General features: G+C 26.0%; 16 protein-coding genes across 28 annotated transcripts; 10 read left to right on the forward strand and 6 right to left on the reverse strand.

The window, feature by feature from the left end:
- Positions 1 to 4,192: 4,192 nt before the first annotated feature.
- On the reverse strand, positions 4,193 to 33,798 carry LOC122856591 (LIM domain only protein 3-like). Of its 2 annotated transcripts, XM_044158291.1 has the most exons (7): positions 33,578 to 33,798; positions 23,936 to 23,994; positions 15,269 to 15,360; positions 9,328 to 9,439; positions 8,964 to 9,227; positions 5,520 to 5,763; positions 4,193 to 5,443 (listed from the first exon to the last, which is right to left on the reverse strand). In XM_044158291.1, the coding sequence occupies exons 4-7, from the start codon at positions 9,414 to 9,416 to the stop codon at positions 5,282 to 5,284; spliced, it is 759 nt and encodes a 252-aa protein (XP_044014226.1). In that variant the 5' UTR covers positions 9,417 to 9,439; positions 15,269 to 15,360; positions 23,936 to 23,994; positions 33,578 to 33,798; the 3' UTR covers positions 4,193 to 5,281. The 2 variants fall into 2 exon arrangements, with proteins under 2 accessions (XP_044014226.1, XP_044014227.1); XM_044158292.1 differs by lacking the exons at positions 23,936 to 23,994; positions 33,578 to 33,798 and adding an exon at positions 15,459 to 15,491.
- Positions 33,799 to 48,304: 14,506 nt separating this feature from the next.
- On the forward strand, positions 48,305 to 49,874 carry LOC122856592 (eukaryotic translation initiation factor 3 subunit I). The gene is made up of 4 exons (XM_044158294.1): positions 48,305 to 48,417; positions 48,633 to 48,879; positions 48,939 to 49,219; positions 49,286 to 49,874. The coding sequence occupies exons 1-4, from the start codon at positions 48,415 to 48,417 to the stop codon at positions 49,733 to 49,735; spliced, it is 981 nt and encodes a 326-aa protein (XP_044014229.1). The 5' UTR covers positions 48,305 to 48,414; the 3' UTR covers positions 49,736 to 49,874.
- Positions 49,875 to 50,341: 467 nt separating this feature from the next.
- LOC122856593 (kinesin-like protein KIF18A) lies at positions 50,342 to 53,818 on the reverse strand. Its single transcript, XM_044158295.1, has 3 exons — positions 53,769 to 53,818; positions 50,792 to 53,613; positions 50,342 to 50,514 (listed from the first exon to the last, which is right to left on the reverse strand). Exons 2-3 carry the CDS (start codon positions 53,572 to 53,574, stop codon positions 50,460 to 50,462), a joined length of 2,838 nt encoding a protein of 945 aa, XP_044014230.1. The 5' UTR covers positions 53,575 to 53,613; positions 53,769 to 53,818; the 3' UTR covers positions 50,342 to 50,459.
- A 276-nt stretch (positions 53,819 to 54,094) lies between these two features.
- LOC122856595 lies at positions 54,095 to 54,800 on the forward strand. The gene is made up of 2 exons (XM_044158299.1): positions 54,095 to 54,474; positions 54,553 to 54,800. The coding sequence occupies exons 1-2, from the start codon at positions 54,098 to 54,100 to the stop codon at positions 54,755 to 54,757; spliced, it is 582 nt and encodes a 193-aa protein (XP_044014234.1). The 5' UTR covers positions 54,095 to 54,097; the 3' UTR covers positions 54,758 to 54,800.
- A 108-nt stretch (positions 54,801 to 54,908) lies between these two features.
- On the reverse strand, positions 54,909 to 57,148 carry LOC122856594 (ADP-ribosylation factor GTPase-activating protein 1). Of its 3 annotated transcripts, XM_044158297.1 has the most exons (8): positions 56,680 to 57,148; positions 56,330 to 56,611; positions 56,038 to 56,249; positions 55,856 to 55,970; positions 55,695 to 55,784; positions 55,566 to 55,625; positions 55,256 to 55,428; positions 54,909 to 55,176 (listed from the first exon to the last, which is right to left on the reverse strand). In XM_044158297.1, the coding sequence occupies exons 1-8, from the start codon at positions 56,737 to 56,739 to the stop codon at positions 54,963 to 54,965; spliced, it is 1,206 nt and encodes a 401-aa protein (XP_044014232.1). In that variant the 5' UTR covers positions 56,740 to 57,148; the 3' UTR covers positions 54,909 to 54,962. The 3 variants fall into 3 exon arrangements, with proteins under 3 accessions (XP_044014232.1, XP_044014231.1, XP_044014233.1); XM_044158296.1 differs by having other exon boundaries at positions 55,566 to 55,784; positions 56,680 to 57,127; XM_044158298.1 differs by lacking the exon at positions 55,566 to 55,625 and having other exon boundaries at positions 56,680 to 57,124.
- Positions 57,149 to 57,660: 512 nt separating this feature from the next.
- Positions 57,661 to 59,303, forward strand: LOC122856596 (eukaryotic translation initiation factor eIF1). Its single transcript, XM_044158300.1, has 3 exons — positions 57,661 to 57,940; positions 58,407 to 58,564; positions 58,897 to 59,303. Exons 1-3 carry the CDS (start codon positions 57,913 to 57,915, stop codon positions 59,041 to 59,043), a joined length of 333 nt encoding a protein of 110 aa, XP_044014235.1. The 5' UTR covers positions 57,661 to 57,912; the 3' UTR covers positions 59,044 to 59,303.
- Positions 59,304 to 60,765: 1,462 nt separating this feature from the next.
- LOC122856597 (la-related protein Larp4B) lies at positions 60,766 to 75,159 on the forward strand. Its single transcript, XM_044158301.1, is given in 10 exon segments — positions 60,766 to 61,878; positions 63,314 to 63,680; positions 63,769 to 64,018; positions 64,096 to 64,236; positions 64,311 to 64,550; positions 64,627 to 64,772; positions 64,953 to 66,470; positions 68,938 to 68,956; positions 68,959 to 69,153; positions 69,229 to 75,159. Coding segments are annotated over 10 exon segments (3,015 nt in total). The 5' UTR covers positions 60,766 to 61,835; the 3' UTR covers positions 69,325 to 75,159.
- Positions 75,160 to 75,698: 539 nt separating this feature from the next.
- Positions 75,699 to 78,971, reverse strand: LOC122856599 (tryptophan 5-hydroxylase 1). Its single transcript, XM_044158302.1, has 12 exons — positions 78,749 to 78,971; positions 78,558 to 78,662; positions 78,044 to 78,257; positions 77,874 to 77,977; positions 77,725 to 77,792; positions 77,597 to 77,647; positions 77,174 to 77,272; positions 77,057 to 77,103; positions 76,835 to 76,970; positions 76,629 to 76,755; positions 76,315 to 76,544; positions 75,699 to 76,243 (listed from the first exon to the last, which is right to left on the reverse strand). The coding sequence occupies exons 1-12, from the start codon at positions 78,848 to 78,850 to the stop codon at positions 75,865 to 75,867; spliced, it is 1,662 nt and encodes a 553-aa protein (XP_044014237.1). The 5' UTR covers positions 78,851 to 78,971; the 3' UTR covers positions 75,699 to 75,864.
- A 1,705-nt stretch (positions 78,972 to 80,676) lies between these two features.
- On the forward strand, positions 80,677 to 83,331 carry LOC122856601 (JNK-interacting protein 1). 2 transcript variants are annotated; one of them, XM_044158307.1, is made up of 7 exons: positions 80,677 to 80,905; positions 81,418 to 81,678; positions 81,767 to 82,020; positions 82,094 to 82,342; positions 82,411 to 82,847; positions 82,941 to 83,125; positions 83,223 to 83,331. In XM_044158307.1, the coding sequence occupies exons 1-7, from the start codon at positions 80,823 to 80,825 to the stop codon at positions 83,293 to 83,295; spliced, it is 1,542 nt and encodes a 513-aa protein (XP_044014242.1). In that variant the 5' UTR covers positions 80,677 to 80,822; the 3' UTR covers positions 83,296 to 83,331. The 2 variants fall into 2 exon arrangements, with proteins under 2 accessions (XP_044014242.1, XP_044014243.1); XM_044158308.1 differs by having other exon boundaries at positions 80,691 to 80,905; positions 81,788 to 82,020.
- A 2,515-nt stretch (positions 83,332 to 85,846) lies between these two features.
- LOC122856600 (putative uncharacterized protein DDB_G0282133) lies at positions 85,847 to 102,521 on the reverse strand. 3 transcript variants are annotated; one of them, XM_044158306.1, is made up of 8 exons: positions 102,431 to 102,449; positions 102,151 to 102,274; positions 98,075 to 98,172; positions 89,625 to 89,791; positions 89,473 to 89,546; positions 89,304 to 89,402; positions 88,034 to 88,649; positions 85,847 to 87,954 (listed from the first exon to the last, which is right to left on the reverse strand). In XM_044158306.1, exons 3-8 carry the CDS (start codon positions 98,155 to 98,157, stop codon positions 86,516 to 86,518), a joined length of 2,478 nt encoding a protein of 825 aa, XP_044014241.1. In that variant the 5' UTR covers positions 98,158 to 98,172; positions 102,151 to 102,274; positions 102,431 to 102,449; the 3' UTR covers positions 85,847 to 86,515. The 3 variants fall into 3 exon arrangements, with proteins under 3 accessions (XP_044014241.1, XP_044014239.1, XP_044014238.1); XM_044158304.1 differs by having other exon boundaries at positions 102,151 to 102,521; XM_044158303.1 differs by lacking the exons at positions 98,075 to 98,172; positions 102,151 to 102,274; positions 102,431 to 102,449 and adding an exon at positions 96,626 to 97,885.
- Positions 102,522 to 116,933: 14,412 nt separating this feature from the next.
- LOC122856602 (tyrosine 3-monooxygenase) lies at positions 116,934 to 123,962 on the forward strand. 2 transcript variants are annotated; one of them, XM_044158309.1, is made up of 6 exons: positions 116,934 to 117,456; positions 120,889 to 121,000; positions 121,095 to 121,220; positions 121,314 to 121,370; positions 121,681 to 122,500; positions 122,850 to 123,962. In XM_044158309.1, exons 1-6 carry the CDS (start codon positions 117,388 to 117,390, stop codon positions 123,373 to 123,375), a joined length of 1,710 nt encoding a protein of 569 aa, XP_044014244.1. In that variant the 5' UTR covers positions 116,934 to 117,387; the 3' UTR covers positions 123,376 to 123,962. The 2 variants fall into 2 exon arrangements, with proteins under 2 accessions (XP_044014244.1, XP_044014245.1); XM_044158310.1 differs by lacking the exons at positions 121,095 to 121,220; positions 121,314 to 121,370 and having other exon boundaries at positions 117,011 to 117,456.
- Positions 123,727 to 129,951, forward strand: LOC122856603 (ras-related and estrogen-regulated growth inhibitor). 4 transcript variants are annotated; one of them, XM_044158312.1, is made up of 10 exons: positions 124,012 to 124,877; positions 124,948 to 125,052; positions 125,129 to 125,803; positions 125,973 to 126,123; positions 126,179 to 126,517; positions 127,145 to 127,258; positions 128,801 to 128,857; positions 129,122 to 129,195; positions 129,285 to 129,551; positions 129,638 to 129,951. In XM_044158312.1, the coding sequence occupies exons 6-10, from the start codon at positions 127,162 to 127,164 to the stop codon at positions 129,791 to 129,793; spliced, it is 651 nt and encodes a 216-aa protein (XP_044014247.1). In that variant the 5' UTR covers positions 124,012 to 124,877; positions 124,948 to 125,052; positions 125,129 to 125,803; positions 125,973 to 126,123; positions 126,179 to 126,517; positions 127,145 to 127,161; the 3' UTR covers positions 129,794 to 129,951. The 4 variants fall into 4 exon arrangements, 3 of the variants coding, with proteins under 3 accessions (XP_044014246.1, XP_044014247.1, XP_044014248.1); XM_044158311.1 differs by lacking the exon at positions 126,179 to 126,517 and having other exon boundaries at positions 123,727 to 124,877; positions 129,638 to 129,869; XM_044158313.1 differs by lacking the exons at positions 124,012 to 124,877; positions 124,948 to 125,052; positions 125,129 to 125,803; positions 125,973 to 126,123; positions 126,179 to 126,517 and adding an exon at positions 127,049 to 127,078.
- LOC122856604 (general transcription factor IIE subunit 2-like) lies at positions 129,666 to 131,227 on the reverse strand. 2 transcript variants are annotated; one of them, XM_044158315.1, is made up of 5 exons: positions 131,062 to 131,227; positions 130,670 to 130,934; positions 130,383 to 130,592; positions 129,965 to 130,314; positions 129,666 to 129,782 (listed from the first exon to the last, which is right to left on the reverse strand). In XM_044158315.1, exons 1-4 carry the CDS (start codon positions 131,121 to 131,123, stop codon positions 129,997 to 129,999), a joined length of 855 nt encoding a protein of 284 aa, XP_044014250.1. In that variant the 5' UTR covers positions 131,124 to 131,227; the 3' UTR covers positions 129,666 to 129,782; positions 129,965 to 129,996. The 2 variants fall into 2 exon arrangements, 1 of the variants encoding a protein (XP_044014250.1); XR_006374151.1 differs by having other exon boundaries at positions 129,668 to 129,782; positions 129,938 to 130,314; positions 131,062 to 131,226.
- Positions 131,228 to 133,176: 1,949 nt separating this feature from the next.
- On the forward strand, positions 133,177 to 188,763 carry LOC122856605 (glutamate receptor 1-like). 2 transcript variants are annotated; one of them, XM_044158317.1, is made up of 20 exons: positions 133,232 to 133,497; positions 159,996 to 160,139; positions 168,450 to 168,577; positions 169,593 to 169,722; positions 178,715 to 178,847; positions 180,676 to 180,796; positions 181,603 to 181,767; positions 181,832 to 182,047; positions 182,876 to 182,983; positions 183,061 to 183,171; positions 183,514 to 183,634; positions 183,742 to 183,836; positions 184,562 to 184,785; positions 184,857 to 185,057; positions 185,856 to 186,054; positions 186,184 to 186,428; positions 186,491 to 186,734; positions 186,836 to 186,910; positions 187,638 to 187,692; positions 188,313 to 188,763. In XM_044158317.1, exons 1-19 carry the CDS (start codon positions 133,413 to 133,415, stop codon positions 187,656 to 187,658), a joined length of 2,766 nt encoding a protein of 921 aa, XP_044014252.1. In that variant the 5' UTR covers positions 133,232 to 133,412; the 3' UTR covers positions 187,659 to 187,692; positions 188,313 to 188,763. The 2 variants fall into 2 exon arrangements, with proteins under 2 accessions (XP_044014251.1, XP_044014252.1); XM_044158316.1 differs by lacking the exon at positions 187,638 to 187,692 and having other exon boundaries at positions 133,177 to 133,497.
- LOC122856606 (facilitated trehalose transporter Tret1-2 homolog) lies at positions 172,856 to 176,680 on the forward strand. The gene is made up of 3 exons (XM_044158318.1): positions 172,856 to 173,500; positions 173,571 to 174,769; positions 174,844 to 176,680. The coding sequence occupies exons 1-3, from the start codon at positions 173,458 to 173,460 to the stop codon at positions 175,075 to 175,077; spliced, it is 1,476 nt and encodes a 491-aa protein (XP_044014253.1). The 5' UTR covers positions 172,856 to 173,457; the 3' UTR covers positions 175,078 to 176,680.
- Positions 188,764 to 196,837: 8,074 nt separating the features above from the next.
- Positions 196,838 to 199,234, forward strand: LOC122856147 (A disintegrin and metalloproteinase with thrombospondin motifs 18-like). The gene is made up of 9 exons (XM_044157840.1): positions 196,838 to 196,874; positions 197,474 to 197,693; positions 197,771 to 197,909; positions 197,999 to 198,147; positions 198,226 to 198,281; positions 198,352 to 198,481; positions 198,566 to 198,857; positions 198,947 to 199,051; positions 199,139 to 199,234. The coding sequence occupies exons 2-9, from the start codon at positions 197,545 to 197,547 to the stop codon at positions 199,232 to 199,234; spliced, it is 1,116 nt and encodes a 371-aa protein (XP_044013775.1). The 5' UTR covers positions 196,838 to 196,874; positions 197,474 to 197,544.
- Positions 199,235 to 214,539: the final 15,305 nt, after the last annotated feature.

Raw genomic sequence — 214,539 nt, forward strand, 5'->3', positions numbered from 1 at the left:
AAAGTATATTTTATCAGTCGTACTTTCATATAACCCTTTAACTATATTCTTGTTTCAACTTGACTCCATGGACCTGACATAGCAGACATTACTACTTTTCTCTTGCAAAAACTTTCATTATTTTTTTGCTGACCTGCAGATCATTCTTACCACATATTATCATTTATCAATCAATAACACTTGAAAATAATCATTATTACACTGAAAAAAAGACAAGGACTCAATTTTAAAAAATAAAAAATAATAATATACTCAATTTTATTATGTATGACAATAATAGTAGATATTAATATAATATTATAATGTCGTCGTGGTAAATAAAATAGTTTTATAACATTAATTAGAGAAAAGTAGTTTGTTATGTTGTGGTAGTGGTGGTGGTGGTGGTGATGGTAAATGTATATAATAAGTTTAGACCATAAGAGGCCATAGTGAGTAAGTAAGCTAGCTAGCTGGATACATGTAGTTAACAGTCTCAGTTCGCAAGGTACAGGCCAAGATCGTTAGGAAACCACCCTTCAACCTCCAGCACTCTCCAAAGTCCTAACGTACGACAGCCAACTATGTATATAGGTAATATATATGACGATGATGATGCTGCTATACAACTTTGTGTCTTTGTTTTTGCCATTATCCATTTTCACAAAGATTCCAAAATGATCCTTGGGGCTTTTCAGATAGGGCCAATGAAAATCTAACTCACTTATACTCACATATAAGCACTAGCAGTGATAGCTGATGGCCCATTCACTACCGCAAACAGTCGTAACGTTAATTTCTACAAACATACTATTCAACAACGACAACGACGACAACGACTGACGATTATAATCTGACATTGTTCTATTTAATGTCGTATAGTATATAAAGATTGAGAAAAATAAAAAAAAAAAAAAAAAAAGGCAATCTTGGCAATCTTGAAATTGGTATAGAAATACTTTACGTACAAGTTTTAATGGAATCTTTTCATCACCTAAAAAAGTATTAGGTAGGGCCATTCTAGAATTAAAAAAAAAAAAAGTTGAACTGGCTGGTAAATGCCGTAAGACGCCAGTAATACTTAAACTTAGCAGAATATAAATAAACCTTAAATCCTTAATCCTTTTTTGTTTTTATATTTTGTTTATTATTTAATTCGAAAAAAAAAAACAATTTATTTACTAGATAAATATTATCTGATTGAATGGGTAATTTTAGTTTGAAAATTGACATTTGTATAATAAAATAAAAAAGTACTTTTATACGGTATATATATTTTATATTTGAGAATGACGATGGTGGTAGTGGTAGTGGTAGTGGTGGTAACGAGCCCCTTGGGACTAGTACAGAAAGACAAATGTTTTTATAGTTTCAAAGACAGAGAAAAATAAAAAATAAAAGTTGGACAGTGCTAAAACACACGGGGCATCGGTTTTAAGTATTTGATTACAGCTCTGCAGTCGGCAATTTCAAGACGTTAACTACCTTAGTCACAAGGTGAAACTTCTCACACTACTTACCACCCCTCCACCCACTTTGCCTCAAGCCATCGACAATTTTTATTTTATCAGTCGGACTTTAACACAATACTTTGTTACTACCTCGTTAATTTTAACATTCTCTACGTGCTTCTCATTTTTTTTTTTAACATAAATTTTTTTTATAATGTTGCTGTAATATTATTTTTATGCCAGTAAGTAACTGTCCATGTTTTGAAATAAATGAAAAACAATAGAATATATAAATCAAATATAATTTATTTTTAAATAAGCCAAAAAAGATTTTATTGAAAAATAAAAATTTAGTCTGACTAAACGTAGACCTATACTACTTGGACAGACACTTTGTGCTGATAATTTAAAAAATTGACACATCAGATTGGCCGAGTGTCAGTGCAATATTGCAATAATTATTCTTTGCTTGAATAAGTTAATAACGGGGGTACATGGCAATGACACGCCAAAATAAAATTACCTTGTATATTGTAATGGATGTCACGTGGCATGGAAATTGCACTGTTTTTGACAGCTTTGTCGCTTTTCTGTTTGAATAAACATAAACTTTCTAATTTACCCGTCATATTTGATTATGATTTTTTTATATATTTTCCGCAAGTCAATTTAACGTCAATGCTGATTATTTTATAAAATAATTAAAATGAACAATAGACGCATATAATAATGTAATTATACACATTTAGTTTTTTTTTTTTTTTTTTATAAATTTTATTTATATTTATATAGAAGATAAAATTTAAGTAGTCGTTGTGAAACAATCGAATGGTCGAACGAGCAGCTTCATAACCGCACAAGTTAACGGCGAGTAAAGCGATTCTAGCTGTTGATGTATTATAATATAAAATAATAGGGTGTACCAAAGGAAATAACCGTCATCTGTATTCGCGATAACATCGTAATTGAATGTGGTTGACAAGGATTTGCTGTGCCAAACAGTCATATTTAATATATATGTATATATATATACACAATGTATACATGAACTCTTTGCTGTCTTTTTTTTTTTTTTTTTTATGCGAGTATTAATCATATCAAAAGCTCCGTAAAAATTCCAACAGTATGCGACAAGAGAAAAAAAGTAAATAGCGATGCTGAGAGATATGTATACTAAAAGTTTATTCATTTATTTTTTTTTAAGCTGTTAAAATTTGTTTATATACATTGAAGCTGTAGAATAGAAAAAACATATTGATTTTCAATTTAAATTTGACAATTTTTCAATCACCAACATGACTCACGACATGGAACATATGCGTATAGTGAAAAAATAAACTATAAAGAAAGACGGAAAAAGGCGGCATCATTTCGTTGCGATTCACAAAATTCAGTGGTGTTTTAAAGCTGGTTGCTTCAACATTTTCGCGCGATAAAATTTGAAATATGGCCAACGAGAAAGAACGAGGTACAATCCATATACCATGAGCGCTTTTGAGTGTGGCGCGAAGGATGTCCGGGCCATAACGTCAGCACGACCCGCTGCCTCGAGAAGTTACTTTTGTAGACACAAAACCAAATGGTTCAACCCCTCTCTTTTTTTTTTATATTTTTATACTTTTATCTATATTCTATTTTCAAGAAAAATCTTTATTGCCAAGCATAAAGACTTGTGTGATAAATTTTGTCTTACAAAACGGTGAAAAATAAAACCAAAATACATTACATATATTTATTTTTTTTCTTTTGATGGATTACAAAATCAAAAATGTCATTAATGCTTGTGGTATGTGTATACATGTAGTTTTATTGATTGCCATATTTTTATATCCAAACATGACGCATTGCAAAAGAGGCAAAGAAAATGATGGGGGATTATGGTGCGGTATACACATGACAACAGTCTTATCGTTCGATCTTTAATTTTGACGCGATGGTGGTTGCTGCGAGGCACGTAAGAGGGGTGACATCATTTGCCTGCTGCATCGAAAATCATCGATTTTATTTTATTTTTGATTAATGTGATCTTTAGTGGATAAAATTTAATCGAAATATAATTATTTCATTTTTTTTTCCTAGTTAATGAAATAAAAATTAATTGGCTGAATAAATAGTTGTATTTAAATTATTTTTTTCCCAATAATTTTAATGTCAAAGTTTGAAGAAGTTTTAAAGAAACTTGGCATTATAAAGTCTTCAAGTTGAATATATAATAAGCATCATTTCAGTGGGTTAAAGTACGTGGGCTGGAAAGACATTAGGGAAATGAAAATAAAGCGTGTAGTATACATATAGAATACATACCTTACCTTAAAAGTATATATCCCCCAAAAGTATTTTGTACAAAACGTCGAAGCAAAATGCTTAAATTTAACTGAAGGGGAAATAGCTATACTACTGCGATTTCGATATCCATCAAAAATATTTTATACAGTATAATGTTGTATTTCATGGCTTCCCCATTTAAAATTGACTTTTTGATGAAAATACTTGTTACGATTATCGTTCAACTGCTAAAAATAAAAAACATATTAAATTAACTCGTTTGAAATAACTCATATTATATCATATTATATTTATACAATATTTGATTAAATAAATCAAAAGCCGTTGTGTTTGGTGTGGAAATTTATAAAAACTTTTATATTATATTTTTGTATTAATAAGAATTTATTTATTTTATTTTGTTTGTTTTTTGTTTTTTTTTTTTTGATAGTAATAGATTGCTATCAGATCATAATTAATTGATAATAATAGTGCACTAATTAATGAAGTTATATACAATGATGAATAACAAAAAGTGTCTTACATTTTAATAAATCAAAATAAAAAATAAACAAAAGTTAATAAACAAAAGAAAGACAACAACAAAATTATACCTTTTTCTTTCAACATTTCTCTCTCTCTCTCTCTCTCTCTCATCTCTCCAATTATAAACCCAATTATTCTACATTCTCAGCATTTATACACAGCGCAAAATTGTTTGTACTCGATTATTATACAGAGAGGTTTTTTATTTTTCATTTGACTTTAAATGAATGCAAACTTTGGTCGCATATTTTGGTATTGTTATGTTAATTAAGAATACTTGACATCTGTTTGTGTTGTATCAGAAAATAGAAACTAAAATTTAAAAAAAAAAAAAAAAAAAAACAAAAATCAATTGAATATCATCGGTGTCGACGTGAACAATTTTTTTTTTTTTCATAATCTTACATTTAAATATTCTTTGGTATTAGCTGTATGAGCAACCCATCCTTTTCTTTTTTTTTTCTTTATTTTATTTTATTTTTGAGTCACATTTATAGGTCATATTCCCTCCCTCTCTTTATGCTATCCATTCTCTTAAACTTTGAAATTTATTTATTTATTTATCATTATTTTATTATTATTATGATTATTACTATATTTTATTTTATCTTATTGTGTTGTTTTTTTTTTTTTTTGTTTTTTAAAATGTTTTTTTCTTTTGGTTCAGAATTATTTACAATTTTATTTCTGAAAAATATCTTACACAAGCCTTAAATATAATTATTTCATTGTATTTTACAATCATTTTTTATTTATATATTATCATTGAATCGATCAATCACTTTGTCCAATGCACAATCACAGCAAGTACAACTGCGAAATGTCGCAGAAGTAAAAAGTAGTTTCCTTTTTTCTTTTTCTTTTTTTAAATTAATTAAACACAGGAATGTCTGCTTTCAACTTGACGTTGTTTTTTTTTTTTTTTATATTACTATTTGACTAAAGTTTTTTTGTTTGTTTTGAAAAATTGAAACACGTGTAGATTTGAATCAGTAGGTATCAAGACAACGTAGTTTTTTCATTGGTGGTGGGGCCTCGTCTCAGCTGCTCGGTGCTGGCATTGACATAGGTGGTGCTTTAACAACTGGTCCAAGTCCAGGACCTGATAGACCATTGTTGTTCATATCACCTGGTCCTCCCACTCTTGATCCAATTGACAAATTATTACCATTAACTGTTGGTGGATTGCTTGACATTTGTCCCTAAATAATACAATTTAATAATCAATTAAAATCAATTATTATTATTATTATTAATTTTTAAATATAAAATACAAACATTTGGATGGGTATTGTGTTGAGTAGAGTGGGTAATTGTTTGCGGATGCATCTGATTGTTGCCAGGATGAAGAGATGCCGGATTTGAACCAGGAGGCGTTGATGTTGGTGCCAATTGACGTTTTATGTGGGCTAATGAGGGTGGTGGATGCAATGCCATATTGGCAAATAATAATCTTTCTTCATAATCATACTCGCACAATATTTTATTTTCACAGAGGTAAAATCTATCACCAACGCAAAACCTGTAACAATTAAAATTATCATTTTTTAAAAATATAATATATAATTGTGAAATTGAAATTTTAATGGTATCGTTGTCGTTGTTGTTGTTGTTATGATAAAATGAAAAAATGATAAAAAGTTTTGAGGACATCCGATAGATAACAGACAAATGTATATATGTATATTTGTCCATCCGGAAATATAAATGTAAAATATATGCTTGAAAGCAAAGATATATATTTATTTTTTTTTATTCTGTATCTTGACATATTTTAATATTTTATATTTATCAACTTTTACATGATAGTCAATAGTTAGAATATATTTATATTTATGACGAATTAATTACAAATGAACAATCAGTGCTTTCACAGAATATCCTGGAACAATTAGGTGTAGGATTTGTGCCAAACACTGAGGCAAATTATTATTATAACGTGTTATATAATAATAATAATCCTTAAACTCAATCAAAGCAGCAGCAATAGCTGAAAACAACAGGCGTCAACTAAATGTATATAGTATATAGTAGGATTGTCTATGAAACATTTTGCGTAATGCTTTGATCCATCAAATATATATGTATACATAGCAACAGTGTAGCTGTTTCATAAAGCGAGAAAGGGAAAGCTAGCCGCCGGAAATTCGTGGACGTGAAACGTCAACGAGTCTGGCACGAGACTGATATTCATAATTGTGCATGAGACAAATAGAATTATCGCATTGCCACGTTTTGCTTTTGAGCTATTGCATATAATAATAATAATAATAATAATAATAAATTTAGTACATTGTTTTGCGATATATAAAAATTGTTTGGTGTTTTAAATTTTTTATGATAAAAAAAAAAAAAAAATAAATAAATAAACCTATCAAGTGAAGATGAAATAAAAAAGCTATATAGACGACATTGAAATATTCACACAGTTGACTAGAAGGAAATCGCGCGAGTGGGACCACCTCACTGTGCATGGAAAATTTCAATCTGGCCAAGTCGTCTCCACTCAGATAACTTTGTTGAATCTTTAACGAGGGTCCCCTTCTTTTAACGGTTGTGCTGTTTCAGCTGTTGTTGTTGTTGTTGTTGTTGTTACTTTTATGTGTACAGACAAAATACAAAACCAAGTGATAGAAAGAGTCTTGTGAATATGTGTGGTCACACACAGTGGAAACTTGCTGACAGCTCTGATGAAACAAGTCCTCTATTCTCTCATTTTAAATAAATCATCAACAAATTGAATTCTACATATATATAGTATTAAAATCAGGTTTGTCTTTATGACTACTTTTTTTTTTTTTTTATTTATTTCTCAGTACACGTAAAATGTATCAATGATAATAATAATAATAATAGAGAATGAGGGTTGATTATTTTTTTTTATTTTTTATATTTTTTCTCCCAGATTGCATCAAGCAAAGTTGAAAAAAAATTGAGTCAGATTGGAAGCGATTTAACGAGGCGAATCGAGTAAAAGGATCGCATAGGGTGGCTACTCTTTAATTGGAACGACCGTTAAATTAGACCGGACGTCTTTTTAGGTGAGTCCCCGCGGAGAGCTAATTGGATCGGTAAATCATCCGGTAACCAGACTGGTATACTCTATACAAGTAGTAGTAGTAGTAGTACATATACAAGGGGAGGAGATTGAGGCTATAGAGGTCGCTAGCGACGCGAGAAGCAACCCTTTATTCCGCGTTATTACAGTCTAAAGTTACCACCGTGTAATTATTGCTGTTTAATTGCAAGCTCCAAGTCCCTGACACTTTGTATATAGGGCCTCTCTTGTTTTAACCCGATCATAATTTGTAGTATTCAATTGCCTGTCTCGTAATTTTTTCGTAAAATATTATTTATAATTTAACATTTATACCAACACGACTAATGACAATAATAATATGAGATATTGAATAAAGCGGAAAAAAAAAAAAAAAAAAATTGAAACAGGGAATAAAGAAAAAAATTTATTTGACGAGGGGTGTCTCGTACGATTATGAGGATAACAGGGTGCGGATTCAAAATGAAACAAATACTACGCAAGTTGTAGGTGAATGGCATTGTCAAAGATAGACAATGCCAACAACGATAAAAACGTAAAATTGATGCTCTTTTGTTGGTATTGTTAAAGATGTTGTACACATTTGTCGCGCTCCACTGGTGTGCCATTGCTATTGATAAAAACAAACCAGCTCGTCCATTGTCGATATTGGAAAAAAGAAAATATGAAAATTAAAAATAAACCACAATTGTATAACGTCAATTTTATATACATACGTGTATATGTATGGTCTATTATAATTTGTTGAAAATAATAATTTCAAAAAAAAAAATAAAATAAAATGTAAATTGAATTGAGATGTTGACAAAGTAAATATAAAAAGACAATTTTGTTTAGAGGCAATTCGATAAAGAAAAATAAAAATAAAAAAAATGTCAGCATATTATATACACAGGGATAATTATATAACTGGTCGACAGTCGTTGGGTTTTGGGATAGCTAGGATGATGAAAAAAAAAAAAAAAGAAAAAGAAACTTGAGACTGGATGAGAAGTCTCGAAGCAAAAACAAGCACGCAAAAATAACCCGTAGGATATATGTATATACACACAGTGAAGGAATGAATTGGGTGGGCAACGAGGGTGATTTCCCAACTGGCCTGTAAAGCAACCCCTCGAGTAGACTGTGTCTCGCGACCAACAACTTTCGTGTCTTCCAAAATGTCCACACACATCCTCATCCTCAAACACAAACACAAACAATTGCTTTTCTTCTTTGTCTTTTACTAAAAGATGCTTGTTATGCCCATGAGAGAAAAAAAATAAAATTAAAATATACATTTCAAAGAGTGAAAAGAAAGAAAGAAAGAAAAAAAAAAAAAATGATGATGATTGCGTAAACGAATGCCTCGTGAGATTCAATGAGATATTGTGTGTATTAGGATTTTGGTAAAATTATCAACAACAGCCACGTTTTTCATTGGAATGATGTACTATAATTATAATTATAATGGTTATATGCTGCAGCATGGCTTTATTAACTGAGGGGTTGTTTTATATTATATTAATGTAAAAACCAACTGACGATCAATAAACTCGATGTGACATTTATTATTCAATATACCGAGAGCTACCCTTAAATTTAATTCAATTATATATATAATATTTTTTATTACTTGCAAGTACATTTAGCAAATAAAATGAAATAAAAAAAAATAAACTTACCGATGATTACACTGTTGACAAGCAAAACACTCTAGATGGTAGACATTGGCACGTGCTCTCATGACCATTTCAAATGCCGGTATGACTTTTGAACAAGCTGCGCAATAGCCAGTATTACCAAAAAGCCTCAGGTAGTCCCTTTTACATAGCAATAAATTGGCTTTTGTATATAGAGTTGAGCCAACTTCACCTAATCTACAGTCACAGCATCCACACTTTAGGCAATCCTCATGCCAATAAAGATCCAATGCCTTTAAAAGATATCTAAATTTTCAAAAACACATTAATATGTCATTAGTCGCATATATAAATTTACAAACCAAAAAAAACCAATAATATTTAATTTATAAAAAATATAACTAACCTTTCTGTTATTGTTTTTCCACAACCCGCACATTCCTGTTGTGCGGTACCATTTTTATTTGTCTCCGATTTGCTCACGTCCATCGTCATGGTGATTGGAACTATTCCGCCGTCTGTAAATATATAATTTTAAAAAATTAATAATTAACTTTAATTAAAATGAAAAAATAACAATAATAATTCATCAGTGAGAGACAACAACAATAGTCAGCATAAAGAGATTTCAAGTTGTTTTATTAATTATTTGAAGCAGAGAGAGAGAGAGAGGATGTATGTATGTATGTGTATGTAGCTATACACAAGTAGCTTAATTAATTAGCCAGATACTTTGAGTAACAATCCATTATTACATACAAACATTCTCATCCCCCAGTAGCTCAATGTTCTCAAGCCCGAGTGTGTAGAGAACTTTATGCTGCTAATTGGCCGCTTCTCGGATCCGCGCAAGTTATAAACACTATGCTATATATATATACTATACATATACCATTACCATCACCATCACCATCACCACCACTGCAGTGTTGTTATATACTATTGTATACAACAAGGTAAAATTGGCTTACTCTTGGCTCTTTTCTCATCGTGTTATACACAATTGTACACTCAACACTGGACCAAACCACCTTTTCCTTTTACGCTATATATATTTATATATATGTATTATCTAAATCAGCACAATCTTGAATAATATATATACAACAACAATAACAATTGTTAAATAAACTGACCATTTTTCTACATATATTTTTATTAAATTGCTGAAGCATTTTAGTGCATTTATATATATTCAAAAATAATATTCATGATGAAATGGAACAAATGTACAAGTAGGACAGAGTAGAGACGTCCGTTGTCTTTCTATACATATGGTATGGCATTTTACTCTGGACATTTTCATTGGAATGAGAAGTTGGTTTAATAAAAATGTCAAATATAAAGTAGTAGAGTAGCCAGCGGGGACAGACCTTTTGGAAATAAATGAATGTAAAAAAATAATAAAAAGAAAAAGAAGAAGAAGAGTTAAGGAAAATAATAAAAGAAAAATTTAAAGAATACGAGTAGAAGAAAGATATATAACTTTAGTTTGAAAAATATGACATTATAATTTAAACATATACTTATATACATATATTTAATATTTATTAAAGATAAAATTAAATTTATACATATATACTTGTGTAATTAATTAAAATTTTAAATTAAAATGAAAATATATAGGTATATTCGTATAAATAAAGAAGACAGAGCTGATGCGTAAACAGCTTGCAATTTTTTAGAGAGATATTTTATGTAGATTTAGAATTGAAGATGACTCGAGATGAGTCGCGAGACTGCGTGTGTCATTATACTATATGAACTCGAGTGGCTGCTAATTAGTCATTAGTGAATAAAAAAGACACCTCAATGAGATTGTCTCGCGCAGCAGCAGTTATCAACCAGCATCATACTGTCATCCTCGACGTCAGAGCTCTAGCAACAAATGCAATTTCCACCACTAACACAACTTCTACTTGCGTCTAATTGGACCCCAGTGACAAAAGTTGACTAATTGAGACCAGTATAGATAACTCTGAGAATATTTTCAAGGCTCTTTGCAAAAATAATTATGTCAAAGAAAATAATTTAATAGTTTTTTTTATACAATATTAAAATTTACATATATCATATTTGTATATGGAAAAAAAAAAAAAAAAGTTGCTAAATTAGAGAAATAAATTTTCTACGCCTTGTCCCCGATTCAATGTGTTTCCAAAAAGCTTGAAAATCTCGGAAAGCTTGGAAAAGCTTGTTAGGCAATGAACATGTGCTAGCTTGCTTGGGTATTTTCTAATTGGCGATATAATGATCCTGGAGGATGAAATCCCGCAACAGAATACCAGCTATACTAAAGTGTGTGTGTATACAGCAAGTTTCAAGTGCAACAAGGCACTAAGCACTGAGCAAGTTTTTTCTTTTTTTTTTTTTTCATTCATTCTTCAAACTGAGTATATAAAGAAAGACAGCAAAAGAGGGTAGATGAAGAGTAGATGAAAAAAAAAAAACTACCCCTCTATTCTGGTCTTATTAGAGATGGAATTAAAATTTGGCTCGCTTTTCCCTTTCTCTTGGGTTTCTCTGGCTCTTGGTCATGTCATGCTCGTTATGGACGCTCCAATTTATCCACCCTTAAAGTGACTGACTGTCTACACACAAACACTTTCTATTCAAAGAGTCTCACAATTTTATACAGAAACAAAGAACATATATTTAACAGCACAAACTTGTGCATTTTTTTATTTTTTTCAAATCTTGCAATAGCTGATGATGATGATGATGATTATAAAAATGTTATGAGAAAGAGAGTTAAGGCGACAAGAACCACCTTGTTCACCCTCTTTTTTTTGTTTTTTCTATATATATATTGTTCCCTCTTGTCGAGCTACTTCATTTGGGGATCCAATTAACGATAGGCGAGGCAAACTCTCAAGCTTCGTGGCCAGTTAAAAATTAGCTCTTGAACGTGTATCGGAGTTGAAGAGAAAAAGAAAAAAAAAAGAGAAGGGTTTCACAATGTTCAATATTGGGGAAGAGAAAATCGTTAAAGCATCATGATTCAAGACAATCTGTAAAAATAATATAGTTGGAAAAAAAAATGTAAAATAAAATAAATGGCATGACAATGTTGCTCTATAAATAGCTGTAGGTGTAAGATGACGGAATTCAATTTAAACTTGATTTTGTTTTTACAATATCTCAAATGATAAATCTAAATACCAAATGATAAAAAATTCATTTTGTCACAAGTAGATTGTTTTTCCAATCTCGATTATAATATTTTCTATTTGAATTAATTATTTTTTAAAATAATAACGATACAATATATATTTTTTGTGAGGAAAAATAAATAAATAATTTGACTTTCAATAAATGGAAAATAGAAAGAAAAAATAATTTGATATAAAATATTCAATAAAAAGATGGGTGCTGCTTTTTTCATGGCCCAATATTCATAAATCATTCTTATATTCTTATTGTTATTCTAAGCGCTTGATAATATATATTTATTTTTATTTTTATTTTTTTTGATGAAAAGAAAGAAAGAGGAGGTCAGTTGAACAAAGTTGCTTGGTTCACGTATGTATGGCAAAGCTCTGGCAACCAGCAAAGGGGAAAAGAAAATTCAAAGATTCTATTAAGATCTCAGTAAGTCTTGTTACACGAAAAATAAAAAAATAAAAAAAAAGCAAAAGCAATGCCGCAAATCTCGCAATAAAACAGCCACCGGTGGTATTCTGGTATCCACCCTATGAAATCCCATCCCTCTTTCTTTTTTGTCCATTTTTTCAAACCCTTCTATTTTATTTTTTTAAACGAACAAACGATTGTACAACTCTTTCAATCTCTACATAACTCTCTGGCAAACAAAAATTTACGAGGCAATTAAAATCCTGAAAACAATTACAAAAAACAATTCACATTGTAAAAGTAACTAAATAATGAAGAAAACAAAATAAAAAGTAAATTTAATTGAGACTGTAACGAGTTTTATAAAAAATAATTAAAAAATACCCGGCAACAATTCATTTATCTTTTGGCTTTTCATAATTTATTTCATTATATATTTTTAATGTGTTTTCATGATCCCATCAATATACTGTATACACTATACATATATAGTCAATCAGTTGCGAGATTTATACAATTGTCGTATCTCAAAAAATAAAAGAAAAATAAGAAAAGCACCATCAGACCAAGACAGACAGAGTCAATTTTTTTTTTGAAGGAAAAATCAATCACAGCCATTAATTGGAAGAATCGAAAAAGACAATGCTTGAAATCTTTGTCTTGTTATAGAGCTTTTTATATTTTATTTTTCATTATTTATATAAATGGTAGTATCACGTTGTCGTGTAGACATAGCTCATCCCTTGACTGGCCAGTCACACATGCACAAATACAATAAAATCTTATGCTGTGAATGAAAAAAAGACAGAGAAGGGCAAATGGTTTTGATAATCAAAAGATATCCGATACAAAGTCATGCGGCATTTTTTCTGCAAAAAAGCCATTAAATAATTTAAATAAATGAAATTTTTCAATTAAGTAAAATAAATTGATGCGCAATACTTGTATAGTAGATTAAGTGATATTTTGGCAGACAAATTTTTTAATAAAATAAACATTCTTATATGTTTATATCAATAAAAAGATTAAACGCACGTTGAAAATTCGTGTTGGACATGCTGGTGCCACCTGGCGGCTTGCCCAAAGACCTACATCTTTTTTTTATATCTATATGATATATAGCATATAAATAAAATACATAGATAACACGGTTGAGTTTCAATCGACGTAAAAGCAACGGGCTTACTCTACTGACGGCAACAAGACGAGTAAAATAAAATAAAAAGAGAAGGATGGTGGTCAAGCCAGTGCGAGATATATGGTATTAGTGTGGAATGGGGGATGATGCTTGGCCACCACTCGCGCCTCTGACTTAAGAGGATTATATTTGATATTTCGATCGGGCAAAGTGGCTTTTTATTGGTCGTACCATCGTACTGAAATTATCGTTGGCATTATGGGAATTGTTTTTTTTTCTCTACTACTACTACTACATTTTATATACTATGCAATTTTACAATAATTAAATAAATAAATAAATAATAGATTAATTGAATTGCATTTGTTTATAAATAAATGGCTAATTAGTTGAATCAATGTGTACATTTGGTATGTGTGTAGATGTAAAGTCGAGTGAAAATAAACGTTTGAATATTCTGATGGTGGCTATATTTGTCCCACAAATACGCATAAATGAGTTCATGTATTCACAAAGAGACATTTGTACACAACATCTATAATATATATGTATGTAAATCGACAATATCTTGTTACATGTATACGTGTTCTCTCTAACTTCAAACAAAATAATTCAGGCATTCTCTTGAATTGAAGGGAGTTTGATTCTCTCTAACGAGGTCTTGCATTGTCGCAAATGAAACTACTTCCAATTATCAAAATCAAACTGGACATGTAATAATAACAATAATAATAATAATATATTTATAATAAATACGAGTAAATTGGATGCTAGCTAGCCTTGGGTGCTTTAAAATGTTTTAACAAGAAGAAAAAGAGGGGTGATATACTGATGAAGAAACGAGAGCGAGCTTCATTATATCAAGGGGCTGGAATTCGACGTCGATCACTCGACAACGGTACTTTGCTAATTTTCAACTCAAATTGCACTCTGGAAAATCATTAATTAAACTTTTCCACCAAAAGTTTCGTTGAAAATGGGTTTTTTTTTTGTTTCAATTTTTTTTTTTTTTAACTCATTCGTGATTGAATTTTTAAATGAATATATAGACTACTCAACATTATAATGGATTATTAATTTTTGTGATAATTAAATTTGATTAAACTTTCTGGAGCAGCCATAAAACTAATAAATAACAAGATCACGTATGTATATTAAATGTTTTTCAGTAATTTGATCGACCTTGTGCAAATGTCTTGTAAATTAATATATATGTATATCTACAATTTAAAGTAACCTTTATCATCATATAATATACATATAGTATGAGCCCCTTGTATAGTGTTCTACCACCTTATATTCTGCCCTCTTTTCACCTCTCGAGGTGAGCCCCTTAATTAAATCCGACGCTTCGAAATCCGATCGAAATTCAACTCGAGTCCAATCAACGTTTGCACGCGCCAACATTATTTACATCTATCCAACACAAACCATATACATGTACATATATATATACTTATATATATACTGCAACTTGAGCTATAATTGCTACTCTCTCTCTCTCTCCCTCTCCCTCTAAATATATATATGCCAAATTGTTTCCTATAATCTCATTAACCTTATTATTATTATTGGATAAAATTACTTTTGAGCTTATTAAAAATATAAATTGTTTATTATTTATTATTCAATTTACCTGGCAAACTTGAGCCATGCGCGGACTTTCTCGCGTTGGGAGCAATTTTGACTTGTTCCTTTCTTCTTCTTCTTTTCAGCTCAATTACTTCACTGTGTGCACACAAAAAAAAAAAAAAAAATATATATAATTATTAACAACAAAAGTCACAAATATTCTTAATATTGTCAATGAAATATTAAATACTAACACAAAACAATATTCCGCTATTATTATTAAATTATAGTTTTTAATAAATATGTAATAAATCACAATTGTTTTTTATAAATGTTAATTTAAATAAAAAATAATCAACAAAGTAAATAAATTTATAAATGTTTAGTTATAATGAAAAATAAACAAGTTGTTGTCACGCAATATATGTACTACTGCAATATGTAGTAGACAGTTTATAAATTTGAACCTAGCACCACGAGAGCCGGTAGTAAACTGTCGCGTGCTGCCTAGTGTGTTTCATCATGGCACGCCATCACCACCACCACCACCAGCTTCTTTCCCCGCCACATACAAACTAAATTTTCTCCTCCAATTGCCCCTATGACCCCTCAAAATAACATGATTCCCCACCACATCAGTAATATCCCCACTTGTGATAAAACAACCCCACTTGTAGAGATTCAACAAAATCTCCACAGTCAATTTACCCCTAAAATTGCGTGTGTATGTCTGTGAGAGGGTTGGTGTGTTTCATTTTCATATATATAATACGCGACTATACCCACCCGTGACTGTATTGTGACTGATTGTGACGCGTGCCAGTTGATCTTGATATCGAGGCTGTATTATATATATTATTATCATCATCAGTCATCACGCATTTAACATTATTCAAAAAAAATAAATAATAAAATATCCATCATTTTTTTAATTCAAAATGTCAATATTAATATTTAAATAAAATCAATATTTTTTTATTTATTTTATAAAAAATAAAAAAACTTAATTTATTCAATCAACAATGTTGAATTAAATTATTAAAATACATATAAATACTGGTATTCAAATGATTATTTATTTTAGAGAAATACAACCCCTCTCAATGAAAGACAATAGGGGAATAAAATGATCCCTCTATATTGTGCATAACTCCCACTTTTTGATTTTCATCCCTTAAAATGGCCACACCTCCCATTACAAAAATTACACCGACCGTTGATTTAGTATTGCGCAGCGGTTCCACTCGAAATCGCGAAAGCGTCAGGGAGGATGAGAATGAGGATGAGGAATCTCGATGTGATGGGGTATTGTATAGAAATATCGTAACAGTGTGCGTGCAGGCGTTAAGAAGGGCACGGGTGTAGTTGTATATACACTATAGTAGAAAATAGAATGGCAGGGTGGTAGAATAAAGTAGAGTGGGAACTAAGTAATGAAAGGGTTGCCACACCGGTATACGAGAATCACGGAATCATTCGCCAGATTAAATTAGAAAGGCTACGACCTTTTTTTTATATTTTTTTTCTCTTTCTACTTCCGACCCCTATACTATCTATCTATCTATACATATATAATATATAAAAGTCTAATACAATTTATAAAGATACAAAGTCGCATATATAACTTTTGTTTATCTCATTTCAATCCACAAACACACAAATAAAAACACACATAAAATATTTATGGAATTTTGCAATATTGAGGCTTTGTTTTAATTATACTTGATAGCATTTAATAATTAAATACCATTCATATAGGTATATTATGTATGTCCACGTAATGAGAGAAATAATAAAATAAATATCGAAAAAAAATGCCAAGCCCTATATGAAAAATAAGGTGTGTCAAATCTCGATAATGTATATGTATAAAAATAACTAATCGAATTAATTGATATTGCAAATAAAAAAAATGAACAAGTAAAATAATAATAATAATAATAATAATGAAAATGATAATAAATATATCCACGAGTCCACGACCGACTGATTTTCGAGGAATTGTGAGTGCTACCCATTGTCACGATAAATTTGCTTGCCAGAGGGTTGAAAAGAACGGTAGGATGAAGAGAGAAAAGTACTAATCACTTTTAGGGATTTTAATGGAGGTTTTCTGTATGCCTCTCTATAAGCTATACCACTTTTACCCTTCAATCCTCTTTTCATCAAGATGAGGTGAGAGACTCGAGATTGCTTCTATATTATATAATATACGCATAAGTAAAAACATTATTAAGTGCAGCCTTCTTGATGATAATCATCATTTTTTTTTTGACAATATACAATATAATAAATATATGTATTCAAATGATCGCAAGTAAAAAAAAGTGCATGGTATACAGAGTATTGAATAGCAAAAGGCCTTGTTGCATATATACATGTACATATTATTATTATATACATGTATATTGTATATATATTCTCTATGTATAATATAACCCAACAGGTTGTCGATTCTCCACCGTCTTTTTACCACGAGTACACCTCTAATAGTTCGAGTAAATAAATAACAAAACAACCAGATATATATAGATTATCATATCTCATCTTTTGCATTAAATCATTAATATTAATTATTATTACATAATGTAAAAATTGTATAATTTTATGAATAAATAAAAAAACTATAGGGGTTGTTTAATAATAAAGCAAAGTATATCTATTTTTTTTTTAGTTGCATAATAATATAAGGACGATGTAGCTTTTACTTGCGAAAATTTATTATACATGATGCTGATGTATCGGACATCAGACGATAAAGTCTGCTTGATGCCAAAGCCCTGATGCGACCATCATCAAAATGAAACTGAGGATAAGCGAAACATAAAATAAGGGACATGTATATATTCTCTCTCTCCCTCTTCATGGATATATGTATAAAATTTATATAATTTTTAATTATTAAAAATAAAAATACAATTTCGCTGGGCTATAGTATAAAAAAAAATATACATAGCTTTATGTAATAAATAAAATACATCATGATTTATATAGACAAAAAGAGACAACTATATATAAATGTGTGTATATGTATATGTATAGTAAGAGCTTTTCTGGAAAGAGGCATGGAGCTCCATTAGTCGACTCGGTTGTCTCTTGAGTCCATTACAAGATGAGCCGACAGTCTCAGCCATCCCATCACTTCAACAAGGCAATACACCTTTTGCCCTTTTATTTTTGCTTTTTATATTATTATGATTATTATTTTTTACCTTTTATATCAACAGTATATGTATAAAACTAAATAAATAATAATTATCTAGAATTTTATACAACTTTGAATTTTATAAAAGTAAACTTGAAGTACTCTATTTTTGAATGTGTGAAGATGGAAAAAAAATCGAAGAACAAAATTGCAATGTATAGAGAAGTTGATTTTATTTTATTTTTTTTTCTTTTCAAATACACTTATAGTATCTCTCTCTCTCTCTTTTTGTATATATATTTGAGGGAAAAAAAGGAAAGGCTACTACTCAGAAGATACTTTGACTAAAAGCAGTAACATTTGCTGTATATAGTTGGGTGCCTGTTGATTTATTCATTCGGTGAATTTTTTATATCGATCCACTACAAATATACATATATACATACTACATATATTTTATATATTTTATTATTATTATTATTATTGTTGTTTTTGTTGTAAAAAATTATTTTTAATTTGATTGCAATGTTATTATTATATGTGTTTATTAACAATTTATATTAAATCGTTTAAAAGAGGAGAGAAGAAGAAGAAGAAGAAAAAAAAAAAAAAAACTAATAATATGGGCTATGACAATAATTTTGAAAAATGCAATAAGCATGAGGGTGAGTGGGGATCTGTGGGTAATAAATAAATTGTTGAGGGTATATATTACATGTATAAGTGAAGCATGTACGATGGATGGGAATATTGCTCTCTACAGCTTCACAGCTACGTATGGTTATGCGCGCGAGAGAAAGAGAGAGATCTACAAATTCTACTATACTTATTTTTAGTTATTTATTATTTTTTTTTTGTTTTATTTTTAACCCCTTTTAAAGCAAAACTCATCTGAAACTACCCTGAGACTCTGAAACTCATACCCATGCATGCATATTAAAAGGTACCAACTTTAATAATATTTAAAACATTGGCCAACAAAAAATTAAATTAAATTAAATTAAATTAAAGCAACCATGCATCAATTTTGTGATTTTTATAATTTTTTTTGACATGTTTGAAAGATGCACAGACAGAGTTAATAATAAAAAAGATCCATGGAATCGTGAAAATGGTAGAAAAGAAAAAAAAAAAAATTAAAAAAAAAAAGAAAAGACAGGAAGTTGGGGGAGCGATATTTCACAGGTTTCGCGTGCCAACGAACTTTAATAATATTCGTTCCATCAGGTATATGGTCGGCATCTAGCCTCATATTAAGTCACATTGAAAAGAAAAGATAAAAAATAAAAAAAATGAGTTGGTGGATGGACCACTGGTGGTACGGAGAAGGGATGTTTTACCGGAGAATGAGACATGTAATAAAGTGAGTTTTTAATTTTCACGAATGGTGTATGCGTATGCGTCGCTCATACACAGCAAGAGAAATAAAAAATAAAAAATAAAAAAGAAGAATGGTGTTGGTGGTGTTACTCGAGCTGTCTACTAGTATTACTAGATAAATCACCCAACAGGCAATATAACCCCCTTCCCTCTCTCTCCTTCTCAACATTTAGCACATAGCTATATAGATGCTTTTTTTTTCTATTTTTTTTTGCTCATAAAGACTGCTTGCTGTCAGTGTATGCGTATATATTGTTATCTGTATTTGGTTTTTTTTTTTTAAATAAATAAATAAATAATAGTGATATGGCTAATGAAGGTTTTTTTTTTTTGAAACTTTGTTAAGACAAAATACTCAGTATTATATTTGATGTAATATAGAATTAGAGTTGCTGAGTGGAAACACGTGTCGACAGAAATTCAGACATGTATGTTGTCTATGTGTGTATTGAAACACAACTTTGTTCTGTACATGTACAGACAAATCTTTGGCACATATACAAGTGATTAAACATACATGCACAAGGGTCACTTAATTATCTTGTCCATTAGCCTCGAGAACGTTGCCAGGAGCTAATGCATCCAGACATCATCATCATGAAATTCATATACATGTATATGGGACACCAGCAACAACAACAACCACCACCACCAATATAAAATTCGACACACAATTTTTTTATTAAAGGACAATTTATTTTAATTTTATACATGTCCATGTAATAATAATAATAATAATAATAATGATATACTTTGTGTGGAAAAAAGAAATATAATGAATGATGAATTCAATCGTAATTTAGAAGCAAAAATTTCATTGAAATCAAAGTGACAATCGTTCATTAACACATATTTTTTATTTTTTTCCTTTTTACATAATCATAATGATGATGATTTTTTTCAAAAGTAGTGTATAAATGTGTATACTGATTTGATTGTATAGGGGAAAAGGTATTTGACACGATATAAAAAAAAAAAGAAAACGATCTCTCTCTTTCTCTCTGTTGGATGAAAATACCAGTGATTGCTCAAGGGTCACGTATATATAGTGTAATTGCATCCTTTGTGTTGCAATCAGAGCCTTAACTTGTCACCCCGAAATAATCCACGCCCATCATCATCACCACCACCGCTATTTTTTATTATTTTCTCATTGAATATTGCAGCAGCACCATCAAACTCTACTTTTTCTATATTTGTATTTGTATATTTACACATTAATGTTTATCTAATTTTTTTTTATTTTATTTTTCATTAGTTAATTTAATTTAATAAATTATTTATGGCTATATGCTGATGACTGATGAGATCTAAATTATATAGTCGGCGCCACTTAAAATAATATCTTTCTCTCTCTCTCTTTCTCTCTCTCTTACAAACTACTGGCAACATTACATGATGCCCAGTATAAACTGTGCATCAGCGCTAAAAGCTGTCATTTTCTGTAAGCTGGAATTATGTAAATTTCAACGAGGTAGGTTCAAGGTCCGAATAAGATGATATATACCATATATATATATTTTGCATTGCTTATGCTATACTTGAAAATTATGTATATATTGTACATGTTGATTAAAGGCAAAGGCCATAATAAAATACCTTAAATTTTAATGGCTTTATATAATATATTTAAATTTAATTAATTCACTACGATCAAAAGCAAATGAATAACCAATGAAATAAAATAATTTGACAGTGTGTTGAAGTTGACTACACATGTATTTGACCAACAACAAACTAAACTTAAATCATCAACGCAATATAACATAGACACATGTGTTTTTGTTTTGCCTCCAAGATGTATAAGATTAAATTCATTACTTTAGTTTTATATCCTGTTGTATTACACAAACAACACCAACAACAACAACAACAACAGCAACATCAACAGACCATATAAAATGGTTAGAAATGAATGGTCTTCATGGACCATTTGAATTGACTTGAATCCCATGGGATCATCAAATGGGGAAAAAAATAAAATTTAAAAAAATTAGAAAAGAATCAAGCACATATTGTATTTATCAGTCGACAAAACAACACGTGTTGTAAAAATATAAATAAAGATTGAAAAATATATATATGGTTTTTTTTTTATCTCTTGTACAAATAACCGTAAATTTAAAAACTGGCATTACTATTTTTTTTTTTTTTTCTTTTATTTTTGTTAGTTTATCCTCTTGGGAATAGTAATAGTAAATAAACAGATAATTCTTGGGATATGAGCACCATGAGATAACCGAATCTTCTGTGTTTTTTTTTTATTTTTCTTTCGTTGTTTCAATATAGTATACGTATAGTTGTGTACTGCAGCAGTTAAACTTTTAAATAAATAGTTTGATGTTATAAATATTTAAAGATTCAAGATTTGAGCGAGTTAATGCTTGTAAAAGGAAATCGTAAAAATAAAAAATAAAAAAACACAAAGATGCCATTAGTTAAATTACTCTTGGACAATATTATATAAATGTATGAATGTGAGTCGTGGTGGAAACTGGAAATATATAATATATTTACTCTATTTTTTTTCCTTTTCTATAGCAGGCATATTTAAATATTTAAAATAAAATACTTGAAACAGCCAGTCATTGTCAGAGTCTTTTGACACGCGATAACAAAAATAGAAAAAAAGAAAAAAAAGTCTCACGTCCATTAAATTTTTTATCATTCAAATTTAATGCTCTATATCTTTTTGACTTACAAGTGTTTATTTAAAAAATTTAATATGTGAGAATGATAGATGATGAAAATTAAAAAAATAAAATGATTGTCGTAAACACTGGCCTGGGTGTTGAGAGAAAATTGAGTTGGTGTGGTGGTGATTCAACGCGGGACAATTGAATCCAATTACAACGACTGTGACGTTCAGTGCTTCTCAACCCTCAACTTAGATGACATTGATTTCTCTCTCGTGTTGCCACAAAATTTTACTTAGATATAGATGCGCGACAAAACCTCATTAATCAAATATAATAATAAATTATCTATCTTTATCTATAAATATAATATTATCCAAATTAAAAAAAGCAATTAGATAAATAATAATAATAAAATCAGCTGATGAGACGTGTCACACAAGAAAAAAAAGTGAGTTGATGTAATGCAATCTGAAAGTCTGAGTATGCTGACTGAATGGAATGATGACGACGACGACGACGACAAAGTAAAAGGGATGCGAATTGCAGATGGATGGATGGATGGATGGATGGAAAGACACTCACTCGCGCCCCTGGGCTCATGTTCATTAGAGACCGCATTGTCCGTTAACTAAGTACAAGACTCAGTTTCTCCCAACCCCCCTTAACTTTGGTGCACTGTTGTCATTCGTCAGCAAGTTTGTCTATCCTCTTATTAGCTATGTTAAACAGTGTGCAATGTTCAAATATATTTTTATATTTAGCTTTATAAAAAAAAACTTAAAATATCTCCTGTTCTCTTGATACCTGATCTGTTAATTTTGCTTTCTCCAATGCACAACTATAGTGTGAGGCTCTTTTATTTTATTGAATCCCGACAACGGTCTTAGCCATCTATCTATCTATCTATCCATCTACCTTTATTCTTTTCTATGGTGTTCTTGTCCATCACACACACACACACACGTATATGTAAAATAAAATGCATGCATTTACATTGTCAATGTCGTTGTCGTTGTAGCCCAACGTTGTTTGTAATGCGGCTGTCGGAGAATGTGGTGCCTGCCGGATTTTCGATATCCTAGCCCTGATGGTATATATCAAGGCTGTGCGACGACCTCATGGCACCCCATTCAATATTTATATTTCGTTAATTATAAAATCAATATAATAATGTGTATAAAATCACATAAAATGATGATAATGATGATAATGATAATAATGAATGTGCATGACAATTAGTGACATATGTAAATTTGTCGTGTGAAAAGTTTGTGAGTGCCTTGACAACTTGCAGTACGTCAAGTATAAATATAACAACTTTAACCTCGTCGTTTTGTTGGTCGCACGTTATATTATTACATCCACATATATACAGTCAACTATGTAAATAAAGCGACCAGCGGAAATTGGTCTTTGAGACTTGAGTCAGACTGTCCGACTCAACTCCGACTCTACTCTAAATGTATATGTATATGTCTGTCTGGGCAACAGTTTACTCTTATTTTAATTTATACTTCCAAGTATATTAATAAAAGAATAAAATATTAATTTTAGTTTGTTTACTTACATACATCAGGGTCTTTATTTGGGTAAACAACAATGGGCTGACTCATTCATCATTGGCACCTGAAATTTAAATTAAATATAAAATTAATTTAACTTTTATAAATATGCAGCTATTTGATATTATTATTTTAATTTTTTTATACTGCATAAAGCATATGCCATGCACGTGTGTAAATACTGGCTTGTTTTTTATTTTCTTTCTTTGAAAAATTATACACCCGCATAACTAGAACTTGTGATAGAATAAAAAATAAATAAAATAAAGATTAAAAATACATGAATTTAGAGTGGTTATAATTGTCAGTCACAGTGATAATAATTATACTGTGACCTTTGATAAATTTATAAATTTATGTATTTTTTATTTTAAAAAAAAGTTGACACAAAAATAGAACAAATACATATATTATTATATAATTAATTATTTTCAACTGACATATTGACATATTTATGGTAGCCTAAAAACCGATATTTATTTATAAAGTTATTATTAATAATCCAAATATTCACTGCAATGTGAGAATACCAAATTATTTAAATGGCCATTTCTATATATGTATGTATATATGTATGTCAATGTAATCGATGACCCATTTAATAATTATTAAATCAAAGATGAATGTGTATACATTTTAAAATCATATAATATTACTCAGTTTAATTGTAAAATAAAAATATCCCCTATGATAAAATAATAAATAAGAAAGCATGCGTATATGTAAGAGAAGAGATATATATATGTATTAATGTGTGTATATATGTATAGCAATCTCCTTCTATCCAATATCCGACTTTTTTGACAGCAATTTCGGTCACGTCCGATAATATATCGGGATCATTAATATAAAGCCCTCCATCCTATATACCAGAAGCGCGTCCCTCGCGGGGAAATTGCTTTTCAATCCCCCGGACCCATGGTACTACTGTCCCGTCGACTCGATCTGCCATATCCACCGTGTATATCTATATATATATATATACGAATACGACGACCTTCATCTCATTCTCATTCTCATTCTTATTATTTTTTTTTTTTTATCCTATTATTACATATACCTACTACTACCACCACCCCTAAATCCAGCCTGCCCAACATCAAGAGAGTAACGCCCTTAGATATATATATAGAAAAAAAAAAAATATATATATATCGAATAATAAAAAAGGATTATATTTATTTAAAGCATCTATGAGAAAGAAAAAAGATTTTGTTTAATATAAAATAAAATTGTATACTCAACTGATGTATCGAGTGGTTCTAAATAAAAAAATACCAACAAGAACATCTGAGTATAAAAAATATGAATAAAAACAGTAGCTGCTTTTTTTATTTTTTACATGAGAAGTTGATCTTTCATCCTGAAACTTGTGCGTTGTGCTACTCTTTCTCTCGCTCGCTTTTGCTATGTATATAATATTTTTTAGCCAAGAGAAAAAGAGGGAAAAAATGATTGTACACAGAATTACCAAAATGAAAAAAAAAAAGAAAAAGAAACACACCCCGCCATAAAGAAGATCCCCTCAATCAGATAAAAAATGTATTATAGCCAGCATGATACAGAACTCAATACCTCCACGGTCGCGCGCACATACACTTATACATGTACAATTTTCACAAAACTTTTACTGTTTTCCATATAAATACACACTTATACAGCTATGATATATACATATATTATTGCGCATATATTCCAAAGTCTAATATAATATAATAGCTGTTGGGGTATATGTATATATACTGGCCATCTCAACTTATTTCCAAGCAGGGCTATATGCAACCACCACCACCACTATATATGTATAGTATCGATTTTTCTCGATAATGCAGATTTCTCATTGCACATTCACTGCGTCTAGAATAAGACATATATATATATATATATATTGAGTTTATCTTTGCCGTTGACAAAATTAGATTCATCTACGATTGCCAACGTACCACTTAACTTTATTGGCAATAATTTGAATTGTGGTTTCTTCTTAAATATTACCGTCTTTTTTATTTATTTTCTCATCAATCGATAGACTCTATGTAAAATATTAAATGAAAAAGTTTATTATTTTTATGATATAGTTTGTTTGAGATGAAAAGAAACCCTGAGAGCTTGATATATTTATTTAGCAATGATAAAGATAATGAAGAACATCCGCTTTAATTTTAAAAGTATGTCTTTTTTACTTTTTTATATATCACTCTATACTACCACTACTAGCTACAACTACCACTATATAATGTGCTTGGATTTTGTCGAGGGACCGACAAATTCTTTTATATTATATATTAAATAAATGAAAATATAAAACAGGATACACGTGTTGTCCAACAATTCATGACGCTTTTTATCAATTATTCATTATTATAATTTTTTTTTTTTTTTTTTTCTCTTTGATATTTCATTTGCATAAAATAATTATAATTAAATGAGCATGATGATAAATATATTTAATTAAAAATATAAAATATAATAATGTGATTAATGTGATGGTTTGGTGGGTGACTGTGCAAATACCGGTAAAAGCTAATGACATTAGTACAAGTAATGTAATTGAGCATAGCCACCGCGATGCAAGACCGCATATCCGCGGTGAAACATTGAACCAAAGAGTTTACCTCTACAATTTGACTATACTCTCTGTCTCTGTTTCTGTCTCTCAATATGTTGCATGTTATTATGTGTGGACCAGCTGAATTTACAAATTTATTGAGTCAATCTCGTCCGCATAATTTAATTTTAAAATATAATTTAATTTTTTTCATAAATAAATATTATAAACTAAAATTCAATTTTTGCCGTCATAATAAACACTGAAAAGGTAAACTTTTTTTTTTTTTTTCATTTTCACAATATACACTTTTTGTTATTTTATATATAGCCAAGGTGCATTTAGATTGAAAACTAAATTTTACATTCGCTTCGATGTTTGCCAATAAATATATCGACTTTTTTTTCTATATATATATATATACAGTTGGTTTTTCTCAACAAAAAAAATGAAAAAAAATTATTTTAAAAATCTTATATAGTTTTCACGGTTATACATCTGCATGTATACCTATACATATATACAATCTAAGGTAAAAGACAAAAATTGGGGTATAGAATAATAAAAAATAATAAAAGGAATAACCCTCGTATAGGAAAACCGGACTTATTAAAAATCTGTCATGCCATCCGAATATTGTCGACGAAAATTTAATAAAAAAAAAAAAATATATATATATAAAAAATTGAAGAAAAATAAAAAAAGAGAGTAAAGAAAGAAAAGGAGGCCTCGATCGAGCAATAACTCAGACACTTTCCTTTATTGAATTGGGGTGGTTGGAAATTTTCATTTCCCATTGTTTTTTTTTATTTTTTTTATTTTTTATATGCTTTTTCTTTGTCGCTCTATCATTTTATTCGATTACGAATCGTTGGGAAGATTCCACGGTTCCCGCGAGATACCAGACAATAGGTTATTGCGCGAGAGAGCTTTATAACCGAGCCCTTATATCATCCCCCGGGCATCAAACCACCACCCACCCACCCACTCACTCACCGACCCACGGTTTTTCTATCTCTCTCTTACATTTCTCCATCCACAAAGCAATCTCATTACCCTGGATGCACTCACCGTATTAATGCCGAAAGGAATTAACTTTCAATGTTACGGGATCGAATGTTATTAACTTTATATTGCCGAGTGGCGGGATGTGCTGCAGTGTCTCGTGGTGGGGAATTTTATTCAATTTTTTTTTTTATTTTTAATTTAATTTTATTTTTTTAATGAAAAAATATGGCCTGTTCAGCATGTCCCCTCGTCTCTCTACCACCTCTTTTTCTCCTTCTTTTTTTTTGCTCATATATATATATTTAATATGGCACACGCAACCACTTTTCATTGGCAAAGCGTCAGCTGCTCTGCCGTCACTACTTCGCTTTAATTTTGTTTTTCAAAACAAGCGACGGCTCATTATCCGATGATTAAAAACCATTACTCATCCAAACGTCGATGCAATGCTTTTCACTAGTTATTAATATTTTTATTTTCATTTTTTTTTAACCTGAGATAAAAACTGTCTAATTGATTTATGATATTGTTATTTTTTTTTTTTTTTTATAATATATATAGTAGATTAATAAATTTAATTAAATTCAATAAAAAAAATGACAACTATTTATTATTTTTATGAAAAACAAAACAATATTCATTTATTTAAATTCTGAAAATTCCGTGTATTGTTTTTTTTTTTTTTTTTGATATAATAAACAAAGTGGCATATGCAAAAAATATAAAATAAATAACTAAAAAATAAAAATAAATGAAATAAATATATAAAAATAAATAAAATGATTGCTGAGTGTGTTGGTTGAATGGATTTTTCTCTATCTGCATTAATATATATATGTATATATGAAAAAAAATTGGAGGACTATGTTGTGGTGATATATACAGTGGGGGATGGTTTGTGCGTTACCAGGTATATGATTCGTTTATATATATAGTACAGCTCGATTTCAAATAAAGTTAATTGGAAAACATTGTTCGAACGAACGTGGGGGAAAGAAGGGTGGAGTTGCCTGAGTGGAGAGATCCGAGGCGTTTGCATCAGACAGAGATGGCAAATTTGAGTTAGTGAAATTAATATTTCCTATCAGGCCATCGGATCCAACGCGTCAGGTCGATCGACAGGCCTCATTGCTGCCGGTCATTGCCTCAAATAATAATAAAACTTGAATATATTTTGTAATTTGACAATATTATATCTTTTTAAAATATATATATTCAATTTATTTTTTATTATATACCTATATGGCAATAATAATAAAGACTGCAGACTCTTGAGCCTCGATACATTATTATAGCTGTGTGGTAGTAAGGTAGTAGGGTATAGGGTCCAACTACGGGATCACAAGACTGACAGTTTTCTAATGGAAACCGTAAATAATAATAATAATACTCTTATTTATTTTTATTGTTGGTCAATAATGTTATTTGACTTTTTGGCTTTTTCAAATGTTAAATTTCATTTAATTTTATTATTATTATTTTTATAAACATCAACAATTATTGTTGCAGATGCTTGAATCAATATTTATCTATGTATATGATATTTTATGCGGGCGCTAATGCCGAGATAATTGGTCGGTGTTTCAAGCAGATTGGCTACAGATTTACGAGGCAATGATTGGGAAAGAGCGATGTTTGTCGATGGGTATACTATGAGTGGGTAGTTGTAATATATTATATCTGTAGTCTATACACACACCGGATATTCATTGTTATAGTTTCATCAAAATCTCAAGCGCAGACTCGAGCCAACTCTATACTCAAGTAATAGCAGTAGCAGTAGTAGTAGTAGTAGTAGTAGCTGGACTGGACTGACTCTCTCGCCACTCGATAATACGTCGTAATGACGTTGCAAATTAGTGTCGGCGCGCATGAACCCGTGGCTCCGGGACGCTTCCAACAAATCGATGATACGTAACTGATGAGTAATCATGTAATTTTTTAAAAAACTTTAATCGTTTTTTTTTTTTCATTTTATTTTTTAGATGATACTGCAAAGCGACGTTCAACAACTTATTTTTATTGAATTTGAAATAAAAATAAAAACTTATATATAATATATAGAGAATAAAGAAAAAAGTAAATGAAATTAAAAAAGAAGAAAAAAAAAAAAAAAAATTAGAGAAAACAATTTATCGCTCAATCTACGTTCGCGGATGGTGGCCGTCCAATGAAAAGTAAGCCACCGACGATAAAAATTTTATAATTACTTCTTACTTCCGTTCGGGGAAATTTTAATTAAACCGTAGAATTGGCCTTTAACGAGAAAAGAGGAAACCGTCGCTTTTGTTCGCACCGACGTGCAGCACCAGCTTCTCGTCGTCGTCATCGTCGTCGTCGTCTCTTCGAAATTAGAAAAAACGAACAAAATTCTATGACGTTGAATAAAAGAAAAAAAAATAAACAAAAGCAAACAATATCTAGCTTGGTAAATTAAATTAAATTGTCAAATTTTTCTTACGTTATATAACAGAGTTGAATATAATACCACATTGGTTGTATATATTTTTTTTTTCATTTTTATTAAAACGGAGCTTCGTACAAGAGAAAAAGAGAAGAGGAGACCAGAAGAGGGATGATGTTAGAGAGACAATCATAAAACCCCGGCCATTGAATTTCCCCGTAAACCGCGCACCAAGTTATACCTCACTTTCTCTCACGCGCGCGCTATGTTACTAGTGCCACTACTGCTATACCAGTGTCCCAGCAAAATTATATTTGATTCTAATCTAGCAAATGGGACGGTGGCAGAGTCTATTTATTTACACTCGGCTTGACGCGTCTATACTCTGTGTGCCCTCCTCTGCTTTTATTCGTAATAGTAAAAGAGGACTCGGAGGAGGGTAAGTATACAATATCTCGGTCCAGCAAATATAATAATAATTAAATACAATATATATAAATAAATTGCCATTATTTTAATAACATCTCGACGTACGTTGTCTATAATATTTATGTTTATGTTTATGTGGGTGTGTGTGTGAGCAGAACGAATAGATTAACGGGGTATATACGACAAACGAGAAAGAGAGAGAAAAAGAGAGTTGGGGGATGGAAAACAAGTGGTCGAGCATTTATAGACATGGCAGAAAGGACGCATGGGCTATTTTCCGGCGAGTGCGCACCGATTAAAAATCCAATTCGGTCGTGGTGGCCAAGGGGAAACGGCCCGGTAAAGCATTCGAAGCAAAAAAAAAAACAAAAAAAACAAAAGCTTTTCTATCAAGCAGAATGAAAAAATAAATAAATAATTAAATAAAAAAACATTTAAATGGAAACAATCGGATTATAATTCATTGAGGCTTATATACATACATATATTGTTTAAACATTTTATTGTTTCTCAGGTCAATTGCGATATTAAAGCTAGTAGTCTAGTACTGGTGTGGCTTATTCCATCTTGATACTTTTTCCATTTTGTGAAATTGATATTACTTTGGTAAAGTCAGTGTATATACCATATACCATCCGGATATCCATCTAATATATCAATTTTTAACGACATAAAACTTTCCATTGGCCAGAGTATAAAAACAAAATAAATAAAAATGAAAATGAAAATAATGGACATGAGATTGCTTGGATCTATATATATATGTATATTTTATTTTTTTAATATAAATAAAAATAAATAAAAAATAAAAAATTGAGCATGCATCAATCTTTATGTATCCAATACTTTGACCTTCATCTTTTATTTCATCCCTGTCTACCACCGACTCACTCAAATACATATATATACATACACAGAGCTTTTATCCATCCACTTTCCTATACCTATACTTATGAAACTCTACTCACTCACTTACTCTTAGAGTCTCAGTCTATATCACTTAAGTTTGGTCGCACGCGCGATATCATCGTGCAATCGGGCTAGAATAGCGCGGAATATCTCAAAGAGTAAAAAAGCTCAAAAAAAAAAGAAAAAAAAAGTTGTACATACAGATATATATATATATATGTATATGTAAGAAGCACGCGACATTTTCCAAGGGATTTAGTATAGCCATGAAGTAAATATAAAAGCCCTGGCTATTCTCCCGTAAAATTGTATGTGAAATTGTGCAATGTGTCTTGCGAATTGAATCGGCCAGTAACGACATTGACTTTATTGCTTGTATCGCGACATTTTAACTTGAGTTAAAAAAAATCAAATATATTATTTTTTATAGTTGCGTATATGTATACCTATACCTATATACAGAGAGTATACAGAGTCAACTTTTTATTTTTTCCCATTACTATTATTATTTTATTTACTTTTTTTTTTTTTTTTTTCACAATGATTTATCGTGCGGGCTAATTTGAAAATGCATCCAAAGTAATATTGCTCTATACTGGCATTTTATATATACACACATATACACATATACATGCATATACAGAGGAGTAAAAGGGGGATTGGCGTCGGAAAGCTATACTTTAGTTTGCAATTTAAACTTTACTTCCACTGGAATTGATTAGCTTTTAGTAATTAAGCAAGCAACGCCTTGGTTCTATATACCCCCTCATGCAATACCCTCTCACTCATTTCATTCAGGGGGTGATTTTAATCAAGGAACCGCGCGCGCGCACACACACACACGCCACCACCACCAACATTGGACTCCTATCATCTCCCTTTAAATGCCACCTTTTTTTTCTACACAAAATAATGATTATTCATTTATTATAATTCGCATATACCTATATATAATTATTTTTCATTTTTAATTATATATATATAAATGTTATATACAGGGGCATTAGTCGAGTTGTCAGAAGCTCAGGATGAGTTAGCTCACTGATGCTCCTTTTTTTTTCTCTCTCTCTCTCTCTCTTTACTTTTCTCCGCAGCTCAGTGCGAAGCAATTTCGGTATGGAATGCGTTTCCCTCGATAGGTTCGCGTTCATATACATATATACAAGAGATTGAATGAGAAAAGCGAAAAAGTGTATACAGTGTGAGAGGGGTTGTCTCTCTTCAATTTTTCTTTATGGGTATATGTATATTTGAAATAGTGTGTTGTGTGTGTGTGTGTGTGTGTGTGTATGGGTGTTTGCTGGTGCTTGCCCAGCCGGGACAGGCCCAAGCAATTTCAACTTCCATTATACACCCTTATACAACTATTCTCATCCTTTTAAAACCACCACCATCACCGCGATCACCACCAGCACTGTATGTACACCCCTCCCTCTTTTTCTCATATACATATAACATAGATGTATAGATGTATATATGTGTAAAACACCTATTTTTATTTTTTACTATACATATAGCTCTATACACTATACCCTTTGACAATCGAGTGCTTTTAAAGTATGCTGCGAATGAATTTATATGATAAGCATCTATCGAAAAAAAATAATAAATATTATTAAAAATAGAAAAAAAAATAAACTTGAAAATAATATTGTCCTTTTATACAATATATATTATATTTTTCATCTCACTTTATCACTCGAGCTTTTTGAAATTTATTGTTGAAAAAAATTTAATACACGCTCCACCCCACGTGGCATCTCTCTCATGAAATTGACATTAAAAAAAATAAAAATAAAAAAAAATATAATAAGAAAATACATCTCATGAAAAAGTACCATAAAATGTTGCTTTTTAATTTGGCAGTGAGGGTGTTGGGTTGTTTGGTAATATGACAAAGAAGAAGAGGGGATCCTCCTTAATATACGACTTTAATTTTGGGATTTCATTTAGAGGCTTGTTCAAATGTGCCTAGCTTGTGTGTGTATGTATGTATGTATACATATACATGGCCTCATCGCGAATCATGAGGTAAACGCAAAGAAGGAAGAAGCAGGCAAACCACTTCCGGCCGCGAAAATTGACTTCCTCTCTCTTTTGCTTTCCTTTATCATCCCTACACATCTACAGTTTTCTATTCACATTATAATATGCACAGAAGATACACAACATTTTCAGATGACAAAACTATAATAAAACCGCAATTGACTTTTTTTAAATATATATATACGTATAATTTATAATTACAGGCTGCTGCAGTAGTAGTCAATTTCGTTATCTTAATACGATAATATTATCAATATCCGAGTACTTGAATTGTATTTAATAATAAATATACTTTTGACTTACCAAATAAATAATATACGAGTGAGATGTTTCCACCCTGCCAATGACTGATGTTGTAATTATTATGATGATGATGTATAATCCCGAGTGTATATATTTATAAATATATATATATTAATTATAATATCACTTGATCATCACTGAATGACAATTACACTGAAATAAATAAAATAAATAAATAACCAACAATGGCATCACTATATAAATACTATAATGTTTGGTGTGTCACATTATTAATAAAAGTCATCAAAATATACGGCAGCGCGCGCTTTTACAATGGAAACGCGTGTCGTTTTATTAAAGTAATAAGTATACTATATATGTATGTATAAAGCAATATACTAGATGAATTATTTTCTTGTCGTTGTTGTTGTTATTGTTGTTGAGAGAAAGAGAGAGAAAGAGAGAGATAAATAAACCATATAGAAAATCTTGCATTTGTATATATATGGGGATTGAGATCGAGCCAGCACCAGTGTAGTGCTTTTGGCGACTAATGAACTTGGCAATTAACGTTGATGCTAAGCCGGATATATTATTATTATTATTATTTTAATATTTTGTTTTTTAATTATTGATGTTGAAAGCTATATGAGCAAATGTATTATTAAAAAATTAATAAATTATTATTATTATTATTATTTGTATATGGCAATTAAAATCATCAAATTAATTTATTGAAATTATCAAACAATGAGACGTGGTTTCTGTATAATAGTCCATGGCATATATGGTCACGCTTCAATAACTATTTTCTCGTAATATATCAATTGTAAAACTCATTAGTTGAAGGTACAATAATTAAATGTGTCGCCCTCCCTTCGTCTCTTCCTCTCCTCAGTCACCCCAATAACTATATAAATACATATATATATAATTGTGCTCTTATATTACTACAATAGCATTCAATTTCAACCGTTTTAAATTGAATGTCTTATTATCGATCGGTTGACATATTATAATGTGTATGTGTGTATATATATATATATATATTTGACATTATATGAATTTTTCAATTTCCGGCTCAATATAAAAACGACCGAGTAAATATATAGATATATATTAAAAATACTTACTCATCGTTGTTATTAATTTTTTTTTTTTCTTTTTCCAATTTTAATCAACAAAATTGTATTAAATGTAATTTAAGTAGAGTACAGTAAATAGTTTTTGTTGCTGTTGTCTATGTCTGCGATTGATGGAAAGATTGTTTATTAGCAGCGAATGGCACAGACAAGAGTCAATGTGTATATATATATATTGACACTTTGTCCCACCGGAGATGAGTGCACTCACTTTGTGAGCACAGAATAAAATGCCAATACCTATAACAAATAAAAACACTGCATAAGAAATTGACTAAGTAGATGACAAAAAAAAAGCAATAAGTAGATGGATGTTAAGAGGTATACATATATAAAGAATAAAAAATAAATAAAAAAAAAACTAAATCTCAAGATGTGGCATATTTTTCATGAAACAATTAGCTAAAACCTCCTCGTTTGGTGATGCTAATAAAGCCCAGTGTATATAGATGGCATTTACCTTTCACCAGAACTACCCTCGTAAAATAACACAACAAGAAAAGAAAAGAAAAGAAAAAAAAAAGCGTGGAGCCAATGAGTTGCAATGAAGGAGAGAGCTAGACATCACAGCAAAGAAAACTAACATTTATATTGCTTCTCCTCTATAGAGAACAAGAAGTCGTTAGACAATATAGTAGTAGTAGTAAGAGTATAAGAAACCACTTTCATTTTGTTGTTATACTTATATATTTCAACGTGAATTTACTAAATCAATCAATCAATCAAACACCCTCTCCCTCCTCTTTTAACCACCAGCCAATACACTCCGATTGCTTTACATTTTTATTCCCTTTTATTTTTTTTTATTTTCTTTTTTAACATTATATTTATTAATATTTTATTTTAATTAAAATTTATATTATTTTATTTAAATCAAATTAATTAATGAATGGATGAAAATATTTTTATAATATATATATACGTATACATAATGATGAGTATGTTTTCTTTTTTTGTTATTTTTGAAAAGCACAAAGCTCTGTAATGAGTAGAGAGTTGAAAATAAAAACTGGCTGAATGAAAGAATGGGCTGTATAGCAAAGTAGTAACGTTGACTGCAGATGGAAATTAATTCATTACTCTAATGCGTCGAGCGAGCCCATGAAGTGTCGAGTCGAGTCGAGTGGTGTGCGCCATCAGGCCTGCCTTCCTTCTCACTCACAAACTCCCGAGCGTCGAAAGATGGATCTCCCATTTTCATTTTCAAAATTAACACTCACCATTATCCCAAAGCTTTTTTCCTTATTATAATAATATATTATTCTATATACTCTTTCTTTCTTGCTTGCTTGCTTTATTTTTTTTTTACTAATTATTATTATTATTTGTTAAAAATTAATAATATAATTTTTAATATATGGTCGATATATTTATTTATAAAAATGGCACAGTCATTGAAGAACAAAACTTATTATTCATCTTTTATATATAAGGATATAAAAGTAAAAGCCTGCATATACCCACCCATCCACCCCTTCAATGTAATTTTCTGAATGACTGCATAATTAAAACTCTAATTTCCTGCATTTAATTGACCAAAGTCTCACAAGTACAGTAGTGGCTTTCGATACTTATAATATTATTCACCTCTTTGTCTTTACTCTCTTATCGCTCCTTTTCAACCTTTTTTTTTCTTTTTCATTTTTCATTTCTCATTTATTTATATACCTTGGAATTTTTTTTATATGATTCTATATAGCCACCCACAAAACTTTGTTGGCAACTACTCCGTGTGTCGTTATACTATATACTCCACTATATTCAGTATATACATATATGTAATACTGTACTTGTCTCGGTTAATTTAAATAATCGATTTACCACCCAGGTTTGCACATTCACGTGGCATGTCGACAACCACCAAATGATACACAACTCATAATAATAATAATAGTGTAATCTTATTATTTACATAATATTTTTTTTCATATATATATAGGTATATATATAAATAAATTTTTAATTTAAATTATTAATTGCTAAATAATAATAATGTTTTTTCTTACATGTATATAATTACAAGGGGCTGATTGAGGGACATCATCAGACAAGGCAATTATAATTGCCAAGTCTCCTTTTGTAATTACAAGTTTTGAATCAGGGTAAGGGGCTGAGACTATAGTCCGGGATATTGGAGACGGCGCCAAGTGTTGGTTGGTCGACGATGACTATGCCAAGGGATGAAAGAGTCCAACTAGTGAGCTAGCTAGCTATATACATGTACAACAGAGAGTATATATGTGAAAACATTAATTGCAATGACCTCCTCAAAAACTAGTTAAAGGTACACCACATCAGAGGCGACCAACTCTATCAGATTTATTTTATATTGTCCAGTTATTTATAATTGTTCTTGTTATTATATCAAATAGATGTAAATAAACAAACAAATAAATGAAAAAAAAAAAAACATTTTGAAATAAAGATTTACGAGCAATAAACAAGTGCATGGGAAAGTAAGTTGAGTGTGTATATATATATAATATACACTCTACTTATATTATGGCAAAAAAAAAAGCAAAGAAAAGTAAAAGCAGTGGAAAACAAAAAAGCAAAATATAAATAAATAAAAAAAAAATAAAAAGATAGAAATGGATGTTACTTAGACATCAGAGAGAGGTTCACTCTTCCATTGCCGAGTTGACCCGACTTGGCTTTAGCATCTCACTGAGGCAACGAGGCGACAGTCACACTATTTTTATATATATTTCTTTTTTTTTTCACTCTCATCTTTGCCACCACCACCCCGTATCCTTCACACTCAAAGAGCTTACAATTTCTTTCCAACTACTACCACTACTACCACTGCTGCTGTTGCTGTCGTTTTCACTTTTTGTCACCAAATAAAATCCTCTTTACCTCGGATCTCTCAAGAATATATATAGCAGACTCGAGTAAATAAAAATCATAAAATAATTAAATTAATTTTTCATGCAGTTCTAATAAACAAACAAGAGATAATTATATAAAACAAAATAATTAAAAAACAAATCATTGATGCACTTTCAACAATAAATAATAATAACAAAAATTTAAAAAATGTATTTTTGAGGCGCGTGTGCCACCCACTATATACCTATATAGAGTGCACCAAGTAGGCAAACAGGCGTCGATGGAAACGGTGGTAGGTTCGTGGCACGGAGAAGTTAATTATAAGCGATACCAATCTCTCTCGGGGTTGTTGGTTGCTATATAGGTATATATATATATAACTAGTCACTTGCTATATAAGTCGTCGTCTTTCTCGTCGTTATTGTCGTGGTGGTTGCTGTTGTTGTTGTTGTTGTGTTGATATATATAGTAACAATGTACATGCATGTATATATAGCTATATATAATATAATATATGTATATGTAGAGCCCAACTGATATGCGACTATAAAGGAGTGCGAGCAAGATGATGAGGTAAAGAAGAGAAAGGGAACAGGAAGAAAGCAGTCCTGACAGCCAATTACCACCCTGTGCAAGCCTATATATATACATATAATATAAAGCTAGAAAGCACACAAACTTTCTCATCTCATCTATTACACATACACATTCTTGCACATCTTATTTATATATTATACACCACCACCATCATTGTATATACCTATACTTGTTCAATATAGGAAATTAAAAGACTTGGCGATGATTGCACTGGCACACGATTTCTCATTATTATTTTCTCTTTTTCTTCATTTCTTCCTGGCCTTGTATATTTTATTTATATTGCAAAAACATTTGTTTAAATGATTAACGATAATTAAATAAATTGGTTTTTTTTTTCAAATTAATATTATTATTAAGTGGCATTTGACATTTATAAAAAAATGATATATTATATTATATGATATTATACATGATCAGTAGCAGTAGAAGCATAGAAGCATCACTATGGTATATAAATGTTGGCTACTGTTGGATCGAAGCCGATCCATTACGGGATTATGTCCGGGTGACAATGGGGATTAGCCAAACTGTGTAAGAGATACACGCTGCTGCCAGTTGAAAGTCATTTTATGCTCAACATATAACCCTAAATTCTCACACTTCTATAAACTAATACATCAAAACACTTGATAAATTTCATATGTATTTTTTTATTTTACTCAAATATAATCAATACGAAAATATCAAAATTATTTTTAATTAAATATTTTCAAACAAATTGCTTTTTTTTTTTTTTAATTAAAAAATAAAAAGAGTCATGTAAAATGATAAAGAGATACATATAATCGAAGCATAAAAGCAAGCAGACATAAAGACAAGAATGTTGTGTTGTGTTGTGTTGTGCTGAGCAAGTGGCGATGTCTTCCGCATCGCAGTATATATAGTTATTATGTGTATGGTTGGCACCATATTATATATACACAAGTACATCACAAGTATAAAGACTAAAGGAAAAGGAAAACTAAGAGAGGCAAAGATGGGTGAGTGGGTGGTTGGCTGGATGGCTGATGGGGTAGTTATACCGGGGTTGGCTTGTTCGCTGCTTGGCCTGAGTTAATTATAACTGATGGTTATCAACCGGTTAACTCCGACACGCCATTACGTGCCTCGCCTGGCGTCTCTACTCTACTCTCTGCTCACCCTTTTCCATATATATACACATTGCAACCCTATAATACCACTACTACTACTACTATTATTATTATTATTATTATTATTATTATTATTATCATTTCATTTTGCAGTTATACACACTAACTAACCAACTTGTGAATTCTGAATAGTCCAAGAATTGAGAACAGAGAATTTGAAAGAAAAAACAAAAACAAAATAAAGAAAAGAAAACGAGGGGGGATAAAAAATGTCATTGACAATGATATGATGCGATCAAATGTAACATGTATGCATGTGTGTGTGTGTGTGTGTGTGTGTGTGATGAAATCGAAACGAGAATAAAGCGTAAAATAAATTACAAAAATATATAAAAAAAAAAAAAAAAAAATGAATAAAGTATATGGGGGAGAGATGGTAGGTTGGTAGGTTGGTTGGTTGGTAAGAAGGATAAATGATACAGGCCAAGCCGCAATCTCAACCAATCATCTAAACGACAGAGTAATGTTATGTATTCCCCAGGATTTCTATGGTGGTTACCACAGATAAGCGACTCGACAGCCTGTCCGCGCCATTACGCTTTGGATTTTGGTTTCACACGCGCCTCTTATTCCAATTCAACTCAAATGTTTAACAAAGCACCCAGTGTTGTATCAAACTATCAATCCACAACCACCCCCTCTTACCCTCGATCCCTCATCACATGATATACGACTATTACCCAACAATCTGTATCTATAATCTTTTAAATTCCATCATTTTTAATGTGATAATAATCTTTTTATTCTTTCAAAATTTAATATATATAGGTATATATATTGTGGAAAATTATTTTCCTATTCTTTTTTTTCTATTGCGGAAAATGACGTTTCATCAATAAAAGTCTTAAAAGCAATTGAGAGTTTATTTGATACTCTTAAAAATCTCAATGATTTAATTTAAACTCAAGATAAACGTGATTTTTCAACAATACCCCAGCAAAAAAAAAAATAAAAAATAAAATAAATGAAATAGTTTTTGGTATTCGGCAAGTGTCGAAGTGAGCCATGCCAGCATACAACCACCATTACCATCACCACCACCACTTTTACTCTATTGCTACTACTACAACAAAAACAACAACAACAACAAGCTAGTCTCAATCACTTGCTCAAGCGATAACAATACTCCCATGGGGTTTATAAATCTGTGCATTGTTGCGAGCTTAAAAGCCCTCAAGTCTTCGTTTCGTTGGTTTCGTATTGAAGAAAAAAAAAAAGAATATATAATAATAATAGTAATAATAAAGAAAGAATGAAGAAAAAGTAATATAATAAGAAAAGGCGTGTAAAAGCATTGAGAGTACTTTAATGAATACGATTAGGAAGAGCGTTAACTGTGAAAGATTGCCAGTCGAAATATATATATATATATAAATTTATAGAGTTGGCTCGGACTTAATATTTTACCTTTCGGTTGATTCTTTAAATCGTTTTCGTGACTTTGAAATTCTCCAATTCAATTTCACTACTTATTTATTTTATGACGTTATAAATAACGTTTTTTTTTTTTTTTTTTAACTTATTTATTTATTCTATTATACAAAAAACTGTGTATTTTTTTTTTTGTAAAATCTAGTTTCATTAGTTTACACAGAGCAACTCTCGGCTGGATAAAAGGTCAACGTGCTAGTAGTTTTTCCATATAGTTAAATTAACTGTCCAAGAAAATGAAAGAGAGAGTCTAGTGAAGATTGATTGTATATCTCTTTGCTCACTTACTATATAAAACAATATCTATTTTATTTTTCAAACAAAAAAAAAAGGATAATATATATGGCACAACACTTTAGTCATATATTATTAATAATGATGACACTATATGATCCTGTTAGAGAGTGCATTTCCTATTTTTTTTTTTTATGCCTTCAAAAGTAATATAACCAAACATAAATAAATAAAAAAAAAGACTGGCTTTATACTATTTGTGGAATCAAAAATACATTGACCCAGTAACCGAGTCAAAAAGTTATTTTTTATTATCGAAAATAGAATATCAATATAGCTGGTCATCATTGTGCAAGGGCTCAAAAAAATAGAGCTCATTTTTATTGATAAAAAAAAATGAAACGAGAGGAAAATTCCCACGACAACCCCAAGCTTAAATACTACATTGAATTAAATTTTTCAAGCTCAAAATATTATTCAAGGCACCAATAATATAAGAGAAGCAAACGATGACGTTAATACAACACAACAGACATATTATAATATGACAGAGAGAGACTACTATCACAGCCATGAAATCCTAATAAATGAGCATCAGTTTCGGATTGTTGCTCATCGCATGGCATCCATAATACAATACGATAATCCACCCCTGATTTTACCTTAACTCACACGTACACATGCACATGCAATATATGTAATTGTGACTGATGCCACCCTAACACCGCCCTTTATTTCTTGACGCCGTTCCAGCTCTTATCTGCCGGCTGCATCTGCATTTTATTCTCAAAAAAGCATTTCACTGTCTAAAGATCTATATATTCTATATTCTTCGCATGACTAAAAACTATATTATTATTGTATATTCGATCCATTGCCATTTCCCATGATTTTATTTTTATTTTTATTTCTTGTCAATATGATAAAAATAAATTGACAAACAATAACATAATCATTTTTGGCGATGCATTTCGACTTGTCCCATATATTATACGACAGTGTCATATCATCCAAATTTTTTGGACACTTCCGTTTCCGCTTGATCACACACACAGTGAAAGAAAAAAAGCAAAAGAAACGATAACTTGAATGGACAAAAAAAAAAAAACTTGTAGCTACTGGATGCGTATATAATAAAAACATATTGAAAAGAAATAAATATGAAAAAAAATTGAACGGAAGGGACGAGGTTTCAGTGGCACGAGCGCTCGATTACGGGTGCAGTGATAATAAAAAGACCAAAAATAAAATCATTTCCTGACGAGTTTCAGTAGCTATAGCTATATATATATATATATATGGGGATATAAAATTGAATATTCCCTACCTTTTTTTTTTTTTTTGTTCTTTATTACATTTATATTTTTTTACAAGAGTATCTATGCGTAAATGCGTGGTCGCGTGCCCGTGAATGTAATTGGCGTGTCTCGTGAATGCGCTCGTTCTGCCGGATGCGATTCGCATTAGACACACCCGTCTTACAATTTGCCTACTCTTCTTTCAACTGTCATATCCAAATTGATTTTTAAAAAACTTGTATCTATTTGATTATTATAGTGTGTGTATATAAATTATTTTTTTTTTTTAATAATTAATTAGCTACTGCAATCCTCCTCTCTCTCTCTCTCTCTCTATACTACTTGAAATTAAAAAATTGTCAATCAAATTAATTTAATAATTAATTATACCGAGACTCACAAAAACATTCTATAGGTATATATTTTATTAATTAATTTTAAATTTTAATTTAATTTAAAAAGAAAAAAAAAATATATTTTTCATAAATATAATGGTGTTTAATTTGTGTACCTACATGATATGACATGTACACAAAAGAGAAAGTCAATGCACCATCAATTGGTCAGTATATATGTATTGGCTCTAAAATTAGCCCCAAACCTGATGCCATATTAATTAATTCGAAATATCGCGAAGCAAAATAGAAACGAGGAGATTATAGTCAACGCGACAACTATATATATATAATAGAGATTACTATCACATCTACAGCATATACAATACGATACAATACAATAATGTACAATACACATTTCAAGAGGGATCGAATTTCGACCTGTGTCAGCCAAGCAATTTCTCATCACATATGTATTCTTTTTAAAAACAAATTTATACATCTACTTTTTTTTTTTTTTTTTCTATCAAAAAACCCTGATAACCAGCCAATTATTATTGTTATTATTATTTAGAGTTGATTGATATTTAATTATAGAGATGTATTGATGAAATTCCAGTCGAATCACGATAAATATATCGAGTTAAAAGTTTCATTCCACCGCACGTGGCTCAACAACACTAAACGAATTACGCTTTTTTTTTCTATTATTTCATTATTATTATTATTTTAAAAAAAAGAGCGAGGGGGATGACGAGTCAAAAATGTGTGGGATTTTTGAATGGACCGACGACACACTGTGGGAATGATCTGTTTTATAGTGCAGGGGGGTTTTATCTGCAGTATTTTTTTATATTCTGCTCGAAATTTCATTGTGAATTTGAATGATCATTATAATGATATATTTAAAAAAGTATCATTATATTTAAAAGTCGAAAAATAAAATAAAAAAAAGAGTAATTTTGATGATAAACTTTAAATGAATTAAAAATAAGTTTTCCGTTAAATTAATTAGATGCCATTAGGTGGAACCTTTTTTATTATTAAAAAGTTTATTTTTTTTTTATATTAAAATAAAAGCGCGAATGGGTTTTTACCCGCGAGCGACAGAATGACGTTTTTTTTTTATTATTTTTTTTTTACCACAAGCAAGCAAGCAACCCTCCTTTCCCCAAACGAGTCGCCTTTGGCTTAAGAGGGTTTGCTTGTATCCCTTGAGATGCGCATGCGTCATCTGATTAAAATTACTAATTATTTATAATTAACTTAAGTCTAGGAGTTTTCGTAGAGTCCACAAGTAAGTTGACCGCGTCTGATTATGACGCATCGTTTTATATATACAATGTTTTTATTTTTTAATAATAAAAATATAATTCAAGTTGGCTTTTATTTAAAAAAAATAAAAAATTGAAAGGATCCAATCGATCTTGACTAAAAGAGACAATAGAAAATTAATGTATTGTTTTTCCCGAAGGTGGCCAAATGTCCAAGCGAATATAATCCAAAACGAGGCAAATGGAAAAGGGACAAACGTCTCAGCGACACATCATCAGCTCCAAAAGTGCTTTTTCGTGTTTCTTAACTCGCTATACTATTTTTTATTTTTTACTATTTTCAGTGCATTTTCTCATCCTACTTTTTCTTTTCTTTTTTTTTTTTTTCGTTTTCTTCGCTCACACAAAATGAAATAAAATTCAATAAATAATATAATATAGATATTATTAATTAATTAATCAATTAATTGGGTGATTGATCAAAGAAAATATGTGTTCAAGTAAATCATTGTTAATTCAGGCCCGTATATAATATGTGAATGTAACGTTTCAACAGCAAACATGATTAAAATTTCTTTGAGCCCCTATTATATTATTACGTCCTGTCTACTTGACCATCAATGCGGGCAAAACCAAATGTCCTCAAAGGAAAATGTAAATTTTATATATATATATTTATATTTAAAAAAATAAATAAATCAGTTGCACTGAGAGAGAGATAATCTTTTTAATTTTTATCATTGAATTTATATAAAATATAGGTATATTATTATAATTATAACTAGTAGACTAATGAATTAACAACAGACATGCACTTGATATGCATTACACGTAAATAAATATATTATATATTTGATATTGAATGACACGTGACACTTGAAGTGGATCAGTCTAAAAGTTTAATAACTATAAACTTTGTAAAGACAATATGCGATATGAAAATTATTTGCGAGAGTACATGTCCAATATTGCCCATGAGAATATATACAAGTCACAGTCAGTCAATCAGTCAACCAGTCAACCAGTCAGTCAGCTAATAATGTTGGTGATGTTGGTGATGGTGGTGAGAGAAGAAAAGAAAAGAAGAGGACATGGGCCGCGTGCCTATGTTCTCATTGAAATTAATTAGACATTATTCAATCCCCTCAATTCAAATTTACCATATGGTACACAAGCATATATATTAATATGCTTTTATTAAAATTATAATTATTGTCAAGTGTTGGTACAAGTCGAGGGACAAATAACTGCTGCTTGTTCTCTTGTTACATCTTGATATTAAATATAAATATAATAATAATAATACCTGTATGTTGTTTATCAAAGAAAAATTAAACATTATTAATCTTGTTTAATGAAATTTAATTTATGTCTTAATTGGTCTATATTAAATAAAAAATAACGATATTTTATAGGGGCTTATACAGCTTGTACTGAACGTATATACACAGACGTTGCTTTAAAATTTTAAATTCAAAAAATAAAAGAAAAAAAATGTATATAATTATGATATATGTATCTGTACATGTATATAATGTATTTTGGTAATTATAATTAATATTTAAAAATAATGAAATAAAGCCACATGTGTATAAACAGACTGATATTAAACAACAAAGGCTGTCAGTAATGATGAGGGATATATATACGCATATTCTGAGCAAACTAATTAGCTATTTACCAGGAAAGTCAGTTGAAGAGAAGCATCAGCCTCGAATGATGATGATGATGATGGGTAAATCGATATTAATATTATTATTATTATATATGTCAACAACAATACTGATCTAACAATTTGGTCACGCATTATCAATCAACTGACAAATATTTCTATACATTACAACAAATTGTTTCCATATGTATAAGTAATTTATATTTTTATTAATAAAAATAATTGTGTTGTAATAATATTATATTATTGATAAAAAATATAAAATCAATATACGTATATATGAATCAACTTGGTTAATTAAGCCCTCAATAAATAAACTCGAGACTCTTTTTTTAAGATGAAAAAAAAAAATAAAAAAATAAAAAAAAGAGAAAAATAAACCAATTAGAGAGGGGAATTGAGTAAAAGCAATGGCAAACAAACAAGACCAAACGAGCCTCTCTATGCCAACACTCATTTGTATAATGTTAATTGAAATCAAACATCCCCAACGGATGGAGTTGCTTATATTTTATTTTTCTTTATCCTTATATATATACCTATCTTTGACGTATTTTATTATTTAATTAGTTTTTGTGTGTGTTTTTTATATTTATTTATTTATTTATTTTGTTTTTTTTTTTCTTACCTTGTATGTATGTATAATATAATCCTGCGAGGGATATCAAGTACGAAAAGAGACCGCGACATCGACGACGATCACGATATTGATGATGATGACAAAGACAACCAAGACGATGAGGATGATGCCACATGTCGGAGCCATCTGCCAACCCCATTGGCCCCATTGGCATCGGCTCAATCATGTTTGCATAATATCCAGTTATTTGTACGTCCGTTTATTAATCCTCTTCTTCTTTTTATTTTTATTTTTATTTTTTCCAATGTACAATATGCACATGTACTGTGAATAACTGTGAATAAATAATTTTATATTATATTATAAAAATAAATTTAAATTTGACACATTAATTAGAGCAATGAAACGTATATAATAAAGTTCACGTCTAAATATTTAATTATTAGGTCAGAGAGGCAATCCATATTTGAATTAATTATACTGTCACCTTCGCACACAAACTTCAATTTATATTCAATAAACTAAATATAATTATTATTTTAATTTATCGAGAAAGAAAAAAAAAGTAATTAACTTGAGTGATAAACTAAAATAATCATCAAACAAATCAATTTCAATTTTTTATTATTATTTTAAAATCAATTTCCACTCGAGTAAAAAAAAAGAAACCCGAAGCTAGTGGACGACGACTGTTTTTCTTGTAATTTTTTATTTAGTCACAACAAAAAAAAAAAAAAAGAAAAAAAAAAAATTAATCCAAGTCGTTTCCGAGCGCGCGGATGTCTGAATGTACCTGTGGTTCGCTGGGTCTAGCCAGGGCGTGCTAATATTTATTATTTGCCACGACGGTAATTTCTTTCCTTTTTTTTCAAAAATAAATAAATAAAATAAAATTGCTTGTTTGGTATCCTGAAAAATTTCCTTCTTGTAAAATGAAAAGTGCCAATAAGGAAATAACTTTGTAATGACAAGATAACAAGTTAGCCAAGTGATAAAAATAAATAAATCTACAACTGGGAGCAATATTTAAAAAAAGTATTGATGCTTTTTACCTGTACTATGTGTAATATGATGATGACTAAGAGGCTGTAGATACACTCAAACTTTGCCAAACGTTTTTGTTTTAAAAGTTAAGCAATGGATCACCAACATGCTCAATAGCATCAAGCAGCATGTCTCATGGGCACCATGTAACTTTTTACCTTGGCTATGTATACCAGAGGATAGATTGCCTCAGTGCTCCCTGGACAGCCATTGACGATTACTGATATATTCTTGATAAATATTTTAGCATCAACATGTCCATCTGATAAAAATATATATATTCAATCAATCAATAATAATTTTGTGTTATTTTAAAAATTAAAATAACATTATAATAATTTTAATAAGCAATATATTATTATTATTATATTATATAGAAAGAGAAATTGGATGACAAGGAAACCAAAGTACCAAACTAGCAGAGAGGAGAGTGTTAAGACGTCTGACAGTTGTACAAGGATAAAGCCGCTCATGCTGAGTGCTTTTATTTGTCGCTCGTATACCAACTATACTACTCGCGTTTTCTTTTGCCATTATTTCAAATCGATTCACTTTTGTTTGTTGACTCCATTAGAGATTCCATTTGCCTTATATTTATGTTATTGTTGTTGTTATTATTATTGTACTTACATAAAGCTATGGATTTTATATTTTTCTATAATAACACATACCTATATTTGTAAATATTCAATGTATAAACTTACCATGTTTTTTTGTTGACAAAACAAATCATCTTCAGGTTAGATGTACAAATTTTTTCGGCCAAAAATATAAATTGTTGACAAATTCCAATATAAAAGAAATACTATTTGATTTATTTAAAATAATTAATAACTTTATCAACAATATCTTATATTTTATCAATTAAAATAATTATTAAACTTCAACACAAGATATAACGATAGAATAATGATGCTCCGTTTTTTTTTCTCTCATGGGTCTCTCTTTTTTTGAGAAAAAAAAAAAAAAGACGTTACAAACTCTCTCTCAACTGACCACAGCCAATGAAATTTGATTATTTATAATTTAATTGTTGATTGGCTCTGGTAATTTGAATTCCGAAAACCAGCACTATTTTGAAAAAATAAAACCTCCATATCAACAACAATAAAGCAAGAAATCTGTGTTACCAATCGTTTTGTCAGCCATTTTTTTTTTTTTTTTTTTTATTTGCGTCCAATTCAGTCCAATTTCCAATTTGCGTCCAAAAAAAGCATGCATTTGCCTGCCAAATATACAACTACTAACTAGACATATTCATCAATATTCATTATAACAGTGTCATTTAAATTAAATAAATAATAATGGTATGTTTAATTATTTATTTATATTTATAAAAAAAAGTTTAATTATTAATTATATTGTGTATAAATGCTTATATTTTATTATATAAGCATTTATATTGAATAAATATACATGTGTAGATTTTATAACATAACCTAATATTTGAGCATTATTGTTGCCTAATATGTTGTAAATTATATGTTGTTGTAATTGATAATTATTTATTTAATCATTACAGAAACCTCTTATGTTACATGGGCACGAACGTGCAATTACTAAAATTAAATACAACAGAGAAGGTGATTTAATATTCTCAGCAAGTAAGGATAAAAATCCAAATGTATGGTGGTCATTAAATGGTGAAAGATTGGGAACATTTAATGGTCACAATGGTTCAATTTGGTGTATTGATGTCAATTGGGATACCACTAAATTCATATCTGGAAGTGGTGACAACACACTTCGTATTTGGGACATCCAAACTGGTCAGTATAATGCATCATTTAAAATAATAAAAATATTTCAACTAAAATTATATTTACAGGCAAAGAAATTGGTCAATTACCAACAAACAGTTCAGTAAGAACATGTCAATTTAGTTATTCAGCAAATACAGCTGTTTATTCAACAGACAAAGCACTTGGACATCAGTGTGAAATGTTTATTGTTGATACTAAAAATGTTGACAGTGGAATGTCTCAAGATGATGCTATTCTTCGTATTCCAATAAATGGACCACGTATATCATCAATTCTTTGGGGTGCTCTTGATGAAACAATCATCACTGGACATGAAGATGGTGAAATAAATATTTGGGATTCCAGAGTAAGATATTTATTTTATATTTATATTTATTTATTGGATTTATTTAATTTATTTAATTTATTTTAGACTGGAAAAAAATTAAACTCTGCAAAGGGACATAAATCACAAATAAATGACATGCAAATGAATAAAGATGGTACAATGTTTGTAACAGCATCAAAGGATCATTCAGCAAAATTATTTGACAGTGAATCATTGGTTCATTTGAAAACTTATAAAACTGAAAGACCAGTTAATTCAGCAACAATATCACCAATTTATGAACATGTTGTTCTTGGTGGTGGTCAAGATGCTATGGATGTTACAACAACATCAGCACGTCAAGGTAAATTCGATGCAAGATTCTTTCATCTTGTATTTGAAGAAGAATTTGCTCGTCTCAAGGGTCATTTTGGTCCAATTAATTCATTGGCTTTCCATCCAAATGGTAGAAGCTTTTCAAGTGGTGGTGAAGATGGTTATGTAAGAATTAATACATTTGATCAGTCTTACTTTGATTTCCACTTTGAATATTAATTTATTTAATTGAGAATAATAAAAACATTTTAATAAATTGTCAATAAACAAACAATTGTAATTAATCAAAATGACGATTTCAATTTTTCATGAATATCTTTATAATAAACAAACAATAGAAAAAAAAAAATACTTTATTTGACTAAATGTTTTATTTGTTTATTCACTTTCATCATCTTGCAACCTAAAATAAAAAATCTAGTCTTGTTTTTTTATTTTTTTATTTTTAATTACTTATTTTATTTTTGTTATAAAAGTGAAAAATTTATTATTAATTTCAAACAATACAATTGTCTTTTTTTTATTTGGACTGGGTTAAAGGATAATACAATAATCATTGTTAAGAAAAAAAAAAAACTTATCATATTGCCTTCGCATTTGTATAAATCATTAATAAAAATATTTAAACATTTTTTCTATTGTTAATAATACCAATCAATTCAATTAAAAAAAAAAAAAAAAAAAGTAATAATATAAATCTAGTTTAAATGAAACAAATGAATATTTTTCAATGAAATTAAACAAATTTAAAAAAAAAATGAAAATAAAAGTAATTTAAAGTATTTAAATAGAAAAAAAAAAAAATATACAAAATACAAAGCGCGATAGGCCATCAATTTCAGGAATACATATATATATATATTTTTTTTTTTTTTGTTGATAATCTCTCATCATAAAAAAATGATGTTCCATAGATGTGTACAATTTAAAATCTCAAATCAATTCACCAAGGTACTCTACTTGATGCCGTTGTTGTTGCTGATGCTGTTGTTGGAGGCCTAAATATATAAACAACAATAATTAAATTTATAATGGAAAAAAAAAAAAAAAACTCAATAAATTGGTCCAGCATTCTCATTTAAATATTAATTATGCATTGTTCCAAATCATTAAATTTTAATAATTACACTGCCAGTGTATTGAATAATTTTAAAAAATTTATCAAATGGTATTCAAGCAATTGATAAATATAATTTGAATATCATTATGATAATTATTATTTTAATGTTTATTAGTATTTAAGGAAAAAAAATAAAAATATCATTGCAATTTTACCTGCTTTTAATTTGAAGTTTTTGATATGGATGAGCTCCAGTTATGGCTCTTCTTTCCTTAAGTTTCAATACTTTTCCAGCATCAGTTTGATTTGTTCCATTGCTATTATTAATTGTTGAAGATGAAACGGAAATGGATGATAATAATTTTGGTTTTTCAGTCTTTAATTTATTTAAAATAGCAATACTCTTGGCACTCATGACACTTGGTGGTTTTTGTAAATTTTTAGTATTTTCTTTTCCATTTAAAATTGTTTTTGTTGTTGTTGATGTTGTTGATGTTGTTGTTGTTGTCGTTGGTTTACTATTTGTTTTAATTCTTGGTGATATTTTTTTGACTTTTTTAGGTGATATTTTATTAATTAAAAGAGCATTAATTTTATCAGGTAATTGACGTTTCTTTGCTTTATTATTATCATTATTGTTATTATTATTATTATTGTCAATTAAATTAAATGTATTATTTAATTCATTTGCTTTAATTTCATTGATTATATTAATATTTTTATCATTATTATTATTATTATGTTTTGTTATTGGTGACTCAAGTGTAACTGTTGAATTCATGGTGTCTTCAATGACAACAGTTTCATTATTATATTTTATTGGTGATAATTGTAAAGCTGTTGTTGTTGTTGTTGTTGTTGTTGTTGATGATGTTGGTGTTGCTGTTGATGGCTTTAATGGTGTATCAGTATTATTATCATCAAGATAAGCTGCTGTATAAATTGGTATTTCATTGTTAATTGGATCTTCAAGTTCTTCAGTTGATAAACTTGTTAGACAATATAAATCTTCAAGTGAATCAGCTGTTCCATTATCAGCCCATTTAATATTTTTAACACCCTCCAATGATTTAATTAATTGTTTATAATCTAATTTCATTTTATCAGTCATAATTTTATGTCCAATCATTGTTGAATAATACTGTTGTAATAAACGACTCATTGTTCTTGTTACACTGTCTGATGATTCCATTTCACATTGTTGTAAACTACATATTTTTCTTGAATGTTCATACATTGGTTGTAATCTTGATTTTTCAATTTGAGTCAAATGAATTGTTATTTTATCAGCTAATTTATCAGTTAATCCACTTGATGCAATGTCAGCATTTAATTTATTTAAATCATGTTCAACAATTTGTAGCTCATTCCATGCTTGTTCCATTTGTATTTTAACAACTTGACGTTGACGTTTAAAATGAAGTAGTGATTTGTTAACACGTTGTTTACCACTTGCATTTTGTTCTTCTTCATTCATTATATCAACAGCATTTGTTAAATTTTTTAAACGTTTATCAGCAGCAATTTTATATTGTATTCTACAACATAATATTTTATCTGTACTTTGTAATGATAAAATTTTTTCATTTAAACTTTTTTTCATTTCATATAAATCAGCTAATTTAAGACTAAATTGTTTAATATTATCATTATCATCATTAATGAGAGTAGATGATGTTGGTAAATGATTTCTTTGTATTGCTTGATTTTCCATCATTAATATTTTTTGTTTTAATAAATCAATTTCTTTTTTTTGTTCATCAACAAGTTTAATATAACCTGTAACATGCATTTGACAATTTATTATATTTTTTTTAATATTTGTTTTAATTTTTTTAGCTCTATTTGCATAACGAAGTGTATTATAAGTATCCTCATAGCTCAATGATGATGGACCAATATTTGCAATCATAACAGTACGACAATTACCACCAAGTGAATCTTTTAATAATCTTGTTAATTTTGAATCTCTGTATGGTACATGTTTAACACCATCAGCTAAATTATTAATACAATTACCAAGTGCCAATAATGATTTATTAATATTGGCACCTTCTTTAAAACGAGCTCCTTTACAACCAGTTGCTGAAGCTCTCTCTGAACCAGCCAAATCAATCATTGACAATTTAACATGTTTAACTTGTCCATCAAGTTTATTTGATATGTTGACATATACTTGAAATACAGCATGACTTCTACTACTTTCTTGATTTGCATCTGTTGGATGTTGGGTACGATTTTTATTACCACGTGCTAATAATGATAATAATTCATCAGCATTATTTATTGTAACAATTTTTAAATTAGCAACAATAACACCAGCACGTGCATCTTCACGTAATGCTAATGGACCAGATTTATGCAATAAATCTTGTACATTTTCATTGTATATTTCTAAATATGTTACACCCAAATTAAAATCACGATGATCACGTTGTACATCAATTTGACGAAATAATTCAGCCATTGTACGATATGTTATACCTGGATCATTATCTTTACCAAGCATTGTATGTGTTTTACCAGCACCAGTTGCACCATATGCAAATACTGAACAATTATAACCATCTAATAAATCTAATATAATGTCTTTTGTTGTATTATCAAATACTATTTCATTTGTTGTATCAGTATCAAATACATGATCAAATATAAATTCCAATTCTTTATTTTGTTTTTTTAATAAATCACGTCCTTTTTGTTGTACACCACGATAAAAAAATGGATTTTCTTCTTCTTTTGGATCAAATATTAACATTTTATTATCAACAACTTTAATAACTTGACGATAATTATCTTGTGATTCACGTTCATTTATTGGACGTACTCTAACAATAACTTTAATACTTGCTTGTGAATCTGTTTTATTATTAACTTTTATTGTTGTTGTTGTTCTTGAATTTGTTGCTCCACTTGTACTTGGTTTTATTGTCATTTTTCCAATTGATCTACGTTTTATACGATTTTTATTCGGAGAAAATACTTTGGTATAAACCATTTTGATGATTTTTATTATTATCAATTGTAAAATTATACTCTAAAACAAAATAAAATAAATAAAATGATAATAGATATATATTTATGCAATGAGGATGTTGTTGATGACAGCTATAGGTATATACATACAACACAATGGCGTCAGTAATAAACATTAAACATTTTGTTTTCATATAAATAATATTATTTACTTACTCAATTGTCAGCAAATTGTTGTTAAATTATTTATCACGCCTAAAAAGGCTTGGTTATTTTTTATTTAAAAACAGCTAGTCCAATGATTTTATGATTTATTATTATATATATCTTCCAAGAAAAAATAAACACGTTTGTGCAGGATTAGTTTATTGCAATAAACCGTTGGCATCATTTAATTTTTGAATGATTAGTTTTGATTATCAACACCAGTTGTCATTTCAATTGATAAACAAAAAATCTATTTTATCAATATAAATAATAACAATAATAACAACGATGTAAACAAAAGGAAAAAAAAAAATATCAACAAATAAAACAAAAACACTATGGACAATTTAAATGATCCTGATAAAATAACAAAAAAAAAGCTACAAAAAAAAAAAGCTAAAAAATTATTACACGATTCCAAACCATGGAGTGTCGAACAAAAAAAAAGATTATTAAGTGCAATGATGAAACATGGTTGTTCCAATTACAAAGCAATTGCTAAAGAATTTTCTGAATTTACAAAAACAACTGTTAAAAATATGATTTTATTGATGATCAAAAAAGCTGAAACAGAACAATATAGCTATTCTATAAGAGATTGGAAAAATGTAAAGTTGTATTCAAACAAAAAACCAATAATCACCAAAGCATTAAAATACATATCTCTTTTTGAAAAACATCCATCAACAGATAAATGTGCTGGTTGTGATTTTCAGTATGTCATTTAATTAAATTGATAAATAATTATAGTAATTTATTTATTTTTTGTTAATCGATTTTATTATAATTATAGGGCTCTTTATAATTGTTTATCAAATGCAACAGTTGGTAGACAAGTTCTTCAATCATCAGCAATGACACATGAAACACTTTGGCATGTTGTTGATAGTGTCAAAAGAGAAGTACTCTCCATTGAAAATCAAATAGAAATTGATCAATATGTCAGTCTTGATATTGACAAAATACACAATGATAAATATTTACAAAAAACTTATTGAAAAATTTTAATACCATTTAATTTATTCAATTAATTTACAATTATATTTCAATCAACATTCAATAATATTATATTCACTGTAAATATTTATATTTTTTTTTGTTTTTTGCATTCTGTAAAATTCAATAGTTAATATTTCTTTTTTTTTTTCGTAAATATTGTTTTTTTTTTTCTTTTTCAATTAGTTAGATAATTAACAAGTGGATTTAATCTTTCAATATATCCCAAACATCTTCTTCGTCTTTTGAATTTTTCTTCCAATTATTTTCATCATATTTTATATCAAAATCAATGAGTGATGCTTCTTTGACTTTTTTTTCTTTAATTTTACGAGGTTTAACATCACTTGTTGGAGATGTTGATTTTGATGTATTGCCCCATTCCCAATCATTAACTGATGAACTACGATTCATATCACTTCTGTAAATATATAATAATAAATAATATATTTATTTAAATGTTAAATTATTAAAATTAATATATAATCAATAAAACATACTTTGAGTTTGAGTTTGAATTTGATACGAGTGTTGATTTTTCATTTGAGAATGAATTTTGTGAATTATTTTGATATATTGATGATGTATTTTGATACTGATCCTGAGTATCATATTGTGATGATGAATTTGAACCAGAAATATCACCCCATCCACGTCTGCCCAAATCACCAACCTTCAAGAAAATAATATTATTATTTTTTATTATTAAAAAAATTTAGTAAATAAAAGCAATTTCAAGTATGAAATGATGATGATGATGATTTAAATAAATAATAATTAAAATAAAAAAACAAATAATAATTAAACAACCTTGGATGCTAAAGTGTTGACTTGAGCACCAACATCTTCCAACAATGATCCATCACGTACCTGATTTATATAAATAAATAAATAATAATAAATAAAAAACAAAGAAAAATAAATAAATAAATAAAATACCTTTTGGCTTGCAATGCCACCAATTTTGTATGCATTTTCTGTTGCTTTGCTAGCAATTTTAGTTGCTGATGATGAAAACACAGACCATCCCTGTTTAAATAATATTTATTAAAATATATATTTATTTATTAAATATATTATTTCTTTTTAAAAATACTTGCACTAGCTAAAGATGAGACAGCAGTATCAAAAAATTCTTGTGATGAACTTTTTGGTGGTGCATCCATTTGATAGCCAAATCCACTGTATTTTCCACCTTGATTTGGAGGCACACCACTTTGTAAAAAAACATGTAAAAATTAACTTTATATAATAACAAAATATTAATATAAAAAATATTTACTCTGGTCTAGTAGCATTTTCATTTTGTACACGTGAAAAAAATGATTCAGTTTGTGATTTTAATGCAGGTGAATTGTAATTTTGATAAGATCCATCTTGTTGATATGATGAGCTATTAGTGTCATTAGTATAGCTATCACTGTATGAAGCTGGAAATTCTTTAGCTGATGAATGACCTGGAGTCCAAGTATCTCCTCGTGATAAAGTTGCAATCTAAAATAATTATAGGTAGGTATATCCAATATGTAATATATGATATTTAATATTTAATATTGATGACAAATTAAATTTACCTTATCTCTGTATAATGCAGCAGCTTTAGTATTGTATTTTTTAGATACAGGCATATCATCATGCCAATCTGGTTGAGATTCAAAAAATACTCTAGCATTTCTATTACCACCAACTTTCATTTTTTCAAGCTCAACATCTTTCCATTTGTCCATTGATATTGATCTTACAAATGACAAATGAACACCAAGACCTCGATGTTTTCCAGAGCACTCCAAACATATCCAGATGCCATAGGTAACTGATACCCATTGTGGATTATGTGCTCCACACTCGAAACATTTCTACTCACAATAAACATTTATTATTTAATCACAAATATTCAAGTGTTTTTTTGTAATAATGTACTTACATTATTTTCATCATTTGGCTTTAATTCACCAAGTACTCTTCGAGTTCTAGGACTTGCCATTCTTTCTCTCAAACAACCAGATTATTTTTTATGATTATTATCTCAATTAAAAAATGAGTAAAAAAAAAAAAGAAAAAAAATTGCCTAGATTACCCTCGAGATGTATCACAACTCCACCATATGTTAAATTATAATATCCAACCGATTGTCAAGATTACTGTCAACATTGACAAGTAAATAATAATAATAACAATAATAATAATATATACAAAATTTTGGCAGGTATGTATATGAAAGGATCATTGACTCATTCAAGGTTAGAGAGTTTATTTTTTTATTTTTTAAAAAATTCTTCCACGTCCACAAGAATGTCAGATCAACATTTTCTATTTATTTTTTATTATTTGTGTGTATCTCTTTTTCTTTTTTTTTTCAATAATTCATCTTTTTTTAATAAATAATAAAGCTTGATCTGTCTTCAAACAGATGGAGCATGATGCAGCTGAGAGAGAGAGAGAGCGAAAGCGCGTAAATTTATTTAAATAATTATGGTGTGCATATAACTTGAAAATGTATTTATTTTTTTTATTTTTTTATACATTGTATAATTTATAAAATTGTTTAAATATCTGTAGATAAAAAAATATAAGTATATTATCAATTTATTCATTTAAAAGTAAATTAAAATGATAAATTATTTAACAAGCTGCTTAAAGAGCTGCTGTGTTTATTAAATTTATTAAATAATAAATAATATTTACAATAAAATAATTAAAATAATTAAAAAACGGAAATCTTTTATGATTGGTTAATCTATGGAGATTTAAAAATGGCGATGATAAATATTTGACTAATTTTCATGAAAGCGACAATAACAAAATGTAGCTTAACGATATTAAACCCCACCCATTTTTATGCGCTCTTTCTCTCTCTCTCTTTCTTGTGACGAATGCAACTTTTACTTCCGGTCTCTGTTAGGTATATTTTTTTTTTTATTTTATTTTATTTTTTTTGTTGAAAATAATTTTATTGTATACAGTCGTCCTACTGGGTGGTGCACTGCCAGTTCTCTCCAGTAACCTCAGTTCACTCAGCCCATTCGTGAACAGTGGTTTAACCAAATTCCACACACAAAACCAATAAATATTAAAATCAATTTATTTGTGAAATTATTATAAATTTTCTTGCATATTTGCAGTTATATATCTTCGAGAGATATATTTTGTTTGTCGTATGTCCATCCAGAATCTTAATACATTCGGTAAGCTCTCATTTACTATTTATTTATTTATTTATTTACTCATAATTATTAATATTCAATTTATTATTTATTAAATTAAACAACAAACATCTTTACAATTTTTCATAATAATAATAATACGACCAATAGTTTTTGGGGTTATCATGATGATTTTCATGTGTGTCCCCATGTACATTATTGTCTGTCCAGAGGATGCTTTTATTTTATCAAAATGGCGTCGTGAAAGCGTCTTGCATCATCACGCGCAATTTAATATTATTTTTACATTAATTATTAATATTTTAGCTGTTTTGGAGTATTAATTTTACGTTATCTAGAATTTTTTATTTTAATTTTTACATTTTTTTATTTTTTTTTTTCTCTTTTTTTTTGTCATTCATAATAGTGTCCTCCATTTTGAATTTTCACAATGTCAGTTGAGTCATGATTTAATTTATTTTTTTTCTTTTGTCTCTCTCTCTTGCAGACCCCTTTGCAGATGCAATCAAGGGTTCAGATGATGATCTCCAAGACGGTCTCGTGCATATAAGAATCCAACAGCGTAATGGTCGTAAGACCTTAACAACGGTACAAGGATTATCTTCGGAGTATGACCTGAAAAAAATTGTCCGGACATGTAAAAAGGTATGTTAAAAACTAAAAAGTATTAATTTTATCTTTGTCTTTTTTTTTTATGACGATTGTCATGATTGTCATTGACTATCACTTAAGGCGATGATAAAAATAGATCTTGAGACAGTAAAATAAAATATATACATTTATTATTGTCATTATTATTTAGAGTAAATATTTGCAAAATATAAATTACATACGTATTTTATACTTCTAAATTAAGATGTATGATGATGACCTTGTACATACATTATAAACATTTGTTCATTGACAATGAATTAAAATTTCTATTGTTTAATTTATTATCATGTATTTATTTTTAATTTATAAATTATATTTTACAGGAGTTTGCCTGCAATGGGACTGTGATTGAACACCCAGAGTACGGTGAGGTGCTTCAGCTGCAGGGGGATCAGCGTGAAAATATATGCCAGTGGCTAACAAAATCAGGTCTGGCTAAACCTGATCAGCTCAAGGTTCACGGTTTTTAAGACAAATATAAATATATAAAATATTATTAAAAATTCGTAAAACCACACAGCCAAAAAGAAGAAAAAAAAAATAAGAAAAACAACAAACAACAACAACAACAAACAAAATATTCAAAAAAAAAATCCATCTTTTAAAAAATCCTTTCTTCTCTTGTCTTTTCTTTTCTATTTTTCCTACCAATAAATCATTTTCCTTAGCTACATTATTAAATAGAAATTTCATTGTCATAACAACAACCACCACCACAACAACCACACCCTTATTATATATTATTAAATAATTAATTAATTAATTGAAGAAGAAAAAAAAAAAAAAAAAATCTAATCAAATTAAATATTTGTATGAGTAATACATAATTAAATTGCTATATTTTTTGGAATTAATAAATTTCCATGAAAATACAGCGAATTAATAAAAAAATTTTGAATAATAATTTCGACGTTATAAAATCATTCAACAACAATAACATCATAGGCACAATAATTAATTTATAATCTCAAAGAAAACAAAATATATATTTAATATTAATAATAAAATAATTACACTATTATTGTTATTATTATTATTATTATTTTGTTGAAGCAATATTTAACAGCCTTATGTTGGATAATTCAATGACAATTTTGAGATAAATATTATAATTATTATTGAGATAGATTTGAATGGATAAAATTATTAATGATATTAGATAGCATGTATTTTGGTGCAATTGACGACTTCAGAGAGTAATTTTTAATAATAATTAAAAATTTCTAAACAATTGAATTAATGATAATGTCATCATCATCATCTGCTAAATATTTTAAATGTCATCATCACAGCTCGACTGTTAAAACAATCAACATTAGAAAAAAAAGAAAAAATATTGTTTAAAATTTATTATTTGTAATTTAAAAAAAAAAAAAATTAATTTTCATTCAATTTATTATTATTATTTTTTATTAATCCATCTATATACTATTTAATATGTTTATTTTTTTATTTTTTTCCTTTTTTTTTCGATTATTCACGGTTTAAATCAACTCTGCAATATTCTCGCTTGAAAAAAATAAAGTGATATAAAAATGATAAGGAAAACTTTTATTTGCTTGTAAATTTAATTATTCAACTTTTGTGCCTTTGATTCCATGTATTATTTATTAAATAAATTGAACAATAAAAAAAAAAATAAAAATATTTACCAACTTATTTGTTTTTCAATCATCAAACTATATTTTTTATAATATAAATAATTTAGAATAATAATAATAATAACAACAATTTAAAGAGAGAAAAAAAAAAAAAAATTGTCAAACATGGCTGCTGAAAAATTTAAAAAAAGCGGGATTTCCCCGGTGAAGCGTCGAGATGTCGCCACATAATGGACACACAGACACATACATACATAGATGGGGGCGGCGGGGCGGGGGCACACGCAAATGCCGTATCACGCGCGCGGGTATTACCCAAAACAAAATATGTAATAAAAAAAAAAAAAAAAAAAAATGTCCCACAATGCACTTGCGCTGAAGCACACGGCATGTGCCTTTCAGTATCGGCCATTTTGTAGTTTCCTCGAGAAATTTGTGTGTCGAGTTGATAACTTCTTTCTCGGTAAGGAAAAACAATTTTTTTTTTTTTTTTTTATGTTCAACTAATACAAAAAAATAAAAATCATAAACAACCCAATAAATAAATAATAATTCAACGAAATAAAAATACGTAAGTTTATGCATAAATTATGTTTGAACAATATCAACTAATACGATGATAAATAGTTAATAATGACGTAGATAAACGTATGTTACGTGATAAAATGATTTAAGTATTGTAAATGTTGGTAGAAATATCGAGATAGAGAAAGAGAGATAGATAGATAACAGTGAGAGGGCAAAAGAGTTTTATTCAGTTTTATATTTATTAAGAGTCAAATATATTCGCAGCAAATACACACACACAAATACATGAGAACGAAAGAGAGAGAGAGAGAGAGAAATTGAGAATTGATATAAAATAGCAGAGAGAGGGTAGAGAGCGAGAGAGAGAGAGGAAAAAAGGGAGAGGGAGAAGGTACATCAGCGATAGTAAGACGGGAAAAAGACACGGAGAGATTTTTTTTTCATAAAAATATAAAAAAAACTTGAATAAATAAATAACTGACAATTGTTATTAATAATTTGAGGTTGTTTATTAATGTGATAATAATAATAAACGTGAAAAGTGTATATATGTCGTTAAATAATTGATATTTAACGTGAAAAAGTTGAAAAAAAAAAAAAGTGCTACGGGCTACAGGGCCCAGGCCACACGGTAGCTAATATTCCCGCATCGTTAATTTTCATTACAAAAAAAAAAAAAGAAAAATAATATAAATTATTATTAATAAACAATGATTGTCATCAAATCAGTGCTTAATATTTGTATCAATGTGTCGTGATTAATATCATATTATTATTATTGTTATTATTATTATATAGATACATATATTGTTAAATAAATAATTATTGTTGATTTTTATCATTTTTTTTCTTTTTTTCGTTTTCTTCTCTCTTCAACATATACACACACATACACATACACAAGTAAGAATTTTTTAAGTGCGCGTGTATGTGTAACTCAACACATTTATTGAAAAAATAAAAAAAAAAAAAAAAAAGAAAAATTTAGTGTGTGTGAATGTGTTATGTATATATAATGTTTTAATGGAAACTGACCAAGTATTACAACAACTGGAACACCAAGTGATTTGATCATAAATTAAATTGATTGTTAGTTTATATTAAATTAACAAAGAAGATATAAATTATTGCGGATGACAATATCTAATTTTTTGGATAATATGAATGGCGATATTGGTAACTGACAAACTATATTTTTTTTTATCATTATTATTATTATTATTTAAGTATTAACATCCGGATAATAATAATAATTATTATTGTCATTATTGTTTATTATTTTTATTATTATTATTTAGAAAAATAAATAAATAAATAATATAACCCGGCCAAAATGAGTCTGTCTCTCATCTCCTCCACTCTATATTTGGCCAGTAACTCATACACACCAAGTCACCAACATATTGCATATCTTTGACCCCAACACACAATTATCGTATTTCTTGCAAAAAAAATTATATTTTTTAATAAAAAAATTTAAACAATAATAATAATATTGTCAATTGACTGGGAATTTCCCTTCCCATTTCTCGGCATCACTTTTCTTTTTTTTTTAATTATCCATCAACTAGTATAGGTACTGCTTGATGTTATATAAAATATGAAAAAATAGTTAAATAATTACTTTTGATTAATTTAATTTTATTTTTAAATATTAAAATGTTGATTTAAGCATATAATAGAATTAAGCCATGCGTGAATGGGAAAGGAAAGACTCAAGTGAGAGATATGTACAATTACAATTCGTGTTGGCCACCACTTGGTTTAGTTTGAGCTCAAGTTATTTTATGGCATGTGGCAACGTTCCATCATCATTTTAGCGTTACGCATTTTATTTTTTCATTGCTAAAAAAAAATAATTAAATAGCAAAATATATCATATAATATAATATAATATAGTTTTTTTGGATCTACTTGATTTGGTAAAGTAATTTACATTTATTTTGTTAATTATTCATTACATTTGAGTCATGCTTCATGAGTATATGAAGAATCTTGGTTTGGTTGGTGGTGTGTGATGTTGTAATCAGGGCATATCTAAGCGACCTTTTTTTTTTTTTTTTTTATTTTTTCCTCTTTTGCTTCTTCTTGTTCTCTGTACAAGTCGTCGTCATCTTGGTATTTTTCATAAGATAATAATGTGTTTTATCATCTAGGAAATATTGTTACCGAATTATTAATGAAATAATATATATTTGATGTAATAGGTGTACGTGTGTGTGTGTGTGTAATGGTGTTGGTGATTGAGGAAAAAATGTTGCTTTAAATAAAAAAAACGGGGAAAGATATAGAGAGCTCGAGAGAGCAAAAGAGAGAGAGAGAGAGGACGAGAGTAACGAGAGTTTTGTTGGTTAAACATGGCCGAGATAGGCCGATCAGCAATGTCTGGTTTTTATTGAGTGATGCAACAAGACTTGAAACATAATAATAATCAAATAAAATTATTTAAAAAAATGTTTTTAAAAACATATACATTATTAGGATTATTATTATAATAAGCAGAATAAATGTGTTGAATTACTTATTCATAGTGTGCGTGTGTATACCTATATGTGTGGGGCTAATAGAAAATTATTTATTAATTTTTGAAATTGTTTATTGTTAATAAAAGGGTACGTGTACATGAATGGAGACATTGGAAAGCTCCAAACAGGGGCGGTTTACCCAGCCACCCCTGAATCATTGGGGAGTTCAGTTGTTGGTGGTACAGTTGTATCATCAAGTGGATCAACAACAGTAGATTACAGTGTCATGAACGGTAATTCAACAACACATGAACTAATGCTTGATCCAAATATGGGTGGTATTGAGCCTACAGCTCAGCATAATATTGGCTTGGGTGGTGCTGTTGGTGTAACATATGCACCAGTTGATGGTGCTGATGGTAATTCAATGAATAGTGATACACCATTAGCTAATATGCCACTTGATCAACTTAAATCAATGCTCTCTTCACAACTTGAATATTATTTCTCAAGGTAATTATTTGCATTTATTTAATATAAAGCTCTTCATGTATCTCTAGCTTTTATTTATTTTATTTCATTTTATTTTGTTTATTTACAGAGAGAATTTAGCTAATGATACATATTTATTATCACAAATGGATAATGATCAATATGTTCCAATATGGACAGTAGCAAATTTTAATCAAGTTAAAAAATTAACAAAAGATATTAAATTGATAACAGAGGTGCTTCGTGAATCACCAAATGTACAAGTTGATGAAGAAGGACAAAAAGTCAGACCAAATCACAAACGTTGTATAGTTATATTACGAGAAATTCCAGATAATACACCACTGGAAGAAGTCAAAGTAAATAATATTGTTAAATTTTTATTATTGTTAAATTTAATAATATTTATATTAATTTGTAAATATTTTTTCTTTAGAATTTATTCTCAGGTGAAGGTTGCCCTAGACTAATTTCATGTGAGTTTGCTCACAATAGCTCGTGGTACGTGACATTTGAATCTGATGAAGATGCCCAAAAAGCCTACAGATTTTTACGTGAAGAAGTTAAAGAATTTCAGGTATATATAAATAATATTTTTAATTTATTTAATTTATATAATTTATTTAATTCATTGTTTTATTTTTTCTTAAGGGCAACCCAATAATGGCTAGAATAAAAGCAAAACCAATGAACAGCAGGTTACCAATACCAGCAGTTCCAGCAGTACCAGGTGTTATGAAAAATGGTTATCGTACACCACCACCACCACCTCCACCAACTGTTTATGATCCAAGCAGTTATCAACCTGGTCAACAACGTTTTCTATATACAAATGGCACCACAATGCCACAAACAACAATGCAACCATTTACAAATCAAGTTCATGTATATGTAAGTTCATCATCATCATCATTATCAATAATTTGTTATTTGAAGAAAAATAATTCTTATTAATTATTTAATTTAGCATCAACCGTTTTATCCATCAATGATGCATTGGGGTCCAGCAAGTCCAGCTTATTTTGATATGTCAACAGGTGTCTTTACGATGAATGGATTGACGCCACACAACTCATTTAAACCACATCCAAGAAGTTTTAATCAACGACAAAGGTAAATAAATAAATAAATAAATAAATAATTTAATTAATGTTTATTATATTATGAAAAATGGATTAAAAATTGATAAAGCCCATTGTCAGTTAATAATCAATAAGATATATTTAAATATATTTAACTGTATGTATATGTAATACAGATTTATTAATTATTTGAATTAATATTATTTTTCAGTCGTAAACAACATAGGAGTAGTTCTGATCGTAATGATAGATTTGTAATAGATGCAAATTCAAATACATTGGTACTACAAATGGGAGGAAGTAGTGGTAGTGGTAGTGGTCGCACAAATCATCAATCTAAAAATAACAATAATAATTCTGGTGGACCAAGTGGAGCTATAAATAATACAAATATTAATATAAATAATACAACTAGTAATACTATATTACCAGTACAACAAATGACAAACTCAACACTATCATCATCATCATCATCATCAACATCAACAGCATCATCAACAACAACAACAACAACCAAACAAGCCTCAACAAATTATCAAACAGGCACAAAATATCATTCCTCACACAATGTTGGTACATCAACATCAATAACAACATTACAACAACAATCACAGCATCAACATCAACAACCACATCATCATCATCATCACCAACAACAATCACAACAACAAGCACCAATTAGTGAGACAACATCATATAATACAATTGTACATGATACAACAAAAAAAAATTTACAAACGTCATTAATGTCACATGATAATGATAATAATACAAATTTAATTGATAATAATCCAATACAACAATATTCACGTCATCGTATTAATCGCAGGACCAAAGAACATGATACTATTGGACAAATTAAGTCATCAAATAATAACAATCATAATAATAATAGTAATAATAATAACAACAACAACAATAATAATAATAACAACAACAGTCAAAATACAACAGCAACAACAACATCATCATCATCATCATCATTATTATCATCAAATTCATCACCTGGTAGTGTAATAACATCATCAACAACAATACCAACAACAACAATAACAACAACAACAACGACAACGACAGCAGCATCAACAGTTAATACAGTATCAAATATAACTGCTCAACAATATAGTAGTCGTAGTGCTGTACAATTTGATTTGGCTGCATCAGCATTTCCACCATTACCTGGTGATAAAGTTCATAATACACCAAGTATTATTGAACAACCAACAAGTGTAGATTGTCAAGTATTACAATCATCAACAAATAGATTATCTGATGTTGTTAAAGGCACAGCTAAGCTTAAAGGAACAAAGGATAATAAAGATACATCATCATCATCTTCTTCCTCGTCATCTTCAACAACTTGTATTGGACAACAACAAGTAACAAGTAGATCAACAAGTCCTGGTAATATTGTTGTTGCCGCTTCGACTGTTGCTCCTGCTGCTGCTGCTGTTAGTACAACTACCACTACTACTGCTGCTACTGCTACTGCTACTGCTACTGCTGCTAGTATTGTTAGTGGTGGTGCTATTTCTTTTGTTGCTGCTGTTGGTGGTGGTGGTGTTTCTTCATCATCATCATCATCATCATCAACAACTATATTAAGTGAACATAATACAATTGGAAATACGAGTGTTGTTTCAACTGGTGGTGCAATATTGAGCACAAAATCAAATGATACAACAGATCATGCTCTTGGCACCCTCACTCCCCCGTCATCTCCTAATAAGTGAGTGTGCTTTCTTACTTTTAAATATTATGCCTGTATAAAATAATATATTTGAATATTATTATTTTATATAAAATACGTATACATATATTTTTACCATCATTATATTATGGTGTAATAAATATATATTATATATATTTTTTTTCTCGTTAAGAAGCATTAACATAATTTGTTGAATGTGTTTGAATTATTTTTTTTTTATTTTTTTTTTTTTCAATTCTTTGTTCAAGTAATTTTTCTGTTGATATATATATTGATTTTTCGTCTTTTGATAGGCACATTTTTGTTGATTTTTTTTTTTTTTTTTTTTTTTTTTCTTATGATAAATAATAAAATTGGTGCCTTTATTTTCATTTGTGAAAATTAACATGAAAATTTTACTTGATACTAAAGTTAATAATAATAATAAAATAAAAAATAAAAAAAAAACTTGCGATAAAAATATATTATTATTATTATTATTATATATATATTTAAATAATGAGGAAAAAAATTTATGTACACGTGCGCACGTTACCAATTATGGGGAATGCTGAATTGTCTTTTCCTTGTTATGGCTGCATTACTTGCTATTTTCTATAATTATTATCACTATTATTATCATTGTTATTATTAGTATTATTATGGAATTATTATTTTTTTTTCTTGTTTTTCTCTCTGTAATTTGGTGGATGTGCTGAATTTTTATTATTTTTTTGCTTGTAAACAGTTAGTATGTTATCCACCACAATAGTCGTTTGAAATATTTAATTCAAAAATAAATTAAATTAAAAGAAAAAGGGGTAGTTTATAAGTTTAAAAAAAAAACAATTAAAAATTGAAAATTTAGATTTATTATTATTAAATAATAATTAAATAACAAAAAAAAAAAAAAATATAAAAAAAAATACAAAAAAAGAATTGAGGCCATTTGGGGTACTCGTAATGATACAAAAATTTTCACAAAAAATAAATGACATAGTATAGTTACTTAATTATATTAATTAAAAAAAAAAAAAACAAACAAAAAAAAGGGTTAAATTTAACACTTTTAATATTATTATTTTATTTTTTTTTATTATTATAAACTTGTCTGAAAATGTTCCGCAACAATTTCTGTTAATTTTTTTTTTTTTTTAAATGACGTTTTTATGAGTTGATTTATTTTCTTAATAAGTTTCTGCATCATCATCATTATTAATTATGATTATTTTATTATTATTATTATTATTATTATTATTGTTAATTATTATTATTGATATTGTTAGTAAATAATTTGACACCTCGTTCTTCCCAAAACTGAATGAAGAAATAATAATCACAACCATAATACGCACATATTATTATTAACACATCCACGATTGAATTATTGATAATTAAATAATAAATAATAATTTGATCTAGAAATAGACACGTGGTTTCTTTTTAGTTATAAAAATTATATATTAATAAAAATTTCTTTAGTCTACAAATTTTTTTGTTGTTACTAAGTTTTGCCATTTAGTTTTAATTGTTGTTATTTGACATTTCATTTTATAATTATTTGACAAGAATTAATATTTAAACTTTAAATTTAATATCTCGTAGAAGAAAAAAAAAAAAAAATCAGTGCTTCCGTCTCAAGTAATAACATGAAAAATCGGTAGAAAAAAAAATAAAACTGAAATATTGAATATTAAATTTTAATTTTACCCGGGTAATTCAATAATTAATCTCGGTTTTTAAAAAAATAATTCAATCAACCAGCAAGTTATCTATTTGTTCCTCTTTTTTAATTTAAAAATGTATTTTTTTTTCTAGTAGCTAGTAATATAAAATGTCCCAACTCATAGAGTATCGAAATGTCAGAAATTTAAATCTAAAAATATAAATAAATTGTCAGTTTAATATAGAAAGCAATAGATACAATGTCACAAATTAAAATTGAAAAAACAAATAATTATTCAGGGTTTTTATTACTATTATCATTGATTTATAAATTAATTATCATTATAATGAAAAAAAAAATTATATCGACAGCTATACAATCATTTGAAAATATAAAAATTAAAAAATAAAAAAAGTTGCTAGTTTTTAATTATCATTTACACAAAATAACATGTAATAAATATTTTCAATACTTTTAAAAAAGTGATGATTAAAAAAAAAAAAAAAAATACTTGGTATTAAATTTTAGAAGAAAATAAATGAATAAATAAATTGTCAGTTAATGTAAATAATGTGTATACAGGTTGGTTAACCGTGTGTTTGCAACCTTGCAAAAATTCCTCCTTTCACTACTACTATTACAAAAAAAAAAAAAAAAAAAAAGAAAAAAAAATATATATAAAAACTTAATATAAAAACTATTTTATTATTAATTTCTTTTTTGGTGCATGGACGTAGAGAGCAAGTGGTACTTTTTCATTTCATTGCATTTTTTTTTTGTTTTTTTTTTCAAAGTAATTTGTACAATAGTTGTTACTTTTAAATTTATTGAACCGATCAGGTTTAGTCCTATTTTATTGAAAAATCCAACGATGACAGATCTATAAAGACTGATGACACGAGCAGCAGCAGCATGGTCAACGGAGTCGATGAGGCAACAAGTACAAATGATGGACTTGATGACAACCCAACGATAGCCAGATGTGATTGTGATAAAAATTCAACAGTTCAAAACCCACAATCACATGGTGGTGGAGCAGCCTCAACCTTCCCTTCGGTAATAAATTCATATGACAATTAAATTAAATAAATATTTGCTTTATCTTTTATTTATGATTAATTTATTTAACAGGACCTCAATCGACCAAGCTATGCCCAAGTAGCTCAACATTGTCGTGAATCAAATTGTACAAAACACAAAACACTTGATAAGGATGCTAATGAATAATATGACAAGTTATATGTAAGTAATTATAATTTCAAAGTGAAGCAACTTTTATTTTTTTGTTAATTCAAAAAAGTTTGCTTTGTCAAAGCTGTCGGTTTTATATATTATTAATAATCATTGATACATTTGTGCTTCAAATGATTATATTATTATTATTTTTTTTTTTAAATTTAATTATTCTATTGCAGTCACAAAAAAACATATATACTGCATCGAATAATTATAAGACAGTTTATTATTAGACAACTGTTCCTCAACTTTCGACTGCAAATTAATTTCAGTGTCCTAAACAAATAAAAAACAAAAAAAAATATTATTATTATTGAAATAAATTAAGTATAATGGTGCGCAGTGGAAATGAAAAGTTTTAATTTAAAAAAAAATAATAATTTCTACAATGTACAGTGATTTTGCCTACACGGGATGTGGTACCAATTATTAAACAACGGATTCTAAACAAAGAATAAATATGTTATGTTTAAAAAGTGAAAAAACAAAATAATAATAATAATAATAATAATAATGACAAATGATACATAATAAATGAGTGACACGATTATTCTTTTCAAAATATAAATATAATAATTGTAATAATTGCAGGACGCACTAGTGACAATGAAAATTAAATAAATAAATAATAATAATAATAATAATAAATTTAATATAAGTATTGCGTATATATATATATATATGAAAAAAAAATTAAAAAAAAGAATTAAATTAAGTTGACAAAAAAATAGTAATAATTAAGTTGAAAAGAAAAGAATATTTGTTGTTGCTTTGGTTCTGTGATTTTTGAAAGGTACACACATTTGTTAGTTTGTGATGAAAAGAAAGAAAAAAAAAATATGTTCAACGATAGTGTTAGTTTTTTTTTTTTTTTTTTTTCTAAATATAATTTTTCTTATATCTTGTAGCCGATAATTGCATTGCGCAGGGCCGTAACAGTGAATTTAAAATTGAAAAATAATAAGCAAATTGTTTAATCATATATTTTTAAAATAAAAAAAAAAGACAAATATTGTATGTAAAAATTGCTGATTGATTAATGTCAAAAAAATAATTCAAACGACGAACCAATTTAAAGAAAAAATATCTTACAAAGTGCTTTTACGTATGTTTGAAGTCAAAATATTATAAAGCTGATCATGGAGTAATTTTTTTTTTTTGGCAACAATACTTTAACAGCTTTTTCTTTTTAATATTTAAAATAATTTCATGAAAATATTAAGCCCCAAGCTGTTTGTTTGAATTTTTAGAAAATTAAACAATACACAAAGAAACAAAAATACAAAAAAAATGATCATAGATTGATACAATAATTATTAAAGATGATGAAAATTGTTTTTAGCTTGTGCCAAAATCCTTAATAGACTACATACAACACGAGTTAAATGTAACAAATGCAACGAACTTGTAAATTAAAAAATTGTGTGTTGTTTTAATATTTTTTTTTTATTTTTTCTTTATATTAATTATTATTATTATTATTATTTTTTATGTGTGCTATTAATTAATTAATAAGTTGAAAAATTCAAATCCAAGACCAATCAATCAAAATCCAGACAAAGTTTAAACTTAATTTTATCTTTTATAAAAAAAAAAAATTCAAAATTAGTTAAAATTTAATTTAATGGCTATTTCGTGTGTTGGAGGAAAATTGAAAGAACAGTAGCATCAAAATTTCTAAGAAAAATGGCTTCCATAATTATAACTTTAAATGGCACTGGTCTGCTTTTTTTTTTTTTTTTTTTTTTCAATTTCTCACATTGTTTTTGTTTTTTTTGTTTTTTTTTTTAATTTAGCTGATAAAATTGTTGTCTAATGATGAAGTAACGATAAAAATTTAGAATTATGCTTTGGCGACGTAACTCTAAGTAAATAATAATAATAATTTAAAAAAAATTAATGCAAAAAGTAAAAAATGGAAAAAAAAAACAATAAAATATTAAAATTTATAAAAAAAAATCATTAAGATTATAATAAAAAGAATAAAAAATGAAAAAAAAAAAAAATTGATGGTATTTGAGGGCAGAGTTAAGTGCCTCAAGTGTTTATGTATATTACAGGAGCTTGGCTTTAGATGTTATACGATTAAATGTAAAACTAATTATTAAAAAAAAAAAATAGTTAACGAAAAAAAAAGTAAAATGATAATATTAATTAAAATAATATAAATATAGCACGCATATGATATATTTGTTACTGATATGCGTACAGAATTGAATGCCCTAAACAACCATTAACAAAAAATAGCTAACTATAAATAAATGATGGAGAAAAATATTATTTAAAAACATTAAATTTTTCTCGAAACACAAACACAAAATATAATTGTATAGAAAATTTTTAATTAAGTTTAACATGCTTGCTATTAATTTTTCATTTTTTTTTTTTTTGGTTGTTTTGTTTTATTTTTTGTGCGAGAATTTGCGATTTTTATTACAAAAAAATTTACATGTAATTATTTATAATATTTTGCTAGTTAATCTTGTTTTTTTTAATTTTTTTTTTCATTGTAATTTTGTTTAATCTCGTTGGTGCTATGTGCACTGATGCTCAGCTCAAAAATCTGTAAATCTTATACTTTTTATCAATTTCGTTTATCAAATTGAGAGAGAGAAAAAAAAAAGTTGATAATTTATTATTCGTCATCTTTGTCTTCTAGCTTTTTATATATATACAAAAATAATAAATAAAAAAAAAAAAGCTGAATTCATTTGTACATGCTAACATCACTCATGTATATATTAAAATTAAGAAAAAGTAAATAAATAGATAAATAATATTAACGATAAAGAAAAATAATAAAATCATAAAAACATTGTTGTGAAAAATGTAAAATACAAATTTATAACACTTTTTTTTATTGGTAAAAAAAAGAAATGAAAATTTAAAAAATAACAAACCTGAGCTGGACAAATTTTTTAAGTGTGCGATATTATTGATTATATTTATATTATTAATTAATTCTTTTTTTTTTATTATTTGTCTGCTTTTGTCAATTTGTAAATTTTATCGTTGATTTAACCGATTTTTTAAAATTGGTAACTAATTATTATTATCATCATGATGTCTAAAACAAATGAGCCATTAAAAGAAGCAATGCGCATTTCTTGGGTTTATCAATAAAGAAAAAAAGTTACCGAATTATAAAACAAACATTAATATCAATATGTAGCAAATGAAAATTTATTATTAATGGAGAAAATTGTGTAATAATTTAAAAAAAGTATCCAATGGCATTTTCAACTAAATAAATGCCTGATTGTTTCTTCTCAGTGGTGTAAAGTTCAGATATATATGTATTATATGTGTAAACTCTATATCTAATATCAATTTATTTATTAAAATTCTTCTTGTTTTTTGAAAAGAGAAAATTTAAAAAAAATTTAAATAAAGGTAAATATATTAATATGCCTGAACTTTGCTCGATGATTGATGATCAAGCAAATTTAGTAGCAAAAAAAATTGTGTGCGATTAAAAATTAGAAAAAAAAATATTTTTGGTTAAAAGATAAATAATAATAACTGGTAATTTTAAATGCTTGATTAAATGGTTGAAACGAAGAAAATAATCGCCTTGGATCTGCTAATGATTAAAATAATAATTGTATCCAAATAATAAATAACTCATCAAAGTTATAAATGTATAATAATTATAAACGGTTAATCAATGATTTATAAATACAAATTTTCAAAAGTGTATATACACTTTGCGTAATAATAAAATGTTGAGCGCAAAAATAAAATCTTAAATCTAAGTAGCCATAAATAATTATTATATATTAAAAAAAACAAATAACAAAAGTAACACAATGCTTAAAGAAATATCTAAAATAAAAAATATAAAATAATACAAAAACAAGAGAATTAACCGTTGATTGATAAATGATAATAATAAATATTAATCATATTTTATGAGAATCCAGAACTCAAAATAATGATAATAATTGTTAATTAAAAATAATAATTTCTGGTGGCTGGTAACACGTGGATCATGGATCAGTATAAACTGTGATTTATAAATTGAAAATTGAACAAAAAAAAAAAGAAACACATTAAACAAAAAATAAAATCACAAACTCGGTTTCATGGGCCGCGGGTCTAGAAAGTCTGATTTTTTAATTAATTAAAAATAAATATAAATTTAAAGAAAAAAATAAACAAGGGATAATGTGTATTATAAATATATAATCTAAAAATTAAAAAAAAAAGAAATATTTGTTTGATTACAATATGTAAAGTATGCCGATTCAAAAATAATATTATTAATTATTGTTATTTAATATTAAAAGAATTTTTTTTTTTCTATTTCATAATTTGTTTTTCTATTTTATTTTAAATTATTATCATTGAAAAAGAAAACTAAAAAATAAATAAACGGCCTAGTGAGAATTAATAACATGGCAATTGATTATAAAAAAAAAAAAAGGAAAACTGCCGTTTAAAAAATAATTTCAATACACGTGAGACTGACATAAATTTTGTTTTCTTTTTAAAAATTACATCACAAATTACAACAATATTATTCAATTAAAAAAAAAAAACAAAAAACCAATCAATTATTAGTTTATTATTTAATTCAAACATCTCACATAATAATAATTATATTATGATAAAAAAAAAAAATCAATTTAACGTTTGAGGAGTTTTAATAATATGTCACAAAGTAAAACAAACAAAAAATAAATAAAAAAAAAATGTCAGGTATTAATTTGAGGATAATGAGTTTATTGAAACGTTGGATAATAATAAATAATAAATAAATAATAATAACAATACAAATAATCACAATTATTAAAATTATCAAATAGAAAAATAAAATTAAAAAAAAATAAAATATTTCACACTTATTAATATAGCTTCTTTTGCTCCTCAAATTTGTGATAATTTTTGTATAAAAAAAAAGAAAAAAAAAAAAAAGTTAAAAAGGTTTTTTAGCTGTGCATAATTATTTGTGTCAAAAATTATTGAAAAAAAATAAAATAATAATAATAATGATGATAAACAAATAGCATGGCAATGAATGTTTATTGTTATAATTTTATCTCAAATTGTAGGCCAGATGTCGCATGTCTGTACGTCTACTATCATTCCGTGCCTTTTTGTGTATATGTGGCTGAATTATAACACTATTTCTGAAAAAAAAATCCTCCTAAGAAAAATTAAGAAAAAATAAATGAAAATGTTATTAAAGATTTAAAAAATAAAAGTAAAAAGAAAATGATGATAACGATAATGATGATGATAATGAAAAATAAATTAAAAAAACTAATAATATTAATAATATTAATAATAATAACAACATTAAAAATAATAATAATAATGATAATGATAACGAGTGTTTTCTCTGTTTAATTTTGTTAAATAATATGTGGTGAATAAATATATAATTTAGTAAATTTATTTAGAGGCAGCATCAGGTCCAAAATGATTGCCGCATATCACACAGTCCACGATAAACAAATAAATAAATGAATAATTAGACTTCCTAATCAATGGCTGAAAAAAAATATAAAACAATAAAACAATAAAAAAATAATATATAGTTTGAAAACAGTACATGTATTTTAATTAGATTTGGTAATAGTTACCAAGTTTTTTTATTCAACATAATAATGCAACACTGAGTAAAGTTTAAAATTTAAAAAAATGAAAAAGTTTCACCGCCCGTGAGAGTAGAAATATTTTTATAGATTTGTTTCAATTAATTGAATGTATTACATGAAACACAAAGAAGAAAGAAATGATACGATTGTACGAATGTCAACGTGAATAAATAGCAAAAGAAAAAAATAAAAAAAAAAAATATATAAATTAATAATTGATAAATAAATGGAGAAAAAATATTAAAAAATTAAAAATTTAAATGACTAAAAATAATGAAAATAATATGTATACAAATATTAACAGCGATATTATTATTATTATTGTTATTATTATTAACAAAAACAATGATAATAATAATAATTAAATTAGTAATTGAATTTAAAACAACAACAACAACAACAAACAACACATGTTATATATATATATATACTCTAATTATTATGATTTTTTTTTTCGTTATTTTCTTGTGATGTGGTGTTTTTAAAAATTTCATTAATAAGTATATATACTTGAAACAAAAAAAAAAATAAATAAATCATATGAATGTATATAAAAAGATCTATCCATCGCACCTATATTTAGTGCATAAGAAAACAAGAATTAATGATTTGTACATAATATAAATAATACAAATAAATAGGTAAATATAATGCATTTAGCTCAAAGCCAAGCTTTTTATTCATTTATCCTTCTTCATTCTGAAATTTAATTTTTATTTTTAAATTAAAAGACATGAAAAAATATTGATAACTTTGCTATTACATTTATATATATATATATATATTTTTTTTTTTTTTTTGAAACTCGATTATACAGGTAAGACAGAAAAATTAAAACAACAAATATAATTTAATACATCAAATTATTTCTAGGATCATCATCATCATTTTTGTAATATTTTTTAATTTATATTTCATCAAGTTTAATTTAACGTTGTCGATCAAATGAACTTGTATTGGGATGATATTCATCGTGAGTACTTGTAGCAGCCTCTTCAATATTTCTTGTGACATCATGAATATTTGGACTTTTGTCACCCTCATCACTCTCGGATGATGAGGATGATGCTGAAGAAGATTCTTGAACCAAATCAATACCATGAGTGAGTAAATTTGTTATTCTTTCAACATCAATCGTGTCATCTTGCTCATGAATTTTTTTCAATGCATTAGAGACAATACAAAAGTCACCACGTAGTTCACTGACAAGTGCTGTTATTTTCTGGGCATCTGTTAGCACTTCAACTGATTGAGTATATGGATTGTAACGTAAACCAAATGGACGTTGAATTTGATTTGCAAATGCTCTGTGTGTGTGTTAATAAAAATAAATTAAATATTATTATTTATTTATTTGTATAAAAGTAAATATAGTTACCTCATTTTTTCTTTAGCTTCTTCAATACTGTCAGTATAATAATATGCATTTTGAAATGCAGTTATAATGCATTCTTGCTTGCAAGTAACATCTGGCTCAAAACGATATATTTTATCATGTGATTCCAGTGCATGTCGAAGTTCAGCAACAGATGAAAGTAAACCAGCTCCATAAACACGAATTACACCATTTTCTTTGCACAAACCAAATTCAACAGTAAAAAAATATAGCTAAAAGAAAAAATCATTTTTTGTTTTTATATAAATTAATATTATTTTCAATATGTATATATTAATTTAATTTAATTTATTTACAGTTGCAAGTTTGTCAATATCCTCATCAGATGCTCCAAGTGAAGCTAAACCAAGTTCTTGTGAAAATTGGGCAAAACTTGGATTTGCCAAAAGTGGCATGTGACCCAAAAGTTCATGACAGCAATCACTTGAATTAAAAAATTAAAACAATTAAATACATATGTATGTTAAATAATAAATAATGTAATTTTAATGTAATTAATTACGGTTCTGGTGTGTAAAATGGATCAGAAGAATGTCGTATATATTGAGTACAATGAAATACACGAAATGCCAATCCAGATAAAAAATCACGAGGTGATAAATAACCAGCAACTGGTCGCAATTGAAATCCAGTCATTCCTGATGATTAAAATTATAATAACATTTAAATAAACTCAATCAATAATAATAATTATAATATAAATAATACAATAATAAATTTATACTTTTTAAAAATACTGATATATCTTGAAGCTGTGGAATATTATCCTCCCTATTTAACAATTTATTATTATTATTATTATCAATTGCATGTTGAAAAAATAAAAAAATAACAATATTACCTGTAGCCACAATATTTGACAAGTTTTGGCCAATTTTCTAAATATTCTTTGCATGCATGTTTCAAATAAAGTTGATGAAGCTCACGAAAGACAGTTGCCCTGTTGAAAAATAAAATAAATGTTATTTAATTTACAAGTTTATTATGTTGATTGTTTGTTAAACTCGAGAATCAATTCAAGAAGCATGTAGTTTATATTTGAACAGAGCTTCTCACTTTACGTTGATAAAATTGAATCAAGGCAATTAAGGTGGATTGAATGGTGCATCATCTTTCGAGTATATATTCTATCTATAAACTTTATCAACTAAAATACATTTTCACTTATTGCCATCATTGATAAAACAACACGATCAAGTGTCATACTAAACTTTTTATTATTATTATTATTATTTTGCATCATTTATATTTTTTTTTTACTTACCAAGTTTTAGTTTCTTGTGGAGTATACTGTATCTTGGGAATTGATTGTCCACTAAAATGAAATTAATTATTTTTTTTTTTTTGTAAATTATAAATGTATAAAATTTTAAAAAATTATATTTTTCTTACTGTCTGTAATTATTGGCAATATCAGTAAACTCTTGTCGACGTTTTCGATAGACAGGATCTTTGAATCCCTAGATTTTTAAATAATACATAATATTTTTATTAAAACAACAATCATATATATGAAAATTAAATAATAATTATATAATTACCGGATGATCAGCATCTAGCTCATCACCATACATCAACACATTTTGAGCTTGATCAAGATCAGCTATTTTTCTCGGAAACCAAGGCATATCAACTTCACTGTAATCTTTTTTAAAAATAAAATAATATATTTAAGTAAATTTGTTTTATAATTTTTTTTTTTTTTTTTTACCAAAACTTGGAGCAGCAGATAACAAAGGTGGATGAGGAAAACTTTTAGACTCTTCATACTGTGACAAATTAATAGCAGCAACTTCTCTACTCAACATTTTCATAAGTTGTTCCATTATTTTTTGTTCACACTCAACATCAACAAGTATCTCGTATTCCGATTCACTTCTAACTGATTTTCTCGATTCAATATGCACAACATTAACTCCTAAATCCTTAATTAATAATAAATAAAAATTAATTAAATAAATAAATATGTTACTCGTTGAAATAATAATTCTATACTAAAGTATTTTTTTAATTCATCATCATCATCATGATGACCATGAAAGCCTGTTGCTCTACATAAAAGTGGGAGAAGAAATAAATAAATAATATATGATTCAATATATAGTAATACATTACATGGTCAATCAAATAAATACATAAACATTCATTTTGCAAGGATATATAATAAATAAATTATAATTATTTGTTTTAAAAAGTTTTTTTCTTTTTTTTTTTTTTTTACGTACTTGAAATACTTGAAGGGCACGAGCTAAACTTCCAATTTGATTTTTCAGTGAAAATACAACAGATTGTTTATTATCTTCTTTGGAATTATTTTCAATTGCAAGATTCTATATTTTTTCAAAAAAATATATTAAATAAATTAAATTAAATTGAATTTATAAAAATATTGTTGATTTTTGAAAAAAAAACTTACAACTTTTTGTTTATTATGTGTTGGACTGCCTTCTTTGATAGCCCATTCTTGTCCTCTTCCATAAAGCCACATTGCCAATAAACCTTTTCCCGAACTGCTCATTGTTATTAACTTTTCTTTTTTTTTTTTAAATACTTGACTTTATTACAAGTCGATTTTTAGTTAATTTTTAGTTGACTAGTGTACCAGTCAAGAGAAACTTGTGAATGATATCTTGTCGTTGGTATCACGATCTCTTAAAACATTCAACCCCTCCGTTTGATTGTCCAAAGACGCGATTCACAATTTTCATTGGCTTACAATATTCACCCCTACAATCTCATTGGTGGGATTAGAAAATTTGTTATGGGCGAGATTTTTATTTTATATCGCAGTCGCAGTATAACCTTTTTTTCATTTGAAAAATAATTCTTTCAAGTGTGATAAATATTCAATTTAATGAATAAAACAATAGCGAGTAAGAGTTTCTAAATAAAAATAAATACATATATACATTAGAGCTAGATGAAACAATAACAAACAAATATTAGAAAAATAATTTTATCAATGAAAATTAAATAATTTTTTAAAATAAAAAATTAAAAAAAACGAGCTTTTAAATAGATGAATTATAGCATGACGTAAATTGGAATATTTATATATATATATAAGTATATGAATTGAAAGAAAATATTTTATCGAGTCGTTAAGCAGAATAATTTAAGTCATGATGAGTGGACAAGCCACAAAGAACAATTGTTTAATGAAGATTCACAAGTAAAAGCTTTTTGATTTAACGGAACAAAGATTGTCGTTAATGAAAAAGCTCTATTTTTTTTTTTTTTATTTTTCAGTACATTTAATGCTACATTTATAACTGAAATGAATATCATCTTTATCAGTTGATTAATTTTAAAAGCTATTAATCATTTTATTGTATATATCTATATATTAAATTCAATTATCATTTATCAATGAAAATAAATACAACAAGGATAAATCAAATTTAACACAACATTTATTCATTTAATTTTTTATAAATTTACATTTGTTTTATTAATTTAATAAATATAAATCAATGTAAATGGAATTTTTAGCTGTTAATTGTATTGAAAAAAAAATAACAATTGATTACTTAACAAATGATATTATTTAATATAATTGCAAATATATAATTTATTAATAAAATGCAGCACATTACGTTGTACCTTCATCACTTATATACATTTATCTCAAATAGCTTCAACACCCTCTTCACGTGAGTGATGCTATATTATTTTATTTTTCCCATTTATATTCAATGTTACGAGAAAGTCTGTTTATTATTGCGTAAAATATTTAACAATACCTTGTTAATATTTTCAGAATGATGACTGCTCGAGACCCTTCAAGTACAGACATTGTTTTTTGACAATTATACAATCTTTTCAAAGTTCAATTAACCCCTATCGTCAAACATGTAAGTAACTCATTTGTATCACCAAGTTCCACGTTTATCTTTAATACGTAATCAGCAATTGATCTTGAAATTTATTAATATGGAAAAATAACAACATAACAAAGTCTTATAAGACAATTCAAAAATACATTATACATATCATTCATTTGTAAAATATTCATCAATAAATTTTTTTTCAATTAATTAATCTAAATGGCATTCATTTTTAGAATTAAATGGTAACATGATACGTCAACAAGTTGATGAAAATCCTCTTGCAATGTTACTTTGTCACGATCTAAAAAATAACCATTCAAAAATAATAAATAAATAAATAAAAATTCAATTTTAAATGATTAATAATAAGAAAATAAAAATAATAATAATAGATATATTTGATTGCATAGAGTGTATTTAATTTATTGTGAAAAGTAATGAAGGGTGGTAGTGGGTGGTGGTGGGATGAAAGAGGGTTGGCGCTTGCGTTATTCGCGATATCAGAAATATCTTAAGAATCAATAACAACGTATACAACAGCGCCAACGTAGAGCATCGTCAACGGCATCATCATCATCATCGTTGTCCAAGGTGTCAACGATACGTTGGCCACCATCACCAAAAGTTTTTTATATTATATATTTAAATATAAAACTCGACATGGCTGATACTGAGTTTGAAGAATTTCGACAATATTTTGAAAGGTTGCCGCAACATCTCAAGGCACCAATTTCAAATTATACGTAAGTTTATTATTTTTATTTTAATTGATCCTTGCATGAATAAACTCCAACAAACCTTGAAATAACAAATAAAAAATTCAATTAGATAGAATTAAAATTAAATGTTCAAAGGTGCGGTGGTTGAATGATTTCTTTTTTATCAAAGATGCTGTAAATTTGTGTATGTTTTATATATATAATGGTCCAATGGTAATTGAACCTTCTTGGAAAAATCAATAAACTGCATCTAAAAAAAATATACACGCACATTATATATGCAAAAAAAATATTAAAATTGCCATATAAAATAAATCATTAAAGATTATCCATGTATTTCGACAAATTTATATTTTTTTCCTAATTTTATTTATAATATATAATATGCATGCGGCTTGAAATACTGTGTCGATCGCGACCTTTTAGTGTTCTCTTTTTATATTTTTGGGGTGGTAGTAATAAAAACTCGGCCAAGCCAAGATGATGATGATGCTGATGATCTAAAATAAATAATAATATTTAAAAATTATATACAGACTCGTTCATGATGTTATGGTTGATGATTCTCCAACGTCATCACAAGGAAGTGACGACGATGATGATGATGAAATTGTAATACGTTCATATTCTGGCCTTCAAGCTGATTCAGATGACGATGATGATGATGATATTGCTTTAATTCATCATCAAAATAAAAATAATAATAATAATAATAATAATCAAAGTGGTCATACATCAGGTGATGAAAGTGAAGATATTGATCAACATTCATCAATTGTTGCTGACAGTGATTTTAGGTATTTATAATATATATATAATATTATTATGTATGACAAGTAGTTGGTAGAATACTTGAAAATAGTAGAATGGATGTTTATAAATTAGCTTGTTCGGTGGACTAAGCAGTAATAGGGCTAATAGATATCCATCATTGATATCAACAACAACAACAACAACTGGTGGTACACAATCAAATAATGGAAGAGACAGTGGTGTCAGTGATGTTGGTGGTTCATGTTCAAGTCTTGGATCATGGATGACACCTGAACATCAATCAAATAATAGATCAACAAGTGGTGGTGGTGGTAACAATGAAAGACGACGTAGACGTCTTCCTGAAATACCAAAAAATAAAAAATGCAAGTTTATTTTACCTTTAACTTATTATTATTATTATTATGTTTATAATTTAATTTATTATTTATTATTTAGCTTTTAATTCATCTACATCATTGGCAGACGAATTGGCTGGTGCAAGTGGCTCAGGTAGACCACATTTGTCATTAAGAAAATGTCATTCAAGACTACGTCATGAGGATAGCTCACCAGACAGTGAAAGAATGACAACTGACAGTGGTCATAGTACAGTACATTCACCTGATAATGGACCAAAAAGTGTATCACCAGTAACATGTAATACATTACAAAATTTAGATTCAGTATCATCAAGCAGTACACCTGGTAAATTCAATATTATTATTATTATTATTATTATTTTAAATAAATTATAAATAAATTGTCATTATTAGGTAGTGGTGGTACACCATTTACACGTCTTGAATTACTTGAAGCAACTCATCGTAGTCTTCATAAATTTGTACCACGTCATCATGATGAAATTGATCTTGAAATTGGTGATCCAATATATGTACAAAAAGAAGCTGATGATTTATGGTGTGAAGGTGTTAATTTACGTACTGGCAGACAAGGTATATTTCCATCGGCTTATGCTGTTGATATGGAATACAATGATTTTGATCCAACAGCACCAAAAGTTAAACGTGAACGTTATTTACTTGGCTATCTTGGTTCAGTTGAGACACTTGCACACAAAGGTACTGGTGTTGTTTGTCAAGCAGTACGTAGAATTGTTGGTAATTCCTCAAATGATTTACCAGAATCACAAAGTTGTATTCTTGAAGTTTCTGATCAAGGCTTGAGAATGGTCGACAGAAGTAAACCAAGGGTAATACAACAATTTACAAAAATTATTAACTATTGTTTAGCTTTTATTTATTTTTATCTTATATCTAATTCTTTTTTTTTTTTGTCTTTCTAGCAACAAAAAAGCTCTGGACCGTGTCATGATTATTTTTATTCACTAAAAAATGTGTCATTTTGTGCATTTCATCCGAGGGATCATCGCTATCTTGGATTCATCACAAAACATCCAACTTTGCAGCGTTTTGCCTGTCATGTATTTATAGGTCAAGAATCAACGAGGCCTGTTGCTGAAGCTGTTGGGTAATTTAACATAATCATTAGCTAAATTAGATATTAGATATTAATTTAGTTGAACTTTAAATGTTTAATGTTTTTGTTTTTTTTTTTTTTTTTGCAGAAGAGCCTTTCATCGATTCTATACCCAATATATTGAGACTGCATTTCCCATTGAGGATATTTACATTGAGTAAATTAAACAAAAAAAAAACCCCATGATTTATGATTTTGAAAATCATTTGTAAATAATAAAAATATATATGACGGTGACATTAATAGTTGTAGATATTTAAATGAAAAAAATATATATAAACTTATTAACGCAAATCAAATATCCAAATATCCAAATATCATTCATTGTTTATTTCCTTTTTTTCATTAATGTGTTGATAAATTAAAAATGCACACATAAATTTATTTTAGCATCAAGAAAATAAATTATAAATTATTATTTTGAAGATAAATAATCTATCTTATGTATATTATTAATTTTTTTTATTGATGATAATTATAATTTACATTTCATTTAATATTTTTTGTTTTTTTTTTCAAATAAATAATTTAATTTTACAAATAAAAATATTGTATTATTATTTAACAACAAATAATTATGCTTTTTTTTATTTAAATTAATTGTTGACTTAAAAATGAAATAAACAATAACAATTATTAAACTATATTCAATTGAATACTATTTTAAATATAGAAATTGTTTTAAATAAATTCATTGATGATTGCCTTTTACTGTTTTGTTTTTTATTCTTTATAAAATTTAAATTGCAACAAGGCAAGTAATATTATTATTAATTAGATTTAATTTATTGAAGTCCTCTGATGATGCTGTAAAATAAAAAAATAAAAAACGAAATTATTATAGGTTGTCTTTAAATTAAAATTAAATAAATAAATGCAAATTGTTTTTTGTTTTTTTTTTTTTTCTTTTTAATGAACATAAAAGCCACTTGTGTTTGTTTGTTTGTTTGTTTTTTGTTTTTTTTTATCATTTTCATAATCGGCAAAGTATAAATATAATAACGTATTTACAATATAAAGTTCAACTCTATTTTAAACAATATATACTTAGGTATGTTAAATGGATTAATTATTTAATAATAATAATAATAATATAATGGGTTGACTGTCTGTGTCCACATGTACAATTTCATTTTTATTTTTTCAACTCAGCCTTAATAATTTTAAATTCCAAAGAAACAAATATAAATAAAATAATAATATTTTCTTATAATATTATTACGAAATAAAATAAAAGAGATTATTATTTTATTTATTGTATAGAAAAAAGGAACAAATTTTTTTGAGTTATTAAATATACAAAATTTATTAATTAAGGGTTAATTATTTTTGATAATATTATCCAGAGTATTAATTTACAAATATAATAATATTATGTATATAGAATTTTCATTTATTTTTTCTTCTTCTTGTTTTTTTAGTGGATTTTTGAGCAAAGCACATTTCAATTCGGTGACATGAAAGAAAAATAATAATAATAATTATAACAAAGCAATAATAATAAACATAATTAGTGATTTTTCTAATAAATAAATTTTCAGTCTAAATTAAAGTCGTTGACATTGCTGGATGAATATATTTATCAATTTAAATTGTCTCTTTTTTCATCGAATATTTTAATAAAACACAGACAGTTTTAAATTTTATAAATTTGTACTATACATTAGTCGGAGTCGGGGAGGGATCTACGATGTTTTTTTTTTTTTTTTTCATTTTTTTCTAAATTCAATAATCTTAAACAATTTTTCATTAGCTAAATTTCAAAAAAATACCCATCAATATTTCAATTTGATGAGTACATTTATGCATTATACATTTTATATAATAATTAATCGCACTATTTTTTTTTCTCCATAAATTATTTTTGTCTTTGCATTAATGACATAAACAAACAGTTTATTTATTATTATAAAGTATACAACTTGAAAAGCCAAGCTTGTCTTAAAATTTTATTTTTAAAAGTTTTTTATTTAATTATTTATCATTAAATTTCCAGTATAACAAATTTTTAATTAACAACTAGGCCGGTATGAATTTAAGTATATCAAACTTGGCTTTTCATTTGCATTAACCATTTATTTATTTATTTATTTATTTATTTATTATTAAAATATTATTATTATTATTATTTTTTATTTTAAAAAATGAAAAATTTTTATTTTTACTGTACTTAACAGTTTTTTTTTTCTCTGTTAGCATATCTGCAGCAAACATTATTGTGAATGCATTGTTAACTATTTATTTATTTATTATTTATTATTATTATTATATGAGTTACTATTATCGTCTTATGAAAAAGTGAAATATATATTGAATAAAATGGTGCAAAATTTACTCTTTTTTTTTAAATTTCGATTACAAACTGTGCCAAGTAATAAAACACATGTCAATTTATTTATTTATTTATTATCAACTATTATTATGATTATGATTATTATTATGACTGGTTAAAATTTTTATTAATTATGCAGTCAACATGATTACGATGATTTATATTTTTTTTATGTAAAAAGAATTAATTAAAAACAAATGGGCAACCCTTGTTGGCAATTGGGAAAGTAGTTATTAATAATTTTTAATATTATTATTTATTATTATGTATATAATATTTATATTTATATATATGTTTATAATAAAATTAACATTGCAGTCTTACGGTGTGTCAACTAAACGTTGACAACAATCAAAGTATTTTTTTTTTTCTTTTTTTTCTTCTTGATTTATATAGATATTTATATAGTTTTTTTTTTTTTGTTTTTCTTTTTTGTTTTATATGCTTACAAGATTAGTCTTTACATTGTAATTGCTTAGTTGAAATTTTCAGGTAAACAATTTAATTTATTACCTTGGTTTTTTTTACTTGGTTTATTTATTTATCTCTCTCTCTCTCTTTTTTTAATAGTAATTTAATTTTAAACTATTTAATAGAGATTTTATTTTTTAATTTTTACACTCAATTTATTATTAATTATTTTCGCCGATTATTTCATTTAAAAACAAAGCAATAGTTAATATTACTAATTTAAGATGAATTTCTTCCTGATTTTTTCAGTCAGTTATTCAGGAAGATAACATTTATTTTTTTTTTTTGTTACTTATCAAATTACACACTGACTAACAAATTAAAAAAAAAAAAAAAAAAAAATATTATATATCGATCGATTGCACAATTTATTTTTTTCGCTATTTAGCTTTCAATTTATATTTCAACATGATCAATTTGTTTTTCCTGATTAAATTTATAATTTTTCCAATTGTTGTAAATAAATTAATTGATAAATTGACCAAGTACGTTGTCAATTATTAATTAAATTAAAAAATGTTAATAAATAAAAAAAAAAACAATAAAAATTGATTTACTTTGAAGGCTTATGATAAATTTCAAACACCAATATTTTGTTTAACATTAATAACTTTCATACTGTGATGATCTTGTTGAAGTGTTTTAATCATTTTTTTTTGTATTTCATGTTCAGCTTGTAATTGATCATAATTATCACGTTGTGAATGAAGATCTGAATTTTCAATAACAAGACCCAATTCATCAAGTTGATTTTCTTGATAAGTTATTCTATCCTCTAAATTTCTAAGTGTTTCATCAACTTGTTCAGATGCATAATGTTGTGATAATGATGGTGGAACATTTGGATCTGGTTCAGTATTCATAACATGACCAATTTCATCAAGCATTTTTAATATATCTGGATTTGATTTCATAATATCTTGAAGACTTGATTTATCCTGTTCAGGTGAACTATTAAAATACTCATTTCTTTGTCTTTTTTTTGATGTACTATTATCACCATCATCAATGCCATTAGCTTTACCATTAATATTAACATCATCATCATCATCATTGGTGGTATCTAATGATCTTTTACCACAAATTGAATTACCATCAATTTTTTCAGTTTTTATGTACATAATCATACTGTCTGGTTTACCATGATGTGATGATACTGATGGACTCAATTCATTATCATTTTCATAAATATTTTTACTATTAAATGTATTTACAATTGAAATATTTTCATCAATAATATTAACTGGACTTATTCTATCATCAAGCTCGGTAATTATATTTTTTTCACTAATTTTATTATAATTATTTTGACTGATTTTTTGAATAACTGAATTTGTTGATAATGTTTTTGATGATGATAATGATGATGATGATGATTCTTGTTTATCACTATTATTATTATTATTATTATTAATTGTATTATCTGGTGATTTAATGTTTTTAATTTCTGATTTAATACGTTTATCATGATTTAAAGAAGAAGAAGAAGAATTTGATGATGACGATGATGAAGACGATGAAGATGATGATGATGATGATGATGATGATGTTAATCCAATTTGACGTGTGTGTATATTAACTGGTGGCATATGTTGTGAATACATTGCTGCTTTAGCATATTGAATTTCTGGATTTGGTGATGATACTAATGGTACATCTGTTATTGTTGGTGATGGTGATAAACCATTAATTAATTGTAAAATAACACCTTCAAGTTGTGATGGATCTTCAACACTTGGTGGTTCTTCTGATTTTTCATTAATTTCATTATTATCTGTTTCAATAATTGAACGATTATTTGAATTTGTTATTATTGCTGAAAATCTTTCTTTCATTTCTTTGATTAATTTTTCACCTTCTTCTTCATCAACAAGTGTATTAACACAAACAAATGATTCAAATGTACCAGTTTGTTTATCAAATTCAAGAAAACCATGAGTTCTTAAATAAATAAAATCACCAGTTTTTGATAATAATCTATAACATGATGCACCAAATTCTAAACGACAATCGTACACTGTAAAAATAAATAAATAAATGAAGATTAATTAATTAATTAAAATGAAAATAAAAAAATAAAAAAAAAGCAAACTTACTTTGACGTAGTGCTATTATTGTCCATCTAACATCATCTTTATGCATATAACGAAAGGCACTAGAGCCAGATACTTCCTCAGACATATAACCAGCAACAACAGATATACGATGATCACAAAAAATTATTCTACCATCAACCAAATGACGTGTAACATATTCTTCTTTACTTGCTTCAAATAATGATAATTTGGTGAATCTTCTTTGTAATTGTCTTGCAATACCAACAAATATAATATCATTGCTTGTTGTATTTTTACTTTTACCTGGTCTATTACGACAATAATTTGATAATCTTAACATTCCAGTTATATTAAAACATTTATATTGTGTATGTTCACCACGTGAATTTGTTCTTTGTGCAAATTTTATATTAAAATTACGTCGTTGTTCACGAAAATTATTAATATTATTTGTATTATTTGTATTTGTATTATTATTTGATGATGATAAACTTGAATCATTTGATGAATTTGAATTATTATCATCAATGTTTGATATATTTGATATTGCTGCTGGTTGGTTCAACAATGATTCATCAGGTGTTAAATTTTTAGTTAATTCAGCATGATCCTCTGGATGTATATAGCTGTAGAGTGATTTTCCCATCAGTTCATTCTGAAAAATAATTAATTTAATCATTTGTTGGTTATTTTATTTTATTTTATTTATCATTAACAACAAAGATTTTCTTCAAGCAGCATTGACGTAATGAGAGACAAAAGTCTTGTTACGTACTTTGACAAGACGCGCGCGTTACTTGTTATCATCGTGGGTGGCCATATTTTTTTTTTATGATTTCTTTATTCACAATAGCTTACTGATTGTAGACATATTTTAAGAAAAAAAAAAAAAAAACGAGAGTAGAGGGGACAAGTATTACACTGAGTTTATTATTATCATATACATACAGTCTGAAGAAATAAAATACCCAACCGGGGTCAGTCATGATTATGCCTCGTCAAGCACAGACGACAAATTATCATCGTTATGTGATAAAGATATTTAAAGCAAATCCATCCATAGACTACTGTCTTGTTATTATTTTATTTATCTTAATATATACTTGATTAAATTTTTTTTTTTTTTTTGCTGATTAAATTAAAATAATTTCAGATTTTTTCTTTATCTAAACTTTGGATGATTTGAGTTGACGCATTTTTGTTGTTTCAGTAAATTAAAATACCGTGTAAAATAATTGAATCTTTTGACATACATTTATATCGTTGTTTTATAATATTTTCAATAAATTATTAATTAAATTTTACATACCGGCGCATGGCCGAGGGGTCCTTCAATACTTTTACTAATATGAACAATATTTCCAGAGCTCGTTACAACAATGAGGAAGCCTCCACTTCCATCAAAACTCTGTAATAAAAATAAAATAAAATAGCCATATGTATAAATTAATTAATAATCAATAATATAAATAACTTACATCGAGAAAACTTTGTTCAAGATCAATATCATTATATTTATCTGGTAAAAATTCCTGAGATGTGGTGCCCACTGCTGCAAGTATAGATAAATAGTATAAAAAAATTAATTATTTATTGTTTATAAATAATATATATGAATGTATTTATTTACTGTAGTGTGTCCTGAGAAATGCAGCAGCTAGTCTGAGAATTGATATTTTATCCTGCCGCCTGGAACTTCCAGCGACAACAGGTACCAATGCAGCCATAAGAGCAATGTTGTTATTGAGATTATCCCTGCGTTGTTTTTCCGCAAGATTTCGCGTTGCTCTGGCATTACTGTAACAATATAAATGTGTCATCATTATATAGTTTTATTTTATAAATATATAAATAATTGTAAATGTATATCAATTGTTTATTAAATCACACTTTTTCTTTCATTTATTTCAGCCTTACTGCATTATTTTTAAATTATTTTTATTCTAAAAACACCCAGACGATTCCCATTAATTCAAAGTTGTTTTTTTTTTTTTTTCTTTTCATTCTAGTTTTTTAATTCAATTCTCTGTTGAATTTTGTATATTTTTTTATTTTTCATTTCACCCACGCAAATGTGACTCAAATAAAATTGAGACTGACAAAATTTTATAAAATAATAAATTCTTCTTGTATTTCATTCAAATAAATATATTAAATTGTAAATAACGCGTGGTTATAGTTTTTTTTTCATTTTTATAAAATTATCGTCAATTTAGTTTGTATTGTAATTTAAAAAACCTAATTTATAATCAAGTGCCAGAAAAATATACACTCAGTATACTATTTTTTTTTTTTTTCATTCTGGAAATTTGTTATTTTGGATAAATGCCAATTTTTTGAAAATATTAATTAAATTTGCAAATACCTAAATATTTATTTTATTTATAAATTAATAAAAAAAAAAGTATTTTTATAAATTTATTTCATCAACACATATTTTTTAAATATTTTTAAAAACTCATTATGTTTATACTAGCTTTTAATGTAATTTTAATATATATAAATATTTTTATAACAAAAGACATTTAATATCATTTTTATCAACTAATGAGTAAGTTTTATTTTTATAAAATAAATAAGAAACAGACTATTTCATTTCTGATTAAAATATTTCTGGTAAATTTAAAAATCAATATCTATTAATAATTTTTATATATTTTTTTTTTCAACAGTATGTGAATTAATAATATGATAATAAAATATTAAAGAGGATACAATGTAGCTAATGCATATTGTACGAATAATTTTGAAGGTTGCATGCAGTCGCAGTCACAACCGCAGCAGCAGCAGCATCAGCAGCAACATCAATAGGGGTGGTGTAAGCCAAAGTTACTGGAGGGTGTAAGGATCGATACTCGACAGTCTGCCACTGAAAGCTAGTAGACTGCTTTTATAGAGAGATAACTTCCCCAAGGATTCCAACATTAACCATGGTCATTGTACTGCTTTTTTTTAAATTTATTTTCTCGACAAAATAAATCTACAATAATCCAATCGATTGATTATATCCCTAATTGCATATATATTTATTTGTCAATCAATAAACCACGACAAATAATTAATTTAATCTGTCAATAAATTGCCAGACACGCATAATCTTGCTCAGCAACATCAGAGTCAGTTTGTGAACCACTGGTCAACAACACTGTGCATATTTTTAAAATAATATATAAATGAGTATATACATAGTTGTATATGCTTGTATATTTTTCAATTTCATTTTCAATATTGATTAGATTGCTTCCATGGAATGTTTTATATTGTTATTTTAAAAATAAATATTTTAGAGTGTATTTTAATATAGATATATATATTCAAAAATAATAAATAGGATTAATAAAAATATTGGGCACCTCTGGATGTCGTCCACGGCCTGCCTCACTGCAGGTTTTCGTGAGCAACCAAATGTTGCCTCCTCTCAGTCCTCAACTAAGTGAAAAAATAAAATAATAAAAAAAAAAAAAAATCAACAGCCCCAGTCAATGTACCAAAGCCCCACCCATCTATCCACCCACCCACTACAATTTATTTTTTCACTATCATCACAATAAAATGCTGAAAAACATCAACACTTTTTTTTTTATTTTTTACGCCCTGTTTGTCACACTTGAAGAGTATACACTGCAATATAAAAGAAAAACCAACTTTTGAAAGAGTGCAGATTCTTTGTTTCTCTGTCTAGTCACTCTGTCAATGTTCAATTTTTATGTGCAGCTTTTTTTCTTTTTTTATTTTCTTTTTAAAGCTCTCTCTCTTCTCGTCTTGATGGCTTTGCCTAAGTTTTTATATATACATATATATAAATTGTACAGAGGAAAGCAATGCGTAAGGGTTGAGCAAGGTCACCTTGAAAATGAGGGAGACATGTTGTTGTTGCCATGGGCAAAGCCAAGTTAAATTTGCTAAAATTCACATTGCATGCTAGCAGAATTTTAAATTTACTAAAAAATACAAATCAAATGCTTATATTTTGTTTATAAATTAGTATATATTGAATAAATTATATTTCAACAGATCAATGATCTTTTAACATAAATATATATGTATATTCATTTATTGACTTTGACCTTGCACATTGAAAAATTAACATATATAGCGTCATCATCATCATCATCATCACTGAAAATGTGTATGCAGTGAGTGCATATAAACTGGTGCAACAACTGTCGAGTATAAATATGAGGGTGACATTGTAACTTGAAAAAAAAAAATATATATATATTATATATACATGTACACATACCAAAAGACAGGATATACACTCGAGTGTGTCTTTGTATTAAAACTCGGTGCAGTAATGCAATATGAGTATGTGTGTGCCAGCCGAAAAACTCGTAAAAACCGTGGTCTTGGGTGCAGCGTGTAGCAACAGCCAAAGTGTAAAAAATATAATTTAAAGTGAAAGAGTACAACATGGAGACTATCATCATCATCATCATCATCATCATCATCATCAACAACAACTGCAGGGACAAGCCTGCAAGAGTGCATGCATATGTATGTTGGTGGGAGTGTATAAAATAAAACAACATTTAATCGTGTGCATGTTCATTTTAAGGGGAAGCCATTTTAGAGGCCAACCAAGGCCAAATTAAAAAAAAAAAAAATTGCAATTTTTATTTACCATGCTTTGGTGCACTCTCCAAACCAGTAACGATGACAAAAAAATTTTATATTTTAAAACCTTTTTTTTTTTTTTTCATACAATATATATTTTTAAAATTTACATTGTAATAAAATATATTTTTATTATTATTTTTTTATTTTTTTTAGTTTTTTTTCACCAAAAATAATAAGGTAATATTAAACCACATGTATCCATTAAACTCCCACGCTTTGATAGAAAATATATATATACCAATGAAAAAAATAAATAAAATTTTTATAAATGTGAAATAAAAAATATAATGTGTGTGTGAGTGTGGAAATACGACGAAAATAATTTAAGCAAAAATAAAAAAATATAAAAATTTACCGTAATTTGTAAAGGAGTATATACTTTCGCATAGAAAAAAAAAAAATAAAATATATAAATATATATAAAATTGAGAAGATGAAAAATATAAAAAAAGGATAAATGAAAATAAGATGAAATTTCTCTCCACGTGTCTAATGCTTTTTTTTTTATTTTTAAAAATACCCCATACAACAACTATTATATATATATATGTATATCATTTAAATTTAAAAAAAAAATCATTCAAAATGATTGCAAACACGTTTTTTTCACAATTTATATATGTATTTATAAATAATCCACGTATAATAAATTACCAAAACAATTATATTAAATTATAAACTAATTCATTTGTTTAAATATATTTATTTTTGTTTTTTTTTTGTTAATTACGGTAATTATTCATTAACATAAATAACCAGTGACAAGGACACATGTGCTAATTATGTACACAGTTGCTATAAATTTCTATACTAAATATAACTCAAAACTATATTAACAAAATAGTTTATATTGAAAACAATTAATTAGATATATTTAATCAGTTGTTTTTTTATTTTATTATAAATTAATATACATTTTTGGATTAATTGATGATTCAAATTTCAAAAAACTTGTAGCTTTTTATTTTTTTATCTATTGAAAATGACTCTAACCCATTGACGTCAGAATATAATAATTTTTATGCTTACAAAGTTGTTAAATATCCAGTGGCAATCCGTCTCAGGTATATAAAAAATTCATATCAATTTTTATTATTTAAACAATTGTATTGAAAATGGAAAAATATTGTCTATTAAAAATAATTTTGTTTTCTAAGATAATCAACAAAATTATTATGTAAAAATGACAAAAAAAAATATATACCTATATATATAATATGAGTGTTTTATCAAATATATTAATCTAATAATATGATTTTTCATTTTTATCGTTAGCTGTATTTTTTTTTATATAATATTACACAAGTAAATTTCCAAGTGAGATAACAAAATTATCATTGTTATTATGATTATTTAAGAGATTACAAGTTTGTGTGCTACAATTATGACACTGCAATTTTAGAATGATGGATGTTTGTCAAGTAGTAATTTTCATGTGACCTTCTTGATTAAAAATATGAAGAAAAAAAACCTTCTAATAATATTTAACAAAAAAATAAAAATACTGTATATATTTATAATAAATATTTTGTGTTTGTTAATTCATTAAAATATTATTAACACTGTATGACAAATATTTATTTTTGCATTTTCGTTAGTAGATATTATTATTTGGCAAGCAATATTGTTGCAGATTAAAAAGTGTTTCAATGTGTCTGGTATGTCTAGAGTACTTTTAAATATTACTAACAACAATCAAAAAATATTTTTAATAATACAAGACGATGCCAAGTGAAATGACGTCTCAATAAGTCCGACACATAAATCTATCAAACAAATTATCAAATTCAATTGGTCCTACAAACTAAATTTATTGTTAACTATATGAAATTAATAATTTTTTTTAAACTGCAGGAAACTGAGTTACGACTCTAGTAACTTCCATCATACGCAGCCAATATTTATTTATAATAAAAATAAAGAAAAAAAAAATACTGTATGAATTAAAGTTGCAAGCTTTGATTATATATTTATTTAATTTTTAATTTCAAATCAATTATGCAATGTTTCAAAAAAACACACACACACACTAAAGACATATAATTATAAAATAATTTTTCTTTTATCCAACCTTTCATTTTTAAATTTAACAAAATAAATAAATTTCAATGAAAGAATAGTCTTGTTACTTTTAAGTTGGGGTAGGTCTCAATAAACGGACCTGTTGCGCAAGCGTGTTTAAATTTATTTTTATTAAATTTAAAATATATTTTTCAAAATGCAATTATTAAAAATAATAATTATGTATTTTTTATATTTTCATTATAAGCTATAATAACTTTATCTACAAGTTGTTTACTAAATTTCACTCAATGAATTTATATGACAAGTATTTTAAAAATATATATATACTTTTTCCTTTTATTTCATTATCATTTTATAATTATGATTATTTTTTAAAATCATCATTGAGTAGTGAGTACAAGGTGTGACGCAATATTGTAATAATAATATACATAGTCGATATTTACAATGAAAAGCGTCATGTCCTAGGTAGAGGACAACAAGGTCAAAGTCAGTCGCATCATTTTAAATGTTTGTGTTAATTAAAATGTTGCATTATCTATCTATCTATCAGCTGTAGACAATATTTTAAATTTTATCCTTTAGATATTTTTTTATGAAATATTTAATTTATTGAAAAAAAAAAAAAAAAACCATGTCATAAAAATCATTACGCTTCAAACATCGTTAAAAAGTATTGAATATCAATTTTTAAAAAATAATAATTTTTCCCATGCAGAATGAATAGAAAATTTATGTTTTTTTTTTTTTTTTTTAAATAAATTATTTATTAACTCATCGAACGAGTTTATTTTATTTTTTTTTTTTATTACTTTTTAACTAGTTGCTTTAACGATCCAATGAAAAATATCGAATTTCAAATGCCTTTATTTAAAACCCTTTATGAAAATTAATAATTTCTTGGATTTCAAGTTTGTTGGAAAAAAAAAAAATAGAATCGTTAAAAAATAATCATTCATGCATGGATTTGAAAGAAAAAAAAAATGAATAATATTTAAAATTCGTATATATTTCGTTAGAATGAAAATGAAAAATCAACAACGCAATTTGTATGAATTGTTATAAATCCACATGATACTAATGTGGATGTTTATTAAATTATGAATAAATGAATAATAAAAAATATATATAAAATAATAAAATGCCACACACGTGCAGTTATTAATTTTCAAAATATATTTATAGTACATATGAAAATATGGAAATGCATAAATATTGAAATTGAAATATTGGAAATATATATCCGACAATCAAATTGACCGACACGTGGCTAATAAAATTTCCATATCATTTGGGATTAATATACCAAAAAAAAAAAAAGTTGCATATCAAATTTAACATTTGATGCATTTTAATGATAATAATAAAATAAACAAGATATAAATTGTTTTGTTTCAAATGACAAACACACTAATTAATTTTTTTTTATGTTTATAAATAACAATAACATTGTTTATTTCAAGGAAATAATTTAAAGTGCAAATTTTAAAAAAACAATGATAAAAATTATTAAAGACAAAGTTCAAGTAGATTGACAGGGTAAATGACCGTTTACATATATGAATTACCTGTTGAATTAATTTTTTATATATATATTAAAATGATGATTTAAATGTTATAAATATAATCAACAAATTTAGCTTGCCTTTTTTGTTATTGAAATATTTTTCCAATCAATGAAATTTGTATGAATGGAATTGTTTATTCGAAAGCAAAAAAATATATATAAATTTTGAGTCGATTGACCTAGACGTTCAATAAAAAAAAATTAAAAATAAATATAATATATGACACAAAGAAATCTTGAATAACCAGATTTTTACATTCAAGTAAGTATATGTATTATTTTAATTCGAAAAAAAAAAAAATGAATGCGATTATTATTGCCGATTGATGTATTAAATTTAACCTCATACACAATTTATTTAGTTTATTGCTTTTTTTTTGTATTAAAAAATTATATTTTGTTTGTAATAAAATACTGACCTTGAACTAGCTGTGGGTTCTTTTAAAGTATCATTTTGGTGAATTGTCATGGCTTGATTAGCATTATCATCAGGTGACATAACGGTTTGTTGTTGTATTGAATTAATTTGTTTTATTATTTGCGGTACAACATTTTGATACTGATTCTCTTGATGTTGCCACATGTTTATTTATTTATTTATTTATTTATCAATTAAAGTTTTTTTAAATAAATCAATTTATAAGATAAAATATTTGCAAATTTTTCTAGCTGTATTAATTGCCATTTTAATAAAACTTATTGAATAATTTCTATTAATAAAATACTGAATAAATTACAAATACATGTAAATATTTTGAATTTAATTTTTTTGGCGCATTAATATTAGTTAGCTTTAAAAAATAATCTGACAGCGACGACGATCGTGTTGAGAGGACTGATAAAGACAAGTAAAGTATTATCTCAGTCAAATTGTGGCAAGCATCATCATCATCATCATCATCATCAAATTAACTCACTCAATTATTATATATTTCATTTATTATTATTTTCATGAGAAAATATAATTTTCATGTTACTCCAAAAACTTTTTACTAAAATACACTGTAAAAATTCACTGCAAGTATTGATTTAACTTGTTAAGAAAATAATAATAACAAAAAAAAGCCGGCTATCAAGCTGATTTTTTATATTTTTTTCAAATAAAAAGATTGTTTATTTTTATTTAAAAAAATAGCAATTAAATATATATACTGATAAAACTATTAAATATAATCAATTGTCCTTCAAGTGATATACTCGACGATCCGGAATCTTGACCTTGACAACGTTCAACACATAACAAATCAACTGCGCAACTCGGAAAATCGCGGAAGCCGTATTAATATATACGCACTTTTAGTTTTTCCACTCAACAAAAAATAGCAATAAACATTTATAAATTATTTAACAAAACAACAATTTTTTATTTTTTTATAATTCAATTATGATAAATTAAATGTAGCCTCGAAATAATCAAAAGTTCAATAACCCACAATCATTTTGACGAAAAAAAATTCAAATTTGAAAAAAAAATAAAAAAATTCACATATAAAAATGAATATTTGGTATTGTATTGAATTAAAAAAAATTCTACTACTTTGGTTTATTTAATGAAAAAAAATAATATACCTAATTTAATAATTTAAAAAGTAATTAATTTTATACTTTATTTATTGATATAGATATTATTTGACAGAGTGATACGTTTGTGCCGGCGGTTGGGCGCGAACTGGCGGCTGCCGGCTGCCCCCACCAAATCAACCGGTTTTCCATCTTTATCTGTTTATAGTCGCCGCCCACAGTCGGCGCATCATCATCATCATCATCTCGACATATTTTTTTTCATATACATACTATATGCATTTTTTTTCATTTTATTTTTTTTATAACCATTAATTGAGATTAAAAAAAAATCAACAAAAACTTACCCATACTGAGTTGATGTGTCGGTTGAAGTTGAAGTTGATGCTGACAAAGTGACTTGCTCATCTTCATCGATTTCGTCCTTCATTTTTGTCAAACTTGGCTGCAACAAAAAAATAGAATAAAAAAACCCATTCAAGATAAATAATCATAGATAAAAAAATTTAAAAAAACCAAAGATTCATGGGAATTTAAATTTTGTTTCTTTTTTTTTTTTTTTAATCAGCATTTTTAAATAAAGGAAAAAATTCATGACTCAGTATATTATATATCATAAATTGGATATATGGAAAATAATAATAAATAATTATTGTATTTAATAAATGAAAAAATAAAAATGTTAAAAAATATGTTTTTTTATTTGAATTAGATTTATCTGGAAAGTGGCGTCAGGTAGGTCCGTGTTGATATCATAACTAGGTCGTTGACTCGTTGACATTTTTCGTTCGCTTACTTCATTTTTATTTTTTTAAATTTATTTCTTTTTTATTGAACAAGAAGAAGAAGAGCACACTGGTTACTCAAAGTTTTGCCCGACACAAATATATAAGCATCTATACAAATTTTTTTTTTTTTTTTTTTTTCAAATAAAACGATAAGATTTTTTTTTATTTTTCAATTTTTAATGTCACGTAATAAATTTAATTTCCACAAATGTATTTTTATATATAAATAAAGTTTATTCATAGATTATATAAAATAAAAATAAAAATATCAAAAAAGTTCAAATTTCATAGGCTAATGACCTATATTTATATTTATAAATAAATAAAAATGAAAAATATTTTACATTTGATTAAAGTAACAATGGCTATTTAAATTTGAATAGCCAATTGATATATTAGATGCGTGTATAGACATTTAAGGGGAATGAAAACTAAAAATAAATATATTTAAAAAAGAAAAAAAAAAAAAACGAGAATGATCGGTTTATTCTGTAAATGTGTAAGTGTATGCTGTATTAAGTACGTCACCTGGCTGACCCAGATAGCGCATCTTCGAGAGTCATCCTTCAGACTAATTAAATACAAAACATGCACGATATCTTACTGCCATTATATTTCAATAATTATTATATACAAAAATACATAATCGCAACGCAATCTATACATTTTTTCCTATATTTTGTTATTTATTTTTATTTAATTTTTAAATGTGCATTATTGACTTGCACCGCGTAATCGCATATCATTGTCGCCGTCAATGATTTAATTTAGTTTGTTATTTTTTAAAATATAAAATTTATAATCCGGCAGTTTTTTTAAATTTTATTAATTTTATTTAATAAACAAAGGTCATTGATAATTCAAGGTTGAATTATTCAAATAATCATTAGAATTTTATATATTTATTATATGTACTTGTCCTTGACGTTCTAATTTTTATTATTATTATTATTATATTGCTTCATTTTTTTTTTGTTTAAAGTTTTTGTGTATTGTAATTTTGTTTTAGATATAAATTTATTTTTATGCTTGACCAAACATCACGTACATCCGCGGCCCTTTTTGATATGTCATTTTTATTTTTCTAAAATAGATATTACTATGAAAATTTAAAAACTTTATTTTTTTTAGATAAAATTTTTATTATTTTTAATTATAATATTATATCTGTACTGATAACTAGGTATATATATTTTTTTTAAATAAAAATTATAATCATTATAAATTATCTGGTGTGAGAGAGTTTTTTTTATAATTTTTTTAAAAAATATTTTCAATTTTTAAAAGCCAGTTGTTATTTATTATAAATTATTTTTACCTTTTGAATGAATTAAAGAATTCAAAGAAATATAAATCTACCAGATGGAAATTAAATGTATATAGAAGGTGTGAACAATCATTGGCATTGAAAGTTTTTATTATTTTTAATATATTTCTTTTTTTTTTTTCTTACTATTATTTGATTTATTTACAAACTCAGAGTGCATATTGTATTCATGAAAATATGCCAACACGCCAAATGCATAAATAATAATTACAAAAAGTTTAAATATTTAAAAAATTGAGCTGAAAAAACTGATGATTCATGAGCGTCACTATTTTGACTTTCAAATATCAAAAAAAAAAAAAAACACCAAACATTGAATTATTATTATCATCATCATTACGTGATAAGACAGTCACATTGTATCATCTGACAACTTTATTGTATATTAAAAAATAGAAAAACAAAAATCATTAACACAATTTAAAAATAAAGTTTTTAAAAAAATTAAATAACACATGGAACTTTCCTGAAAATATATCGTGATAATAAACAATAATAATATTTTGTTAAATAATTTATATATGACATTGTAAAGAGTTTATTTAATTTAAACTTCAGTGAGTGAAGTAGCGGAAATGCGATATACATAAACTTGATCAATTATAATAATATATATATATTGAAATTTAAAAGATGTGTTGAGAATCATTATTGTCATCATCAGTTTAATGAACTCAATAAATAAATGAATAAATAAATTAACAGTGAGGGTTATTTAACCCTGTAACAACAATTACGTCATATTTTATATTTAAAAAAAATACACAAGGGACCAAGTTGAAATAAATAAAATTAAAAAAAAAAATTCCATCATTAGAATTTTAACCTTGAGATAAATTTATAGTTTCCTCATGTTTTTCTTTGTCTTTCACTTTCATGCTAGAGCTGAGTCTTTTTTTAAAATACATAATATATTTTTAACTGAAAATAAATTAAAAAAAAAAATTCTTGCCTATAAATTAGCTATAGAAAATGATAAAAATAATAATAATTATTAAGTTGTTATTATTATTCCTTAACATAATTCATTTTCGATAGATTTGAATAATTGCGCTTCAAGATATTCCTAATGACATCTAGCGTGAAAATAAATAAACTCATCATGTAGTTGTCTGTTTTACCGACATAAACAAGGACAAGAATACATGTCTAGGTCAACAACCCCATTCTTGAGAATCCCCTGACCCATATATTACAGCATATCCACTGGGGCACATGTGTGTGTTGTTCTGATTGTCGGCTGCTGCTGCTGCTGCTATTTTATTTCCCCTTCTTAAATGTGTGTGTATGTACAATAATGACCTCGCCTTGAATCCTCTTAGATTCCAATCCACAAAAATACACAAAGAAATTAAATATATATATATTAAAAAAAAAAAATATATATATATATACGTTAGTTAGTTAGAAATATAAATACGAGTAAACTAACCCAGGCATGAATGAAATTAAAATCCGGAATTTTGTTTTTTTCGTTTTTTATTATATATTGTATGTATAAGTGAAAAAGGAATAATCAATAAAATTTAATTTACATTATTTATACTTATGTATATTTGTAGGCAAAATTATTAATTTATAATATATATTTATTGATTGCATATATAGAAATAATTTAAATGAACATGGGCGTTTTTCTATTTGATATTTAGAAATAAATAATCATGAAATTTTCATGTTAATGATTATAATGTATTTTTTAATTTGATGGTTTTTTTAGAAAAGTCATTTAGTTGAGTGCTCCAATATAATGTTGGACTTTGATCAATGTAAACAGACGGTATGCTAATGAAAAATAAAAATAATAGAATTTGTCAAATTAAAAAATAATTTATCTAATCATGTATCAAGGACAATTGCATTATTAATTACCAATGCTTGTTTAATATAATTATATAAAAAACATGTTCAATAAAGAAGGAAAAATAAAATGTAAAAAAACACCTTTGATAGTGTCAAAAGTCAATGCCCTGTGGAGTGAAAAGAAAATAATAAAAAAAGGAAAAAAAAAAAAAACCTTTCACATAGATATACATATATATACGTCCTAAAAATTTTCTTTATATACCTACAGTAAAAAAAAAAAAAAAGAAATAATAATCATTCACCTGATGACTGACATTATCGAAATACTACTTTCTTGAATTTCGAAAATGAAAAAATAAATATTGAGACATCGTCAATTAAATAGCAATAATACAAATAACACTTTGTGAGTAAAATATAAAAAATCAATAGTCTAAAATATGATGAAGCAATTAACAATACAGATTAAAATATATATAAGAAAAAAACATTTTATAAATACCTTAAAGTACAAATAAAATTGTCAGTGACACGTCGCACAATAATCCGATAATTCAGGGTTTGTAACGCCACAGTGGGCAACAATAATATTTGTCACGAATTAAATAACATTTCACTATAAATAACTAAATAAACAATTAATAAATTAAATAGAATTTAATAAAAAACACTCTAAACACTGTACAATTATATTTCAATATATATTCATATATATATTATATTAATTTAATTAAAATACATATATATATTAATATATAATAATTATTATATTTATTATTCACAATATATTTATTGTTGCGATAGCGCACTGTTGAGTCGCCATTTTTATCTCAACGCGATGGTGTGTGCCTTGCCTCGGTGTATAACTCGATTTTTTTTTATCGTTTTATTTTATTTTTTTTTTATTATTTTATTTTACTTTTTTTTTTTCTTTATATTCCGCGCAGCGCGAGAGCATGCGCCGCGGTTCACGAGAATGTAACAACAACCACGCAACAACAACTCGTTTGGATATCATTGGATATCGTCAAATAAAAATTTACTTTCATCGTCATCTGACGACCCTCCAATGCACAAATACACAATAAAATTTTCTGTATTATGGTTTGTCAATACACCCTATAATAATATTATTATTTTTATTATTTTATTATTATCATTATGTAATATGCAATCATTGATTTATTTACGGCGAATCAAAATTCGTGCATAAAAAAAATGGAAGCTATGCGCTTTTTTGAAAGTCTGCATTACCGACAGTTGGTTGGAGAGACAGAGGCTGAAGCGACATCTACAGTGGCGGCGCTGTTATTTGAATGTTTTTTTATTTTGAAAAAGTTCGATCAATAAAATATGTGTGCGCGTTTATTAATAGGTAATGACAGCAATAGACAATTATTGCAAATCAATTTAGTTGTTATTTATTTATTATTTTTTTTCATCAATAATTATTGTATAATTTTTTTTTTTTTTTTTAACTAACAATTATGTTTAATGTTTAACAACATTTTCACGCTTTAGTTAATTATTTCAATCATTGGCCAAGGTTTTTCCGCGTCTGATATAATAATACTCATAAAAATATGGAAGAAAAAAAAAATAAAATTTGCATTATATGAAAATAAAAAATATTTCAAATGAAGAAACAAAAATTTAATTATACCAGATAAAAGAAGAAATGTTCTTTGATAAATCCGATTATAGATTTTTTTTTTTTCTATAATTTCATTGGACTTTAAATCCCAGAGGTAAGAAAAAATTTTCATCAGATTAAATAAAAAAAATGAATATACATATATAAAGGAAAAAAAAAAAAAAAAAAGTATAAATTCCATTAGACGAACGATGGATTGAGCAGTTGATAAAGTAGCAAATAAAATATGAAAGTAAAATAAATTAACGATAAATAAATTCATAGATAGATATGAATTATTTTTTCAAACTGAATTTTTAATTCAATCAACTCAGTGAATTTAATAATAAAATAATTATTCAATTTTTTACTTTGAATAATATCACACCCACATTATAATGCATATTAATACGCAAATAAATATTTTTTATTTATTATTTTTTAACTTTATCGAGAGTGTGATTGGTCGAGAACAGAGGCAGGCCTCCAGAACGTGATATTGTGTCAATAAATATATATATTTGAATTGTTAAACAAAAGATAACGATTAATAAAAAAAAAAATTATAAATTAATATTCATTATTTATAAAAATATTCATACAAATAATTATAAACAATTGATTAATTACGAGGGAATTAATTCACAACAAAATGTAATTAAGCTGCTGTTTTTTTCCTTTTAAACTCATTAATTTTTGCACGACAAATAAATGTCAATAACAATTTTTTTTAAATAATTTTATTTAAACTTCATACTGACTAAAGTATACGCTTTTAATTATTTTTTTTCCTTTCAATGTGTAGGTAGTTTTATTAATTTATAAATTAATATTTCTCGAGTATTCAAATTAATTGTGACTTACTTAGTTTTTAATTGTGTCAAATTATTCAAAGTCTGAGTGGAATATTGCATCTCTTCTCAACTCAAAGTTTAAAAAGAAAAATTTTTTTTTCATTTAAATGGATAACTTTATACATAAAATCCGATGAAACAATAAGTTAAAGCGTGAGTAGAAATCTTAGCATTGTATTTTCTTTAATTTTTTAATAAAATTTCTCAAGTGCTTGAAAAGTGGTAAAAAAAAATTCTATTTGTTTGTTGATAATAATAATTAGGTAAATTTATGGAAAAATAAAAAAAGTTTGGTGATATAATAAATGATCTGACTTGTCGTAGGCTTTTACGACGAGATTATCCTGGATTTTTCTAAAACCATATTTTCGTTAGTTGAGCTTGATATGTCGAGCTTTTATCTCGTGTCAAAAAAGCAGAATAAAAATTTATTTTCATCCAAAAAATAGATAATACTATTTTCATATTAATAAAAATAAAAAAAATCAATAGAAATTACTGAGAATAAAAATAATTATCAACGGTCATTGATTTGCAAATTACCCACATCATCAATAATTTATTATCTGATTTCAATCGTAAATAAAATTTACGTCAACTATGTAAACATAAAAATGTGTGATTTTTAATTTTTTTAAACGACTGGATTAATTGATAAATCAATCAACAGCCAGCGAACATCATCATACAAATTAAATAATTTTATTTAAACATTATAACACAAATTGCATATAATATATAGATAAATTTTTTCAATTTTTTTCATATCAATATAATAATGTGTCCTTGTTGAGGAGGTGTGGTTGGATCACATAGTATATTTTACACGCACTCGTACATAATATTTTGAACTATTCAATATAATTGCATGTACAACTTGAAAATTACGTAAAAATGAAAAAAAATAATCATATACGCACTATTAAATAAATACGCAACAATGTCAAATAATTTAATTACCATTATAATGTTATTTAAATAATTACATTTGTTGATAGAAAAAAAAAAAAAAGTCTTTTGTCTCTGTGATGATTAATCCAAAAGAAAAAAAAAAAAAATAATATAAAAGGATGTAGGAAACTTGTGAGCATGATTATCCTTGTCCCACATAAAATATAAATCCCAGTGAGTTAATATATTATTGATATGATCTGATTGAAGAATCATAGACAATAGAAAATAAAAATAAATTATAAAAATAAACAAATTTTATTAATTACATTATTTAATAAAATTTATAATGATGATTGCCTTCTGGCATGGTCAACGGACTATTGCATATAGAAAAATAAGGTTGAAGAAAAAAAATAAAAAATAGCCAGCGTATGGAATTCTCAAGTATTTAATTTGTTTTTTTTTTTTTTCCTTTAAATGAATGGATTTTTTTTATTTAATGATTGACAGTGGATGGAATCCATGACGACACAACGATAAAACACGTAGACCCAACTGATGCAATCAAATTTTAATTACACTTGCGCGAATTGATTTTTAATTTTATTTAAATAATTCGAGTTGTGATTAAAGCTGCAATTTTTTATTAGATCACATAAGTACTTATAGACAATATTGGTACCGGATATAAATTCCTTTGTTTTGTCAAGTAACAAGTTGGAATTATACATATACTCAATAGTTCAATAAGAGAGCACGGATGTGGGCATGGAACTTTGATATCAAGGCTGCATTGCTCTAGAAAGCCTGGATCTAATTTTTTTTCTAAATAATTTTTTACAATTTTTTTATTATCTATTTTGCGGTAGTGACTGTTGAATCGAGTGGTACCGATCAGAGTCATTCGACACAGACCAATGACAACTCATATATCTCATTGATAAATTACACGCTTCAATTAATATCAATTAATATATTATTTTTTTAACAAATTAAATTATATGAAAATTTAATTTTCATGATTTTCAGTTGAAAAAATTTTATCATTTTCTCAAATCACATTAAGTGTCATTGAAATGTGAAAATCATTTGTATTGTCTATAAATAATATCCTTGATATAAAAAATAAAAAAAAAAAAATTCATATGAAAAATAAACCTTGATTTTTTTAAATGTACTCCAGTCAACCATAAAATTTTACCATTAAATAAAGTTGTTTTATATTTTTGATGACACATTTACGAAAAACTTGATGAATTTTTTAATTTTTATATTTATTTATTTATAATTAAGGTGAGTGAGAGCCTAAGGAAGATCTAATTACGCAATAATTGAGTGCCTTGTGCCACTTTATTGACAAAATTAAATATTATCATAAGAAAAATATCAAATAAACAAAAAGACATGAAAAATAAAATTAATAAATTAATTAGTGGTGGTACATCGTCAGGTTGAGTTCAAGGTTATTAAATTAAGTCTTTCAAAATACACTTGTTATATTGCAATTTGATGTTGAACCTGATTCAAAGAGGTCGAGGATTTGTTATTTATATTATTTCTTCATTTTTATATATATATATTTCATTCCATCTCTGTCAATTGATGATTAAACAAATAATTATTGTCCTGAATTTCTGTCAATTACTTTGTCCATGTGTTTTACTATTCTAGCAAAATAAATTTTGCAACAATAATTAAATAGACACAATATTACTATTTCATCAACTCTGTAAAAATAAAATGAATGAATTGTTTTTAATACATAATCAAGAACCAGGATTTAAATGTAAAAATAATTGTCTTGTTCTACATCCGCAAATGATAATGCAATATTAAAAAAAATATTAACCCTCCAGGTAAATTTTGATAAATATATATCAATCTATGTGTCACACTGTCAATTAAATAGTCGATGATAAAATACCCAATGAAAAAAAAATTGACTGATAATTTTTTTAATTCTGTAATCATTGACCTTGTGCAAATTATAAAAATTAAAAATAAAGGACCTATATATGTATAATGACTGATATACACAAGACCTTGTTGAAGACACTGTAAAATTGTTCAAGGTCTTGTTGTCATATTTTTATTTTTATCATTTAGATAAAGTTTTTTAAAAAATAAATTATAAATTCGATGGATAAATGAACATTATATTATTATTTACAAAATCTCAAATTTCATTGTTAAATATAATTTATTTATTTTAAATTAATAATCATTATTTTGTATGTGAATTTAACGGTTGTTTTTTATTTTCTTTTTTTTTTTTATGAATAATTATCATGACATTGACCTTGAAATTTAATTCAACGTATGAATAAAAAAATATATATATTAAAATAATAAGTAGAAATTTATAACAATGATTTACATTAAAGAAAGAGATGAATTTTATTTTCATTAATGCGTAAATAAATGTAAACCGGTAATTTAATTATTTATTGGTAATAATAATAAATGCGGCAAAGGCCAAGGCAATATTAATATATTACATCATTTGCCGGTATTCCTGGGCTGCCCCAACTTTTTAAATGTAAAATATTATTTTATTTATTTTTATTTTCGTATTATAAAAGTGCATGGATCTTTGTCAAGGTCATGGTGTGTATTCAATATAATCAATTTTCATTTTATTTTATTTGTTTACATTTTAAAATTTTCATTTTAAGGTGAATTTTCATTTGAAGCGATTTTTATTTAGGAAAATATTGATAATAATAATAAATTAAAAATCATCGTTTTCATTATTTTATTTTGTGACAAGTTGTTTCATGGAAAGATAAATTATTAAATTGTCACGTGTTGATAGAGTTGATTTATTGTTTAAATAAATTTATAAAATTAATAATTATTAATAATTATTGTGCGAATGGATCGTGGCAAGATGATGTTGACATTGGGTGCTGGAGTTGCAATTGGTGTTGTCTTAACAACGTGTATTCTGTCAATGTTTAGAAATTCATTTTTAACATCATCAACAGAAAAAACACAAGAACCACAAGAACCAACAAAGACCTCATCATTGTTATCAAATGGCAAGTTGTTTTATATTATTATTTAATTATTAAAAACTATCCTTGAAATAATAAATAATTGTTTTCTTTTTTTTTATTTAAATTTTAGATGAGACGAATCATAAAAACACAACATTTTGGCTAACTAGATTGATAAATCGTTTTAAAAAAAAACCTCCATCACCAATTAAAGCATCATTGACTGATGAAAATTCTAAAAATTTCGATACTTTTCATGAAAAAAGTATTGATAAAAGTATTGATGAAAAATTATGTCATAAACGTGAACATAAAGTGAGAGTACAAGTTAATCGTTATACAAACAATGATGAATTATCACAAGAATATTGTTCAATATTTCATACTCCAGATACATTGAATTCAAGTCAAGATAATGTTGGTTTTTTATACAATACAATACCACAAGCAGTGATTGGTAGAATGAATAAAAGCCATGGTGATGATGATGATGATGATGATAATAATAATAATTGTATTAATAAAACACCAAAAAAACCACCAAGACGTCATCCACCAAAAAAAAATATTATTGTTAATGCTGATGTTCACAGAGAACAAACAGCAAATTCATCAACAACATCAATTTATAATAAAAGCCCCAATGGCCATTCAACACTCAATGAAATTTCCTCTAAAAATTCTGGTATCTCTAGACCATCATCAGCAAATATAATAAGTATTTCTGGTCAATCAAGTCAAACTGGATTAACTAGAAATTCTGAAGAACAAGAAATTATCAATAAACGTAATGATATTCTGTTGGCTGATACACCAGTACCAACTATTCAAAATATTCAATTGTCATCAAGAGTATCAAGTGGAATAAATAGTGAAAATAATAAAAAAATAATTGAAAATGATATTGATATTGATATTGATATTATGAGGGAACAAAATAGTCCACTTGATCTTTCAGCAAAATCAAAAAGCAACAAGTGTGACAATAATTTTGAATCATCAAGTTCAACAAATCAAAATAATGAAAGTAACAAGTCACTTTGGAGTACATTTTTTCGTACCAACACTGATAACATTTATTCATTATCAAAAAATGAAATTAAAACATCAAGTCCATGCCCACGTGGTAAAGAAACACTTGCTAAAAAATTTTCAAAGTTAGTAAATTTAAATAATATTAAAACTCATAAAGTTAAATTAAAAAATCAAATTGATGATTTAACAATAACCGAAAAATTTATATCTTTACCAGAAAATTCTGATAATAGTGAAAAATAATATTAATAATTATTTAATTTTACATTGTTGTTACGTGCATTTTTAATACATTATTATTTTTTTTTTTAAATTATTTTAATATGTAAATTTATTGATATTAATTGAAATTTAATTGTTGCTACGTTTGTAAAAATATTTATTTTATAAGATTAATTAAAATTTTACAAAAAAAACCTGAATTTAAATTATACTATATTGAGGATAAACCCAGACACTTGCTGATTAATCAACTTTCTTTTTTTCTTTTGGGTTTTTCCAAGCTCTTCTTCTATGTTTATCATGATGGTAATAAAAACATGCTGGTCATTTTGTATTTCACTTGGACAAAAAATAAATAAAAAAACGAACCAAATGACGCATGAGGTAGGTCATAGTGAGACCGGTTAATGATGAATAAAAAAAAAAAATCTATTTACTGAGTATTGGAAAGACCCAAGTCTGCTGATGAATAATCAGGTAATCATCAACACACTTTGAAAAACAAAAAAATATAGGATAAAAAATTCCAGAATAATTGAAAATGAAAAATTAATAATTCTACAATTTTTTTTTATTGCCTCAAACAAATTGTTAGGTATTTATTAAAGGAAAATAATTTTAATTTTCAATGCAAGTGATATAAGCTGAGTAATTATTTTTCATCACGATGATACTAATTAATATTATCAGAGTCAATTAAAGTTACTGAATTATTAAAAATGAATTCGTAGAAATATTTAAATATAAAATTAATAATAATTATCAATAATTACAAGTTTAAAAATAAATAAATAAATAAATAATGCTACTGAGAAAAAACAATTTTCTTTTTTTTTATATAAAAAATTGAATATTACGTTTTACAAAACGTTTCAAGATAAATGATTTATAATATTGAAAAATTATAATTATTATTTATTTTTTTATGACACATATAATTTTCATATTACATTTAGTAGTAAAATAATACAACAGGAAGTGAATAAATCAAAATTTAAAATATAAAAATTTCCAGACGAAGGAATTTTTATTGTTGTATTCAAATTGCAATTTGTAATTATGTTGGCAATTAGAAAGGGCAAAATGAGCTGTTAATAATTAAAGAAAAAAAAATTATTAAAATAAATAAAACGTTGTTCTTCCACGTGTTGACTTGTTGACAAGGTCAAGTCTATTGCAACGCCTCATTGATCTTAAGTCTTAACTTTATTTGTTGTTATATATTTATTTATATAAATATATTTTTTTTTTTTCTTTTTTTTTGATTTTTTTAATAGACACATCTCAAGACCTACATTGATATAGTTCCTGTTCCGGCAATGAATCAACTTGATTTTATTTACAACTGCAAATATATTTAAAAAAAAAAAAAACGATAATTATAAATATTATTATTAATTTATTCAATAAAATATTTTGCATTTTATTTATAATAATTATTGTTTTTTTTTAAATTTATCGATATACATATTTATTGAAGATTTATGGAAGAATTTGTTTTTTTTTTTTTTTTTTCATTTTAAACACACCTTTATTTTATTTTTGAAAAAATAAAAAATACTAGACAAAAAATATTTCCATTATTTATATAATAATTTATAAATAAACAAAATTAAAAAATTCCTATATGACAAACATAATGATGTCGTAATATTACGTTGCAGAATAAATATTTCCATTTAAAAAAATCTCGTTTTCTACTCGGGGTAGTTATGACTATTGATATTTTTAAAAATAATTATTCATCAAAAAGTCTGCATGAAGAATAAAAAAATTAAATAAAATTATTTATTAAAAGAGGGTTTTTTTTAGAATCCAATAGATTGTATACTTTCACTGATTATTTAATAAAAAAAATAGCAAATTTTCCCTTCACCCCTCAAGGTTAATATAAATAAAATAGAATGCAATTTGGTAATATACCATTAGCTGATTGTTGAGTGGTACATTACTGGCTGAATCAACAAATCGCGATCAATGAACGATAACCAATTTACATTCACCTGTTTTTATTCATTCAATTTTTTTTTTTTTTTTATTCAAATATATATATATTAAATTATATTAAATTAAAAGTTGACCAGTTGTTTTACAGAAATATTGAGAATTTTATAAAATTAAATTCTTTATTATCAAGGATTTCTAGTCATGAAGATTAAAATCATCAAAAATATTTAAGAAAATTTTAAGTAAATTTAAACAAAGCCTTGTAATTTATTATTATTATTTTTATATTTATTTCCTTATCTTGTAACTGGAACAAGTGCATGACGCACTTGAACGAGCAAGACGAGTCAATTGATGGGTGTAAATTCTGTAAAATGACAAGCCTCTTGCTGACCATGAAATAACACGATAAAACAAGGACAAATATCATCAAATGATTGTAGTAAACCATTGTCAAATCAAAATATATATCGAGTCATCATAAAATATTTAAAAAACAATGAAATTTGTTTTGACGAAACCTTGGCTTTCAACAATGAATTTATTATTTACAATTTTGTTTATCGAAGGTTTTTTTTTTTCTTTTATATATATCATGAGAAAATAGTATGACCTCTTGTTTTATATATGAAAAAAATAGATAAATAAATAAATAAACAAGTGTTGCTTTGTCAATCATCTGAATTTACATTATAAAAAAAAAAATAATTTATTTGAATTTTTGCGTGTTTAAATACTTGATGATAAATTATAGATAAAAATTGATTAAATCGGTAAATATTTTATAATAACATGCATCCCGTTTGGGGTCAAGTGAATGACAATGATTTCAGATCAATTTGCATCTTGACTAGAGCAAAATCCAGCTGGTTTGTACAACAAGGTCAACGTGCACACGTTCAACATGTGCTCTCGTTATATCATTATTGATGGAAAAAATTAAAATACAATTACAATATAATTTTAATAATCATAAAAACAACAAGGTGCATAATGGTGCATTTAAAAAATTCAATCGAGAAAATATAAAATCTTGACAAGTATTTTAAATTTCAACTGATGATGATTGAATTTTGAATTATTTTTCAACTGAAATATAGAATAATTTTTATACTTTTCACACATATATTCAATTTTATTTAGCAAGATTGATATCAAGATTTTCTATGTCATATAAAATCTTTTTTTTTTCTTCATTTTTTTATTAGTCAAAAAAATAAAAAAAAAAAACATAATCCGTGCACGTATATGACAATTTACCCTGAGAATAAAATATTGTGTATAGTTATAAAGTGGTGGTAGTTTTTTCGCCCCAGATTCACAAGTCACTTGCATTAATCCACCCACTCGACAATTGTGTGACGTTAAGAAGCAGAAAAATCATAAAGGCAAAAGTGGATTTTGACGTTACTTCTCGACCCAAGACAAAAAGAAATAAAATATATGATAAAAAAAGAAAAAAAAAAAAAAAACAATTCATTCATTCAAGAATAAATGTGCAATTTTTTATGATTATTGCTTGACGAAAAAAAAAAAAAATGGAAAGAATATATTTTCAGGCAGCTAAAAATGTTGAGCCAATATATTTATCTGAAAATTAAATAAACTACATCTACATCAAAATGCAATTGCACGTAAATTTTTTTATGTTATTTTTATTATTATATTTATAATTCTTAAAATGGTTATTGTTTTAAATTATGGTGAACATGTTGGACAATCAGTCAAGGTATGTTTACGGAAAAAGTATGAATTTTATTCTTCAAACTTGACGAGAATGTTTCATTTAAATTTAGTCATTGTCCTTCATTTTTTATGACAAAAAATTTAATTGTTTAAATTATGGAAATAATTAAAAATAAAATAATTTATTTCAACTATTTTTTATTGTTTATTTATAAATCTTGAATTTATAATGACAATTTTATCCGCATGAATATAGAAATATTTTTTTATTCATTTCTTTGATTTTTTTTTATGGATGAGAGTTGAAAAAATAATTATAAATTGAAAGATTGATCTTCAAGATGACCGTCTCGTATCAATTTTTCAAAAAATAAAAATTCAATTGACCTTGTTATATTATTTCTTAAAAATATATAGTATAACCAGTTTGCCAAATGAACAAAAGATTTATCATTGAATGAAAAAATAATAAATAAATAAATAAAAAAAAAAAGATATTAATCTAATAATAAAGTGGTAATGAAATGACAATGGGGTGTGTGTATAAAATGGAAAAATGTCCTCAAGTGTCAAACAAGATTTATCACTGATTAATGATTTTCATCAGAATTAAATTATCCCCATTAGTTTATAAATTACAGAAAAATCATCAAGGCTAGATTTCTCATTTATAATTTATTCTCATTTTCCCACATTTAAACTAATCAAAAAATAATTTTTAAATTTATAAAAATAATATACAAAACAATAGTATTTATTTTAAATAATTACCATCTATAAAAAAATATTATTATTATTATTATTAAACAAATAAATAAATAAAGAAAATCGACATTAATCGCTACTAAATATAATTTATAAAAAATAAAAAAATCAGCTATAAATTTTAGATATAAATAAATTAATTTGAGATATATTATATCTCAAATATTGACGAATAAAAAAAATGAAGAAAAAAATATTGAAATACATATAAAATGAGTGGATAATGAGACAAAGTGAGGGAAAAACTTGGTGATAATCATCCAAGCATATCGACACTGACCTGTTCGTTTCTAAAAATTGCGTAATAATATTATTTTTATTTTTTATATATATGTTATTTTATTTTTCTTCATCATCATCTCATTGTTTGTCAAATAATACATGTAACCTTCGATATTACAACTAAAATAATACGCTAAAATTAGCAACAACATTTACAAGGAAAAAAAATAAAATATTAACTCTAATTTAAATGAAAACATAATTGTTTAATCAATGTGATGAATATAATGAAAAAAGAGCTTGATGATATTAAATTTAAAATTTGTCAATGGGAATATTTGGTTGACAAAGTGTTTGGTGTCAGTGGCATGCTATTGTTATCCTGTCCAATTAACACACCAACGACATGATAAGCCAACAGACAAATCAATAATAATAATAATAATAATAAATTATATTTTAATAAATCAATGAAATTTTATTTACAAAAATATAATTATTATAATCGAGCCCCCTTATTGTCTCAAGGAATATTCATTTGAGACTTTTGCTGATAAAAATTATTCAAGGTTTTTTATCGACTGGTAAATTTGCATCGAGGAAATCATTATATTCAATGATGTTCTTTATTTATTTATTTTTATTTATTTTTTTTTAATTATTACATAATATACAGGAGACGATAAACATTTGACAACTGATTGTCAAACAAATCGACAAGTTGTAAATTAAATTTTATCATTTTTAAAATCAATTTGATAATAATCAATAAATGACAAGTTGTTAATTAATTTGAACAATATTATAATTGATAAATTGGGCAAATAAATTATCATTTTACAATTATATTGACACACCAATTAATTAGAAATGATGTAGTTATTAAATTAAATATATTTATCAAGCCGTGAAAATACATTAATTTAAAAATATTGATATTGATCAATAAACAAGTCAAGTAAATATATTTAATTTTCAAATGATTATTCAATTTAAATGATGTTATAACGTATTTATGTTGTGACAAATTATTTTATAATATTATTTAATTTCTGTATACTGAAAATTCATATTTAGATTATTTTTTTTGAATTTCATAGAATGCAATATTTCATATACATGTATGTTATGATAAAATAATTATAACTTTGTGGCCTTGGTACATGAAAGTAAAGATCAGGTTTTATCTAGAGAGAGACTATTTCACTCTTTTTTTTTTTTTTTTTTTTTTCAAATGATAAACTTGTCACAAATTAAATGTCATAATGTTGATTAAAATTTTTTAAATATAAATAAATAAAAAAACTGTCAATTTAATGTCAAGTCCAATATCATTTTTCTATTTGCAAATAAATTAAATTTTATTTGTTAAAAAGTCAGTCAAATTTTCAAATAAAAAATACTTTTTTAAATAATTTCAAACTTGTCTCAATTTTTCAATTGAAATTTCTAAGAATTAAACAAGTTGCATAAAAATGAGAAAAAAATAATTAAATAATACATGCGAATTAACAGAGTAAATAAATTAAAATTAATTTAATTTTTTAATTAGTTGAAAATAATGGATAATTAAATTCCAAAGATCCTGGTAGCTTTGATGAATGAATTAATTTGAAAATGATTTGATTTATGTTATAAATAAATAAATAAAATATCAAGGCTAATTATTTGTTGAATGTATGACCCGGGTCCATTGACTGACATGTCCCGCTGGCATACGTGACTCACCTATCATCAGTTAATAATTATTTATTTATTATTTATTGTTTTTAATATATTATATTATCTTTTATTTGTCATTGAGAAAAAAATATCCTTGTTGCTAATTATAGTATCATCATTTGAGCTTTAAAATTTGTGATTACAGTTGCAGCAATATCAAATGATGTATCAATCTTATTTTTCAATGTTAAATTCAATTTTATTTTTTATAACTGATAATGTTTTTGCAATGAAAAATATATTTCTTTTCATCCCTTGAAACATCTGTATATATGTATATATAGTTAAAATGGTATTGTTTTCGAATTAAAAAATTAAAATATCTCATTTATGATATCATTTTTTTGAATTTTAAATAATTAATTTGTTTATTAATGATATTGTTATCCTTTTATTGATTTGTTGAGGAAAAATTTTTCACAATTAATTTAAAAAAAAAAAGTATAAATAACTTTCATTCATCATTGGATTGTTTTTTAACATAAAAACAATGTTTTTCAATTAAAAATTAGTTTTAAAAAAATTAAAATTTCTTGAAATGTCTGGTTTTTAAATAATTTAATGAAGTCATTGTTTTTCACTAAATACGTAGAAACAAAAACACGAGGACAGTGAATGTGAAAAAAAAAAAAAAAAATCGAAATAAATTTCGAAATATAACGCAATAAATAATTAATCAGTGCAAATATATAAATCGAGAAAATTTTTTTTACATTAATTTTGATAAATGAATGATATTTAAAATAATACAATTATGTAAAAAAAATTTAAAAAATAAACAATCACGTAACAATTGATTCAATGTCAAAAATCAAATTAATTTTCATTTAATTAATTTAAATGATATTTTTAAAGTTTAATGTCAATCTACCCCTTGGAAACTTATATAAGTTACTTTTATTTATTTAATTAATAAATAACAATAAGAAGAAAATAAAATAAATGATAAAAAATTGTTGCTAAATATTTGTTTAAAAAAATAATAAATAATTTTTTGTAAACAACAGTATTGCAAATGTAATAATAATTCAAGAAAAATTATAATGACATTGATTTGTCATTATTACTATCACAAAAATTATCTTTAATTAATAATAATTAATTTAATAAAAAAAAAAAAAATTATTGGAGGCTCGAAAGATTAAGGTGTTGAAAATAATATATATATATATGAAAGTGAATTTTGATGATATCAAAGTTTATTACATGCGTGGTATGATGATCAAAAAAAAACCCCCGCTTTTATTTATTGTTCCCCACTTTGTTAATAATCATACAATATTATTTTATTTTCCCCTCAGTTTGAGTGGGTGGGGGGCACCCCTGACCCCGAGATGAAATGGTGAAGGGAGGCAACGTTTATATGCTGGAGCAATTCGCCCCAACGTTACATTCGCTCGTTCGCTTCGCCAAAGCAACACACACGAAATCTTAGCCGTGAGAGAAAAATCAAAGAAAATTTTAATTAAAATTTCCAGTGTTTATTATTTCATTTATTTCAATAGAAATTTGATTTTATTGACAGACAGAATTTCATAAATTCTGTGGTCTTATTTGCCGATTTTATATTATTTTATTTTAATAATCGTGCAAGCTCTGGCAAAAGTTTTCGTTGTCCTAATTTATTGCAAAACAAAAAATTTAGGACACTGTGAAAATTGACATTAATTAAAAATATTTTAAATTTATTTTTCAAAATATAAATTTACCTGTGTTCTTCATTTTGTGAAGTATCAATTTGAAAAATTTCAAATACAATCATGATGGCAGTTGCTGCAGCTGAGAAAAATCGCGAAATGTTTGCTATTAAAAAATCTTACAGTATCGAGGTGAGTTTTTTTTTTAAAAATAAATAATAATAAATTTAACAACTACATACTATTATTTGAAAAAGAAAAAAAAAAATTGGAAAAGTATCGAGTGGAAAGTTGAGACATCAAAGAGAAAAAACAAAAAGAAATAAAATAAAAAAAAAAAAAATATCTATATACATAATAAAAAATGTCATGATTGAGAGATCTCACTTCTCATTTCTGGTATATCTCGTGACTACCGGTCTGAATTTCATCATTTCCGAAAAAAATTACATCAGAAAAAAAATTATAAATTTTATTAAGACTTTCGTTGGTATTTGTTCGCACGCTTCCTTGTCACGTCCGCACAAATATATTTTGAGCCAAGTGAAATTCTTAGCTATCACATGACAAGAAGATGTCTTGACGATTTATTTTGCCGATCAGCTTGACAAAAAAAAAATCATAATAAAAAAAAAAAAAAACACATTAAACACCATGATGTTCGGAGAAAGTTACGCGATTTAATTGTCAATATGTTGCACAACGACCTTGCAAATTAAATTTTTCTTATAATTTTTTCCAATATTGGCATAGGGCCATTATTATTGCTAATTTTCAAACGAAATCATTAGCCTCGTTCTAAATTAATCAACGAAAAAAATAAACCATCCAATAAAATCAAATAAAAGCAAAAATAATTGTTATTAAATTTGACGAGAGAAAAAAAATGATTTATTTTGCATTAAAAAAATTCCATGTTAAATTCAAGTGTTTGAATTGACCATGTGATAAGTCAATGATGAAATTAAATAAATTGCGTCCGTGAACCACAAAAAATTTGAATCCCTGGCCGTGAATTTATTCTCATTTTTATTATCTGTCCGATAATTATTTATTTATTTATTTTTTTCTTTCATCTCAGTAGCCACGATAGCTGTCTTGTATACCGCGCAACTTGAACGGTATTATACGACCTCGACTTTCTCCGCATTATATACAAATTCTAGTGATGGTTTTTATTTGATTTTTTAAAAATTTATTTAACTTGTTGCAGCGTGAATGTTCTAGAGAAAAAAAACTCGGTGAAATTTTGGAAAATTATCTAGTAAAAATAATTAAAATGATGAATTGAATTTTGAGAAAGTAGTTTTGTTATTTTATAATTACAAATTGGCAATGTTTATCACATATTATTATGTCACAGCAGAATCAAGTTAAATAAACGGAGATATTATTTAATAGTTTGAGTAGTAATTTAATAGTAATTCACATTACGAACAATGTCTTACCATATAAATTACACCAAGCATAAAATAGCAGTTTAATATATAAGTCTTGTTAGATTTTTTTTTTTTTTTCTTTTAATTATTATGATTATTTAATTTTTTTTTTTTTTACCTGGTCAAAGGTAAAGGCGCAAATAGAAAGTAAAAGAAATTAAAATATAATTTCCTTAAACTCTGAGGCAAGAACAAAAAAAAATATTTAAGTAAAAAAAAAAAATATAAATAATAATAATAAATAATAATAAGGTGTCAGGTGATGGTATTACTAGGAGAGAAAAAAAAAAAAAAAAAGCTCGAGGCCTTGTTCGTATTAATTTCGAAGGCGATTGGAAATCATTTGAAAAATATTTAGCATAAATATGAAAAATCAAATGGTTAATTAAAAAAAATGCAACAACTTTACAATATGTATATCAATCAGCCTCTGCATCGGTATTATAATCACAATTTCGAAATAAATTGTCCTTGTTGGCATGATAATTATGAATAAGTTATAAATATATAAAAAGTGATTGTAAAATTGTAATTGTAAAAAAAAGTCATAGCGTGAGTCCCTGAGTTTGCATAAATATAAAAAATAAAAAATAAAAAAATACTATACACACAACGACCGTTATAAATTAATAACATAATATATTATAATGTTTAACTAATAGGAGGCTCGACACATTAAGCCATCTGTAACTTATCCTATCACACACTATATTGACAACGAAATAATTAAATATTAATAAATTAATATGAAAAAAAAAAATAAAAATAACACATAAATCCACTATGCTAATCGATGCATTTAATTGCCACATTAATAAATTCATCTAATATATTCATAAATAAATTTATCTTATATATTGTATAAATATATTCATATACGTAATGAAGATCAGAATAAAGCTGTGCTCCCTATTTTGTTGTTATATAATAATTGTTTTCGATTTTTTTAATGTCTTACAAATTAATTAGTCTACAGTGAGTTTTTATCATGACAACAATTATGATGTATTACGTACACACTATATTGTCACTATAATTTAGAAAAATGGTCAATCTAAATAATATAGATAAATTAAATTAATAAGATAATATAAGAATAGAAAAAATAATTGTTAAATAAATTAATCAACAAAAATAAATAAAATCAAAATATTAAGAAACTAAAACAAATCAGATTGCCTAGACATTTAATTGTATAACCATGCTATTTATAATTAATATTTACGTTTTTTCTCGCATATCTTCAATTAATGATATCTCAAATTACTAAATAACATTGATAAAATCTCAGCTGTTAATTAGTTATCAACAATATATAAGTATGTATGCTAATAAAAAACATAAATTGCTAACGATTAGAAGAAATAAATTAATCAAATATTACAATATATTTGCATATTGAAAGTATCAACAGAATAATGTTTTTTATCATGCGTAAATTGCTAGTTATAATTTGCTTGATCATATATAAATTATCGTTATTGCTGTTTTATAAATGTATTAAACAAAATGATTTAAATAATCAGTTAAAAAGTAATACGAAATATTGATTTATTTCTTGAACAAATCTAATAGAAATTGATATCAATTGAAGTATAATATTCATCTATTTTGATTTGTGTATATAATGAATTCAGGGTTATTATAATTTTTAATTAAACTGTAATGAATTTAATTCACACAGTGAGTTTTGATCATAACAAGTTACTATTTATTTTATTTATTTATTTAATTAATTTGCTGTGTCATATCTGAGGGGGTCAATAGCGTGTAAAATCATCGGCCACTGGATCAAGGCTTTTTCATGCAACAAATATTTTATATATACGCATCCCATACCTGGCAATAAATATATAATAAAAAAATAGAAAAATATCATTTTCTGATGCAATGATTTTGCACACTCATCACTTGTCTATCCGCCGGCAAAAGTACTTGGCCCACTTTGTCATACGTACAACTTCATACGGTGTTGTAAAAAAAATAGAAAAAAAAATAGAACTTGTAAATTACAAATGACATGTTTTTATATTGTCAAATATCAAATTTAATAAAGGAACACGTGGAAAAGACAAAATTAATTTCCTCAGTAATTTCCTTTAGCTTTACTATATTACTATTAAATTTTAATTCAGTTGAATGACTTTTCTTTATAAACAAACGGATGTTCTTTCAATTTCCACAGAATGGATATCCATCTCGTCGCAGATCACTTGTTGATGATGCACGCTTTGAAACACTTGTTGTTAAGCAGACAAAGCAAAGTGTACTTGAAGAGGCACGTCAACGAGCAAATGGTAACATTTTTAATTTTCATTATTTAATTTAATTTAATTATTATTATTTGCATGACGCATGATTTTTTATTATTATTATTTTGATATTGTAAAGATATAGACTCAAGTTCTGATCCAACAACTTGCATTCAGCAAGATCATGAGGATACATCATCATCATATACATCATCGAGTGACGATGAACAAGCTGAAACACTTAGTTTTGCTGCCAAAGAAGGAGGTAATTTAGATGTTGTTTTATTATTGTTTTAATAATTACTATTATTATTTGGCATGAGTGTTATTTGTTGTTATTTTTAATGTTAAATTATAGAAGCCAAAGCTGATGCTTCAAGTTCTGATGGTGAAGGAAAACCTGATATTGATGCTGGTAAGTTTTGAATCAATAAAATAAAAGTATCTTTTGGTTAAATTTGTCATTTGGGGTGGTGTTGAAAGACGTTTAATGGAGGGTGTAACAACTTCCATTGTCACCACAATTCACTAAAAAGAAAAAGTCTTGAAAGAAATGAAAAGAAAAAAAAAAAGAAAAAAGTCTTTACTAGCCATTTCCGCTGACTTTGAACAGCCACCCACAATAAAGTCATAAAAATAAAAAAAAGATAAAAATTCAATTGTAAAAAAAATTGTTTTACTATATAAATTGTAATTTGATGCCATTATTTTTTTTTTGTTTAAAGATTATGGATTGACTGAAGAAGAAGTGGTTCTTGCCAAGACAATTGCTGAAAATCCAGATGGTGATAATTCAGTACAAAAAGCATCATTAATGTTACGTTTACGTGATGGAATTGGTTCACTTGCACGTATATTAAAAACAGTTGAAAATTTTAAAGGTACAGTAACACATCTTGAATCACGTTCATCACGTAAAGAAGGTGCACAATTTGACATATTAATAAATGTCAATATGACACGTCAATGTCTTCTTCAATTAATTCGTAATTTACGTCAAAGTTCATCACTCGGTGAAGTTACATTACTTGCTGAAGATTCAATAAGCATTAAAAATCCATGGTTTCCACGTCATGCATCTGAACTTGATAATTGCAATCATTTAATGACAAAATATGAGCCAGATCTTGATTTAAATCATCCTGGTTTTGCTGATAAAGAATATCGTTCACGTAGAAAAGTCATTGCTGAAATAGCATTTGCTTATAAATATGGTGATGCAATACCATCAATTCCATATACTGAAACTGAAAATGAAACATGGTTACGTGTATTTAACACTGTTGATGATCTTGTACCAAAACATGCATGTATTGAATATCAACGTGTATTCAAAAAATTACGTGAAGAAAAAATATTTGAACCACACAGAATTCCACAGCTACAAGATGTCAGTGATTTTCTACAAAAAAATACTGGTTTTACATTACGTCCAGCAGCTGGTCTATTAACTGCTCGTGACTTTTTATCAAGTTTAGCTTTTCGTGTATTCCAAAGTACTCAATATGTCAGACACATCAACAGTCCATATCACACACCTGAACCGTAAGTTTTATTATTATTATTTTTATTTTATTTTACAATTTACACTATATAACCATCCGCTAAATTCATGAATCAATAAATATATTTCATGTGTTGGTGGGTGGGTGGGTGTCTGTGTGTCTCAATGTAGATGATGGTAGTAGTTGATGGGACACTATAGGATTTTAATAAAATTATAAGAACCACTCTGATGCTTGTAATGAAACTCTAATTGGCTTTTAACTACACGTCGACATTGATAATTAATTTAAAATCTTGTAGTAGTCTCCTTATTTTATTATTCATCATGAAAAGTATATTTTAATTTTTCAATTTAAATAACAAAAGGTGTTTCATTTTATTTTTTCAGTGATTGCATTCATGAATTTTTGGGTCATATGCCACTTCTTGCTGATCCAAGCTTTGCTCAATTTTCACAAGAAATTGGTCTTGCATCATTGGGTGCATCAGATGAAGAAATTGAAAAATTATCAACAATTTATTGGTTCACTGTTGAATTTGGTTTATGCAAAGAAGGCAATGAAGTTAAAGCATATGGTGCTGGTTTATTATCAGCTTATGGTGAACTTTTACATTCATTGAGTGATAAATGCGAACATCGTGCATTTGATCCATCAACAACAGCAGTACAAACATATCAAGATCAAGAATATCAACCAATATATTATGTGGCTGAAAGTTTTGAAGATGCTAAAGAAAAATTCCGTCAATGGGTATCAACAATGTCAAGACCATTTGAGGTCAGGTACAATCCACATACACAATCTGTTGAAGTACTTGATACTGTTGACAGACTTGAGAGTCTTGTCTCACAGCTTAATCTTGAAATGACTCATCTTACAAATGCTATTAAAAAAATTAAATTACGAGTGTAATTTATTTTGCATATTTTTTTTCTTTTTCTTTTTTTTATCTAAAATGTTTCGGGTTAAACAAATTCAAAAGAAATAGAAAAAGAATTTAAAAAAAAAAAAAAAAAAAAAAAAAAACACTATTCCCTCCGAATTATAAATGAAAGTAATGTTTTTTTTTTATTTTTTAATTATTATTTGAGTCATTTCATTTGCATAATCATTCGTTACCATGTTATTCTTGTATAAAGTTCGTCATTCGTGATTCTAGTTATTTATTAAATTTATTTATTTTATTTCCAATTTTTTTACTATCAATTAAAATATTAAATTGTTGGTTTTACATTTATCTGAATTCAAATTGTCTCATTACATTCGTTAGCAAATAAAATTACAAAAAATTAAATAAGCATAATTATAGCGTTGAGATGAACTAAATTCTTGGCGAAGCGAGCACTCAACGATTTAAATTGCTAATGTTTTTTTCGATTTAAAAATTAATTTTTCATTTTGAAAAAACAAGAGACAATTATTCAGATACAATGTTAGGCATTTGAAGATTGACATAAAATATATTGGAAAAAACAAATAAATATTTATATATACACCAGGTCCGTTGATATTATATCATTTTATTATTTTATGATTTTTCGTCTAACAAATCATGCACAATTAATAATATATACTCGATTATTATTATTATTATTATTATTTAGATAAAATAAATCCTGCTATAACTCACTAATAATTAAATTAAATAAAGCGGGTATTATTATTATTATTATTATAATTATTATTTACTTATTACATTGAGGACTGTGAATTTATCTAAGTGTTTGGATTTTTTTATAAAATATATATATATGTATTTTTTTTTTGTTTTTGATTATCATGAAGAAGAAATGTTATTGTGCGAATTATTGTTAATTGATTTATATTTTATTTTTCTCGGCAATTAAATTCAACTACTGCTTGCTTTCTTTTTTTTTTTTACATTACACTTGCTTGTGCACAATTTAAAAATGTTTAGAAAAATTTGATGATTATATAAATATTAAATAAAAAATGTTAATGAATTTTAATGTAATATTATGTGTACACACTTTGCAATGCACGAAGCAAATTAATAATTATTTAGATTGTTGTTGTCGTAATTAAAATGAAAAAAAAAAAGAAAAAAACAAATAATATACATTTGTTTGTATTAGATTGTCAAATACAAGAATAAATATTATATTGTATAGATAAGTAAATAAATAATTAAATAAATCAACATGTAAAAAAAAATGAAAAAAAAAAAAAAAAAATGTTAAATTATTTAAACCTTTATGCTTTTTTTTGTTCCTCTTTTGTTTATAATTTATAATTTTATTATCTCGAATTATTTATGACGTTTTATTTAAATCCAGGTTAATTTAAATATGTTAAAATGATTATTTAAATTATCAAGTTAATCATGAAATTTTTGTTGTTTCTTCCTAATTTTTTGTTGAATAAAAGTATCGAAACAGCATTAAGTATATTCAGTAAGATATTTATTTTATTATTTATATTTATTTTAATTTCTATATTTCGAAATATTTATTATTTATTCAGATAGTTATTTTTTTGTGGGAGGCTGGATGAGCTGTGCTAAATTTTCCATTTCGATATTGACTATTTGCTGTTTTGTACTTTACTACATTCCAGTATCACGTTTATGTAAGTATCATAATTTTTATCATCAAGGTTAAAATAAATCAAGGTAAATTAATCAACAACAATCATAATTGTTTAGACTTTCGTAAAGGATGTTATACATTTATTGATTACACAGCAAAAAGCTTGAAATCAGCACTAGCTTCATCGGAAAACGAATTTAAAAACATGCAAGACGACGATAATTACTATTTGCCAACAAGACAACAACAACATTTAAAAAATATAAAATCTAAAAAAAAACCAAGGGTTCAAATATTATATGAAAATAATGTAGACAATAATTATCGTGATTATGAAAATACTGAACAAAAATTGAAGCAATTAAATTACGATTATAAATCAAATAAAAATATAAATGGAATAAAAATTGAAGAAAAACTTCGTAAATTAAGAAGAAGAATACGTTCAATATCATCAACTCAAGATCAGTTGGATCGTGAAAAAAAAGAACAAGAAGCTCTTAATTTAATTGAAGAAATATTAAAAAATACAAAACGAAATAAAACAAGACACCACCAAAAATACCAAGACTATTCTGATAGCAATGTTAATAAAAAAGTTGTTAAAATAAATGAAAATAATTTACGTAAGCTTATAAAATCCACAGCATCAAAGAAGGAATCACATTTGCCGATTAATGTCGATGACTTACCCAAGCAGAATCTTGAAGAAGAATTTAACTTTGATGTTGGTGGTGATGGTGATGATGATGATGATGATGATTCCTTCATGCAAACTCCAATGATCACAGGTAAAAATATAAAATAAGTTATCATTGCAATACACAGATATCCCAGCATGTTACAATCTAAAATAAAATACACATATATGCATTACTAATAATAACAACAACAATGATGATAAAAAGTAAACGGTAAATGTACTTTGTTAAAATACATATTTAAAAAAAATATTTTTAGACAGAGTAACGCCAATATTGACGAGTGTATTTCATTGGATATTTGGCACTGGATGCCAAAATGTTTGATGGAATTAAAAAAGTATCAAACTAGTTGATGCAGTCTATATAAATGAGCACATTGTGAGACAAAAAAAGATTTTACATCTTAGGTAAGTTAAAAGAAGAAGAAGAAGAAGAAGAATAATAAAAATGGTTTATTAACAGACTACCAGTATGAGACAGTCGTGCGCGAGAAACCAGACAAGATACAACATTCACTTGCTATATATATATGCTTGTATATGAAAATTTTTATTTTAAATTCATTACCAATGCAGTTTTAATAAAAAAACACATGTGACCTTATTTATTCATTTGTTATTCAATTAAATATTTGCTTTTAATTATTATTTCGTTAACTTGTGCATTAACTGTTTGTTTATAAATAAAATTTATTATTGTTTTTTTTTTTTTTTTTGATATATATAAAATATAAAAAACACAATATCATTTAACGAGTGAAAATATTTCTTTAGTATCATTTCAATTATTATTATTAATGAGGTAAGTCAATTTAGTGTGACTTTTTTTAAATGATGATTATCTGGTTTTTTTTTGTGCGTTTATAACGGTATCATATACAGTAGAATATTATTTTAAAGCCACACGTGAATTAAATTTAATTATCTATGTAAAATTATTTTTATCAGAGAGTCAATTTATTACGGTGAATGAATTTAATTGTTTTTTTTTTTCTTTTGCATAATATACCTATGTATAGTCGTAATTTAGATTTTTGTTTTTATAAATTCAATTGCATTAATTGTGAAATAAAAATTGGGATATTTTTTTTTCTTTTCAATATATATACCTTGTGTTGCGAATTTTAAATTTTGAAAACACGTGTGTCCCTGGCATCATCACTGAACTTGCACTTTGATGCACCTCGCAATAAAATGCCAGATGATTTTGATACAACATGGCTCGTTGACAAATTAAATCCTCACTAATAAAATCTAAAATATAAACAATTTATTATTAATTTGTAGATTTTATTATTTTTTGTTTTTTTATTTTTACAATATTATGATGATGAAACAGTTGGTTCTCTTTAAAATCCAGCTGGTGAGCATTAAATAGTACAAATAAAATTATTTATTTTTAAATATATTGAAATGAATTTTATTTCAGCAACAAATGTCAATAGCATGACGTCCAATGCAATACGTGGAATTAGAAGAAAAAAAAGTTCACTGACAAATTGTTCACTTGCTGTTATTGGAGCTCCAGGTGTTGGAAAAAGTGGTCAGTATAATTATCATTTATAAATTAATTGAATTAAAATAACAAGAATTTATTTGACAACTTAAAATCAACAAGATATATAACGAAAACAATAAATTTATCAAGTCTATGTTTAACTTTTTTTTCTTTTTTTTTTCTTTCTCCTATTTTTATCTAACACGGAAATGTGAGCATTACTTTTAGAACGAGAAAATTAAGTTGAAAAAACAAAATAAAAGTGTGAAAAATAAAAAAAAAGCTTTGAGGGATTTTTTTTATTTTTTTTTTTTGTGAAAGAAAAGAAAGAGAATAATGGTTAAACTCGATAAGTTATGGCTCGTGAATTATATGAAAGTTGGTGTACGAAATGTGCCGACACGACCAACATCCAATCGAACATAAAATTTAAAATATTTTTTCTCATATATGCCGGAAATTTGGCGTAAATTAAATATTATCCCCAAGCCAAAATGACTTTCAAGTCCTTGGCACTCTCATAATTTTTTAGTGTGTGTGTTTCTCGTGATCACGGTCATCACTAAATTAACTTGATCCAGATTAATAACACTCGACACTATTTATAAAAATGATTTAATACCTTAACAATAATTATTTTTAAAATTACTTTCTTTTTTTTCACCGATTAATTTTCATTTAAATTCATTTTCGACAGGCAATAACAACCAGTTGAAAATGAAAACTTGAAAAGAAAAAAAATTGTTTATTAAAATTATTTATAAATTCAATTGAAGCAATAAACAAGTGTGGGAAATGAATATTGCAGTAACGACATAAAAACATCAGTCGATAGCAAATCAATCTTTCAGAGATATATATATATTTTTTTTTTTCTTTGAAGAATAAATAATTTAATACACCAGCTGCTGCAGAGTTGAATTCATGGCTATTTATATGCGTATTAACTCAACTGGCCCCTGAATCTTCATCAGTTTTAATTTTAATTTTAAATAAATTTTGTTAAATTAACTAATATATATATATATATATAAATTCTCATTGAGTTTATCCACAACAAACTGTTGGAGAAAAATAATTTATATTTTATTAACAAGAAGACGAAGAGACAGGTCGGTGATAAAAATAGTTGACACTAAACAGGTCACTCTTCATATTGACTTGAAAATTTTTAAATCACATTCCACCAATAATTCAAATATATAATCAACGACTTTAAATCAACAAAGCAATATTTTTTTTCTATTTATTTTTTGTTAAATAAAAAAAAAAGTCTTGATTGTTCTTTTTCTTTTTTTTATTGTCGAATCTATTGGAATTACATTTGATGAAATTTCAAAGAGAAAAAAATTCAAAATAAAATAATAAAAAAAGTAAAAGATTCTCGATAAAATCTTTGACTTTGTCACATATCTTGAATTTTTTTTAAAAATGAAATTCATTAAACATTTTATTTCCGGATTTAAATTTTATTTTCAAACTTTTTCATCATCTCGAGGAATTTATTGGATTTAAAAAAAATAAAAATCCACTTGGTGTAAGTTTTTTGTTATCAAATTACTAAAATAAATTTAATAATATTTCTAGCTTTAACGGTGAGATTTCTGACGAGACGATACATCGGGGAATACGACCATCAACAGGGTAAGTTTAAATATCCAAAATAAAAGCATTTAGAGCTGAAGAGCATCTAGATACAAGTTTGGTCTTTGCTTGTTTTTTTTTTTTTTACCATGCATACTTAAATGTCTGGTCTATTTTTACACCAGTAAATTGTGACACTGGACAAACATACCATTGATTCAGCGACAATAATATTTTAAGCAATAACACGTGTTGTCAAAATGAGATTTAATTATTTTAAAACGAGTAGATATATTTTTATATATATATTTTTTTTTTATTTAGAAAATAGATACAAGCATGAGGTGTTAGTGGATGGAGAGCCAATTCTTTTTGAAATTCTAGACTCTTGTCCCAAGGTAAAAAAAAAAAAAACTGTGTTGTAAAAATGATATTTTAACCAAGTTAAATTATGTTGACAAAAAAAAAAAATTATAATAATAATTAGAGTGAAGATGAAATGCCAACAACAGAGACACTTCAATGGGCAGATGGTTTATTATTGGTCTACTCGATAACAGATCGTGGATCATTTAATTTTGTAAGAAAAGCTAAACAAGCATTGGCAGTTGCTGATCCAGAAGCAGCAATGCCACTTGCACTTGTTGGTAACAAAGCAGACATGGTACACTTGCGACAGGTCAGCACTGAAGAGGGTGAAATATTGGCTAAAGATTTTGAATGTTGGTTCAGCGAAGTGACTGCTGCAGAACAAGTAATAAATAAATAAAAAAAAAAAAAACAAAAAATACCTCTTTATGACATTAAATAAATGAATGATGATTTATTATGATCCAACAGGTTACTCAGGTTGCTGATGCCTTTCATGATCTTTGCAGAGAAGTTCTGGCTGCTAGACGACGAAATAAACAATCTCTTCTTGATAGAATGCTGGGCAGCAAAGCCACAAGAGCATATTCACGAGGAAAAAGTGATTCAGCATTACCTAAAGATTGAAAATAAATATAATCATCAAAATAAAAATATCTATTTGTACAGACTAATTTACAATTATAAAAAAAAACAATTTAAAAATAATTTTAGAAATTTATTTTATAAATTGAAAATCTTTATTATTTATCTGAAGAAAAAAAAACAAACCAAATTGTTAGCTAGATGGTGTCTTACAATATTCATTGATGATTTATTTATTTATTTTTTTACTTGGCCTCATCATAATTTTCCAAGACATCAGCAAGATGATCATTGTCTCTTGGTTTTTTCGGCACTTTACGTTTATTTGATTTTTTACGTTTCATTGGTGCTGATTTTTTAGGTCCATGATCTCGCATAGATGTTATACCTTGTTTATCTAAATATTCATCAATTTTTTCATCATCCATTCCATCAACAGCAACAGATCTCCATAGTTTTTTAAATTCATCATCAATTTCTAGCTGGGCTGTTTTATCATTGTAAAATACTATTTTTTTTTTATCCAATGGTCGATTTATAAATATAATTTCATTTTGTAAACCCTGAAATAATTAAAAACTTGCTTGATAATTTGTTTTTATTTTTTTATCTTTAAATTATGATGACTTGCCTTGAGTGCTTTTTCACATTTTGGTAAACTCTCTTGAATCTCCTCCAATAAAATTCCACCAAGACCTTTCAAATCATGTCGCTTTAAAAGTCTTAACAATGACTTTTTATCTACAAGTTTAAATTTTGGTTTAAATACATATTTATTACTGTCTGTTACTTCAATTTTTGGATTCTGTATTAAAGCTTCAGCTTGTAGCCATATTTTAACCTTAAGAAAAACAAATCAAAGTAGTTATTTTGTGTACAAGTTGGACAACATGATAGAGTTTTGATTTTGATGATTACCTTTGATCCAACATCAAGTTGCTTAGTTTCATCCAATATTTCATCAATTGTTAGTCCATGATTATCACCCTCTAGATATTTTGTTTTCATATGGTTAACAATTTTAGCAAGTACAGCAAATTTATACTGGGACGTACCAGCCATTGATTTATATGAACCCACATCATGCTTGACTGTACTTGATGGTGTTGATATTTTATGTTTCTTTTTAGCTGGTTCATCTCGAGTTGTATTTTTTTCTGGCTCTTTTTTTTTTCTTTCTATACTGATTTAATCAAAATTTATCTATTATTATATTTACATAAATATTATTGTGAGGTTAGGATGATGTTTTGAAGTGTCAAGTGTCAATGTTTGTTTTTATTTATTTTTTTTTGTTATTGTTTACTTACGCTGGTGTTGCTAGTGCTCTTCTTTTGAATAATTCACGTTCTCTCAATAATGCTGGATCCATTTTGATGGATAAATGATTTCTTTAAATTATATTGTTAATGTAATTTTTAATACTTGTTAAAATTGTTATTTTTATTATAATGAGTGAGTGAGAGAGAAAATGAGAGAGAGAGAACAAAAAATTTCTTTACCGATAGTGAAAAGTTAATGGTTATGATTTTCGTCACTAGGTGTTCAGTTTTCGTGTTAACGGTATTGCGTCATTTTGTGTTGCTCCAAGCTGCTCAAAAAAAATTACATTCAACTGATTTTGCTTGTATAATAAATATCTTTTTAATTATTAAATTGTCTTCTCTGGATCGAGGAAATTGTGGCGAATTGATTGAATATAAATATGTAAGTAGTTGTTGATTATTGTAACAAAAAAAAATAGGCATTAAAAATGCCATGGAGCTTGAAAAATTAATTAATAAAATTACGAGGGAAAAACAGATAAATTACTCATTATTACTCATTTTTTCTTATTTTTGTTATTAATAAATAAATAAAAGTTGTTTAATTTTTTTTGCTATGAAAATCACTAGCTCAATTGGATTAATTACATTTATTTTGTTGCTAATAATTTTGTTGTCTCTAAAAAAATTAACTCTAAATAATTGAATGTTTATTGTATCAAACAGATGTCAAAATGGCTGAGTCCGAATACTAAATTATTGGCTAAATTTGCTTGTTAATTAATCAAAAACAATTGTTGACATCAAGACTCATCAGGAAAATGTCAAAAGTCGTGTATCATAATTGGAGATAATCATTCATCACACATTTAAAATAAATTCTAGAAAAAATGTTGTTAAGAGGAAGATTGAACACCTGGTGAGCTCTGTTGAATAATCATTGAAAGAAACGAATAACAACTGGTGGTGTGAGTTGACATACCAGAGTGAAGGCATGAGTAATCAATCCAAGAAAAGTCTTGGTGCCAGTGGAGCATGTCAAAGTTGTTGGATTGTCATTGACATGAAATATGGTAAGTGAATTATTTTGATGACAAGTAATTGTATTATGATGATAATTATCGAGATTAACATATTGCCAATGTTGCACTTGAGTTGATTGATATGACAACATAAATACACTGACAAAATAAATAATTACTCGTCTATTGATGATCATACAGTAGCTCTCTCAACTCAAGATAACTTGAAAATATTTATTATATAATAGCTTTGCTCGGTGGATTTTTATAGAGAATTAATAGTCATTTGTTTTACAATATTTTACAGGCTTTGTTTGCAGAGTGGCAAATATTTGGAAAACAAGAACGAATAAATTTGAACTTGGTAAAGTTGTCAAACATAAAGATGTTGACAATAGCTTTGAAATTAGCTGTGTCTGCTTTGATCTACATGGCTTTGCTGAGAGGAAAATTTAATGATTGAGCATATGAATAAAGGGTGAGTCAATTTTATAATTTAAATTTGTCATTTTATATTGGAGACGGATCACCAACTTGTATGTTTTTTTTAAAACATATTTCTGACTATACAATTTTCATGGAATATGTATTTAATTGATACAAATTTATTCTGTCATGAATAAATTTCAATGTGTTATTTATATATTTTTTTTAACTTGATAACGAGATTTAAATTATTAAAGCAATGGTGTTTGGGGGATCATACGTTTGATTGGTAAACGCATTTACTTGATCCTTTCGTTTGTTAGTATGAGGCACAACACACACTGTGTTGCCAGAAAAACCTCTTTAATCCTTTTATTATTAATTCATATTTATTATTTCAACAATCGACCAAAATTCTACATGAAAATATGAAAAATTATAAATCCACTTGTATAAACAATTGAGGGATAGATGATATTGAGTTGTTTTAGAAAACCAAGAGTTTAATTTTTTTTTCATATTCAAATTTTGAAAAAAAAAAAAAACTAATGTTGGTGAATAAAAAAGAAAAAATAATAATATTTTATGACAAAGTGAGGAGGTAAAATCGACGCGCGCTCGTGACTCGTTGACCGGGTGGTGGTGAAGAAAAAGTGGGGTGGTTTATATACCTCTCTCGAGTAACACGAGGCTTGTGAATAAGGGTGGGCTCAAAGGGGTGGAATGTTAGGGCGGTTCAAGCGGGACTAGTGAGTTCACGCGAAAAGCACCAGTCGACAGTTCGTGTCAGAACACTGTTTGTGAATGATCGGCTTGTTTTAACACTGAGGAATTGCTCTACCTCTGTCTCTAACGATATATTTTTATTATTTTAATTAGTAAACCATACCATTTATTTTTTTTTATTTTTTTTATTTTTTAATTAAATTTTTTTATCAAGTTTTAACAATGACAAGTGTTATTTTGTTTGTGATTTATGTGACAATTGTGTGTGGAATTTCTGCTGCACCGTCACCAGAAAAAATACCAATTGGTAAGATTTTAATTAATATTGCTTTTTTTTTTTTTTTCATTAATTAATAAAACATATATGTTATTAGATTTATTTTAAAATTTTTATATATATATTATTTATTTATATTTTTTAAAATTGAAATTAAAAATATAAAAATAGCTCACTGTCAAATGCGAGTTTATCTTGTATTTGTTTATCCTCCTTTTGGTATTTTATTTACATTGTTTAAACGAAGATGAGCTATCACAAGGTTCATGTATACATTGTAAATGTATTTGTGTATATATTTGCATCAAGTTTCTCTCTGTCTCTCTCTGTATATACCTGTGGAGATGAGAGTGCCTTTGAGAGAGCAAGTTGGTGTGGCTGTCAAGTGCCAGTGTGATAGGTTCCCTTTGTCCTTAACGCAATTCGCAAATGACAGCATCGTGCATATACCTGTTTCATAATAATAATTATTTTTTATTTGCTAGAGGAAATTATGAATAATACAATAGGTTTTAAAAAAAAGAGGTTGTGCAAATAAAAACAACGGAAATTACAAGAATATAAAAGAATACAAGAAAATGGAAAAATAAAGTTCAACCCTTTTTTTCTTTTTTTTTTTTTATATTGTCTTTTAAATTGGAGGGTGACGGTAAATGCATATTATATACGCGTGAAATAATAAAAAAATAAATAAGTTTGGATATACCCCTTGGGCGATAGAACTGAGATTGGTAAAGTTCTTCGTCGTGCAATACAAGTTTGAGATGTCAGCACGATTGCAAGTTACGTGAAAAAGTTGAACGGTTTTTTTTTTTTTTTTCCTCTATGTTATTGCCCTCCCTCTCACCCTCTTTTTTTTTTTTTTTTTTTAAATATATATGTAGTATATTTAACGAGACATTTAAATATGATGAGATCTTTTATTACACGATATAATTTTTTGAAGAATAGTTTATATTTAATATTTTTTTATATTTTTTACGCGGTTGGATCAGAGCCATGACAATCAACATAAAAATCTTTTTTTAAATTTTTTTATTATAAAATTTTTGTCAACTAAAAAAATAAAATAACTCGAATGTTTATTAGTAAATTTTCTCGTGTTAAAAAATTCCAATTATTATTTTTTTTTTTTTTCTATTTGAATATTAAAAAATTAAAAATCAAAGTTTGTAATTTAAAAAAAAAAAAATATACTTATATAAAAAACAAATATGAGTAGGTATATAATAATGATATTATGATAAAAGTGTTTAATGACCGTTATAATTATTGAATATATATATGTCAATTTTAATGGAAGATGAATTTTCTCTGGGGTAAATCGATCGTTGGCTTTTACTATATTCTCTCTCTCTCTCCCCCCCGTGCTCTCTCTCATTGAATATATATATATAGACGAATCAAATTTTGGAATGTTATGCAGTCATCTAGAGTGTAAAATCCAGTTTAGGATATATATGAGTGTGGTGGTGGTGGTGGTGGCATACAGAAAAGAGAAATACCTATCATAGATTTTCCAGAATATTCAAATCGTATAATTATTATTCGCGTAAGCGCATTAACGCGGTTGTATTATCACCTGGGCTTTTGAAAGGACTTGTTTCTCTCACACACTCACACATATATAAATATACAATGTTTTATTTATTTATTTATTTATACTTTTGTGACTGTTGCTTTAAATAATATAATTTCATATTTATTCATATTACAAGCTTTTCTTTTGCTGCATCATTCAAAAATATCATAATAATAATATTTGAAAAAAAAAAAAAAAAAAAAGAAACTATACGAAGGTTAAAAGCCACGAATGATTTTCATGAATGCCAAAAGCATCCGTGAAGGATAGTCAAATACACGGAAAAATAAAAGAAAAAGTACATATATGGGGATAGTATAATAAAAAATAAAAATGAAAAAGGGTCGTTTTTATAGAAATATTTTTCATCTCGCTTTGATACACATCTTGCAAGTCCAGTTGCTTGGAAAAATAATAAAAAAATAAAATAAAAATATATAAATATATATAAAAATTTTGCTTCATATATTCAAGTTTTTCTCGAGAAAATATTCCATATATATTTTCACCCTCTTATTCTTTATTATTGTATGTAAGGTTTATATCCACACTGTGTGTGTTTATACTTTGGCTATACTCTTGTTGCTCTTGCACTATATATGTTACATCATAATAGTAATAGTAATAGTTGTAGTAGTAGTAGTAGTAGTAGTGTTTATATATATGTATAATACATATATGCGTTAGTAGAGGTTTGTTGATAAACAAAATCCAGTATATGCAATATCAGCACGAGTATTCTATTGAGAAATATATATAGACAAGACCGACTTTGGCTTGTCATATACATATATATATATTTACAGTGTGTCTATGCACTGTGGTTAATTTAAACCAACTATGTATGACACTCGAATTTGCTTCTTAACCCAAATTAATTCCTGTACTTAATTAAATATCAAATTATTATCATTAAAATTGCTATATATATATATTTACAAAAAAAAAATTAAAACTAAAATAAAAAATTCATTTGCTCCAATTTTATAGATTATTTATTTAATTGGGGTTTTAAATCTACTTGTTAATAATATATGTATACATGAAAATTTTTTAAAAAACAACATGTACTATTTTAATCTCTTTATGAAAATGCTTTTTTGTTTTTTTTTTTTTTAAATTATTGATGTGTTTACAAAAAAAATTTATCAATGAATTAAAAAAAAAAATATACATTAAAAAATATAGCATCGTTAAATTTTATTTGATATCATGTATTTTGACGTATTTTTATTGTTTAAAAAAATAAAAAAAATACAAACTGCAATATCAATCCAAATTTATATATATAGAAGGGAAAAAAGTCGTTTATTTTCATTGAAAAGTCAAGGCGGAAGAATAGTAAAACAGACATGTAGGCGGGAGACGATCTTATCAAGTGATGGATTTGTTTCGCGGTCGTCTATTATTATTATTATTATTATTATTATTATTATTATTATTATTTGGCACAGGCGCCACATTTTTATTTTATTTTTTAACTTGTAAGAGTTTGATTGATATGTGCTTTTTCTTCTACAACTTCTCTTGTGTGAACTAGACATCTTTTTGTATATACATACATAAACAATTGTTTACATATACATGGTTTTGTCTTGATGCTTGTTATATAACCTACTATTATTATAAATATTTATAAACTCGTAAACACAGTATTATTATATTGTGTATTCACATGGTGTTGGTTTGTTGGAAATATATTATTAATAATTCGTGTAGTGTCCAGATAAAGATGTGCATCTCTTATATTTAATTCAACAATATTTATTTATCAAATTTATTGATTAAATTTAATAATATTTTATTGTTTATCATTAGATTATAGTTTGTAAATTAAATACAATAAATCAAATGTAATATAATAGAAAATAGTATGCTGAAAATAGTGGGTTGGTGTTTACTGTTGTATGCCATGGAATTTTCGTTGAAATCTATATAATAATTTATTGATCAAATGGTGTAATCGGTGGCGATCGTTTTCGTGAATGGTAATGTGATGCCAAAAGCCTCTTGTATATATCTATCTATCTATATCTATATATATTATACAATTATACATTGCCTCGGTTATTTCTATAATTGATGTATTGTTAAATAATGCTATTGGCATATTGAGATACAAGAAGCTAGATGACAAAATATATTTAAATTATTGCTGCCGTGTCAATTACAAATTAATTTTTTTTTCAATTTATTTGTTTAGTATTCTATATTTATATTTTATGTGTACATAGTGTACTTATCCAATCTTCTAAACACTCAACTTGAGGATCTGGTTGAAGATTTACAACTTTACAGCCACCATCACAGTTGCATCCAAATATATTGCAACTTCCTTGGCCACAATATCTATTTCCCATTTTAAATCCATTTTTTGATTTACTCCATTCAATTGGTAAAGAGTTGTTAAAATAAATTTCATCAATAAAACCTGATTCTCCACACGAACGATAGAAACAATCAAAGTCATCACACAATTTTCCTACTGCGTTAAAATTTTCAACATTTTTATTTGAAAGCCAAATTGGTCGACAACAGTTTTCACTATCACTTATCATTTTTGAAAGTCTCATTAAAAATGAATCTGATTGATATGAATATTCAATGGTCCATATTGATAATAACAAAAAATACATGCTTATTTTGTTCATTTTATTTTTTGTTAATTAATTTATTTAAATACTGCAAAGAAAATATTAAATTGCTAAATTATTAAATTGTAAATGTTTAAATTAAAATATAATTTTTAATTTATACTTACTTATATTAATTAAAATCTTCAGTATTTTTTAAAAATTTAACTATTCTTTTCAATACAAGGACAAATTAATTTATTGATAACTTGACGTGTTGTGTTTGAGACTCGAATGTTAAAGTGATAATTTTCACCGTTCAATGGCCTGAAACTAATTTGGTAATAAAAGAAGGGTTAATGACATTATTTTTTAGTTAAAAATATACACTAATAAACTTAAATGATATTTAAAATAAAAAAAAGAATATTTCTAACAATATAATTATCTATTTCCAACAACACAAAATTGATAAGCTCAAACAAAGCAAAGAATATAAATAAATTTTATCAAAAATGATTGTATTTTATCTTCATAAAATTTTTATCAATATTCAAACGAAAAAAAATATATAAACTTTTAATGAAAAAGAAATGAAATAAAACATATTGGGGCTTTTTTTTTTTATTTTCTATTTTGCAAGTATCAGTGAGTCCATCAGTGATATTGTATACTTGAAAATAATATTTGAAAAAAAAAAAAATGAAAAATAATAGAGTATTGAGTCGTTCACTTGAGTCGTTCAATAGATACAAAATGCCATCACCATATCAATGTGTGTGTCTGCATAAATATATGCGATATTGTTGCTACAATACCAAAGCATCATCATCATCATCTTGTGATGTGATGCTACTCAGTCTCAAGTGTATATATATATATACATATTATCGATCGATGCAGTCTCTTTACTCAGTGTACACCGAGACGTTTTCTTCATAATACTATGTACTCATATAATGCGTCTCCAATGTCCTCCAAGATATCATCTTCATGTGCAATATGATCACTTTTATTATTATTATAATACAAAAACAAAAAAAATAAATAAATTAGAAAAAAACAAAAACATTCATAGCATGATATTAATTTTCGTTAATTAGTAAATTTATAAAAGTAAAAAAAACATTTTTAAAATATTTTTTCCTATTAAAAATTAATAACAATAGCTTTTTTATTTGAAAAGAAGAAAAATAATCCTCTTTCAAGATACAATACAATTTTATTTTTTTTTATTATTTTATTATTTTGAACGTTTAATTTAACGTGTATATGGTTTTTTTTATATTTTTTATTTTTATTTCGTTTAAATTTAATAAGCATCGATGTTCGGTATATTCTTTCATTAATTTTTCTTTGAATATTGTGTATATACACTTGGGTATATTAAAGATTCCCTGGGTGATTTTTTTTTGAAAAATAAAAAATAACATGCCAAAGACGAGCCATGAAATGTCTCCAGTGTCACATATTTCTTATCGAAAATAATGTTACGACACACAGACACACAGATGTTGCAAATGTTAACGTTGATATATATTTTATTTTTCAAGAGAATATGTAAACGTGCTTTGAAAAATAAATATTGCATCATGTTTTCTGTAACTTGATCAATTTTTATTGCATTTTAATAATTTTTTCTTTTCACAAAAAAGAATAAATATACTTTTTATAAAATTAAATTTCTATAAAAAAATACAAAACAAAATAATTATTATACATACTTGGAGAATATCGTTTTGAATAATTCAATTCACATGAATTCACTGTTATCTCTTTTGGAAATTTTTATGTCGAGATATAAACTTGACAATTTTCAACAATTTTCAACGCTCGATTAATTCTTTTCTTCTGTCCTAAGCCTTTTTTAACTTTTACAAAAAAGAAAAAAAAAAAAAACAGTATACGTATATTATTTTATCATATCATCATCATCATTTTATTTTAATGCTTTTTTCTATTCCTTTAACTCAATGTGGAGAGGTATGTTTGATCAACAGGATCAAACATACTCAATTTTTTTCGAAAAAAATGCTATTCAATATTTTTTTTTATATTGAAAAAAGCTTGATTCTTTTATCCAGGGGCTTATTTTATTCCCTATCGATAGAATTAAATTTATTTGAACTTATACAATGATAGAATTTTCATGCTCAATCATCCTCATTATGTTATAATGAGACATGTATGAAATATATATAATTGCTCCAAGCATTTCACAAATAATTATTAAAAATATTATTATTTAGTAAATTATATTAGTTGAAATATAATAATAAATTTTTATTAATATTTAAATGAATTTTATTTTTATTATTATTTATTTCGACACTTGAAATATTTTATACTTTGGGCTTTTTGTTTTTTTTAGTAAAAGCACGCACTTACGTTTGGTATCTGTACAAAGAAAACTGAGTAAACTTGAGCAAAGTAAAAAACGAAAAAAAAAAGCTGGACAGAAACCGGAATCGGTGAAAAACTCAGCCTGTGTTTTGCATTTTAGTGGGCTTAAAAAGTTTTCCACTCTGTCCCTTTATTTTGTTTTTTTTATTTTTCACCATTTCTTTATTTTATTTTTTTTTCTCAAGTATACAACTTGAAAAGTTATATATTAGTCGAGATGAAAGTTGAAGTTGAGACAACAGAGAAAATATAATCGCACCACTTACCACGTTTTCTCTGGCATTTTATAGCGTTGCATTTCTACTATACGTATATATTTGTGTAATTGTGTTTAAATATAAATTTAAAATGACAATTGGTGGTGTGCTGTTTTATATCGTATAATAATATTATTTTACTTGAAACTTATTTTCATAAATAATAAATTAATTTATATTGTAAATTAATGAATAGTAAAATTTAAAATAAATTATATAATACTATTTTTTGTTTTTTTTTTATATGAAATAATAATTTGTTGTACCAATAAAATTGTATAAATAACAAGCCAATTTTGGCAAAAGTTTCAATTTATCCAGACACAAAGTAAATTTCTACAATACTCCAACTAAACCTCGAGGCTAAATTTTAGGGTGTGAGAATTATACAACCGACTTTCATTGGTAAAAGTTCGACGTTTACAGTCACTTGTAATGTTTTGCACACACGTGCAACTAGCACCAGCAGTTATACACTTTTAAATGTGTGTGCACCTAAAAAAGATGCTTAAAAACGAAAAAAAATAAAAATTAACTAAAGAAACAAAAAAAAAAAGTAGCAAAACTAAACTAAAAAAAAAAAATAGAAAAATAAAACAGAGTTTGAAATAAAGGTTAAAAGTATATATATGGAATATAAAAAAAGAAAAGGAATAAAAAAAAATGGCCGATGAGTGTTTTTTGGGTTTACTGGTTCGTGAAATGGTTCTTCTAATGGTTCGTAGATTGAAATAAATACAACTCGATTGTCTGAGTTACAATTTTATTTATATTTTATTTATTTTTATTAGTTGTTATTTAAATTTATTTTCATTTACTTATTCTTTTTGATTAAATTGGTTTATGTAATTTTGACCTTCTTCTTCTTCTTCTTCTTTGAACATATGCCCGAGAGTAATTCAAATTGCACGATAGAAATTATCGGCTTCTATGTCAAGATATTCAACTCACGTTCCATATTATATATTCTGTATCATGTGCATGTAGTCATCATCATCATCCTCATCCTCATCATCGCCGATGAATTTCTCATCTTGCTCATATCACGATGATAATCTATAAATCCGCTCGACTGACGACAGTCCATCAGGGTGTTAGTCTGTGTACATACCTGATGCCCCACAAGAGCCCTTTATCTATATTAGTTTTCAAAAATTATTTAAATATCAATTTCTGCTAATAATCATTTATACACAGCGTGATTTATTAGCGTACAATGCAATAAGATATATATTCTGATGACTGTTAATGGATTTTAAAATCCACGAAATCATGCAGAACAAAAACGAGCCATTATAAAATTCTATATATTTTATCAAAATGTCTATAAAGTAGCTATATAAACTATAATGCTACTGCACTCCATGAATTACCTTGAGATATTTTATTTTATAATTTTTTTTTTTTTTTATACAGCCACTTCTAGCACATCCGCTAAATCTTTAAGAGATTCGTGTTGAGCTAGGATATCTGAACTTGACTATTACTTTAATTTTATTTTTCAGATCTCGAAAGCTTTTTTTTTTATTATTTTTTCCAATTCAACATTTATTTTTTAATTTTTTTATTTCAAAATCTTCAAGCACAAGGCAATGATCAAACGATTGCAGAATTTTTTTATTATTTTTTTTCATCTCTGGATACATAAGTGTTGAACAGACATGGAAGTCCAGTCGATGGTGATTGGAACGAGAAACTGACCAACCAAACTAAAGCTTTACGATTTTACCGATCAAAAAAATAGAAAAAAATAAAATAAGATAAAGTATATTACAGTAGTCCACTATGACCTTTTGCAATTTCACGTACATGTCGTTTGTTTGTCTGAAATTCACTCAGCTAAATTTTCTTTTTCTTTTTTTTTTTTTTTTTTTCATCTTTATGATTACAATATATAATAATAATAAAAAAAATATACCGATATTTGCAAACAATCAGAAAAACCAAATAAATTTATCATTAAATATATTTTCATATTATTAAATCACATTAAATAGGCATATTTGTTTTTAATTTGTAATTAATTTGTTCGAGTTAATAGAATAAATTGACAATAAATATATGCAAGTCCACATGTGTGTTTTTATGTTGATTTTTTGCTTCACAACACACGTTGACCCTCATTATAATTTAATTATAAAAATTATTCAATAAATAACTAAAGCCATATTGTTTATTTATTTTTATTTTTATAATAAAAACCATAACGATGAAAATAGTGCATTAAATTATTTAATAGAGCATAAACAAATAAAAAAGTAAAAAAGTTAAACTCGTAACATAATATAAATAATAAAATATAGTATGCACAATGTAGTAATATATTAATTAACAAAATGAAAATCTCCTGTATAAACAATATTACGTATTTATTAATCCATCAAAAAAAAAAAAAAAAAGAAGAATGAATATACATATATATATAATTTAGCTAAGCACATAATTTCATATACGCAGAGTGTGTATATATATTTTAATGATATACAAAAGCTGTTATTATTATATTTGTTTTGTAATGACTATATGAGGTGCGTAATGAGTATTTCTATAGCGTACAAAAGCAATAAAGCCAATGGCCTATCTATGCTATGAGATAATATCCATATTCAATAGTTCTCTAAATGGTTTATGCCAATGATTATTCTGTATTCAGCATTGTACAGAAACTATGGATAATTGAATGATGTCCGGTCAATGATATTTTATCAATTTTAAATTACCAGTAATATCTTTTAATAAATAAATTAAAGTTTTGGCTTTATTTTTTTTTTAGTCAAAAAATAATGCTTGGCACATGATGAAATTTTTTTTTGGACATAGTCAAAGTCTGTCTCTAATTGCTTGAAAAATTTTAAAGAAATCTACCAATACGTTTTCTCGGGAGGAATTTAATAAAAATAATGAAATTTCGAAAATTAAAATTTTTCTTAAAAAAATCTTTTGATAATATTTTTTTCATGTCAACTTAATTTTGTATTAAATTTTATAAATTATTTCATCTGGATTTTAGCCAAATAATAAAAAATATTTTATTGTTTCATCAATAAAGTATCCGCAAGTAGTAGACCAGTAAGTATTATCATCACTGGTCTGAAAATAATATTTAAATAACAAATGGTTTTTTGTTTAATTATTAATTTAAATTAAAAATTTGTTTGATAATATGACAGATGGATATTTAGGTCATAATAATATTAAATAAAAGTAGTACCCAGTATTGTGTGGTATTAAATTAAATATCGGTCCAACGCAAAATCCTGTATAAATATAAGCACTGTCTATGTACTGCATGTGAATATCTGAAATCGCCACTGGGAATAATTACTTTTATGTCAATAATAACCAGTATAATACATAATTATTAATTAAACATCAATTTTATTTATATTTTCAATTGATTGTCCAACTAATAAATTATTTTTTATTTTTATGTTTCAGGTGAGTTTTCATTTGTTTATTTTCATTCTTGACGTCAGACAAAAATACAGGTATTTCATTTAATATTTTATTTATAATAATAACTCCAACAAGTAAGAAAAAATAATATAAAATATTCACAATATATGATTTACAATTTTGTAAAATAAAAAGAAAATAATCTATATATATATTTTATGAACATTAACATGATTTTTCTTGGAAAAGCTAGCGATGCATTTTCATTGCCAGCCGGTTTTTTTTCTGTGGTGGTATATGTAAATCGTGATTTAGGTCAGTTGACTTGCACACATTTTCTTCCCTAGTATTCTTAAATATTCATTCTCCACATAAACTCTTACATTTATTCAAAATTTTTTATATATATAAAAAGAAAATTTTGAGTTTATTTTTTCATTGTATACGATCAATTTAGAATATTAAAATTTTCTTTCTAAATATGAATTTTTCTCCGGTATAATATACATATATATATAGATTGAAAATGATGCTGAAAATTCAGTGTTCAACATGAACGCTCGATATATTATATTGAACGATCGTAAACTGCCAATGTGTCGCAAATGGGTTGTTATAAATTTTCAGTGTTAAAGTCAATTTCAATAAAGTTTTCCACGATGTGCTTATTCAGCTACCTCTCTCCATATATATATTCAACATTTCCGTGAATATACAAAATGTATAGAGAGAGAGAGAGAGAGAGAGTGCAGTGTATGAATTCGACCACTGGACTTGTGTATATGCATTGTCGCGAAGCCGGTGGATGACATGTTACATGTTGCAATGTGCAGTATAACAGTTGGCCACATACATCTTCAGCTTTTGATATATTCAAGCCTGTGTATGAATATTGCTTCACGGAAAATATTTCAACGTGAATAACATATCCATATATACTAATAATAAACATTATTCTATTTACCCATCATCTCTTTGCCTCTATATTTTTTTTTTTTTTTTTTTTGTCATGTAATGTCGTTGGTTGATCACCAGTTCCATATACATATTTTTCATTGAAATATATTTCACTTTAAAAGTTAATTTTTTAAAATTTCATTGACATGATTTTTTTTTTTTCACTCTTCATGGAAATTTATGGAGATTTCAATTTGATTATTCTGTCAACCTTAAGGATATTTTTTTATATTATATTTTTACAATCATGAAATTTAAAGAAAAATAAACTTTAAAGCTAGGATTTTTCTTGTGTGAAAGATATATATAATATTTTTTTACCTCAAAGCCATTTTACTCAGATCTCGTGACTACCTTGTCCTTGTTCCATCTCTATGTGATGGTCCGTGTTAAATCGTCCATTATCCAATTGTTCCTGTGGTGTACATGTATATATATATATATGTACATTGCCAAGCACACAATTCGATGCTTCCTATATATTTTTTCCACAGTGTGTGAATGTCGGTGAGACAAGCAAAGGTAGTTTTCAAATTGCTTCGACAATCCTACCAGCTTCATGGTGTGTGTTTTGCACGTTCATCGCACCTTTTTTTTATTTTATTTTTTCTTATCACTCTTGGTTGCATTCTGGGGATTTACAATCGACCATTTTATTTTTCTTCGTTTCTTTTTTCCATCTCAACGTTTTTCTTTAATAATTTTTTTTCATTTTTTATTTCCATCTTTGGTTTTCACGATTTTTACTGGACCTATTGACTCTCCTTCACAGCTACCACCACAGTCTTTCGCAAATTGACTCTGGTTATTTTTTATTTTCATTGTTTTTCAACGTCATGTTTATCTTGATTTTTTTTTTTTTTTTTTTATATTTCTTCCAATATTTGCCAGAGATTGACTCTTGATCTTATAATTTTTTTTTGTCTCTGGCTTTGTTTTATTAAAATAGATAGAAAAAAAAAAAACCTGATGATTGATACTTGTATTGTTTTTCTCGTTATTTCTGAATGAGATTTAAACAATTTTTTTTTTCCTATTTGTAACTGTGGTCGTCGTGGAAAATATCAAAGTAAATTTTGATTGATTATAATTTATTGTTCGTAGTGTTATTGATTTTGTATACTTTTTTTTTATTAAAAAATAGATATAGAAAATAAAAATTGCACAAAAGATGACTTATATTGATCACTCATTCGTAAAATATAAGTCAAGTGTTTTTTTTTTTTTTTATTTTGCTTTTTGTATTGTTCATTTCAATCTTGGATTTTACCAGTGATAAAAAATTCATACGCATGTTGAATAAAATAGACGTCAAAGTAAATGTACAAAAAAATAAAATTATAGTGAAATGTCTTTGATTTTGTGAATGCATCTTTGAATACTTATAAAAAATTTATATGGAATGTTGCAAGCTTGATATTTGCACACGCATCTCATATCACTGTCTGAGGTTGTCCGTGATATATTTATTTCTTGCTTCTTCAAGCACTCTAATGTATGCATATTTTAAAGCAAATATATTGTCATACAATATAGTTCTTTATAGATAAAAAATAAAAATCTCTTTTATTCTTTGCTGTTTCACTGTACGAGTGATTTAAAAAACATTAAAATTTACATTATTTAATACTGATTGATAATAAAAATAAAATTTTAAATTATTATTACAAAAAAAAAAGCGTGGATTTTATGTAAATTTGTAAGTTAAATGTCAATATTTTTATCGTTTTTTTAAATCTATAACAACGTATGATAAATATTTTTTGATAAATTTATTATTTGAACAATGTAAAAGATATGGATAATAATTTAATATGAGAATGTCCAATGAGATCGTGGTTAAGTAGGCAAGCCGCTTGTTTCTCAAAGATGTTTTCCTGAGTTCGAACCTTGAAAATAAACAGAATCTTTGTATATGTTTATTTTTCTCCAAAATGAGAATTGTTCGTTGTAAATTACTTATCAATGATAAAAATGACTGGGGCAAATACCTCCTGGCATAAAACAAGTGGAGAGCACAAACTTCCCTTACACTTGTTCTATGCCGGGGGGTATTTGCCCTAAACACCTTTTGCAAAAAAAAAAAAAACACTAATTTTCAATTGATATTTATTTTTTTATTTTAATAATTTATCATTATTTATTTTTTTAAAATTCAGTTAGATATTCACTGAATATTTTAAAAAACAATACAAGCAATTTATCAAAATAATAATAATAATAATGTAACTATTATTAATATTATTAAATAATAGTAATTATATTTTTCATTTATCTTTTAAATATTTGAAAGAAAAAAAATCATCATCATCAAGATGAATAAGAAGATGTGTATATACAGTTGACTAACAAATTATTTTTATTTTTATTTACAAAATAAAATTAAACTAAAAGCAAATGATGATTAAATTTTCACCTAGTTAAGTTGGCTGATAAAATAGAGAGAATGCAATTCGTTAAATATTGTCTTGAGAAGAATCATAGTAGTAAGTTATGTAGCTGGCACTTTAATGTTGAATATGCGAGATATAGTTGGCTCAGGTGAAGACAAAGAATAACTAGAGGCACTTTATAAAGATAAAAGAAAATTATTTAAAAATAATAATAAAAGTAAAAATTTAATATTCTTTAATTATTCAAAATTATCTTCAAGACAGTTATAAATTTTTTAATTAATTATTATCATTAAAATTTAATATATTTTCAATTATTCTAAATAAAAAATATGTATTTTTTCTTCTTGAGAAAAAATCATACTGCCAATTAATAAGTGAATCAAAATTTATTCAAGTTGTAATTACAGTCCTAAATATTGTGATAATGACAAAATTATCTGAAATTTATTTAACGATAATAATCATTAAATTTCTGAGGCAGATGTTTCAAATTCAAAATTGTTTCAAGACTCAAAATTTGTCTTGACAATAATAATGCTATTATTTTTTATTACACAACTGTGTAAATATATAAAATAATATTATTATTTTTATAACAAAAAAAAAAAAGTCTTTAAAAAAATTTTGATTAATATTTTCCACTGGATGTATATTGTTTTTTGTTATTTTTTTTATTTTCCTTCTTTTGTTTATGCGACATACCTCTTGGCAATGACGATGATGATGAAATGAGAAATGTTCTACTGTGCTAATTATCCATCATCGTCATCTATTTTTGTTTGTCCCCTTAGGCGACATTTGCTCATCCAAGCTCATCATCATGCTGGGTCACCAATGAAAGTGATGCATGCAATCACATCAAATTCAATATTTATATATAGTCTTTGTTATCAACTTGTTATTTATAATTACATGTGACTATAAATGTTTCTTTGTCAATGATTAATAGTCCGTATAATAATCAGCTCAGATGGTATATCAATGTGCATTAATTTGTCCTTGATTAAAATAATTATAGACTCAAGTTTAAACTATATTTTTGCATGATTTATTTTATATCCATAAAAATAAAATTATTTAATTACCAAAAGGTATGGTAAAGCAGCATATTTTGAGTGTCTTTTTTTTAGTTATAAAAATTACCTTTTTTTATTTTATTATAAAAAAATTTATTTATTTCCTTGCCTTGAGCTTAAACAGAAATAAAATAAAATATAGGTATATGAAAAAGAAAATTAGATTCACTACTCTCTCTGAGATGTCTTTTTTTTTATTTGATTTTTTATTTTTTAAAAGTGTGAATAGTCTATATCCAAAAAGCTGCAGGAAGCCAGCTTCAAAGATATAGGGGTAAATGTGGGTTGAAATTTGCCGGGAGGCTAAATTCAGGCTACACAGCGTTGTAAGGATATATAATAATGGTTTTGGCTTTTTGGACAATATCGGGGTGTTGGTCTGATACGATCGGTTTTCATTGTGCCCCTAGGCTGATATATACTCTGTAAGAAACGGATATGCGATCATGATGGTTTATTCTTTCGGGTTGAAACCACTTCATAACTCTCTTTGTGTCTTGAAAAAAACTTGAAAGCTTTTTTTTTTTTTTCTTCAAAAACAGTTGAACAAGTTTACTTTTCTCTTTTGAGAAATATTTCAATTTCAAACAATTTTAAATGAAATTATTTTAAATTTTCTTGTAATATATATATTATACATTTGTTGCTCATTTTCATTTTTCTTTTATATTTAAAATTATAAAAAAATAAAATGAAATGAGTATGACATGTGTCAAGTTGATAATTTTCTTTTATACTTGGTGCCAGTGCTTATTTATGTGTTGGATGTTGTACGTGCTATGTAAGGCACTTGTATGACTTCAATAGTTCAATCCTATTAACCTGAAACATAAAATTGTTGCAAAGAAGAAAAAAAAATAAATCAAGTTATTTCTGGTATATATAAATTACCTAATGTGCAGTTTGCAAAATAAATAAATAAATAATAAAATTCAATCTTAACAAACAAATCAATCAATGGCAATATAGTGCAGTGAAGAGCTGATGATTTGTAAAATTGATTAAGTGTTTTGACCAAATTGTGCTCAACAATATTGTCAATGAATATCCACTTATAACCATCTTAGCTAATCGTTGCTCTAGTTTCTTCTTGTATATATAATCTTGGCTTTAAAACTTTTGCATAAGTCGATGAGATTAGTCTACCTCCTGTACGTTTCAAAGTTTTGCATCAAGTTCGACACAAATGCCATTGGAGAGTTTGTAAATATACATTTGACTTTTCAATTTCTTCTTGAGCTTATTTTTTTCTAAAAAAAATGTTGCTCTATTTTGTCTTATTTTTGCCTAATTAAAATATATTTATTCAAATAGTAAATATATTATTTGTAATTAGCTGATAATCTGTGTGTAAAATTTCGACAAAGCCGTATATCCATTAATTGAATTATTTTGAAATACTGATTAGGAAGATATTAGCACTATATTACAACGATATTTATTGACATGGAATTTATATATGCATGCAAAACAAGCCATGGGAAGTCAAGCACAATAAATAAATCATTTCGTTGACATAGTCGTTGTCGTTGTCATTGTTGTCTTTGTTTTATTTCTATACAACAATTCATATGGCTTTGGTCCCTTATGTTTCTGTTGTTCTTCTTCTTCTCCTCCTCATGGGACTTGTCGTCATTGGATCGTCGTTGATGGTTGTCGGTTGTTTTGGATTTAGCTTCAACTCACCCATATTATATTCTGATGCTATTTCTACGTTTTCAAACGGAATTCCAAGTCGTTGCACGTACCGAATTAGCCGTTCAACTTGACTGCACATTAGATCTATGAAGCGTAACAAAATACGAAACTGTTTCAACGACATGGATACGATACCGAGTGTCTTTTGGTATATTGAAAGGACATTAGATTACTTGTAGAAAAAAAAACATAATATATATATAAACCTTATATGTGTACAACCACTAACAGAGTTTTTTATTTTATTATTTCTTTATTTCTTTCTTATATTTTCTTTTCACCTTTAACCACGTTTCAAAGAGCACTCAGACTCTTCTTGACCTTTACTTTATTTTATACTGTATACACAAAGAAATATTTTTTTTTATTTTTATTTTTCAATACAACAAAAAGAATTGCTTGTTGTCCTCTTTTTTTTAAAATAATATTTTCAGTAAATATATTATTATTCTTTGATAATAATGTAAAGCTTTTTAAATTGATTTATTCAATATATATTTTTCTTTTTTTTTATATAAAAACTTTTTGATTAAAATTTTTAATTTTATTTACATTTGTCATGTAATTTCATTATATTAATATTCTTGACATTTACTTTTAATTATTAACTTTTATATTTAATTAATTAATTTTAAATATAATAAAAAACAAAAAAAATTATTAATTAAATTTTTTCCATATTTAATTAATATATAACTTTTTATGAAAATTTAATTATTGCATTTGTTGGAAATTTATATTATGTAAATAAAAATAAAGTGATAAGCTGATAAGTTTATTGCGAAAAAGAAAAGTATTTTTTTATTTTTGTGTGAAAACAGGTGGTAAAGCTTGTTATTGTAATATTCAGTTGAGGTGTCGCTGGCAACAAACAGTTTACCCTAGAATATTACATTTATTAAAGTAGTTTTTTGTTGTTGGTGAATACATGGTCTTGTACCAGGTGGTCCCATATTTTCTTCAATCTTTCAAAACACTGAATTAAATTACATCCGCATATATATATATATTTATATATTTTATCATCAATTTCACAACGAGCTTTTTTAAAACAACCTTATCATCATTGTTTTTCATCATTAAAAATTATAAAACAAAATTATTTATTAAACTTTACATTTTTTTTCTTTTATATTCTCTTTGAAGAGTATTTTTTCTTCTTCTTCTTCGGTTGTTAATGAGACACAAAAGAGTTAGTTTAAATTTATATTTATTTTATAAAAAAATGAGCAGATACTTGTAGAGTAGTACAGTGACTTTGTTAACAATGACCACATGAAACTTATTTACAACAAGATATAATAGCAAGTCGCATTGCAGATGTATACTAAACAATACTATATAGTATATACAACACCAATTCGAGTGGTTCAGTATGTAACAACAGTATAAAATTGGTCTTGCGGTGCCTTACTACCCATTATACTCGACCCGTTTATAAATTTAATCACAAAACAACAAGTTTAAGCAATTTTACAATTTTCCTTGTTTTTTAAAAAAATAATAATCATATATTTTTCATCTTTTAATGATCATTTTTGTTACTTGCATTCATCATCAATTTTTTATCTTTTTCTAGTATTATTAATCATCTTTCTTTTTTATTTTTTTTTATTCACCCTTCATTATCACAACATTCTTCGTAATAACTAAAAAAAAACGTAAGTATTTTTTTTTTTTCTAGTTTTTCAGTTGGCTTAATCTCAGGCACATTTTTTTTTTGTATTTTTTTTATTATAACAATAATAAAAGTGTTAAAATGAAGCTCGAAAAATTGCCAAGGTGAAATCGTACGAAATTAATTTTTTTTTTTTTTTTCAAAAAAAAAAAAAACATAATGAAAAATATATTTTTGTAAGTTTTTCAAATCTAAAATACATAGCCTCGAGTGTTTTAGAATTTTGAGAAAAATTTAATGATATAATATGTATAGTCGTTGTTGTTGTATAAAGTGTCAAGAAAAAAAAATAAAAAAATAAAAACTGCACGTTTATGAATTGCAGTGTTTTGCTTTTTAATTTTACACTTGGTGGTTTTAAATTGGAGTCAAAATTGTATCTTACTATTTTCATATATATAAAAAAATTAAATTTGCATCTTGTAAAATTACATATTTAATCTTGAATCAGATAAAATAAATTTGCAGCAAAAAATAAATTTGACAATTTATAATAATTGTATATAGGAAAAAATAAAAAAAAAATATAATCAAGTCGATTAAATATTCCCACATTGTCTTTAATTTATGAAAATGTCTTGGTAAATTTCTAAAATATATATATAACATTCCCCTGTGTCCTGGTAAATTTTCGAGAGTCTCAATGAGTCTCTTGTGAATTCCAACTGCAATCCCGTGTTGCCATTTAAATCGTGAGAAGCACACGAAAATGAGGTTTATATACTGTATTAAGATGCACGTACGAGCCTTGTAAAATTGCCGAGACAATCGGTAAAGTTTTTTAAATATAATCCAAGGTATAACAAAAAAGTAAATTAAACTTTCCCGATATAAAAATTACATGAGTGAAATAAAATTAAAATCAAAAAAATATTCAGCTTTCGTTGTTGTTGTCGTTGTTGTTAACAATATGATAAAAAATAAAATTTAATTGACCCCCTTCAAAATCAACAACTGTCAACAACAATTTATATTTTTTTATATTTTTTTATATAAAATAAAAGTCTACACGTAAAATTATTTTTTATTATTTTTTATTATTTTTTTGTTCGAGCAATAATAATAAAGAATAATTTTTTATATGATTTTTTGTATTTTGATATTTTTGTTGAGTATCAAGAGTTATATTTTTGATTGTTGCAACTAGTGACGCGCGTAATGACATTTTTTATCGTTATTGTTGTTCACTAATGACTCTCGATAATGCTCTTGTGTATATAGCATTTGAGGGTGCAGAAAAAAAAAAAAAAACTTTCTCAACAAATATAATAAAAAAAAAAAATTGAGAAAAAGTTTCTTGGTTGCCCAGACCAGTCAGGTAAATGTACTGAAGATGGGCAAAAAAAAAAAAAAGTAGACGACGACAGGAATATGCTTTTACGTTATATATATTTTTTTTTCTTTTCCATTTTAATTTTTTTTTATATTTTGAAAATTCTTTTAAAAGAAAATTTCTTAAAAAATAATTTTCTTTTTATTTTTAAATCATCTTTTTTTTTTTTCTTATTAGTTATTTATAAAACAAAAAACTTTACATGAAATTGTTGTCTATTTATTTAGATAAAAAATGAAATATAAATGTAAATTTGATAAATAATAATAAAAATATCAAATAAATAAATAAATAAAAATATTCATGAGAAGAATGGTAAAAGAAAAAGCAGAATGCAGCAACACAACAATGATGCGACGAATGAAAAAAAAAATATCTTTGCGAAAAGCTTGCTGCTGCTGCTGCTGCTGCATTCAGTGTATATATAAATAAATATCTCCTGTACATACACAGTGCAATGTACATCGTGTGTACATTTACATATGTATGATATGTACATATGCCAACAATATTCCTCTGGACTAAAACTCATTCAGCCAACCTTCATTCTTGTTTTTAAAATTAATTTACAACTGTCCCAAGCTGCCCCAAGCATCTCCATTCAGATTTATTTGACTATAATAATTTTTTTTTCTATATTTCATTTATCAAATTAAAATTTATTATTTTAACATTAATAAATTTTTAATTAAAGCAAAATAAATTTCAATAGTTATTTTATTAATCAATAAATAATATGTGTTTGTCATTTGGCTGCACACAATTTTTTACCTTTCAAATATTTTATTTTTTTTTTCGGCCAGAGAGTCGCTGACATCGGTTCGAGTCATATAACTCAAGCCTCTGGAATGTCGTCGACTTTCCAACTTTATCCTACATTTTTTTCATTTTATTTTTGGCTCTCTTTAGCTCTCTCTCACTATACTTAAAATCCCTCGGGTATATCTTTCTTTTAACCCCAAATCGTATAACTCAACGTGTTTCTACATCCGCTTTTTTTTTTTTTCCACCGATAAATTTGATATTGTTTAAACTTTATCTGTAATTTAGCCCCCTTTTGATTGCACCCCCATACAATGATATAAATGCAATAAAAATAACAATAACAATAATAAATATTTGGTAAATAATAACCCATGTGTGTAAAACTTTTTACCAAAAAATAACAGAAAAGTAACAGAATAAAAAAGCATAAAAATAATAGGGTTCGAATGTCTTTGGCAGAAAAACTGTGAAGGGTAAAAATATAAAAAAATAAAAAAAACGAGTGTCAGAAACATTGGTTGTTTGATGATGGACGTCTGCCATAATTCATTAATTCTTTTGACATATAAAATAAATAGAAATTTAGAGTTTTATTTTATTTTTCAAAGCTTTTTTTGTTCAAGAGGTTTTTATTTAATTCTGTCCAGTCAATTATATAATATATAAAATTGTCTCTTGTAGTTCTGCAGAATAATTATTTATCAAGTTAAGGGTTTATAATATATATATATCAAACTTCTTTTTTTTTTCTTTTCTGATATTTATTTAATTTTTCTTATTTCATCGGCCACTCATCCGGCTAAAGATAATTTGTTATCAAGGGGTTATCCATATACTACTGAAAAATATTAAAATATATATATATGTGTGGGTTTAACACAGAGTTTATAAAATGACCTGAAGCCATTGATAAATTTTAAAGCTCATATCCTTCAACTATCGTAACCTTAACTCGTTATTGTCCACCTTTCCCTCTCTCTCTCTCTCTTTGAATTATATAACTTTTGATAAAATTGGTAAGGTTTGGTGGCTGTGAATAATAGCTGTGTAATCGGTTCAACTTCATTGTCACAAAATTCAGTGCTTGTTAACTGACCATAAATTTTGTAAATTATTGAGGTTTACATTTAAATGTTCAACTAAATAATTATTATTCATAATGTTAGTCGTGACAGTTTTAAAAATTTTCATTCATATAAAGTCAATAATTATAAAATATTCATTATTAAATTAATTAAACAAACCACGCTAAATTTTTTATTAATTATTCAATTTTAATTTTATCATGTATTTATAAAATTTTAATACTCCTGGTGGTTATGAACTTTTGATAATTCAAAAATCAAACTTGATAAAATATATATATTGGCTTATTTTAAAATATTTATATACTAAAATTTTTGCTTTTGTCAAACTTATATAATACTGATATTCATTCAAAATTTATAATAATAGAATTTTTTATTTTTTTTATTATTTTAAAAATAGAAAAAAAAGTTTGAAAAGTTTTAACAATGATTTTTCCTTGAATTTTGAAGCATATTGTCAATTGTTTGCAATACCTTTTCTTTCTCTGCTTGGCTCTGTCAAAGTATTAATTACACTTGACTTCACTAAGTACTGTTGAATAGGATGACGCAATTAGCTTGCAGCACGTGGGCTATTGGCCAATGCAGTCAATAACTTCTTTTATCTTTTTAATTATTTTCGTTTTTTTTTTCTTTCTCCAAGTTAATTTTTTTTATTTATCTGTAATATTTTTATGCCAAATAAAATTAAAGTCAAAGTCAATAGCAATCAATACATCAAAGGACATTGACATATGCAAGTTATTTTATTTAAATCATAGATAGTCATTTCACAAATAAAAAAAGCTCTGGATAAAATCTCTTTTTCTTCCTGCTCTACAATATGTCACGTGTACAATCGTAAAATAAATATATATTATATATATAAATTTTATCTTGTAAATTGAGATTGGTTGTAATTAATTAGTTAAACTTTAAATTTTTTTTTTGTTTCTTATCTATCGTAAATAAATGTTAGACTTGAAGGATCACATATTGTTCTTCATAGATGTATAAACACCCATCAAGCTTGCATTTTCAATAATGCCCACTAGCGCCACCTTGGCATAGCATCTACACGAGACGTCTACCATTATACAAAGAGCTTTTAAGCCAGCTTTTCTCTTACGTTTATTAGTATCCTCCCACTTTGGCATGTGCTATGTTTCTTCTTTACATCTATGCTCTCAGATTATACTTTAAGCTCTGTAAAAAAAAAAAAAATTTCTCTTTTCATTTTTCTTTTTATATACACTTTTATATCCATAAACTCGCTAGAGTTTTATCAAAATCATCGTAAATTTTATATATATTCCCACTTGTCTGACAAAATAATTTATACATTTATTATAGAAGAAAATCTTATGACTATTTTTCATTAATTTATTAATTCACCAAGTCAAAATAATTAATTAAAAGTCAAATAATTTATATATATAATTTTTTTTTTTTTTTTTGACGATAGCTAAAAGCTGCAGGTTTTTATTAAAATTTTATACAATATATATATTTCAATGTAATTTCATTCAATTTAAACATTATTTTAAAATAAAAGTTTTTTAAAATATCGATTCAAAGTTAGTCAACACTTTTTAAATATAAGTTAATGCAAGTTTTAATATAAAGTGCTTTTTTCTTCAAAGTATATATATCTCATACATTTTTTTTTTTTTTTTTTTTTCTACAATATGCAAAAGAATATAATGGAAAAAAAAAAAGATGCGTTAGTGACACAAAGAATAAGTTACAATTGTTGAGGTAGAATGTTATATATATATTCGTTGAAAATGAGTGACAAAAAACTTTAGATATTTGTCAGTGCAATCATCAGGGTTGAACACCAAATGGTATTTGAATTTTCAGTCTCTTGTGTGCTAAGAATTTCCCAAAGATAAACATGGATTTTACAGTTTTACTGTTAAAACTTTGTCTGTTAAATCTAATATAGTTTGTAAAATTCTCAAGTAGAGAAGAAAAAAGTTGATAAAAAAAAAAAAGTAAAAATGAAAAAGCCAAGAGGACAAATGTCCATAAGGCTTTGAAATGATTCCAGTGACGATATCGTGGTGTTTATATCCTAAACCTCGATATTCTTGCCAGGATAGTTTATCACTTGAAAAGCAACGTGAGTTTATCGACGACGATATTTCTGAACGACTGTTTGCAACTTTTAACCGTTATACATTTCATGTTTACAAATTTATTTTTCATCTTCATGTATGTACTTGTAAATATAAATAATTTTTATTGATTTTTTTACTTGATTTTTATTCCCATTAGTTAATTAAAATTGAAGCTATATATTTGACTTTGTTATGTTTGTGGTTAAAACAAATTGCAACAAAATATTATTATAAATAAAAAGTTGATGAAAAAATAATAAAAAATAGAAAAGCATATATTTACTTCGCTTCATTTGCCTTTTACTTTTTGGCTTCATCACACTAATATCATGCTGATTAATTCCAGCAGTCTGCCAAGTAACAGTACATTGAAAATCCAACGTGATTCAATGTAATTAAAAGTCTTCTTTAATTTTACTTCAATATCAACACCCTCTATATATATATATAACGTTATTTTATCTCGTAGAATTTTTTTTTTTTTTTTAATTTATTTTTAAACTCCATGTTCACTTTTATTTTATTTATTTTTTTTTTTCATCTAGATTTACCTTGGCAATTCTTTGAAAATCTTTTTTACAATCTAATAAAATTTTACGAATCATTATTTTTTATTTTTCATCTTCAATAGTGCAGATAGATACCTTTTCTTTTTTTCTATTTTTTCAATTCCATAAATTTTTCAAATAACGCTACTTTTAAAATATAAATATCAATGGTGACATATTTGACGGGCTTTTGACAAAATATATAAATGTACTTATATACGATGCATCAAACTCTTATTTTTATTATTATACATGTTTGTAGAATATATTTTTATGTTGAAAGAAAAAAAAGAAAAAAAAAATACAAGAGCTTTTTTTTTTTCTTTCATTTTCTTGATCATAAATATTTATCATCTTTTCTTCACTACCTTATGGTCTTTAAATATGTTTTATACTTTTTTAAAAACTCACAACAATGTAGCTTATATATTTTTTTTAACATATTTTTCCTTTTTTATATTGCATAACCAACTTGTCTTTTTTTCATTGTTACCACATGACAATACCAAACCAACAATAGTCATTTTTTTTCTTTTTTATTATTATTATTATTTTCACTTGGTGCTTTCTTTTTCTCTTTATTATCAACACGCGATTGTTGTGGTTTATATTTTATTTTTATGTATATTTTTAGTAGTGTATATTTCAACAAACTGGTCGAGTAGACGATTCAGTAGTTATACCACGTATTTGGTCAGACATAAACTAATTTTTAAATTTTACTTTTATTAAAATTTAAAAAAATAAAAAAATGAATATATATTTGAAAGAGTAATAATTTAAATACTTCATTTTGTGACTTGTCGATTCTGTCAAAATTCTAATTTCCTTTAATTTCCGGTGTCATTCAGGAAATTATAAAATTTGAAATTTTTTTTTTCTTTTCAACATCACACACAGTTGGACAATTTATTTTTAAAATTATAATTTATTTATATAACTGTGAGAAGACTATTAAATTATTAAAATTATTTTTAAAGCATAAATTTAGACAATATTTTCATTTAAAAAAAAAATCATTGATTGATTGCTTCATCAATCAAGTAGGTAGTTAACTTTCATCTGACCCAATGCTTATCTAGTTTTATCTTCAATCTCAATTTGTTATTTTATTTTAAAATAAATTCCATGAGTTTATTATTATCAAGATTGATTGCCTTTAAATTTTCTCAATTGCCAGGAAAAGAATGAAAAACCAATTGATTTTAGATAATGGACAATAAGAAAGTGGATAATCAATGTCTTGCATTCTTTCATTTTTAAGTATCTTAAAAATACATTAAATTGTTATTTTATATTTTTATTGTTGTCGCATTATATTCAATTTGATATAAATTTATGTTTTTTAAATTTAATCCAAATAATTGTATAGCAATTTCGCTGTTTTGATTGATGTTTCAAGTTGTTGCAAGTGTAATTAAAAAATTTATATAGGACCAAATGTCTGTATATTTATCTGACTAGTTTGGTTGACAGGTGGCGCGCCGTCGCGTGTCTATTGATTGGTGCTGGATAGTATTCCCCTTTTCCCTTTTACCGTGTTTCCTTCCTTCCTTCCTTCGTTCACTCGTTCACTCGTTCATTCGTTCATTCGTTCATTCGTTTTATATACCAGATTCAACCTGAATTCCCTCCCGTTTACCTCGATTTCCTCATTTTTTTTTGCACTTGAATTCAAAATTCGATTAAAATTTTTCATTTCTCTCCTCTCTTTTATTTTTACCACGTGAATTTTTCATGTTTTTTTATTTTTTTGCTTTCTTTGTATTTTTGTTCATTTTCACTGCCACTACGTCATCTCAATGGTTTTATAGCTGTTGAATAATAATAAAATTTATTAAATTATTATTTAAATTCTATTGTTGAATATAAATTACTAAACATTTATTTATTTTTTTTTTTTTATTTTTATTTTGAATGAAATGTAAAATAATTTTCTTTGAAATGTGCAGCAAGTTATTATAATCAGTAGAAGGATTGTATAGGACGAAACAAAGAGGCCGAGGGTGATGTTTAAATGAGCCTTCAGTACACTTTGTTTCATTCTCTTTTACATTGTTTTATGTTCTTGGATCCGTATCAAATGAACTTGTCTTTGTGCTTCATATTGTACTCATTCACTTGAATATTCGGACTTTTTATTTTTTTACTCAATTTTCAATAATATATTTGTAAAATTATAGTTAAAATTTTTTTTTGTTATTTTAACAGTAATTCCAAACTTTACAAGAATTTTTTTCCCTAAAATTCCAGCAAATTTAAAATATATTTTTGTAATGAAAAAATAAATAAAATAAACACAGAAATGTTTGCGATGTGTTTGATTTTAACGAAAGATATTTTGATGTATCAAAATCGACATCGGATATGACGACTGAAGCGAATAAACATCAGTGTGTAAAATCGATATGGTGATACAAAATAAAAAAAATATTATTTGAAAAAATATAATAAAAATTTAAAATGTACATTAAACGATAATTGATAAATTTTGATGTTTAAAACTTCAAAGAATTTTTTTATCAGTCGAGCATGGCTCATTAATTACCTTGATAAATTTAAATATAATCTATATCAAAGGAAACCACACGTACCACAATTTTTTATTAGAAATAAAAATTTAAACAAAAAAAAAGCTCCAACTAAAAAATGGTCTTTATTGTTTTTTTTTTTCAGGTGCAATATTTGAACGTGGCACTGACGAGGTACAATCGGCATTTAAATATGCAATTGCCATACATAATAAAAAAAATATGACTCATCTACAAGCATACGTTGATGTCATCAACACTGCAGATGCTTTCAAGCTTTCACGACTGAGTAAGTAACTATATACTTATTATTACCTAATTAAAAAATATTCATTTACAATGTGAATAATTTAATTGTTAAATTTTTAAATTTTTTCATTCATTTTCTCATATAACCGTAATTTAATAATAAAAAAACTTGATAAATAAATGAAATAATTTTCTTGACATAAAAGAAAAGCACAAAGAGAAATAAAAAAAAGCACAAAATGAATAAATATATATATATAAACACAAAGTGCTTCATCGAATATCAGAGAAAAATGATGACTTTAATATATTATATATGAAAAAAAAAGAAAAAAAAAATGACTAGAAAGGTTTTTTTAGATAAAATCTCTCTTCTACCAAGTAAATCCTTTTTCATTTTTATACTTATCATAATAAAATCAATAATAACTTTGTTCGTAATCCATGAATATATATCGTTAAATTCATCATTTTTATTCCATGTCCAAAATGACAATATAATAATAAATAAATAAATGTATTTATTGGAAAAATATTTATATATATATAGATATATTTATAAATGTGTAATTGTTCGTCATAATGCAAGATAGAGTGAAGCCAGTTGGTTTTATGTGGTCTTGCACCTTGGAGCGTTATGGATAAACCAGTGGGAATTGAACCTCGAGATTCATCTTGCGTTTGCTTTCTATAGTAGGGAATAGAATTCTGAGGGGAGTTGCGATGGGTGACTGGGTGATTGGGTGGTTGGATTTTATAAGGTAGAAAGCAGATACGAAGTATGACTGAGACACAAATACATATATAGTAATATAGTATAGCTAGAAAATACCCTGGGGAGTCCTCAGCAGATTTATGCTACCACTGGCTGGCTGGCTGGCTGGCAACGTTCTACCCATATATATACATTCTCTCTTTCTCTTCTTCTACTTCTTGGTTTTATTTTTTATTTTTTCTCTGGTCTCATTTTCAACTTCTTTTCCAATCTTTTCATCTTTTTTTTTTTTTTTTCTTATCTTGTACCAATAATCTTTTGGCTTTTTCTCATTTTTAACCAGGATATTATACGATATTCACTGGAGTAAGGTGATAGATGACGATTATGTTCCGCAACGATGTCAACGGTTATGATGCTTTTTTTTTTCTATTGCACTATTTCCTTTTTCAAAAATTTTATTATTATTATTTTTCTTTTCTACAATTTCAAATGGCTTTAATTTTTTTTTTTTTTTTTATTATTCTAGTTTATATCATTTATTTTATTTTATTTTTTTTTTATGTATGACATTGTGATTAATTTATTGTTTCATTTTTATTAAATATGTCAAAATTTATGAGAATAATGAATTGATAAAAAAAACAAAGATTCTTTAAAAACAAATTAATATTCGTTGTTCAGTTAAATTGGAAAATAGAAAATAAATATAAAAAAAAGGGGGGGGGGCATATACATAGTATATTTAGATGATCATGTAAATTGGATTTTCCTCTCCGACTGTTTTCTGGATAATTTAAAGAAAACTTTTTATCTCGAGAAATTGGAAAATAGATTTTCCATTTAAAATAAATAAACAAAATAAATTTATATATATGTATATAAAATTACTACTTTTTTTAGTGTTATAAATTAAATTAAGCAACGAATGTATATATGCGTGGTCAAATATCATTGGTCGGTTTAATATGTTTAATAGATATTCGTCTATTGTTATGAGAATGAGATAAAATTGGTCTATATGGTATTATAACAGGCACCAAGGCATATCCAGATCCAAGCAAACCAACGAGCATTAATACAATTAGTGTAGCTCTACTAAGTACTATAATGTGTAGACTTGGAGGAGAGAGACTATTCACATCTTTGTCTTACACTACTACTCCACAATGTATCTCAGTAATGCGCTACATAACCACATTTCGGCAAGCAGTTGGACCTTGCCCAAATTTTCGTTGAGATGCCGGAGCATTGCTTGGTCTATACTACTTACAATTTATCTAAATTTATATATTAAACCACTAACCACTGATATCAACAATTCATGATAAAACAAAAACACTCATTTGTCATTTTTAATATTTTATAAATTAATTAATTAATCACTCAACTTTTCATATATAAAATAATTTAATTTATTATTTTTTGTACATTTTTTTTTTTTAAAATTAAAATTATTATCGTTGTGGAAAATTAAAAATAAAATTACTTTAAATTATAAACACACACCGATGATTGAGAGGTATTTTATTACTCTAAAGGTTTTTCATAGCCATTTACAAGTTATTAATTTTCATATCATTCAAGCAAGTTAAACACCATCTTTATTTCAAGCCCAAGGGAAAATAAATATTATTCATCCAATTATATATAGCTTGATCAAACATTTTTCCTTTTAAATTTAATTTATTTTTAATGGTTGACATAATGAGACACAAAGAAAAATAATTATTATCATTATTACAATAAAAAATGAATAAAATAAAATTAAAAAAAAAAGAATTTTTTTATAAAAAAGTCCTGGTCGTACATCTACCACATTTCCGGTGCATTTATGCCATCCCGTTTTCATCACCCTGGAAATGTTTCCTCGGTCAGCGAGCCTTTGACATTTTTTTTATTCTTTTTTTTTTCTGTGAAAATGTTTTTTTTCTTTTTTTTTTCATCTGGCACGTGTACACGTTTTGTCATTTTTCTTCTTCCAAGTATTTTTTTTTTCATATGATATTATACAAGTTTATCAAAATATCTACCAACATTAAAATCAAGAAATTTAAATCTACCAACATCAACATAGAAAAAGATAGTGAATGTATTCAGTGTTTTTGTACTTGGTCATTAGGAGTCGTAACCACAAATGTCTCCACATGAATTCTAATGTCCAACATACAGGACAATGGTAATCCTTGGTACTTTTGTCGTAATGCTTTCCCTGCCAACACATATACAAATTCAAATATATACTAAAGACAATTTATTATTTTATTTTGTTTAATAATAATAATAATTCAAGTAATTAATTTTCAATTTTATATATATATGATTAAATTTAATTATCCCATTAATATATTAATTATTTTGTCACAAGACGATGATAGATTGACTTTATTTAAATCAGCAATGTCATTTAAAAAAATATATTTATAATAATACATGAAATTGTTAAGGACATTAAGAGCTGACATGTATAGATGTAGGTGTTAAGTGTGAGAATGGTTCTTCCAATCGGATTAACCCTCGTCTATTTAATCCCTTTATTGGGCTTGGATGGAAAATCCTGCTTCAAATCATGAGAAATAATACAAATATATATATATAGATAGATTTTTCAAAAATTAAAGCTCTTGATTTTTTTATTATTTTTATAATTTTATTTCGGGGATTAAAATTATATTTGAAATAGAATGTTTGATCATTTTAGATGGATGGTTTAATTTAATTTATCATTTTGTCGAGGGTATATATATATTTTGAAGATGAAAATGCACCAAGTATATGTTGAGTCGTCGTTTATCTCATTACTATTCTGTAACTGAATTCTTGGAATTAGTGTGTCAACGCTTAAAGTCAATTCAATTTGACAACTGACTGTTATCTAACGTGACTAACATTATTTTGTTTTTTTTTTATTTTCATTATTATTAAATAAATTAAATATTAAATTATCTGATAAATATATTTTACTTGTAAAAATGATTAAATTTATTTAGTTTTCATATATAATCTATAAAAGTATTTGAAATAAAAAAAATGATTAAATACATGACATGTCAAGGTTATTATTATTATCCTTGATACTGATAAGACACGAATTCACTTTTGGTTGAATAATAATAATAATAATAATACCTTTAAACATAAATACATATATGTATTAATTTTATCTATCACTTTATATTCTATAGTCATATTATATTATAATAAATTTGCATGCATGCTTGAATTTAAGCATGCATGATAGTTAAATGTTTCGTAAATGCCATAGTAGTTGAAATTAGTTACTTCCTTCTTGTTTAATTGGTTCTCAGGATATATAGTATTAATTTATTTTTTTATATCATCATTTCTTCAAAGTTTAGGCTAAAAAATAACAAATTAAGAATGGTAAAAACCCACTCAAAAAGTCATTAGATAAAAAATAAAAATAAGTCAATCGTTTTATAAATAATTTTTTATCTGTCAGTCATCATTGTCTATTTGACTTTTATTTAAAATATTTTTGTTCAAAAGTCAGAACACGTAAGCAATTATATAATCAAGAAAATATTTTTGTTTAATTAAATTTTTTAACAATTTAAATTGAGCTTTTTGTTAAACAGATTCAAAAAATAAATATGAATAAATTTATTTTAATTGTAATATTGTCATTACAATTTAGTGGAATATTGTCGAAATGTTGCAAGCCATTTTGGGTCAGAGAACCAAAAATTATCGTTGAAAAATATCCCCTAAAATCATTGGATTGTCATGATGATTATTGTTATTACGAATCATGTGGTGTATCAGGAACATTTGATAATTATTATTTCAACAATTCCATTCCATTGGACGTGAGTCTGAGTCAACAAAAATTTAATTCAAACAATTATTTTTGTGGTAAAGATCCATGTGTTTATTATATTTTTGGATGTTATTGTTTTACTGAGTGTCAAACTGATATTACGCAAGATCCACGTATTAGTTGTCTTATTAATAAACGTTCAACAAAAGTTTCATGCACTTACGATGAATAATTAATTTATATCTTTACATTTTCTTGTTGTAATATTTATTTTAAAAAAATAATAAAAATATATTGAGGTCAAACACCTGTACTCAAAAATAAAAATTTACTTGGAAAACGATAAGATAAAAAATCAATAGAAGCAACTATCACATTCTATATTTAAAAAGTATGATGATAAAAAACACATTAGTATATATTTTTTTTTGTTTACTAAATATCAGTCGATACTTGTCTACCACAATACAATAGATCAGTTTAAAAGTTTAGCTTGAATATTCAGTCACATTTATAGTTTGTGTAAATTATAAAAATAAAAATATTAAAAAAAAAAAAATCCAATAGTAAATTATAAAACTTTTAAACATCAAAATAAATTAAAAGTCGTGACATTAAAAATTAACAATGAATAAATTAATTGTTGGCTTAATTGTAATGACATTATTTTTACAATTTAATTGTGTATTGTCAAAGTGTTGCTGGCCAATTTGGGTCAGAGAACGAAAAGATATCGTTAAAAATTATCCTTTAAAATATAAAGACTGTCGTGATGATAATTATTGTTATTATCAATCATGTGGTGTATCAGGAACATTTGATAATTATTATTTCAACAACTCAATTCCATTGGATGTCAAATTGAGTGAACAAGAATTTGATACAAGTTCTTACTACTGTGGTCAAGGTGCATGTCTTTCTTATTTAGCTGGATGTTATTGTTTCAGTGATTGTCAAACTAATATCGCTCAAGATCCAAATATCAAGTGTACTTTTTATCAACGATCACGCATCTTAATTTGCAACTACAAAAATTAATCATCATCTGTAGCTTAAAAAAAAAAAAAAAAAAAAAAAAAACTACCTGTATGTCTATAAACAATACATTTTAATTATGTTTTTTTCTTTTTTATAAATTATTATCATGTCATTGAAAATAAAATATAAATAAAATTTAAAAAAAAACTTAACATGTTTATATTATTATTTTAAAATAAATTTTGTATTTTATATTCTTTTTTTTTTTTTTTATGTTAAATTATGAGACATTGAGTTTAGATAATTGAATGTTATAAATGGTTGATGAAAAATAGTAACTTTGTTGGTCATGAAAAAGACAAGCCAAGCACAGTATAGCAACGAGTCAGTTGAACAAGAGGATTTACGATGCTTGGGGGTATCTTTTTTCAAGCTGGTGAATGTGTATGCCAGAGGACATTCTAGAAATTATAGAGGACATAAAACTTTCCGGAACGAAAATAACGCTTCGTGATTTTTTTCTTTTCTTTTTTTATATTTTTTTACCAGTAAATATAGCATTTTTCTATTTGTTTTTGTACAAATACATGAGGTTATAATTTAATCAGTGTGTTTTTGAGTATAAAACATTGCTGGGTTACATTATATACATATATATTAATATATAAATTATTTAAACCAAAATTTTGGCAAATGATTGGTGTGTTTATGAGAGGTTGGATGGTTTTTCAAGTAATATAGCTACTAGCTAGACGATGGCTAACTTGATGAAACTTTGGTAGAAGTTGATCATTAGCAAAAGCTTACAAGACAATGAACGATAACTTGTTTTGCTATTGCTGCTGATGTTGAACCGATATCATCACAAAACCATCTGCTTACAAAATCAGCTACTTTACATCTATTTAATCATGTCGTGTTATATTATTATTATTATTATTATTTTATAACAACTATAAAATAACTAGAATAAATAAATTGAATGAAAAATAAAAGGTAAAAAAGTAAAATACATAAATATTCGAGAAAGAATATAAATAGAAATAAAAATAAAAAAGTAAGAAACACATATTCCAATTTCCACTAAATTGCTTATTCGTTTATTTATTTATATTTTTTTTTTATTAATATTATACCTTGAAATAAAATTAAAGTTCCATTAAATTTATTCATTTCGTTTTTATTATCGCAATAAATAAAAATAAAAAAAAAAAACAACAACGCAATATAAATTGGTAGAAAAATAATAATTGAATTAAATTCATATTAACACAAATATAACAAACATGTATTTGTGTTCTTGAATTTTGAATACAACAATGCTGAAATTAAATTTATGATAAAATGTAAAAGCTAAGATAAATAATATAAATATTTATATAAATAAATATTAAGGTTAATTATAATTAACAATGTTAAATATTTATGAAAATTCATATCGTGTGAAATTTTTGTATTTAATTTATTTATATTGTTTGTTTTGTTTGATTTTGTTTATTTATTTTTTATTTTGTTGAGGTTAAATGTTTGAATGTTTAAATGTTATACTTGGTGTGTTTTCTTGATAGTTGACTGATTGAAAATTTATTTAGTTTACATGTTTTTCTCTGATTGTTTTCTGTCTTTGCCAGAAGCATCAGTAAAAATTTCGATTAACTTTTTATACATGATTATCATAGCCATGTATATTATTCGCTTGTCTTTCAAACACCAAACAATTTTCTATGTATATATATATATTTATACACACAACTCGTTTATTTATTGAATTTTCTAAAATAGAATTTTTGATTTCAATAGACAGATCTAAACTTTAACTCTAACCAATCCTTTCTGTTCTCTCTTTGATATATTTTATTTTTTTATTATTTTTTAGCTAAAAAAGTTTATACTTTTTCTTCTTCTTTGTGAATACAATTCAGTGAAATAAAAAGTTTTTAAAATAAAACTGAAAACATGATAATAATAATAAAAAAAGAAACACGTTATAAAGAATATAAGAAAAATAAACGAGCCATTTGTTAGAAAAGAATTGTTAGATATTATTTTTATTGATAAGTATTATATGAAGAAGATTGTTTCAAAGAGTTTTCTTGTTATTGGGTCATTCTGGTTGTCTCGTCCACTGTCCATCATCATTTTGGAATTTTTCCAAATACAATTCACCATTGAAAAATCTTTTTATTTTTATTTTTTTCAATAAGTTCTCACAACTTAACTCTCATTGTCTTTTTTGCCTTTTTTTTTTTTTTTATTTTGTTTTTGATGCAAAAAATTGCATATCTTCCGGTTTTTAAAATTGCTGAGTGAACTGGCGCCGACATTTTTACCATTTCAACACAGTACTCGTTTTCCGCCACTCAGCAAAATCATTCTATGATTTTAAATTCATTTTTTACTTGAAAAAAATAAAATTTCATTATTTTCATATAGAATTTAAAATTAGGATAAATTAAATGAATTTTAAATTGCCACATAATTATTTATAATTTCACAACAAAAAAAAAATGAATATAATATATATAAATTTAGTAAATTAAATTTTTTTTTTTACTTTAGTCTACAGAAAATTTTCATGGGGAGTTTTTAGTATATAAAATAAATATATTATTTCATTTTGAGCTTTTACATTTTTTCATTTCCATCATTGTAAAGTTTTTTTTTTTCTGTGATAATGAAACAAAGCAAAAAGCAAAAGCAAAAAAAAACTTGAATTTGAAAAAAAATAAAAAAATCTATTAGAGTGAAAAATTGAGACCGGGAAAAAAAAAAGAGAAAAAAAAAAAAGCAATGGACTTCTTTGGTGAAGAGCCTTTGTCATGCTAATCTAAAACGTGCCTTTTATCATATTTTGATTTTATTTTTTATTGTTAAAGTTTGCAGTCAATTCAGCAGAGGTGTATTTTCAATGCTTGGAGCTGTTGGTCCAGACTCATTTGACACCTTTCATTCGTACAGCAACACCTTTCAAATGCCCTTTGTGACACCATGGTTTCCTGAAAAGGTAAGCAGATACAAATTAAATTATCAATTTTACATTATTTTATTTATAAAATCAATTACCATTTTTTTTTTTTTTTGAATTAATACTCCAACTGTCGAATGGTTTTAATCATAATGAAAATTTTATTAAATATTACCAAAATTATATATCAAAAATACAAATTATATATTCAAAAAAAATAATCATAAATTATATTTACATTTGAGGATATAAAATTTAAATATGTATTTAATTTAAATTCTGAATGACTTTAAATGTAATTTATATATTCATTTTAAATGTAATTTCAATTTATATATAATATATATTTTTTTTTTCACTTGTCACTCTGGATAAACTTTAGTCATTTCAAGTCTTTTTAATACCAACAAGACAAGCATATATTTTTTATTTTTAATTTATAAATATACATAGTGAGTTATTACATTTGTTTATTAAATTCATTTATCAATTTAATCAAACAAACAAAATAATGATTGATACGAGTAATCTCTAGTTACACATCTAAAAATACATTTAAAAAAAAAAATATATATATATTGAAAAGCGCAGCATCATAGTTTTACAAACATGCGGGTTTATTGATCGACCATTAACTGAACCCATACATACACCATCATCATCAGCAAAAAAAAAATAAAATAAAAAATACATATTTAATTTATGTTTTATCATGAAAATGAATATTATTCAAATAAAAAATTGTATCATCTTTTGAATTTGTTGAATCTTTATATACAAGTCTCTTTTTACATAATGAAAAAGTGAAAATTGATATAATAAAATAGTTGAAGCTTCTAAGACTGAGGATAAACCAGAGGACGAATTACAATTTTCTTTTTTTTTTCTGCAATCTTTCAAGATTTTCTTCAAGTATATCTTGAGCATGTACAAACCCTTTATTTTTACTATCTTCATGAAGCTCTGTAGAGTTGGATGAAAAAGAAATATATATATGAAAAGAAATATAAAAAAAAAAGAAAATAAAAATTTGATATATAATTTATGATTGCAGGTGCTGACGCCTTCGTCGGGTTTTCTTGACTTTGCTATAAGCATGCGCCCGGATTACCATCGTGCCATCATCGACACAGTACGACACTATGGCTGGAAAAAAATCATCTACCTCTATGACTCCCATGATGGTGAGTCCCTATTCACCAGCATACATTTCTCATTTTACAGCTTCATTTTTTTTTTTTTTCCTCTCTCTTATTTTCGTTGCCACTTGTAAGAAAAGTATATATGAAAAACCTTGGTGGATTTTCTTAGCGTCTTATACTCATCTTACTTTTTATATATATTTTGTTTTTTATTTATTTTTTTTTCTTCTTTCGTTCTTGTAGACCAGTCTTTTTCGAGAAGTCTCTAAGTCGTATTTTTATATTCTCTTGGGTTTTGAGTAGCCAACTTTTTTATTTTTTTATTTTTATTTTTTTCGTTTGATAGAAGATCTAGATGATCTGATGGAATACGTAATAAATCTCCAGGTAAAGTGAGTTAATCGTCATGGAATTTTCGAAATAATATAAAAATATTTTTAATTGAATTTATTTGTTTTTTTTTTTTTCATTCATTAATTTATATTTTAGTTTATCACAAACCATTTATTAATATTATTATTCAATTCTTTATCATAAAATTTTTTAATTCAATTAAATTTTTTTCTGTCGTCAGCTTTTATACATATAAAAAAAAAAAAAGTTGATGATAATATTCCAATTATCGAGTCCAATACACTGATACACATTTTAATTATATAATGACATAATAAATTAAAAAATATATTAATAAACTTTTTTATCTTATCCGATATATTGATTGATAATTTTATTTTAAAATTCAGCAAGTTATTGACCTGATAAAAAAAAATTATAATAAATAATAAATAAAATGACACTTAATTTGATAATGCAAATCTTAATGAGCATAGGGGAATAATAAAAAAATAATAATAAACGAAATGAAATTAATGAAAAAAAAAAAAAAAGAATTCTTTGCTTTGTTTAATTGAGAAACTTGGTATCTTTGTACTTTTGTCCTCTACGAGTCATTCGATAAATGCAAAGTGCCACTGAAAAAAAGCGAAAAAAAAAGGAATACACAAGATTTTATTTAAATACATGTTCTTAGTTTCAATGAACAATTAAATGTCTGTTATTTTTTGTCTTTTTGATCATCTGTCTTGTGACGTAATTACTCTTGCATTCCAGTGGCACTCGTCTATGTAATTATTTCGTTCCAGTACAATGCCCTATCATACAAATCCGACAAAAATAAAAAAAATACACAGAGTTGTTTAACACCTGTGTATTTTCCAAGGCTTTTCCGGCTACAAATTTTCATTCAAGGATATTTATTTTTTTTTATTTTCATGCATCTTTATAAACACCGGATTATTTTATATATAAAAAGAAAATGGCATGTTCAAGGTTGTTCAATGACATTCATATACTTTCTGCCTTGTGAGAATATGTGTTGCATAATTTAATTTTTTTTTTTTCTAGAAATTATATCATCAAGATTATTATACTTTTATTAATATCAAAATTATTTTATTTTATCTCGACACTTGATCCCGTTTTGTAATAAATATTTATTTCAATATTCATATTTATGATCAATAATTTATTGCTATAATTTATTCACGTCTTTTAATATTAATTTGTTTTTTTTTAAAAGATTTAAGGATAAATAAAATTAACAACAACAGGACGTTGTTTATTGTGATTTATTTTTAATTATTTTTTATATGAATATAAACGTCATTAAAATTTTTAACTAGAATTTGATGATTTTATATTGCTTGATTTTTCATTTGATATTTGATTGAAAACAGCAATAATTATGAAAAAATTTTATTGGTGGGTGGGTGGGAGAAGCTATTAAATAGTAGTGGGAAATATAAAATTCTAATGGAACTGGTATTTATCATTAACAAATACAACTTAACAATAATCGCATCTTTATAATTTTTTTCATTTATTATTTTGTTCATTAGTCTTTTTAGTTCTTCTCATGTACTGACACGTGTATTCATGTGTTGTATAAAAATTAATTTTCTCATACAATAAAAAAATAAATATACATTTTCATCTGTCACCAGCTCTTTTTTTTTTCTCCCTTTATTTCATCCCCGTTGAATTTTATCGGCTATTAAATTAAAATGAAAATATAAGTTGGAGTAAGTACCATACTTTCAAACTGTAAATTAATAAAAAAAAAAAAAACAAAAAAAAAAAGTGATGTGAATCTTGGTTTTAGTAATATTGTGGAGAATTTTTATGTAGAAAAAATTTTTCTTCTTTTTTATTGAGCAATTTTACATTTATTATCATCATTAAAAAAAAAAAAGAAAAAACAAAACAAGTTTAAAACAATTTTCATAATTTTTTTGTTTCATAATAAAATAATTACATTGTGTATAATAAAAAATTATAATAATAACCAGTTAGTACACATTTGAACGTTTAAATAATTACTAATTATGTTTTCTATTTAAAAAAAATATTTATGATTTGCGTTTACACCTTTTTTAATGCCAATATTCCATTAGTTATTTTCAATTTATTCTTCAATTATTTAAATTCAACTTGGTACATCAAAAAATAAATTAAAAAAAAAAAAACAATTTGCATTCTTCTTTTTCCAATATTCAATTTATTTTTTTATTATAAAAAATAAAATTGATAAAAAAACATTCAAAGAAAAAGTCATAGCAATTATTTGTTTCATTAGTTTTAATCAGTTTGAATTAATGAAAATAAAAATTGACGTGGCAACGTTTCGAGAATTATTTTTTTTATCCAAAAATTACAGATAATCGTTCAAAAAAAATAAAATCAATTGTATTTAAAAATACACATGACATTATTTGATTAAATAATTTAAATAATAAAACTTCCGGTGAAAAGAAAAAAAATTATATTCAATTGACCAAGCTCCATAGAATTCTAAATATTTTTCTAAATTAATTAAATTTTTATACAATAAAATAATAATAAATTTTTAAATAGTATATAACTATGCTATATAGTTGATCATATGCAAGAAGTATATGACATTATTTGATTGAATAATCGTCGGCATATAACTTCCGGTATATAACTTCCGTTATATGGGAAGTTGAAAATTCAACTCAATTTCATCTAATTTAAATATGATAAAAAAAATATTATTTTATTATTTATCATATTTCTAATAAAATTGACAAATACTTTTACATATTATTAATCATTTAAATATTATTAAAAAAAAAAAATAGAAAGCAATATTTTATTATTCAAATAAATAAAAATACAGTTTTAGTAGTTTTAGTGATGTGGTCATGTTAACATTGTACGCATTAGTTGATAACTGTCGTAGTTTTTATTTCAAGAGAGGGACCACAAATATATATATACATGACATAGTGTAGGGAGAATATTCCAAGTGAGTAGACATCAATTGGAGCATTTGATGGACCTAGATGAAGAAGGATAGTTTGACTAAACAGTGGGGCATGCATTTATACATGTTTAATACGTCACAAGGCCAAGTAGATTCGTATCTCATAAACCATATGTGTCAGATAGATGTGTAGTTTATCATACAACATCTAAACTAAGAGATATACTTGATTTAAATTTAGTTTGCATTAACCCTTTGACACATACCTTCATACAACACAAATCATTCATGAAAGTAATAATTATTAGATTAATTAATTAATTTATATTATTATAGATTTTTAATTCTGTGTGTGTCTGTGTGTCATGTTGTTGATTTATCAAAAATTCAAACACTTGATAATAACAAGTGAATTTAAACAAATAAAAATTAACAATTTGTTTATAATTATTTTTATATAGATGATTTTTAAAAATTAAATAATAATAAAAATGAATCGTGAGATTTTTCATCAAATAATTATTGGAATTGTTTGTAAGTATTGTTACTATTATCTATAATTTAAATTTATTTAAAAAAAAAATTTCATATTTAAAATATTTAGGCAATTTATTGATTGTCGATTGTGGCTTGAGTGAAGGATGGCCAACTCCAACAATGACAAAATTTTCAGATGGTAATGATCCAGTTAAATTATCATCAAGTGAAGAAGCACTTGTTATTAATTTAATGTATGTTGGTGTTGGCATGGGTGCACTATCACCAATATTTTTAATGGATAAAATTGGAAGAAAATGGACATTACTTGCAGCAGCATTGCCAAAAATAATAAGTTGGATTGTCATTGGTTTGGCTAAAAATTCACATGCATTATATGCTGGTAGAATAACAGCTGGTATTGGTTGTGGTATTGCATATTCAGTATTACCAATGTACATTGGTGAAGTTAGTACAAAACGTACACGTGGACCATTGGGAACATTGTTATCTGTATTAATTAATATTGGGTTATTAATGATTTATACAATTGGTCTTTATGTCAATCGTTTTCAAATGGCAATGATGGCACTTGTCATACCAGTATTATTTTTCATGACATTCATATGGCTGCCAGAAAGTTCAGTGTATTTAACACGTAAAAAAAATTATAAAAGTGCTGAAAAAAGCTTAAAATGGTCACTTGGAAAGGACAATGTTGATATTGAACTTGATGAAATTAAAAAAATTGTATCAACTCAAGAAAAAGATGATGATAATTATAATAATAATAATAATAATAAAGGTTTTATAAAATCATTTATAAATGCAATGAAAATACCTGGTAATAGACGTTCATTTCGAATTATGTTTATACTTTGTGGTACACTTGGTTTAACTGGCGCAGCACCAATTCTATCATATCAATCAAATATATTTAAACAATCTGGTTTTGGTCTTGGTTCTGATTTTAGTATAATAATAACTGGTTGTACAATTGTCATTGCCGGTACAACTTGTGTATCAATTGTTAAAATTATTGGTAAACGTAAATTATTATTAATTGCAGCACCAATCGCTGTGTTATCATTGGCAATTGTTGCAACATTTTTTACGCTATTAGAGCATGGTGTTAATGTACATAATTTTAATTGGATACCAATTGTATTTGTTGTTATTTATGTATTTGTTGTTGGTCTTGCATTTAATCCAATACCATTGGCATATCTTGGTGAAATATTTTCATTTGAAGTTAAAGTACCAGCTGGTATATGTTCATCTTTATATTATGCTGTATCAACAACAGTAACTGTAAAAATGTATCAGGTAATATTCTGATTTTTATTTTATTCATTTACCATATAGGTATTTTATTATATTTAAATATAATTTTTTTGTAGATACTTGCTGATAATTATGGTACATTTTTTCCATTTTGGATATTTACTGGAATAACATTTATACTTTGGATATTAATTTATCTTTATGTACCTGAAACAGAGGGTAAAAGTTTAGCTGAAATACAAATAATGCTCAATGACATATCAATTAATAATGAAAAATCATCAATGAAATTTAAATCAATTAAAAAAATTATTCCATTGCCAACAACAGTTTATCCAACAATAAATTGATTTATTATATATTTTATATTTTATAAATTACAATTTTATACTCGTTATTTTATAAATAATAATAATAATAATACCAAGTTGAATTTAGATGTATGATATGATAAAAAATACACAAATTGGTTAGTCAGCGTGAGAGAGCAATATACAAATTCTTAATATCAAGACAATCTGATCAAGATTGTCTTTGTAGTAAAGGGAATAGAGCTTCAAGATTAAATTGTATTTACCAAATATTCTCATCTAAACTGAAATCATCATCAGAAATTCCATTTATTTAATCTTGATATATTATTTATATTTTAATATTGCAATCATGCATAAAATTTAAAATAATAATAAATTTATAATCATCTAATTAATTTGTGTTAAAAAAAAAATAATAAAATTGTCATTATTATTTAATATAAATTTAATATATTTAGGCTAAGTGTTGTTGATAATGGTTAATCGATTAATTTGTTGAGTGTATATAATTTATATAACAACCAACCAACAACTTGAATATACATTTTGAACAAAGCCACTTGGATTTACTGACAAAGACAGACAAGCTTTCACAGACACATCAAGATGTCAAGAGTATCATGCTTTAGTCTTGAGATCATCATGATGGAAGTTGCTTCCGTTGTTGATATCAAGATTGATAGGTCACTTGTATCACTTGTACATGCAACAAACATCCACTTATTTATATATATATATATATATTCACATCCATTATCTAAATGATAATAAATGTCTTGCATTATATACAATATATATTGTGTCTACGCAATATTAAATAATAAAATACTTTTAATCAAGTTTTTATATACTAAAATTATCTCGTCACGTTGAATGCATTGATTTTATTATTATTATTATTATTATTAAAAGTAAAGTGATCAAAGTGAATGGATCCAATCAAGTGAAATTACTCTTTGACCTTTTATTTAATTAAAATTGGTTCTTCAAAATAATTCAATCATTAAATGGTCTGGCTGATTGACAGTATTTTATTTGATATAATATAGCATCGAATTTTTCAAGTACTCTCTATTAATTTTAGTTTAAATTTTGCATTGATGAGAGAGTTGTTGCAGTAGTATATTGATTTCTTTGAATTAAATTATTGGATTTTGTTTTTATTTTTTTGAAAAGTTGGTCAAATCGTATCAACGCGTATTTAAATAATGAGTGATCATATACATGTGCTGTTGTATACTTGTAATAATATAACAACAACATCGTTGAGATTTTTTTTATTCTCTTACGGGTATTTCTTGCACTCGAGACAGTTACAAGAGTAATGTTAGTACACAACAAGGTATAACTTGAATGTGAAAAGATATTTGCAAGGGTCCAGGTTTATGAGACTACTTGTATATGATAATGAGTGTTTGAATATGATTTTATTTTTTACAGTAACTTGTTGAAATTCAAACAGCTCTTGAATCTTTATTGTTTATATTTTTTTTTATGGCCAAGTTAATTGAAAATTACAGTCTAGATATTTTACTTTTATTGAATATGTTATATGAGATCGTGTATAATCTTTTGAGTGTTTTTAAATAATAAATAAATTTTATATTTCTATTAAAAATAAATTTACAACATCAACAAAGTTACAATCAATGTTTACAATAATGAATTCAAATGATTTGCATCCATCAGTAGTAATTGAACTGGCGCACATGATAATTATGTACGCTACCACGAATTGCATTTATATACCAACAGTCTGAAACGCCCATGTGATTTTACTATGGCACATTGATGTTCAACGATCACAAGCAAAAACATGCCAAAAATTTCTAATTTATAATTCCATTTAATTTTCAAAATTTATTTAATATTTTCATTTTCATATTAATAATAACTATTTTTATTTATGCAATAAATATTTCTTTTTATTTTTACGACTTTACTTTATTTTGTTGTTTATTGTAAAAATATATAGATGGAACACAACAGCTGCCACCATTGGACATTCTTTTCCATAAAGATCTTTATCACGTGCGGACATTTACGTCAACGAGCTACAATATGATTGATTTTTATTATAAAATATTGAATGACACATGTAACTCTTTTTTTTTTTCTTCATATATTTTCTTATAAATCAATTTAATACAAATTAAAAGCACTTTTTCAAAACTTTTTTAAAACTTGTATAAAATATGTCATCAAAATGAAATTAAAGTTGTCTTGAATCTCGATATGTCAACATGATAGGCGTATGACTTTAACAACTCGATAAATTCTTGTTTCTGTCATTTGCCAAGTCCTATATGTTACATTCTAAAATTCTATATTCATCTGCATAAAGTTTAGCAAACTTTTCATCAACCTGTAACTCTAAGTAATCAAAATTTACCAAACACAAATCTATGTTAAGAAAATACGGTTTACCTAATTTTCAAGTCTTTCAAACCTCAAAAACATCTGTCATATAATTATACAGAGTGTTCACTTATTTTAAATTACAATTATTATTGGTTTATATGATAATATTATTAACTTGTTCATATGTGTCTCGTGTTGAAAAGTTTTATAAATTTCCCAAGAGTTTTTTAAAACTCAAGCGTGGCCTAGCTGTTAAATTTATTTTTTTATTTTTTGTTTGTTGAATTGCTTGTATGTGTAGATTTTTGAAAAAGCCAGTAGTCATGTACAGTACGTGATACTCGCTAAAGTGTAGTAAAACATAAAAAAATATTTTCTTTTTTTTTTTTTCGTTTTATTCATGTAAACCATACCATGTGTACATGTAACTTTGGTCTAATTTACCTGGTCATCAGGATCACACAGCAGGCTTGCAAAAATAAAAAAAAATGAAAAAAAAAAAAGTTTAAAATAAAATACCCTCTGGGCATAACAAACTCAAGCACAGACACAAGGGATTTGCCACATTTCACCACACTCTCTCATATCACTTTGACTATTTTTTATATTTAAAGAAAATTTACGTAACTAAATTTTTAAAACTTTTTCATATTTTACAATATTTTTTTATTTTCTAAAAGTTTAAATAATTTTTCTATATTAAAAAATATAAATGATAAATTCAAAGGACGTTTTTAAAGTAAGTCTTAATATTTGAAAAAGGAGAGAGGCCATTTGCTAATTTAAAATTACATTTACAAAAATAAATAATATATTTATTTATAAAAGTTATTTTAAAATTGAAAATATACATATAATAGAAATGTCAAAGACTTTTTTTTGAAGTAATCCTTTTGCTACGTGAAAGTGTTTCTTTTTTTTTTTCATTTTATTTCAAAGTGTTGGATATTTGACACTTCTAATGCGACTTTAACAAGACTCAAATGCAAAGAGACTCTTCTATTCGTTGACTGCATACATGAAAAGCTTGTACAGATATAGTAAAAATATTCAAGGTTTCATTCTTATTCTTCTCTTCTTTTTCTTATCTTGTTTTATTTTTTGTTTTCATTATATAGAGTTTCAAATAGTTAAACTTTAAAATTGTTAAAATTTCTGATGAATGAAGAGAACAAGTCTTCAAGTTCAATTAATTTAAACTTTCATTGAGCTTTACAACAATAAAAATATATATATTTTTTTTTCTTTCATATAAAAAACAATATTCTTTTACTTTAACCTTTGTTTTATGAAATTAAATTATTTGTTACAGGATTACTGAGACTCCAACAAATTTATCAAGACTTACATCCAGGAAATGAATCATTTCGTGTTGAAACTGTCAAGAGAATACAAAATATATCTGATGCCATTGATTTTCTTCACACATTAGAAAAGCTAAGCCGGTAAGATTTTTCTTCTCAGTTTAATTAAATTATATACATGAATTGAATAACCTTCCTTTGACATAAAAACATCATATACAGGTATATATAATTAAAAATGTAGCACATAATAATAATAATGAATATCAAATTAGTTAATTAAATTAAATATTAGTCATGTAAGGTAATTAACAAGTGGATTAAAATGTAGTATCAAAAGGAACAACAACAACAACGACAACATCAACAAACACGCGACAGAGATAAATTAATATTTTAAGATAAATTTACAAAATTACAAGTTGTGTAGTTGAAGTTTCATCAAGAGAAACTCCAATGTAAATCGCCACAACATCGGTCATGTCTCTCATAGAGTCATGATTCACCTTCGTCTGAACTATTACGAAAACATATTGTCGGAAAACTCAGACATCTGACAGTAGGAAATTAAGACCATCTCACTGTTTGTATAATCACATCAAAATTTTGTAATTTAGTCGCACATTTATATACCAACTTTATTCTCTACATCATTCATATATGTTTCTTGAATTTTAACAACCAACTAAAATTTATTTTGTTTTACCTAAATTAAAAATCAATATATTTTTTCCCATTTATTTTTCGTTTTAATCAAAAAATAATAATTACAAAAAATATTTAACCTTTGAGCTTTTTTTTACAGATAATTCTTTTTTTTTATTTTTAGTATTCAGTTGAAAAAAAAATTCTAATATTCAAATAATAGCCCAATATTGAACAAAAATATATTGCAAAATATTTTTTGTATTTTTTTTTTTTTTCCATTGAAAATTACGTGAAAAAATTTGATTAAAAATATTTCATCAATTACCTGAGGCAATTTGATCAAACAAAAGCAATACGAATTTTTAAATAAATTTTTTTTTGTGTGTTAAACAAATGGAAAAAAAAAAAAACTAAAAATAATTTGAAAGGTTTTATATATATATTATGGTGTGGGGGATATGTGGTATAAGTATAGTGGTTCAATTCAACTGGAATATAACTTTGATCGTTATACAACAAGCCTGAAATTTGATAGGACTAAACTGCATACAGTATAAGCAAGCAACGTCTAGGAAGGCCTTTAAACAGTCAGTTATACTTGGCAACGAGTAAAGTTGTAACTTTGAGGGTAGCCAATTTAGAAAGGGATACTATGAAACATATATATACTCCGGTGAAAACCCTTACTTTTATAATTGTTGCATGTGTATGTATGCAACAAAAGCAACAGCTTCAAAATAATATACAAATATAATTTTAAACTTTTATATAAACAATTGTAAAAAAAACTACAAAATTAAGACATAAAAATATTTTTTATTTTAATGTTTGACACTTGAATTAACATAAATTTTAATATTTTCCAAGTAAAAGATGAAAAAAAATATATAAAACTTCAATTAGAGTAAAAAAAAACATAATTGAGTTGAATCCGTGAAGAATGAAACTGCCCACTGACTGATACGATTACCACTGTAATTGAAATTAACAAGAACGGTTCTGCATGCACTCTGAATTAGTATGCATATATAGATATTTATCAACGTTATTCAATGTTTATCCAACTGATTCTATAACCATGCACAATAAAAGAAAAAAAAAAACAATCGAATTAAATTAATACAAAGTTGTTTGTAGTGCTTAATTTATTTTACAATTTAAAATAATTTTTATGTACCGCAGTACCGTTGGCTTACTAACAAAATGGCCTAATTGTCATTTGAAATTAAATTAATATAACAGCTTATTATGAAAAAATATATATTGGACACTTTTATTGTTGTTTTAAAATTTGAGAAAATAATTAAATGTTTATTTGCAGATGGAGTAATAAATATATTGTGCTGGATTGTCCAACTGACATGGCCAAGGACATTGTCGTCAGTCATGTTCGAGATGTTGGACTGGGAAGAAGAACTTACCATTACCTTCTGAGTGGACTGGTAAATAGATTCATCTTATTTTTTAAATTATAAAAACACATTTGTTAATTTATTTATTCAAATTAACCAGGGTAAAGTGTATTTCAAATGAAACACTTGATTTAATTATATTCATTTTTTTATAATTTTATTTAAAGAAAAAATTAATTTACAAATAATATTTATTCATTTATATACACAAGTAAATAACCAATTTATCTTTATTTTTCTTCTTTTTTTTGCTGGTAAATTATTATTTAAAATGTGTACACAAAATTTATTGGAGAATCAGTAATTTACAAAATACATATATACCAGTTGAAACTTTGATATAAAAATATTTGTACAATCTACAAAATTTGTACATGAAAATAATTCTTGGTAAATATTGAAACTAGCCTGAAGCAATCTTTTGAATTTTATATAATAATCTACTCCACGACAAAAAATAGTTGGAATAAAAAAAAAAAATGAAAAAAATGTCTCGAGGCGTCAATTTCGATCGATATTTAAACCAGTCATGTTTATCATTGTATGTTTTTTCTCTCCCTCGTTCGATACCCATCGACATTAATGATATAATAGTGTTATCAAGATTGGATTTGTGGTGGTGGCTACCCTTTGAGCTCTGCTGGTGGGGTAAAATCAACGCTTCACAGTATACACCCCCAGGGAGTAACTTCATTTCCTGACAGAAATAGGTGCCCGATTACGCCCAACTTTATTAGTCAACCAAACATTCATGTTATGTTGAAAATAAAATCATAAAAAATATCTCGAATAAATATACATTTTATTTATATTTATATATTTTTCAATTTAATCAGATAATGGACGATCGATGGGAAAGTGAAGTGATTGAGTATGGTGCCATCAATATAACTGGATATCGAATTGTTGATTCAAGCCGTCGTACTGTCAAAGAATTTTTGGAAGGTTGGCGTAGACAAGATTCCGTTGCATTGCCTGGTGCTGGACGTGATTCAATATCAGTTAGTACATTTAATTTATTCTATAATTTAATAAATTTTAATTTATTTTATTTTTGATACACAGGCACAAGCAGCATTGATGTATGATGCAGTACTTGTACTTGTCGAGGCATTTAATAAATTTTTAAAGAAAAAAATTGATCGTAATAATCCAAAAAGACCAGGTGTACCTGGAAGCAGTCAACCAGTTAATGTATCTCGTCCACTCGATTGCAATATCAACAATGGCTGGGTAACACCCTGGGAACACGGTGATAAAATATCAAAATTTCTCAGAAAGGTAATAATAAATAAAAATGATAAATTCAATATCCTATAAATTGAATGGCCAAAAAAATATATATAAAATAAAAATTTGTTGCACTCGTTAATTTGGGATAGTGTTATTTTTACCAGATGTTACCATTGCCGGTACAGTGTCTTATTCACTACGTGGATTATTATTTATTTTATTTTATTTTTTGTTCAATTTTAGTTGTATATATACCACCACTTTGACCAATAACGAGCATGACCACTTGCTCAACTAGGATATATATTGTGGTTCATCTGTGGAAACACCAATTCCCATATAGAATATTATTTTTTTTTCATACATTTATCTGATCATCAATTTTATAATAACAATTATAATTTATATGTTTTTTTTATCTAAATGTAAATTGAGAGTAAAAACAAGTTTAAGAGAATTTTTTTGAGATAAAAAATTACTTGACTTTTTAGTTTATTGGCTCAAGGCCCACAAGGAGTAATAAGAGAGATCCTCAGAAGCCAAATAGTCGTTGTTTTTTTTTTTTTCATTTTTTTTGTTTCTTTTTTGTAAAAGAAACGCGCACGTTGTTTCGCAGACCTTTTCTCTGTGTGTCTGGTGCTGACAGTAATTGGCATTTCTTCTGCCAGCGAGAAAATTCTTTTTTCTTTCTCTCTCTCTTGTATAATACGAGTGAATTTGTTGAGACTCAAGTATATATATACATATATAAAGACATTTGTAGCCTTTGTATACAATTGTTTTTCTTATAAAAATACTCTGACAATTCCAGAAATATTTGATATGTTTTTCTTAATTTATTATTATTATTACTATTGTTTTTTTATTTTTTTGCAGGCTGAGATTGAAGGACTCACTGGTCAAATACGATTTAACAATGACAGTAGAAGACAAAATTATACGCTTCATGTTGTTGAAATGACTGTTAACAGTGCTATGGTTAAAGTGAGATTTTTTTTTTTATTTTTAATAATTTGATTAATTGGTTGAATAAATATTTGTGTGTGTTTGAATATGGACAGGTAGCTGAATGGACAGATGAGTCAGGATTTCAGGCAATTTCAGCAAAATATGTACGTCTACCAAGTCAGGAAATCGAAAGAAATAAAACGTATATCGTAACGACCATAGTGGTAAGTCAAACGACGAAAAATGGTTTGAAACGACGATCTACAAAACGAGTTCATAAATATTTATGATCAAACCCTCTTCTTTTAAAGTTTTTTTTTATTTTTTTTTTCCTTCTTCTTCTCTCCACAAACTCCCACCGGATTTTCCACTTTACTTATTTTTCATACTTTGCTATATATATATATTTTTTCTTCTACTGGCTTTTTTTTTTTAATTTTTTTTTATTCGTATATATTGATTCAGAAATGGCAGTGTACATGAATAAATGATTTTATTCCATGTACAATTCAAGAAATAATGAAAAGTTAAGAAAATATTTTTTTATTTTTTTGTATTTAATATAGGAAGAGCCTTATATCATGCTTAAAAAATTGGAAACTGGAAAAGTTCTTGTTGGAAATGACAGGTTTGAAGGCTACTGCAAAGACTTGGCTGATTTGATAGCACAAAAACTTGGAATTAAATGTACGTTATTATCCTGTTATTTGTATTTATATTTATTTATTTATTTATTTATTTATATTTTGTATGTAGAATAATATTATCCGCATGCATTTTAATTTATTTTATAGACGAGTTAAAAATTGTTGACGATGGAAAATATGGCTCGGAAAATCCGGATGTGCCTGGTGGATGGGATGGAATTGCTGGTGAACTTATTCGAAATGTAATAACTACTATTAATAAATATATAACACATAACAATGATTGATTGAATTAAATATTTTTTTTTACGATGAGAAAAAATTCTCCAAGGCTTTGGAGTTAATGCTTAAATCTAGAAAGAGGTTTATTATTGATCGATTGGTTTTCCTTTTTTTTTTTTTTTCTATTTTATTCCCCACGAAACCATCAACGGAAAAGAACAGGAAAATAAAAAAAAAAAAAAGATATTTCATTTCCTGCAGTCAGTCTATCATCAAGTCAAAAGTTTTAAAATAATTATTTGCTAGAAAAATTTTTTATAAATTGAATATTTATATTTAAAAATTATTAAAATCAAAAATATATAAATTTAACCAAGATAAACTTGTAAATTAGCTGTTAAATAAAATTTATTGAATAATAATTGAGGTAAATTTAAAAGTTTTGATAAAGAGAATAGTGAATTAGATGATGTACCAAAGTTTGATTAAATTTTAAAGCCTTGGTTTATTAATATTCCATATCACATTGGCATTATTTCCAAATAATTACATTGGAGTTTACGTGTGGTTACCTGGTGTGTGTGTGTATATGGCTATTCATGTTATACACATATCTAAAAGCTTATGAGATTATTGAGCCACAACATGAGATATCTTGACATAAATATTGAGCAACCAGATTGTTGTCATCATGTTTAATTTATAAACATGTCTCCTGACAGTTGTCTGTATTGTTTGATTATAGGAAGCAGATGTTGCTATTGCACCAATGACAATAACATCTGAGCGTGAACGAGTCATTGATTTTAGCAAGCCATTCATGTCACTTGGAATAAGTATCATGATTAAAAAACCAGTTAAACAAAAACCTGGTGTATTTAGTTTTCTTAATCCTTTAAGTAAAGAAATTTGGGTTTGTGTTATATTTTCATACATTGGTGTATCCATTGTACTGTTTATTGTCTCGAGGTAATTACTCTTTTTTCTTTATCATAAATGTAACTTGAAATTTGAATTTATTTATTTATTTTTACATTTAGATTTTCACCGTATGAATGGAGAGTGATACAACCGAGTGGTGTAATTGATCAGGCAAGAGGTGATTCAATGCAACATCCACACTCTGGACCTGGATCACTTCATGCACCAAATCCCTGTATGGCTAATGATTTCAGTATCCTCAATAGTATGTGGTTTTCTTTGGGAGCTTTTATGCAACAAGGCTGTGATATTTCACCAAGGTAAATATTTATTTTTTTCATCATCATCATCATTATTATACTAGTTGTATAAAATATAAAATCTTTTCAAACTGTACTTAAAATTCATTGAGTTTTTCAATAATAAAAATTGAGCTAAAAGTTGAGGAAGGCAATTACTGGATTTACTCTCAAAGCACCATCATAAGTAGCACAAAAAAAAAAATGAAAAATAAAATCTCATTTGCTTGTTAAGCCAATATTATTTAAAGTTAAAAAAAAAAAAATAAGGAAATAAGGGTTAAATATATTATTTTTATTTTTATAAAATTTAATTGTATATAATTATTTATAAAACAAAAAAAAAGTATCATATCGTTGACACAAATTTTGTGATTTATAAGATGAAAAAAAAAAAAAAGTAAAATAAAAGGGGGTAAAAAGTGTGACCGAGGGGATCATTATGTCAGAGGCTTGGACTTGGCACGGCTCAATTAATTTACATTTAGGTGACAGGTTTGCTCTCTTTTTCTCTCTCTTTCTCGCTGGCCTTTTTTGATTAATAGCCTGAATATTCTCAGTTGGTGATATGAATTGTAAATTCCAATGGTAGACAGTGCCTCATAACTTTTGTAAATGCAATGCAAATTTATGTTATTAAAAACTCTACTAAATATATATAGATATATTTTTTTTTCTTTGTAAAAACACGCATGAGATGATTTTACAATATAAAATAAAAATATTTTAATTTTTCATTATACAAGATAAAAATAATATTCAAATAAAATAAAATAAATAATAAAATAACTTTTGAATAATTTGAATTTTTTTTTCTAGATCAATATCAGGTCGAATTGTGGGAAGTGTCTGGTGGTTTTTTACTCTCATAATAATATCATCGTATACAGCAAATTTAGCTGCATTTTTAACAGTCGAAAGAATGGTTGTGCCAATAAATTCACCAGAAGAACTTGCATCACAAACTGAAGTTCAATATGGTACACTTCATCACGGTTCCACATGGGATTTTTTCCGAGTCAGTTGAATTCATTTCACATATATTCCATTTAATTTATTTCTCTAGTGTATTAAATATTATATGTAAAATAAAAAGCATCAATTTTTTAAAAATATCCTATATTATTATTTATGTTTTTTTTTACAGAAATCACAAATAAGTTTATACAGTAAAATGTGGGAATTTATGAATTCAAGAAAACATGTTTTTGTCAATACATATGATGAAGGAATACGAAGGGTGAGACAGAGCAAGGGAAAATATGCATTATTAATTGAAAGTCCTAAAAATGAGTACATAAATGAGAGAGAACCTTGTGATACAATGAAAGTTGGTAGAAATCTTGATGCAAAAGGATTTGGTGTTGCAACACCAATAGGATCACCTTTAAGGTATATTTTATATTTTTATTTAAATTATTGACATAATAAATAAATAAAATTATTACTTTTAGGGATAAAATTAATTTAGCAGTGCTATCATTAAAAGAAAGTGGTGAATTGACAAAACTAGTTAATAGATGGTGGTATGATAGAACAGAGTGTCGACATGGTGATAAACAAGATGCAAGAAATGAATTGTCATTGAGTAATGTTGCTGGAATTTTTTATATACTAATAAGTGGCCTACTGTTGGCACTTGCTGTTGCACTGTTAGAATTTTGTTACAAATCACACACTGAAGCAACAAGAGCAAAAGTAAATACATATATTTCAATAAAAATTTATCAGGATAATTATTTCAATTATCAATTTAATTATTACATTTAATTTATTAATTTTTAAATATATTTAATTAGATACCATTGTCGGATGCAATGAAAGCAAAAGCCAGACTAACTATTGGAGGTGGTCGAGACTTCGACAATGGACGGGTAAGATATAATTATAATTTAATTTAATTTTGTATAAAAATAAATTCAAGATTTATTATAGACATGATAAAAAAAAAAAAAAAGAAAGCTATTATATGAAAAAAAAAAAAAAAAAAAGAAAATAAATAGTGCAATTGGCGGTCATTGATCTGGGTACTTAATTTTTAAGCTCTGACTGGTTAACCGTTCCAGTTCAACTCGTAGAATTTAATAGGCTATCTCATAAAAGGATGAGGTGTCGGACAACACATCATCGGCCATTCGAGGAACGGCCAAGTACGATTTCAACTTTTATTTAACAAAAATAAAATTAAAAATAATATATACTCATTAAAAAAAAAAAAAATATGATATTCCAACAATTAATCATCGAACCGAGTACGTGTCATTAGACCTCTCGCTTGGCATGTTATTAGCGGCATTGATAATTTATTCATATGGCTAATACATATATTATTTCTATAAATATATAATACTAAAACAACAACAACAACAACAACACGACACAAACACAATATTAATTGGCAACCTAATTGCATTAAGGCTAATTATTTTTTAGCAAGAGCTGAATTGGGCGCAGCTTCATCTTTTTTTTTTTTTTTTTAGAATTATAATTGAATAACATTGTTATTATTATTATTTTCCAATTTATATTTGTTATTGACATTTTAGCTGATATTATTATTTTTTATAATTTTTGCGGTTATTATTTTTAATTCTTCTTTAGTGGTACGGACTGCAGAGCTAGACGGAGGATGCATGCGCCTTTTCCGGGACCACATGTGAGTACTCGCAGTCTGTTTATTTTAGTTTTTTTATTTTTTTATTCAAACATAATTTTAAAAATACATAGGTATATGTTTCATATTATTCTAGAACGTGATTATTTTATTTTTTTTTTTTCTATTTAGTTTGTAAATTTGTATATTATGAATAATGCATGTACTTAATTTTGTTTAGCTGGAGCTTTATTATATTCATTCTTTTTTTTTTTTTTTTCATTTTTGTTTGTGCACTTTAATTTGATGTAATTAGAATTTTCACATACTCGCATGAAACAATGAAACACTATTTTCAACAAGCCATTAAACTATGCTACAATACTATTTTTTGGAAAAATGACGCGTGTTCGATACTTTGTTATTATATGGAAATAATAATAAAAAAGTAATAAAAAAATGTTCATTCATAAATCATAGGTAATTGAGTAATCATCTTCAATCATAATCATTGTGTGAATAATATTTTTTCACCTCACAATCTTGCCACATTATTCATCGAATATTATTATTAAAAAAAAAATAAATTTGCACATATGATAATTTTTATAAAATATAAATAATGATCTATTAAATCAAATTGTCAAATATAAATTTTAAAATATTTTTTTTTCCATTTACAGTATTACGCACCAGCGAATGCGATTGGGAGTGTGGAAGGAGATCCACCACACAGCAACACCCACACTCAGGTTTAAGTCCTTGGTACAGAGCCGCAAGTGATGATACATCTGATCCATCACCATCAATATCACTGCCAACACCACCACCACCACCAAAATCTTTACCACCACCAGCACCACCAGCTCGTTCAGCAAGAAGAAGTGTTACATTTGCTATAACACCACCAAAATCTCCAAAATCACCTGCAACACCAACAACACCAAAATCACCTTGGGTTCTTAAAAGAAAATCAACAATAACAACATTAAATATGGCTGTACCATGGACACCAGCAACACCCAGTCATTGGGGCAATCGTAAAGCTGAATATGTTACGTAATATTAATTTTTTTTTTTATTTTTTTTTTATTTAGAAATCAAATAAACAAATTTATTTTTTTCTTTTTTATCTCTGTGAAATTATTTTAATGAATAATAATAATTATTCAAAATAATTTCCAACATCAAGAAGAAAAAAATTAAATATGTTTATAAATTATTGTAAATAATTAAATGCAATATTTGAAAATCAAAATTTAAAATTAGTTATAATGTGGTCCTGAAAATGGTGCATGTAAAATCAATAGAAAAAAAAAAAAAAATCATCTACAATAATAATTGCTGATTTGTATATCAATAGAAAAAAAAAAAAAAAATATGAATTGAATATAGCGTAAATAACAAGTGGACAATGATTGAATTTAAAAAAAAAAAAAATACTAGTCAAGTGATTAAAATTGTTAATCAAATTTTAAATGAATACAAAATTATACGTAATTTAAATTTAATGATGAGAATGTGATGAGTGTATGAAATTAAAGTGAATAGGATGAAATGATTTTAATATTAATTAATGTGAATGGTAATGATGATGATGATGAATTATAAATAATTATTTATATAAAATCATTTAAATAATTCGATAATAACAAACTAAAAGAAAAACACTTGATGTTTATTAAAGTTGCTAACTTATCGACATGGAATAAAACTTGTTTCGATTGACGATAATATTATCACAAGATACCCTGTGTTGATAAAACCCAATGATAAAAAATATTCAAGTACTCTATATTGTCATATCTAAATATAAACAATCGCAAAAAAGTCAAATTTTAATTATTATTATTATTAATTTTAAGTGTTTTTATTTTAATTAATTATTGGACAAAATAATGTGCCAATGAATAATCAAAACTTGAATTTAAAATAAAAAAATATATTGAATATTAAACGTGAGAAACAATTCTAATTGTTATGTATATATAGTAATAAATTTAATAATTAATAATAATTTTAATTGAATATAATAAATAAATAAATAAAAAATGTTTAAATTTGAAAAATAAGATAATAATTGTCTTATGATTCGTCGTGATAAATTTTTAAAACTGCCAATTGTTTTAAACTTTTCTTTTTTGCTAATGAAAAATGAAAATTGAATTTTAATTTATTATTAATAAACTAATTATATAATTATAAATTTAATCAAGTAAATTAATAATATATAAATAACAAAAAAAAAAATGTAAAACTTTAAAAATTTTTTACTATCATGTTGTCGTTTTTTTCTGTCATGATAATATTGTTAATAATTAATAGAAAAAAAACGAAATTTAATTTTTTATCATTATTTTGTTTTAAATTACCTTCCTATTTTTAATTTATTAATTTCTTAAGAAAAAAAACTATTTCTCTTGTCAATTTATAATAAAAATAAAAATACTTGTTTTTCACTTGTGTTATATGAAATATTGGTGTCAAATTGTTTTTATTTATTCGTATATAAATATCAAACAAATAAATAAACTGTAAAATTATTGTTAAACAAAAAAAAAAAAACGCAGTATAAATATAAAAATTGTTTATTTAATTTAATATCTATTATTTATTACAAAAATATTCACGATTTCATTCAAAAAAAAAAACAACTTTGAATATAAAAAAAGGAATTAAATCAAATATGCAGATGAATTATTGAATTTATTTTAACGTAAATATTTAATTGATACCATAAAAATAAATATAAATGAAAAAAATAAAATAAATGAATTTTTTTTCATCCCCCTTGTTGAGAATAATCGATAAATTTTCAGAACACAGAGATGGAAAAAGTTTTTTTGTTAAAATAAAAATAGCTGCGTGTTCATGATGAGAACATGGCTCATCTCGTGCAGAAATTGTTACATGACATATGGTCACACCGATTGGCCTGAATTGATGCTAAATAAAATGAAAATAAAAAAAACTACCCCTCGTAATTTTCGTGTTTTCAAAATACATAATAAATACATATGCCCCTTGTCTATCAATTAAATTGACGATTTTAATCAACAGATTATTTGATAATATATTTTTCCAAAATTATTTTAAATTGTATATGAAGAGAGCTTGCAGATTTTATAGGGCCCTCGCGGTTAACATTGTTATTAAATAAGCTTCATTATGTGCTGCCATTACATAAATGGGTGGAATGATGAAAACAGACTAAAGCTTCTATCTCTGTAGCACCCATTCACCATCAGCTTTTCGTTTGTTAATGTATTATTATATCTATAAACTAAATGGGTCACGCAAACTTGATGTATTTGGATTACGTGTGGGGCCTCTTTATGTCTGGTAAATGCATATTATATTTATCCAGTTGAATATTATATTTTACATCACTACATTTATTTCAATATAAATATATTATTCACTTGTTTAACTTTTTTTTTATTATATTCTTTATAACTAAATGAAAAATTTTTTATTTTTATTATTTTTCCATATATGAAATATTCAAAATTAAATAAATCAAAATTTTATGTGGCTATTTAAAAATATTGCAAATGCTGTAAAGAGCTTTAACGACATATTGAGTAAATGGATTTATATTTAGTTTAATATTAATTTGTTTTGTATAATAAAATAATTTTTAATATTTTTCATTAATATTTGACAAGGGTATAGCTAAAATTTATATATAAAAATTTTTAAAAAAATTGGCAAAGTTTTTAGTTTTAATATTTATTTAATAGGTGTAAGTGAAAATCATGATGTTAAATGTACCAGTTTGTGGATCGGCTTTACTCTCTCCATCGTCAATGTCAAAGTGAAAAAATAGAAAAAATATTCAGTAGGATATATCTAGACTATTGAATAAACCATTAAATGACACACTGCAATGCGGGGCAAACTTGAAATGCATTTTTATTTATTTTTTTTTTTCTCACCAAGCCAACAAAACGTTTTGTAACTCACTCATTGCTTAAAATTTACTTGAAATTAATTTCTTTATTCATCACAGTGGCATGTAAAATCTTGTGTGGTTTTACATAAAATCCTTGTTGATTTATTTATCAACATTTTCAAATTCATGCTACCATGTAAAAATAACAAACAAAAATAAAAAAATGCAAATATATACAAAAAAGCCATTACTTGATTTTTGTTTTGTTTATCTATTGAGGTGATCCTTATTTTATTTATTTGTGTTTCACTGTTTTATCTGTAATATAGTAAAGGTCAACCGGGGAAAAGCGTGAAAGGCATTATCTAGAGGAAAAACCTTTAGTTGAAATTTGCCATATAGTTTTGTTGGGTCGCCAATATTTCGATATATCCATAAAATAGAAAATAAAAATAAATTACAAACCAACTTTAATAAAACTACTATAGAAAGGGTCAAGATTATTTTATTTATTTATTTATTTTTTTTCATCTTGACTTATTTATTTATTTGAATCGTCAAAAAAACAAATAGAAACCAAAGTAGTACTTTTTTATGCTATATATTGATGCAATGATGAAAATAACAAGAGACTGAATAAGTGAGTGAAATGTTTCCTGATATTTATTATAAATTATATTTGGGGTAAAGTTTAATAGTACATAGTGCTTTTAATGATATCGAGCGAAGCAACGATTCTGCAGTTCAGTGATTAATGAACTGAGTTTCCTGTCCAGCCAAAATCAAATGGCTCATAATCCTTTCTCTCGACCCCTCATATATATATATGTATATACACACTCGTATATACTCACTCAACTAAACACACACCGTCACATCATCATACCAAAATATTATCATGCTAATTACCCCACCTCAAAAATCAATAATACACGAGCTACAAATTTGTTATTTTATTTTATTTTTTTTATTTTTTTTATAATCAAGTAAATAATTATTTTATAATTGTATTATCATCATGATTATTAACATTAATATTTCGAGTCTCTAGAGTCAATTTAATATCGAAAAAAATATTAATAAAAAATTAAAAGCTTGTATGTATAGTAGAAAATTTTGTATTTGAAATATAAAAATAATATAAATCATTGAATTTTGTGAATTATTGTTTTATTTTTTTATTATTGAAAATAAAATTAAATTTTTGATTTAAAATTTATTTCAAATTTACGTTTTATATAGAGCACGCAATTTTAACTTACGACAATAGGATTTCCGTAATATCAGAAATTCTGAATTTATAATTTATTTTTTTCTATTTATCTTGTCTTGCAGGTTTTTTTATTTTATTTTATTTTTAACAAGGAATGTAACGAACGGTTCACAAGATAGTAAGGTATCATCCACAATTTCAATTCATTTTGTCTGTGTGTGTATGTGTGTTTGTAAAGTCGAGGAAATGATGTATATACACTGGAGATCACGAGAGAATGATGAATGGATTCGACGTAAAGTAAGAAAATCTTACCCCACTGGCCAAAAAGGAAATAGAGCGTGATTCTGTATTTTTTGGACGGCTTACTAATAAAAAATCTTCAAAAAAAAATAAATATTTAAAAAAAAAAACCCCCCACACACATTAATTGTAAAGAGATAGGTTTTTTTTATTTGAGTTAAATTTCAAGAAAAAAAATATGACAATAGGCAATAAATTCGAAAAAAAATAACGTCATGCACCGAATCTTTAAACTTCCAAGTCAACTTTTCAGTTGCTGTCCACATACACCACTTGATAACTGAGTTAAATAAAAAAATAAAAAATAAAAATAACAAAAGATATGAAGAAAGATAGAGTTAAAGCTCTAGATTGTTGCGAACTTTGAATTCAAAGTTATAACTTTTCTTAACGCTTCCGGCTTTGTAACAGAGTTTTGACTAAACAAAAAAAAAGAAATAATATGAATATAAAAATCATCCTAACTTTTTGTATCAATTATTAAAATTAAGTTTCGCAAAATATTTTAGTTTAAAGTTTAAATCAATACTAAAAATATAAAATAATTTACAATAATTTTGATATATAGATTAATTATTAAAATTTGAATTTATCTAATGTTATGATTTTGCAATTTTATATGATATCGAAATAACAGTTTAAATCAAGTTAGTTTTTAAAAAAAATTCTATTTGAAAAATGTCAAGTACCACTGGGCAAATAAAAAAAAAGATAGTAAAAAATTTATAGTGATGCAGTGACAATGAGAGGTAAAAATAAATCGAGTTGGGAATTGAGCTTAGAAAAAAAATTATACAATCGTTTTTTAACATAGCTTTTCATTTCAAGCGTTTTGTAAATCCCAGTTGCATAAAGAAAAAAAAAAAAGGAGAAAAAAAATAACCCCATAGTGAAAAAATTGTCTTGATAAAAACATGACTTTTTGAATCAAGAAAAAAATAGCCAGTGAATAAGAAAAAATAATAAAAAATACCCGTAGAATTTTCAATTCTCGTTGATAGCTATCCCTTGGTACTTGACTACATCCTCACGGGGATTTTCTTTATATTCCTTTTTTTTTTTTTTTTCCTTTCTTTCTTTCTTTTAACTTTTTATTTTTACATTTTCAACACTCATCACCTCGACAATATACAGAAAACTCTCATGGCCTTAACCAGGTATATTTTCCGGTGAGTACATTTTCATTGAAACAATATATAAATTATTCAAATAAATATGACAAAGAAATTCGGTCAAGTTTTCAGAGAATCCCAGGACACTCAAATAAAACAATATATATATTGATAAATTGTAAATAGAACAATTAAAATATTTTCCAGATGATACTCTAAAATTAAATATATATTTTTTAACGATATTTAAATTTTCAAATATTAAAATACAAAAAGAATCATTGAGATAAAAATGAGATGAGAAAAAAAAAAATAAAAGTAATCAAAACACAATGACCATGACATTCAGTTCTATTTTCTTTTTTTTTTTCATCAGTAGAGCAATAAAAATAAAAATAATAATACGAGACTTTGTCGAGCAAGAAATACCATCTCTTGCAAGCTCGCTGATGTCAAATTTCTTCTTAATTTGTATCATTATTTCACCCACATAAATTTTAAGACTTGCGCATATTGCTTGTTTATATATTATTTAACAAAACAGTGTGAGAATGAGCAAGTTAAATGACAACAAGTCGAATAGAGATGCTGCTAGATGGAGCAACTCTGTATTGCAAAAAAATATTTCATAGAGAAAAAAAGAGAAAAGGATTTTTAGTGGTAAAACATAATAATAAAAAAAAAAAAAAGAGGGTGAAAAAAAAATAATAAAATGATACTCTATATATACACCAATATAGACCAATGTATATGGAGTAAAATGATTCTAAATATAGACAGGGTTGCCAGGTTGCAGAAACAGCCGCCGCCCCTTTGAGCACTGGGCGACGTATTATAGCCTCGGCAAGGTCGCGTCATTGATCGTTGTGACGCGCCCAGTGACGTCATTGCCTGACCTAACATTGCCTAACACTACTGACTTGGACCATCGCCTGGTAAATATATACACATCTATATCTATCTGGTGCCCTCTACATGACGTTGTTTTTATTATGTTTTTAATATTTATTTTTATACTCTTACATTATTACTGCTGCTGGTGTTTAATTTGAAAACATATAAAAAGAAAAAATAAATAATGATTACAAAGATAGATAAATAATTTAATTTTGATTGAATTTATTTTTCTATTAATGAAATCTTTATAAGGTATATATGTATTTTCATGAAATGGATTATGGTTTTATTAAATGTTTGCGTAAGCATTGAAAGTGATTAAAGTTGAATGTTAATGAAAATGGAATATTTGAATGGAAGAAAATGCAAACAGTGAGATTATTCTTCTGGAAAGTCACTGTGTATTAGGGGTAGTTGTGCATAAAGTCGCACGAATATATAATATATTAATTGTTATTTTTTTTCTTTGAAAAATAATTAGTTGTTTTACAAAAATTTATCACAAAAAATTATTTGTTTTTTTTTTTTTTTTTGTGGATAAATTTATTATTTATATTTGAATATTGTTTGTGGTGTTTGTTTGAGGGTTAATAATCATTGAAAAAAGTGACAAGGAAATGCCTGGATGAGACGTCCGGCTCAGCTGATCCAGGATGTTACCTGTCTCGTATCCGGAAATCGCTGGCATCGGATATCCTTGGCTATCCGAATAGAGCTCTACTATTTCCTTCCTCAAAAGAATATATATATGTTATAAAAAATAAATAAATAAATAAATATCTCAATCAGGGTTTTTTTTCTATTTTTTGTACTATTAATAGAAAATTATGAAAAAATAAATTTATTGAGTTTATATATACATAAAGTTTTTAACCATCATTTTAAATAATGCAAATTGAAAAATTTTTGCATTTTCATTTTGCATAATAATTTTTATTTTAAATTCAACATAATAATTTTTTGTAAATTACAAATATTACAATTAAAATAATATTTGATATTTAATTTTAAATTTTTCAATATGAATTTTAAAAAAATTTCTGGACCATCATATATAAAGTCGTTATTACCACTGATCAATTTTTTTTTTTTTTTCCATCTACAAAGTTTAAATAAATATTACAAATTTTTTCAATGTGACGATAATTGGCATAGAATAATCGATAATCCTCTTCACTTTAAATACAAAAATTATTCTACAAATAAAATTATCCAATACTAGAAAAATTGAAATTTATTGATAGAATTAATTTTCTCTATAAAATTTTTATTTGACATTTCAATGACTTTTTTTTTTTTTTTATTTTATCAAAAATTATTTCAAATTTATTTAAACAACTGAATAAATTTAAATTCAATAAATATAACTATTTTATTTTGTACAATATTGAATATAATTTTTTTTCTTTCATTATTCTATCACTTTAATAATACATAATAATAATATTAATATAAGACACATGGTTGTGGCTATAATAAAACCATGACATGTTCACCATAAGTTTAAATATGACAATATAGAATCAACACTATTAGTGTCAATGACACCTCTAGTGGCAATACTGAAAACATGCGTTTGGGGGGGGGGAGGAGAAAGAGGTGGAGCTTTATGTATTTAGTGCGTGAATGTAAATGTGTAAGTGTAATACTATCACATACATCTTGACCCAATGTCCAATTCTAGCTAGACACCTCTCCCCCCCCCCCTGCATCAAACGATTGACATGTATTTCTTATTTATCAGAAAAAACCTTCTTTTACATTAGAACTGCAAACGTTCACCCCACGGTGCTTAGACATTTGATATTAAAAATCATCAGCACAGGTAAAAATTTTTCCATGTGGTGTCATAAAAGTAGAATAGATCTCAGTTAATGTAATTATTTTTTTTATTATTAAATTTTAAAATATATAGTATTAATATTGTAGTTGGGTGTTTTTTATTTGTGTGTGGGTAATTTAATTTGATAGGTTTTTTAATAATATTAAAAATACAGTGACACGTGTCAATAAATAAACAGCCGTTGCGTTTAATTTTTTAACAATTTATTTTTTTTTTTTTAATCGTGATATACTTGATATAATTTTTGAGAAGATTTTTTAAAATTAATTTAATAAGTTTGTTTAGTTTAAATACCAATTTTCCAAGTTGTCACTTGTTCCATTTACATTTCCAAAGAAACACTTGTTAAGAATTTTTTTTTAATTATTTTTTTAAATTTTGTCTATTAAATATTTTATTGACATAAAATTAGAGCTCAACAATTAGAGTTCAAGGTAACGAATGTGGCTACTGTTACTAAAATTGTCAGTTAGATTTGAAAAAATAAAAAAAAAATTTATTTATTTCCACCGGGGATCCGCCTTTTTTTTTTTTTTTAGGTTATTGAAACACACTAATTGTAAAGTGATTTTTTAATTCAGATACATAGGTACATTGGTATATTGTGTTGCATAAATTTCATGATACCAAGACGTATTAATAAAAATTAACAATGATGTTGTTTCCATCATTATTGGCATTTTTGTTTCTTATACTTGTTGCCAATATTTCTGATGCCGTACCCGTTAACACAACAACAAGTGTATCGGAATTAACACCTGTAATTGAAGTATTGTGTGTTGTTGATTATTCTACATACCGGTAGGCATTTTAAATAATTTATTTAATAAATAAAAAGATAGATTTATTAATTTTAAATTGATTTCTTAATTATGCAGGCTGCACAGTGAAGGCAAGAATCCAACCAAGGTTGAGGAATCAATGAAATATTATTACTCAGCATTCTGGAAAACTGTAGATATTTATTTTCAACAACTGAATATTAAAATTGTTCTCAAAGATGTCATTATAGCACGTGTGAGTTGAAATAAATAAGCAATTATAAAATAATTACATTACAATAAAATTTGACTAATGCTTTAATATGTATTTAATTTTGTCATTAGAATAAATTCGAAGATAATCATTATCTCAAAGTAAATAAAAATCGTATTGGCACAAATGGATTGAGTTTTGATTTGTTAAATACTTTTGGAAAACATCTTTATTACAACAAAAGTTTACATAATCATGATATTGCTGTATATATAACTCAGTAAGTTTAATTTTAAATTTTTTTTTTTTTTTTGTTTATGTATTTTTAGACATATTAATCAATTATTTGTATTTTTAGATTTGATATTTGCCAAGATGTCAAGGCAAATAATTCTTGTGAAGTTAAAAAAGATGGTAAAAATTATTTTATTACTACAAAATAAATACAAATAAAATAATTTAATGATTTTTTAATTATTTTCAGTTATCACATTCAAAAATGAAATTTGCAAAATTAAGCATGACATAAGTATGTCTCATTCTGTTGCAATGATTACAGACAAAAAAAATATTTTCACAGGCATAAGAAATGCAGTATTTGCAATTGGAAATTTGTGAGTTTAATTTTTTAAATTAATTATTTAATTATTTAATTATATACTTGTTGGAATAACTATATTTTTCATACATTATAATAGATTGGGTATATCAAAAGATGGTGAATATGGAGCAAAAAAATGTAAATCAGAGCATGGATACTTCATGTCAGGCAATATTGATTTTGCATCACCTTATAAATTCCAGTGGTCAAAATGCAGTATAAATTCCATCAAAAAAACATTGAAGTCTTTGTCATCATCCGACACATTGTCATGTCTTTTTAAGAAGTCAAAAAAAAAGGAAATAAATTTATCAAAAGCTCCATTGCCAGGACAATTGATACCAATTGATGATTATTGTGAACAAATAACCAGCTACAAATCACGTATTGTAAGTTGTAAACTTTTTTTTTTTTAATCTATACATAACCTTCACTCAGGAAAAATAATAAATTAATTTTTTCTTATTTTTCTTTTTAGTATACTAGTTATCAATGCACTGAACTAGCTTGTCGTTATGGGGATGATGATGAATCAATAATCAAAGGACCAGCTATTGAAGGATCATGGTGTTGGGATCAAAAAGTAAATAAAATTATAACATTATCACAACACTACTATTAAACATGACAATTGTTGCATTTTTTTAAATAAATTATAATTTTATTTCAGCGATGCTCTTTAGGTAAATGTGTTGATTACGGTTTGTCAGATGATCAACGATTTTGGAATGACTTTGATGAACTATACATTCCCAAACCAATTTAAAAATAATTTTAAAACATTAATAAAATTTATTTAAAAATTAAATTGACAAGTAAACAAAAAAAAAAAAAAAAAAAAACTAAAGAATATTAATTGTAATAAATTGAATTATAAATTATTTTAATATATTTGTTGTAATTATATTGAATAATTTTATAATAAATAAATATAATAAAAGTTTAATTAAATGTTGTGTAATAAAATTAACATTATTTAATCATCAAAGGTACATGTGCTATATCTAAAACTTGAAAATGTCATACGGTATATGTATCAAGAAAAGACGATGACGATGATGAGGATAGCCTGAGGTATGCCATCGTCACTGTAATTACCAACTAAATATGTAATTAATTTAATAAGTCAAAATTGCTAAATTTAACATACACGCGTATATCATCAATGTAAAATACATTTACAAGATAACACAATGTATATATATGCACTTTGACTTGTGTAATAGTGTGTATGCAGCAACAGAGAATCTAGATGCATCGTCGACAAGACCGTTACTCTTCGTTACGACCCCCTCAAAGACAATCCCTTTTACCATCAGCTCATTTGACGGAAATACACAAATACAAACAAATCTATTGACATATATATATGCATATTTTATTTCTCTTGGGTTCAACACACACACACACTCACACAAGTCAAAGATTTATTTGCTTTATCAAAGATTTTCTCAAGTTTTTTTAAAAATAAAACTTTTAGTTTTTCTTTTTTTTCTCCAGTAAAAATATAATAATAAAAATATTCATGAGAATATACAGAAAGATGGAATAAATATCATTTAAAATTTGATAAATTTATACACTGTGTTGTATTCTAATTGATGGATATGTTTATTTAATAATAAAGTTACTTTGATGTTGAAGTATATATATATATCAATTTTACATATTTTAATTTATATGTATTAGTTACTTTGCAAGCTTCAATGTTTTCCATTTGGTCTTGACGTATAACAGTCACATTTCTAATGTACTTTTGTCTTTTGTTTAAATTCACATAGCATGGATAAATTTACTGCTAAAATGAAAATCTCTCTTACATACTGAATACATATAAATTCACATACAGTATTATAAAGATGAAAAGCTAGTCACAAGGATTTTTATTTTTTCCTTTTGATGTATCGCTTTCTGTAAACCATAAAAAAATAAAATAAAATACTAAAGCAAAGAGAACAAAATAAAATTTATATTTATATGTATGTGTGTATATATTTTCTTGGAGAGTAAAACGAGTTCCCCGTGGAAAAGCTTTAGCTATGATTTTACATATAATGCGATATGGCAATAGGAGATATATAAACTGCATTTCGCACACACCATGGTAATGTAAAACTTTCCAAAAGCTCTATAAAATAAAAAAATATAATAATAATAATATGTGTGTATATAGCATCACCTGGTGATAAAATTCTAGTGGAAAGTTACCTGGAAATTTTTATAAATCCAAGAGCGACCAGTTTTTATCCTTTATTTCGAAAAAAAAAAAATTAGATTGAAGGTTAAAACAGAGGAGAAAAAAAAAAACAAGTAAATAAAATGCAATGATGTGGTGGAAATAATTGACTTTGAAATATCCGTTTTATTATTATTTAATTTGGAAATCAATACAGGCTTGATAAGAAAAGAGAGGATAAGGAGGAAAAAAAAAATAATAAAAGCAAAAAAAAGGTAGAGAAGAGAAGTAAGCGTAATGAAACGAGCGAGAATTTTAATCGAAGTGTAAGGAACGAGAATCACGCGGGCCACGAGTAAAGATCGATATTCTATAATTACAAAGCAACTTTCAATGCTCTGTCCCTCTTTTTCTCTATCACTCTCTCTCTGTCTATTTTCAACCGAAAATCGTGGGCAAAGCTAGAATATCTGACACCCATTTTCGTGGCAAATTGCTTTAGTAGCCGTTCATAGGTGTAATTAAGTAATAACCCGATTAGACCATGTAGAATTAAAGCTACACCAAAATTCAAATGAATTCATGCTTAATAATTTTATCCTACTTGTAAATTTAATAATATTATATATTTTAAATATCGATAATGATCATATATATATATTAAAATTTAAATGGTATTTAAATTAATTATCTTGTTTGTTAATTTTTCATCATACTCTCTAATTTTTTTTTTTAATTAACCAACCAGAATTGACATTAGTTTTTTAATAAACAATTTATTTATATTACAAAAATTTTGATTTATTAAATTTAAATATATTTAACTAGTCTCAATAATGATTGATAATTTGAGTGTCTCATTAAGAATAAAGTAAATTAATGAAAGACACTCAGATGGAAATACATAAATAAACCACAAGATGCTTCGTTGAGCAAATAAAACAAAAAAAACAAAAAAAGAAAAAAAGCACAGCAGTGAGTTAGTAATAACGAAGCCGAGAAGTTTCTCACGAGTAATCGTGGATTGCATTAACTTTTAATTAAGATGAGCAGTTGTTAGCGAATGCATATGATAGTCAACTGCATGATGAAAATAGGAGGAGCATTTTAGCAAAATTTTATACACTATATATTTTATATTAAATAGCCATATGATAAATAAATAATTCAACAGAAAAAAAAAAATAACCATCATCGCATACAAAAAAGCAAAATAAAAAAAAAAAAAACTTTGATGTACTTATAGTAAAGGAAAAAAATCCGTAAAGTCTTGAAAATAGATAAAACTATTTTAGCATGTTGGAAGGGTGATTTAGAAAAGCTCTTAGACATAATGTTGCATATATGAAAATTTATGTTTATATATACCTAAATACAATATGAGGCCCGTAGAATAATTCTGGGACTACCACCAAGTGCATCAACAAGGCGAATATTCATTGAATAATAAATAATATAAACATACTATAAAATTCCAACAACAACAACAACAACGACAACGACATTGGTGGTGATGGTGATGGTAACAAAATGGACACAGATGTAGCATGATGTGGTGTTGCCTTGATGTTACCTCAGAGTGCACTTAACCTTACTGACGTTATTTCCAGAATAATATACATACCAAAATGTACTCTTAAATATAAAAATAATAAATCAAAAATATATTTTTATTTTTTAATTTATTCAATGAAATATTAAATTATTTATTTTGTAACTTGCGTGTGGTAAATATGGATATGTAATATTTACCAATATTGAAATACACTAGAGTGAATAATATCAACTCAAATATGTGTATGCATGGATCATCATCATCATCATGATCATCATCATCGTCATCATTGAGCTATTGTCAAAATATTAGCCGTGGCTTGCATCGATACACACTGTGTACAAACTGTTGGGGAATATATCAAAGGAAACACAGAGAGAGCGAGAGAGAGAGTAGAGAGAATATAGAGTACATAGAATGTACATTGACAAACATGACAAGGAAGAAGAAAGACAAGGACAGTCTATGTCCCAAAGTAAATTAGACGTGGTTAATGCTGGACTTTACACGCGACTCTCGCGTTATTAAGCAAAAGGACCGTCGACATGGATAATTCGGATTATTATATTATTTAACACCACTAGTTTCGCAAAGATCAATCATCCAATTAATTTAATAATTAAGACACACATATTTGCAACAACATCCATCTATTTATATATACGCGCGCCTGTATCTATACCTTCTAAAAGGTTCATTGTTCATTGATTTTATAAACACAAGTATTATCATAAAAAAAAAAAAGAATGAATAAATTGACGAAAAATTTTTTTAATTTATTTATTTACACATAAAACACACATAATTCACACGTAATTTTTAGTCTCATAACATCAAGAGTGAATGTTTACTGAAAAAGTTGTGCTACCTTAATATGTCAATTTTAAAAAAAATATAAAAAATATTTAAAAAAATTTTGTTTTTGAATTATTTCTTCACACATAAAAAACACATAATTCGCACAAAATTTTGAGCCCAATTGCATTAAGATCCGATGATTATTGAAAAAGTTGTGCTAGCTTAATATGTCAATTTTTAAAAAAAATATAAAAAATATTTAAAAAAATTTTCTTTCAAATTTATTTCTTCACACATAAAAAACACATAATTCGCACAAAATTTCAAGCCCAATTGCATCGAGATCCGATGATTATTGAGAAAGTTGTGCTAGCTTAATATTTGAATTTTTTAAAAAAATGTAAAAAATAAAAAAAAAATTTTCTTTCAAATTTATTTCTTCACACATAAAAAACACATAATTCGCACAAAATTTTAAGCCCAATTGCATCGAGATCCGATGATTATTAAAAAAGTTGTGCTAGCTTAATATGTCAACTTTAAAAAACAATATAAAAAATATTTTAAAAAATTTTCTTTCAAATTTATTTTTTTCACACATAAAAAACACATAATTTGCACAAAATTTCAAGCCCAATTGCATCGAGATCCGATGATTATTGAAAAAGTTGTGCTAGCTTAATATGTCAATTTTTAAAAAAAATATAAAAAATATTTAAAAAAATTTTCTTTCAAATTTATTTCTTCACACATAAAAAACACATAATTCGCACAAAATTTTAAGCCCCATCGCATCGATATCCGATGCTTATTAAAAAAGTTGTGCTAGCTTAATATGTCAATTTTAAAAAAAAATATAGAAAATATGTAAAAAATAAAAAAAAAATTTTCTTTCAAATTTATTTCTTCACACATAAAAAACACATAATTCGCACAAAATTTTAAGCCCAATTGCATCGAGATCCGATGAATATTAAAAAAGTTGTGCTAGCTTAATATGTCAATTTTAAAAAAAAATATAAAAAATATTTAAAAAAATTTTCTTTCAAATTTATTTCTTCACACATAAAAAACACATAATTCGCACAAAATTTTAAGCCCAATTGCATCGAGATCCGATGATTATTAAAAAAGTTGTGCTAGCTTAATATGTCAATTTTAAAAAAAAATATAAAAAATATTTTAAAAAATTTTCTTTCAAATTTATTTCTTCACACATAAAAAACACATAATTTGCACAAAATTTCAAGCCCAATTGCATCGAGATCCGATGATTATTGAAAAAGTTGTGCTAGCTTAATATGTCAATTTTTAAAAAAAATATAAAAAATATTTAAAAAAATTTTCTTTCAAATTTATTTCTTTACATATAAAAAACACATAATTCGCACAAAATTTTAAGCCCAATTGCATTAAGATCCGATGATTATTGAAAAAGTTGTGCTAGCTTAATATGTCAATATTAAAAAAAAATATAAAAAATATTTAAAGAAATTTTCTTCCAAATTTATTTCTTCACACATAAAAAACACATAATTCGCACAAAATTTTGAGCCCAATCGCATCAAGATCTAATAATTATTAAAAAAGTTGTGCTAGCTTAATATGTCAATTTTAAAAAAATATATAAAAAAATATCAAAAAAATAATAGAAAAAGGCAAACAGAAAGAAATTTGTATGAGAGTAAGTGAGAAAAAAACAATGACCAATCAAATGTCCGGAAGACCGATGATGTTTGTCCTTTTTATATTAGGACTTTTTTTTTTAATTATTTAAAACGTATTTATTATTCAAAAAAAAAAAAAAAAAGAAAACAACGGAAAAAGCTTTTTTTTTGCTCTTTTTGCTGAGAACAAGAAATACATAAAATATACACACAAGTAAATAGAAATAATAAAAAAACCATAACGTCATGCAAGGACAAACCGCAGTGCAGTTTGCACGCATACATCATATTTTTACATTTATAATACATCATCTAGAGTAAAAAAATTTATATATTTTTAAATAAAAAAAAAATATATATTGTATATATGTCCAAGAAAATTGCGCATGTAAAAATAATTTCAACTTAATTTGTATATTCATTAAATAAAAGTTGAATAAAATAATAATAAATATAATAAATTGATTTACTAATTTTTATATAATTTCAAATGGTTTCTTTTTTTTTTAATACTTATAAATAAATGTAATAAATTGAGATTATATTTATGAATATTTTAAAAATATATATAATGGAGTGTATGTATTTATTTTATTTATTTCTTTGGACATACAAAGTAGTAGTGCTGAGTTGAAGCATACAAATGGCACTCAACACACAAACAGCATTAACTATATAATTCTTCCTTATCAATGACGCCATCTATACATAATACACAAACATTTGTGACTTGTGGTCAGTTATTTATCAATCATGATAACACACCAATTGATACAAGTTAACGAAAAAAAAGAAAAAAAAAAGTATTTTAATTATTATTTTTTTCACTACACACATGGCCATGTTAACTTGACATTTTAAAATATTATTCAATGTTGCAAAAAAAGGAAACCACTAATCTTGAAAAAAAAAAAACTCACGTAGATTGATAAAACACATAGTTACTTGAGTGAATTCTATTTTTAAAAAGTTGCATATATAAAATGCTTTTAAATCCTCAGCCAGTTTCAGCTGTGAGTATAATATTCAGAAAGCTTTCGAAAATTCAACTGAATCAAAAATAAAAAAAATATAAAAAATGAAAAATAAAAAATTGTTGAAAGAAAAATAATGAAATAGAAAAGAAGAAAATGCGCCAACGATTCTATTCGATAAATTTTATCCAGTTGGTAAATATTGACAACTCTTGGCCTATATATTTCGAGTCAAATAATATCCCTAAAGTAGCAGAAAAAGCACAAGAAAAATGTATTGAAAAAATAAAAAAATAATAAAAAATAACTTATATATATATAAGAAAATTCAGAGGGCACACCCTTAAGTTAGGTAAGAGGAGACATGCGAATATACTCATCAGGCAAACTTGGACTTTTGGAAATATATTTGGCAACTTTCCAGGCCTGTTGAACGCCACGCCCTCCAGTATATAAAAAAAAATATAAATATTATAAATAGCAAATAAATACTTGTGGAAACAAAATAGACAATTTGCGAAATTAAATAATAATCAGTATTAAAATGTACTTTTATATTATTTGGATTAATTTTCTCGATTGTTGGTTTAAATAAATAAACTGTGATAAAAATTATAAAGCTATTTTAAAATGAATTATGTATTTTATTTACTAAAAGTGTTGCAAAAATAAAATATAAGCCAAGTTTAAAAGTAAAAATATCAATTGGCAAAAATAAAAAAAAAAAAAAAGGGGCATTAAAAATAAAAAAAGAATCATACAATTCAAGCAAAAAGACAACCTTTTGGAGATGACAGTTGTGACAATTTGTTTGCGTTAGGGGCAGAAGAACAAGTTTCAACCCTCCAAGCGCATATAAGTATTGCAAGTTCAAATAAATATACAACAACAAGCAAAGATATATATAGAATATAATATTGTGCATCCTGGTGAGTTGAAAGCGAGCCAAATCATCGCTTTTTCTTAGACATTGATTTATATCTATAAGTTTTTTTTTCTTCTATTTTATACACATTTTCATAAAAACATAGAATCAAATAATTTACCATTTTGCTTTCATAAATTTTACCAAAATCTGCTTTATTATTTATTGAAATAAAAAATTATTAAAAGATAAATTTACATTTACCATCACCATCATCAATGAATAAATAAATAAATAAAAATTAATTTCAATTAAAATATAAATATTTTATTAAATTTACTTGATTCATTTTTTTTTTTTGAATAAAATAATGTACAGCTTGCATAAATTATATTATTTATAATTTAATACAATATTATAATTGTCGAAAATAAAAAACACAGACATCAAATATAAATTTGTCTTGGAAAATTTACTTTGTTATTATTTTCAACAAATATTATTTCATTTAAAAATTACATGTTATTTTTTTTATTATATTTACATCATCACTCAAAATTATTTTTAACCAACAAAATATATATATTGCCACAAGCTTCTACAATTTATAGATACTAAAAATACAATAATAATAATTTATTATTAATAAAAGATAAATAAAAATTGTTGAAAAGAAAATATATATATAAAAAAAAAAAAATTATATCTCTTGGAATCCAAGAATTTATGATGACACTTCCGGACTGTAATTTTTGTACATTTTCTCACTGACGAATACAATAAAAATGATGATGAAAATTTATCAGCACTTATTCATTGTAAAGAAAACATAAAGAGAAAAAAAAGTTTAAATATTTCTTTTATCATAGAGAAAATTGTTGTGATTTGAGAAGCGTTAAAAATAAAATAAAAAAAAAGGATCAAAGTGTAAAGAATGAAAGATAAATAAATACAAAATAAAGAAGGTACAAAATAAAAATTTCGGCACGTGCATCCTGAACACTTGTCGTTTCCGGCAATCCAATGAATCGTTTCATCCATTGTGCTTCGAGCGAACGTAAAATCGCGGTGTACACGGCTCAGAGAATCTTTTTCTTGCTATCCAATAGAAGCAATACATGATTTTTTCTTTTTTTTCCCCTTTCGCACTCTTTTTCAAGTTGTCGATTTTTTTTTTTTAAATATTTTTTTTCTCAGTACATAAAAAGAAGCCATAAATGCATGAAAAATAAAAGTGCATATGTATTTTTTTTTTTTACGATTACATATGTATCAATATGTATATTGAGAGTTACTTCGTTGAAGAGCCAAAGAATTTATGAAACGTCTTATTCACATACTGAAAAATATACGATAATAATAAAAATAAAAAAAAAGTATAAATTTGTCACTACATTGTTGGTTATTTATATTTTTTTATTATTATTATTATTATTTAGCCACGGATATCCGTAACAAGAGCTATAAATTTCAAGGACACACAAAAAATTATTGGAAGTGATACGAGATTGGCCTTTCCTTCAATTTTATCTATTTTTTTTTTTTTTTTTCTATAACCAGTCAACTGCCAATCATCTGGCAATTCTATACGGAAGATCCTGTCAATTTGACATGCTATGATTTTATAAGCTCGATAAACCTACGAGGTTACGTCCATCAAGACATCCTAAGTTAAATCTATTTATTTATTTTTATAGGTATATATATATCCTTATCGAAAAATTCTCAAATATTTGTGAAAAAAAAAATTACCAAGTGTTTTCGATAAAACGCGCGTTTAATAAAAAATATTATTAATATTAATTTTGATAATTTCAAGTATACAGTAATAATAATATATTATTTACAGGTGAAGAAAAAATTGCGTTGATGATGAATATATATTATTATCACGGAAGCTTTTGAAATTTAGATGAAATTTCAAGTTAAAACATACTGATGTTGACATCAGAGAGGTGTAGAATTGTAAAGCAAAGTATAATATGAGACAGTATGGTGAAGTAAGATGGAAAATATAGTGTGAAAGTTTGTGAGATGAACGAAGACCTCTACGAGTTCAAGAGGATGCACTTTAATCCCTTTCCACCCTTTTATCTCTCTTATCCTCAGCAATAAGACAAACAAATATGATCATCTTGGAATTTACTGGATTCAACCTTCTGTACATCTATACAAACAAAGTAGTTACAAAATTCAAATATAATAATTCAATATAAATATATAAAGATGCATTTGTAAATTCAACAAACTTCAATAGATAAATAGGATCCAAGAATCCAAAGATTTTATACTCGAACCAGATATAATGTTTGAACAAGTAACTCTTAACTCAATAACTAAAGTTGATGACTCAAATGTTAATACACTAAAATAGTTGTATATAATATATTATATCTCTTGGATAATTGTGGATTATTTGAATTTCCTTGATAAATCAATTTTGTTGGTTCAATCAACAACAACGATGACAATACAACAACAATGACGAAGACGAAGAAGAACGTGTCATCAGATTAAATTCACTTTGATATGTATATATATATTATCACATGCATGAATATATATTAATCATTGGTAAATCAATGAATCTCTCAGACGTATTTCCTCTTGTGTTTCTCTGTATTTACTGATTATTTGTGATCGACAAGTTGAATTGAATTACTCTGATGAGTGGTTACAGAGTCAAAGCTTGTTCACAAACGACATTGATAAATAGAGAAATTTATACTACAAGTGTTTTCAATTTTATAAATTGTTGTCAATTTTATGGGTCGTTAATTTTACACAATTTCAATTGTCTTCGAAAAGTATTTTCAAGTGAAGAAAATATTTTTTAATTTCACAATGGTCAATGGCTAATTTTAATTTGCATCAATTTGTATTGAGAATGATGATCAAGCACACAATCTACAGTAATATATTGGTGTAAATATGTGTTGTATTTTTATTATAAAATTTATAAAGTATACCAACGCGCAACGTTGACCAAGATCAATAGATGAACCAAGAGAAAATGAGAAAATTATTTCAAGCAACTCACATTGCCAAAATTAGATGAAATAAAATTTTAAATTGTATATAAAATTCATTCACTTACTCATTTGCAATGTTATACATGTAAATAAATTTATTTATCAAGTGGACATCTAGAATAGTTGGGTAAATGTCGTTGAGTTGAGTATTCCTTTACAAGCTTGTAAAGGATAGTCCAGTGAACATGCTGCTTGGACGATTGTGCTACTTTTGTGTTTGATGGTAACTTGTTTTACTTGGTTTTCGAATCCCTTGGCTCTACTCGGCTACACCACATGACTTTTTTTTTTTTCATTTTCTCTTTTAAACTCACTGAATTTAAAATACATATAAATTTTTTAATTATTTTAAAAAAACAAAAATACATAAAAACACATAAAAAGTTAAATTAAAATATTATATGAAAATAAATATTTATCTCTTGGATATATGTGTGTGTATACATAGAGGAATAAAATTAACATGGATATTAATGTCAATTAACGAATAATCAACATTATCATTCTCATAATCAGCAATTATAATCCAATTGTTGAACAAATCTATATCAATATGATATAGCTTCAACATGTATGTATATATTAATATATTTGCTATTTCTGTTCATTCACTATGATTTTGTTCAACACTATATACCAATACCATAACCAACTATCCAACAACACAACAACAACACCAACAACAATAATAATAATAATAGAAATAATAACAATAGTGAATAAATAGTGTATATACGAAGAGATAGAACAATTCTAGCTTGGATGACACGTTGACAACTGTTCTAGTCACTTGGGTATTATCCTACGAATCGCAACTTTGCCCGATAGATAACGTCTACCAGGTTCTATAGTTGGATGAACATACAGGGCATTTACCAAATAATTTTAGGATCCTCCTCAATTTGCATCTGCATATCTATATAAATTTGCATCAACAATATATTTTGTGTATACATGTACACTAATTGACAAGCTTATTTGATTTTGTATACACAAAATCAAAAATTAACTTTTATTTTATTTTTTTATCATGAGAATTATTCATCTATTAATTGTTTTAATTAAAATTTATAATTTAATAAAAATTTTAATTAAGATTTTTCATAGTTATTAGCTTTTTTATATGCTTTTTTTTTGTTAAAAATTTTTTCATCACTTGATTTTTAGTTAATAATTAATTATAATTGTTTAAATCATTTAGTTTTGTTTATTTATAATTTTTTTATGAAATATATATTTTTAAATGATGATAGATTGTATCAATATTATTATTAATATCAAGACAAGTTTATTTTGTCTTGAATCAACGAATCACTGAAGCAAGTAGTATTGCCCGGTTATAGTCAGACACAAGTACTGTGCAATCATATTTTGTCCTGTATTTTTACGTGTTTATTTTTTAAATCAATTTAATATTTATTCTGTCGAATTATTCAAGTATACTTTCAATTACTGTAAATATATAGGTATATATTAAAAAAGAGACTGATAAAAATATTTTTATTTTTTTTTTCTCCAGCTGAATGATCAAAAATTATTACAAAAAAATCGAAATTATTTTTACATGTCTTATCAAGACCTTTTCAATTTTTCCAAATAATAATATATATAAATAAATATTTAAAATTATTGTGTATACGTGTGTAACTATGACTGTATTAAATAGCAAGTAGTAAACGATACGATCGAAGCGATTTGGCAGAGTATTTGCTGTGGGATAATCCGCAACATCCAACTGGAGGCACGATGTCACGGGGCCAATATTATCATCTAACAGAAATAGCAAGGTCCGAATTCAAAATGTCGTATTGTATATAATATATACCTATGTGTATGTATATATATTTTGAACACAAATTAATCCTCTGCCATCACTGTTCATCCAGCCGTAGGACGCTCATCTATCCACACATATCAACCTATACATAAACATATACATAATATATATAAACATAAACTAGACTGTGTGATATCCATCCTATCGTTAGGATAACTCAACATTTATATATATGACACTGTGCATTAGTGTGGATGTGAATATACAATGAAAACATATTTCAAAACATGAGCAGAAAATAGTTTGACATTTTCCTATTTTTTTTAATATGAATTTTTGTGTTTTTATTTTTATTTATTTATTTTTTTTTTATAGAATGTATAAACTAGGACATATAGAGAATATAATTTAAACAAGATATCTGTGTATAAATATTATGAATGTGAGGGGTAAAAAATGAGGAAATATTGAATATTTTTATACTACAATTTTTGAGTGTACACCAGCTGTGACCGATTGGACAATCAGCAAATTTTTTTTTACCTTTCAAAAATAAAAATAAATTAAATGAAACAATACATGTATATCAAGGCAAAAGAGTAAATTGATATAAAGTAAAATTAAAAAATAATTTTAAAATATTGAGTAATTGCACATTGTCAATATGTGTTGAAGATTGTGCTGACTCAAGCATGATGAAAACCGGAGAATTGTGATGTTCAGTCAAACGAGATTAGTCCAGTATCGAGTACAACATTGATTGACTGACAGGATTAGCAACCTACACTTATTGTTCAAATGTATTTATGTAAATTGAGGAAATGAAATAAAGATTGAATTTTAGTCCAACATCTCAAGCATCATGTTTGCTCTAACTAACCCACACATTTGTAAAATAAATCTAGACTTTATATTTTTTTTTCACACGCAAAAGTAATTTAATTATTTTAAATTTTGTTTTTTGTTTTTTCATCAAATACACACACAATGATGCTGGTCAATTTAACTTTAACATTAAATTTCCTACAGATATAAAAATATCTCTTTATAAAAGTTTAAAGTTTTTTTTTTTTTTATTTTCACTTTGGTATTTTACTGCAGCTGATGATAACATTGATTTTCCCGAAAAAAATAATAATATCTTAATTTAAAATAAAAAACAAAAAGCTTCAAATAAATAAAAAACTTTTTAATTTTGTTTTTAAAACTTTGAGGATCTTAGTTATTTGTATTTACCACAAGGACGTAATATACACTCGACAAATCAACAAAAATAAATAGCCAAATGTCACGCGATTGTCAAGCAGTGAAAAAAAAAGTTTTTACTTTTTTTACAATTTATTTTTGCATTGACTGTGTCAGATTACTGCTAGCCAACGTGTTGTTTGCTGTACATGTATTTTGTATATTTAAAAAAATAAAATGTATGACGATTAATGTAGGTTCGTGCACGTATAAAAAAAAACCCGAGATGAAATATGAATTTGACAGGTCTTGATGTGTGCCAACCCGAGAGAGCTCAACATCCCATCATCTAGGTGGTACACGGAGAGAAATCCGCAGCAAATGATGCTGTAGAGTATCAAACAAATTTTACTGTAGTCCTACTGGAAATTGAGAAGTTGCGTGGGGAGGCCACCAGGATCGACTAGAATTTCCTACTACACTACAGTAATTTTAATCAAAACAAAACAAAAAAACAACACAAAAAATTAAATAAAACCTTATTGTTTAAACATCAAAATAAAAATGTAACGTGTTTATTAATTTTAAAAAAATAAACCATTTTATAATTTTCATGTGTTTCACCGCATTTTTATTTAGATTCATGAATAAAATAAAAACAATAAACTTTTTTAGAAGAGGTTAGGAACACACTTGATTTCCAATAAATATTCGTGTCATCTGGCGGGAAAACCTGCTGTACACTACAGTAATTTCTGGCATAAACTATACCATTAACTCAAGACTTCCAAAAATTCCGGTAGACTACAGTAAAAAATTTAGATGAAATATAATAATAATCATTATAATAAGTGGGAATTAGTCGCTTTAATGACGTCAGCTATGATTTTTACGATACCACTACAGTAATATTTGCTGCGGATTTCTCTCCGTGTAGAAAAAAATAAAAATAAAACCTAGAAAAGGCTAATGCTCCATTGACGATTTTTTTAAATTACTTGATTTAAAAAAATAAAAAAAAATAATACAAAATATAAAAAGTTATCTAATAAATGTTGCTTGATGGAGTTCTTTAGTTTGCATATTAAATAACAAAAAAAAAAGTTTGATAAATGAATGAAAATTGGCTGGTAGGGTTGAGGATCGTCTTCTGAAAATCAAAAACTTTAATATCATCGTGCGGCTAATAGATTTGAAAATGTAATCACTAAGATTAGGTGAACTATGAATAAAAGTTGGTCACAAATTAATCTCTGCATAACTTTTGCACTGAGTTTTGCAAGCAATTTCATTCTCCAGATACTGAATAGTATTATGTAATATTTTTAATATTACAAAAGACACCATATAAAAATCTATAAAAATTATAATTAAATTATTAAAAATACAATAATTAATAATTGTTGATTAAAATTATAAATATACAAGAGACGATGAAATTAGACAAGAGACAGTATAGGTAAGGCCTGGACGAACATTACAAAATCCATCGAGTATATGTTACGTACTGGGTAAATGGAAGGCTTCCAAGTGTACCAGCTGGTCAAAGCGCCCAATTTGATCCTACTCAAGCGTGTTATATATATACCAATTTGCAATCCATGGATATACATGTAGGTGTATATATTATTCTACTGTATACACGATAAGAAAAATTATCGATTTTTCAATAAATAAAGCATTAATCTTTGTTATCTGTATAGGATGGATCAATCACCCTGAATATCGAATTTATTCTCCTCCATTTTTAACTTCGATTTCAACTTACAGAGTTAAGTAACAAAGAAAATATAAAAATAAAAAAAAAACAATACAAGACAAGACAGGAAAAAAGGAGCACACTTGTAAATTCCCTGGAGGTTTTCTTGTCTATATCTACCCCAGAGGTTATTTCAGTAGTTGCATCTTAGGCAACTCTTGCCTGTTTTTCATATACACATTTATAAATAGTATACATGTATATGAAAAATAGTTTTTAGATTGTGTAGATACACCTTTGGCGATGGTGTAAATCCCAGTGTGTGTGTTTGTGTTTTGCTGTG

Source organism: Aphidius gifuensis, linkage group LG5 (assembly GCF_014905175.1).
Source record: "Aphidius gifuensis isolate YNYX2018 linkage group LG5, ASM1490517v1, whole genome shotgun sequence".
In the NCBI taxonomy this organism is placed as follows: domain Eukaryota; kingdom Metazoa; phylum Arthropoda; class Insecta; order Hymenoptera; family Braconidae; genus Aphidius; species Aphidius gifuensis.

Coding starts and splice junctions, on each gene's coding strand:
- LOC122856591 (XM_044158291.1), bottom strand. CDS start 9,416: ATGACGATGGACGTGAGCAAATCGGAGACAAATAAAAATGGTACCGCA. Junction 5,764..8,963: donor TGTCAACAGTGTAATCATCG/GTAAGTTTATTT, acceptor TAATTGTTACAG/GTTTTGCGTTGGTGATAGAT. Junction 5,444..5,519: donor AACACAATACCCATCCAAAT/GTTTGTATTTTA, acceptor TGTATTATTTAG/GGACAAATGTCAAGCAATCC.
- LOC122856592 (XM_044158294.1), top strand. Junction 48,880..48,938: donor TATTTGGGACATCCAAACTG/GTCAGTATAATG, acceptor TTATATTTACAG/GCAAAGAAATTGGTCAATTA. Junction 49,220..49,285: donor TAAATATTTGGGATTCCAGA/GTAAGATATTTA, acceptor AATTTATTTTAG/ACTGGAAAAAAATTAAACTC.
- LOC122856593 (XM_044158295.1), bottom strand. CDS start 53,574: ATGGTTTATACCAAAGTATTTTCTCCGAATAAAAATCGTATAAAACGT. Junction 50,515..50,791: donor AAACTTCAAATTAAAAGCAG/GTAAAATTGCAA, acceptor TTATATATTTAG/GCCTCCAACAACAGCATCAG.
- LOC122856595 (XM_044158299.1), top strand. CDS start 54,098: ATGGACAATTTAAATGATCCTGATAAAATAACAAAAAAAAAGCTACAA. Junction 54,475..54,552: donor TGTGCTGGTTGTGATTTTCA/GTATGTCATTTA, acceptor TTATAATTATAG/GGCTCTTTATAATTGTTTAT.
- LOC122856594 (XM_044158296.1), bottom strand. CDS start 56,739: ATGGCAAGTCCTAGAACTCGAAGAGTACTTGGTGAATTAAAGCCAAAT. Junction 56,250..56,329: donor CTGCATTATACAGAGATAAG/GTAAATTTAATT, acceptor TAATTATTTTAG/ATTGCAACTTTATCACGAGG. Junction 55,429..55,565: donor TCAACACTTTAGCATCCAAG/GTTGTTTAATTA, acceptor ATTTTCTTGAAG/GTTGGTGATTTGGGCAGACG.
- LOC122856596 (XM_044158300.1), top strand. CDS start 57,913: ATGTCCATCCAGAATCTTAATACATTCG. Junction 57,941..58,406: donor CCAGAATCTTAATACATTCG/GTAAGCTCTCAT, acceptor TCTCTCTTGCAG/ACCCCTTTGCAGATGCAATC. Junction 58,565..58,896: donor TTGTCCGGACATGTAAAAAG/GTATGTTAAAAA, acceptor TATATTTTACAG/GAGTTTGCCTGCAATGGGAC.
- LOC122856599 (XM_044158302.1), bottom strand. CDS start 78,850: ATGAGCAGTTCGGGAAAAGGTTTATTGGCAATGTGGCTTTATGGAAGA. Junction 77,648..77,724: donor ATTGCCAATAATTACAGACA/GTAAGAAAAATA, acceptor ATTTCATTTTAG/TGGACAATCAATTCCCAAGA. Junction 76,545..76,628: donor ATATTGACAAACTTGCAACT/GTAAATAAATTA, acceptor TTTTTCTTTTAG/CTATATTTTTTTACTGTTGA.
- LOC122856601 (XM_044158307.1), top strand. CDS start 80,823: ATGGCTGATACTGAGTTTGAAGAATTTCGACAATATTTTGAAAGGTTG. Junction 80,906..81,417: donor GCACCAATTTCAAATTATAC/GTAAGTTTATTA, acceptor AATTATATACAG/ACTCGTTCATGATGTTATGG. Junction 82,848..82,940: donor TCGACAGAAGTAAACCAAGG/GTAATACAACAA, acceptor TTGTCTTTCTAG/CAACAAAAAAGCTCTGGACC.
- LOC122856600 (XM_044158303.1), bottom strand. CDS start 96,789: ATGTGGCAACATCAAGAGAATCAGTATCAAAATGTTGTACCGCAAATA. Junction 88,650..89,303: donor GACCCCTCGGCCATGCGCCG/GTATGTAAAATT, acceptor ATTATTTTTCAG/AATGAACTGATGGGAAAATC. Junction 87,955..88,033: donor AATAATAGCACTACGTCAAA/GTAAGTTTGCTT, acceptor TTATTTTTACAG/TGTACGATTGTCGTTTAGAA.
- LOC122856602 (XM_044158309.1), top strand. CDS start 117,388: ATGATGGCAGTTGCTGCAGCTGAGAAAAATCGCGAAATGTTTGCTATT. Junction 117,457..120,888: donor AAAAATCTTACAGTATCGAG/GTGAGTTTTTTT, acceptor CAATTTCCACAG/AATGGATATCCATCTCGTCG. Junction 121,371..121,680: donor AAAACCTGATATTGATGCTG/GTAAGTTTTGAA, acceptor TTTTGTTTAAAG/ATTATGGATTGACTGAAGAA.
- LOC122856603 (XM_044158311.1), top strand. CDS start 127,162: ATGACGTCCAATGCAATACGTGGAATTAGAAGAAAAAAAAGTTCACTG. Junction 128,858..129,121: donor GGAATACGACCATCAACAGG/GTAAGTTTAAAT, acceptor TTTTTTATTTAG/AAAATAGATACAAGCATGAG. Junction 129,552..129,637: donor AAGTGACTGCTGCAGAACAA/GTAATAAATAAA, acceptor ATGATCCAACAG/GTTACTCAGGTTGCTGATGC.
- LOC122856604 (XM_044158315.1), bottom strand. CDS start 131,123: ATGGATCCAGCATTATTGAGAGAACGTGAATTATTCAAAAGAAGAGCA. Junction 130,935..131,061: donor AGAGCACTAGCAACACCAGC/GTAAGTAAACAA, acceptor TGATTAAATCAG/TATAGAAAGAAAAAAAAAAG. Junction 130,593..130,669: donor AACTTGATGTTGGATCAAAG/GTAATCATCAAA, acceptor GTTTTTCTTAAG/GTTAAAATATGGCTACAAGC.
- LOC122856605 (XM_044158316.1), top strand. CDS start 133,413: ATGACAAGTGTTATTTTGTTTGTGATTTATGTGACAATTGTGTGTGGA. Junction 133,498..159,995: donor ACCAGAAAAAATACCAATTG/GTAAGATTTTAA, acceptor TTTTTTTTTCAG/GTGCAATATTTGAACGTGGC. Junction 160,140..168,449: donor TTTCAAGCTTTCACGACTGA/GTAAGTAACTAT, acceptor TTATTGTTAAAG/TTTGCAGTCAATTCAGCAGA.
- LOC122856606 (XM_044158318.1), top strand. CDS start 173,458: ATGAATCGTGAGATTTTTCATCAAATAATTATTGGAATTGTTT. Junction 173,501..173,570: donor AATAATTATTGGAATTGTTT/GTAAGTATTGTT, acceptor TAAAATATTTAG/GCAATTTATTGATTGTCGAT. Junction 174,770..174,843: donor TAACTGTAAAAATGTATCAG/GTAATATTCTGA, acceptor ATTTTTTTGTAG/ATACTTGCTGATAATTATGG.
- LOC122856147 (XM_044157840.1), top strand. CDS start 197,545: ATGATGTTGTTTCCATCATTATTGGCATTTTTGTTTCTTATACTTGTT. Junction 197,694..197,770: donor GTTGATTATTCTACATACCG/GTAGGCATTTTA, acceptor TTAATTATGCAG/GCTGCACAGTGAAGGCAAGA. Junction 197,910..197,998: donor AAGATGTCATTATAGCACGT/GTGAGTTGAAAT, acceptor TTTTGTCATTAG/AATAAATTCGAAGATAATCA.